Raw genomic sequence first — 219,434 nt, forward strand, 5'->3', positions numbered from 1 at the left:
TAAATACTTGCCGACATGCTCCTATCTAGCTAAGTGTGCTTGAGCCTGTGTCTGAGATTCTACACTCAAAATGACACTTGCATATCCTCAAACAATGGCATACTGTACATTACACTCTTTCAAATGCAAGCTTAGGAATCCATTTACTTCCTCATTATCACTACAAGACCAATTATGACCTTCCTCTTTTTGTCTAAACATCTTGTTTTCTTTTTAAGTAAAGGGGATCTCATAACTAAATATATTATCTGTCTGAGCGAAAGTAAAGAAAGGCAAAGTAAAAAAGAATAGAAGCTAAGAGGAACCCATGAAAACGAGTCGTACCAGACTAGTAGTACAATTGGAATGAACACGTGCATTTGCAGTACAGACACTGAATATAATGTTACCAAACATCTAGTGAACCCTAGGACAACACATTATACATTTTACCATACACTTTTTTTGAGTTATTGGGGCATTCTGAGGGAAACAATAACACCAAGCAAAACAACAGGTAACAATATCCAGTATATGCACAGTTTTGCTGGAGAAACATACCACTTGTTATTTGGGACATTTTCTACCCTGGCATACTTCCACCAGCAGCCTCCACCTGATGCTATATGCCTTCATCGGGGGATCAAGTTCGGAAATCACTTCAGGAAGGTCCTACAGGGCCTGTGGTTTACTTCCAAATGCAATTTTATTTGTCACAGGATTCACAAACAGGTGTAGACTAACAGCGAAATGCTTACATTAAATGCAGATTTAAAAAGTATGATCAAGAAATATTTGTGTCTGTGTGTCTGGGTAGAGTCTTTTGTTTGGACACCAAGACATAAAACACTGTCAAACTGGCCTTTGCCATGCTTCCCACAGGGCAGCATAAACAACAGTATGGGCTGTGGGTGGCTGAAATATTTGACTATTTTGAGGGACTTAGTCTTCCACTAATAGATGGGAGGGACCTTTTGACCTGGTGATAAACTGTGGGTCCACACTACCTTCTGAAGCTCCTGGTAATCTCGGGCTGTGCATTGGCACACAAAGTGTCCATGCAACCAGTTTAAGTGTGTTCAGTTTGTGCAGCTGTGTTACTTTTTCAGTATCTGATGGTCCAAGACAGATCTTTTCGGGTTCCTGAGTGGAATGACACATTCTCAGAGTTGTGTACGCAGATTAACTCGAATCTCTCGACCCGCTCATTTTCAGCTGCCACCCGAGCGTGCTCGTCCTCACATTTTCCATAATCCACAACGAGCTTTTTGGTTGGGCTGACAAGGACAAAAATATATTTGCTGCTGTGCCACACTGCCAGGCGTCTGAGCTCCCCTTTGGCTGTCTCTTTGTCATCAGTGACTTGGCCTACTTTTGGGTGAGTAGTGTGTCACCACTCAGACGTGGGTAACAGGGGTACAGGAGCAGACCAAACACATGGTTCAGAGGGGCCTCCATTTTGAGGGTCGATGTGGCCTCATTACTTGGTTCAGGACCCGGTTGGAGGGGGAGGCTTTCAGTTCCGGGGTCCAGAGCTTAGCTTTTTATGACCTGTAGTTGGATATCCATATCCCCATAAAGGTAATAATTCACTGGTAACAGGTATGATACCAATAAGGAATGTGGAGGTGTAGAATATGGTCAATATATCATGGCTAAAGGTGGTTCTTATGCATGATGTATCTCTAGAAACTGGATACAGCCCTTAGCTGTGATATTTTGGCTATGTACCAAAACCACCCAAGGTGTCTTATTGCCATTATTAACCGTTAGTAATTACATTTGAACAGTAAAGGTATACTGTAGTGTAAACATGAGTATTTGTTTGCAACTGTAGCTACATACTTCACCTATGATACTTCCTGTATAAGATCAAATAAATGCATATCATGAACATATACTGAAAGGACTTTAATGACGTGTTAATAATTGTTTTATTTGTCATTTTTAAATGTAAAAAAAAATCCATAGTTACAGCATAATTCTCCTCTTTTGTAAAAATATTAAATAGCAAAACATGAGAAAAAAAAGAAAATATGTAAACGGATATGATTACACAATGTCTCATGAAAAGAATTATCCCAAGGCAGATACCATCTCTGTTGAGAAAAAAATATATAAATAAACATTCAGTAACATTTCAATGGGATGATTTCCATGAACCAGTATTTTCAGTAAAAGTGATTTAGGGTAAGAGGTTTCTAACAAAAAGACTAGTCAGATGCTTACTAGGAAGCAGGATGAGATCATACTGGGTGATAAGAGACACTCATTGATATCAAATAGACTCCTGTTACCCCTAATCATCAGACCTGCATTTGCATTGTATTTAGTAATGCAATTCACTCCTCCGTGTCCACTATCAGCACAAGACATGTTCAGACCTTCTCCTTTACTCTCATAACATCTTGTTTTCATTCAATCACCAGGGTTATTTAGAAGCTTGTAAGGGAAAGGTAAAATAATGTCAAGCAGCATAAAAAATAACAGAAGCTAAAAGTGGAAACCATAAAACAGTACAAGACTCGTGTTAACATTGGAATAAATGCACATTAGTGAATGGACTGCTACTAAGAGAATATCGGCATATGCATCACTGACACCAGCTGTATCATAACTAAACATCTAGTGAACCCCAGGATGACACATAGCTGTGGTGCAGCGATGAATCAGTTCACAGACTTTTCAACAATAGTTTTTGGTTTGAACGATTTTAGAGGAGAAAATATACTATATGAATGTTCGTGTTGAGTAAAAAATAATGAAGACAAGCTATGTCCTACTAGAACAGCTGAACTTTATTTGTGATTAATCAGAGTCACTTTAAATGATGGCAGGTGTGTAATGACTTCTATTTAACATGATTTTGAATGCGATTGGTTAATTCTGAACACAGCCACATCCCCAGTTTTAAGAGGGTGTTACTTATGCAACCAGGTTAATGAGTTTTTATTCTTCCCCCTCAAAGATTTCAGTTTGTTTTTCAATTGAATTGTTCACGTTATAGGTCATATTAAAGGTGGAAAAAGTTCTGACATGATTTATCTTTGTCTCATTCTTTTACATCACAAGAACCTGGGTGTGGACATTTAACAGGGGTGTGTGGACATTTTATATCCACTGTAAGTCCTTCATTTTCACCCTCTTTGTTTTTAAGGCAAGGCATTCTATACTCTTTTACCAGAGAAAGACGATTGAAAAATGACATGTTTTTTAATATAGCAAGACCATGCCCTTAGAAATAAAGAGTTGTGGTGAAAGATTTCCACACAGACTCTTCTATTAGTGAAAGCTGAAAACAATGTTTTCAGGGGGACACACGTGGACAACACGAACCCTTCACGGTTCAATGCAGCAGCTTTTTTATTCTTCAATATTTATGCAGTATGGAGGATCACCGTGTATCATAAGCAATAGAAAACTAGCCATAATGATGTCGGTAGTTTAGTGTGATGAAAGAAAATCTCTGAAGAAATGAAACTGTTATCTTGAGGATCTGTGAGAAGACCTAGAATACCATCAACTGCTAAGTTGACTGTGACCTACATACCGTTCAACAGGTTTTAGATTCCTGCACTCAGGTCAACACCACAAGACCTGAGTGCAGGAGGTTTGAGCAAGTGTAAAAGAGTCTGTTGCAATTATATCTACATTCCCATGTGACACTGTACCTGGTTCTGTAGTCTGTATACCCAGGTATGAATGCAACAGTTAATATGTTAAGGTACTTGAAGGCCCCGGAGCAGGAAGGGAAATTTTTCACAAAGGGACATTTTTCACACAACTCCAAATTTACAAACATTTGCATAGAGATGGAGAAACACTGTAGTAAGAGACTGGTTGTTCCCCACCAACTGCTGATTCATGCACCAAGGAAGGGGCAGTTAATAATCAATACAAAAATAATAATAATAATCATAATGACATGTTATTCTTGACATCTTTATTGCACATTGTGTTTCACTGTTCCAAGTACAGGACATAGCAAAATACTGGTCAAAAATATTACCGCAGTCAGTATTTGTGAGACCAAACGGAGTTGGGAGATTTATTGTATACATAAAACACTGTCATTAGATAAAATCTGACTTCCATGTTTTTATGCATTTCGGCAATATGCATATTCATTACATCCACCAAAGGGTGCAAACCCTGTGTCACCGCTGATTTACTATGAGGAAATAATAAGCTAACCTTTTTAGATCAGAGGTACGCAGCTGAACACAAAATATTTGCAGTGTGAATACTATTGTTCGGAAACATGTTTTACAAAAAAAAAAAAGTCACTGCATTGTTACTATTGTTCTATTACTATTGTTCGGAAACATTTCGATAACAAAATAAACAGGTTTTAAACATAAATTAGCTATTTTAGCAAGTCAGTCTGGACTTTCAGTCAATCTTAGTCATAGATGAAGAGTTTGAAAGAAGCATAGCAAAGTTTGAGTGAGTAAATACTTTTGGTCAAATGGTCAAAGATTTATTATACTAACAAGATGTGGAATTATATCAAAATCTGCTAATAATGTTGAATACTCTGTGTTGGTCATTTAGCAGAGGCTATTATCCAGGAGAATGTAGGATTGACCACTCTCACAGAGAACATTTACAGTATGTCTGTACAGAGCCTGGTAAAATGCCATTAAATCTTCAAGATCATGGATGGGCTTGTTTCTAAATTCATCATGAGGAGCTGTAATGGCTCCCAACGGCAATTCATTATTAGAAATGTATCCAGGGACCACAAAATGGCCACCACTTGCCCATCCTTGCTCTAAATTAGTCACCTACACTTACAGTACTCAATTATATGGGACACATGGTACAGTAAAACGCTAAGCAATGTACTTACTGTTGGCCTGGCAGAAAAGGGTAGTGCAAGATTTTACCTACTTCAACCACAGTACAATTAACTCCCATTTTTATCTCTCTGCATGCAGTTTAATGGAGCTAACATGCAAGCTGTTTTGGTAGACGTACAGCTGTTAAGCTAACACTAGCTAGCGATGGCTTGCCAAACGAACTTCGCACTATCGCATTAATGTATCGTGTTCTCTATTTGGAATAAAGCATTGCTTTCCTTTTGTTGTACATGGGACTGAGGTAGAACAACGCGTCAGTGACGAAAGATGGCAGGTAGGGTAACGCATAAAAGAACACCATATCTAACTTGGAGACCAGCAGGTACCTGCGTTTCGGTCTGTCCACTGTGATAGCGTCTATCATGGCGTCTGTGACCAAATGACTGTCCTGGTAGCCGGATGAACATGTGGACATGTAGTAGTCACAGGCCAGGTCCAAATACTCTCTGTTGAACATCGGTTGACGCTCCCGGCCCAGTTTCTCCCAAATGTCTGGTCCCGTTTTCTTCTTCAGGATGTTGGTGGCACATGCAAAGTTACCTGGCTGAATGATGCTAACCTGAGGTCGTTAACACAACGTGGTCATTAATAATGTGGAAATTAACAAGCGGTGACACGCGCACACACTAATTTACACGATTACCAAGGGTTTGCTTTACCTTTACACCAAAACTGGCCATCTCTACCCGTAGGCAGTCGGCAAATGCCTCTAACCCTCTCTTGGAAATACTGTAGGCCCCCATGGTCAGACAGTTGAAGAACGCAAAGACGCTTGACACGAACAGCATCCGTCCTACAGAAATCAATGAATGCATTTTAGAGGACTGTGATAACGTGTTGATTGATTGTAATGGATGACGGTGAAATGTTTAATAAACGTACCTTTTGATGCACGAACCAACGGGAGGAAAGCAATAGAGACCCTAATGCTTCCAAATAAGTTGATCTCGGCCATATTGTGATAATCACTCATGGTGTTCCACTCAGTCTCAGACCAGTCTGAAATGCCAGCATTATTCACAACTGCCCAAAGCCCTTCAAATGAAACATATCACATGGTAAATATTTGTACATTTTCTGCCCTCTATTTACACTTCGGGTTAGATTGCATTTTGTTGTACTGTACTGTACTGTTCAATGACAATAAAGTTGAAACTAATCTAATAAACTGTACAGAAATTGTATTAAATATATTTGGTGAATAGTTTCTCACATTGTATGCAGTGTTTGACAACAGTTGCTTTGGAGAAATGAATGGTTCACTTGTTCAATCAACAGTTAATGAATTTTAAAGAAGCCATAAAATATAAGGCACTGTTGTTAAGCAGAAACATCAACATCGGAATACCCTTAAGCATAAACTGCTGCTTTTGAGAAAGGCCTAGGCAAAGTTGTAAGGAGGAACTTCTGTAAACCTATTTGCAAAAAAGCTCACCTTTCTCTGGAAGGTTAGACTGGACCACAGTCCTTGCCTGCATGACATCCTCGTCTTTAGTGACATCTAGTTTGAGAATCTTCACGTTGCTGGAGCTCTCTTTGAGCAGTGTCTGGGCTCCAACTTCATCTGGAAATAAACAACAGGCAAAGACTACAAATCCTTGAGCGTCCAGCCGACGGGCCAAGTGATTACCGAATCCACTGTCACAGCCTGTTATCAACACGGCGCGGCCCGCTCCCACCACAGCCTGGTTCCCGCGTCGCAGCAAGCTCACCGTGGCCAGTAGAAAGAACGTCAAGACGGATAAGACTAAGATTCTTCGGATGGGGAAATAAGTGAGAACGTCCGTGTCCATATGAATAATGTCCAGAAAGTAAGCACTCGTGTTTGTCGTCACTACTGTCATACTGAGCATTTCTTCTGAACGAGGATGATGTTTATTCCTGGAAGAGCAAAGACGTTGGTTTTGAAAAGATAGCTGAAATTGTGAGAGAACACACACTCCAATATTGTCACTCCAGAAATTGTCATCACTCATAAACCCTTAACATGAAGGCTGCAGACAATAACTAACACAGGTTATGAGCAATATTGTAATCGTACAACATGTTGAATATGTTGTACTTCATTAATAAGTCTAGGAATTCAAAATAAAAATCCCACAATTAGAACATCATAAGAATTTCCGCAAAAATGTAAAAGAAACATTGGCACCCTTGTATCTGCACTTTGTTCACCCTACCTTTTCGAGGACAACAGCACTAAGCCTTTTCTTATTATTTGCTTATGAGAATGGAGAAGGAATTTGAAGGGATCTTAGACCAATCATCTGTAAAGGAGCTTTCCAAATATTTGAGATCCTTCAGTCTGCCCTTATGGACTGCCCTCTTCAACTCACACAACAGGTTTTCAATGGGTTTCAAGAGATGCAAAGTTTACAGTCAACCATATTTTTTATTTGGGGGGGGGGGGGTATATTTCTCTAGGGCGGGCACTGCCTCTAATGCCCATCCACAACGCTGGGCCTGCCACCAATTCCTACCTCAGGTTTTCAAGGGGATTCAAGAGACAGCCCTTGCAAATGTTGATTTTGTGGTCAATTAACCATTTATTTGTGGATGTCAGTGCGTGCTTGGGGTCATTGACTTGCAATACGATCCAGACGCAGAGGCATGGAAAACACCAATAATAAGAAGGCATGAGCTGGTACCAACTCCATACCTACAGTAGAATGTCATGGTGGATCTGTCAAATCACAGGGTGATCAGGCTTCCAATGTTCCTGGGGCCCTTGTTAGGTAAAAGACTTACAAGGTTTTACTAATGTATTCAGTCTTGGCATAAAGCTTGGCCATGTCATCATGTAACTTGCATAATGCTTCTGTGCAAGGTACACCTGCATAAATACTATTGGTGTTTTTTTTCCATCACAAATATAATCGCATCACAGTTTGGACTATGGTTTCCATGGATAAGAGTGGTCAAGCTGCTCCCACAACAGCTCAATAGGGTTGAGGTCCAATAACTGAAGTGCTTATAGACAGAATACCAGCGGACTACTTCTTTCCTAAATAGTTCTTACATAGTTTGGAGTTGTACTTCGGTCATTGTCCTTTTGTAGGAGGCAACTGGCTCCAATCAAGCACCATCCACAGGGTACCTTCACATTGCCTCCACCAGGCTTGACAGATGGCTTTTTATATGGTCACTTTAACCTTGCCCTCATAATCCACATTGCACATTTAGAACTACCACTGTACTTGCATTTTTAAATTGTTACATACACGTCTACCTCCGGAACCTCATTGCTGCTGTGCCTGCATTTCGGTTACACATGCTACACCACTCCTTCGATTTGCCTCGATTGCAAATTCAGAATGCCACAACTATTTATTTCACTTGTACATAAATTATACTTAATACCTGTAAACTTTATGTAACTTTTCCACTGTACATTTATAATTGCCATATGTAATGCATTTGCATTAATTGCACACCTATACATTCCACTTGTATATACATATACTTATCCTTTATTTGCACTTCTGTTTAGACGCAAAACTGCATTTCATTGTACTGTACTTGTACTGCTCAATGACAAAGTTGAATCTGATCTAAATCTAATCTAATCATAACGCTTCTTTCCAATCTTCCTATGTCCAGTGTCTGTGTTCTCTTGCCCATCTAAATCTTTCCTTTTCATTGGCCAGTCTGAGGTATCACTTGTTCTTTGCAACGCTGCCTAGAAGGGTTGCAAAGAATAAGGCAGGGTTGCCTGTTCACTGTTGACATTGAGACTGGTGTTTTGCGGGTACTATTTAATGAAGCTGCCATTTGAGAACCTGTGAGGCGTCCATTTCTCAAACGAGACTAACGTAAGTGTTCTCTTGCTCAGTTGTGCACCTGGGCCTCCCACTCCTTTTTCAGGTTAGAGCCAGTTTGAGCTGTTCTGTGACGGGAGTTGTGCACGCCATTGTACAAGATATTCAGTTTCTTGGCATGGGATAGCCTTCATTTCTCAGACTAAGAATACTGGCGAGTTTCAGAAGAAATCCATTTGTTTCTGGTCGTTCTGTAAACAAATCCACAGTTGGTGATGCTTCAGATACATCAGAAACTAGCCTAAAGAAAGACAATGTTATTGCTTTTTTAATCAGTGCAACAGCTTTCAGTGGTGCTAACATTATTGCAAAAGGGTTTTCTAATGATCAATTTGCTTTTTATAATGATAAACTTGGCTTAGCAAACACACAGTGCCAGTGGAACACAGACGTGAGGGTGTAGATAATGGGTGTGTGTATGGCTATGTAGATATTCCAACAGTCATTTACACCATTAACAATGTCTGAACTGTATTTCTGATCAATCTGATGTTATTTTAATGGACAAAATAAAACATTCTAAGTGACCTGAAACCTTTGAATGGTATATACTAGTAATTGCTTAGCATTGAAATAAGAATGCTTTGTTTTTGGGGCCCTTGTTAAGTTAAAAGGCATTATGAACTATACCCTGAACTAGGACACATCCATAACTGAGGCTGCAACATCCATAAGAGTAGACTTTCTCCTTAGTAAAAATGTTTGTAAAAACTTTTTCAAAATGATTATAGGTGTCTATCAAGCTGTTCCATAAAGGTGGATTTCAATGTTTTACCATAAGACTTACAAACTTTTACTAATTTGTTCAATCTGGAAAAAAAATCTTAGTGATATCATCATGTAACATCCCTAACAGCATCCAAACATCCATAACAGTTCTGTGTGCAGGAATCAAAATGTCCATAACGATAGATTCACCAGTAGCACAATACATTCCATTGACTTGGTGAAAATTCATTATTTGGACCAAATCAGCCACAAATCAGGTTTCTTCCCTCCCAGACTCAATGAAATAATTAACTCTTTGTAAATGTTTGGTCAAAGGATAAATACGTCTATGTTTTCCTAGAAACAAGGGGTGGCTTAACTAAAACCTTTTCCTTAACCAGACCCACTCTCCACCAAGCCGAATTTGGTGTTTGACAGCTGTATATTATGTATACCTCAACTCACTGACATTTTATTTGGTCAAGTTCCTGGAAGCATTCTGAGGCATGTGCTTTGTGACATAATGCCTTTTCACACTGCATCGTTCTTAGCCCCAGGCTAAGACTGGCTCTGTTTTGGCTTAGTCTGTGTTCACATAAGAGTTTATTAACCCTGGGCTAAGATTTAACCCTAGGCTAAGGATTCAGACTTGTATGTCTAAGCCCTGGGCTAACGGTCAAATACAACACAAGACTATTTTACATTCTATCTATGGCAAACTTCTAATTTTATGTTCTGTCTGGTATGCAAATAGTGTTACAGGTAAATTATCTTTAGTCTTTTGACTAAAGATTATGAAACAGCTGGTATAACAAAACAACAAAAGTTTGTTGAGTGAAAGGATCGAATTAGAAATACAGTATAGCTGTTGGTAACATAGAGTAATAAAGAGAGTATGCCGATTTAGTGAAAGGTCAGCTTTTGTGATTGGACGATAAACGTTTTGTGATTTTGTTCTTTACCCAGTTTCACCCCAGTTATTTTGTCACCGTGGTTCTGGGGCTAGCCCTGAAGAGTCAGTGCTAACCCTGCTCCAGAGCAGGGCCAGCTAGCCCTGGGCTAAAGGTTGTGCTAGCCCTGGGCTAAAGGTTGTGCTAGCCCTGGGCTAAAGGTTGTGCTAGCCCACTTCAAAATATGCAAGTGTGATTCATTGAATTCCATTCCATTAACCGTTTGACGCGTACGATCACACCAGTGTGATCAGGCTAGAGTGGTCCCTGAAGCGTACGATCACACCGGTGTGATTAGAACGTCATGTTTAGAACGCACCATTAGCATGTCTAGCTACAAGTAACGTAACAATGGCTGGTCAGACCGCGCTGTTATTTACTCACATTTAGCTCTAACAGTGTTTATAACTTTATTTCCTGATTGTAATTGTTTCAAGACCACACTAACCAGGTAGAAAGCATTCAAATCGGGGCAGGAAGTGTTACTTACGTACCAACAGACAGCCAACACTAGTACACAAAAACGAATTATATTAGCGACTACTACCGATCAAAACCATTGCAAAAACTTTCTAGACGTTACGTTACCCGTTGTATGCATTTTATATAGTTTATTCATTTTCACTGCACTGAATAACTGGTCACGATTTGTTAGCTGGCGGGCAGCTGACGTTTTCTAGCTAGCTACAGTTATAAATCAACCAACTTTTGCAGCTCTTAGAATTCGAGTCAACGAGAGAAGCTTGCAATGCAATGCATGTAGTGCTCCTTACCTAGCAAGGTGACTGTTCAAATGCTGGCGTGAGTTCAAATTCTGGCCTGAGTTCAAATGCTGGAGAGTACTGAAGTCACGTGCAAAAAAACTCACGCTGGGGGGTCGGTAAGGAATATTTGAAACTCACGCGTGAAAAGGTTGTATTTCAAAGGAATAAGATTTTTTTTATATATATATATCATAACCAAAAGAGGACAGGTCTGCACCCATACCCCCGAATATATGATTAGGCCATGGTTTGATAGATAGTAGGACAGTAAGTCTGGGAAACGGCTTGAGTCTTACAGCTGCTGGACTTCCATTCTGTGGTGTGGCACCCCTGCTGGGTGTTGACAGCAGCTCTGGGAGCCAGAAAGACTCACCACACAACTGTCAACATAGTAAATAGGTGTCTACATTACCAGCCCTCTTCCTCTGCACTGCTGTCTTCCTATTGTACTTCTCATACTTCAGTCTTTTTAAAACAAAGTTGTCAAAAGATCATGAACTGGCAGCTATGGGAAACAAAAAAGCTGGTCAGGTATCCAGGTGCATATATTTTGTCAGATAAACACATTAGTCAGCTAGCTAATTAGTGAATACTGGTTGTAGTTGGCAGCTAGCTATTAATAACTAGGAAAAGTGTTATTAGTAATGTCAGTTATGTGATGCATTGGAAATAATTATTATTTTGGGCGACAGGTAGAGCATTGGACACTTACTCTGTAAGTATCTGAGGACTCTGAATTCGTCCTCAGATACTGCAAACATGCTGGTTAGCCTCCCACCAAACATGGATAGGTCTGGCCAACTGCACTGCCCTCTGCTGGCTAATTTGTGAGCAGTATTTGAACTCTGATCTCACAGTGATGCAGCTAATTGTAACTCAGTGACACTGTAGGTGTCCCATACTATGGTAATATACACTCACCTAAAGGATTATTAGGAACACCATACTAATACTGTGTTTGACCCCCTTTCGCCTTCAGAACTGCCTTAATTCTACATGGCATTGATTCAACAAGGTGCTGAAAGCATTCTTCAGAAATGTTGGCCCATATTGATAGGATAGCATCTTGCAGTTGATGGAGATTTGTGGGATGCATATCCAGGGCACGAAGCTCCCGTTCCACCACATCCCAAAGATGCCCTATTGGGTTGAGATCTGGTGACTGTGGGGGCCATTTCAGTACAGTGAACTCATTGTCATGTTCAAGAAACCAATTTGAAATGATTCGAGCTTTGTGACATGGTGCATTATCCTGCTGGAAGTAGCCATCAGAGGATGGGTACATGGTGGTCATAAAGGGATGGACATGGTCAGAAACAATGCTCAGGTAGGCCGTGGCATTTAAACGATGCCCAATTGGCACTAAGGGGCCTAAAGAGTGCCAAAAAAACATCCCCCACACCATTACACCACCACCACCAGCCTGCACAGTGGTAACAAGGCATGATGGATCCATGTTCTCATTCTGTTTACGCCAAATTCTGACTCTACCATCTGAATGTCTCAACAGAAATCGTGACTCATCAGACCAGGCAACATTCTTCCAGTCTTCAACTGTCCAATTTGGTGAGCTCGTGCAAATTGTATCCTCTTTTTCCTATTTGTAGTGGAGATGAGTGGTACCTGGTGGGGTCTTCTGCTGTTGTAGCCCATCCGCCTCAAGGTTGTGCGTGTTGTGGCTTCACAAATGCTTTGCTGCATACCTCGGTTGTAACGAGTGGTTATTTCAGTCAAAGTTGCTCTTCTATCAGCTTGAATCAGTCGGCCCATTCTCCTCTGACCTCTAGCATCAACAAGGCATTTTCGCCCACAGGACTGCCGCATACTGGATGTTTTTCCCTTTTCACACCATTCTTTGTGAACCCTAGAAATGGTTGTGCGTGAAAATCCCAGTAACTGAGCAGATTGTGAAATACTCAGACCGGCCCGTCTGGCACCAACAACCATGCCATGCTCAAAATTGCTTAAATCACCTTTCTTTCCCATTCTGACATTCAGTTTGGAGTTCAGGAGATTGTCTTGACCAGGACCACACCCCTAAATGCATTGAAGCAACTGCCATGTGATTGGTTGATTAGATAATTGCATTAATGAGAATTTGAACAGGTGTTCCTAATAATCCTTTAGGTGAGTGTATACAATTGTTTTAAAGCATCATGACCAATAACAGCACTTAGACATGGTGTATTGGCCATATACCACACCCCCTTGTGCCTTATGGCTTCATTATAGCAATTGTGAAAGCATGGTAGTGCCACAAAATTTATTATTTTCAGTATAATTAAGCATCAACCATTTTAATATAATCAACTTCATTGGCTGATCACTCCTGATGACTCATGCAGACATATGAAGATAAAGGAGGGACTGGTAGATATTTTGTGTGATCAAAGCTGATTAAGTCGTTAGTGCTGACACCTTCAAGTTGTCTGAGTTTCTTGTCACCCACTGCGACCGCAGCCTTGACAAGATTAGTGAAGCCTTTTGTGTCAACTAACCTTTAAGGTGTTTTGGGTTGACACACAATGTGACCAAAGCGGGGACTAAAACAGGAACACGCTTTTCTATGACTCATGTGTACACTGTACATATTAAGGCCTGATTTGAAAGCTCACTCACGCCCACTGATCATGTAGTTTCGATACGGTGTTAGAGAAATGTTTATTTTTAACATTGTAAGGAAAACATATCAAAAACAATGGCAACAGTACCCTGAGCTTTACTGAACACCCATCAGTGTTTGACATTTGGCCGTCATAGAAGCACCTCCCCAAACCTCTGACTACAGTCACTGACTTTCGGGTTAACACTCGTAAAGCACACAGTACATTATACAGAAATGGACATGGAGGTGGAATCAGTGACTTCTTTCAACTCATATTCATGGAAAGAGGAGTCGGCTTCTTGCAGTTTCAGTCTGATGTTTGTTGAGAACGCAGTGCAGCGGAATAATTTATTTTTCCGTAGTCAGGGACTGTGCTGACACTGACCAGCTGTTTTAAATCCGCCACTGGAGGTCGCCAGACATCAAAACATACTGAACCAGATAATCTATTAGCTGTAATAGGAATGCAGAAACTATACTACCAGTAAGGACTACCATGAAAATTGTGAGAATAATTTCTTTGTTTAACCATCAGTCAGTTTTATCACATTAGCACATTCCGTGTGCCATGGTTAAATAATTATAATCTTGACCAAATGAGCTTCTAACAGTCACAGTGGTTGCAAGCGCTAATAAGCTTCAGCCACATACCTCACAGCCAATTTCACAGAACAATACACCTGTTTCTCCATTGGACAGGCCCAATTAAGAGCCCCCCTACCAGACAGAGAGACTGACGGGCAAAGTAAAAGAGACAGAGACAGTGAGAGAGACAGGGAAAGAGAATTATATAATGAGAGAGACAGAAAGAGGGGGGGGGGGGGGAGCGAGAGAGACAGAGAATTAGAGAGACAGTCTAAAACTGGGAGAGAAACAGAGACACCAAGAAAGACAGAGTCATAATGAGAGAGAGAGACAGGTATAATAAGAGAGATGGAGAAATGAAACTTTGCTGTTCAGCACTTGCTTATTAAGCTACAATGTATATCAGTCTGCCTGTATAACCATGTTGGATGTGGGATATGCAACCCAGTCCCTGACATCGCTTGATTTTTCTCTATATCAATTCCCCTCAAGGATGGATGATGCATTTGTTTCACGATACATTTGTGTCATACAAATCACAAGGTCTCCTCAATGCAATCTAGGATGAGGAAATATGAATGTTGCTGTAGAATTTACTTACTCTGTATTGGTCTGTCCAAAAAATACCACAGGTTCCAGAATTCATTGTGAACGTAGATACCGCCTCCCGAACAAAAAGAAGAAAATATGAAAAATTCACTTTTAAACAATAGATATTTCAACATCTACTACATTTGCTATAGGTTTGCCCTTATCCATGAGCCCGACAAAACGACGTGCTGGCCCCTACCGAGGGCTAAAGATTCAACCCGCAGTGACTCCATTGTCTGTCATACTGATTGTAGCTTTTCCGCAAAGACAAGCATATATATTGTGCGGTTTCCCTCTGTCACTTTCCACCTGGCCTCCTGACTTCAGGTCAGGACTGTGATTTACAACCCTCCAATTACAATGACACCCTATAAACTATTATTCTCCTGGATGATTCAAGACCCCACTGGCTACGTCCTCAGAGGTTAGACTCCGCTGCTATGCTTGTTAACAGCTGTAGCATTAGGTGAGGTCACATTCCACTGGGCCTGTAGCCTCTTACGTAGTCACCATCCCGTCAGAAAAACAGAGTTCAGTCATACAACCGCCAAGCCAGTAGATATTCATAAGTGTGAATGAAGATTAACAGCAAAGTGAATGAGACTTAACAAAGGAGAGGCAGTAAGGAGAAAAAAGTGTATGTTTGGGGTAATGTGTACTAGCATTAAAGTACAGCTACCCTGTACATACCTGTATATACAGTTATATAGGTATTTAATGACACCACAGACATTCCACTTCACTGCTCCAGTGCCATAGATTCTGGCCCATACAGTTAATCAACTATATTCCGCAGGATTCCTCATTGACACTCAAATGAACTGATGCTCATCTGTGTGTGTGTATGTGTGAGAGAGAGTGACAGCACGCATATGCATATATTAACAAATATGTACAAGCTACTGTTTGTGCTTAAGATGTGATTGTGTGTGTGGGTGAGAGAGTGAGAAAGAGTGAGAGAGAGTGAGAGAGTGAATGAGAGAGAGAAAGAGAAAAAAGACTTTGAAGGGGTAGGGGGTTCCTCCTCCTCACACACACACACACACACACAACCAGCCTAGCAAACCAGATGGACAGGAACTGCATGGCCTAATTGTAGAACTTGGCCCAAGTCCCAGACCAATCCTGATGAGAAAACATTTCAGGAGAGGAGAATGTTCTCATTCCAAGCCAACATGACAAGAGCAGAATGTTTTCTCATTCCAAGCCAACATGACATTTGTACTGACTGCTTATTAACTGAATGCTTATTTTTCTGGAAAGGGAACATTGTGATGCAGAAGTGATGCATGTTTCTCAGGTTCCCATCCTACAGATGCATTTGTCTGGCAGTTTTGGAGTATGTTTGGAAGTGCATAATGGGTGACATGTTTAGTTCCAGAAACAATTCTTGGTTCTGTCTCCATGGGAAGTTTGAGGGCTTGTGTTTCTGTCTAGCTGGCAGGCAGATGTTTCCACTGAAAGATAGACTGTGCATACAAACAAACACAGCTAGGGTATAGCCCTTCTGGACATTTTCATCTTTCCAGGACAAAATAAATGTCAGTTCTGCTGGCCTGTCGTTGGAACAGTCATTCACTGGCCACTTCAGTAAACCCACCAAGATATGGACCACTAGATGTCCAGGGAGATATGTTACGTTGGTTCACTTAAATAAAAATCTACAGTTTGATCTTGTTGCAAAAGTAAAAAGGCAGCAGTGCTTTCTTGAGTTCATATTCATGACTAATTGTGAGAATATTATGCATACTATTCATAAACTGAAAAAATCCTCATTTGTAGTATGGGGTAGTGTGGCCATTAGTTTAACCCGGGTAAAACATTTCTCCTAAATTAGCCTAAACCCATAGAGTTAGAAGGCCATAGTTTTCATGGTAGGTTTAGGATCTCATATTGAACTGACAAAGACTCCAACAGATTCCTCTTTCAGGAACAACAATTGCCATAAATGTCCTGACATCACATTAAAACATGACACAGTGTGTAAAATCAGGACATTTGAGAGTCCTGACTTTTCATAAAAGCCTATGGGTTTATGGGTAAAGGATTATAGGCTAGACATAAAAGTTAGGTTGAGGTAAAGGTTGGGTAAGGATTAGGGAAACAGGTAAATGTTGTTTTAAAAATGCCACTTCCACCACAAAATTATAGAAAAGTTCTATTTACATTTAAAAAGCTATTGGGGAAAGAAAAGAAAATAGTGCACTTCACAAATGATTTGTTATTATTGGCGTATTCCATTCAGGATATTCTGTGTTCCTCTGATGATTTTGTGTTGTATGTTTCGATCCTAGCGCAGCACCCCCTTTTGCCGACCTCGGTGGTGGGCATTGCCACCCCCCTTCACCTGCTGGATGAAAACAGTTAGCTATGGAATGCAAGCGTCTAGTACCGCATATCAGGGTCTAGCAGTACTGCGGCAAAGAAAAAAAAATAAAGGTTTTTGAGCTGGTGGATATGCATTGAGTAGTTTCTCAGTTGGGCATCTGTTTCTACAATTCCACTCCCAGCAGTTAGACGGCTAACTTACCAATGACTCCTTGTGTTAGGGTAATGGATTTTCAGGTACCTTCAACCAGCAAAACATTAGCTAGCCCAACTCTATGTAAAACGTAATTGCCTGAAAGAACATTTTCTAGTGTCCGGAACTGTCCCTGGCAGCCATCTTAAAATAGGGGCAACAGTCTCCTCGGTTGACCTGATCCTAGCCTGCATTGTTGTTACATCAGTATCAGAGGAAACGATATGCCAACATGAGCACATCATTTAGAAAACATGTGGATCAGATACAATGTTTGTTGACACTAGTGATATTGCATGGTTTGACAGCCAGGAATGACACAGGATCCTGTTTCATTATTTAGTTCTTTGACACACTAACAAAAAGAACAGACAGTGTCTGTTGAAGTCTTCTTCTTGACAACACAACCTGACAACACAACACCTCCAGGCTCCTGGCAGGGGAACACTTTAGGCCTGTGACCAGATGTGTTTCATACAACTGACTTCCCTTTATAAAAGCTGCACACAAGCCGGATAAACGGAGACGTTTCCATTCTCACCCTTTGTCCTCCCAACACACACACATACAAGATCTCCCCACACCAAAGTTCCCACAGAACTGCTGTCTCCATAATCAATTCAATACTTCACATTCCTCCATTCTTTGAGTCCGTACCACAGACTGACCTGTCCCCCTCTTGGGCTGTGAAAGGGAGATGTTCTGTTTGTGTTTCGTGGAGTCATCCCTCCTGCCGGCTGAGCCTGTTAGGGCCATTTCAGGCCTAGGAGAGGAGAGATTATTAGGAGCGCTGCCTGGCAGACAGGAGATTATTGCTGGCGCAGACTGTGCCCTGTTGGAGTCTACAGAGGAATGCAGGGCAAGTCGGTCTGTCACTCCTCAGACAAGATTAACTTGGTTTTTTAACAGCAAACAATTACTTTGTGAGATTATGTGCCCTCCCCCTCTCTTACCTCTCGCCGCCACCACTACTCCCACCAGACTTTCCGCTATCGCTCAGTGGAAGTTTGTGTCTGATGTCAGAACACTCCCCCTGTTTGAAAACACACCCGTTTTTGCCGTTAGGTTTTTACAGAATATTTTCTGTTTAGGTAATTACGATTAATAGACTACGGAAAGTTGGCATTTTTGTATGGCTGAGGCGGGAGGAAGGAAAGGATCACACGTAGCACTCACTTTGGCTTCTTGTGTGTGCCATACGTTCAATTACTATAGCTTGAATACTGAGAGCAACAAAAAGCTGGAAATGTAATCAAGGCCCGGGAAGAAAATATTGTATGCTGTCATATAATGCTTACAAGTACTTCTGTCCCTGGAGTCTTCTCTAGCCAGCCTTCTGTTCTAAAGCAGATCCACAGAGCAAAAATTTCCCTCAGAACATAGTGTTCACATAATGTCAAATAATACTATAGGATTGTGTGACATTTATAAAACAATGCAGCCACCAAATCAACTCATTGCTCTGAGGGTAAAAGCACTAAAGCAGGTCTAAAAGAGCTCTACCTTTCTGAGAGTAATTGGAAATGGGACTTACTTTGCTAGGAAGAAAGGGGGGAAACTCACAACATTGGTCAGGGAGAATTTAACTCAGAAACATGGTTTGTTTAGAGCCAGTGCTGTACAGCTTTGGGGCTGGGGTAGGTGGAGTGCAAATTCTGTGTGTAGATCAATATGTCTGTTTCAGACTGCCTGCTTATGTCTGTGGCAGGCCCTGGGACACCTGAAGCGCCTATGCACTTATATAATCACACCCCGTCCCTCTGCCAATCATGCCTGCTCGTTCCCCTCAAACGTCAACTCTGGGGTTTCACTCAGCGATTAGCGGCCAGGATGGAGGCTTCTGAGGTCTCCGAATCTGAGGACGTTGCACAAGGCCGGACGGCTATAGAGTGGTGGTCCCATGTTGTTGTGGTGATAATGGCTTTTCCTGTGTGTCTGTGTCCGCCACTGGAAATCTCATTTCCGCCTCCAATTTCTCCCTGGCTGTGATAGGGGGCTTCCACGGGAGTGGGATGAACCCTGCCATGGCAAAGAGTCCAAGTACAGAGTGAAGGAAGGTGGAAGAGAGAGAGAGAAGACGGAGGAATGGAGAACAGAGAAATGGAGTGGACATCAAGAAGTCTGCTTTGTGTCAAGACAATAGTTTGCTTGTTCAACACTCCGTCATGATTTGATACAACTGAGAACTTTCCAGTCATTCATTACTTTCTCATTGTGAAGCAATCTAGTCCTAATATAAGACCATTTGGTCCAGTGTTTGAGGACCGAATGGGGTTAATCCAGGAAAAGACTGCTAAAGACATAATCCAGAGACAGTATTTAGGATTTTGCAAGAGCAACAATAAATCTTTGTATCAGACACCCTGCATGTAAAATCAAATAAGTAAATACTTTTGAAAACTTCAATGGGACAATAATGATGATGCATGGATTATATTGCTAATGTCTAACGATCAATAGAGGAGACATCATTCAGTAAACACCAGCTGTCTTCTGTTTGCTTTAAGAAGCTTGACAGTCTGTTTACGTCACCACTTTACCTACTGAAACCAGAACATCTGTGCACCAGACAAAGAAAGGAAGAACAACTGACAGACCATGATAAGGATGTGACTGAAACTATAATTATATTAGCAATCAAAAGGCATTGTTAGATCCAACACAATAACAACTCCAGCGCTAAAGCTGTAACAACACAGCAGTGCTTTGCTATGACTGCAGTTACAGGTAAATGGCGTTTAAAAGCAATATGCAAAACTTGACTCTTATGTTCCCCAAGCAGGGCCCCAAGCAGGGCCGTGGCCAGAAATCCTGGGCCCCCTGGAAATATAAATGCCTGGGCACCCTGACTTATAAACAACATAGATATTATTATTACGATCAGCACCCCCAAAGCCATGAGCCCTTTGACTCGTACCCACCTTTCCCCGTATTAGCGCCGGCCCTGTCTCCAAGTCAGATCTCAAAGTCTAAAACCCAGATCTCAAGTAAAACCCAGATCTTGACAAATTAGTACATACATAGCACAGTGTAAGATTGAAGATTTCACTCAATTATGGATCAGGCCACATGTGTTTTAACTCTATATAGACTATAGCGTACATATTTCCTACACAAGGCAGTCATTTCTGTGAGTGTATGTGGGTAGAAATGAAACATAATGTCAGTTAATTATATCTGCTTAAAACATGTAACTATCACCAATCTTAAAACATGTAACTATCAGCTATATAAGCTATATAACTATATAAGTATCACCTATCTTCTGCCCAAGAAAGTATTGAACATTAATTAGTGGTAGTGGGTGATAGGTGATAAGTGTTGTATCTAAAGGAAGCGGCTCTCACTATGAAAATAACAGTTCAGAAACAAACATGGTAGTTGAGTTTCAAATGTGGCCTATTTTTTTATTGTTGAGAGGCATACGTTACAGTGCAAACAATTCTTTGGCAAACTTACAATACAATTGTCAGATAGGTATTCACTTTGACCACTCACTTTGGGACAGTGTGGGTAAAGCATGTTCAGTCTTGCAGAGCAGTGCATTCTGTTGACAGTGGGGGTTTGGGGAACAAAGGAAAGACCACTTTGAAGATGGCTAGAAAAAAAGATTCTCAGTACAACATGGCAGAGTATGGCATGACAACCAGCGATGGAGTAGGAATTGAGGTCACAGTGCAATGGAATTCAAAACTTGTGCATGTGTACACATACACACTGTACTTAGACAGCACACACACACACACACACACACACACACACACACACACACACACACACACACATACGTTAAAACTAAGGTACTGCAGAGGAAAAGAGGGGGAAGTTAAACTGAAGGAGATGAAACTGTATAGGTGCTTAGCATACAGTGCATGTATGGCATGTATCCAGGTGGTAGGACACCAATTTGCCAACACTGTTTTGTAGCTCCACCACCATAACATTTTTAGACAAACCCCAAACACCTACCAATACTGGATGTGATGAATGACACATTCTGAGCACTGCGCACGCGCACACACACACACACACACAATGCAGAAGATAACAGAGTGTTTAAGCAAGTGTGTACAGTGTTAATGTGGTGTTTGGCCCTGTGTGTGTGTGTGTCTGTCCATCAATGAGACATACTGCTGGCTGATTACTAACAATAAGGGAGACTCCAGAAAAAAAGCAGAGCCAGATATTTGATTGACACCATCTCCCGTTCCCCTCTCCCCAACCTTCTGGCTTTCATTAGATAGGAATTGGGATCAGAGAGGAATGAGCCTGCTTCACACACCCACCCAAATGACGTCACCTCGCCTCCATCTCCATCGCCTGCCATGAACCTCAGAGAGGAGAGCCAGGGGAGGTTTCTCACCCGCATTAACACTAAAGAGACACTCAAAGGAGCTGTCCAGAAAAAAGAATCAGACTATTGGTCTGACGTGCAAACTCCCCAGAACACGGATGAGAACAGCTCCATAAGGCCTGAGTGCCTGTGAATGGGAAAGGAAGTAATGTGAGAGAGTGGGTCCTTCTATAAAAACAGCTGCAGAGCTATGAGTTCAGTTCTGAGGGCACCAGTTGGTGGGTAGTTATGGCTGCAGTCCTTCAGTGTCTCCAGTGTGTGTGAGTATGGGTTAACGCAGGGTTAATGAGAGGTAGCGGGACACTAGGGGTAAGACTGACAATACTGCTATGATTGGTTAGCAGTTGGTGCTGAGGGAGTGGCCAAACACTAAACAATGGGTTGGGTGGGGGAGAAAACAACTACATCCCTACAGTGGTAACAAAGAGCATTACACTGCTTTTACAACATGGAGTGTGAGAAAAGCCTTACATCTTGAAAGATGACAACGCATATGCCTTCCAATGTGGAGTGGCTGGGCCAAATGGGAACACCCCCTGCCCCTCTCACCCCAACCACAAGGACCAACTCTGAACAACATCCCTCAAGTTGGTCAAAGTGTGGAAACGGCCTTGGGCAGAGGAGAGAAAATATCAGAAGACTAGATGTTATTTGGTTTACCAACAGTTGCCGTTGGAGCAAAATGTGTTAACAGGTTAATAATCAGTAGAACCATTGTATTACAATAGGTTTTTGTAGGGCTTCACATTATCTTCATATGTAAGCAGGTGATACAAAAAGGAGAAATACATATTCATGATATGATATAAAGCACCATAAACATTTAGTAAAAGCTGAAGTAATTTTGTACATAAAATGTCTTTCGAGTGAATTAAAAAATATTGTCTCAAATGTGATTTTTAAGATTAAAAGGCACATAATGAGTATATATGTTGCTTTGCATATTGTAAAAAAAAAAGAAAAAAAGAAAAAAAAGAAAACAATACTTTGAAGGCTTGCATTTAGTGAATTATTCGTCTAGACAATGGGGAGAAATAGCACCAGTTGTTTGGCCTCTCTAACCTGAGAAAGCTTTTTGAGAGATCCATGGTTGATCTTCATCCCTTTCCTGCTCGGGTGCCTGCCATTCCCCCCTCTTCTCAACACACATTTGCCTCAGCCATTTTGTGTGTCCTTCCTTTGCAGTACCGGGGTAACAGATCAAAGACCTCTATTAAAGGCCCCGTTTGTAAGGCTCCGAATGAGGAAAGGGGAGGTGGCGGGGGGTTGTCCCTCTGTCCATTCATCTATTCATTAATCCATCCATCCATTCTTCCAGAAGGAAGCAGATCTACTTGAAACCAAGCCTCAGGCGATTATTTGGCCACGGGGACATGACAATGAAAATGGGATGAGAAAAAAAAAGGACTTTTGTAAAAATAAAAATACAAAAATGAGGCAATTAGGTGCAGGGGTCCGTGAGACGAGCGCACCTCCAGGGTCTCTCCCGTGGTGTGTGTTTGTCAGACACTAGGGCATGGGGTCCCTGAGGGTTATACATGCTGATGACTACCCGGGACCTGGCTCCCTGTCTGGGTCTGGTCGCTGCTGGCCTCTCCGTCTCACTGGTGGAGACACACAGGGCAGCACGCTCCTTTTAGCTTTACGGGCCTCTGGCACTCCACCGGCGGACACGACTCGACAAAGCACGTCACCTGGGCCTCCTGAAAGGAAAGAGGGAGGGAGGGAGGGAGAGGCAGATCATCAGGTTTGGCATGAGAGATTTCCCCCCTCTGCCAGCATTTGGAACCCGGAACTACAGGAGTTGTGGCGACGGTTGGGTGAAAAGATTCGGTCAAGCAGCAAAGTGACACACTGGTCCCGGTGCTGTGGTGCCAGCAGCGTGCCACGACCAGAAGGGGGTAACGCCGGCCGGGCCGCCAGACAACCACAGAACGGGACAGGTGGACCCTGGCACGGACAGGGGAGCCCTGCCGGCACCGGCGATGGGATCAGCTAGCCCACATCCTGGCAGAGGGAAAAGGTGTGGAGAGAGGCCCCTCATGGAAAACAGGCCTGATAAGCTGGGTGCGACCGAGAGAAGGGAGTGTATTGTACACTTTGAACAGAGAGCCAGTTGAAGAGTGAATGGTGAATAGACTGTGGTTAAGCAAGTTTGTGGGTGGCCTGTACTGTTCTGTATGGAAGTGTGTGTGTGTGTGTGTGTGTGTGTGTGTGTGTGTCGGGGGGGGGGGGGGGGGGGGTTACATACTCTGCACTCGCATGTAGAACACGGATCCTTCTTCCACCTCTCCCCGTCTGAGCGTTCACGACCCTCCATGTCAGTGCAGTCTGTCTTACTCAGACGAGCTTCAAGTCGTTTAATCTGCATAGACAGGGACAGGAGTGGTTTTGGAGATTAAGCAAAGTGGTTCTGGAGAAAAGGCCAGTTTAGCCTATTGTAAAGAGCCCCGTGAGTTAGCCGTGGGGCCACCTTTCTCTGCCAACCAGGCCCAGAGGACACCCTCGCACAACGGCTTTCTTTTTGGGGTCATGCAAAGAACGTAGACCTGGGCTGATGGATTTTACCATCCAATTATAATGAATACCTCCCTTAAAGGGACAGTCCCCACATGTCATTCAAACACCAGCCAGCCCACAGGGGAGCCAGGAACCGAGATGCAGGGGCCAGTTTGTTGGGGCCAGACTGTTTAGATCTTCTGTAACGCAAACCCTTAATGGAAGCCATGACAGCCTTTATCCCACCCTGGTGTGCTTCTGTACATGCTACATAACACTCAGGCAACAAATCTTAAGGCCACATTCAACACAGGCTACTAATATGAGAGATTTCTAGTGTTGAGCAGGTTTAGCCAGCGTGTGTTATAATGTTCTCACCTGCTTTCGTAAACTTTTGATAGTCTTCTGCATATCCACGACAAAGTCTTGGAAGTCATTCAACGAGGACTCAGTGTTTTGTTGGGATGTGAGTGTGACATTCACAATATTTTCAGGAGTGCCTTTCGACGGACTGGAATACAAGGAAACGTCACAAGATGAACTGATAATATTTTCTTGGTTACTGTATGATGGTTTAACTCAACAAGTGACAAACATTTTAATTACATTCAAGAAATGTAATATGGTGAGAGAATGACAAGATACATTATCGATCCATTTAGTGACAGATCTTCGTACAGTTGGTTGTTACCTGCTGTTCTCGTTTATATTGTTGGCAGGCTTCTCCTCTGCTGAGCTCTGGTCCACTGACCTTCGCCCTCTGAAGTGGTAGGACAGGGCGTTGAACTGACCCTTCGTCCTGCAGTCTGGGTGGTACAAAAAAAACGACCAAATGTGTTAAGTCTTAATGCATATAATCCATGTAAAGCCATGCACAGAGTAATAGACCAGAGTAGCAGGAGAAAAAAAAAGAGATCTGTTGCACAACAGGATGTACTTTCCAAGCGAGCCATGGAAAACGACAAAAGAGAGATTAAAGTGCTAGATATTCTTATCTTGGTTTGGAAAATCGAGTGATACACGTGTGCATTGCACAGAAACTTGATACAGTTCTGACAGAATTGTTTTCACAATTATTTTCACACTTGCAAAACCCAAGTGTGTGTGTGTGTGGGGGGGGGCTCTACTGAAAACATGGTGCACGCTGCCTCGGAAGGTGGCGCCTTGAGCCACCCATATCTGCAAGTTCACACAACAAAGTAGTGTAGAGTCTCCAGCATTCTTCTATATACGAAAATGGATCATAATGTAAACAAACCCTAAGCTCCTTTGCTGATGCTTTTCTCCTTGGCAGTTTGGCTCAGTGTGGTGTAAGCATAGGAACCGAGCACACACCCCTTCATCTGCACTTTCATCACTTTGCATCAAAACAGCTGATCTCCAAGTATAGCTGCCAACACGCCACTCTCTCACGTGCCCCACCCAACTACCCTCCCACAGGCACACGGACAAAAACCCAACCGTCAGCATAAACACAGCGAAAACACATGCACATATCAGACGAGTATCTCAAACTAAATCTAAACTGGGGCTTCCTGATGAGATGTGTCTGTAAACACAGTTAAACAGATCTAATGTGATTCTGTCTACCGTTTGGCTTGACCCACACAGGCACGCAGAGAGTGAGTGAAACCAGGGCCCACATTTCTATAAGCATCTAAAGGCTAAGTTCACCATTACAACCTCAAAGTTATGTTCACATTTTCTCAAACTAAAAATATGGAAAATCCTTGTCAGGAGCAGCCAACATGAAGCATGATTTGAAGCTTTTTTTGCATAGCCATTTATTTACAGCACATTTGCAGACCAACTAGGATGGGGGGGAGGGTTATTATTAAATGACAGAAGCTGTTTGTATTTCAGGGACTCATAAATGGAAGTGGTAATGAATGCATCATCACTTTATGCAGTTTTTATTTTTCCCCTTACCCATTTCAGATAGAAAAGAATGCTGAGATAGACACACAGGCATGTCAAATTAGTGGGATTTTGGTTTGTGTATGAAAGGGGTATTGTACTCCTGTACATTCTACAGTGTTCACAGGAATAAGCAACTGGACGCTGGTTCCTTGTAAGCCTACGTACCTAACAGTCTGGGTGGCTTTCTTTATTTGTATCCTAGGGGAACATGGAAGCAGTAAATCGATTCTAATATAGACAAAGACAAAGTTGACGGAATAGTGTTGAGCCATAACTCAACTCCACACAACCACACTCTACGAAATAAGAAAATCTACATAGCAATCAAAGTATCATTATAACCAAGCTCAAGATTTCCCAATGATCACCACTGTACTTTTGCCCAGAGTCATACACTCACCTAAAGGATTATTAGGAACACCATACTAATACTGTGTTTGACCCCCTTTCGCCTTCAGAACTGCCTTAATTCTACGTGGCATTGATTCAACAAGGTGCTGAAAGCATTCTTTAGAAATGTTGGCCCACATTGATAGGATAGCATCTTGCAGTTGATGGAGATTTGTGGGATGCACATCCAGGGCACAAAGCTCCTGTTCCACCACATCCCAAAGATGCTCTATTGGGTTGAGATCTGGTAACTGTGGGGGCCATTTCAGTACAGTGAACTCATTGTCATGTTCAAGAAAACAATTTGAAATGATTCGAGCTTTGTGACATGGTGCATTATCCTGCTGGAAGTAGCCATCAGAGGATGGGTACATGGTGGTCATAAAGGGATGGACATGGTCAGAAACAATGCTCAGACAGGCTGTGGCATTTAAACAATGTCCAATTGGCACTAAGGGGCCTAAAGAGTGCCAAGAAAACATCCCCCACACCATTACACCACCACCACCACCAGCCTGCACAGTGGTAACAAGGCATGATGGATCCATGTTCTCATTCTGTTTATGCCAAATTCTGACCATCTGAATGTCTCAACAGAAATCGCCTCAAGGTTGTGTGTGTTGTAGCTTCACAAATGCTTTGCTGCATACCTCGGTTGTAACAAGTGGTTATTTCAGTCAAAGTTGCTCTTCTTTTAGCTTGAATCAGTCGGCCCATTCTCCTCTGACCTCTAGCATCAACAAGGCATTTTTGCCCACAGGACTGCCGCATACTGGATGTTTTTCCCTTTTCACACCATTGTTTGTAAACCCTAGAAATGGTTGTGCGTGAAAATCCCAGTAACTGAGCAGATTGTGAAATACTCAGACCGGCCCGCTTGGCACCAACAACCATGCCACGCTCAAAATTGCTTAAATCACCTTTCTTTCCCATTCTGACATTCAGTTTGGAGTTCAGGAGATTGTCTTGACCAGGACCACACCCCTAAATTCACTGAAGCAACTGCCATGTGATTGGTTGATTAGATCATTGCATTAATGAGAAATTGAACAGGTTCCTAATAATCCTTTAGGTGTATATAGACAAGACACTGTGTCCACGCCAATAGGTAGCGCACTGTTTCGGGTTTAAGTAGTAATTTAAATACATAAATTAGACAAAACATTTAAGTAGTTTGTGTATTAGCATTGTCAGAATCCATGACCAAGCCAAGCCAATATTAGCAAAGCTGCACTGCAAGATGAAACCTCCTCAAAAACACTTTGCTAAGTTCAGTATATTTGTGATTTTGCAGGATTTCTTTTTTTTACCAGAGCTGTGAGCATTAAAAGATTTTAACTCTATAGCAAGAATAACCATGTTCTAGTCGGTAAAAAAACATGTACAAGCTATTTGTGAGTGTAGACACAACGAAACTAAGAATTGTTTTTCAGGAATTTCAAGAAGTAAATAATACCCTTTCATTTTATCAGAGCCAATAAAAAAAACAGAAAAACGTGACCTACCTTCGCAGCAGTCTTGCCACATGCGCAGGTCTATGTTGGGGATGTCATCACAGCTGCCATATCCATGGGGCAGCTCTGCCACATTAAACACGTCCTGCTGGACCCGGGTGATGTTGTCACCGTTGTCACAAAGCACCCTGGTCAGAGATGCCTGCTTCAGCTGTGTCAGCTGGGCCGGGGTGAACACACCTGGATTCTCATACCAGAACCTGGTAGAATAACCCAGGAAGAGAGGGTATAAGTATTTATCTCATTCTCTCCTCTTCCCTCGTCCCTGCCCTGTCATTCTCCTAACAATTGAGTTAGCGTCGTGCAGAATTGATCTGAATAGAATTGATGGCGCTGGAGATGTACGCTCACCGGTCGCCGTCTCTTAGTCGTTGGAACTGGGCAGCCAGCAGACACATGAGGGTGGGACCGACCCGGCTGCCCGGGACCAGCTCCTCGGCCATCAGGGCGGGGAACAGGTCGATGTTCAGCGGCGTGCCGTACAGCCTGGGGAGAGGAACAGACGGTCACGGTGCTGTCAGCGCCAACGCAGCCCCGCATCAAGCCGAGCAATATGTGCGTTTGAGCGCGTCCGCGGCGTACCTCAGCAGCTTCTCCCTGACTTGGGGGTTCTTGATCTCGTTCCTGAGGTCGTCAAAGCTCTGCGCCGAGGTCAGGTTACAGAAGGTGCGGTAGTCGTTGTAGGGAGGTATCCCGTGGTCCCTTCCTCTCTGGATGTTCATAGCGGCCAGGTCAAGGGCCACGGCGTGCGCCATGGAGAACAGGCGTTCCGTCAGCTCCGTGTTCAGCAGCTGGGTCGACACGCGCATCTTCCCCGCCACGCCGAACAGGCCCCGGAGCAGCGGGTCGATGCCTCCCTCGTTGACGATGCGGAAGGGGGAGAAGAAGGCTCGGTGCAGGGAGATGTGCCCCTGGGGAATGGGCTGGAAGTGCTCGTCCAGGCGGTACAGGATGGGATTGATGAGGGTGTGTCCGAAGCGGAAGGCGGCCGCGGCGAAGGCGTTGACGATGCCGGCGTTGATGTTGGGGTTGTAGCCTCGGTACTCGCCCAGCTGCTTCATCCCTGCGTCGCCCAGTATCTGCGAGAGTTGGTGAAATCATCATCAACATCGATGTTATTAAAAGTCGGTGCCTTCCGTCAAGCTGAAGAGATTAGCAGAGCTAGATTATAACGGAGTAGTGGACGGCAGCTTACCTTGGGCAGCCAGTGGTTGTAGGTGATGTGCTGCATCTGTGCTCCAACAATCTTCCGGGCCTCGTGGTAGATGGTGTCTCCGTCCCAGTGGGGGTTGAGCCGGAGCAGCTCCGTGGCTACGCGGTTGTGTTCCCGGAACCACACCGTGTGCATGGCAGTGAGACCCAGCTGCTCGTTGGCCCTGTGGTCTCCAGCCAGGAAACAGGGGATGGGGCTCTCATTCTCGTCCCTCATACACTCTGTGGGAGGCCCTGTGGCGAAGGGCAGGAGGGGCTTCCCAGAGCGCTGGACGATGCCCTGCCTCAGAAGACCCCGTTGACTCGCCAAGTCCCTGACCTCCTCGGACTCGTGGCGCGAGCTGCCATACACGTTGGACGCGTCGATGTACGACGTCAGCTGGTTGATCTGTTCCCGCGGAAACACGCTGTTCATTAGGAGGGACGTCATGCCACTGCCACACACGGGGCTGGAACGCACAAAGAACATGCAGCGTGCACCGCTCCGCGCCTGCCGAGGGTCTCCCGGAGGGAACTGTATGGGAAAGCAGGGGGGGTCGTTGGTGCACACGTTTGTGCAGAGCTGGCCGTCAGAGAAGCGTGACTGGCTGAGGGCGGCGACGGTCGAATCCAGATCGTGGTCCAGGAACTGACCCCATTGCATGAGCATGTGGGTGTAGCGGTCGTCGGGGGTGATGGTCTCCGTGCCGATCATGGTGGTGGAGATGAGGCGCGGCAGGGGCAGGGCGTGTCCGTTACGTTGGCGGCCGCTAGCGCCGCGCGGCAGGTTGAAGCCGTTGTCGTACACGGACTTTAGGAGGCGCTCGAAGGCGGTGAGGGAGGCTCCCCACATGGGGTGCTGCAGGTTGTTGCAGGTTCCGTCGTGGCTCCGGTACTTCTGGTGGAAACAGATGTCGGAGCAGTTGTTGAAGCGCCGGTGCGCTGTGCAGCCGGAGAGGTTGGCGATCACATCCAGGAAGTGAGGCGACACCAGGTCGTTGTAGCGGAATGCTGGAAAACAGAGGGATGGACAGAAGGTTGTAGTGAGGGCTTTCTGTATGGAGAAATAAAGCACCCAGGCTGTGTACCACATGTCCCTCGCAGCGGAGACTGCAGATCGCAGCATGCAGGACAGTACCAAGAGCACTGGGAATGTAACCTGCATCCTGAGGGCACGGATTGAAGTGTTCCTCCGACGTGTCCTGACTAGCTGTGTGTGTGTGTGTGTGTGTGTGTGCTTGGTAGTATGGGTGAGCAAAACAGCCAACACTGTTTTTTCTGACTGGCAAACCGAGGCCAGTGTAACAAAGAACATGTGGCTGTTGTCATAACCAGTTAAAACACTGAGCATTCTGTCCTCTATTTAAGTCTTGCTCCCTCTGTTTCTATGCCCTCCTTTTCTCTCTCCTCTCGGTCTACCCTCTCTTTCTTGCTTTGCCGATCTCTCATCCTGCTCTGTGTCGATGTCTCTTGTTCTGGCCCCTCTTCCGCTCTTCCTTTCTCTCTCACCCTGGCCTTCACTCTCCTCTCTCCCTTGGCATCCCCGCTCTCCTTCTCCCAGCCCTCCCTCTCTCTCTCTTTCTCTCTCTCGCCTCACTTTTCCCTCCCTTTCTCTCATCTGAGACACAGAGAAGAAGCGTCCAGCCCATCCACTTGGGCTAATAGCACATAATGTACCCCACCTGGAGACTTTCCTGCTCGTGCCAAATCTTGGAGGGCGTTCGCTGTAAGGCTGAGTGACTATTCTGAGTGAATATTCAGCATGACGCACGGCAGTAAAAGCGTTTATGAGCGTCCAGTCAATGGTTCAGGAGTTATCTCACTGGTCCCAGATGTAGGTCCGTTTATCTAAATCTGGGACATTAACCACAAACCCTGATTGTAATCATTGCAAGAAAAAAATAAAATAATGCTTTCCCCCCATGGATTCAAAGCACCACCCCCCCGCCACATTAACCCTAACCTTAGCACTGTAATGGATAACCTTAACCCTAACCTTAGTACTGTAATGGATAACCTTAACCCTAACCTTAGTACTGTAATGGATAACCCTAACCTTAGTACTGTAATGGATAACCTTAACCCTAACCTTAGTACTGTAATAGATAACCCTAATCTTAGTACTGTAATGGATAACCTTAACCCTAACCTCAGTACTGTAATGGATAACCCTAACCTTAGTACTGTAATGGATAACCTTAACCCTAACCTTAGTACAGTAATGGATAACCTTAACCCTAACCTTAGTACTGTAATGGATAACCTTAACCCTAACCTTAGTACTGTAATGGATAACCTTAACCCTAACCTTAGTACTGTAATGGATAACCCTAACCCTAACCTTAGTACTGTAATGGATAACCCTAACCTTAGTACTGTAATGGATAACCTTAACCCTAACCTTAGTACAGTAATGGATAACCCTAACCCTAACCTTAGTACTGTAATGGATAACCCTAACCCTAACCTTAGTACTGTAATGGATAACCTTAACCCTAACCTTAGTACTGTAATGGATAACCCTAACCCTAACCGTAGTACTGTAATGGACAACCATAACCTTAATCTCAGGACTCATTTACTATATACATTTTAGTACTGCAATGTAATGCACCCTAACCGAACGTACCATAAACATGTATCCCCTGAGACCAGGTTGGGCTAATGATCACTTTATTTGACTCTAGGTTCTTGTTTTAACCAAAACACCTGGTCCGGGCCCATTACAATATTGTTTGATCTCACCTGTGCCATTGGTGTCCACCATGAGTCCCTGGTTAACATGGTTCTGGATGAGGAGCAGGGTCTGCTCAAAGATCTCCCCTGCCCTAGCCTGCTCCACCGTGTAGGGGTCTCTAGGGTAACGGAACAGGGCAAGCAACTCTCCTGGTGTGCGAGGGTTACTATAGAGATGGATGGATGGATGGATGGTGAAGGGGGGTGGGGGTGGATGGAGAAGGAGGGGAGTGTGAGAGTATAGATAGAAAGAGAGAGCCACAGACAGAGAGAGCGAGATGGTAATGTCATGTTCACATTGCTTAAGTTCCCTTGCCAGGGAAGAATATTTTAAGATGTCTACTTAAACTGTTCAGTGATTTGACTGGAATGGCGTGAGCAGGTAAAAGAGTTCAGGCAAGCACGCTAAAGAAAATCTTACCCATGACAAAAAGTCAAGAGGGAAAATAAGAAAAAAATCCCAAGCTAGTTCATCTCCTAATCTATAATAAGTGTAGGCATTAACCTGCTTTCAGTTCCATATACAGGCATTTCTCAGCTTTGGATACTATCGCAATGACTACGTGGTTATTTATGAGGAGCTTTGAACTTGGCCCTGGCACCCACAGGCACCCCCAAAAGACTCCCACACAACGGAGCTTCTTGCAGGGCTTTCATTTTCCCCCAGCATCAAGCAAACGTTTCTCCTTCACTGAAGCCTCTTTTCTAAAAGCACAGGCGCTGACACCGTTTGATATGCTAATTGTCCTCTTCGAGAAGTTATGATGACATTGTACAGAGCATCGGGCAATCCTAGCGCTCATGCTGTGAAAACAGAATTCAGAAGGCTGGACGCACACACCCACGCACACGTGCGCGCACACACACACACACACACGTGCGCACACCAACACAGACACACGCACACACCACTTAACCCATTGAGATCTGTGGGCCCAGAGGCATCCTCTCTATCTGGGCTTGTGATTAGAACAGAGCTGGAAATCCCCCGTTAGCTAACTGTGCGTGTGGTATGTGGTGTATCTGTGTGTGCGTTTCTGTGTGTGTGTGTGTGTGTGTGTGTGAAAACATAATCCTGTTAACCACATCATTGGTTCAAAGAGCCCACACGCAAAGCACCCCCCAAGATACATCGCAGAAATGCAACATAGCTCAGATTAATGAGCAGAGATTGACAGGGTGTGGAACTTACCCATCAAATAGATGCCTCCTGGTGGATTCTATGGCACTGTCCACGTTGCGGATGGCCTCTTCAATCGAGGACGTCACAAAGGTGTCCCCTTGTCTACTTACTGGAGGCACTGCAAACAGATAGGCACTGCTTTCATAAAGGGTCTTCAAATGGACTACTCGAGACCTTGGTTCTGACATTTATGTCAGAAATAACTTATTTGCTTAGAGTGAGTCTTTAGGTGGTCCTTTACATTTGTAACATCACTGCATTAGATCCATTTGTTTTTGACCTCATCAATACATCCTTGTATTGATACTCCATGGAGTATTTTTCATCAATAAAAACATTTATAATTGTATTTATAAATAGCAATGTGATTTACAGACTTTGGTGTCTTCACAGTAAAAGAAAAATCGAATAAATGATCAATTTATTTTTCCACTGTTGGTTAAAAGAGCTCATTAATGGTGAAAAAGGGTCTGACAGGATTTGTCACGATTTCAGCCTTTATATTAACACAAGCTGCATTTTCAGTGTGGATGGATTCATAAATCTCTAAGATGTCTGACGCTTCGCACTTCAGTACTGACACTGATAAAACATCAGCTGTTTCAGCTGAGCATGTCAGCCGTCGTCTGTCACGCCAAAGACAGCATGAGGTAGTTATCGTAACCTAGGTTCCACTACAGGCCTAAAACATCTAGTTAACTGGGGGACTTCGCCATGTAGGGCTGGACACTGCTCTGCAACCGTGTCCCTGCCCTGAGAACTGGAAAGGACGGAGCTAATTTCTTGGCCGGCTCTAGAGAGTACTTTCACTGTGTGCCATGTAAAACATTGTCTGACGTTTGGACTGCAGACCGGGCCAATGTCAACCCAGCATCGTCGCAGTTCACTGACGGCACGCTAGCTGGCGTCGGACACGAGACGGCTTGCAGGCAGGCCAGGCCAAATAAACAACCCTAGGTCTAGAGCCGAAGAGTCAGACCCGACCCCGAAGTGTTACAATAGCTGCGGTTCAGCAATCACAGAGCCTTGGCCCTGGCAAACTGCGGAATGAGTGCAGTATTTGGCTCCACGCCAGCAATAGCAATTATGAGCTGAATCAGGTGTGTTAAAGCAGGGCTGGAACACAAAACCCCACACAGCCTGTGGTTTTCCACGGCTAACTGTGTTGGCAAAGCTTAGGGTATCATAGCCGAGTCTTACCTAGGACAGTGAGCACCATGCTAGCGGACTGGTAGCCGATGGGATTGCGGGCGACACACTCATAGCGTCCGCCGTCCGCCAGACCAACGTCCTTGACCTCCAGGAAGCCCTCGGAGGCAATGTGGAACTTCCCACTCTCCGTCACCTGAACACCATCCTGCAAGGTTGCCACGAGAGACAGGGTTCAAAGGTCAGTGGGCGTGGGGTGTTATCGTACGAACCGTGGAGCTACGCTGCCATAAGGCCTCGCGGTGGGGCACTGGCTTGAGTTGAACGGTCAAACACATAGCCAGGTCACACAGAGTCTATCAAATCTGCATTCGGCTGCACTGCGGCGTTTTGCAACAGGCAGTTATATTCCAAACAGACCAGTCACTTTGTACATTTGTATTCAGGCAGTTACTAAACAGCCATTTCCTGACAGGAGAAGCCCTTTGCCTTCCTTACCCTTCCCTCTCCCCATCCCCTGTCCTCAGCTAGAGCCTGGCTATGCTAGCCTCGTGCCAGGCGGCGGTGAGCACGTGGCTGGTGACCAGGCGACCGGTGTCTAACCTTGTTCCAGGTGAGGACGGGCTCGGGCTGGCCCTGAGCACTGCAGGGAATCTGGACGTCCGTGCCAGACTCCACAGTCAGGTCCCTTGGAGCATTTGTGAAAACAGGCGTTACTGATGATTTAAAAACACACGTGTTAATGATTACATCGATGCTCGGCCCACAGCTCACAGTGCAAAGAGTCACAACGCAGTCAACGTGCCTCTTCGTCCAAATGTTCTCAGTGTTGTCGAAAACAGGAACTAATGCAGGACTCTGAAGTTGGCAATGAACACACACACACACACAAAACCAAGCATGCATACTTGCACAAACACATGCATGCTCCCTGCACACACGCTCAAACACACGCTCACATGCACATGCAATCTTGCGCACACAAGTGCAAACACACAGACACGTGTACTCGTGTCACATGTTGATCTCTGTTCTAATTAAAGGGACCAGCTGTACTCTAAAAGGTCAAATCTCATTTACTTGCACGTACATTCTATCCAGCTAACCCAGGGAGAGGTGTATCAAAAATGTCCCTGTGGTCATATCTCAGTCCAGGGATACACTCTTTCACACACAGCTGGGGAGGCTTTTCCTCCACGCTGGAAAAAAACCCATTGACTGAAAGGGGGTCTGTAACCCCTGTAGCTAGCCACCTGTTCATGGGGAGATCACATTCCCTTTTTGAGGAAGAACCTCTGAGCCTGGGGGGATCCTGAGGTTTAACAGATTAACTGTTCACAAGTAATCAAAGTAGAGCAGAAGTGAACGATAGGAAGCATTAGAATGCTCTGAACAAGCCCTAGTATCCAAGCACATCACACAAAAGAAAAACATGGACTTCAGTGTAGCCAAATAGCTGGCCCTTATCCTGCCTGTTTGGTCCTTTTGTGTACAGTGTCTCTTTCTGAGTGTGTCTGCATTTGCATGCGTGTCTGGCGCTCCTTCCCTCTCGTTAAAAGCAGCACTGGGTTGCAGCAGCAATTACACACTACACTAAGTGTTGCTCAGGGTTGCCTTGGGCCCGGGCCATTCTGGAACATGCACTTTGCTACATGTTGACATTCATTACTACATGGAAAACATGGTGTCATCTGGGATTACAGAGAGCCATGCTTTCCTGTCCCCGCTCCGCTCCTCATCCCACTGAGAAATAAAAGCCTGCAATTTCAGGGAGAAGGAGACAAAGAGAAAGAAAGACAGACTCCAAGCTGTATAACCAGTGTTTAGTACCAAGTCGAGTCATTGTTTCTGGAATTGCAGGGTCTGGAGTTTAAACAACAAATTAGCCCAAGATGTCACACCCACAATCTCAAGTTTTACTATCCTCCACTGACCTTCTTTTAAGAAGTATGGTAGTGTTTGGAAAGGTCCTAACAATAACATCCTTTTCGGATAGGAATTTCAGTATAAAAAAAAAAGAAATGTTATATGGTCGCCTTTAATCTTTAATAAAGATCCATAATCATGTATAATTGTCATGTCAAACATTGCGTTTTTTGCTACTTGTCAACACTGACTTAGTTGCTTCTAGATTTCAGTTTCAAGCACATACCTTCAATATATGGGACAGTTAGTTCAATCCAAGGTTGGCATCAATCAGTTGCAGAAATACTGCATACTCGGAGGGTGAAGGGAAATGGTTTGACATGTACAGTATTAAAGATCACAACAGATAAATTGGAAAGTGTGACCAGTTTCATTTGAGGATGTCGACAGCTGAGCCATTTGGCTGGGGAGAGATATGAATGGCTAAATAAAGCTGGGAAGAGGTCTGATGCATGATTGCATTGCTCTGCATAGTAGCTGACAGAGAAGGCAGAGCAGTTTTCGTGCAAGCCATGGAGTCAGACCACGGCAACCACTCGGGAAGCACATTAACACTCAAAAGAAACAAAGTAACTCAATTCACAATTGTTTGATTCCATTTGAGCAGAGATAGATTCTTATGGTATGTTAAACATCGTGGCAAAGATACAGGGGTGGGTGTGACATTGTTAGGGGATGGAGACATGGAGGGGTGAGGATGGGGGTGGGGCTAAAACAAACCAGGAAGTCCATTCTACAGTCGACAGAACACATCATCCACGCTTTAAAAAGAGACCTGCCTCACCTCTCTGTTGGATGTTGAGCTGCACGGCGGAGCGAACCGTGCCCAGTGGGCTGACCGCCTGGCATTCATACTGGCCCTCGTCGTGTGGTGCCACGCGAGCGATCCTCAACGTCCCCGTCGAGAGGACCAGATGGCGTCGGTCCTGCGGCAGGGGGCTGCCCCCCCGTGTCCAGGCGATGACAGGCTGGGGGTAGCCACTGGCCTCGCAGGGAAATTCCACCGTGTGGCCCTCCAACACAGACTGGTCTTGGGGAGTCGTGGTGAACTGGGGGGTCGCTGGAGAACAGGGACCACATGAGAGTTAGATCATGTTCTCCCCACATACGGCCAGGACTTTAACCAGACACAAACGTCAGTGTCGTAAACAGCACACGTAAACAACTGAAACATACGGTTCTGCACTGAAGCAGGCGATACCAGCACATGGTTGTCTCCTGCGTCCATGCGTGTCTATTCAAAACCACTGGTCAAAACAACCCGGGAGATCTCAACGAGACGCACGCCGCCGTCTCTCAGCTCTACTCACCCTGTACGATGATGTACGCGGTGGCGTGGATGGTGTCCACGTTGTTGGAGGCAAAGCAGGTGTACTGCCCCCCGTCCGCCTGTACCACGTTTTGGATGAACAGCCCCCCGGACGGGGTGATGTTGATACGGGCGTCGTTGGGCAGGGGCGTGCGGTCCACCTTGGTCCAGGAGACCCGCGGCTGGGGTTGCCCTGTGGCGCTGCACTCCAGAGTGATACTCTCCCCGACCAACACCTCCGTATTCTGGGGCTGGATCACAAAACTGGGTCGAGCTGCGGGTTGGATTTAGGGAGGAAGGTTGAGGGCGGAAGAAGAACGAGCCAGCATAGCTTTCCCATGAAGGGGCAGGAGGGGATCCAAAACGCCCTCAAATATGTTGGTGGGAGAGAGCTACACATCACGCTAACCGCAAGGACTTCAACGCAACTGATTTAGCCACATAGGCCAGGGTTTACATAATTCAGCCCGTGAACTCTGCGCTACAGTGGGCTGGGAAACTGTAGGGAATTTCTACACAGTCTGTCCACTCGCTTAGAATCTAAGAAACAGGAAACCATCAACAGCTGTCCTCAGAACAATTTCTGAGTGGGTTTGGCCTCGCAACCATCCGTCACTAGATGATAGCCGCGGGTCTCCCGGAGACAGCCCAGCTCATCTCTCGGGATGACAGTGGTGGTCAGGAGGGGGAAAATGGCTATTGAGAGAAATGCATTTCTCATGGAATGCTGAGTGATTAATGGCCTGAGGGTTCATTGCGGCCTCTAAATCCTTTGACTTTTTGACCGAAACACTGACCCCACAGTCTGCTACAACATGCTAATTGATCTTGCCCTGCCATTTCAAACGTCTGCACTGAACATAATGGTTCCCCTCAGTTTACTTCAATAGGTCCTGTTTGGGTACAACCAGTCCTATTTAAAGACAACGAGATCTGTTTTGAATACAATGGGACCTGTGTGAATCACATTTGACTCGACAAGGCAAAACCGTGCGGTTGAAAGCTTGTGGAGGGAAGACACTTAATAAAATGACATTCTTCTTACAGAAATGCATTCCATAACGTGGGAGGGAGGCACTCACATGGAGCTCCAAAATATCTGAGCGTGACCTGGGAGGTCTTGACCTCTCCTGCAACATTCTTGGCCATGCACTGGTACACGCCCTGGTCTGTCTCTCTAGTGTCCTGGATCATCAGAGTACCGTCTTCCAGCAGATTCAGCCGAGAGTCGTCATGCATGTTCAGGGCATTACTTGGGTGAGACACAACAGGCACAGAAATGACACTGAATTAAGGTTTCTGTGCGTTTATATTGGGAAAGGAGAGACATTCCAGAATAAAAGTGAAAGTATTCGAACGTCCGGTATGCTCAGTGGAAAGCGGTACTCACTTGTTCCTGAGCCAGATGATCTGTGGCTTTGGGTTTCCCTCTGCCCTGCAAGTGAAGTACACAGTGTTCCCTGATGTTACGTCAACATCCTGGGGCTCGGACGTGATCCTGGGCACCTCTGCACGGAGGAGGATGAGAGGAGGATGAGAGGAGGATGAGTGGAGGATGAGAAGAAGGAATAAAGAAAGTTTGATGTGAACACAATTAATCAACCGGACTAGACGCATAAATACAGGACGTTTTCCTCTCAAGACAAGAGTCGTGTCTCTATCCATTGTTGGTTGATGTAAGTTGGGCCAGAGGAATGGGCTGGAGTGAGGACACTGCTCTCCATGCTAACGGGCCTGGCGACGGCCTCTCTGGTTGGGAACAGCAATGAAAACAGGTGCGCGTGCACATAAAACCACAAATCAACTCCTGTGAGGAAATAATCTCACAGCCTGCTTTGTGTGCAGAGCAGTTTAACAGTGTGCCTGACCTTGGGCGCTGGTGAACTCCAGGCAGTTGCCTACTTAGACAATCTGACCTCTCTAACAGGCCGGCGTTTTGAGGTACACACATACGTCATTCACTACACACACACACACTCACACACGCCCCTTTGTCTACATGTAACAGAAACCTTTAACAGAGAGCAAAGAATAGTTCTACCAGGCCAACAGCGCTGCTCTCTTTTAACACAGAGACCGCGCACACGGGACAGCCTCGGACATGAATATCTCCTCCAGGTCCCTCACCGCCAATGAGCCCCTCAGCCACAGTGTCATCAGACCAGCCTCGCTTCTGTCTCTTTCACCACCCCCATTATACTGGAACAGCAGACCACATCAGCACTGGACACTAATTACACCATTACCCTTCAATGAAGGGACCCGCTCCCATGTAGACCCCAGACGGAGCAGGGAAGGAGGCCCGTGTGTAGCCGGGCCAGCAAGGAGGTGGTACTTCAAACCCCAGTCCCTGTTGTTTTGACAGCTGCTCGGCCCGCTGCACATTGTTCCAGCATTTGTGGAGGGGAACGAACAGGGGAGGGGAGAGGGCGAAGAGGCAAGTGAGGGGGGGCAGGGAGAGAAGAGGTGAAGGGGGAGTGGAACGCTCTCCCCCCTTCCACCATGTTTAAAACAGACATTGTTCCCGGGAGCCTCCAGTCCACACACAGAGGGGATTCATTCGACAAGAACAGGCCGGTCAGGGCTGTCAAATTAGCCACTGAGGCTTCTGTGGGTTCTAGAACATAAAGTGCCCGCTGCTGCCAGCTGCTGCCCCACAATGGCGGTTGCTGATCAGGGAAGCGGGGAGGGCATGACAAGGGTGGCAAAGCCACTCGGACGTAACAGGAACAAACTAAAAAGCCAATTAGGGAGAGTAAGTCCTGCTGCACTAACAACAGCGTAGAGTGAGAGACATTCCTTGGTCTGCAAGATTCTAACACACATTACCTCACTCTTTTCCTTTTCCTGCGGGCCCGGCCCAATGGAAATAACCAGACGGGCCTTTTGACGCTCGCTTTTAGCCGGATTTATGGGGTGGCGTTGGTTTTCACTCTTTTAATCTGCCGCCCTCACCCATTCATCCCTCACATACATGCATGGTTTCCTTGGCCCACACACTCGCTGAACAACCCCAAGCCCCATACGATCCCAGCAGACAGGGTTTCATCTCCCACTCCACCCATACATCCACCGCACACAGAGGCCTGATGGGCTTAGCAGACGCTAAGCAACGGCGGGGCTTCCTGTCTGACATGTCAGCCAGCCCAGGACCACAGCTGCTGGGGTCGTGGCGGGAAAAACAGCTGGCTGGAGACCACAGAACAGCCCCCCGAAAAACACAGCGGACAGGCTCACATTTACATTTCAGTCATTTAGCAGACACTTTCACCCTGGGCAATTTGCAGAGCCGAGTGCATTCATTTTCGCATTTCTTTCCTGCAGTGGAAACCGCAACACTGATCTTGAAAGAAACTGAGCCGCAGACGGGCAGACCCACCTGGGGAAATCCACTTGTCACAGCTCAAGACCACTACGGTTGGGAGCCAAAAGCTAAAGAGAAGCTTTGCGGCTAGGAAAGCTGTGGTTTGTGTAGAGCGAGTTGGGATTTTAGTGAAGTGGACCAATGCGAGAGACGCAGAGATGCTGTGTGTGTGTGTGTGTGTGTGTGTGTCAACCTACCACAGTTGAGCTCCTCGGCAGTGAGTGTGGCCACAGATCGTCCCTGCAGCCGCCCGGGGTAGTCACAGGTAGCAGCAGCCTGAGCATTCCCTGACTCAGCATACTGCTTCAACAGGTCAGCCAACCACAGCAGCTCACAGTCACAGTTCAGAGTGTTGGAGTCCAGACGCCTGCACACAACGAGAGAGACAGAGAGACAGAGAGAGAGAGAGGGGGGGAGAGAGAGAGAGAGAGAGAGAGAATAACTCACTATGAAAAGAAAGCAGGCCTGTTTTAGTAGCCCTCTGGACAAAGTGTTAGAATATTTTTTCGTGTTTTTCAGTGGATCTGCACCTTCGCAGAGTCCTCCGGCTGGATACGTCATGCTCTTCCACAGTGTAACTCTAACCCTCATGAATACAACTCATTCGAATTGCAACATAAAATGAAACACAAATCCAGGTATACTTCTTGTGCATACTACTACACTGATCTCACTCCTAGCAGAGCTGTGTTATTACAACACGGTCTCTATTTGCCTGTCTGTCTCGCTGCTTGTCATTCTCTCTGTCTGTCTTCCTGTCTCTTTACCAGCCTTTCTTTCTCACTTTGCTTGTCTCTCACTGTCCATTAGTCTCTCTCTCCCTGCCTGCCTGTTGTTAGTGGTGTGTTGACTGAGCGGTACTGCAAATCCTCTCTGGCAGCCGACCATAGTGGACTGAGCCTGGCTGAACACACATGGACACTAACTGACAAACACACACGGGTGTGTAGGTGCACTCTCTCTGTCACACACACACACACAGACACACACGTTGTGACACATAACAAGGTCCGGCTCTGTCTAAACACTGTGACGCTGCATGGCCATTTTGGAAGAACCCCTCTCCTGCTGTGGGAAACCGTCTCCTTCAGGCTGGAGGCCACTGACTGACCTCCTATTTTCCTTTCTTCTACCAGTAGGTCTCGGTAAATTGCTGAGGGACCAGTACATTCCTGGAGAGTAACATTCTCTTTGAATCTAATTCTACTCGGAACCTCCTCCAAATCTGAGCGCTGTAATAATCAGAGAGAAATATTATTATTGAATCTAGTTCCCCCCCGCTTTGCCAACTCTTCTGTCTGTCTACTGTATTTCTCAACCACAGCCCACTGGCTCCAATCTACCAGAACGTGGAAGTCTTTTAACCAGTGAGAAATTAAAAAGGGAAGGGAAAACATTTGGGGGAAATCAAACTCTCGGTTCTGTTTGAAGGGCCGCTCTTTAAAAACAGACAGGCCGGGATTGGTGAGCAGGAAGCTACTGTGTCAGTGCCAACGGTCCTTCTCGCAGGTACGCCCAAGACAGTGTGCCGCGCGGTTTAAATAGAGCTCACATTTTAACATGAACGCACATTCCAGTGTTGGTGGATTCGGACTCTCCGACAACGCAGCTGTCCTGTTCACACACATTATTGCGGATTTACTCATCACTGGACTTACAATCTCTTCATGGACTGCAGATGGGAGAAGGTACCCAGAACAAGATGGGTGATTCTGTTGTTGTGCAAAAACCTGCCGTGGTGAAAGATGGAGAGAGTGACAGAGAAAGGCGTTAGCGTGTGTGGAGTAATAGCCATATGCCGTAGACTCACAGTGGTTGACCTCTAACACAGTGTTTCCCAATCCTGGTCCTCGGGACCCAAAGGACTGCGCGTTTTAGTTTTTGCCCCCGGGACTCACACATCTGATTCAGATTGAAAAGACTTGATGACAGGCTGATTACTTCCATCAGGTGTGTGAGTGGTAGGGCAACGTTTGAGTCAGGTGTGTGAGTGGTAGGGCAACGTTTGAGTCAGGTGTGTGAGTGGTAGGGCAACGTTTGAGTCAGGTGTGTGAGTGGTAGGGCAACGTTTGAGTCAGGTGTGAGAGTGGTAGGGCAACGTTTGAATCAGGTGTGTGAGTGGTAGGGCAACGTTTGAATCAGGTGTGTGAGTGGTAGGGCAACGTTTGAATCAGGTGTGTGAGTGGTAGGGCAACGTTTGAATCAGGTGTGTGAGTGGTAGGGCAACGTTTGAGTCAGGTGTGTGAGTGGTAGGGCAACGTTTGAATCAGGTGTGTGAGTGGTAGAGCAACGTTTGAGTCAGGTGTGTGAGTGGTAGGGCAACGTTTGAGTCAGGGGTGTGAGTGGTAGGGCAACGTTTGAATCAGGTGTGTGAGTGGTAGGGCAACGTTTGAATCAGGTGTGTGAGTGGTAGGGCAACGTTTGAAGCAGGTGTGTGAATTTTAGTGCAACGTTTAAATCAGGTGTGTGAGTGCTAGGCCCAAAACAAAAAACGTGAACCCCTTTGGGTCCTACGGACAAGGACTGGGAAACACTGCCTTAAGGAGTGTTATGCATGATCCCTACGGTCTTTTCGCAGTGCACAGCGATCACATCCGTTCAGTGACTCAGGGTGAATGTCTGTTTTGCTCTGTTGATTACTTGATGCTTTTCATTATCCCTTTTGATGTAGGGTGCATGCTAATATTGGAGATAGGCTAACCAGGGCCAAGAAGTAGGATCTGATTCCTATACATGACAAACCATCTATATAACCATCTAGTCGACATAAAAAGATGAGATACTAGATTGATTTATTGAAAAGAGATTGCGGATAGATAAGGAGGTAAGCGGAGGTTTAGAAATAAACACTTTTCTTTTGTAATTACAGCAAAATCCCCTCCCCATGCAGAAACTATTCTTTCAAATCCACACAATGTAGATATTTCCTCAAGACTTCTTTTGGCCACAAACGAATGACAATGGACCCTTCGTTGTCACGGAGATCTTCCCCTAAAAAAAAATTCCAGAATGAGTGCACATGGGAAATCCTTCCTCTTTTCCATTAGAGTGCATGTGGCTCCACCATCCCCGGGGAAGGGTTGGGAACGTGTTGCGGCTGGATTCCAGGGTTAGCCCGTAAACCCAGAGAGACCGACGTTGAAGGGGGAATCCAGTTTGGATCAAACAGTCCCACATCTGGCGTGAAGGCGTGAACGCAGGCCAGCCAGGCGTTCCAGGTGCTATTGGGCTGCAAGGTTTTGCCACTTCACTGAGCCACAACACTTTATCGATTCACTTACGTTACATCAATAGCTGCAGTGTTTCATTCAATGGTTGCCCTTATTTCCTTGGGGAAATTCTTTGCCAATATCCTGCGTCAGGAAGGTTTATATCTCTCCATATCAGTGGACCATTCTGTCCTGCAGGACCACTTTAGCTCACCTGAACACTTAGAATCCTAAATAGCCCGAAAATATCCGAGGACAGTGAAGAACGTGCGAAGGTGCACACAAACATATTCAGGCAGACCTCTGAAGTTGTAACATTGGTTACAGACCCTTTCAGAATATCTAAGCATTCTTAAGGGCCCTGCTTCCTTCCTGATCCCCACTAGTCAGGAGTTAGAAAGAATGGGGGAAGCAGACCCGTCAGAGGGCAGGTGAGGGCTCAGGAAACCCATCAAACACACACACAGGTCCATGCACAACAATCCAACCTCCTAGCATTCCTGCTGGTTTGTACCGCAGATGGACATACAGATAATAAAATAGACCTCAAGAGATTCTACGAGGAGATTAGCTGGCCTGATGTTGAACAAAGGGCAATCTTCAGAGCATTGAAGGGGCTCATCCAAGAGTTGTTCTGCTTTAAAAGACCCACTAAAAGTCCAGCTTTATGCTAAACACATTAGGGCTTCGTCGATTTGGAAAAGGGCATTCTATTCACAGTGAATCCCGCAGGCCATTTCATGAGGTTTAAGGTCTATTTCCCAGAATGCATACCATGCATTGAAAAGCCTTGTCTGCACTCAGTCCCCTCTGGAAGAAATGTAGCACAGGTAGTCTAATGATGGTGACAAGTAACTACAAGCCACAACAAATTATTCAATTACATAACTGGGAGTTTCTTTGTGTCACATCTATTGTTAAATGTGTCATCCCACCACTTAGCCATATTAGTACTTCAAAGTAAGAACGTCACTTGCAATTGTTCAAACAAAGTGAAAAGCGAAAGGGCAAGACAAAATATAGGACTTACAGGCGTTCAAGCTTTGGAAGGTGGGTGAAGGACTCCGGTTCTAAGGACTCTATGTTGTTGAAGTGCAGGTACCTGAAACAGAGCATGGACACAGTTGCACCAGATCGGGCCTAATATATGAGAATCTAAGAATGCAGATAAGAAATATTTTCACAGTAAAAGCAACTCAAATCAATATATTTTAGAAACTGGCACATTCAGGGAATTCTAAAGGGTTTCATGATGTCTCCCAGACACCCAATACATGACCTGTTGAAATACCGTTCAGCATCTGCAGGGTTACCATTAAGTCATACTTCTGGTATAAGTAGAAGGAATTCTACAAAATAAAACAGGTAGAAGAATTTCAAGCTATATTTAAACCTAACAGACAGCTAATAGTCTGTCTGTAACGTAAATCCCTATAGGCTATCTGTGCAATGAAATTACGCTTCGAAGAATTTAGACAGTGATCCAGAGGAATGCACCCATGATCGATGCCAGAGCACCTTTGAGCACAGACAAAAGGAAAAGAGAGGTAATGTAAAAAAATAAAAAAATAAAAAATAAAAACATCAAGGTTACACAGACAAAAATAAATATGAATTCCAAATACTCACTGTACTACAGTAACATAGGATGTGACATTTATTTACTAAACCGATAAAGAAACAGTCAAAGCAGGCAAAGATTTTGCCAAGTTGGACTATTCAGCAATAAAATATGACGACCTTGCACAACAGTGGATATAGCACAACAAGTTATTTTTCCCCCAAAACAACCCAAGCTTTGCTAATGGAGGCCTCATTTTACCACAGCCCAGCGCCAAGTCTGCTCTGCATCCAACCTAACATTTCCTGCATGCAGATAGATTAAGGGTGTTGCCCGAAACAGAGAAACGCTTCCCCGATCAGACTGAGTGGCCGTTAAATCAGGCAAGAGAGAATCCAAGGACAACAGACTGCTAAACAGCCAAATGGAATTACACAGACAACCATATGCAATGTCTGAGAGAGGGAATGGAGAGAGAATGAGAGGGAGAAACCGAAGAGACAGAGGCAGAGAGAGGAGATAAAAGATGGAGAGAGATCATATAGATTTTTGTGGTTGACCCTTGGCATCAACCGACAGGGAACTTGGCAACGATCGTCTAGCAGATGTGGATACACAGCCAGTTGATAGATGATTCACAATCCAGTGATTTCATTCAGTTTACAAATGTAAACATGTCTAACATGAACATTTACAGACAGTTTATGTCACCAAATTGAGATGGACAATTTCCTATTATATGTAAAAAAAGATATATAATAATAATAATATTATAATAATAAACATAGACATATTCTTTAGTCACGTTGGGGTTAAATTAGTGTTTGGCCCCTGACAGCCATGTGAAATTCATATGGTTTAAAACAAGCAAGCCAACATGCTTGCAAAATAAACAAATTGGAAACGCAGGGTAGTGGAGATATTAAATGAGGCAGGCAGCAGTTTAAAGATATTTCATTTTTTTCAAATGACATGAAAAAAATAGCATATTTGGGTAGCATATTTGCAGACCAACATAATATCATTGGGTCATTAAAGTGAATGTAGCTCTGGCTCACTTGTCACTCGCACATAAAACTGGTCCATACTATAATGAAAATAAATTCAGTAGCACAGCAAACAATTTGATTTGGTTTTGTGTCATTCATTGCCATTTGACCACTGGGATTCAACCAATATGAAGTAAACTTTGCCAATCCAGAATCCACTCTTTTTTTGAAACAATGTCAGTGTTACGGTCTTCTATTCAAACATAAAGCCAACTTGTTGTAAAATATAGCTTCCCACAAGAGTTAGGGTAAACCATACTCCTCATAATGGTCCTGCTTAACGCAGCCTTTGGCAACCGGTGCATCACAAAATATTTTGAATCAAGTGTTCAACTTCTGTTGGCTCAACTGAAAGGCCATTCATGTAAAATCACATTGGTGGTCTACAAATGTGTGAGTGCCAATAACAGATGTGATACACGTTTTATTACTCTGCAAGGAAAGTTTGTTTGGTGTCACGGTCGTGGGAGGAGAAGGACACAGGCGCAGAGTAGAGGTATTGAAGATAATCTATCTTTTAATGAAAACAAAACTCAAACCAAACCAAACCAAACCAAACCAAACCAAACCAAACCAAACCAAACCAAACCAAACCAAACCAAACCAAACCAAACCAAACCAAACCAAACCAAACCAAAGGCCGCAACCAGTGACGTGGGTTTAACCGAAAACATGCAAACCAAAATGAACCACACCAACCTGGCTAACAAACTGAACTTAAATAGGGTCCCCAATTGGAGCCAATAACCAACACCTGCCTCCAATTGGGGAAACCAAAAAAAAAGGATTAGAGGTGGCCAGAGGCCACCTCCTGTCCTGTCCTGGCTATGCCCCGAGCCCAGCGCAGAGATGGCTAGGGGCACAGCCAGGACATGACATTTGGTTGCATGTACCTTAGTGATCAACATACTGTACACACTCAACATTTACCAGACACAAACAAAACCCAAACAAAACCCAGAACTGAAATAAATCTAATTTCTGGGGTGATTTTTACATATTTGAGACAACACGTAATTTGGGAAAACAAGTCGTACAGTGATTTTGCCCAATTGTATAATCGTTCTAAAACTCAGTCTCAGTATGTTTGTCTCATAGACATAACATGCAAAGTGTACATGGTGAAATTTATCACTTTGCTTAAGAAATGCCCGGAGGACTAGCGAATAAACACAGCTACGTTTTAATCACAACCAAGGTCAAAGATGAGTGAAAAAGTCCCTAGGAGTCTTTTCAGCAGCGTCGGCCAAGTTAGCGTGGGAGGGTCAGAGGGCATAGAAGTTACCAATGGAGCAGACTCCAACCGTACATTTTATAGGTTCTTCTGTTATTTCCGCAAACAAGGTTTTGCATGGGAAGAGAACCTTTTACAGTTTTAAGGAATTTTTTAACATTGTTGTTGGTATCGTACATAAACTGAGTGTGGCAACACACACACACACACACACACACACACACACAGTATAAAACAATCTGAAGAGAGAAAGGCACAGTACATCTGCGCACGAGCGGCCTTTTTCTCTTCGGATTGTTCTATACTGTTAAACTTTTATACAGCCTTACAGACATGTACATTTGCACACATTCAGAGCTGCTTCAGGAAAAACTATATAAAAAACATACATAAATTGAAGGACAGAGGGCAAGGTCGCTGCTGCTGAAATAATATTGAGGAAAGTGAATGCAATACAGTGTGACTCTATATAGGAAGTCAAACAGTAAATATAGACAGCACACTGTGACTCCATGGAGGAAGTACGAGACAGTGAAGGGAGATCTGTGCCGCATGGCATGGGTCAAGCAGAGCTGGATGTGTACTCCAAGCACACGAGAAGCCAAGGCCTTCTTATATCTGAAGCTGCTTAGCTACAGTGGTGTTGGGCAAGGTAGGGCAAGAAAGGACATTTCATGATGAAGTTTTAAGCGCTAGGACCAGGCAACACCCACTTGTCGTCATGACAATGTGACACACCACGCATAAATGCAGTAAAGAGGTCATTGGAGAGCAATAGAACGCTGAAGGCTGTGAAAACTTTAAACTAAAAAAAAGATGCTTTCATTTGGCCTGCAGTCAAAAACTCTGATCTAAAGAAGTTCATATTTTTGTCAAACCCAAACTTATTTATTTACTATAACAGACCGACAATGCAGCTATTTAGGTTTTTGCTGCTTAACATTTAGAAATGGTACCTTTTTAGGTTGAAAAGATGTAACAGCTACATGGCAATCGAAACAGCTGGTAGCATAGTTAGCATTAAGAAATCAGTGAGTGTAGTAAAATGTTTTATTTCCAGCTGTACTGCAGTGGATTATAGACGATGACACTTGACGATGAACATATATTAGGGATGACATCAATATAAGCATCATACCTATATTTATACATCAGCAAAGTGTGAAATAAACACACAAGAAACAACATGAATGCAGGCTAACTTTGCCGGGTGTCAACGAGGAGATTCACAAGCTTTCCCCCACGGGGTCTTGGCACCACGCGTTGCCGTGACATTCCCATTGTTTCGGCGGAGTTCCATTAACCTCTTTGCCGCATCTACGTAGCGTCAGAGTGACACACAAGGGTGGGTGCCCACAAGGCATGCATAGGGGCTTGGCGGTAATGGGGTCGCAAAGGCGGACAGATCAGATATAAAGGTGAGGGGGACAGGAGGAACAGGAGAGGGTGAGCGGGTATAAGTGAAGGATGAGGAGGGAGTTGTCACTTACAGTTGCTCTAGAGAGATAAGTCCTTTAAATGCTTGTCTGTCAATTGATTGGATTTCATTCTTGTACAAATAGCTGAAAGGAGAAATAATCAGTAGCATTAGTCAAACACACAGCAGATCAGATTAACTATCTGTAGCTTCAAACGACAATTTACCGCGAGACAGGAGCTCATAAAACCAACTTCATTAAATCAATGTATTGAATATTTTCTTCCAGGAGGCCAATACATTCCATCACAATGAGTTAATATTAACTATATCACTAATCATGATTGGTTTAAAATTAGATACAGATTTACATTACCTAGATGGAAAATATAAAGTAACTGATACAACTGTCACACAATATACACAGGGGACTGAAAATAAAATGCCTATTTTTTGAAAAACACTTGAGATAAAAGTATTGCTATTACTTTTAAACAGGACTGTCTAAATTCAAGGGTGTTAAAGTTAATGCATCAAAAACAGAACACTCATTATGACTTGTGCAACATACATATACAAAAAACCATCCCAAACAGAACAGTGTTTACGCCAAAGATTCTGACTAGACAGGATGCACAGTATGACCAAGGGTGAGCCGATCCAGCAAAGTTCCCAGATGACCAGAAAATAAAGACATTTCTCCTGTAATGTGATACAGCTGTAAAGCACCACTCTGTTGTTCCACAACCTCAGAGGAGACATGCCTGTGTTTACCCTAACCTGATAGAGAGACACGACACTAAAAAAGCAATGGCTTAGGGAAAATGCCTTTTCATCCTCCACTCATCTCCAGTTACTTTATATTGAGTTGATTAGAGACTCACATTTGCCCTCAGAAAACATGATGCAATCTGGGCCTGTGGGGAAAAAGAAACATTTCAGCTTTCTCCATTTTCCTCTATCAGAAATCTCTCAGTTGAGGTATGGAACATAGATTTGACAAAGAGCCTTCAATGAAGTTACTGTCACTGGGGAGTATGACTAAACTCAAAGTATCAGGAAGCTACACAGCTAACTTACTATAGCACTATTGGCTCTCATCAGCTGTCTCAGAAAAGCTGGCTTGTGGGGAGCATGAGGACATTAAGGCGGATTGTGACTAAAACTAAACACTCAGATGCATACAGTATGGGCCTGTGCGTGTGAGAAACTGTGCCGGGCCTGGAAGTGTGGGGTCTGTGTGGGAAACCGGATGGATTTGGGATCTTTGGAGTGCACTCTCAAGGGGAAAGAGTACTGAGGCCTTTCACGGGAATAGCCCCAAATCCTCTGCGGCCTAGTCCTTATACAGGTCAGTGAAAACTCAACATGACCTGCTATTTTACTGTACATACCCACATTTCTCCCAATGCAACCTGAGCCAAGTCTAGCCTAAAACGTAACCGGAGCCTCACAAAACAACATCAACAAAAACCAGCACAAAAGCACAAGATTTAGATCCCACACGTGACCTGCCCAGGCATGAACTCAGATCCCTGGTTGATCCCTAGATCGCATCAGGTGGTCAGGAAATACTTCTGGCATTAATCATTACCACTAACCATATTCCCCGTAACACTAAACCCACTGACTGGGAGCTGACCCCTGAAGGAGGTGTACAGTCTCTTCTCAAGTGGAGGGTACATTTAAGACCTGAGGGAGGGGTTTACTGGGGGCTGGGGGGGGGGGGGGTAGGGGGGTGGGGGGTGGTCGGGGGGGGGGGGGTACAGGGCCAATCCCCCAGGCAATGAGGGCAGGGGTTACGAAGATGATAACAGGGGCTGGGTCACTGTGCTGGCCTCAGATTAACTCTGCTTTAAAAGGGACATGGCCTTCTAATTAAAACAAGCCAAGCACCCACTGCAGTCACCCGCGCAGTATGAGAGGAGGGGTGTGTGAGTGTGATGAACACATCCCCTTCCTTCCTATACTCCTTTGCAGTAATTGACAAGGTGGTGACACAAACATTGTTTGTCTGAGATTTCTTAGGTGACTAAGCAGAACTGTAACATTGTGCTATTCTGGTCATGGCTCCAGATATTAGATCTTTAAAATAATAATTTCTGAAAGCATTGCTCATATCTGATAAAAGATATGCATTATGGTCATTTAAAATGATTGTATTCTTAATTTAATCAGGTAGGTTTGACTAATAAAATATTGTATTCTTGATTAAATCAGGTAGGTTTGACTAATAAGATATTGTATTCTTTATTTAATCGGGTAGGGTTGACTAATAACATATTGTATTCATTATTTAATCAGGTAGGGATGACTAATAACATATTGTATTCTTTATATAATCAGGTAGGATTGACTAATAACATATTGTATTCTTTATTTAATCAGGTAGGGTTGACTAATAACATTGTATTCTTTATTTAATCAGGTAGGGTTGACTAATAACATATTTTATTCTTTATTTAATCAGGTAGGGTTGACTAATAACATATTGTATTTGCAGTAATAAACTTAATATTATCATCATGAACATATCCATCACATGGAAACCAGTTACGACTAAGGACACTACAGAGAGCTACAGATCCAAACTATATCTATTCCAAATATTTTTATTCTCCATTCAACCACTTGTCCACAGAGAAACTGACGAGCTGAAGGGCTGAGTTATCGACTGGAGGGGTGAGAGGAGGAGAGGACAAGGTCAATTGAGGTGGAACGCGTGGGGGAAGCTGAGACTGAGTAATAGATGGAAAGACTAGAGTCAGACAATTTCAGACATACTCAGCATATGTGAATGTAAACACAGACATAGCTCCCACCACTAACAAAGACAGGGACTAAACCACATTGCAGCGACTCAAGGCTACGTGCTGCCCGCCTGCTGCTCAAGGTTATCGCTGTTCTTCTCACACCCCTCAGGTCACAACACGTAGACAGATCAGTACAGAGTACTACACTATGGAGGTTTTCTTTGAAAAAACCTCCATAGTCTAGTACTCTTTCTTTTCTTTGTCTTACTTCATTTCCTTTACCACAGAAACACTTTTCTGCTCTGACTACGTAGTCTAGCGAAGTCCCTTTCTCAGCCATAGCGCGCCTATGTTTTGTTTCCAGACAGAAATCCCAGACAGCTTTTGCCACGCATCATTGTCCGTCGACGAAGCAGGAAACTTTAACAGCAACCTTTTCCTTGTCAGAGCGAAATGTCAACCACGCTGTTTCAATTAAACCAATCCATCAGTGACTCGACATCCAGAAGAGTGGAACATTGACAGAAAGACTCACAGATATTTGAGGTTTTCCAAGTCTTCAAACGCTCCCCGAGGGATTCTTCTGATGTGGTTGTTGTTGAGGAGGCTGTAAAGTCAACAGAACGGTCATGGTTAAAAACCTCCCTGTGAAGTACCACACCTGCACAAAATAGTAGACATGATTGTTGACATAATGCAGTGTCATGACCTAATGCTCAAAAAATTTCAGTCCAAGCCCTGTTCAAGGTTTCCTCGATGTTCATCCGGTATCCCTGGCACACTGTAACTGTTCTATAGAGCATCTAGTGAGATTCTTACACATTGTTACAACTTGTTTTGCATTGCTTATGGCTGACAGATCTTTTTGGGGTAGAATCTGATCAAGTATCAAAAAGGGCTATCATCGACTTTCTGCAAAACGGCAACATTTTTGGTAATCCCTCAACTCAGTGTAACAGAAACTGACATTATTGCAGAGAAATCTGTTTGTTTTAGGAAATTATATCTATACGCAGAAACGTATTTGGGCAGAACACATCACCTAGATCTTTAGCTTAAAAAAACGTTACGGTCAACTGAAGCCAACTGATATCTATGGGAGATTGTAGGTGCTGTGGGTGCTGTCCCAGGTGCCATTCCAACCTATTAACTAAGAACCCAGATGAACACCCCATGTTCTGCTGTGTAATAGATGTTAATGGTGACAGCTAACCACAGTCTCTCACAGGCTGGCAGTAGGCCCCTAAATGAAACATTTCCTGCCTCAAGGAGCCAGACATCTATTTCTGTCTGAGTCTGAGACAATAATATTGAACTGGGTCATCCCAGTTCAAAGACCAGCAGTGTGAGACAGAGGTTACCAAACCTGAAAAACCTTTCCATTTTCTCTCTCTCTCCCGCACAGTGCCGTCCTTACGTAAATGATACAATTATGAAGGGGCAAAAGTAAATCCTGTCACCTTTAACTTGAGGTAAATCCTACCCCCGTAGGAGAAACATTATCTGACACGTTTTGTACATAGTCCCCCCATTCACGGGCACCAAAACTATTTGGACAGTCGGCTTTACAGCAATTGTGTTTGTTCACATTATTAGTACATGCAGGAGAGAGCTGACAACATCTAGTCTTGATTGTTGACTTGACAACACCAGAACCAAAGAAGTGCCAATGCAAGTCAAGCTGGTCATTGTGATGCTGATAAATCAGAATAAACAAGAGACTTAGCCAGAACATTAGCTGTGCCAAAATCAACCGTTTTGGTACACAATGGTTTGGTACACAATTTCTTCAATTACCTTTGGTTTCCAAAAAGGGGGGTTATGTATAAAAAGGGCTGTATTACTCAAATACTTGGACTGCACTGTATATTCAGTCGGAAAATCTCATCTGGTTATTTTGCCATTTAGCTCTGTTCATTGACAGCCCCATCACATTCAGAGTCCTTTGCCTCATTAGCTTATCCCTGCCACTGAAGGCAAGTAGGATAGCAGGGCAGGCACATGATAGATGGCAGGCAGAGTAAAGTGGGAAAATAAATTCCTCCCAGATTATGAGGTGACCTGCATGTGTGAAACCACAGCAGAACAGAGATCAAGAATCTGTAACATTTGTGTCCATGTGTAACTGACTGTCTGGATGAAGGGAAGGCTGCAGAGCTCTACAGAGGAAACTAATCGGGGGTGTTTCAGAGTTTTAGGAGCAGTCCATAAGTACTTGGTGAAATATTACACATGTTGTTTTGGATCCATAACACTGGATCCTTCAGGGGAGAGGTCAGGCCTAGAGCAGAAGTCCACCCCTGAGGAGAGACAACTACATGATGTTGTGTGTACACTCACCTAAAGGATTATTAGGAACACCATATTAATACTGTGTTTGAATCCCTTTCGCCTTCAAAACTGCCTTAATTCTACGTGGCATTGATTCAACAAGGTGCTGAAAGCATTCTTCAGAAATGTTGGCCCATATTGATAAGATAGCATCTTGCAGTTGATGGAGATTTGTGGGATGCACATCCAGGGCATGAAGCTCCTGTTCCACCACATCCCAAAGATGCTCTATTGGGTTGAGATCTGGTGACTGTGGGGGCCATTTCAGTACAGTGAACTCATTGTCATGTTCAAGAAACCAATTTGAAATGATTCGAGCCTTGTGACAAGGTGCATTATCCTGCTGGAAGTAGCCATCAGAGGATGGGTACATGGTGGTCATAAAGGGATGGACATGGTCAGAAACAATGCTCAGGTAGGCCGTGGCATTTAAACGATGCCCAATTGGCACTAAGGGGCCTAAAGAGTGCCAAGAAAACATCCCCCACACCATTACACCACCACCACCAGCCTGCACAGTGTTAACAAGGCATGATGGATCCATGTTCTCATTCTGTTTACGCCAAATTCTGACCATCTGAATGTCTCAACAGAAATCGAGAATTTTGGTGAGCTCGTGCAAATTGTAGCCTCTTTTTCCTATTTGTAGTGGAGATGAGTGGTACCCGGTGGGGTCTTCTGCTGTTGTAGCCCATCCGCCTCAAGGTTGTGCGTGTTGTGGCTTCACAAATGCTTTGCTGCATACCTCGTTGTAACGAGTGGTTATATCAGTCAAAGTTGCTCTTCTATCAGCTTGAATCAGTTGGCTCATTCTCCTCTGACCTCTAGCATCAACAAGGCATTTTCGCCCACAGGACTGCCGCATACTGGATATTTTTCCCTTTTCACACCATTCTTTGTGAACCCTAGAAATGGAAAATCCCAGTAACTGAGCAGATTGTGAAATACTCAGACCGGCCCGTCTGGCACCAACAACCATGCCACGCTCAAAATTGCTTAAATCACCTTTCTTTCCCATTCTGACATTCAGTTTGGAGTTCAGAAGATTGTCTTGGCCAGGACCACACCCCTAAATGCATTGAAGCAACTGCCATGTGATTGGTTGATTAGATCATTGCATTAATGAGAAATTGAACTGGTGTTCCTAATAATCCTTTAGGTGAGTGTATATTTGTATGTATGTACAGTATATGTATTCCCCAGAACAAAATCTATTATACTTTCTTGAAATGCAGCGTATGTAGGATGTAGGAGGGAGGGAGGGAGTAAAAGAGATGGGAAAAGGAGGGAGATGATTAGGGAAGGCAGGAGAGATATAAGGGGTGGAAGGTAAAAGAGGACTGAGAGAAGATGGAGAAAATTAGAAGGGAACGTGGAGGGAGAAGAAGAAGAAGACTTACAGAGTGTTGAGGTTCTTCAGTCGTTTGAAGGAGCCAGGCTGTAAGTCCTTGATTTTGTTGAACCTCAGATCTCTGTGGAGGAACAACAGGAAAAGCACAGCCATTAACAACTGTGACACATTCAAGTGTATCAAACCAAATAGAAAACTGTCAAATCTTTCACTGGCTGATGGCTCAGAGGAAGCAGGCTGGAAATTACTACAATTCACTTATCACATATAGTATATTTTAGTATATTTTATCCAGGAGTACCACAGTAGGTATGATAATGGATTAATAATAGCCACAATATTCATATCACCAGTATGCCGTTCATGAAGCTTTAATGACAGGTGTGGGTTTATCCAACATTTGCTCAAAGCTAACGATTAAGAGATTTGTCATGGCTTTCAGGAAGACACGGGATATTTGCAGCTAGTCACTTTACTAGAACCTCACATTGCAAAGTTGTGATATGTTATGAAACTAACCAGGCACGACCATTTTCACTAATCATCTGTAAAGAGTATTATTATACCTAACTAAAATACTGTTTAGTTTGCAACTAATAGGAGGTACAGAATGTCTACATATGGAATTTTAGAGCTAGACACACGTCTCTAACCAATGAAGTAATATTTCGAGAACTTAGCCTCCAAGGCAACTGACCTTCAGCTGAGTAATTTACTAAATGTATTTTTATTAGACAAAGAAAGAAATTGCCCAGTAAGTGGAACCAGCTATCCTTATGAAGGACACTCTGAGAGGTACAAGGGAGAAGCGAGGGCTTGCTGTGGCCTTGAAAATTAAAACAAGACAGTCTGCTCAATCAGTAGCGTTTGACTGAAAAATGAGTAAATGTTAAAATATGTCAATGTCATAAGTGTCACTGCCGTCAGGAGCCTTGAAATGGTGTTGAGAACAAATAGCACCGCAAATACTTTACGAGGACGGAACATAATTGAACAGACACAAGCCTTTGACTCAACATGGCTTGAGAGACAAAAGGGCCAGGCACAGTAAAACAGTCAAGTATTTGATTCAAAATGAAGCCGGGCTTCATCTCTCCAGCTAAAAGAGGGAATCTTATACTGTAGATCAGCCACCACACTTCCCTGCTACGCACATTCAACTACGAGCAATGCAATTCACTCTCATCAGCTACTCTGGACTGACCTTAATATCTTGCCCCAAATCAAAATACATCTCCATGCTTCACTTACACAGATGTACCACTCAGACTTTTGCCTGGACTAGACCACACTTCAGACACTGTGTTATACACACCGTCCGGTCTCTGGGGGACAGACACCGTCCGGTCTCTGGGGGACAGACACCGACCGATCTTACGGGGACAGACACCGTCCGATCTCTGGGGGACAGACACCGTCCGGTCTCTGGGGGACAGACACCGTCCGATCTCTGGGGGACAGACACCGTCCGATCTCTGGGGGACAGACACCGTCCGGTCTCTGGGGGACAGACACCGTCCGGTCTCTGGGGGACAGACACCGTCCGGTCTCTGGGGGACAGACACCGTCCGGTCTCTGGGGGACAGACACCGTCCGATCTCTGAGGGACAGACACCGTCCGGTCTCTGGGGGACAGACACCGACCGATCTTACGGGGACAGACACCGTCCGATCTCTGAGGGACCGACACCGTCCGATCTCTGAGGGACAGACACTGTACGATCTCTGAGAGTTCTAGTTTTCAGTGCTATGAATTTGATCTGGAACATGAGGTTCTTATTCAATTCTTGGTCCGCATTTGCTTTGTGTTAAATGTTGCCTAGTTACTACATGCACAACAGTAACCAAGGGCCAAGTCATTAAAAACGATACATTCCTGAATTCCGTCTTTTCTCATGTTTCTGTGAAAATACTAGCCAAAAAAAATTATTTCATGGCCAGCTAAATGTTTATGGGTCACTCACTCGGTTAAACCCCTGTGCACGGATCCAATTACAGAGCCCAACTTTTCATATACGCACTTCCCTTCTTATAGGAGCTTTACAGACACTGCATGCTCTACTAGTTAGAGTAGGGTAGGACAAGCAGAAAGCCAGCTGAGCACCATTCACTATTTGAAACACAGCTCTGGCCGTCCACAGCGCCAAACTCAACGGAAGTCATGTTACATAACATTGTTTTCTTTGGCAGTTGAGAATTTTGTGGCAATAGACGGCGGTGTCTATTGTGTGGTGTTGGTTATATTTTCAAGCCCATAGAAGAAGTGCAAGCATGATGGACCACAAACCCCAAGGAGGAGCCAACTTTTCTGATGATTTCGAAACTACTTTTCAACCGTAAACTGCTCTCTAACAAAAGATGCAAACACAAATCAGCTGCAGTAAAAACTAAGGGGATAGCGAGGAAAAACCCATTTTCCATTCTGAAATCAAGCACCAATACATCCATGCATTACTTGTCCATGGATATTCACACTGTCCCAACAAAGCAGGTGTTTACAGGTGAAAGGCAACGGATGGCAAACACACAGTCTAAGTTCATCTTGAGAAAGCCAACGTGGGAGTAAGAGCCCTGCCGAGGCATGCTGAAAAAGGGTCTGCCCTCCTACCTCCAGGCCCAGGGAAGGAGGGAGGAACAGGGGAAGGAGAGAGAGGACGAGAGGTCTAATGGGGCCAACATGCTGGTTCAGGCAGCACCTAGTATCTGCACAGCTCCAACATGAAAGCGAAGTGTGTTTGTGGGTGTGTGTCGGTGTGTGTATTTACTTATGGGTTAAGGCAGGAAAAATGAAAGACACCAGAACCAGCCAAAGGCTGTGGTAAATGTTTCAGGAAAAAAATGGATGGCCTGAGAGAGTTATTTGGTATAGAATAGCTAAGAAGTGGACACCATCCATGATGGAACACACACATATCTCTATTGCATCCACTTGACTCAAACCCCTAAAGCTAACTTACAACAATGCAGTCCAGAACAGTTACACGTACAACTGCATTCTCCAAACACCATGCATTTAAGGGAACAATGAATGTCAGGAATGGGTCTGAGGGAAAATTGGTTCAAGGAAGCACATTCTAACTGTTTTTTTCTCAGGCTCATGTATAAGGTACGCCAATTATCCCAGAGAACTAGACTTTCTCCAGACTACACCCACAATTAATTGTCGTGGTTGAACAAGGCTCTTTTTTTAACTGAAACACATTCCCCCTAATGTGTCCTTCCACTTACACTCTAATACTTATAGTAGAATAGAGGACAAAAAGGATCATATAAATGGACCCCATTTAGGCCTGATAAGATCCCTTCTCACCTACATCAGGAGCTAAACAGGAGTCTAGCAATAACTACTTGACTCAAACTGATGGAGCCAAAGCCAGCTGGTGCTTTGCTGTATGGTAAGTTATCACAATGAAGTAGTGAGGACATGAGTAGGAGAAGAAAAGGACGAGAAATCACAGGTTCACGTCAGGCAGACCTTTAATAAGTACTGTAGCTCAGTGCTACTCCAGCCTGTCTACCATCGACTCCTTTAGTCAACAGGAGGTTGTTCAGATGTTGTGGGAAAACAATATAGCTAGATTTATGTTGATTTAAAACAATTTTTTTATATTATTTATATTAAACAAACCTCACTGACGGAAGTCCATTAACTCTAGTTCATTATATGACTGTGGTGCCTCGGCCTTCTAAAACGTATCAGACCATGTCAGCCAAAACAACCTTCGAAGTAAAAAAAGATTTATACAACATCCTAGCCAACACCTCGACAGAGAACAGTAACACAAAGTAAATGTAGTAACAATGTCTTGGCACTGAAGATAGTGTCAGAAACAAGATCCTGAAGACAGCCCAGTTCTGATATACAGTAGGGCAAACCTTCCCCCGGACACATGTGAAATATTTTCTCCAGAGGGACAACAAACAAACATAAAGTATGCTGGATGTACCGCCCAGCTCCCACACACATGAATTATGCTGACGCCGCCCTGCCGTAATCAGTGTCCCAACCACGACAGAGGATGGTCAACTCTGTCAGAAAATAAGGTCATAGAAGTGATAAGGACATGAAATTAAGGACTTGGCTGAGCTCATGTGAGAGCACAGTTAAACTAAATTACAGTAAATGCCTGTGATTCACAGGAATGCAGGAAGAAGTGAATACAGCAGCAGGGCAAGATTCCTCCCTCCCGTCCGTATTTCCTTTCCTCAAATTCGGTGAATGCTACACAGTGGATCCCTGGCTTGGTGAGGTGACAATGCACTTGGGCTAATCTAAACAGGACATTGGACGGATGAATCACTCTTTCAGGGCTTGTTCACATTACTCTACATCTTCCCGAGAGGTTTTGAAAGAGACTGGAGACGCTAGATTATTTTGTTTGCGTAAACATGCAGACATCGATAGCTTCGAGACGCCGCCCTTTTTTCTTTTGTCTCTCTCTCTCTCTCTTAATTTAAACAAGCCCTCAGGCTCCTATAGACTGATGCCTCACGTAGCCGTGCTTCACTATGGCCCCCCAGTCGGACACACACAATGACCACGTCGCCGAGGGGAAAAAAGACAGAAAAACACATTATAGGGTGAAAACCCTTACCTCCTTTGGTGTGTCGTATGTGTTAGAACTGTGTCTTTATCTAGGGGTTCTTGGAGGCAGAGGATATCAATGGGCCGTAAAAGTAAAGTAATGTCTAGACTTGGGCTGTACATCATTTATCACCAGGGAGACACGCCAGCAGATGTACCACGTGCGCAGCTGAAAAAACTTTTAAAAATGAACCTTCCAGTAAACCTCGACCCAGCAATGAACATCAGTCGCAGAGTCTCTCCATGCCTCCGCTGTCCGATTCGGGTCCGGGTCTGGGTCCGGGTCTGCGGAGGTGATCGGCAACACATTGTGCGGTCCACAGAAAGGGCCCCATGCCCTCCGTCAAGGCTCTAGAGCCTAAATCACTGCTGACCCCTCCCTCCCCATAATCAGCAGTGGGAGCGGAGACGAGACAACGTCTACAGTGACAAACAGGATGCTGCTCAGTGCTCTGTAACTCCCCTCTGGAACCTCGTTGGTCAGCTGTCCACCTTGTCACAACCGTTCCGCACAGGAAATTCCACTAAGCAAACGGCCCCGGGCCGATAAGAGCCCTGTTGCTGATAACTGTCATCGTTACCACCAACGCCAGAGGGGACAGCGGCATTCCAGATCAAAAACCGTCAGAATGGAGAGGCCGGGCCTCGCTTGCAGTTGCATGGAAGGAACCATGGATGCAGGGGAACGGAGAGGCCGGGCCTACCCGGAGAATGGAGAGTACAGCGGCACACCAAGGTCTTTGGCAATCCAAAGGCAAAGTAAACTTGCAAAATGTCTCGGTGGCCTGTGCAACACAAACCCTAACAAACGAGGCACGAGGGAGTGGCCCTGCTCTGGCTGGGACGTCTGCTGCCTCTAGCTCTTTTATCGGAGTGCCATATGTGTGGCCCTCTCCCTATCCATGCAGTCAGTAGTCAGGGTAGTGTTCAGCAATCCGACACATCCCCAACTTGGACTGCCGAGGACTCTCTCTGGGCTTGTGTGACTCATTCTTCATTCAAACAAGAACCTGGCGGCCTCCACACCTGGCTTTGTGAAGAAAGAACAACGCCACCTCAATACGCAAACATGGAGCTTCACACATAACACGTCTCTGTGTGTCTCCCTGTCACAGTGTAGAGCTCCACTGGGCCAGAATGGGCTGGCCAGAACCGAAACTGGACCTGAGGACCATTACCACTCTGACAACTTGGACAGGGAGAACCTTTTAAAAACCCCGCCTTCAGACGTCCCCCGTAGAATAAGCTTCCACGAGCAGCGGAGTCACCCATAGAGACCGGGGAGGTGGCAGAGGTCACAGTCAGGGATGACTGGTCGTTTGAAGTAGAAGGATTATGCACAGCAGGAATTCACGCATCAGCATTTTGTCATTAGGATTCCTCATTCACTTTACCCTAGCAGGGTGTTGTGCCTTCCCTGACATATTACAATGTGTTTATTCAGGAGACTCTCCTTTCAACACTCATAAAAATCTTATCAAGCGTTATAAAGGTTAATTACGAGGGTGTAACAAAGAAATCAATGTTCCCCTGCAGTACCACACTGACAGAGCCAGGATTCTCTGTTTGTTTCACCCAGGATCTAAATTATTAATATAGCTGAATTGAAAATTGCTCTCACAGCTCTGTACATGCTTGCAAGCTCATAAAGTCACAGGGGGAGAATGACATTGTCTCAGTGGAAAAACACTGTTGTAACGCTAGAACAATGCTATTGAGAGAAGCACACAGGAACAACATTAGAATTCAGTAGCCAATATGTGGCCCTCTCAACCCCCTATAGGACAGTCACAGGAAGAGAGAGGCCAGGACGGTTTCTTTCAGCAACTATCTTCGACCCAATCTCCCTGTGCAAATGAGCAAAGCTTTGGGGATTTCTGGCTTTGCATTCCATAATGCAGCAGAGACTAAATGCCTCACAATGCCTGACTGCAGCGAATTCCACACAATGGAGCTTCTCTGTTTCCTCCCTCCCTGACTCTCTCTCTCTGTCTCTCTCTCTCTTTCTCTCTCTCTAATATTAATTAGTGGACTCAGTGTTGCAGCTCCGACCACCAGGTTATTAAGTCAACCTAGTAAGGCGTTACGGACTGCACCTGGAAGACTTGCTCATTCTAAGTCACAAATCAAGGCCCCCTTGTATGAATGGGGGGTTCCCTGCTCAACTGCCACCCCACCCCCATTTAACTGCTAGGAACCACCCTCTTACCAAGCTGGCCAGTCAGTCGACCTCTAACCACTCAGTCAGTCTTATCACACTTCATTCCGATCAACCAGCAGCTATAGCGCCCTATCAAGTTTCTATTGAAGATCAGGTGACAAGCCTTTTTTTCTGCCATTTGTTGATTCAGGCGAAACCTTTGACCCGAAATTAATTGAGCCTGTGAAAGAAAACCAAAGAATGAGCCTTGAAAGAAAGGACATGAAAAAATAAATGTTCACAAGGGTTTGTTTGTAGTAATGTCGTTAAAAACTCCACATCCACCGCAGGGAGCGAGAGTGAAAACACCAAGAAAGGAGCCCGTTTGAGCACTAAACATTACATAAAGGAAACCAGGCCATAGTGAGCTACTTTATGAGCTAGCACACTGACACATTTACAACGGGCAGACTCCTTGTTGCCATAGTGCTGCCCATGTGTTTATAATAAGGGTTCATTTTCACAACGTGCAACACATTTCTGCTGTGGGCGCCAGACCATGTGACAACACGCGGGGTCCCACATCGACAAATTAAATGACATAAATAACCAGCCATCTAACTACGAATGATTCAATATCAAAACAGTCTCCAAAAACTCATGCAGCAATGCACAAGCATCGCTCACCTGAGAGCCTCTCATTTTCAGTGTTTCCTGTCATTTAAATATCACTGGATTAATTGCATTGACCCTTTCCCACTCCTGCTTGGAACCATTCTGAGACACTGTGTGCTTTGTGACATGGCATATTGTTACGCTGGAGGTTGGGTCAACTGTAGCCAAGTGGAGAGGCACCAGGTCATGTTCCCACACGCTGCCCCCTTCAGATGTTGCTTAGCCAGTATCAAAAGATCTAACGTGCCGGCCTAAATCAGCACCACTAGGAAGCACTGTTGACAACAGGGCACATGAACTTGTTGACTTTGGCAAATCTTGACTCTTGGGATTTCTTGGACCAGACAGTGTTTCTCAACTACCCAGTTACCCAGTGTTGGTTATTCTTGTTATCACAAATGGAACTGTTTGTGGCCAACCTCCACATCCATTATTGCCATTGTCATTTGACCTCTTAGATCAATAAGCTGTTTTCACCTAGATCCCTGGCTTTTTGCTTTTGCATTTAATACCTAGAAGGACAGCCATTTCTGAGATACTTAAACTGGCGTGCCAGAAATTGAAGATCCTGCCATGCGGACAGTCAGTAAAAGATCACCTGATTCAAAATCCCTAACCCCTGTACACATGGGGTGGTGTACTTAAATTGGCTACTGAGTGCAGCCAAAACGTTATTTGGATAATCAATCTTGCATCACAGACTATCAATAACATTTACAGTATCTCACAAAAGTGAGTACACCCCTCCCATTTTTGGAAATACTTGAGTATATCTTTTCATGTGACAACAATGAAGAAATGACACTTTGCTACAATGTAAAGTAGTGAGTGTACAGCTTGTATAACAGTGTACATTTGCTGTTCCCTCAAAATAACACAACACACAGCCATTAATGTCCAAACCACTGGCAACAAAAGTGAGTACACCCCTAAGTGGAAATGTCCAAATACTACCACTAACTCTACTACCACTAACCCCAAACCTCATCCTATCTCGAACCTTAATGACTGTCAGCAGCTCATGTCTTTCTTTATATAATACAGAAAAATGTACACATTAGATGTGGTGAAATGAAAAGAAACAGTTGAATAATAATGATACTTTTTATTGATTTTACGAACAATTGCCCGTTTCAATCGCTAGGGCAGGGCTGCCCAACCCTGTTCCTAGAGAGCTTATGTCCTGGAGCTTAACGCCCTGTCAAGCATACTTGATTCAATAAATGAGCTGTACGGAAGCTAAATCAGGTAAATAATAACAGGACGGTAGGTCTCTAGGAACAGGCTTGGGCAGCCCTGCACTACGTTAAACAGGTCAATGGAACTTGAATAACATAAATGCAGTGTAAACGTGACGGACAGATTACTGAGGGATTGAGCATCTCCTTTGAGTTCAATCATTTTCTTTCCCATTTTGAGCCATATTGTTTGGCTCAAAAAAGACTACGAAAAGAAAAAAAAAGACTACCAAGAGAAAAAAAAAGACTACCAATTTCTAAATGCTACCAAGCTCTACATACAGGTTATAGCATTTCGCATTCACATTGACCTGTGGATATACAGTATGTATAATCTAGGGCCAAATATTTATATTTGAATATCCTTTTCCTCACACACTTGTTCAGTTATGCCCGATAACATGACAACAAGCGGGATGAATCATTAATAAGTCCAGAAAGCACACTTAAACACAGGCAGGTCTAGACAGAGCAGGTCTTTTGGTGTAGGTTCACTCCGGCATGTACATATGAAAACACCAGTTTTGCAGAACGTCTACACTGCACTTGAACTTGAACACAAATGTTGTCATGTCAGTGCCTCAGAGATTTATGCATTTTCAAAAATGATTTGTTTTTTTCACCATACTCCACATTTATAAGGGTATTTTTATTATTGTAAAAAAGAAAATACATCGTAAAAATACTAAACTGAAATATCATAATGGAATAAATCTCTGCTGCCCTGGTATTTGCAGTTTAGCTAAGGTGTATCTAATGACCTTCAATATCCCAACCTGGGATAAATTCTACTGATTCACATGTTTCTGTACATTTTACAAAGCAAAATCTCTACCATGAGCACAGAAGATCACTCAAAACTGTCAACGTTGTGTAAAGACAAAATCTCTGTGTGACAACAACATCCCAAGCAACTCCACACATCTGGCCTGTATGTCAGGGTGGCAAGCCATTTCTAAAGAATGTCAGATTGAATCCTTTTTGTATGCCACAAAAACACTCAAGAGATTCCACAGAAGATTAAAAAACTTTTTTGTTTTGGCGTAAACCCATCACGCCACATCACCCAATGAACACCACCCCTACTGTGAAGCATGTATCGACATACCATGTTATGTGGATGTTTCTCATCATCAGTGACTGGAGCACCTGGCAGGTTAGAAGGGGAAGTTACATGAGCAATGTAAGGCAAAGTCCGAGAGGAAAGTCCAGGAAAGCTGGAACTTCATCATTTGGGAGGACAATAACCCAGAGCAAAAAAAGCACCAAAGCTACAGTGGAGTTGGCAAGGTATAAATTGGTAAATGTCCTTGCGTCGCCAAAGGTCAAACCTAATCCATTTGACAGTGTGAAGATCACTGTTCAACAATGCTCCCCAAGGCACTTGACACAACTTAAACAGTTTTGTAGTGAAGAACGCTAAGATAAACCAAATCTAGGAGTTGGTAGAGACCTATCGCACCCAACTCACAGCTGTAATTACTGTCAAAAGTATATTTTCAAAATGTTCCTGAAAAGATGGTCCACCTATTATCAATGAATTATCAATATACATTCTAAATCTATATGCAAAAAAAACATTTTAAGACATAAGACATTAAGATATTTTGTTTAAATTGAAACAAAAAGAAAATGTATGAGTGCAATGAAAGAAATAATGTTACTCTAAATTTTATATCGGAATTCCCACCAAAATCTCATAATTTCTCTGAACATTATGTGCTGTAATATGAAATAAGAAATTATAGAAATGTTGAGTGTTGCTACTTTATACACAGCAGCATTTCTTGTAAAAGACATCAAGACATACTTTACAATTACAAGACAAGGCAGTTTGCATGTGTCTTTGTGTTGAAATTTGTCCTTGCAGAGCTTTAGTAGGCGGAAGAGTTAGCATCAACAACCGTGGGTCTGTGGTCAGTAAGGCTAAGAGGACTAATGAGAAAATGTTGGCAAAATGGAGCTGACAATGTGAAAGTAATAATTTCTCCATCTTTGGAAATCCCAGAGTAGATGTACAGCATGTCTTCAGTGAGTAAGGGTAATTTAATCCAATGCCTCCACAGACAGTCCCCAGAGACAACAGCTGAAAAACAAATGTGTGCCAGCAAAGACATGGGAAAAAAAGTTATTACTTGAAAAAAAATATATACTTTGTCCGTGAAAGAAAACGTGAGCAACGAGCACAGGTGAAAACAGCTATGTCTGTTTCAAATCCTCCATCACGTTCCAGTTCCAGATCTGACTACAGATCTGCAGCACTCACATCAGTCAGCATGAAAACATGAACACCATCATCCCAGAAGTACAAGAAAAACCCTCCCAGCTGAATGTATCCAGCCAGCTCCATTATTCAGTCACTTCCTGATCAACAGGACACAACACAGGAAGAAGGATAGGCTCTCACCTTCTCTACTGCCCTAGACCAACGACTGTAACTCCAACATCATAACACTCCAGTCCACAGATTACACCACACACGAGGATTCTCACTGAGGGTGATGGTTCAGGTACCATGGATAAGTCAGACAAAACCATGGAGGCAGGACGAGCTCACAACTTCAGGTGAAATTGCACAGAAGAAGTACCACTTCTGATGTAAAATATTTTACAGTAAATCCAGATTCGGTTTGGTTCATGGTTGTCTTCTTTTCCAAAAAGTTGAAGGGCAGGCGGCAGCACTAATCAATCATCACCAAGCGATGCATCCAACTGAACACTTTCTTTCCCTAAGCGGTGGTTCTCAACAACTAGCTGTGTGTCTCACGCAGAAGAGGACAATGCTCATTACATCATCATCCAACTGAACACTTTCTTTCCCTAAGCGGTGGTTCTCAACAACTAGCTGTGTGTCTCATGCAGAAGAGGACAATGCTCATTACATCATCAGGACAACTTTCCCCAGATCAAGGTGCCTAAAAACTGTAAACTATTGCTGCTCTATACTGCGCTCTATAAACTGCTAACCCTCCCTGAATCTACATGAACTATCCGTTTAATGTAAATGTCTACTTCAACTGGAAAGCCATGTACAGTATTTTAACCGCCTCGTACCCCATTTCCTCACATGCTCATAACCCGTGTTGTGTACCCATGTCGTGTACACATTGTGTATTCTGTTCTTATAAGTTGTCTGCCACCAGCTGCAGGACTACACAAAGTCCTGGTTGTGTGTGTGAGTAATAGCATTAATAGCATTTGAAGGTGATTTAGATTCTAAAATATAGTTTTTCTCCCTGCCCTTTCAGGAAGCAAGGCGAAGACAGACATTGAGAGTTTCAATATATTCTCACAGAACGCACTGACGTTCTGAGAGCCTATCCATGTACAAAGCAATGGTATGTTTGTTTTTAACGCCAAGTGGTTAGGCCAGCGTCCCTAAATTCCCTCAGGAGTTGACATCAGTAGAAAGGCACGCATTACACATACTGATTTGACTGACTAGCGTTTAGATACACACGCCACATTAGACCTGGGGTCAGTCCGAGCCCCTGCTTCTGCCCCAGCTGGGCCTCTGGCACGAAGCTGCCTGACCTGCAGCAACCAACCAAAATGGTCCACTAATGAAATCCATCACAGGAGAGAGAGCCGGGGAGGGGCTCAAACGTTTAGAGAGGGAAAGCAAGGGCAAGAGCGGGGAAGAGCGGACAAGAGCAAGACAAAGACAAGAGGACACTGTGGATGAAGGGAGAAACAAAAATGGAGAGGATATAAAGAAAGAGGGAGAGACAGAGAAAAGAGAATGAGAGGTTTGCTGAGGAGTTGATTTCAGACAATAACAAAATACTTTCCAACAGCTCTGAGGAGCCTGGTAGCAGAACATCTGACAGCAGCGCTCCATGATGATGACGATGAGGAGGAGTGTCCACGTCAAGACGGGCACCACCAGGTCAGGAATCCAATGCATAAATATTTAGAGCCTAGCAAGCCAGCCTCGCCACAAAACCACATTTTTCAATAGCATTAAACAGCCAATTTTACCCAAAGCAACTTACTGTCATGTGTGCAAACAATCCACGTGTGGCCCCAGCGAGATTCAAACCTACCATCTTTGGAACAAAGATCCATGCAGGACCACAACTGAACCTGTATATACACACACACACACACACACACAACAACCCTACTTGTCTTCTGCCCACTCACTTCAGGCCCCAGTACTAACAGCAAACCATCAGCTGGCGCCCAGGGTCAGAGGAACCACTGTTCCGGTCATGGTACTGTGGCAGAGTGCTTACATGAGGAACAGATTTAAAGAGTGGAATTTTAAACCTCCATAAGGGATCCATAAAGCCTTGACGAAGTCTCAGACACGAGATCGGTGTCATAACATGGATCTATGCAAACGCAAAGCTGTCTCTCCTGTTCAAAGGAGTTGACTGGAACCAAACCATCACTGCAGTAGAAAAGAGACTCGATGTGACTTGGTGGCCAGGCAGACCACATATTCTGGGAGACAAGTAATCTCCACATTCAAGCAGTTTTTCAAAACAACGCTCAGGTTCCGTGGTGCGGTGCCTTGCCAGTCTGAAGACCAGCAGTGTGTGCACCGCTTACAGCGGCGTAATTGGGGCGAGCCTTGTAGGCTAGCTACATTCATGTCCTGACAGGAATGAGCACAGGCCATCAGGGCAAGGCTGCTGAGTCAGTTAGACCCCTCTGGGCGTGTGAAAACATTGCCGCACGTTTGATGCACAGAACACTCAAAGGAGAAAGGAGACCTGGATAATAACATTCCAGAGGGCAGAGGAAAAGCTCATAATGCAGAATTTGAAGAGGCGGCAGAGCTCTGTCCAGGCTCCAGGACTGGGCCGACGGTTCCCCATTTACCTATGGCCCTGGGCTTGCCTACAGATGTTAGGGGGGATTAATGCTATGCATGCTGCCCCCATCGTTAAAGACTGGCTGAGTTGTTCCTTTGTGCCCCACTGCCTGTGTGAATGAAGGTCTTTATTTGCACAGATGCATGCGGGTCAGGGGAAACCAGGCAAAATCAAATGGGTCAATTTAAACTAGAGGAACATATTCCAGAGATTGGACTGTTCTGTAGCTCCAGGGCTGTGCGTGTGTTTGTTCTGCCTGGCTGTTCGCTGGATCTTTCAGTTTTTGCCTGCCTTCACCAAAAAAGAACCAAAATCCTGTTTGACCTGTGACCTTTGGAAGTACACAAGACCTTTCATATATAATAAGTGCCACTACTTTTGACGGCACCAGTGATACCATATATTGTGCTTAAGACCCTTATCTGGAACTCAGAGAGTTTGACCGACCTATTCCTGCCTACCAACCTGAACCTGATTCCTGTTCTCTATGAAGCCAAAGACCAATTAATTACAATATTAGACAGCGATATGCTGCATAGATCATCACTAAAACATTCCATATTGGTCAATGGCCATCTACTTACAGAGATGCCTATAAAAGCTTATCTATAACATACCATATTCACTGAGTGCATCGAGGAAAACTCAGCCCATGGTGGCGTTTCTCACTATGCTCGCACCATTATAGTCCTACAACAAAGACATACAGTGTGATTCAACTATCTGTGGCTGATTTCAATTGCTGTCTTCGACTTCTGATATCAGAACGCTTAGCGCAGTCACTGGCAGGTGTCAAGGTTGTCTTGGAAGTTCATAAAGGCAATATGTTCCATGATCTGCTGTCGACTACGCTCTATTGACCGATGTCTTTGTCCTGGTTTACGTAATGAAGATAGCTGTCTTGAACAAAAAGTTTACCTATTGTTTTATTTTTAGTTTGTAAAATGAATGATATAAAACTAAATCTTAGGTATATGATAATCCTAAATTGCAAATTCGATAGGAGACATGTCAAAACGAATATACTATCCTTGCAACTTTGAATAGGCTATGGACAACCGGAATGGAGATCTGGTCCCGAAGAGGATCTCTCTTCTGATCCTGCTTCCTCAACTGTGGTTTTAATTAAGGTAGCCTAAGATAACTGCAATGTTTAAATGATAATAAACGTTGCTCATCATTGTATATTGCATGGCTAAACCACTTGGGTTGCTTTTAGGCTACTCCAGCAATCAGTGCATTCGTTCTGTTCACTCCATAGAGTAATTTACTTTTCCCGGTAGATAGAATGAATGTTACTTACAGGATGGTCGTCGAAGGAGCAACTGCAGGTACGGTTTCCAGGTTTAAATGCATACATCTCACGGTGGTACGAAAACACAAACACCGGCTTGGACAAGAAATGACAGCCTGTGGGCCACTGGATACCAAAATCAGTGCCACTGACACTAAAAATTTGGAAAAGAGTTGGTCAGTCCACATCGCCATTGCTAGGGAGTCAGCAGTGTTGAGAACACACCGCCAGCTACCCCTCTCGCTGACTAACCTCGGTTGAGTTGAGGAATTCTTCTGGCTGAGACCCGCTCCCTCCCTCCAAGCAAAGAAAAAGACAGAGAGATGGCCTACTACTGTAAACAGAAAGAAAATAGGGCACTGTCACAAATATTACTAGAGGGGAGCGAGCTAAGCCAATTATGAAAATGTGTCAATGTTGAACTGAAAGAAATACCAGTTAAGTAAAAATGATACTCTGTTGTATGCCAAAAGATTTAATACTGCAATTGTTTTGAAGAACATTGTTTAATTGTGCACACAAAATAGGACAAATTGATAAAATGTCGGTATTCGGATGATTAGTTGAGCTATGCATATTATCAAATACTTTTAATAATATTATAAAATAAAAAGGAGCCTTTGGGTAAAAAATAATTTAGTTACAAAAAAAGGACTGGATAAACTCAATACTTTGACATTATTTGGAACATGATAGGTATATGATTAGCATTGGATTAATTATTAAAATCAGATTATATTTTTCTCTGAAAAACTATTATAAATCAACAATAGGACTACAAATATATTATAAAACGTGTATAGACCTATATTAGATTATTCAGTACCCTCTAAAATAATTGCACTCCTTGGTAAAGATTGCACACCTTGGCTTAAAGGGTTATAAAATGTAATTCTCTTTCATCAGCTTGATCTTAAACAAAAATGTATTGAGAGAATTCTAATCTTTAACTAAAAGAAAGACAAATTCTTCATGAATGAATACATGTTTTTGTTTAAAAAACACATTTCCTGACATTGGCACCCCTGCGGTTGGCATTTTGTACTTTGTGCACCCTCCCCTTGAAAAATAACAGCACTCTGTCTAATTTAATGTTTGCTGAGGTGGGAGAACCCAGCAAGGGATCTGAGAGCATTCATGCAGAATTTCACCAGATCCTTCAGTGTTCTTGGTCCTTGCTTGTGGACTTTACTCTTAGCTCACACATCGGGTTTTCAGAGGTGCTTAAGTCAGGGTCCTGGGATGGCCATTGTATCTGAAACTAAAAAAGCATTACATCCATTGGAAGATAATTCTATTCAATTTAGATAATGCCTATTTGTAGCTGGTGCCAATGATTGTGACACGTTTTTGAGAAAAAAAATATTTGAACAGTTTCACCTCAATTAATGATTACATTTCTCCCAGATTTTGAATGTAAGATCAAGCTGATAAATAAAATTGCAATTGTTCATTGTCTTTTTTGCTCGTATTTCCCAGTGGGTTAAATCATTTTGGAAGGCACTGAATTTGTTGTGAATGGTCATGTGACTCCTACAAGCTTCCAATCACACCACACTACTCAACTCCTTAATTCTTTTCGGTATCTAAGTTTCATACTCACTCCTACCTAGTTCATTTCATTCAAATAACATCCCAGCGTTTGCTGACCTTGCTTATCCTCACCTCCCCCATCACTATGTTATTTAGGTCTGTATCTGCCCACAGCGGAGATCAACAGCATCACACTGTACGGTCCGCATAAAGGGGTTTTGACTTGACTGCCACTTGCCCTCCTCTCAGCTCCTACCTGACTCTACACCTAAAAAGCCTGCATGCAATATCATTTTTGGCCCCTCCCACCCTGTCACTCAGTGTTCCAAGAAATCTGTTCCTGCAGGTGGAGGGCAGGCAGTCATGACCAAGAAAATACCAAAAGCTAAACAGTTCCTTTTCCCCATGCTGTGGCCCTTACTAATTCAGTAATCTTACCCACAGAGATGCTACCCACATCAAGCCACTTCCTAACTGTAAACTGCTAATAAAACAGTTGTTTTATACAGCACTATTCTACAGCCTAAACTCTGCCCGCCTTCCTAGATTTAGATATAGTAAATGCATATGCTTTGTAGACTGAACTGTAAATGTGCACGATAGATATATGTATACACACATTTATAGGTAATAGGTTTTCTGCTAATGCGCGTTCATCTCATATGCTCACCGTTTGTCTACTGTCATTTAATGCATGTCAATTCTTTAATCAGATTTGGATTTTCTGTGACATATATGTTGTCTGACACTTGCAGCTCATTTAAAATTCTTAAAAATAAAGTAAATGTACTTAGCAAATTAAGACGTTTCTGATTCTGACATGGAGCATATGAAAGCTTAAACAACCACAAAGACTAAACAACCTACTGGCCTTACAAGCCCAAAAATCGTGGATAGGTTATTGTACCCCTCAACCTCAGTTTGCTTTCTGTGTGTGAAATAAAGCAGATGGATATGTCAAAATCATCAATGCCTTCTGACCAACGTCCCATTGGGGGTAACGATGTCCTGAGTATTATAGCGAACAGCTTCATATAGTCACTACTGCGTTTTAATATGCAATAATACATACATTTGGCAAAAACAAATATATGTTGAAGTGGGTTATGGTTAGACACATTGCATTTTTATTTGAGTAACAACAGGGACAGCCAGGAAATGTGGTATATAAAATGGTTTCTTACACCCCACCCTAGTACAGTGATCTGTCCTGCCATCTGCTGGTTGTTATGGGGTATGACATTGATGAATACCCAGTACTCCAGAGTAAAACCCTACCCTGTATGGATGTCAAAATCCTACGTGAAACGTTATCCTAAGAAATCTTATTTCAAAACATCAGAGGTTTGTCCTGGAATATAAACCGTTTGTATATCATGGAAACCCATGGGAATAAATACAGCCTTTCTCGGAATGAAACACTAGGGCTCCAAGAACATTGGGGTTTCCCACTAAATTGTTAGTATGGGGTAAGAAGGAAGACTGGCCATCACAGCTTACAGCCCCGTGGCAACACAATATTTTCTTTATTCAGAGTAAGATGTGTCAACATCCAGCATGACAAAAATTGTACAAAGTTCACAATTTAAAAATGAAATATCACAGCAACTTGTGATCTCACACATTTATAGCAAAATTAAAATGTCAACAAATCCATGCTGTGTAGTACAAAAATAAATTAAACTTCAGTTCCACAGAGAGCACAATAGTTTATACAAAATCCTGTCTTTGTTAATGATTACCTAAATCAACCTCAAAATGAACATGTTAGAATAAATAAACTCTGATGAATTCACAATAATTTATATGAAAATTCAGCATTCTAATGCGACACATTTCGTGTTCCCTATTTAAATAGTCACAGATATGTAACTTTTTTTCAAATTTGATAATATGTAACGTACCAACGATAGATGAGCAGCCGGTTTGTGCTTTGAATCCCTTTCCATTGTATTGATAATGAAAATTAAGTCAAAAACTTATATTAGCCATTACTCTACGGAAAGCATTACTATATTGGCAAAAAGCTTCAGACACAATGCTGTGGAGAAAGGCATAATGCAGTCTTTGACGATGTAGCCCTAAACAAGGACGTAGAAGTACAATAGCTGAGATCGGGTGAACGACAAGCACCTTTGCGTTTAGCTCCGAAAAAGGCAAATTCTGAACATGGTCGCTAAAAACTAATAGCACAACAGAAGGAAGGAGCGCAGACAGACATGAAACTGCATCACCCCATTTAGAGTTCAACAAGAAGAGGTCATTTCCCACTCTCCAAGCCAATGTAAAAACATTGTACTTTCCTTTTTTTAACTTTTAATTGATTGAGTATTTAATTTGTACAGTGATTAGACATAAAGTGCTGCTGGGGATTATTTTGTATTGATATAGCATACCAAAATGAAATAGAATTCACTACTACTGGTATGACTATGATAATCGTTTCTGATTCAAATCCCTGTCGTCTCCTTCAGTGGTACAAATTCGTCACCTAGTGGCTCCTAGCAGTTAATTTCACCAATTGTGTGCTAAAGGAACACCTGGTAATTGCACGCCGCCGCATGTTAAGATACTATCTTCAGGACAAGTGCAAATGGTCTACTGGCACATAAGTGGGGACAATGACCCTGTAAGTCCAGCTCTCTCTCATACGCGTGTATAAATACTCTTTTACAAAAACCTCCTTACTCAGTGTTCAGGCTCTCGTGTACTGCTTTAGTTCCTGTAAAAACATCAAAACATGGAAACGAAGGTGTCCCTGTGCAAAATCGTATGTAAGGAAAGTGGAACTCATAAAGCATCTTTCATCTTTAAAACTGAATGTCCAACTTTTTTAAATATTTTGTTTTTTGTATTAAAAGATTTATATAAAAATGTATATTTTACATACAGTAAAAAGATTCATTTGTTTCCCCCCAAATGTTTACAAACAAGTAATTGCATACCGAAACATATTCTTCATGTAGATTGTATCCCATATCTAGAAACATATGATTTAGCTATATATTGCTGAGACATTGCCAGATTCTAGCAACAGAAATTTTGAAATTCGAAACAGAATGCCAAACGCTAGAATAATGCCTGAATACTCTATTCTGTGCCATTATACACCATCTTGTTGTTGACTGAATGACAATGACAATCTACCAACACAAAAGATCCAGAGTGTATAGTCCTTTGTAGAATGGGGTTTCACCATTGGGTTTCCGTGTGATGATGTTTACAATAAAACTGTAACATTTATACAAACATCAAGTCAGTTTCTTTCCAAACTCATTTACTACACCAATTAAAAATGCCCCCACTTACTGCTGTCAACCTTTAAAAAAGACTAAGAATTGTTCAAGCATTGTTAAAACAAAAAAGATTGGCAACCCGGTCTTGCTGTTCCCACATCTGCACACAAGAAGAAAAAAAAAAAAATCAGTGTAATTTCAAAATCATCCAGTGAGGAAAAGAAATCTTGAAAAGTAGCTACGTCCTTTGAGTTCATCATTGCTTTAGCTTTTTTCCACTGTCCATGGCAGCCTTTTCATCTAAAATGCTTCATCATCAAGCATTATAAGTGAGTTAATGTCCTATGTCATATAGTATACTGTTCAGAAATATACACAAAAATTGTGCATAAATGAGCAGCTAGAAACATTACATCACATTATGCCAGCTCATAAGGTATGAAAACGTACAAAATGTGAATGTCTTCAAAAATCATTCTGCCATTTACTATTTTTTTTCTTTAACGCAAGACCAAAAAAAATTGTTATGAAGTTTTCTAAGCATAACACTCTTTTTTTTTATTCAAATCAATATCTAACACTGTATGAGAAGTTACAGAAGAAAAAAAAAAACGAGGCATCATCCCATCATGTCACTTCTAGTTATTTCCTGTGGATGTTGTTTTCCTTCACTCCTCTGAGAAAGAAGCTCTGTCATTTGCTGGGCTAATTAGCGGGCTGGGCTACACTTGGATTCCTTGCACCGCTTGTTTGATGTTTTCCAGCAGGGCTTTGTTCTCTGGGTTCTGGTACTGATCCTGGTTAGTGTACATGTCTGTTAGCGTGGTCACATATGCATCAAAGCTCTGATCGCTGATCGGCTCCTGTGGAACATTTAAAGAGCACCACAATTAGGTTATAGGGAACCCATAGAGAATTAGTGAACAGAAAACAAACTAAATCTAGCCAGTGATAACAAAACCACTTGGAACTAACTCTTCTCTAAACTGGCCCTGTTAAAGGTCCTTTTCATATTAGATGGCTCTATGAACAATAATGTGCCTTGCTAGAGTAAAAAGACTGTGAAATTGTGGTTGTAGACAAAGAGGATCCACACAGAGGAGGGTACAGTATCATGCAGGAACGTCCACAGTGGGAAGAGAGGGTCATGCTGTGGCATCTTTAGGCGTTTTATGTTTATGCACTACGTAACTATGTGAACTATCCCGTTGCCAAAACAAGCTTTTTCCACCAATCACTATGGCTGTAAAGATTTAAATGAAACACAGTGGATGTGATTCAGGATGCAAATCACATCAAGACCAGGGAAAAGATATGGTCACATGAATAAAATCCAAACGGACATGAGAAAGACAGCATGGAGACATGAATGGGAGAGATTCCGAACCAGACAGAGCACTAACTATACTCTACTGTACTATGAGGGCTGCAGAGAGAGCACTAACTATACTCTACTGTACTATGGTATCTGCAGACCGAGCACTAACTATACTCTACTGCACTATGGTGGCTGCAGACAGCACTAACTATACTCTACTATACTATGAGGGCTGCAGACAGAGCACTAACTATACTCTTCTGTATTATGGTGTCTGTAGACAGAGCACTAACTATACACTACTGTACTATGAGGGCTGCAGAGAGAGCACTAACTATACTCTACTGTACTATGGTATCTGCAGACCGAGCACTAACTATACTCTACTGCACTATGGTGGCTGCAGACAGCACTAACTATACTCTACTATACTATGAGGGCTGCAGACAGAGCACTAACTATACTCTACTGTACTATGGTGGCTGCAGACCGAGCACTAACTATACTCTACTGTACTATGAGGGCTGCAGACAGAGCACTAACTATACTCTTCTGTATTATGGTGGCTGCAGACAGAGCACTAACTATACTCTACTGTACTATGAGGGCTGCAGACCGAGCACTAACTATACTCTACTGTACTATGGTGGCTTTTGAGCTGCAGGATTGACACACTGTCCTGATAAAAACCAAACTGTCCTAAAAAAAAAAAATTAAACGAGAGCAAAAAGCGGTATAAAGTTAAAATAGAATGAATGACAGCCTTACTCTCTGATGCATCTGTAAGCAGCTGTTATTTCTAAGGGGAGCCTCTTTGTGTGCCGACGGTTTCTATGGGGGGGAAGGCAAGTGACTGTTACTCTCTCAAACAATCACTAGATGGTAGCATTTTAGCTAAGGTAGCTACCAATAGAACGGCTGATAACATGTACTATGTGAAAGAAATACAGGCTAGACAAAGAACTGAATACGAAAAGAAGGATTGATCTCATGCTCCCAATCAGGCCTTTACTAAATCCAGCTCACAACATAGTCAGAATAAACCGTAGCCTCTGGAATGATATGTTATTGTGTTCACGCACACGCATATTTTCAGATCAAAATATTGTTTTTAAAATTCAGCATTTTGTCAGAGGAAATGCTAAATTTTCAAATTGTGGATGACACGGACATAGTTGTATTTTTTTGCTAATTTTCTAAAGAATATTAGAAAAAAAATCTAATTGATGCACATGGAAAAGCTGTTTTGGGCTTTTTTTTTTTTACAGATCTGCGTCAACAGCATCACATTATTGTGCAATAAAAATCCACGATAGAGCAACAAGTTTGCATGTTGAATTTGCAAACGTGTTAGTCTATAGTCTACAAACAGAGAGTCAAAGTGTTGGAGCCTACATTTAACTCTTAATTACACTGAGAACAGATAAATACAAATAATTCTACTAAATACTAAGTATTGGTATTCAGCTCTGTCGACACGGTTTGAAACGGATCGTCCAAAGACACCAGACAATGCCGTTATGTCATCACTGTGACTCTCTGTATTGACACATACACTCCCAATTCATAACACAAGCCTCATTACTATAAAACTCCCATGTATCAGTTTAGCAAAATAACTTCTAACTTTTTTTTGTTAATCTAGGCCTGGAAAGCCCCTGCCCAACCTGGCGTGCACAAACACTGCAGTATCCTGAGGGCCTTCACAAAAATACAAATAATGATAAGATACGCAAATACGGTACAATGATGAGCATAGGAATGAATCGACTCATATGACACTGTATGTTTGCTTATACTGTAGGAACTTCCCAGATTTCCGTTCTTGGTGTCCCTTACCATATGAGGGAGCTGGATATTAGCTAAACTGTTAATCAGTGTCTGGCTGAGGCTGGCCAGCTCATGCAGGAGAGATTCATTTTGCTGTTCAATCACCTTGTTTTCTTCCTCTACTGACTTCAGATTAGACTCCATTGTGGTAATCTAGGGAAGGGAGGGAGTGTGAGAGAAGAAGAGGGTTACGATGAAGGTGCTGATTTTTTACCTCTGGTTGTTACAGCGGAGCACACAGGGTGCAGTTCACATACCACGGGCAGCGGCACGTCTCAGACACGCCACAACGCACCGCCGACTGGCCGGCGTGCAGCCACGTCTATGACATCATCACACAGAAAGATGGACATAACCACAAAGGCGACACGGCCGAGAGGGCAATGGACAAGTGTGGACGGACGCAGTTCAACAAACCGACACTCACACGAATGCACCTAAACGTGCGCGGGGTGTGTTCCAAACTCGTGCTTCACGCTGCATTTTCAGCGAGAACGCGCCGCGTGCATTTCGAAGCACTGTTGCGCGCAGATGGATAGGCTCCAAAGGTGTTGCCTCAAGTTAGAATACAGCCCGCGTTCTCCGAAATGAGGTCAAACTGCCATGCAATCTCACAAAGGCAAACTGCAGGGGAACATATGTGAAGATCCTCTCTTTCCTTGCATTCTGGATTTGAAAGGGGTGTTTCATACTTTCTGGATACTGAGTTGATGCTTCCGCAGCTCAGAGACACAAATAGTGATATTGGAAGGAACCCTTTCATACTAGCTGTGAAAGCTGCCGGAGCTGTACAATTCTTCAGTGTTTGGCAAGCAGGGTATCCCAGAGGGATATTGCTTTATAATTAGGAATGCCCTACTTTCTTATACCGCTTTTTCCCCATATTCTCGTTATACTGGAATATGTCTAACTGGTGGTAGATCACGTGAGACTATGGGACAAGGTGTTAAAAGTGTTCTGGGTTTCTGGTGGATGCTGTGCATACAGCAGCTCTGACAGTAGCAGGATGTGTCACAATGGACAGAAACTGAACAATTATGAAATTGGTTAGTATTCAGGTAATCAAATGGCATGGTCCTACTGACTTACCTGTGTTCTAAGTTTGATCATATCTGCTTCCACTTGTGAATTGGATTCACTTAAATCTTTGATTTCTCCATCCAGCTGTTTCATTTCTTCCTCGTTTTCGATTCCTTAAAAAGATATGGTGAAAAATGATTAAACACCTGCCACCTACCCCAAGCACATGAAGATACTTCAAAAAAATGCCTTACAAGTGAATGAGATGGTGTGATGAAAGCAGAGAGACAGTCTTTTATGCATACATTTTCATTGTCTAACTTGCTAGCTCAGGGGCTGTATAGCTTTCTGTGATTGCTGGGTGGCAATCCTGGCCCTTTTGTTTCAGATTGGGGTTCCAATCAGGAGTTAATTATGTATACTACTGATTGGCTCTTTATATCAGATAGAGATTCCACTCAGCAGCTCATTACGCATACACACTCCTGATTGGCTCTTTAAGTCAGATTGGGATTCCAGTCAGTAGCTCATTCCGCATAGGCCTACACACTGCTGATTGGCTCCATTGTGTGAGTGAGCAGTGACAGTCATTACCGTTGCTGGCTCGTTGTTTTATCGTTAGCATTTCCACTCCAGACAATCTGGCTTTCTTCATGGCAGACGTGGCACGCGGACAGCCTGACAAACTAGGAGAATGGGTGAGAAAAATTCAGACACACACACAAACACACACACACGCAATTACAACCTGCCCGGATAGGTAAAAAAACGTCAGTTCCACCATATAGATTTGTCAGCACCGTGATAACACGGATGACAGACCGGACCTGGACCCACCTCCGATGCGTTAGGAAGCTCCCGCTGACGTGACCGGAGCCGTCACAGCCCGGCGTGGGACAGGACATGCCGTCCGTCTTCCCAGCCTTCCATGTGAACTGGGAGCCGTTCATATAGCCGTCCTTCTGCCGCTTGGCAGCCACGGGGCAGCCCGACGCGCTGCGGTGAGAGGCGTACTTCCCCGTCACGTGACCCTGGCCGTCGCAGCCTGGAACCGGACACCTGGCGTGGCAACGGAGATGGTTATTCCAATGGCCGTGGGTTTTGTTTTCCCAGAACAGCTTGTAGTTTCTCCCATTCGGGAAGAGTCGTGAAACGACATTGCTATGCCGTTAGGTACTGTGTAAAGTTGGTCCGCGTCGCTTTTGTAGATGCTGGAGTCATTAGTTATTTAGAAATATCCTTACAGCACTGAATAAAGTACGGCTTTGTTAGCGCTTTCAGTAATCTTGCCGACCAGCCAGCTTCGCTCTTTTTCAAGACAAATCTGTTTTCCAAACGCCTGAAAGTGTTTCTTTAATGCCTGCTATACATTTGGTTAAGTGTAACCTCATCCCCAGGGTCTGGCACACAGTATGGTGGAATGTGTTGTGGGAGATGATTAATTGGTAGACTATGCCGAGTAAACCAATGGCAGTAACGGCAGGAATTTCTCCCAACTGTCCTATTGACTAATGAAGGCTGTGTTTGACAGTGTTCCACCACACCTTCTGCGACTTTGGGCGGATGTGTCTGGGAACAAGATTAGGTTAAGAGCATCAAAACAGGATTTGAACTGGAAGTCTATGGCAGGAGAAGATGAAACATTTGCTAGTTTTAGTTCTCTCCCAGTCAATCATCATCTATCTTAACCCATAGATTAGACGCTCCGGATTAGAAAGCCTGAACAGGACAAGTGATCAAGGCTAGACAAGGTAGTGAGTCATGGGAATGTGAAAGTATGCTTCTTAAAAATAGTTTTCACATGAAAAACATTATATGCCCAAACTGCCAAGGGATTCCTCCACAAAATATAGTTACTGTGAACATTTTGTTTTTCATTTCAGTTGATTGATTTTCTGCATTTCAAAAAGAAAATCTCAACTAATCCATACTTCACAAATTCTTTTTTGCTCCTGCCTCAAGTCCCAATACAGTCCTTTGAATTAGATTTTGTAATAATTATGTAATGTCTAATAAAACACAATATGTGCCTCTTTACATATAATATATATATATATAGATTTACATACATGCATATGTGTATAAACATTGCCACTACTTTCCAGATGACTGGTCTTTAAAATGCTCAGTCTGATTGTGTGGGCTTTAGATAAGCAATTAGAAATTATATTCTTTTACACCGTCCCGATTAAAAGATTGGATGGTCTAGATTGCACAACGCTGATCTATCATTGATGTATTATAATCATATCATCTTCGTGACCTGAACTTTGTGACCTTACTTGGTGGCCAAAGTATGACCCCAATGAATGCTTTTCAAATTGTGTGTTCTTTCAAATGCAAGTGTGAAAAAAAAAGAAAAAATCTAATTCCACTTTTTGTACAGTGTTTCTGGGTCCAGTTTCTGGATCCTGATATGGTAAACGATTGATTCTTGGGTTTGTATTGAGTACCCTGTTTGGAGAATGTCTGTAATAACACACAGTTTACAGTGGGTCAGCATTAAATCAGCAGTGAGCACTATGGATAACCAGATGCAGTGAAGCTGCAAATGTTTCAAAATGTGATCTCTCTCCAGTGGGTTGTCACTACAGGTCCCCTCGGTTTCATCAGTACATCAGTCAGGCTTGTTATATTTCCAAAAACAGACCCAATCTCTGGGGAACCAACAACTGGTCCAAACCCCCGCACCCCCCACGGTTCCATTTGCTTTCAGGAAAAAATAAAGTTTGCCTCAAAGTCCTCGAACTTCCTAGAGAAGTTTTAGTGGAGATGGATGTGTTGGAAAGCGACACTCCTCTCTTGGCTGACCCTGAGACAGGCAGACACGCAGACAGGACAGGGCGTTGGTTTCCTCTCAGAACCACAGGAAAATCCATTGGAGTGCAGCGATTCGGCCAGAACAGCGCATTAAAGGATTTTAAGTACAATCCAGATCAATCTCTGTCTCTGTGCAGCCAACTATCTCTGTAATTCTATGTGATCCCTATGCAGAGACCGCTCTCATTCCAGCGTAGACCTGGGGATGATCGTTACCGTTTCTTCATTTCAAAGAAAACACCACCCTTTCTGTGAGTCTGTGAGGCTGAAATCTAGAAGTTGTTGTGGAGCCCTAGCTCCCTCAGAAGGTGTTCAGGAATGCTCCAGTCGGACTCTACCTGATGGGCTCCTGATCCTCCTTGTCCTCTTTGCTGTGCGGAATCTTCATCCCACTCTTCCTCGCCCGCGGACACCCTGACAGACTGCAGAAGAGAGACAACAACATCAGGGACATATTGTATCAGACACGCAACTACTCAGTCCCCATCAGACCAGTGTGTGTGTGTACGTGTGTGGGTGTGTGTACGTGTGTACACGTGTGTGTGTGTTTACGTGTGTGTGTGTACGTGTGTGTGTGTGTACGTGTGTGTGTGTGTGTACGTGTGTGTGTGTACGTGTGTACACGTGTGTGTGTTTACGTGTGTTTGTGTACGTGTGTGTGTACGTGTGTGGGTGTGTATGTGTACGTGTGTACACGTGTGTGTGTGTGTGTATGTTTACATGTGTGTGTGTGTGTGTACGTGTGTGTACACGTGTGTGTGTGTACGTGTGTGTGTACACGTGTGTGTGTGTACGTGTACGGGTGTGTATGTGTACGTGTGTACACGTGTGTGTGTGTGTATACGTGTGTATGTGCATGTGTGTGTGTGTGTGTGATTCTTTCACCTTCTGTGTGATGCGTAGTTGCCAGTATTATGCCCCGAGCCGTCGCACCCCGGGGTCGGGCACCTGGGACAGAAAGCACAGCGAATCAGGGCCTACAGCACTCAGCACGCGTCTAGTCAGAGAAACCACAACCACGCTGAGAGTTCAGGATTCAGGGGGAAACCGAAATAAAACATCTCACGCCTTACTTGAGCTCTTGCGAGTTGGTTGCCATCATGCTTCGAATGCTTTTGTCAGCTAAAGGACAGCCGGAGAGACTGGAAGATATACCAGGACAACGTTACTGAGGCAAACGAGTGGACTCACTGCAAAGAAACTCCTAGACAAAGACATATGCACACACAGTACATACACACAGTACATACGCACGCACGCGCACACACACACACACACACACAGTACACACACACAGTACACACACACAAAGTCTCACATTCACAAGACTGGAGTTGCAAGGAAACATTGACGCAACCGCATGAGAGACTGGACCAATAAATAAAAAGTGTAATGCATTCAGAGAACACAGACCTTTGGTTGACATGCTCTGTGTAAGTCTGTTAATAGATTAACAGGAGAGGGGCTACACGAATCCCGGTCATGATACACATCACGTAGATACTATCCTCCGACTCATGGTTAACTGTTATCTTACTCAAAGGGTTAACACGGAGCCATGCATTCTGGGTGCAGTAGTCTGACAGCAGAGTCGAGGTAAGCTGAAAACAATAAATCCAAGAGACTTATTCCACCAGGAGAAAATGAAGTCACACCTTCTATGTGACGCATAATCGCCAGTCACGTGACCACTCCCGTCACACCCAGGTGTAGGGCATCTGTCACCAGAGACAAAGAATGAAACCAAAACCAAAGAGAGGAACAGAAAGTCAAGAAATGAAAGGTTTGTTTAAGACTTTTTGTCCACTGATTTGTTTTTCATTGTTTCCAGTTTAGCTTCACTGTCTGCAAAAAAATAAAAAATGTTTTTGTCTTGGATACTTTCTAAGGTGCAGCTTCAACACAAAGAGGTAATTATGCTTTATTAGGATGAAGCATTAACATAAGAGAAGCCATCAACAGACTATCTGAGGAGCTGTGGATCAAATGAAGAGCTGTCAGAACAGTGGGCTGTAGATGTGGCATGCCAATAGTGCCAGGTACTGTAGAGGAGGTGGGTGGAATGGTTCCTCTGAAGCAACGGAAAATAACTGCCACAGAAACAAAGGAAAATAACTGCTTCTGGAACAAAGGGAAGCAAAGTGGCAAAGGGGGGAGATGATTGTAGCAGAGGGAGTTGGCAGAGTGGAGGGGTGGAATAAACACACGTATACACACACCCACCCACACACACACACACACACACACCCACATATATACATACACATGTCCAGTCCAGGTCAAACTTACGTTATCAGGTCCTTCTTGCTCTCCTTGCACTGGGCGTACTTGGGCTTGGGGCTGTGCATGGGGACTTCACCAGGGTAGCCTCGCTGCTCCAGCAGCTCCTGGAATGGGTCCAGGTCATCAGGCTGGAGAGAGAGAGGGAATAACAAGAGAGAAAGGGTGAATGAGACAGAAGGAATAATGAGAGAGAAAGGGTGAATGAGACAGAGGGAATAATGAAAGAGATAGGGTGAATGAGACAGAGGGAATAATGAGAGAGATAGGGTAAATGAGACAGAGGGAATAATGAGAGAGATAGGTTGAATGAGACAGAAGGAATAACAAGAGAGAAAGGTTGAATGAGACAGAGGGAATAATGAGAGAGAAAGGGTGAATGAGACAGAGGGAATAATGAGAGAGAAAGGGTGAATGAGACAGAGGGAATAATGAGAGAGATAGGTTGAATGAGACAGAAGGAATAACAAGAGAGAAAAGGTGAATGAGACAGAGGGAATAATGAGAGAGATAGGTTGAATGAGACAGAGGGAATAATGAGAGAGAAAGGGTGAATGAGACAGAGGGAATAATGAGAGAGATAGGTTGAATGAGACAGAGGGAATAATGAGAAAGATAGGTTGAATTAGAACAGAGGGAATAATGAGAGAGAAAGGTTGAATGAGACCGAAGGAATAACGAGAAAAGTTGAATGAGACAGAGGGAATAACGAGAGAAAGGGAGAATGAGACAGAGGGATTAACGACGAAGAGCAGGGACACAAGAGAGATTGTGGTAAGAGGGAAAAGGAAACAGAGAGAAAGTGAGGAGGGCATGATGGAGTGAAAAGTGTCTGACATTGCAACCATCAGAGGATTTGCATTGTGCGACACGGGTGACGTGGCCCTTCAGACTGTTGACAGCTGCCAAGCACTAGTTCAGAGTTGTCCCTGTGTGGCAAACAGGGTGGCTTAGGGTGGGCACAAGGTAAACTAAGTCCTCTATCACTTATGGAATCGTAAAACTCAATCTGACTGAAGAACTGTGCGATAATGGAATCTCACAACAGTGACCTGTGCGCTTGGTAAATGGTTACAATACAGTTGGGGATCTAGGAGTCAGTCTACTTCTGTGCGCTTTCTAAATTTCCATCAGGCACACACACATACACCCAAACGCCCACACACGCACACACCCACACACCAAAATAAATGGCAGTAGATGCCCTTGCATTCTGCGTTTATTTTTTTTTAAAGCAGCTCTCTTTAAAACACAATGACACTTTGCTCACACAATTTGAATGCAAATGGCAGAGTCTGCCTGTCTGGGTGACATCCAACTGGGCTGTGGTGAGATGCAGCACTCAGGAAGTAGAAATAACGCAGTCTACCGCCGTCCACCACCATCACAGCACCTTGGGGTCCTGTGAGTGCCCAAGCCAATCTGTCTGTCTGTTTGTTTACAAATCAACAGAAGCAACTCTGAATGAGGAGACTGGAAATGCTGTTGTGTATTTAATGCAGCTTTTGAAGACGTCCACCCTATCTTGACTCTTTAAATGAGAAACCCTAGCGTCTTTACTCAGTGCTGCATATGTCTGGATTAAAGCTACCTATCTATTTTCATTACAATTTGCAGAATTCTACAAGAGAAACCTGATAGTAGGACTCTCTGTGTTGTGCTGAAATAGGCTACCCTTTGTTGTGTTTGTCTGTTTCCCTGCTTCTATTGCTCTAATCACAATGGAATCCCTGCCGGGGAGTTGGCTGAGAATTTGAATGCAGTACCTTACACCTGCACTAGATGGCACTGGTGGGTTTCCGGCTCACTTGCATCTGTCTGCAGACTGCCTTTGTCTACAGAGCAGGGCAGGGCAGGACTATTGATGTAAATCCTCTATTTTCGTATGTGTACACTAATACCCCTAAAGACAGCGGCACATCCAGCATTGAAGATGTCCACCAGAGCAGTGGACCAGGACGTTTTGCAATGTCCTCCAGAGCACGGATAAGACATAGAGGCCAGTCCAGAGGCAGGTAGACAGGCTTACATATGTCTGCACACGAATGTACACACACACACACGTGCACACACGCGCACACTCGCACACGTACACGCGCGTATAAACGCCAACACCTTGGCCTACATTGATTTCCTTTCTTGATGAGAACAGTTATTTAAATGTTGTCCCATTGTGCTAACGTTACCTATTTGCATAACTAATTCCAGAGAAAAGCAGTGAAACACAGTGTGCAGACAGCATGGCTTAGAATAATCACAGATACCTCTGAATGCTGTGTAGAAATGAAGGCTGTTTAACTGGCAAAAAGGTCATTGTCTTCTTAAAGACCTTCTGATATTACATTCCAATTATTCAGCATACTATACCTGTGATAGATCTAGCCTGGTGATAAATGTGAAATGAAATCAGAGTCATACACAGAAGGGAACCTACAGGGGTCCATACTGGTTGTTGGTTCCGTTTGGACTGATGTGACCCATAGTAGGTTATGTACTGAATGCCAAATTGTTTAAATGCTGAATAGTGGGGCGGTGAATGTCTGTAAAAATGCCTACGTGAAAGTGTACTTTAATGTATGCACGTTTTCAGTTTGTTAATTTGCATGGATGGTATTCGTATGCTGCAGAGTTAATGTTCTCAGAGTATTGTGGTTGTGTGAAGCTAACGGTATGGAAGGTCATTCAGAGTCTGGGATATCCTCAACTGGCATTAAGAGCTACAGGCTAGAGCAATGATTGTCCTCTTCGTCATCACCTCTTTGCTGTCCTCGTCAATGCGTTTGATCTTGGTGTAGTCGACGGGCAGGTCCCAGCAGTCGTCCCCCATGCCGTAGCGCATCAGCGCCTGGCGCCGGGGGGACATGGGCTCCAAGGGAGTGAGCACGGCACCCACGCCGCCCCCGAGACGCTGCTTCATACTCAGGTCCAACGTCCCGTTCTCATCCACCTCTAAGTCTGGGTTCTGGAGGGAAAGGCGGGGGAAAACAGGCGGGGAGAAATTGAGCGAGGGACAGATGGAAAGAGAGAGAGAGAGAGGGAGACAGAGAGAGGAAAGGAGATAGGCTAAGCAACATTCGGCTCCACAACCTCATGTGTGATCACGTAACGCTTCCAGTGGCTGACTGGAAGGCCTGTTGGGAGAGATGGGGTCAGTGCTAGAAGGCAACTATACACTCCTCTCTCTCTCTCTCTCTCTCTCTCTCTCCATCCCTCCTTCCCTCCCTCTCTTGGAGTGACTGTAATGTCCACAGCCAGACGTCTGAGTGTGATGTGAATGGATAGAGACAGAGGCTGGGCGGGGGGGTGAGAGGGAGGACCGTGCTGGGTTGTGGTTGCAGGCGCACGGATGCTAGTTAACCGAAAAACATAAGAAATACAGCAAAACAAACAAGGTCGCAGGACTTGAATAATCAACCAGAAACACTGCCCTGCCCTCTTCTCACTTCTGATGGACTGTCTCTGGTTCCAACGCGCCCAGTGGTATCCCGCCCTTTAAGAGTAGTGTTACCGGAGGGGGGGGGGTAACGCCTTTTCGTCACCCTTCCCTCGCCCTCAACAACATCCCTGACACCAACCACATCCCCCACCCCCCCCGTCCACTCCTCTCCTCCTTCCAAGCGAAGGAGAGCCTGTTTTTTTACAGTGATTCCACACGACACTTCCCCTAGGCAGGATTCTCCCTGTTCTCTCTGTGTTCCAGCGGAGTAGAACCACTGTGTGACGCACATGCAGGCTTCAAGGCTGAGGCACTGGGCTGTGCTTCCGGAGCCAACTTTGGATTCCAATTGGGTAAACACAACATAGATCTAGCTAACGTTTTAATCATTTCCAGGGCAATATGGCAAAAAAATATGAAATCAGTCTTTAACGTTACATTAGTGTGAAGTATGACCAACTGTTATACAGTATACTGAAATTGATATTTAATTAACTTTTACAGTTTATATTGTTGTATTAAGTATTCTGAACTAATAAATGTTACTGATAAATGAGGAAACTGATGAGAATGTGTAAGAGACAAAACCATCCCTTTGGCGTTCATGAACATCAGGCAGAGAGAGACAGAGAGAGAAAAGTTTTCTTCAAGAGGATAGTGGGATAGAAAATCAATGATATGACATAAACACATGAACGAAAAGGATTTTAGAAATGTTTGCAGATTTACTGAAAACAGAAATGAAAACATCTCATGTACATACGTATGCAGACCATCTACCAGCTCTGTATACCTGAATTTGGGCAATTTCTCCCATTCTTCCTTGTACAGTAGATCTCAAGATATGTCAGACTGAATTGGGAGCGTTAGTGAACTGGGGCTTTAGTTTGGCCATTGAAAGACATTAACAGGCTTATCCGAAAGCCTCCCCAGAGGTTTCTTGGCTGTGTGCTTCTGGTATCTTTGCCCCCGTCTGAGGTCCTGTGCGCTCTGGATCCAGTTTTCTTTAAGGACATCTCTGTATTAAATCTGACCAGTCTCCCAGTCCCTGCCGCTGAGAAGCATCCGCATGGCATGATGCGCCAACCACCACAGAGATGGCATTAAACAGGTAATGAGAGGTACCTTGTTTTTACTGTTGCTACTTCTCTGACATAATTTGGCCTGGACAGTCAGCTCTAGAAAGTGTTGGTGGTTCCAAACTTCTTCCATTTCACATTGACAAATCCCATTGTGCTTCTGGGAAAATAAAATGCTTTAAATTTGCCTATAAATGCCTATTCTATGTCTGAAGTCTACAGAGAGTTCCTTGGACTTTATTGCTTGGTTTTGGCACTGACATGCACTAAGTATGTGACCTTGTACAGACATCTGTGAAGACACTACACAGTGGAATTGTCGGTTTTTCAATGAGGCCCAGTGTTGTAACACTACAATATTTCCGAAATGGCATCCAGTACTTGTCTTAAGTGATAATGTGAAGTGTATCTCCTTAGACACACTTCACATTATCACTCCTAAGACCCGTCCACTCATCAGATACCACACTGGTGTGCAACGCAACCATACTGTATTTTGTAGGGCTTTTATACAAGTACAAGGATTGAAATGTCTATGTAGAATTGTTTTTATTTAAACAAGCATCCTGAGCCAGAGCTAGAGGTAGTTCTGTAAGTATCATAGCATCACCAGGTTCAAAGGGTTGCCAAACTGACAATGGCCCACATTCACATGTTGATATACATTTTAGAGAGAGTTGGAAAGAGGGAGAACAAGATTTCATTTTGCAAACATGAATAACCAACTACTTCAGTAGTAACTTCAGATGTTTCCTCTCTACACATCAATAGAACAAATGTGTTGGCGGCATATGAGGACAATTAATTTGATCATAAATTAAGATAGAAGGTTATTAATTAAATCATTAAGGGCAGCCCAACAGGACAAAAAGTAAGGTAGATGAACATCCGCTGAATAGTTCTCCACAACAAAATTCTAAAATGCAAATTTTTGTCCACTTCAATTTGATTGAGGGTTTGGTCTCAGGGTAAACAAAGGTTAGTAACTATTTGTTTGCATCTGTATGTGTATGTGTGTGTGTGCGTATCTGTATAGGGGACAATATTAAGTGTGTATGACAGATGGTTTCTTCATGAACCATAGCATCAACTGACCCCTAGGTATCCCCTAACCCAGGGGTGGGCAAACTGAGGCCCATGAATCTGGCCCGAGGGGCAATTCCCTCCAGCCCCCGGTAGGTGACAAAATATTTTTGAGGGAAAGTAAAACATAACCGGCCCATTCGTACATCTGAATGTGATTTTAAATTACTCAGACATTATAAAACAAATGTTTTAATTATTCCCCTTTTCAGGCCCGCAAATCATTCCTGTGGTGGCCCCCGAGGCGAAAGGTTTGCCCTCCCCTGCCCTAACCCCTGTCGCCAGGGATATACAGTGAGGATGTAAGGGAGAACGTATGGGTGGGGGCAGTGGCTGCTTCCCTACATCACTTCCAGCAGCTTCCTCTGGCTCCTTAAAAAAACATGATATGCATGAATATTCCTTAGCCTCCCTCAGGATCACTCAGAGTGCCAGGAATGGATGTAGGAAATACAGATAATATAAGAAAAGGGTGATACGACTGGGTGTTCTGATGCATATTTCCTCTCTCCACCTACGCCTGGGAGCCTTTTGTGTGCCTTATCCAAGGAGTTGGACAGAGAGGAAGACAGGGAGGAGGAGAGAGGACGTCCCAATTGACAAAGGCTCATGTGCCAGATGAGTGCCCTCCTCTTTACCTCGCACTGACGAAGCCACTCTACTCTCTTCCTTTCTCATGATCCCATCCCATCTATGCCCTCCTCCCGACCTCACTTCACCTTCCTGCAGCCTCGGCTCTTGTCCTGCCTCTCCTCTCTCCTAAAATCTTTTCTTCTCTTGTTCTCTTCTCTGTCCTCTCACAACCTTTCCCCACTGCCTCACCACCCCCAGTCAGACCATGTTATCAACATTAGCGCTAGGCTAGCATTGCCGTTCTGCCGTGCTTTCCTACTCTCCTATTTACCGGCTCAGCGTCTCATTGCTGATAATGCGAGGCATACTGACGTCTTATCGCCTCCTGAAGACATATTGGGCTCATGGCATGGCGACGGTGATCTGTCCCATCCGCTGCACTTCTTATCTGCCCTATCTGATCCCTGGAAGAGGAATAATAAGCAGTCCTGCCGAGCGCCAGGCGAGAGCCACAGCTGCTCATGTCTGGCTAACAGAACACCAGCACACCGCGTTAAACCAAACAGTACGCCCTGAGAAAAGGCCTCTAGCGGTGGTATAGAATTGAAGAATATCAGAGGTCTAACCCAACGGGAAACAACACAATGTCAACCTCTGACAGCCTTCGGTAAACCACATGATGTCAAGCAGCACCTAAATGTCCCCAGTCAATCTCTTTGACGAGAAACAAACGAAAGGATATGGCATGAAGAGCAGGAAGTTCAAACCCACTTCAGTAACATCGAGGCGCATCCACCGGAGCCTCGCTACGCGTACTCCCTGGACGCCGACAACAGCGCCACCTACCCTGGAGCAGAGGTCCTGCGGCTTTCCCCCCAGCCCGTGGGGCATCTCCCGGCAGCGCGTGGACAGGTTGAGGATGGCCGTGGCGGCCATGTGGGCGGCCTCCATGTCGTGGGTGTAGTCGAAGCTGCTCTTGCTGCAGGTGGAGCTCGCGCTGCTGCCTCCGCCTCCGCCCCCCCCGCCGCAGCTCAGGCTGCTACTGCTGCTACTGGGGGCGTAGGTGCTGGTGGTGCTGCTCGCGGAGCTGGAGTTCTTGCAGTAGCGCTTGGCTGATGGAGCCGGACATGTGCAGGGAGACAAGGGGGAGTAAATCCACAAGTGCGAGCATGGCCAATACGTACACAAGCTATCACACTGGCTTTGATTCTGGTTCAACAGTAGAGAAGACTAAATTAATCCCTGGCCAGAAAGAAACAGTTGGGAATGGGCAAACACATAGACGCAGGGCGGCCATCTTGGACGGACAAAATGTATTAGACGGAAAGGTGGGATGACACAGAGAAGAGTCCAGTTGGTACCATCGTATCCCTTAGGGGAGGAGTCCCTGCCTTGGAGCTTGGGTGCGATGGCCCGTTTACCATAGACGTTGCTGCCATGCGTGCTGTCCGCGAAGCTGCTGTAGTCAAAGCTGGTTTTGGAGTACTTCTCCAGCTCCTTGGCCAGGTTGGAGCGCGGCGTGCTGGTCGACACGTTGTTCTTGAAGCCGTACTGAGGGATCTCCAGCTGTTTCACAAAGCACATAGGCCTGGAAAATAAACCACGAGGGGGCGTAGGTTGGACAGAGCAGAGGCACCAAACATCACACTGGGGGTGGGGGTTGGGGGGGGGGGGGGGGGGTTGGGAAGGTAGCAAAGGACAAAGGCAACAATCGTGTCTACCCACAGAGGATCCCTCTAATGTCTGGGTTTTCTTTTGCTGCAACTCTAAAATGTCTCAATAGATGTCCTACACAAACCTAAATCATTATTGAAGCAATGTACTTTCTCTGATATTTAGTTCAGTTTCATAAAAAAAACCCTAAACAGATTAATTTAGTGAAGCAATCTAATTAGATATAAATGTTATATTTAACATTGCTTTTTACTTTTTTCTGTCACTGTGTTATCAGGCATATCAAAGCAACTTTGGCTGAAATGAACCCTTCAAAGCTTTTCACTTCATAAACAAGAAAATGAGCGTGGAGCTTCTTCAAACTAAAGCTGCCTGCAAGATCAAAATATAAAAACAATCAAACAGACGCAGAGAACCATTTATATCTTTAAAACAGTAATTAGCAAACCCTTCCATCACTGGCTAATGGAAGCAGATAAGGGGTATAATACAGAGCTCTAGAATGAGGTGAATTACATTTCAATTCAGCCAGTTAAGGAAGAGTAAAAATAAAAATACATTGAATTGAACCCATTCCCGGGCAAATCACTAATATGTCCGTAATAAACCGTACTCAATGCTTCCCCTCCCAGTAAACTCCCCCTGATAGAGGCGGTCCATGACAAGCCGTTTGCAGTACCTCAGCACGCGGTCAGAACCCTGGTTAGATTTGGAGGAGCCATCACAGCCGAGGTTCTTCTCCTGGGCTTTGGCCAGCTTCTCCGCCGCAGCGATGGGGCAGCCCGACAGACTGCAGGGAAAACAGAGTGGGGGGGGGGGGGAACTTAGGACCTTCACAGATGGAGGGAAGGTGGGCAGGTCAGAGGCCATGTATGTTCATTTCAGGTTGCATTTTGTCAGGACGCGCAAGGTATGGGCCCTTCAACAAATAATACAACAAATAAAGTAACACAAAGAATAAGAATACGTCATACTACTGATTAATATGGTAATGCGAAAAATAAGGAAGGGGCAAACAATATGGGGCGATGAGTATCGTCAGTGTTTACATGTGAATATGGGGGGGAGTGAGGAGGTTTAAAGCGTCCAGTAGTAGAGTAGTAGCAGTGTGAGCGTGTGTTTGTCTTAAATTTTATAATTATATGAAGAGAAACTAGGCTAATTAAACAATACAATTCACCTGATACTGCTAAAGAAAATCTGTGTGTGTGTGTGTGTGCGCAGTCAGGCCAGATCATGTTTAGCAGTCTATTGGTGGCAAATAGTTCAATTCAATGAATCCCAGAACACCTGTCTGTCTCTATGTGTGTCTGCCTGCCTGCTCGTCTCTCTCAGATTATCCATCTGCCTGCCTGTCTTTCAAACAGTCTGTGGTTCATTTCTAAGACCATACATTTTCATCAAACATTTTAAATAGCAACCAGACAGTTGGTTATTTTAACAGCTTGCTTATTTCTGGTTGATTGGCCTCAGAGAATTCATAGAATAAACCACCAGCAGACACAAAATCCTTTCCCTGCAACCCAGTTCACACACACAAACATACTCCGCTCGCACACACACACACCCTTGCACCCAGCACCAAGCAACCTCCCAAGGTTAAAAAGGAGCTTTTACGACAGCTGCGCGAGATTCAGCCCCTCAACCAAATTAAACAAAAGGTCTTGGTGATTATTTCTAATTTCACAAATTCTTCACAATGAATTTCTATGGTAGAAATGTGTAGGCACGTGCTAGTGTCTGTAAGTATGTTTGTGTGTGTGTGTCTGTATGTACAGTATCTCACAAAAGTGAGTACACCCCTCACATTTTTTTTAATACTTGAGTATATCTTTTCATGTGACAACACTGAAGAAATTACACTTTGCTACAATGTGAAGTAGTGAGTGTACAGCTTGTATAACAGTGTACATTTGATGTCCCCCCAAATAACTCAACACACAGCCATTAATGTCCAAACCGCTGGCAACAAAAGTGAGTACACCCCTAAGTGAAAATGTTCAAATTGGGCCCAAAGTGTCAATATTTTGTGTGGCCACCATTATTTTCCAGCACTACCTGGCCATGGAGTTCACCAGAGCTTCACAGGTTGCCACGGGAGTCCTCTTCCACTCCTCCATGACGAAATCACAGAGCTGGTGGATGTTAGAGACATTGCGCTCCTCCACCTTCCATTTGAGGATGCCCCAAAGATGCTCAATAGGTCTAGTCTTGGAGGTGTGTTTGGGGTCATTATCGTGTTGGAATACTGCCCTGCGACCTAGTCTCCGAAGGGAGGGGATCATGCTCTGCTTCAGTATGTCACAGTATGTTGGCATTCATGGTTCCCTCAATGAACTGTAGCTCCCCAGTGCCGGCAGCACTCATGCAGCCCCAGACCATGACACTCCCACCACCATGCTTGACTGTAGGCAAGACACACTTGTCTTTGTATGCCTCACCTGATTGCCACCACACACGCTTGACACCATCTGAACCAAATAAGTTTATCTTGGTATCACAAGACCACAGGACTTGGTTCCAGTAGTCCATGTCTGCTTGTCTTCAGCAAACTTGTCTTCAGGCTTTCTTGTGCATCATCTTTAGAAGAGGCTTCCTTCTGGGACGACAGCCATGCAGACCAATTTGATGCAGTGTGCGGCGTATGGTCTGAGCACTGACAGGCTGACCCCCCACCCCTTCAACCTCTGCAGCAATGCTGGCAGCACTCTTACGTCTATTTCCCAAAGACAACCTCTGAGTATGACGCTGAGCATGTGCATTCAACTTCTTTGGTTGACCATGGCAAGGCCTGTTCTGAGTGGGACCTGTCCTATTAAACCACTGTAGGGTCTTGGCAATCTTCTTATAGCCTAAGCCATCTTTATGTAGAGCAGCAATTCTTTTTTTCAGATCCTCAGAGAGTTCTTTGCCATGAGGTGTCATGTTGAACTTCCAGTGACCAACATGTGGGAGTGTGAGAGCGATAACACCAAATGTAACACACCTGCTCCCCAGTCACACCTGAGACCTTGTAACACTAACAAGTCACATGACACCGGGGAGGGAAAATGGCTAATTGGGCCCAATTCGGACATTTTCACATAGGGGTGTACTCACTTTTGTTGCCAGCGGTTTAGACATTAATGGCTGTGTGTTGAGTTATTACAAAGGGACAGCAAATCTACACTGTTATACAAGATACACTAACTACTTGTAGCAAAGTGTCATTTCTTCAGTGTTGTCACAGGAAAAGATATACTCCAATATTTGAAAAGAATGTGAGGGGTGTACTCACTTTTGTGAGATACTGTATGTACATGTGCACTGTATGTACGTGTGTATGTCTGTGTGAGTGCATGTAGATATCAGAAGGGTCTGTTCGACTCATAGGGGGTATTGCGTGTGCACGATACGGTCTCAGACAGTCGATGCTTGTGTTACTACATGCACGTGACGACAGCATATGCTTATGCGTATGTGCTGTATGTTTGTTTCAGGTGTGTGCGCGTGTCTGTACGCTCGCTGGAGTGTCAGTGTGTGATTGACACCGTGCTCAGCAGGAGAGAACTCCAGTGTCCCAGGTCTGTAGCCTTCCTGCCTTCCTGCCAGAGGTGTTAGAGAGGCGCTAATGGCTGCCGCTCCACCCGACTCACCTAACATCTGCTGTGGGTGACGCTCCAGTCATCTCCACCTCTCTCTACCTCTCTCTCTCTCTCATCTGTCTTTCTCATCTCTCCTCCGATCTCTCTCTACCTCTTGTTCCTTTCGTCTCTTTGCTCTCACTACCACCTCTCTGTCTCCCTTCTGTCTGACAGGAAAGAGGCGAACACCGCTATTTCAGTCCCACCCTCAACACAACGACCCATGCACGCAGTCTCTCACGCGGGAAACTTCCACCGCAATTCTTTCACCTGAGGTGAAGATGACACATTTGACTCTAGATTTAGGATCAGACAAGGAACCATGGGTGTGGTGTGATTGTGGTATCTGACATTTTTGAAGCCAGTTACATTTGTAACCCCTTTTACATCGGTATTAAAACAAAAGACACAAACACTCAAAATCACTGTAACCAGAATAGTATAATTGGGACACAAATTAATGGATTCATAAATAAAACAAAACCGATTGAAAATAAATATCCAGAATCACACAAAAAAAGTAAATATATTAACAAAAAGGCAAGAAACCAGGATAAATTAATGCATTATTGAACGGACAAAAAAAAAAGAAACGCCAACTGAAGAAACTGAGGAAGTAATACACACATTCCTGCTAGTTTCCAAAATGGTGTCCAGCCCTGTTTGGCGACTCACCTTCTGTGGGAGTTCCTGTTGCTATTGACATGGCCACGCCCCGTGCAGCCTGGCGTAGGACACTTAAGAACATTCTCATACATTGCAAGGACTTCACACAGACAGACAGACAGACAGACAGACAGACAAGACAGCGATAGAAACAGGGAAGAGTTAGAAGCCCCACATCCAAACAGCACCATTAGTGTGTGAGCGTGTGAGTATCATCATCATCATCATCATCATTAGGACCAGTCCCTGCAATCTGAGATGACCTTCTTCCTTCTGCCCACAGAGCACCTCGTTTACAAAGGGCAGAAAATACTGCTCTCACTGCACTAGTCTTCAAAATAACAGTTGATCGGCGAGTATGCTGGGAAAGAGGAAGCCATCTAAGAGTGCTTGTCTAGGACACAGCCAGAAGACAGAGGAAGCATGTAGCACACAGGAAACAAACCAGGGGATAGCCAACAGAAGACAGAGGAAGCATGTAGCACACAGGAAACAAACCAGGGGATAGCCAACAGAAGACAGAGGAAGCATGTAGCACACAGGAAACAAACCAGGGGATAGCCAACAGAAGACAGAGGAAGCATGTAGCACACAGGAAACAAACCAGGGGATAGCCAACAGAAGACAGAGGAAGCATGTAGCACACAGGAAACAAACCAGGGGATAGCCAACAGAAGACAGAGGAAGCATGTAGCCCAGAAGAAACTAACCAGGGGATAGCCAACAGAAGACAGAGGAAGCATGTAGCCCAGAAGAAACTAACCAGGGGATAGCCAACAGAAGACAGAGGAAGCATGTAGCCCAGAAGAAACAAACCAGGGGATAGCCAAAGGATAAAGACCATGCAACAGAAGTTCCTTTCAGGCACACAGAGTACAGAATCTTGTCAGCCTATACATAGACTAGGCTCTATGTTAGCATCCTTCACAGCGTTTACTATTAAAACAGCCCATGAGTGTCTCCACCCCCCCCACCCCCCACGGCAGCCAATTAGAATAATGATCTATCCGCGGACGTCTTCGGGAGGACCTGGTTGAGGACCACCAGAAGGGGGTGAATGGAGGGGTCAGACAGACGGCCTGCGGTACGGGTTAAAACTGCTCACTGCGTCAGCTTCATCATTACCACCCCCTTACACTCTGACCCTCGTCATCCTCGCTCCCTGACATACTCATTAGAGTTGAGAAGAGGAAACTGGGACCAGGGCCTCCCTCCACCTTAACATGCCGAGAGCCATTTTATTATATTACACTCTGTCTCTGAGACCACAGCAGAAACAACTTGGAATGACTGGAAATGGTTGGACTTAATATCCTCGTTCACAGAACTCTTCCTAGAGCACGGTGAAAACCTTTCAGAAAAATAGGAAAACCCGCGATTCCTGGGCGCATGCTGCATTTCCTATTCTTGTTTGGGGGGAACATTATTTTCGGGAGCAGTGACGGTACGACACGACGAATAAAACATCTGTGATTTCAGTTTGTCTTTTTTTCCGCCTTCCACATTTCCCAGGGAAGAGCCTTCTGCACCGTGCGATTGCTAAATAAAATGAACACATTGCATCAGTAATGTATCGTCCAGTCAGCAGTGTGGAGGTGTTAACAGGGGGAGGGCTTGCCCCGTGGCTCTGGCTCTTCCTCCGGGCGCCGTGGTGTTTGACAGACACACCTCCTCCCCTCTGCCTCTGCTGTCAGCAGGTGTGTGAGTGTATAGATTACAGATGGGCCCATCTGTGCTGAGGGGGTATTTGCACACCGGTGAACAGTAACAAACCTTGTGGTTTCTCCATGCCGGATAATGTATTTTACAGCAGAGTCCCGCCGCTACTTTCAACCACCCCCACCAGGTCACCTTTCAGCAGCATGTTCAAATCAAACAGTCAAATCTAATGTTAGTTGTCGCTTACACATTTTATAAAATCTGGAGGGAAATGCATGTTTGCCAACTCCATTAACAGTGCAGTAAAAACGTCAATATAATTAATAGTAGAATTTTAAGACACCAGGATGTAGATTATTAGTTTAACAACTGCAACATCTACTGTGAGTGTGTGTTTATTTGTACGGTATGTGTGTTCGTGTGCGTGTTCGTGTGTGTGTATGCGAGTCCCTCTTCAGAAAATAAGTCGGCCTATTCATATCATATAATAATTATTATTTGTCCCAAAAGTATTGATCAACACAAATAAGGAAAAGACAATGAACATGGAAATACCTTTCAAATTTCTGAGCTCCTGGCTCTAACTCTGTTGCTATAATTAGGGCCAGTTGAGATCACATGCTCCGGGATATCTCCTGGTTCTAACCTTGGTACTATAACTAGGATGGGTAGGGTCATATGGTCAGGGCAATCTCCTGGTTCTAACCTTGGTACTATAACTAGGACGGGTAGGGTCATATGGTCAGGGCAATCTCCTGGTTCTAACCTTGGTACTATAACTAGGATAGGTAGGGTCTTATGGTCAGGGAAATCTCCTGGTTCTAACCTTGGTACTATAAATAGGACGGGTAGGGTCTTATGTTCAGGGAAATCTCCTGGTACTAACCTTGGTACTATAACTAGGACGGGTAGGGTCTTATGGTCAGGGCAATCTCCTGGTTCTAACCTTGGTACTATAACTAGGACGGGTAGGGTCCAGTCAGTATTTTGGGACCGGAAAAAAATGCCTGGCTGAGCTTGACTTCGCTACTCAAAGCAAAAACGGTCCCACCTGATAACTGTGTGATTTTCACCATAAGTTCATGTCTTTTTTCCTGTGGCACACTATAAAAAACATATTTATTTTGATAGCAGTCTGATTCATGGCAAATCGTTACTTTATCTTCTGACTCAGGGTTAATGACACGTGTTAAAGAGCTTTTATTGAGAAGTTTGCACAAGGAGAATGGGACCAAATGGGTCCCAAAACTTCAGAAGGATTGTTGTTGCCTAATCGCTGAGGGCTAATGTTTATTGCAGCCGCAGCTATCTGCTGCAGAAACAAGTAATTATTGTATTTCATTTAACAGAATTGAACCTAGCAAATCATTTTTAAAGGACAATCAAGCCCTGGCTGTGGGTCAGTGAGAATGAGTTTGATTGGCAGTGTCAGAAGAGATACACGTTTTTTTGTTATGCGCGTTTGAAAAAACCTTTTCAATTACCTTTGAGTATTTTGTGCTTTTTAACTACAATCCAATTCATTTTGTAAGAACCTTTCGAAAGCTAAAATCTGTATAATTTGTAAAGCAAAATACTTTTTTAATACAATGTTTTTATTGTGGTTGACAATTTTGTGGCTTAATTCACTTGCATTTGTATAAAAAATCTGATGGCACCATGGTGTGATAAAAGCGCCTGCTAAATAAAAGCTTTTCAAAGTGGGGTCTCTGGGGATCTACAGAGAACTGCCAGGGGGTCTGTGAAAAGATATTGGGGAAGAAGAAAACAGCCCTGTAGCTATTTTTCACTAAATTAAATATTGGTTTATTATACCTACCTGTAGAACAGAAGGGGAATATGATGAATAATTTCTGCCTCTCCTTTTAACCCACACCAAATATCATATTTTTTCCAGTTATTTCTTTCATTATTTTATTTATGATCAGTTTAGTTTCTTTCATGTTGTTTCAATTGATGGGAATAATGCTAGTCTGTTATACTTGTTGCTCTAAAACCAACGTCCACATTATAACAGAAGAACAGAATATTAGAATGTAAGAATGATTTAAATGCAATGCGCTTAATGCTAATTGGAAAGCCTATAATGTACAATGAATGCATTATTTCTGACGTTGTACTGACGTCTACAAACAACATATAACACGGAGGTCCTTGAATATTAGGCCCAAGCATGTTCTTATAGCATGAAGGTTGGAAACAACGGTCGACTCAACATTTCTGGGGGACTCTTGAAATTAAATGTGTTAATCATGTTTTCATTAATAGACAGTGCTAGTGCAGTTAAACATCCATCCAGCTTGACTCTCTGAGACTGTGTCCCCCACCCTCATTAGACAGTAGACTGGGCAGGTAATCAGACAGACACGAGCAAACCCACGACCCCACGCATGCAAACGTCGTCCAATAGGACAGTGGCTGGAGAACACATGACCAGCCAGTGCTCTCCACACCCGACTAGCATAGCACAGGGGCGCCACGACCAATGTCAAACAGCCGCTACAAACATTGGACAACCGTAACAACTGAACAGCATTCATACAGAAATATGGACGAACTGAAACATGCACGTGAACCCGCATTCATACAGTAACATGGACGACCTGAAACATGCACATGAACCCGCATTCATACAGTAACATGGACGAACTGAGACATGCAAGCCTTGCTCAGGGGACAACGCTTCCAACAGCCCACTGAGAGGCCTTGTTATCAGAAGGGGCTTTGGGTAAACACAATTTCAACTCGCTTCACATTTTGACTTGTTTTGTCACCTATATAGACTAACTGGAATTGAGCAGCAGTTGATGAGTGCCTGGGCTGGGCTTACTTTCAGGTGGCACCCTGTCTTTGTGCGGACAGCCGGACAGGCTGCGATGATGAGGATACAATCCAGTCACATGACCCGTGCCGTCGCATCCCGGCGTCGGGCACCGACTCTCCTTCTTGTCCCCGCGTGATGAATCTGAACACAGAGAAACACAGGGGTAGAGAGAGAGAGAACCAGAAAGAGGGAGAGAAGAGAGAGAACTTAACTTTCTCCTTTAAAAGCTTCGCACACGAACGCTGCCAGCAAACCCGTTAGAAGAATGCTTCTAACTAAAGCAACCAAACCACGTCAGTTGATGAACTGCGGGGGCTAACAGTGGTTGGACACAAGCCACAAGGGACATGGCAGGTGAGCTATATCATTGCCATAGTAACAGAACATATGAACCAGGACGTATAGATCACATGCATGGGTATTTCTAGCCCTCGTTGAACAAAGCCACTGTCACAGGAAAAAAGAAATTAAAGCTGGTGTCGCCATTATCAAGAAAAATTATGACTTTTTCAACCAATTATTGGCAATAATAGAACCCACACACAGACACACAGGCACACACACCAAAGACGATTGTCTTTCCCTTGTCTAACCTCACCCTCTCCATTTCAGATACTGTTACCTCACAAAACAGCAATATCTATGCCAAACGGCATCAGGTGCAAAAGACCACCTTCAAACTGGGGACAAGGTCTTGTTCTTTGATACTGGGATATTCAGCTTATATACAGCTTGATTTCCATTTAATAATTATCTGAATTCGAGGATATCAAGTGTATTTTGATTGACATTGCTTGTGAGCTGAAGACTGCACAAACAAAAGAGAGTGAGAAGACAGAGATAGAGAGGACGGAAAGAGATCTAGAAAGAACAAAGAAATAGAGAAGATGGAGAAAATAGAGACAGAAAGGGGGGGACAGAAGAATACAGTAGGGAGAACAAGTATTTGATACACTGCCCATTTTGCAGGTTTTCTTACTTACAAAGCATGTAGAGGTCTGTATTTTTTATCATAGGTACACTTCAACTGTGAGAGACGGAATCTAAAACAAAAATCCAGATAATCACATTGTATGATTTTTAAGTAATTAAATTTTTTTTTAGATTCCGTCTCTCACAGTTGAAGTGTACCTATGATAAAAATTACAGACCTCTACATGCTTTGTAAGTAAGAAAACCTGCAAAATCGGCAGTGTATCAAATACTTGTTCTCCCCACTATATATGAAGAGATAGAGAAGATAGATAAAGAATACCAAGAGGCAGAGGTGTTTTTATAGGCTGGACCACAGAGACAGTCTGCTAATTAAAGTTTGAAATGCTGCTGTAACCTGGTACTTTCACCTCTACTTACTGCATAACTAAAATCAACCCAGACACAGAGAACAGAAGTGTGAGAGAAAGGATGAGGTAGGGAGAGAAAAGGGATGGGGAAGACAAAGAGAGCTAGTAAGAGAGAAAGGATCTGGTTGAAAGAGAGAGAGAGAGAGAGCAAGAGATAGGAGGGAAACGTGGGGGGTAGGCAGGAAGAGAGCAAAACTGAAAACAACCAGAAAAACAAAGAGAGAGACAGACAGAGCGAGAAAGAGAGAGAGAGAGGAGATTACATTTACACATACTCAAATACAGTGAGTCATCAGATGAGATCTAATGGAGTCCAGAGATCAGAAGAAGGCCATCATTACCTCCTTGAACTTTCAGGCCTTTCTGTTCCCCTGACTGCGTCATATTAGGACACATTCAGGTCTTCCCGTTCCTCTGCGTCACATTAGGATAGATGGGGTTGATACACCAAGTCTGTGTCGTGTCTGATTCATCCCTTTCAACAGGCCACAACTTCTCCTTACATTAGTGGGGGCGTATTTTTACACTGGTAAAGAAATGTAAAGTCACAGTACATAATGAGGACTGCTTCACTGATCTACGGCTGTACATGAAATACATCACAGTTTCAAACAACAGGAACACACATGCGTGTGTGAATACACTAGAGGGCCATGTCCATACCTTCCTGTTTCGCTGTTCCTAAGCAATAAACATAACATGTTTATTTCAGAATGCTTACAAGTTACAACTGAATTCCCTTTACGGAAGCTGGCATACAGTAACACTAAAAAGCACAAGCAACAAAAAAAAGAACTAAATGCAGGGATGGACAACCCAGCTCTTAATGTTAAACAACAATCTAAAAAGGCTACTCTTACTCGATCCACACCTGCCACGGCTGTAGCCAAGAAGCTGGATCTTGCTTTTATATTGCAAGTTAGCAAACCGAGTGCATAGTCGGTCCCTGGAATGCATTTTAGAAAGCAGGAGATATTGATTGCAGATGGAGACAGGCCATGCTTTGCATGGCAAATGTCCCCCCATTAAAATACCATCTCTGGATAATGAATGTGAAGTCAGTAGGCCCGTTATTCCTTATCGCTCATTCCGTCTCTCTGCCCGGTGCGTTCCCGTTGGCGGGCCAGTTGGGCTCTCACGTCGTAGCCACCACCTCCCCTTGTAAGTCACACAGAAGGAACGACGGTCACCCAGGTGCCTCTCCAGAGGGAGGAGGTGATCGTGACGCAAAGTACCGTCACGCAGTCATCATTACCACATTACACAGATAGAAGGGCAATGTCGCTTATGGGAAATGAGAATTGGTGTGGCATTTGCGTTTTAATATGAGCCCGCTGTGAAAGTGGGTGTTCCTTTTGGCTGCTCTCTTATCTGACATGTTGTTATAATTTTTTTTCCCTTTTTATCTTATACTAGAGGGTGGGGTCAGTCTGCTTATGATCTTGGAGAACCCACCAATTCAAATGTCACTGTAATCTTCAAATCTTCAAGAGCGTCCGTAATGTCCTCACTCACTGTCTGGACAGGTTAGCCATTAAAATACACTGTCACTGTTTAACCATTTATCCTTAAACTTCATTCCCCCAGAAAGACAACACATACGGCCAGGGTTTGGAAACCCTGTTCCTGAAGCGCAACAGGCACCCGTGGGTTTTGGTTCCAACCTGGCGCGCACACCTCACCAACCGGGCTAATCGTTCTGCTCTACGACTGTCTAAACACACCGAGACCTCCAGGCCAGTTAAATCAAAACCCACAAAGCCAATGCGGCACTCCAGGATCGCGGTAGTGCGGCCCTTGATACAGTACAATTCCATTTAACAGGCAGCTCCGGCAGTGAGGCCAGGAGTACCCGGGTTTTAAAAATAGTCTGCTTTAGCTGGGGCTCCAAGGCTCCAAGGTGGGAGGGACCGTACATACTGCCGTTACTTACTCACGAGCCTACCCACAGATGTCACCATGCCGGCCTTTTCTGACAACATAAGCTGTCCTGCTACGGCCGCTGCAGAACAGCCAGTGGCCAAATTGGTTGCGAGAGCTTGTTCCCAGGGGCCACCAGGAGGTTCCCAGCGAGTCAGACCTGGTCATTCCAGCCGTACGTACCTTTATGGTAGTAGGGCTTCTTCATCCCGTCGTGGAGGCGGGCCTTGCGCTCCTCTCCGAAACCGTGCCGCGAATGGTGCTCGCCATGGTGATCGCCGTGGTGGTGATGGTACCGCACCCCGTCCCGCCTCGCCGCCTCGGCAGCCATCTTGTCCCTCGTGGCCTTGGCCCGCTCGGACTCCATGGCGATGGCCTTTTCGAGCAAAGACAAGTTTCCCTTGGTCATGTCAAACACCTCCTCCGAGCGGTCCGATGTAACCGACCGCGTGTCCTCGTCCCGGTCATGAATGTGGTTGTGGTAGGGGTCGTCCTGGGCGCAGCTGGAGAAGGCCTTGGAGCGTGGGCTCAGCTGCTCCTCCAGCTTCATCAGGTTGACCATGTCGGAGTAGTTCCTTTCCAGGGCGCGCCTCTCCTCCTGGCTCTGCTGGAGGTCCCCGTACCCAGGCGGGTGCGAGTGGGAGTTGGGGTGCGGATGGGGGAGCTGCCCCTGCATGTCCCCGCTGCCAGGGTGGCTTTGCTGGGGGAGGCCTGAGGCCAAGCGATCGGCCGGCTGGGTTTCGCTCAGTTTGCGGGCCAGATCGAAGCACTGGTTCCTCAGACACTCCAGGCTGCTTAGACACACTTCCTCATCGCTCTCCTCCAGTCCGTTGGAAGGTTTACCCTGACTGCTGCCCACTCCAGGACCTCCGCCGCGGCTCCCATCCCCGTTCTCCCCAGTCCCGTCCTCATAGTCGCCTCCCTCCACGCTGTCGGAGAGCACCGCCCCGTGGCCCTGGGCCAGCAGCTTCAGAGAGTCCACCGTCTCCCTCACCACGTCACTGTCCACATCCAGGGTCAACTCGCCCTTCGTCTGACCTCCGCCCCCACCCTGCTCGTCCTCCTCGTCCTCCTCATCTTCCTCCTCCTCATCTTCCTCCTCCTCCTCCTCGTCCTCGTCCTCCTCTTCCTCCGCGCTGTTGGAGGAGTTGCTGTTCATTTCGGACTCGGTCATGGCGCGGTAGGCGGCGTCCTCAGCGATCTTCCCCAGGTTGAGCAGGGACTTGGCCACCAGCTCGTCGTAGTTCTCATACTCGTCATTGTTGTTATCGTCCTTCTCCCCTGACGTGCCGGATTTGGGATGACCGCCTCCACCGCCGTTCATCTGATCATCCTCTGCACAGGAAAAAAACAAAAAACAAATGCATGGTAATCTCATTCCACTCATTCTATTTAACGGGTAAATCAGATTTCTGTGCTTGGTCAGTTTAAATTGGATAAGGAACTCTTTGCGTTCCTCAATAATGTACTTTCAGGGTCCTAACAGCAGCCGGTAAACTGAATTTTGAATCAGCACAGGAAGTGGGATAAAGTAGTTTGGAAATTTCCATAGAGATGCTTTGGATGTACATTCCCGAAATTGAGGTACAACGCATCCCAGTAATGTGGATTCACTGTGTCACAACAACATGCCGGCCAGGGCTGCCAGCTGAGGGCTACAGGATGTAACTGGCAAAAAGCAACACACTTTTCATTTAGACACATTTTGGCGCCGCAGAAGACCTTCAACTCGAATCAGCATGCTTCATGTTACACTGTACATTGATTGTCTCCAGTAATGTGCCATTACACTGACTGAATTAACACATCCACCTACATCCACTCTCTATTCTCCTCATTGCGGAAGGCAATTCTTGTCCAATCAACAGGATCTTTAGAATGTTTTTCATTGGCTAATTGATTCTGCCAGACAAGCTACTAAAGGTTGCTGAACCTCTCCTGTCAGTAATGCGAAGCAGCCACTCTCTGGATCACTTCCAATCTGCCCTCTCACATCCCCCTCCCCCAACCAAACCATCAAGAGGGCATACAATTTGTGATACCCAACACGCCAGCGGCCTGGATGGAAATAATAAATGTGACTTTGATTACTAGAGGGAGTAAGAAAATCGGCTGACAAAACACTAGTGAGGTGTAGATCATTACAGTGAAATATTATTTCTCCCCAGATTCAAAGGCACGCTGTTTTTTCCCAATACACGTGTGTGTGTGTGTGTGTGTGTGTGTGGGTGTGTGTTTGTGTGAACAAGAATATTTCATAAAATAGAGATCAAAGATGAAGAAAATTATTTTGTGCATTAATGTAGTCATTAATGCACAAATAAACACACATATAAATGAATATTTCAGATACCTTACACGCAAACAGAAAACACGAACACGCACAACCACACAACAAATCGACACACCAAGACAAACTGCGATTTGAATCGCAAATTCACATCTCTGTCGAAAGGATTCAGACATGAAAATATAGAGACTCATGGCTACAGGAACCAGGGTCTCAATGGCGCCCAGCTGTGCGTGACCACTGACACAGAGCAGTGCCTCATTATAGTTGCCTTGGTATCAGACAGGCGTTTAAAATCTGGAGGCCACAGCCTTCAAGGAAGTCTCCAAAAATGACAGATCTGCACAGTTCAGGTGATAGAGGGGCTGGCATTTAAAGACTTTGTCTGCTCCACGAAGCGATCAATTTGGCAGCCAATTTCCATGATGAGCACCTCCCCCTGGCCTCCTCCAAAACAGCAATGTCTGGCGCACTTTGGTACATCAGAAAACACAATTATCAGCATCAGAACAGGCTCGCCTTGCAGCAGAATCTTTGGAAATGTTCCCTGGGGCCCGAGGCCAGTCCACTTCTGCCACACCTGCACCTGCCTGATAGTGATTTCCCCAACACTGGATGAGGTGTTTCATCATGGATGACAGAAGCCTCCAGGACCACACAGGGGTCTGCCACCACTTTACCAGAGGCGGTCATCGGCGTACTGTGCATGTCAGTGGGTATCCATCTAAAACTCACCCCAGTCAGGTTGCACAGGTCACTGAGGTCTGGCCTGTCCGATCACACTGCAAAACCTGCCCTGTCCAGTATTCCACTGGTTTTCCCCCTGAAGCCAAGAACCTTTTCCTCAGTGTCTTACAGCCAGTGGGACCTTTCTCCAGGGAGGCTCACTGTTGCATTGTAATGTTTAGCATTTTCAGTAGGTGGGCCAGTCTGGTAGCAGCGCACCCCGGTATTTTAAAGGTATTTGTTCAGGGACTTTATGATTTATTGTTACAAAAATGTGGCGAAACCCAGAGGTGTGCAGTAGGTCGAACTTGGCCCCATGCCATAGAAGTTCACTGACATACATGGTCATCAGAGGCAGCCGCTCAGCCACACTAGGCCAAGTGTAATTATCATTAAGACTTAACAAGAACAAAGAATGTTTGTTGTATATGTTTAAAGTGGCTGTCTATTAAATATCTTACACTGAAAAGTTTAAAAGAAGAAACAAGTTTTACTACTGTATACTGTATGCAAAATAAGCTGGACAGCAGTCTATCAGCGGTCTACTTGCATGTATATCGTGTAAGACTGGTACACGACCACAAATTCTGTTGTTGGGGTACGCCCGCACAATTCCAACACAGAGAACTTTTTTACTTAATTACTCTGTTTCAGTACAACTTTTTCACTCATTTGTTAAGTAACAGAGTTCATGGGAATCTGGAAATATTGGGCATTTATTCATTTGGGGGGTTATGTGAAATCTAGGCTAGAGCCACCTGTCTCATGGTCTCCAGTGTCATGACCACAGGCAGCAGTGAACTGATAGTCTCTAGATTGGGTTGAATACTCATGGCCAAGCTCCTCAACCTGGACCAGAAAACACTACACCATTAGCATCAGGCGGTTTGCAGGTAAGCAGAGTGGTAGATGCACCATAACACCAAGGATAAGACGAAAACACAGTACTTACTTTAAAGTATTATTCATCTGATCATGTAGATCCAAAGCATGAAGAAAGAGATGGCTCCTGGACCAAAGAAAAGGGAATTGTCTAAAGCTACCTGGAACCTGGGGTTCCCTGGGGTTCAGGGAAAAGGAGGCAGTTCCCTTGAGGCCGGTCACTTCGGTACACATTATGGGAGTAGGCGCTCTGACTGCGGGGACACCTAAAACACAATTAAACCAAGCCTTTAAGGCAAATAAAGGCTCAAGCCTAAATGGAAGCCCCTATCCGGGGGATATAATCATGGCTCAGCACTCTTGTCCCCTTCATCAGACTGAGGGAAATCTTACGCTTATCAAAAAAAACAAGCTTTCCTTGTGTAAATATTTTCCCAAATGTTTTTCGACACTGGCTTCACTGTCCACTTAGGAAAGCTTTACTCACTCCGCCGGGCATTGTTATTGGAAATGTTTTCCTACATACTGCTGGTCCTTACTGTTACGCTCAGTGGGAAACTGGGAATGGTTAAGTCAGCCGCGTCTCACCGATAGCTTGTAGTTAGTAGAACATGGTTCTTACGCCAGTGATGTGTGTTTTGTTTCCCATGGGGATAATGTACAATAATATATGCCCTCCATACTGTAAGTCACCCTGGATTAGAGCCGCTGCTAATTGACAACAATGTAAATATATTCTCTCAAGGGCACTGACCATTACACTTTCATACTTGGAGTTTAACATGAAGATGTACTCCCAATATATAGCTAAGCCATTGTTTTAACATATTCCAACTAGCTTTCAATTGTTTGTAGTTGTTTATTTTTGCCGGACCGTGCGAGCAGAGCTGGCCAAGAAGAGCGAATGTCTCTTACTGAGGGACTGACTGACTAACTACCCCTTGTTAAATAGTGTAGTGGTTAGAGAAGCAGACTACAAACCCAGAGGTCCTGCGTTTGAGCCTCATCATTGTAAATCAGGATTTATTCAGGATAGACAAAACCTTTGCTGGCTACAACCCTCAGTAGCTACGTTATAGTAAGTCTAAAATACAACTGTTTACGGTTACATTGCGACTATTTCTGGTGGATTTCCGAATAAAGCATCTGTGCATGCTTTTTGGGATAATATAGGCTTGATCACAATCCCTTGGCAAGTAAAGGAGTAGGGGTTTCCATGATTCTCTCTTCTTTTCACTTGATGAAAAAGTCAGTTATCGTCACCTATATTGATAGTTATTGTATCAATGTCAATCACATATGAAAGAAAAACGAACATTTTCATTGCCATGAAATGAAATAGTTTTGGCAGTGTAAAGTTAATCTTCAGTCTCGTTAGCAACTGCTTAATTCTTATGAGTATTCCAAGCAGTAAGTTAGTAGATACTAGTAAGCCTGTTACTGACTAATACGATGTGAAAACGGCCAGTGGCAAAATGATATACAGTTCATAGATGCTATTTGTGGTGGAGGTAAACGTTAACCAGTTTAACACAACGCACAAAGAAAGTGAAATATTTTACACAATTCACAATGAAAGTGAAATATTCAAACTTGGTGTGATGTCAATGTGTGACAATTGATCTAATGTCAGGATGCTATACTAACACCTAGCAAACATGTAGTTTTTGGTGAAGTGATTAAAGACAAAGCCTCTCATCTGGGAGACCCAGATTTGAATCCAGTGAGGGCAACTGGGCAACATGACTTCTGATTGCGGCCGGGCTGAACCAGCCTTTTCTGGTTTTCTATTCCCATCTCTTTCTATTAAGGGAAGTTGTTCAGGTTGCTACACAGGAAGTTGTTCAGGGTGCTACTTAAGAAAGGAAGTTGTTCAGGGTGCTACACAGGAAGTTGTTCACGGTGCTACACAGGAAGTTGTTTATGGTGCAAGTTGTGTTGTCACAAAAATAAACTCCAGGACCTTAAATGTGGAATTCTAAGCAAAAGCATGACTAAACAAGTTCCCTTTATCCATGTTATGTTTGTCTTTTTTAGTACATTTCTAAAGAACATAGTAGTAATGGCAAATTTCTCTTTAATTTCATATCATGTAATAATTATTTTTTCCAATATGAAATGGATAAATGATCAGTGGTATGATCATTTAAAAGCAATTCCATAATATAGAAACAACAAATTAAGGGCACCAACTTCAGAAGTCTCATAAATAACACAATGTGATCCAGTTGCCTTGTTCTTTGAAAGCACAGTCGGAAAAGCCTACACATTATTGTACCTTCTCAGGATGATATAACACTTGTTTTCTTCAGAAGACTTTCCTTATGAGTCTGGAATTGTTTCTATTTATGTTGTCACAATTGCAGCCGATACCCTGCAAATTCTGGCCAGCAGCCAGTCTGTCATGAACTGGGGCCGGCATAGACTTGGCCGCTAAGAAAAGGTTGTTAGAATTTATTTTTGCCACCACAAGGCACATCTGTACCAAAAGCATCCAAAACATAATGAGACCTTTACTGCATCAACTATGGCAGTTAAAACGGATGTCGGTAATGTTACATCCGTAAATGATCACCTTTTGGTACTGAGCGGCAGAACTCTTGTTGAGCTTGCACAGCCGTTCACTGTTCTCTCTCTCTCTCTGTGTGTGATAGGGACTATTTCAATAAGATAAAGATCAAAGGTGTTAACATGAAGTAGGAAATACTTTAAGCTCACATATTCGCCAATGCACAAATAAACACACAAGCATTAATGCATTGAGACCAAATTGAGATTTAAATACATGAACACAAATATAGAACACATAAACATGCACAACCATTCAACAAATCAACTCACACACAGACACACACACCCTCACACACACACACACACACACACACTCAAAACTAATGAGAGGAAGACAATATTTAGGGTGTTTGGCTGAGGGCTTTGGACCGTGGAGCGAGAGAACAGTCACGACTGACCGGGCGCACATTTTGACAGGGGAACACTTTCTTACAGTATTCTACCCTTAGCTATAGGCTGCCAAAGTTTTAATTTTTGATGGTTTAAAACATGGCTCAGAAAAACCAATTTGAAGAGCAATCAAGGTGCACAAAGAGGATAGGGAAGTGAAACAGATTGAATGAGGAACCAGGAGATTGAGCTGCTCCATATTGACTTGGATTAGCAATGCAGCAGGAGTAGCAGCGTGGCAGCAGTTGTCCAATATCCACGAGAACGCAGAGAGCCGCCATAACGAGGCCACCCCTATTGCAGCTCGCTGATTGGAATCTGATCTGCTGCCGCAGCCGTCTTGAGGGATACGTGAGAGATGTTAGCAACGCATATGGAGATGACTTATCTGCATTTCAGAAGAAGAGTAAGAACGGAGAAGAAAATAAAGTTTTGATTTCATTCAGCTTTTTTAACTCAGCATAGAACCGTGGTTTAAGATGATGAATAGAATCCCAGGATGCTAGAACACCCAGTGGAATTTATTAGGTTTGGCTCCTTGGCCAAGAAAAAAAAAAAGTTTTTCTTGACATGGGAAGATTCTTACATTAAATGTTGTAAACTAGTAAGTAGTGAGTCACAAATACATAATGCAACTGTCAAAATAAAAAGCACTATCAAGAAATATATGCATATAGTTTCAAAAACATATGTCAAAATCCAAAAACAAATAATGAGCCGTTAACCAAAACAAAGGATGATTAGCAAATTAATGTAAGACTTTTTTTTTTATGTTCAAACATACTTTTGTGAATGTTACAGCATTTGTTAGCTGCATTATTGATTATTTGTCAGCCTTTTTATAGATTATTTGCATACAGAATCCAGATTAGGACCTTCTTAGTTCTGGTAATGCTTAATCACCAGAAACCCTATATGTTAAAAGTGTATTTTCAAAACAACACAGCACATAATTACTTGTATAAATAAAGTGTTGGGTAGTAAGTATGATTTATGTTTACACATTTTACAATTAGCACAACTTTAGGCTGCATGTTGTTGATTTCTACAGCTCACAGCAATACGTGAACTTTAATTTGGAAACAATCAAGACAAACACTGACTTTGAACATTGGTGGACGGAAGTCGTTTGCAGGTAAGTCTTAAGTTTCCATCACCCAGTGAGTAAACTGAATATTTGCAGACTTTCTACTCAAAACAATCCAGCTGAACATTGACTTTGGACATTGGCAGATGGAAGTCGGTTGCAGGTGAGCTTCAAGTTTTCATCACCCAGTCAGCAAATACCAATTTTCCGAGTCTTTCTACTCAATCAAGTCACCTGATGGACAACGTAATCTAGCCGAGGCTGAGATGAGCCAACAATGTTACCGCACGCCAGGGGTATTTAAAAAAAGTAACAAACTACCTACACATTGAGCAAAGTTGACTAGTGTAGCAACGTCTTGATAGAAATTTGACTCTGTACGCCTTCACCAATAGGATGAGACAGACGAGGTAGGCAGACACACACATTAACACATCTAATAGAACGTTAGCACAACAGACTGCACCGAAGACAGTTAACACCCCCTTCACAAACCTCTCTAACTCCTTGTGAGCACCAGTTTAAACTGGACTTGATGGCTCCAAATTCGAGAAGAACCTGCTAAATGTATCGTTTGGTAACATCATGCGGCAGAGACCAGACAGGGACAAGGACCTTCTCACGTCTCAGACACATCCGAAGCCGACACACCCAGTGGGCAAAATATTTTCTACGAAATGCTTTTGCTGTCTTCTTAACCAGAAAGATGTATTTTCAATGCCTTGTGCTTAAATTGCAGGCTACTGTCTTGTCCGCCTATAGAGGGTTTTGACATCAGTTGGTTTGTTGAAGGTCATAGGGAAGTGGGTTTCCTATCCAGCATAACTAAGGGAAGCCATATCTACTGAGTCCGTGTGAAAAACATTGCCAGCTCTGCTTTTTGCCTGTGACTGAGAATGCTAAGCTAAGGGCAAATGGCCCAAACGCACTTCAAATTACAATGCTGCTCCTGGAAAATTAGCCTTTGCTGCCAAACCATCTTTCTATTCTAGATGATAGATGAATGGCGTTTGATGTAGCATAACAAATTCTGTTTCAGGTACACTGTAGGTTGGAAAAATCACATGTTCAAACAAACAAATAAATGAACCAGTCAACCGGATTAAACAAACAAAGATCAAAGGATATGAACGGAATAATACATTCCCAGTTTGAGAATAGGCTTGGGATTTCCTTTGTATGTTGTTAGCTGTGTAAAATAGTATCACGTTTCTATTCCCAGTATGCTGATGAAAGTGTCACTGCATGCAGTCATTGTATTACTATACTGTACATAATATTCTGCACATACAGTATATATATATATATATATATATATATATATATATATATATATATATATATATATATATATATACACACACATATATATAAACCAATCAGCCATAACATTATGACCACCTGCCTTATATTGTGTAGGTCCCACTTTTGCCGCCAAAACAGCCCTGACCCATCGAGGCATGGACTCCACTAGACCTCTGAAGGTGTGCTGTGGTATCTGACACCAAGACGTTAGCAGCAGATCCTTTAAGTCCTGTAGGTTGTAAGGTGGGGCCTCCATGGATCGGACCTGTTTGTCCAGCACATCCCACAGATGCTCGATTGGATTGAGATCTGGGGAATTTGGAGGCCAAGTCAACACCTTGAACTCGTGGTTGTGCTCCTCAAACCATTCCTGAACCATTTTTGCTTTGTGGCAGTGTGCATCATCCTGCTGAAAGAGGCCAATGTCATCAGGGAATACCGTTGCCATGAAAGGGTGCACATGGTCTGCAACAATGATCAGGTATGTGGTACGTGTCAAAGTAACATCCACATGAATGGCAGGATCCAAGGTTTCGCGGCAGAACATCCTTCCCATAGTGCATCCTGGTGCCACATGTTCTTCAGGTAAGCGATGCACACGCACCCGGCCATCCACGTGATGTAAAAGGAAATGTGATTCATCAGACCGGGCCACCTTCTTCCATTGCTCCTGGTCCAGTTCAGTAGCTCACATGCCCATTGTAGGTGCTTTCGGCAATGGACAAGGGTCAGCATGGACACCCTGACTGGTCTGCAGCTACGCAGCCCCTTATGCAACAAACTGTGATACACTGTGTGTTCTGACACCTTTCTATCAGTACCAGCCTTTACTTTTTCAGCAACTTGAGTTACAGTAGATTGTCTGTTGGATCGGACCACACGGGCCAGCCTTCGCTCCTCACGTGACCCTGTGGCCGGTTCACTACTACTCCTTTCTTGGATCACTTTTGATAGGTACTGACCACCGCAGACCGGGAACACCCCACAGGGGCCACAATTTTGGAGATGCTCAGACTCAGTTGTCTAGCCATCACAATTTGGCCCTTGTTAAAGTCACTCAGATCCTTATGCTTTTTTTCTGCCTCTAACACATCAACTTTGAGGACAGAATGTTCACTTGCTGCCTAATATATCCCACCCACTGACAGGTTCCATGATAACGTCAGTCTTATTCTCTTCACCTGTCAGTGGTCATAATGTTATGGCTGATGGGTGTATCAGTGTTATTCTCTTCACCTGTCAGTGGTCATAATGTTATGGCTGATGGGTGTATCAGTGTTATTCTCTTCACCTGTCAGTGGTCATAATGTTATGGCTGATGGGTGTATCAGTGTTATTCTCTTCACCTGTCAGTGGTCATAATGTTATGGCTGATGGGTGTATCAGTGTTATTCTCTTCACCTGTCAGTGGTCATAATGTTATGGCTGATGGGTGTATCAGTGTTATTCTCTTCACCTGTCAGTGGTCATAATGTTATGGCTGATGGGTGTATCAGTGTTATTCTCTTCACCTGTCAGTGGTCATAATGTTATGGCTGATCGGTGAATATGCATATATAGACACGCACACACAAACAAACACATACACACACAATGAAACTCTCTGCAACATACACCATAACAACTTTGACATAAACATTATTTTGAATATTATGTGTTAGTGTAAAAGAAGAGTAAATAAAGACAGACCGTGTCTTGGTGTAAAAGAGGAGTAAATAAAGACAGACCGTGTCTTGGTGTAACAGAGGAGTAAATAAAGATAGACTGCGTCTTGGTGTAACAGAGGAGTAAATAAAGACAGACCGTGTCTTGGTGTAACAGAGGAGTCAATTAAGACATCTCACCTTGGCCTTGACTCTGGTCATCATACTCCTCCTCATACTCCTCCTCCTCCTCCTCTGCTTCCTCTTCTACTCCAACCTCCTCTTCTACTCCCTCCTCCTCCTCTTGTTCTACCTCTTCGTCCTGGCCATCTCCCTCTCCTCTCTCCACCTCCCCTTCATCCTGTTCCATCTGTTCCTCATTGTCCTCTGAATACCCCTGCTCTTCATCATCCTCTACCTCCTCGTCTTCCTCATCGCAGTCGTCCTCCTCGCCCTCCTCCACCTCCTCTCTGTCATCCACCTCCTCCATCTCCTCTGTCCCGTCTGTCTGGTAGCTCTCCTCCATAGCGGAGTCCATGTGAGCTACGAGGGGTCTCTTCTTGGGGTCCGCCTCCAGGGGGTCCGTTAGGGGTTCCGGCACCTCCAGAGTTTCCAGAGACTGTCTGTCCACTGTCTTCCTCTTCTTGGCCAGGGGGCAGCCGTACACACTGCAGGGGACAGATAAGACAGTGGCCATTAGCCGTTAGCCACCCGACCCAAGCCACCATCTCTTTGGCTTAGTGGCCGCCGGCTGGCCAAGCTAATACAATACACTGGCTCTGGTGTCTGTCTGTGTCACTGGGCCAGTACGCAGGCCAGCAGGCGACTCAGAGATTAAAACAAATTTGGAGAAAACCATTCAAAACACAATAAAACCCAAAGGTGCAATATGCAGCTGATTGTTTGGTCGCTGTCTTGCTGCAGAAACCCTGTTTGACAGGCCTGGTCTTTGTGCCACTACCGACAACAGACAACGTAAAGTTGTCAGAGCTCTCATCGGCCCATAATCACTTACTATTGTATAATTACATTCTAATTGTCCTAATTTGCTGGGTTTACGATTACAGCATTATTAAGGACAGAAAGAGGATTTCTTAGATAAATAATGAGAAATCTAGATTATCGTCCAGAAACAATTGTTTGTTTTAGCTACCTTGGACAGACCCTGTTGTAGTGGCTGAAGTGAAATGGGTAACTGTAGACATTTTTTATAGGATGGTCAATGGGATAAGAGAATAATTGTAGGGATAATTAATTGAATCCTGCTGAGACATCCTGTGTTGAAACTGTATTCTCCTGGACGCCTTGGCAGCAGGGGACACAATTTAATGGGATAACCAGATAATCTGTGTATTCGCCCAGACTATTGATCACAGGACCCTAATCCTTTTCACTCGAAACCATCCAAAGTCTAGGGGCAGTATACATCTGTGTGTGTGTGTGTGTGTGTGTCGATGCATGTGTGTGTGGAAGCGCGTGTGTGTGTGGATGCGTGTGTGTGTGTGTGGACGCGTGTGTGGGTAGATGCGTGTGTGTGTGGATGCGTGTGTGTGTGTTTGTGTGTGCAGATGTGTGTGTGTGTGTGGATTCGTGTGTGTGTGGATGTGTGCGTGTGTGTGTGTATGTGTTTGCCGCTCTATCAAATAAAAGTTAGCCTTTTGCATCATTAATCAAGCGTTGGAGGCAGATCGGCCCTGAGGGCGGAAATGATTTGATTGGTTGACTCTGGAGCTTATGTCTCAACCCTGAAGTAGGTTGGAGCTTATGTCTCCCAAGTAAACACACTGTTAAAAGTTAAAAAGTAAATTGGTTAAGATAGGGGTTTGGTTAGGGTAAAGGGTTATTGTCCAGGGTTGGGTTTAGAGCAGAAACAATCACTAGCCCTGATCAAATGTCATCTCTGAGCCTGCAGACTGTTTGAAATGCCAGCTCTGCCCATAGCATTGAGGCAACCAATCAAATCATTTCTGCCTTTGGGCCAAATCTGCCTCCAGAACATGATTCAACACGATAAACGTCGACCTGCCCTTCAAACAAACCACACAGACAAGGTCCCATTGAGACCAGTGCAACTACGTGTTTTGGGTGCCGAGCGGGAAAGCGGTCCACGCCGGTGGGTAAAAGAGTCAGGCATGCTTCAGGTATGCTTAGTCAGAGGCCAGTGAGCTGTGAAATGTCCCCGATTCCCCTTCACACCAGTCTAGAGTGTTTATCCCTCCTCACTCAGCTCAGAATAGGCCCTAATGTGAACAAATAGACTGCATCAGGCAACAGGAGTGGAGGAGTGAAATTATATCAGCGGTATTTATAGTTGACGGAGGCGTTCTGTGTTGAATGTCTCCGAGCGGATGTGGCAAGTTACTCGACTCAAGGTCAGGGGTCGCTGCTAATACACAAGCCTTGTTTCTTAAGTTGGCAGGGGGGGTGGGGTAATTTGTCTCATTGCGCTATGTCCACATCAGCACTGCACACTACAATCAAGAACGAACTAACAGACTAGACCTGTTTCTCTCTCCCTCTCTTTCTCTTTGTTCCACGTAAACAGGCACACGCGCGAAAACACATGCGCCTGCGCAAACGCCATTCCGCACAGGCCCAAAACGTCCAGGCGTCCATCACTCAGTCGCCGTCAGGCCGGGGCCAGCCGACAGCCTCAATCTCAACAGGACCGGGGACGACTTAATAGCCTGACCCCTGCACCCACACCAGGGGCCCGGTTTCATTAATCTAAACCCACACAGAAAATCATTCCCGGTCTGACAGCAACGCCCGCTCCGACAGGCCCTGCGCCCCTCCCTAGGGTGGTGGCGGGGGGGTGCAGGTGTGAAAGGGGATGGAGTGAGGTGGCGGTCGCCGGGCATTGTGATCAATAGCGCTTGTGACTAAACATCTCGAAAGCACATTAAAATGCCACTCATCCCGGGCCCGTTCCAGAGCCCATCCAGATAAATCGAGGGGTCGGTCCCTGTAGAATATATAGCCCTACCAGGGGGGGTGGGGGAGGGGGAGGTGAGAGGGTCTTCCTTTTCATACTGATGACCGTTTGGCTGGGTTTCAGTGAGGAGGCAGTCGCTGCGATGCAATCACCCAGATGAAGCAGCAATGGAGCTGCCATTCACGTGACATCACTACGTGACAGGTTTTCATGCTTATGTCACACAAATGACTTCACCCAACACAATCCCCATGATACCGCTAATTGCACTGAAACAGTAGATATTTCTTTTTTTTTTATCTGACCTATGAAAGGGTTCAATTACCCCTACAAGTGTTTCCACAGTTACATTAACGCTCCACTGCAGTGCCGCGTTTCCATTAACCGTCACGGAAATGCCTTCCTTCATGATCTCTAAATATCTGCTGAACCCACCAATGAATGGGCTAAAAATGCCTAGCACTCGGCTGCCCCCGAGTTGTTGTGCTGTAAGAGGTGATTACAGACACGCGCACACAAACCAGCCATCCGCATTGTTCAGCCCTCTCACAGTGAGTCTGTGAATGGGCCTGGACACTCTTAGACCCGCTGCGCCAACCTCTCCCTGCAAATCATCATCGCATGGAATTATTACGGGGATACTTATGGATTTTGTCAACAAGGCCTGAGATAAACTGATGGATAACATTTGCCTGTTAACTGTTTGAAGGAAGTTGCTGAAGTTTGTGAACCATTTAGTTTTTTTACTTGCGTTATCACATTTACCAAAAGTCTTTGGAAACTAGGGTGACAGAAAAGCATGTTTGGGCTTCTCTTCTCTACAGCGCACCCTCAAATGAGTCTGAAAGAAATGCATTCAACTGAAGTGAAACGAGGGGTCAGTTAAATAACATTAAAAACACTGAAAATGTCACAAAGAGCCCATCTGGTGTGTTAAATCTGGTTAGAGTCACATGAGTGTGTGTGTGTGTGTGTGTGTGCGTGAGATCCCAGGCGGATGACAGTGAGCGTGTGCGAGAATGTGACAGTGTAGCACAGCAGCTTTATTAGCAGTCATATTAAAGCCTGTTCACAGCAGGGAACGGAGCTTTAGCCACTCATTAGCATCACGGACTATTTGTCTCCCTGCCACTGAGATGAGACTGCTGTGGCACACCATAGCTTTCACTCTCCCTTTCCCTATACCCTTCCACTCTTTCTCCTCGTCTCTCTATCTCGCTCAGTCTTTCACTCTCTCTGCCTTGCTTTCTAAAGCTTCCAGTCTCATCCAATCTTTCTCTCTTCTGGTGTCGCTTGTTCTTTCACGCTTTCTCAGTCTTTTTTACTCTTCTCTCTCCCTCTTCCCTGTCTCTTTCCTCTGCAGAGAGAGAGAGAGAGAGAGAGAGAGAGGGCTGTTGGAGTAGTTCCGTGCACCTCTTGCTGTGCCCCTATCTAACTGGATCTATAGGCACGCGTGGCAGAGCGCCGTCTCCATGGTGATATCCTCCAGAAATCCAACAGGGATTTGCCATCCTCACAGATAGCCATGTAGCAAGCAAGGGGGGCAGGGGTGTGGTGTTTGGTGGGGGGAGACATAAAAGAAAAGAGAAAGACGAAGACGAAGAGAAAGACCGGGCGGGACAGATACAGGAAGACGGCAAGGGATGGAGAGAGAAATGGGATGAGAGAAAGCGAAAGAGAGCAAAAGAAAAAAAGAGACTGAGTGAAAGAGACCGAAAGCGTGACAGGGCTAGAGAGAGATAGAGGACGGAAGAGGGGGAGAGGGAGAACAAAAGCTGTGTGTCTCTGCAGGAGTCAGGCAGTCACTGCAATTTGGGCGTTTTCCGTGCGCTCTAATTGTGAATTTCATCCTGGTTACTCGGATGCTTCTTTCAAACATTCCAGGTTAACTGTTGTCTTGCTACTGGCATTGGTACTTCATTCCCCAGTAAATCAAAGCACGTACACTGTAATAACCATGTATTATAGCAGAGGACGACATAGAGTGTATACACTGCCATTACAGAGATGTGTGGTGAAACGTCAGTATCCTCACATCTCTAATGTCTTGCAGTGTTGAGGGCTGCAGTGGGAGGCAACAGGAAAGTAGAGAGAAGTGAAGCCCAGAGGAATCCGGCCGCTGCACAGAATCACCCAGCTCCAGATCTCATCATGAACAGCCTGTCAGGAATCCCCAGACCCAGCTTCTTATTCAGCCCCAGTCCTTTACCACACCCTTACCCACTCCATTCCCTGGCTCTTACCCAACCCTCACCCCTCCACTTGCCCCAGCCCCCTGTCTCAGAGGCATCTGCACCTGACAAAACGACACTGAGGGAGAGTAGCCTTGTAAACCACATCTAGGGCCAACTGAGTAAGGCCTCACAGAGGGCGTGGAGGAGCATGGAAGGTACGTGTGTCTGGTACCTACACACCTCCGCGACTTACCTGAAGCTTTTGCTGTCTGTCAATGTACTGTGGCTGAGTCCACCTCAGGACTGAATGTACTCATTGACCAAACTCTAAGGTGAGGCAAGTACAGGTAATTTACTTCTATGCATTGCCGTTGATATCAATAGGATCTCTCAATTAATCTGGAGTTACTTCTGTAAGAAGTAGACTAATCAGGCCTGTAGCTTTACTCATGTATTGCAGCCATTTGTCATTCCACCGCTACATTCACTCCTGGGTTACCTAGGTAAGGGCAAGGATCCTCTCTGCTCAGATAATTACTTCAATCAATCACATTAACGTGGGCAGAGGAAAAAGCAGCAGAGCCGGCGGCCATCTTGGATGAGGTTCACCCTCCATCCTTCTGTGTTTGCAAAGCCGGGTCATAGACAATATGTGTTGCCTCACTGTAATCCCATCAGGTCATCATCTACCTAAATAATAATAAGATAAGTTTTTTTTTGTGCATTTCCTGCTCTACCACACGTCTTTTCTTACAAGCTCTGACTTTGCTGATAGCTGCTGCTGTTAGTGTCTGGCCGCGGAGCCTCTGCCCGCTCTGTTCTGTCGGCCTGGTACATTTCCCCAGCAGAGACAGTGGAGGGCTCCTGACATTGATGTAATTTAGTTGGCAGCTGAGCGGATGGGCGGGCGGGCAGGCTAGAGGACTGGTGCTGGGAGTGGGGGTGGAGAGGGCAGTGAAGGGGGTGGGGGTGAAAGGTCAGGATGTGTCCAGCCCAGAGAGGAGATGGAGGGCCCTAGGCGTCTGGCTGCCCTGCACCCCGTCGATCCCCACCCCCACGGTACACTACTCGGCTCTGGGCTTACTATACATGATCTCTCCTTTCCTTTGATATCTCCTGCGGGAGGGAATAAGCAGGCAGGGAGCGTAAACACCACCTGTTTACCACATGCAGGCTAACGTTAGGCTAGTGCAGCGCCGAATGTCATAGCAACACCGCTAAAAGAAGGGGGGGGACACACACAAAGGAAAATAAACAAATGGCAGAGGAAGAAAGCGATGTGATTGCCAGAGCTTATTTCATTTGTGTTCCAAGGTATGTCGTTATATAGGATGTGTTCCTTGAACAACAAATTACGAAGAACGCTTCTGTGAGGAAAAACCGAATAGTAAAAAACTTTACTATTCAATAATGGTGGTGGTTACAGGAAACAAAGAAAACAAGAGAATAACATACATTAACCAAGATTAGAGCCATACCAAATACTTAACCTCTGAAACACGTCCCCAGAGCCAGTCCCCGGAGTATTGGCCACTCCTAAGCAGATTATTCACTTCTATTCGTTCTGCCCTAGACTCATGCTCCCCCTCCTTTTGGAAAATAAAGCTTCCAATTAAATATGGAAATTTCCATTTCGGTGACAGATACTTCACAGAGGGGGGTTGATGACATGAAGGGTGCTTTTTGGGAGGGAGGAGGTACATTTTGATTAATGTGACCTTATCTGAATTTGCACAAGGAGGCAGTGGGGTGGCTGAGCTGAAGGGGGCAGGTTTGGAGGGGCGCAGGGTCGGGGGGGCTGCTTGTTCGCCCATCGCCGTGTTCTCGTCTTTTTTTATCTGGCCACCAAACGCTGTCTATCGCCTAACTCGTCTCTTCTCTCTCCATCTGCATCCCGTTTCTTTGTTAATAATAAAAGGTCCCTCCTCCTCTCCCACCGACTCCCTCTCTCTGTCGGGCTGCTAGGTGTAGTGTTCCTGTGTCGCCCCATCCCTACCTGGCTCCATTCCAATGCTTTTAGTGAGTGCTATCTGTCAAGGCATGAATAATACGGCCCCAAGGCTGGAGGAATCCAAATGAGCCATACATCAGGAAGGAAGCACTCCACTTTAGCTCCAGAACACGCTCCACCAAGACAGGCAATTACTCAGCCCCAGCTGCAGCCATGGCAATCACTACGGCAACCCCTGCACCCATACACCCTGCCACCCCTCACCCCTACATCACCCATACACCCTGCCACCCCTCACCCCTACATCACCCATACACCCTGCCACCCCTCACCCCTACATCACCCATACACCTTGCCACCCCTCACCCCTACATCACCCATACACCCTGCCACCCCTCACCCCTACATCACCCATACACCCTGCCACCCCTCACCCCTACATCACCCATACACCCTGCCACCCCTCACCCCTACATCACCCATACACCCTGCCACCCCTCACCCCTACATCACCCATACACCCTGCCACCCCTCACCCCTACATCACCCATACACCTTGCCACCCCTCACCCCTACATCACCCATACACCCTGCCACCCCTCACCCCTACATCACCCATACACCCTGCCACCCCTCACCCCTACATCACCCATACACCCTGCCACCCCTCACCCCTACATCACCCATACACCCTGCCACCCCTCACCCCTACATCACCCCTGCACCCCTCCACCCCTTCATCACCCATACACCCTGACACCCCTCACCCCTACATCACCCATACACCCTGCCACCCCTCACCCATACATCACCCATACACCCTGCCACCTCTACATCACCCCTACATCACCCCTGCACCCATACACCCTGCCACCCCTCACCCCTACATCATCCCTACATCACCCATACACCCCTGCACCCCTACATCACCCCTACATCACCCCTACATCACCCCTGCACCCATACACCCTGCACCCATACACCCTGCCACCCCCTACCCCTACATCACCCCTACATCACCCCTACATCACCCATACAGCCCTCCACCCCTACATCACCCCTGCACCTGTACACCCCGCCACCCCTACATCACCCCTACATCATCCATACACCCCTGCACCTATACACCCTGCCACCCCTCACCCCTACATCACCCCTGCACCCCGCCATCCCTCCACCCCTATAATCACCACTGCTCAGTACCGCCGTCGCAACCCCTAAAACCTGCATCACACCCTCGGGCATCTTCCCCTCACCACTGTTGCCCAGCCAGATATGCAGTGTGTTTACACAGCCTATACACACACAGACACACACACACACACAAACACATTACATTAGTTGCCAATTACTCACAAGGCTGACATTTTAACAATAATAAAAATTGGAGACCCGAAGAGGCTTCCCATGGAGCAGTCAGGGTAACAGGGTAGTTAATAACTGGCCAGACAATCCCTTGACAGTGTGGCGTACATAGCATCTGAATACACAGCATTTGTTTCATATACTGTAGGTATAGATAAATTAGAGCTTATCAACTTAGCCTCAATGCATCTTATTACTTCATTCCAGTTGTAGAAAAAGAGGTCTGTATAAGGCCGAGTTACAAATACTTTCCAAGGATTAGGATGTTGAAATATATCGTAGAGACCCCAGCCAGAAATGTCAACCTGAGCTCGGGCCCACAACATACCAGCGCTACGCTTCAGGCCACATTACTGAAAAGCTGAAGCATTTAATCATTGCTTATCTGCTGATAGGCAAGGTCCATAAAACGCCCAGCTTTTACACTGCATCCGTCATCAGCGACCATAACGACATGCCTACAGACGGGCACTGCACATATCAGACATATACGACACCTATATGGTAAATATCTAATTAGTTAGCATTGAGGCATGGGTAAGTAAGCGTGTTAGCCTATCCATCATCAGCTAATCATTCTTTAGCTTAGCGTGGGACATAATTACAGGGCGCTAGGCAACAGCACATCTCCCAGGTAGCAGTTGTCACGTAGGTCTTGGGGGAGGTGGGAGCAGGGTTTCAGTATGCACCAAGCATCCTGCCCGATCTCCCGCCTCCCAAACCTGGACGACGGGTAGGTGGGCCGTGAGATAATGAGGGACAGCTAGTCGGGATCTACAGTGTCCTATTAACGAATAACAACAGCAGTCCTTTGTTTGTTACCTCGGCTGCCATAAATAATTTCCTCTTCACAGGTTTACTCATCATTCATTTATGGAGCATCTTGTGCAGCCCGGCAACTAAATGCCACCCAAAACATCCCTGTCAGAAAGAGTTCTGCATGTGGATGTGTTTCACCGTGTTTCACCGTGTTTCACCGGGTTTCACCGTGTTTCACCGTGTTTCACCGTGTTTCACTGTGTTTCACCGCGTTTCACCGGGTTTCACCGTGTTTCACCCTTCTCACAGGACTGAATGTGGCCCGTTTCTGTTCTACATTTGGATGCATGCAGTCGGTGGGATTCTTGCAAAATACTGAAAATACAAGCGTATCGACTTATCTTGATTATACTGAGCTGCCTGCTGAACCAAACAATCATAGACAGACTATTTTAAAGAGCTGTCTTACTACAACTAACCTCACAATAGATTCTCCTCAATTGCATTTCTCCTGTCATCTCCCATTCTGATTGTCTCAAAGCCTGAGAGGTATCACAGACTGGGGCTCCTGAGGCATCACACCGCTCTTAATCTCTCCTTCCTCTCAGTAATTGGGCTTTATAGCTTCTTCCTTCACCCCTTTCTGGAGGGTCTGAAAAACGTCTGGGCAAACTGGGAGCTTTTTGTCTGACCTAATGATGCCACAGGGACCTGAATCAGGTCCACACACCTCCATCTACTCACTTCTGAACAAAGGAGGGGGTATGAGAGGCAGCTGGTTTGAAGATGTCCAGTAGCAAGGGCCATGCTGGTACCCTGGTCCACCGTTTATAGACACCGTGTTTGGAACCAGCAGCAGAACATCAACTGCATTCCCAGCATACAGTATGCTCAATCTGGAGAAAACGTTGGTTTCAAGTAGCTACTCAGTGAGGATTGCTGCTCGAGACTATGAAGAAGCTGGCATTTGTGTGTGTGTGTTTTGGTAGAGACCCACAGAGCCAACATCTCTTAAATGAAGGACCTGAGCTATGGGCTCTCTCCACCATCAGGGCTCTTGCAGGCTGGGCGGGATGCCTCTCAGCGTCCTTTCGTCCTCTGGGACTCTTCAGACCACACCGCTTGTTACTGGAGGCTCTTGGAATCAGAGGGGCAGACAACCACTCAAGGTGTCAATGTGTGAATATGGGTATATGTGCGTGAAATGGGTTATCTGTGTGTTTATAACTGCGTGTAAAAGGACAGCACAAGAAAATGTATAAGAATATGTGTAAGAATATGTGTATTATTTGAATATACAGCTCCGGAAAAAATTAAAAGACCATATATATATATATAGTGACTTGAGTTGGACAGTTGTCTTCCAAACCTTTCTAGTATTTATTTTATTTCTTTATTTACGTTAGTAAAACATTTTACTTGTCGCAAGCTTCAAATCTTTCTCCTAGTTTTCAAACAGGCCCAGTCTTCAAGCCTTTCCCCCGCAGCTGTTCCCCGGTCCTTAGTGTATCACACCACTTATCTGTCACAATACCTGGTTAAATCATAGTGAATAAATCATCTATAAGGGGGCTTCTATAAAATATTTTTTGCTATGTTTTACATTACTAGGAATTCCTTTATATATATATATATATATATATATATATATTATTTTTTTTTAATTCTTTTTTTTTTACTGGATTTAGAGAGTTATTTTGCGGTTCACTTCACTCAAGAAATTACTATAATTTATAGAGAGAATACACGTATTTGTGCAATTCCCATTTCATTAACCTGGACCTGTAATTGTTGTGTATCTTGCAAGGATGTGACAGTCTAGTGATGTATCTGAATTGCAAAAGCTGCATGCAATACTTTGAAACACATCTCTGCTGCGTATCATTTTTGTTTTGTTGTTCAGTTCTAGTTTGTTTAACACTCACGTGGCAGCTTCCTGCAAACATCAAGTCATGCACCTTGTCACTTAAAGATGCATTTTGGGATTTCTGGCAACTGGTTGTAAAAGTTGCACTGTCCAGCCAAAACGGGACCCCAGCAATTGTGTGCTATGCCCTTAATTTGCCCCATGTCATCAAAAACATTTGCTTTCAAACTAGTAATTTCATGGCTAACTGAGGAATATAATGATTACATAGAGACCCGTATGAACAACATATTAAACCGAAGCATTCACCAGATCGAAATCATTCCCTAGAATGAAAACCAGAAGTACCTCGGGTCAAGCCCAAGGCCTAGAGCTGAGAACAACTGTAAATTATACATTCAGTCTAAAATGGGAGGCTAAAAAAAAACATTATTCGTCCCTGACTGCATCTTTAAAAACCTCAGTTCCTTATACTCACTGTTACAGACACTGTAGGTTTGCATGCTGTTCTGTTAGGTCAAAAGCAGTCAAACGATTGTTCCTAAGAACGATGCTGTTGCCACTATGCTTTTCAATAAATCACTCCATTCCTATGATTCCAACAATTCATGCAACTGTTCAGATCTAGATCAAAACACCAAGAATCACAATAGCAATATTTTTATAGAAAAATCCTGCTTACTCGTGAGGAGCCTACTTTGCAGCACTACAAAGACTATTGAGTAGTTTTGTGTGGATCTTGTATAACAGTCATGAGTAGTAATTTAGTATGTTTGTGTAGATCATGAGTAACAGTGATGAGTAGTAATTCAGTAGGGTTATGTAGACCATGCATAACAGTGATGAGTAATAATTCAGTAGGTTTGTGTAGATCATTTGTATTGATAAGTGGTCATTAAGTAACACTTTTTTTAATCAGGATTGCATAATTCAGGGGTAAATCTGTAGAATTACAGAAAAATAACAAAAGAAATGCATCCACTACCTAAATTGGGGGCGCTAGGGTTGGAATTAGGGGTTGTCTCTTGAGGTGGGGCCCCCCAATATGACCAAATGCTGCTTAGGGCCTCCAGAAGTCTACAGGCGGCGCTGGGTGAAACACACTGTGCGCTTGATGAAATGCTAATAGTGACTGATTAGGACTCTGCGTATCTCATGATTTCATGCTGGGTCTCATCACTGCAAGAAATCTTTGTGAGACTGTACCTGTGTGTATGTGTGTGTGTCTGTGTGTGTCTGTGTGTGCGCGAGTGAGTGTGAGTGTGTGTCCTCTCATCATCTTTGTTCTCTGTGGACCCACGCAGGTCACCCCCTGCCACTCATCTCACTTCCATTCTTCATTCATCAGCCTTCCCTCTTTCCCTCTGAGCCAGAGGTCCAACCTAAGGTGTAATTTAGCTGCCACTGCTCAGTAATTCCAGCCTTGGCCCATAGGGGTGTGTCCATCTTGGACACCACAGACACTACCTGTCAATCAACCATCAGGCCAGTAAATTGTATTAAAAGTGAGAGTAATTACATATTAAGTATGCTCTGAGTGGGCCGGGTGGGCCCCGGGTGGGCCCCGGGTGGGCCCCGTGTGGGGGGGCCCTGATGCATTGACTAGTTTTCTTAGCCTTCCGATCTTTTTCCCCCCATCAGATAATTCACATGTGATTCATTGTCACAAACTCTCTATTAGACGAATAAAAAAGACACTACAAATAGCATATGTGTAGACGTCAGAAGAAAAGCTACACAGTAACATTAGAACTTTCTTACAGGGAGCAGCAACAGGACTCCATTGAAATCCCCGGAGACCACGTAAACACGTTCGTCTATTACTGCTTTGTCTGATAGAACATCTTCTATTGATGTTCAGCCGAAGACGCCTGGCCAAACCACCCTGGCATTGCAGTACAACATGCCTTCCCCATTAACTTATCCCCAAAGTGAATTCTATGGGTAATACATTATAACACAAAATCTCAGTCTTCTCCATAAATAAAGTCCTGATCTTGAATTCATAATGACCACTGGCATCCATTTGAAGCCTATTCATTTCATTCACATACAGTGGGCTATAGCCATGAAACCAGGTTTACAGAGACTTCACAGGTCTCTGTCTACCAGGGTGTTTGAACAGTCTTATGTTATGGCATTTCTGGGTGTGCAGCCCGTATTGAAAGGCGGCGTGAATTGCAGCACGGCTAGACTAGAGTGGAGGATATCGCTGGCACGCCTGTGCAGAGAGCAAAGAAAGGGACTAATTAACATATTAATGATCCCACCTTCTTGGAGCTTCTGTCGGATAGTCAAAACACTTTGATAAGTATGCAAATGAGCGCTGCACCATCTGAAGGAGAAATTAGCTGCCGGAGATGGCCAGCATGAGAGAGATAGAGAAGGGGAGAGGGGGTGAGGAAGTGAGAGATGGGAGAGAGAAGCGAGAAGAGGGGGTGAGAGAGCAGGGGGGGGGTTGGGGAGAGATAGAGAGAGAAGAAAATGTAGTGAGTGAGAGAGGGGTGTGAGAGAGCAAAAGAAGAGACCAAGTCAGTGAGAAAGGAAGACAGAAAGGAAGAGAGAAAAACGAGGGTGGGAGTATTTGAGGCAGCCTTGGCCTGAGGTGCTGATGGATGGAGCCTCTATTGTTTGTTTTATTTATCTTCCATTATCTTCTGAGCAAAGCACTGGCTGGTGGGCTGGACATGTCACACTGAAACTAACACTGTTCCTTTAAATTGTCACTGGAGGGAGGACTGTTTCTTTAAATTCCTACTGAAGGGAGGATGTTTGGGAGGGAGAAAGAATGAGTGAGATGGAGAAATACCGCATGGTTATGCTGCCTTCATACTCTACCTCGTCTATCGCTCTCTCTTCTAAGGATCAATAAGGCAGAGAGCACAGCTGTCGATCAACTATACACTGACGTCCAAGATGGCGGCCAGGCCTAAACCACGCTCTGAGGGGTTTTGAGAAATGACCGCACCCAGACAAGGCCAAGTAATTATAAAACAGACAGATTTCACTCTGTCTCACTGGAAATCCTGGCCTGTGACCAAGGTGGGAGATTTCGGTGGGAAAGCTGGGGTGTGTGTGTGTGACTCGCGAACAGCTACATTCAGGATTCACCAACATGGTCTCCCAATTCCGCCATGATGCTAAATAATTAAAATGTTTCATTAGCTGGATAATTTCCCGCACCACCAGGTCTGACACTGGCGATTAAAGCTTGCACTAAAACAACACCTCTCTCATTTAATTGACCAGCTGAGAAAGGATACCAGAATATCATCATGGATGAAGTAAGAATTGGTACAGAGACTGAAAGAAGTGTGCCCATTCAAAATGAAAAGGGGCGAACAATCCCACGGGGGAAAGCACATATACTGAATAGTTTTATCAGCAACTAGTTGCCCCTTAAAGGGTTTTCAGGCTTAACAACGGTATAGCAATCATCCACTGTTCAGAACATTTTAGCGCAAGAGATCTGCACTGCCTGTATTTAAGCAATGAACCGCGCATTTACTAAACCTCTCGGTCAAGGTGTAAGATCTCACAACCAAATGTTTTGTATTTGGTATGAGATCTTAAGGACACACAAACATCACCACTGCGTGACGAACACACAAAACACACTGCGGCACGAAGGCACCCCCTCCTGCATCAGCGTTTGGGCCGACGCCCCCAGGGAGGACCACCTGGCCCAGAGCTGCGAAACGGGACCCTGCTACCCCACTTGGCTGCCACCCCGTGACGGGACACACCTGCCCCCAATCAGGCCTCGTTAGGGGGAGGATGAAAGGGAACCAGGAAAGCAGCTTTGGGAAGCGTGTGAAGCCACCATGGCGACGTTGCCTCGGCACCTTCTCACGCGGTTAGGTTTTGCCTTTCTTCCTGCCATTTCTGTCATTAAAACACCTTCCGGGGCCCAGGACACTGGCACTGTGTCCGTTCCCTGGGTCTCTCCCCGTTACAACACATACACACCACAAAGTATTCCGACACCGTAATTAGAAGTCCAGAGTAGCTGGTTCCAGTTATGTAAGACCTCAGCCCCTTTGTCTGACTGAGAAAAGAGGATTATTTTACATTGAGCCTGTTTTTTTTTTTTGAACAAATGGCAAGAAATAGAACACAGGCATGTCCTGCAGAAATGATAGATCATTCCATTTAGAGTGCTTGTTTATGAAGTGTTTTATGCAAGAGTGTATACGCCATGAAATCTCATCAGCACATCCCCGCTGTAAAGACGCAAATGAAAAGGGACCTGGGATGCATGTTGGTGAGAAACCTGTCCATCAAACTTAACAGGGCAAAAAAAAAAGAAAACAAGTTGTCTATAGGAAAGGAATTTTGAAACAGGATCAGCCATTTCCTTTGTCTCTCTTTTTACAGACATTATGAGTAAAGGGACATAGATTGTACCTTCGATGTCTTGCATATTTTCCGCTCACGTGTCCACTCCCGTCACAGCCCTGTGTCGGGCAGCTGAAACAGAAACACACACAGTGAGAAGAAACAACCCAACATTCTCCATCTGTCATTTCTCTACACATATGCTGTTCAGCGCGTCTTCTTCTTCACACTTAGCCACATTTTATTGAATTCTGCTCCCTGTTCACAAAATGAATACACATTGCTACCTTGAACCAAACAAACACTGAAGTCCAGTTTTACTCGAAAACAATCCCATTCATACTGCCCACATTTGGTGCAAATACGAATGCTCCTGTCCATTTACCCTCATCCTCATCACATCGCCCTCCAATATCACACTATCATATCTTCCCAGGCCAGGCCATCCACGCAAAGTCAAGCGTATTTCTCCTGACGACTATCAGCTCCGAGGAGCAATGCGATCGAGCTACATTATTGGCATTATGGACGCGTTGGCCTGGAGATAGGCTGGCCATCGATCCGCTGATTAATTGCTATCTGCAGGCAGTGCTAGAGAAAGCAGGGAGGAAGAAAGAACCCATGGATAGAAAGAGAGAGGACAGAAAGAGCCAAGAGAGAGAAGGAAAATAGAGCAGTGGGACAGAGAGAAGATAGAGCAGAGGGAAAGAAAGAATGAGTAGAGGGAGAGAGACGAGATAGAGGAGAGGGAGAGAGAGAACAGGGAGGAGAGAGGAGTGAGAGAAGCATTAGTGCAGAGGAGAGAGTAGCGGGAGAGAGGAAAGAGAACAGAGGAAAAGAAAGAGAAAAGGGAGAAAAGGTAAGTTAAGAGGGAGAGGGAGAAAGAACGAGCATCAGTAGAGAGTGAAAGAAAAGAGGGTAAAGGGCCTAGCGATGGCGGAGTCAGACTATCTGTGAAAGTCAGGAAGCTAAAACCTTTACTGCAGGTGTCCAGGTGGAATAGTATTTACTGATATAGCTGGCCCAGCATGTTATCGCTGAGAAAACCTTCTCTGAGCCTGTGAAGGACGAAATTAAGTCTAAAGATAAACTCATATAAAAATTATACAAAGGATAGCTGAGAGAACTATAAAAAACCAAAAGTAGAGGCCTAAACATTTATATCTATACATATGTGATAAAAACTTTTAGAAATAACCATAACCTCCTCTGTTTTAAAACAAACTCCAGAGAGACACCAACATCAAAGAAAAGTTTACCCAAATTACATATTGGTTATCTTACTCTGTAAGCAGTGTAGGGACAAAATTTGACCACAATCCATGCTCTGATTGGTGTCTTTGGCCCAATTTCAAATGCTAACATTTTAGGATTTCAAAAAAAAAAGTCCTACCCTACCATCCTTACAAGTGCTCATACTGATATCATTCAGTTTTTTTGCATTGCCTATTATATTTTAGCTTCACAATCAATTTCAGCTACTTAACATGATTCAAATGCGATTGCGGGAAAAAATGCTTACAACGGAACCTGGATTGGGCTGGGATTTTGCCACAAATGCTAAAACGTTAGAAATTGAAAACAAACCAAAGCATGTGTGGCTCTCAGTTCTGCACAGACTTGTTTACAGGGTAAGCAGACCAATGTGTGATTCAGGAATTTGTGTGAACTCTTTAAAGGTTGTCCATCGACAATGGGAGAGCCAAAGCGCTTGCCTACTGATCCCATCGACATGTCCCATGGTCTGACATATTTAATTCAATCACCTCAGCAGGGACAACGCACCACAAGGGTCAATTCAGGATAATCTTACCTCCACCGTATTGACAGGTCAAGCCATGTGAATTGCCTGGCTAAAGATGGGGGTTGCAGTGGTTCTTAATAAGTTAGATCTGATCAAAGAGGACTTGGACTTTTAATGATTTACTATCAATAGGGTCTAAGAAAGACAGCGGGCAAAGAGAGCGATAAGACAGCAAGACAAAACAAATTAAATAAGATAAAGAGAACGATTGGAACAGGAAACTACAATAAATATGGTAGAGACAGCGATTTTAATGAGTGCTCAGAACAATCAGAATAAAGAATAAATGTTTAGTCTCCAACTACTATTGTGAGTATCCCATCAAGCTGAGATACTGAAGGTTTAAAGCAATCTGTAATCTACATGAAAGCCAAGTTTTGTCTCTAACAAATAAAATGACAAAGTTCAATGGGCTTCCATTGCTTTTCATTTAGCCATTTTTTCACGAAAACTGTTTATATAAGTTGCAAATGTGCTCAGTTTGGCCTTGGCGCCCAAGATCTACAGAACAGCTCACGGTTCCAGATGGCTTGTCTGCATAATAACATAATTATGGATAACAATGCAACAACATTTACTAGTCATACGACAGCCAAGCGTCGATCATTCTGTCCCAAGTATGACCTTTAATATTTATTGGAAAGCCCATCAAGTTCATCACCATCCTGTGAAGTTCAGCACACAACATATCATCACCTAACTCCTAGTTCACTTCAATAAAACGATTATTTTATCAATGTTCGCTCATAAAAGCCTGTTCACTGACACAGAAAAAGGTCTTGCAATTTCAAACAAATTGCTCGTCGACATTCATTAAACGTTACCAGCACATCCTGTTTCGATCAGCCCGGTCGTCCGCATGAGACGGCTGCATGGGAACATGGTTGGAGGTGACAATAACAGAGAGAGTACGCGTGAGGAGGTGGCATGCACGGTAAATGGCATCTCTCCTGTCTAAAGAGGTGATTAAGGTGCTCTTCCTTCGCTGCACTGAGCTGGGAGCGCTCCACAGCCATTACCACAGCCACGGTCGTTTCTACATCTCTCTCTCCTTCTCACTCTCTCTCTCATCCTCCCACCTCCTCTTCGGCTTTCACTCACACACAAGGGGGGGGTGGGCGGGGGGGGGCAAGGGGAAAGGCAGGGGCATGGTGAAATGTTTTATTTCGTAACACTGACCTGAACAGCTCTGGTATCGCCGGTTCCACAGGAACTGACAGATTCAGACAGAGAGAGGGGCGTGGAGAGAGAGGAGGGGGTTGGGGGGAAGCCACAGAAAAAGGAATAATCACTACAGTGTATCTTCAAATCCCGCTTTCACCCAGGTTAAAAACATCACAAAACAGGTCCAGTGGATTTCAGGCAGGCGCAATGATATTTAGTATCAGATCCTTTGAAAACTGTGTAGAATTTAGGTGTCTTGTAGGAGATGGCTGGGGTGGTCAGAGGCAGCAGGGGGGGAGGAATTGAGTAATGAGAAGTGTTATAATTTGGGATGTGTAATAAGACAGCACTGTGGGTGTGTGTGTGTGGGGGGGGGGGGGGGGGGGGGGGTTGACGCAAGGTCACCACGACTGGCGCCTGCAGTGATTTGAGGAGGATACCTTTGGAGCGTGTGCGATGGCGCTTCTCGTCCGCATCCACCTCCATCTGCAAAGGAGACACAGACAGACAGTTAGAGACTGAAGCCCTGCCAGGGTCTGTGCCAAGACTGGCATTGGAGACTTGGCACCTGGGCCTGTCTGTCTGTTCATCTGTCAGTCTGACTGTCTGTCAGCCTGTCTGGGGCCCAGTGATAAAGGCCCAAAGAAAAAGTCTGTCTATCTTGTTAGTCCCAGGCTTTTAAACCCACCCTTTAAACACTCTACATGCTACTTCTGGGTTATACCCAGAGATGGGCAGAAAATGAAAGAATACAATGACAAAATGGTTTAAAATCTTTAGAGGATATCTTTGGAAAGCTGACACTTACAGCCACATATAACATGTAATCAAAGTCTGCCCCATGACTTTCACAAGCCGCACAAGACGATTCATGATGTAAGGAGATCTTCATAAAAAAAGATCATAAACAGGACAGGCTCTGGGCCGAGGCGAGCCAGGGCTAAATCCCCTCCAAGAACAACCCTATATGTCCCTTTAGTACCTCCCCCCCAAAAACATTTTATAAATATTTGTCTAAATATATATTTAGTTTTATTAAATTTTCGTAATACTTACAAATATTTCTCCCACAAAAACATGGCTTAAGCAAGCCTATTTTACTGTACCCCTTACTGCCTAAGCTCTCTGTTTGAAATCAAGAGTAACAAAAATACAAGTGCTTTAATATCTTAAGATTATTTTACCCCAAGCTTAACTGTTCTCAGGTCATCTCCCTTACCCCAAGTCTGGTTTCATATAACACTCAATAATAACTGTACACTTTTCAGTCGCTGATAAAAGTGTTCAACTATTGGTGGGTATGATATTGTGATTAATCACTTGACCTGGCCTGTCCCGCGTATTTGTCCCGCCTAAGCCGATAGTAGGCTAAGCTAGATATCGTCTTCATATTGGGGTCTTCCTGGATGCTTCTTCAATTTGGCAGCTGTGTGTGTGTGTGTGTGTATATACATGCAATGGAAACGTATGCAGCCTCCCTTGCATAAACCAGCAAGCCTCTGCATCATTTTATAAATACAATTGGCTTGGGTGGACTTCATTTAACAGTTTGTTTAATAGGAAAGGTCTGGAAAATTTCTAGGGTGAGTAGAGCATAAATTGGACACTTTCTGAGTATTGTTAATATTGGACCCTTGCAACAACAAAAAATTACATTGCAAAGGTTAATTGACCCATTTTGCAAAGGGACGTTTAGAAAATCATGTAACTGGTATCAGGAGGAAAGTAGGGGATGATCGTGCCTTTGTGCACCTCCCGTTTTGTTTATCTTAACTTCAGTGCTCCTTACCACAGCGCACTTCGTGCCTATGTGTGTGTGTAGTGTCCTACAAAGCTAGCTATGAAGTCGCAAGACAAATACAGAAAATGGAGCAATTAAACATTTCCAACGCAAATCAATGCAAAGCTTCGTAAATAAATGGAGAATGGTTTAAATATGGAAATGTTTGGATGTAGTTTTGACTGGTCATATTAACTACTATTTTGAAGAATGACAGCAAAACAACTGGCAACTCTTTTCCTGCGCAAACTTGGCCGGAAGACGCAAAGGCCGCTTCGCCACAGCAGCATATACCCCACCGTCAGCAAAGCATGTTTCTCTTTCCCACAGTAATAACACAAAGTAAATCATTGATTATAGCCACATATTTCGCTTTCTGAGTGAAGATGTCCAGCCATTTAGCGTTCAAGGAGTTCAGTGAACCTGCATGGGAGACCCGTGGACCAGAGGATGATTTGACTAAGGGCCCTTGCTTGACTAATGTAGGAACCAGAGGAGTTTCAGTAACCTGCTAGGAAAGGTAGGCCTGAAACAGTCTTTTTATTAACTCCCTGATTATGTGGTTGCTGTGCCCAAATATATTTGTAATACTTTTGGACAAAAATATAACATGTGAGCTGGTTTAAACCATACTGGTATGGAATTGTGCCCGTTTCCTCCTCCATGCCGAAATATTAGGCTATATTCGCTTTTGATTTGGTAATGAATTTGCTTCGACCGTTTCAACAACTAGCTACAGGTTAGCTATAGATGGGATAGCTAGATTACTAGTTGCGAGATGTTACTTGGCCAGGAGCCTGACTAATTACATGTATTCATTAAGGCACGTTTCTCATCAACACATTGATCTGTATTATCACTACAGGCCTAGACTTTACTTACAAACCGTCGGGTTGAATTTGTTCCTTGTTGACTGTTAAAAATATGTTTCATCTGTTATTCCGACTAAGAAAAAAGGAGTCGTCCATCTTCTTCATAACGTAATATGCACTTGCGGAGTTTGAACGCGCAGGTCATAGTTTATGGTTTTTATTTGTCAATGCGGTGTCCTGGTTTGGGAATTAGACCGACATGTTCGATTTTGAAACTTTGTGATGGCATCTCCTTGAAATATTCGCAAATGTGTAACATAAGCCTATTTCTCTCAGTCACTAAACGTCAGTAACAGATACAAGATACGACACATTGTTGTACAGTAGTATTAAAGCCATCATTCAATTACCTTGAAGATAAACGGGCCTTAAATTATCAGAAAAGTTAAACCCGCCGCTCCCACCCGTGTCTCCCACCCCTTCAGTCTTCCACCGTTCAGTGTCTTCCATCTGTTTCCCCGTTGTCATTTACGGTCCCAAAGTGTCTCAAAAAAGAATAGCTATTTGCATTAGCTATGCTGTCTTCTAAGGTGTTCAGTTTTATTGTTGCCAACTTCACATTGTCACTGTACATTTGTACCATCACCTATCAGTTCAATGAATGAGAAGAGTCCAAGGGTAGTTCAACAGAGAACGTTGTTACATCTCACTGTAGGTCCGCATTCCTTAAGCTAGCTGTAGCTTCCCGCTAAATATTGTCTCCAACTTCGGCTTGGAAAATATATCATGCTCCTGCTTCAGCCAAATCCTCTCCGATCCCAGCGCAATTAGCAAGCTAATCTCAGGCGCCCTTGCGAAGATGGTCCCTTTATTATTTCCTTATCTGAATTATACTCTACAGATTTTTAAGTGTCACGTTCTTTAAATTTTTTAAAAAGTAATTTCCTTTGTAGCTTTATGTAGGCGTTCTGTAGGCTTTTATCATGACATGACATGTGTGTACAGTATGTGTTCCATAATGCGTAGCACCTTACGTCCAGCCTCAGTGGCGTCGTTAGGCCTGGGCGGCCTGGGCTTTAGTCACGGATCTTTTATGAATAGATCTCAAATTGACCAAAAAATAATAAAAATAAAAAAATAACCCCTGATCTATTCAACTTTTATTCCGATCGCGCATGTACATCGAAATGTCCATGTACATTCAAAACCCTCTAGGCTACGTTCTGTCTCTGTGTGAGTGTGTGTGTGTGTGTGTGTGTGTGTGTGTGTGGTGGTGGGGGGGGGGGGTTACATCTTCAAAATGGAACTCTAAAACCATTAAAATATGTGGTTTGCATTTTCCTCAAATAACTTGCAAAAGTTCCCTCACAGTTCCATTGAAGAACCACTAAAAACATAACTTTTTCTTTTTAGAATGTACACCAAAATAAATGTTTTTTAAATCATACTGTTAGCTGTGTTTTCAAAGTGAAACAGCCTTGACTGTGGGAATTAGCAAGTTCTTATTCAAATTGTGTTAGCATTCAGATAGTAGATACCCAACTCACTTTTTAAAATGTTTTTTATGGAATGGAATACAAGGACGATAACAACATATAGAATCTATCTACTTCCCAACGCACACACACAAACAATTTCTCATCCCTTAACTCTTACCACAGCTGTAATTTGTACACCAAATCTAGCCTAACCACTGAGCTGAAAATAGGGTAAAATGTCCCCTCAAGGTCACCCACACACACCGATAAATCATAACTGCCTGATGCCAAAGCTGTGCTGTTTCTGACACTATAAAATGGCATTTATTTTCTCCAAAGGATTAGAAAAAGTCGTATTTTGCCAGGTGCTAATGTCACCCAAACCTGTATTTCATGGTGGTTTAAAAGATTTATACAAATTTAGAAATGCATAATTACATTGGTTCGTCTTTTGATCCTTATTTCAGTGAGGATTATGATATTCCAATCCTCACCAACAATCACAGTTATCCATTAAAGTGTATGCAAACAGTGGCCGTAGCATAACGTGATCATCTTGTTTTTGCGGACGTATTCTCGTACAGCAGGGAATGCGAGGTTGAAGTTTGAAAGGTTTCTACACTCTAAACAATGCCAGCCTGTCTTGGTGACCAAACCGCTGGTGGTGGTTTCTGATAGGTCTCTAAAAGATGTACTGCAGGTTGGTAATCTTATTCTTCTGAGAGTTACTTCAGCTACTAATGAAATTTCATGTAATTGTGGTTTACCTGTTGTGCTGTGTTTTTATGTCAATTTTGGCCACTGACACTTTTGTAGCTTAAATTAGGCTTAAGTTCATACATGTTATTAATTAGGCTTAAGTTCAAAAGCCTACTTAGGAAAACGGAACAACATGAGTCTCACATCCACTGCCTCCAGATCCAAGGATACAACATTGCTGGTTGTAGTGATTTGTAATGTTAAATGGGTTCAGAGAATCATTACTTATGCTAAAGATTTACAATCACAGATATATATGATTGTTTTGTAACCTTACTCCATATATTGATAAGCAAAATTGGCACTGTCTAATCATTTAAGTGAATGGTTCACTGGTTTAAAATTTTCTTTGCTACTAAACACTTGGAAACGCTACAACCAGCAATGTCAGACTTTAAACCAGCAACATCAGATATTTGCCCAAAACAAATAGTTGTCAGTCTTGCTGCTACTTTCCTGTGTGAAACTGGCTCATTTTTAGATATGTCATCTGTATAACACTTGCCATGAAATGTCATTGTTGCTTCATTCCACTTGGCCCATTCCTCAAACAAAATGATATATGGAGCTTATAATAATAAGCTCTCCACTATTCTGGTAGCCCACATATTCATGGGGTACGTAATGTTCTGCATGCTCACATTAATGCCTTAATTATAAATCTTTTTAATCCCACAGATATCCTACAGATATAATCCCCCCCCCCCCCCCCCCCCCCCCCCCCCCGATTCACAGACCGCACTGGAGTCATCGTCTCACAGCCAAGTTAGATCCCAGCCAGCCATTCATTGTTGATGAGGTGGAAGAATGTTATTTCCAGATGTTGCTAAATATTCATGCTAGCTGAGTTTTCCACTATTACAGGCTTGCCGTGTTTGGATGTCTCTTTTATTCAACATTATTTATTAAGGAGCCACTGAAGCCTTCAGTCCAAATGGTGAAAGCCTTGGTGTTTTTTTATATAGCCCATCAATGTTTCAAACAGAAAAATAAAATGATCAAAGCCAACGATACCTAGTAAATCCTGTCAGTGCGGTGAACGAAGGGGTATTTTGGCAGGGGTCGGTGGAGGTAAAATTATATTTGTATGAATCGACACTGGGATTTGTATGGTAATAAGTGGAAATCCTACCTCAGAAAAACATAAATATTCTAAGAAAAGTTAACAATTTAGCACCCCCTGCGGGTGTCTCAACCACAGGGTGACATGTGGGTCATGAGAGAGCGAGACGGACGGAGCAACGGAGGGACAATGAATCAACTGCGTGACAGTAACTCACTTAGTCGTCACATGCTGAGACACTGTGGCCGTGCTCAACATAATGAAGCTGTGCTTTTCACTGGTGTTTTTTCTCCACAGCCTCATAAAAGCCTTCAATACTTGACCCCAACAGTTCTACACCCTGTCAGAAAATAGAAAATGCGTGCTGTGTTAGTGTGAAACAAGGGCAGGTATTTATAGGGATTTTCTGCAAAGCCACCTTTTCTTTGTGTAGCAATCAGGGGAATCCAAGTTGCAAGATGGGCATTTCCCTCCAATATAATCTTTTGTATTGATGGTTCAAACAGTATGTGGCATGTTAAGGCATACCGTCCTCACCTCAAAGGTCAGATATGGAGGAAGGACTGGCTCAGAGTTGGATCAGATGTTCCATCATGGGTGTCTGTCACAGCTGCATACGAGGCAATCAATGCAGTCTGCATTTCAGTCTGTGTCCTAATATCCACTCCACTCTGGTTGCACAGCTTATCGAGGCCTGGACGCTCTGCTCACACTCCAAACCCCGCGGCAAAACTTTCCAGTGTCCTTCCTCCTTTAGTCGTGGATGTCCAGAAGGAGGGAGGCACTGGCTAATTCCCCCGAAGTTTGCATTTTCACTGTTTAGCATGTTCAGGAGGTAGGATTGTCTGGTAGCGGTGTCCATTCCAACACAGGCAGCAGGGAAATGTCAAGTTATATCAAGCCTGGTTGAATACTCATGGCCAAGCTCATCAACTAGTGCCCCTTAGTCTCTAGCATAATTAAATGCATGTCCAAGAAACACACACACACACACACGCACACACAGGGTCTATACCTGGTGCAGTCAGACTCTCTAAGGGCCACTCTTAGCCGACACAACAACAAAAGCATCTCGATTGCCAGCACTTTCTCCCTCAAGGGCCCTTTTGGTCCCTGAAGCCTGTCTGAGACTAGCCCGCCCACTCTGTGGTTACAAGCTGTCTCACGCTCCCTGGCTGTCCGCATGCAGGAGTTAAACCACAGGGAAATGTCACGTGATATTCTTCTGAGAGGTAGCTTGCAAAAAGAGCTGTTGCCTTTACAGTCGTACAGTTTTTCGCTATTCATATTGTATATGTCATAATAGGGATAACTCTCATTCATTGTGTGTGTGTGTGTGTGTGTGTGTGTGTGTGCGCACGTGCGAGCGTGTGTGCATAGTCGGGACCGGGACATCTGTCACCACAATTCACATCGTTATCGGCTTTACTTTTATTTCACCTTGAAGTTTTGGGAAAATGTGTCTCAGGCATATGGCGCGGGAGTACGTCCCCCACTGCGCAGCTACTGAGCACGCGTCCTCATATTCTCAATGAGTCAACTGGAAGGTTTCCGGAACCACACTTGCTTTATCAAATCTCCCCGCAAATAGGTATTTGCACCATGCATCATCCAGTGACAGTATACATTGGTGCTCTCTCCCACTAAGTGCATTTGAATTGGTGTGGAGGACTAGGCTGATGGCATCTGAGTGGGTGCCGGGGGCGTGGGGAGGGGTGGGGGCGGCGACAGAGATGGGAGGGGCCTGATAAAGATTGAAATCTGCTGTCAACATTTTCTTTAGAGAACGCTGTTATCATATGGAGGTAGGTATCGCTGTGATGAGGTCCTGTGAAAAAGGTTTGGCCTGACGAGAGTTTTTTTTTTTGTATCTGTATATGAAATGGTTGGGATTGAGTATGACAGAGGCGTGGCTTGGTATCTAAATAGGTTTTTGTGAAGCTGTTAATTATGGATGCACTTAACCCTTCTGTACCTCTGTACCTTGGTGAAAATATTATAAAAAATGTTGCTTCTGATGATGTTTCTTATTTCAACAGATGTCAATTCAATCATAAAGATGTTATCTTCTATATACATAAAAAAGTCAATAATCTCCAAAATAAGTCTGATAGTGAATGGAAAATGAATGAATTATATGATGAATACACAAGGGAATCCTTTCTGTAATTGCACTTTATACAATGCCCAGATATAAATGTAGTAAATAAGGTAGGTAAGGTATTTAACTTTCAAAACTACTTTAACAAATGCCATTGTTGGTCTTTGAATAGGGAGTAATTTGCTAGGGAGTAATTTGTTTCAATTAGCTTTGTTTCTTAAAATCAAAAAGTGCTCTGATATAGTTTGCAGCCTTAAAAGCACTTCTATGAAGGGCATCAAGTGACATTTTTGGTTCAATGGCAAATGTGCCAGGTATATTCATAATTTATCAGCCACTCTTTTTGGCAGCCAACCCTCATGCTTTTACACCATAAAACACAAAATGAACGAGACCATGCTGTGTAATCATGTGAAAAAATTATACATGTATTTCTAGTAAGAGGTAATGTGGTATTTATATCACCAATCGCAAATGTTCAGCTGCACCTGAAAAATGGTGATGGTGGTAACAGCATTTGTGTGCATCTGTCTGTCGCAAATCGCTAGTTGACTAGAATCTGACTGTCCTGTAGGAATTTGATGTTGTCGCAAGCAGTTACAGTTTAAACTCAAACTAGCACTGATAAAGTTCATATGTCTACAAAAAAGTTTTTTCATTTGTTGTCAGCTATGGTTTTGCCATGCCGGAGCTCCACGGTAAAATGAATGCAGAAGAAACGCTGGAAAGCACAGGAAGTCTGTAATATTGGGCAAATTTAAAGTAATCGGACGATACCGATTATTCAATTTTTGCCTGTAACATTGCTGGCTGATATATAGGTGCATTCCTACTATCAATGCATATTGTATCGTTCTATGAACTGGAATGTATTGGGTTACTGTACCTGAAATTATTTGGGCTTAGATTGCACTTTGGTCCAGACCTCTGCTTCCTCCGTTGCCCACGACAACAGACGTTAGACAGGAGAGAAAGGGCTCACCACTCTTCCAAATTCATTATCTACAAGAAACAAGTAGAAGAGAAAATCCCTGAACAATTATTTAAATATCCACACTAACACATTTTAAGCGTCCTTTGTGAAAGCATGCTGTAGCTTGAGTGTCCTTCCTTTGAGGAGGAAGCTGGTAATGTCCTCATGAACAGTCCAATACTAAAATGTACACTATAATATGGAGTGAATATGCCTTCCTCCCCCCTGATAGCGGCTTGTCACTTTCTAAAATAGACTTGGCAAGGCGGCAATTAGCTAGATCTATCATATTCTGCAGGAAGTGGGAACAAATATAGCTAATGATCCATGCTACCCTCCATGATTTCCCCTCGCCTCCGCCATCCTATGAATTAAAAAAAGAACAAGAGGGACGAGGAGAGAGACAGAAGAGAAAAGCAATAGACAGACGGAGAGAAATGAGAGAGGGATGGGAGAGATTGGTCGAGCAGACTTGGCAGATCCACAGAGGTAAAACCACTGCTGATCTGAAACAGGCCTGGTGTAAGAGGCCCTCCCTTAACAAGGGCATGAAAAAAACACACAGACTCCCAAACAGTTATAAAGAAGAGAAGCTCAAAACACAGACTCCCAAACAGACCTGAAGAGAACCTCAAAAACAGACGGCCAAAAAGACATGAAGAAGAAATACACAATATGAAGCCAGGGTGAGCAGAGAGAAGAAACCCAGTGGAAGAGATTGGGAAAGAGATGGATATAAACAGAGAGAGATGCAGAGAGAGTGACAGACAAAGACAGGGATCGAAAAAATTAGAAAGAGATTTGAGGGTTTTATATACTGTGTGGTGTCACGTAACATTTCCCTCCATTTCTGTGTTAGAAGTAAGGCTAACCTAACACAATGGGCGATGGATAAAAGATGGCCAGTGTAGTAGGGATGACCATCTGGGACAACCGAAAGTCGGACGCTTTGATGGTTCTCCAAGAGCCAGACTCAGATGGCAGTCTCAACGTAGAGGCAGCGCTTTATGAAGAGGAAGGTTTAAAAAACAAAACAATTTACACCGCTGCTGAGAACAGGCTCTACACAATTCCAGGATCAGCAGCAAATTAACAACCAAGACACCCAGACACATCTCTTAGGTCAGAGTTCTTCCCTTCAGGGATGATTTTCAAATGTTTCATATTTCATTCAAAACGCTACTATGCTACTAATCGCTTTATGCAAATTCTGTATTTTTTGGACAAACATGTACATTCCTGCTTGCCAAATGGTTAACAATATTGCCTTTAGGTGAATTACCACTACTGTAGATCCTCATAAGTCATGCTAATTTAGGGCACGGCTACTACGGAACTGGACAGTATTTTGGTAAGTTAGTGACTATTGTTAGTCAACAATGATACATTTTCAATGAAATACTCCTTGTATCCTCTGGAATCTTTACTCTTCTCTGAAAACCCATTGGAGGAGATGGTCAGTAGGGACAAACCCTCTGGCTTTCTCATCCAGTGTGTTTTGAGAAGCAGTGTGGAAGAGAGAGACTGTGAGTAGTATGCAGTTGAGATCTTTGCTCACTTGTCTGTTTACCATTGAGAAACATTGCCATTCTGTGTAAAAGGTTGGTCTCCAGTAGAGCCAAATGCATTATCAGCATCATCAGAGTTTTGTTTGTTTAATTTATTGACTTGGTTCATCAGTCAGGGTGTTTTTTGTTTGACCCTGCAGATGATCAAAGACAAGACTTTGCAGCTTTTAGAAAACAAAATTCGGACAGAAAACACCACGTATTAGTTTATCCACCATAATATCTTTAATAACAATCCCCATAGGCAATTGGCAATGGGCGGATTTGCACTCGCATGCTAAAAAGACCAGCACACATCAGACTGAGTGAGTAACCTGACGATTAAGTAATCAGTATGAAATCTAATACTGTGATAGGAGCAATCCCTGGCGTCGGCTGATACGTCACTGACCAATGACCACACAGGTTTCCTGTCTGAACTGGCTATGCTAATTCATGTCTGACTTGCAGTTGTCACAGTTAACCCCCACTCAACCCAATTTTCTATCTTCAACCTTTGTCTGCAGTTGAAGGCTTGATTTCATGGGCGTTCTGCCCTGTGTTTTTGACAATTAGGCTTTTTTCCTTCTTGCAGTTTATGATTTTTGTCAATCAAGTTAAGTATAGTATTCTTCGAAAGTAATTTTATTCCATTTGTGAATTTCTGTAACTATTGGTCTGTCACTGCTCCACACCTACTAAATCCCTTCTCTCCCTCAATCTCTCAACCTCATCTCTACCTCTCTCTCATTTTCTCTCTCTTTCTCTCTCTCTGTCCTGTATGTGGCAGGCTAATTGTAGGAGTGTACAGGACATAGCAAAGGTCTAGAGGAAGGGTTTAAATGGTTCAGTAGTGGTGTGTATCAGGAGAATGAAGCCCCTCAGGGAGACGGCTATGTTGCTTAAAATCAGGCCCGCACACGTGTGGAAAAACTTGAAATACACGCAAACACGGACACATACACAAATACACAAACACATACAGTAAGTGAGCCAACCTGACTCCCACTCAACACTACCATAAAGCTTTATAATGGCATGTTACAGCCACAGCCCCATTATCACATCTCTACCATAAAGCTCCTAAAAGCCAGCTGGCAATAAGACTATTAGTGTCTGTGCGGGCTTGTGTGTGTGTGGGGGTATTTTCATCTCTTGGGCTTCCACAGTTTTCACTGGTGTACTCATTGCGTGTTTCCTGGTGTAATACATTCCTCCAAAAATGATGTGTTTAGTTGCAAAATGATGTGTCAAACAGAGATTATATTGTTAATTCAGATGTCATTTCTTGATTTGACGTTTTGTGAAATGGAGATGGACCTACCTGATTTTGTCCAAACAAGAAACACTGTTTGACAGAATGTATAACAATTAAAACGTTTTGTTTAGTGGAATATATGCACTACTGTTCGCTTCTTCCTTCCTCTCATACCAACTCTTCCTCTCCCTTCCTGTCTTCTCTCCCTTCCTGTCTTCTCTCATTTTCTGTCCTCTCCCTTCCTGTCTCTTGTCTTACCCTGTCTTTTCCTCATTCTTCCTGCCCACTCTCATCTCTTATCTTCAAAAATTCTAAGTAGACATTACATGCAGACATTTCTAAATTGTTAAGTCGTTTCAATTCATTGCGACCAACTGAACATGTTTTCTGTTGTAACAGGGGGCAAGTGGTTGTAGTTTGAATAAGGCAAACTAAAGCAAAAGATTAGTATTGCTTATGTTTATGTTGTTTGTACTCTGCTGGTTATCCACTGGTTATCCACTGGTTATCCTTCCACTCCTCTTTCTCCTTTTAACCTCATCTCTCCCCCTCATCTCCTGTCTCCTCTTTCTGCCTCCCATGCATCCGTCTTTCATCTTATCTAGGCTCTCTTCGCTCTCTCCCCTCTCCTCTTCTCCTCCGTCTCACTCCCACTTTCTCCACTCCAGATTGTCCCTCAGTTCTTTAATCAAACCTTCTGACTGGCCTTGATCAGGGACAACCTATGAAATCAAAGTTTCAGCAGGTCATATTGTAGGATCCCACATCCCAATGGCCTGGCCTAGATCACTCTCTGTGGCTGGTTGTGTGTGTGTGTGTGTGTGTGTGCGCGCATGTGTGTGTTAATATTCTGTTTGTGTAGCATAGTTGGCGTTAATGAGTTGCCTGCTCTTTCAGTCTCAAGGACTGCGACAGACCTATTGAACTGGCGAGCTGCTGTCCTGATCCAGAACATAGTGAATATATTATATTATATATTATATTAACCAGCTATCTTTATTATCATGGATGGAGTACATGCCCATGGGCAAAAATTCCCAGGGAGCTCCCCTAAACTGTCACTCAGATATGAACACTTAAAATTTCAGAAAAGGAACTTTCAAGTGGCATTTGGAACACTATGCGATCGATAACTGGGGTTTTGCTATTTGCCGATAAATGACAAGGTCCATGTATGCACATTTACCATGAACGAAATGTGTGTGACCAATGCTTATCTAACATAGTGGTTCTCAAACCTTTACAGTTTAAAGGCCTGATCTAGATTATCTTAATTAGTCAAGTTCTTTATAATTAATAGATTAATAGACAATAGCCTTTATACCTAAACTTAACCTACCCCTAATTGGTAACCCTAACCCTTATCTATAATGCCTAAACATAACCTGGCCCTAATGCCTAGCCCTAATCCTAACTGAGTGTCACCCTAATCCTGTCCCCTAAGCAATCTTTTTTTTTTTCGTTGTGAAGACATTCTTTAAAGGTTTATTTTTCATGTTTTACCTTTAATCCCCAAAGGTAAGTAAAACACATACATTCATGTTTTACTGTTCTTGTGGGGACCCACAATTTTTATTATATTTACTATTTTCCCTGACCATAAACCTAACGCTATCCTAACAGTTATTATATCCCTAACCCCAATTTTAACTTGTAACCTAATCCTAACCCAGAAATATTGAATTGTCAGGTTTTACTCTCTGAGGGGGTACTTCTGGTCCTTCTGGTTTAGTAAGAGCTAGATCACACATGCACACATTCATTGTATGAAGTTTCTCATATTTTTCAACCCAGGTAGAAGGTTGGGGTGGGAGGAGTGTGATATTTGCCCAGGTTCTATTTATCAGCCAGCTTATATTGCCTGTAAATAGCAGCTGTATATTACCTGATATGTACCTGTGAAAACCATTTGCAAAATGAAAGTCCACAGCACAGAAAAAGGCTCAGGCTGACTGCTCACACACACACACACGCGTGCGTACACAAATAACTACACACTCCTAAAATAGCAGACAGCTCTCTCTAGTTTTATAACAGTCTCTGTGTGACTGGGGCTGCCTGACCTACATTCTGCAGATATTTGTATGTATGCAGCCTAGAGGAGGAGAGGTGCTCCATCTTTCTGTGCAATTTTCTCTCCACTCTCTCTGATCCTCAGTCCAAATACTTTCTACACATGCATGCAAGCATGCAAACACGTTTGTTTTTCTGTCCTTGTGGTGATGTGATACCTAACCTTAACCCAGGAATCCATATTCCCTATAAACCTAACCTTAACCTAACCCTAATCTGTTCCGCCTCAACTTAACATCCCCCCAACATATAACCCTAACTCTTAACTATTTTAATCCTGTGCCCAATTGTGCTACCCTAAATGTAACCCCTAAGTCGGGAAATTCCATTTTTTTGCTAGATGGGACTGCTTCTCGGGTCCTCAAATGTACACATAGCCCTGGATCACACACGCACACCATCCCCATGTGGTCCATGGAAGCAAGTCTGGTGTGCCAAGATGAATACTGACCTGTCACGATGCAGGCTATGATGTCATTAGTCAGTGATGTAATGTCCACATGGTGTTGGCCGACTGTGAGAAGTTGAGGAGAGAAGGGGCATGGGACGGGTTCCGCCAAATAATGTGATATGAAGAAATGACCAAGCATCCCTCCTTGTCCCTTCTCAGACAAAAGCAGTAGATGAGCTCAGGCAAGCCCTGTTTCTGGGTCAAGGACATGAAATGTGGATGTGGACCGCTGTCGGTTAGCTACAGCAGTTTCACTTCTCGGCCCATTCAGACGTCCTGACGGAGTCTAAGGGACCACCATACAACCTCCTGATAATCCAGGGATGTCCTAGCAACTCGTACAGAGACTGCACTTCCCCCAACACACACATGCACTCACACACACATGCACGCACACCCACGCGCGCGCACACACCCACGCGCGCGCACACACCCACGCGCGCACACACCATAAAGCAGAGCCTCTTGGGAGGCTGGGAGGAAATATCTTCCACCGCCACGGCGCTGCAATTACCCACAGTAGTGTAATTACCCACACAGAGCAGGCTGGGTAGAACACTCAGGTGAGAGACGCCAGACGGCAATCAGCCCCACAGTGAGAGATTGAGGGAGGGGGGGAGGGAGGGAAGGAGGGGGAGAGCATGAGAAGAGAAAGGGAGAATAGGGAGGGTGAGGACAGGTAGAGGGAGAGAAGGTTGGAGGGGAGGTAGAGAGAGGAAAGTGGTGTGTGTGGGGCACAATTCTTTCATTTTCTGTCAAAAGGAGCACCAGACCCTTAATTACCAGCCGAGTCTTTGGCCCTTCGTCTCTCATCCAGCTCGCCCAGCCTGAAAGATGTGTTTGTCTGTGTGTGTGTGTGTTTGGATGTATGTGTGTGTGTGTGTGTGTGAATGTGTCCTAGCGTCTCCCACTCCTGAAAGGCACATTATCACACTATGCAGGCTTCAATCAGCTCTTCGCTGACTGTCAACATGGTAGACAGAGCAGCATCCATGGACACAGAACTACACAAAGGAAGGGAAGGAGAAAGAGATTAGGAAAAGATGAAGAAGGGAAGGGAGAGAGAGAGAGAGTGGGAGTGGGAGGGAAGGTTGCTCGAGATGTAGAGTGAATAGATGAATGTGAAAGCGGTTGGAAGACGAGAGGAGAAAGGAAGTAAGTAGGTAGAGGTAATTCATGTCTTTTACAGAGCAGCAAGGTCGGCCAGGGAGACAGACTAGCAAAGCATCTCACTATTACTGTACACCAGGGGTAGTCATCATATTATTACAGTAATACTGTACACCAGGGTAAGTCATCATATTATTACAGTAATACTGTACACCAGGGTAAGTCATCATATTATTACAGTAGTACTGTACACCAGGGTAAGTCATCATATTATTACAGTAATACTGTACACCAGGGGTAGTCATCATATTATTACAGTAATACTGTACACCTGGGTAAGTCATCATATTATTACAGTAATACTGTACACCAGGGTAAGTCATCATATTATTACAGTAATACTGTTTACCAGGGGTAGTCATCATATTATTACAGTAATGCTGTTTACCAGGGATACTCATCATATTATTACAGTAATACTGTTTACCAGGGGTACTCATCATATTGTGAAAGTAATACTGTACACTGGAAGACCGTATGTGCAACCGGATCTCCCAGGAATTGGTTCATATGGAACTATTTAGTAAACTGCAGTAACATTCAGTAAGAATATAAATCTGTGCAGTTACATTAACTTTCAACATATCCCCAGTAACATTGGCCTTTAATGACTCACTATTACATTCCTCCTTAACATTACGCTATTATGTTGGTCCTTAACATTACGCTATTATGTCGGTCCATAACATGATCGATTCAAAATGAAAACTGTCTCATTACGAATAACATTTGTGGTAATGGTTAAGGTTAAACTTAGGTTAAAGGTTAGGCATGAAACTGTTGGTGTTAGGGTTAGGAACAAGGTTAAGGTTAGGCATCGAAGTAATGTTCATCCTAACCCTAACCTAACACAACACCCTATCAAACATCGATCATCATCCCCGACCGCAACACCCTAGCAAACACAGATCATCATCCCCGACCACAACACCCTAGCAAACACTGATAATCATCCCAACCACAACACCCTAGCAAACACTGATCATCATCCCCGACCACAACACTCTAGCAAACACAGATCATCATCCCCGACCACAACACCCTAGCAAACACTAATCAACATCCCCGACCGCAACACTTTAGCAAACACTGATCATCATCCCCAACCACAACACCCTAGCAAACACCGATCATCATCCCCGACCACAACACCCTAGCAAACACTGATCATCATCCCCGACCACAACACCCTAGCAAACACAGATCCTCATACCCGACCACAACACCCTAGCAAACACAGATCCTCATCCCCGACCACAACACCCTAGCAAACAACGATCATCATCCCCGACCACAATACCCTAGCAAACAACGATCATCATCCCCGACCACAACACCCTAGCAAACACTGATCATCATCCCCGACCACAACACCCTAGCAAACACAGATCCTCATCCCCGACCACAACACCCTAGCAAACAACTATCATCATCCTCGACCACAACACCCTAGCAAACAACGATCATCATCCCCGACCACAACACCCTAGCAAACAACGATCATCATCCCCGACCTCAACACCCTAGCAAACACTGATCATCATCCCGACCACAACACCCTAGCAAACAACGATCATCATCCCTGACCACAACACCCTAGCAAACACAGATCCTCATCCCCGACCACAACAACCTAGCAAACACAGATCATCATCCCCGACCACAACAACCTAGCAAACATGGATCGTCATCCCCGACCACAACACCCTAGCAAACAACGATCATCATCCCCGACCACAACACCCTAGCAAACACAGATCCTCATCCCCGACCACAACAACCTAGCAAACATGGATCGTCATCCCTGACCAGAACACCCATTTTGTTGAACTATGAATACTTTCATTTACTGCCGCTAGCGAATGGTTTGGGATGTAAGGTAAACTGCACTTCTCATAATGTATTTTGACACTGAACGTAATCACAGGTCTTTAAGAACCAATAGCTCTGGGATATGTTGATATTTGAACGACATAGCACTGGGATATGTTGATATTGAACTACATAGCACTGGGATATGTTGATATTGAATGTAATAGCACTGGGATATGTTGATATTGAATGTAATAGGTATTGAATGTAATAGATATATTGATATTGAACATAATAGAACTGGGATATGTTGATATTGAATGTAATAGGTATTGAATGTAATAGATATATTGATATTGAACATAATAGAACTGGGATATGTTGATATTGAACATAATAGAACTGGGATATGTTGATATTAAACATAATAGAACTGAGATATGTTGATATTGAACATAATAGAACTTGGATATATTGGTATTGAACGTAATAGAACTTGGATATGTTGATATTGAACATAATAGAACTGGGATATGTTGATATTGAACATAATAGAACTGGGATATGTTGATATTGAACATAATAGAACTTGAATATGTTGGTATTGAACGTAATAGAACTGGGATATTTTGATATTGAACATAATAGAACTGGGATATGTTGATATTGAACATAATAGAACTGGGATATGTTGATATTGAACATAATAGAACTGGGCTATGTTGATATTGAACATAATAGAACTGGGTTATGTTGATATTGAACATAATAGAACTGGGATATGTTGATATTGAACATAATATAACTGGGATATGTTGATATTGAACATAATAGAACTGGGATATGTTGATTTTGAACATAATAGAACTTGGATATGTTGGTATTGAACATAATAAAAATGGGATATGTTGATATTGAACATAATAGAACTGGGATATGTTGATATTGAATGTAATAGAACTGGGATATGTTGATATTGAACATAATAGAACTGGGATATGTTGATATTGAACATAATAGAACTGGGATATGTTGATATTAAACGTAATAGAACTGGGATATGTTGATATTGAATGTAATAGAACTGGGATATGTTGATATTGAACGTAATAGAACTGGGATATGTTGATATTGCCTGACATAACACTGGGATATGTTGATATTGAACATAATAGAACTGGGATATGTTGATATTGAACATTATAAAACTGGGATATGTTGATATTGAACGTCATAGCACTAATGATAGATATTTTGCCTACTGATGATGAACACATTTTCCAAAATAGTTACATATGTACGTAATTCCTGCAATGCTGAATTATTATTTTACAAAATAAGCATCAATGTTGTGGATTGTTAACATTGAGACAAAAACATAATGTTGTTTTTATTTATTTTATTTATGGCAATAATTGGGAACAATGTCCAAGATTAAACAATATCAATTCAGAAACATCTGACATTAATTTTTGACTTCTCTTGCTGTACTACTTGGCTTGTAACACAACGTTAGTGACCAATCTTTACCATTTATTCTTACCAATCAGACTTTACCATTGAACCTTACTGATCTGCCTTACCATTGAACCTTACTGATCTGACTTTTCCGTTCAGAATGTTTCAGCCCTTTCCTTTCAGGACACGAAGCATTTGTGTTATTGTTAATGGTGAAATTTTCTAGCATTTGCCATTCACCACTTAGTCCTGCACTTTATTCTAATCAGATCCCCCCTACTGTTTGTGTGTGTGTGTGTGTGTGTGTGTGTGCTTGTATGTGCCTGCATGTGCTCTAAAAGACGTGAGTTGTTGAGTAAACCACGTACATGTAGTAGCTGTAAAAATGTTCCCTGAAACATGAAACTGAAGTGTGTCTCTCTCCCTCAGTGTCTGCATGTTAGTGCACATCTCTCTGTCTGTGTGTGTATGTGTGTGTGTGTGAGCATGTGTGAGTGTGTCAGTGTGAACGTATATTTAGATGTGTGTGTGTCTCTCACTGATTAACCCTAATCTGCGGCCACTTTCATTAACACTTTAGTTCTCCTGCCTCCTTTGCCCTCTCTCCTCCTCTCCTCCCTGCCCCCCCCCCCCCCCCGCTCCTCCCCCCCTTCCCTCGTCCCCGCTCCTCCCCTCCCTTCCTCTCCTCTCTGTTGTGTACTAGCTGCTGCTGCTGTCGGGCTTCTCTCAGAATATCAATGATGCTCACTGCAGACACACAGACAGGGCTGTCACATGACTCTGCCCTGAAGGCTTACCTGAGGACGACAGCGGGCCCAGTCTTACCTCAGGTACCCCCCGCCTGACAAAACACATACACACATACACACAAACACGCGAACAAACGCACACACTCACACAGCCATCACATACACACACACGGGCAGGCATAGACCATTAAAGGACACGACAATCAACACTGCAGAGAAGAACACCATGCTTTTGTTTTCAAACACACACACACACACATACAACCACACACAAACCACCACAGTAGAGGGGAACACAGCCACCCCAGCCTATCATTAATAGAAAACCGTGTTCACTTGTTTACATGGGAAATATCTTGCACAGCTCTTCATGTGATTGACAGCATTTCTGTCAGAGTGACGCCAGGCTGATAGCAGTGCACGAGGAGCTCCCATAGAGCAGAGGCAACCGAGGAAAGCAGGTGTTGGCATGAGGCTCACAGGTGCCTTTCATATGACCCTTGAAAAATAATAGGATTTCTTTAGGCTTGTATGAATGCCCCCGATTAACAACATGTGTATCGTCGTCGCAAATCAACTACACTGTACTTCACCACAGCTTCAACATCAACTGGTGAAAGAGCTCTTTGCAAGCTTTTGTCATGGCTTACATCAATGGTCATTAACATTTCAGCTAACGATTGCCACATCTAAAATAGATTATTTACCAAATATAATCTTCAGCCGTTGTTCAAGCACTAATCAAAAATGTTGATTGTATAAGAGCTTGGTAGTATGAACGCAGTAACAATGTGACTCTCTATCCAATACTTCAAGGTTTATTGGCGAAGTACTCAAACCTCCTGAAAAGGAAAATAATAAGCGCTACACCTGCGCCTCAACTTTTCCTTCAATCACACATCAATCCAGGCTCTTACTGTAATCACTACAACCGCCTTTCAAAATAAAGGTCCAACAATAAAAGTCTCACAATGCTTAGTGTGTGTGATTAATGGGAGCTGAGCTACTGAGTTTTTATTGAGACAGACATCGAATGGCCCAGGGCTCACAAGCCACACACGTGGAGTGAAGAGGTAAGGACGTAGAACAGGACGTCACAGGACATAATGTCTATAATACTATATCAAGCTCTATTACCGTCGTTGCTGTACCAGATTCCAAACACCACACAGTGGTGACTGAGGGAATGAGACCAGTGGCATTATGACTGAGTGAATGAGACCAGTGCCATCACTGAGAGTGAATGAGACCAGTGGCATTATGACTGAGTGAATGAGACCAGTGGCATCACTGAGAGTGAATGAGACCAGTGGCATTATGACTGAGTGAATGAGACCAGTGGCATCATTGAGAGTGAATGAGACCAGTGGCATTAGGACTGAGTGAATGAGACCAGTGCCATCACTGAGAGTGAATGAGACCAGTGGCATTATGACTGAGTGAATGAGACCAGTGGCATTATGACTGAGTGAATGAGTCCAGTGGCATCATTGAGAGTGAATGAGGCCAGTGGCATCATTGAGAGTGGATGAGACCAGTGGCATTATGACTGAGTGAATGAGACCAGTGGCATCATTGAGAGTGAATGAGACCAGTGCCATCACTGAGAGTGAATGAGACCAGTGGCATTAGGACTGAGTGAATGAGACCAGTGCCATCACTGAGAGTGAATGAGACCAGTGGCATTATGACTGAGTGAATGAGACCAGTGGCATTATGACTGAGTGAATGAGACCAGTGGCATTATGACTGAGTGAATGAGACCAGTGGCATCATTGAGAGTGGATGAGACCAGTGGCATTATGACTGAGTGAATGAGACCAGTGGCATTATGACTAAGTGAATGAGACCAGTGGCATTGTGACTGAGTGAATGAGACCAGTGGCATTATGACTGAGTGAATGAGACCAGTGGCATTATGACTGAGTGAATGAGACCAGTGGCATTATGACTGAGTGAATAAGACCAGTGGCATCATTGAGAGTGAATGAGACCAGTGGCATCATTGAGAGTGAATGAGACCAGTGGCATCATTGAGAGTGAATGAGACCAGTGGCATCATTGAGAGTGAATGAGACCAGTGGCATTGTGACTGAGTGAATGAGACCAGTGGCATTATGACTGAGTGAATGAGACCAGTGGCATTGTGACTGAGTGAATGAGACCAGTGGCATTTTGACTGAGTGAATGAGACCAGTGCCATCACTGAGAGTGAATGAGACCAGTGGCATTATGACTGAGTGAATGAGACCAGTGCCATCACTGAGACTGAATGAGACCAGTGGCATTATGACTGAGTGAATGAGACCAGTGGCATCAATGAGAGTGAATGAGACTGGTTTTATGTCCACAAAGTACCTCTTCAGCTGACAACAGGCCAAACCAGACAGAGGATTAATGGTACATACTATATCGATCCTGATGTCAGACATTTTCACAAGCGTCTTAGAATTCACATGTCGGTAATAGTGCATCTGTTAAGGGGAATACATTCAGTAGTGTCCTCTCCAAACACGTCTCGCAATTACAGGCTATATAACATGCCGCAAGGTAACAGTTGGTAAATTGACTGCAGTTATAGTTTCAGCATGAGTAACCTCCGTTTTTAACACCTAAGCAAAAGCCAACACAAACACTGAAGAACTGCTAACCATAATTATTAGAATTTCTCTACGTATGCCAAACATGAAACCCACACAAGAACTTTCATGTGCTACTACTAAGGGCGTGAAACTCTGAGGCGGACGGCCCCTCCCTCTTCACCTCAGCCCTTCCTGCACTCAACACCTGCTGGGGAAGATGGGAAAATATATTGATTCATGGAACCGCTTCAGAAGACTTGTCATATGGATGTTCTGCTGAGATTTGCCTGCTAAATGGAGGTTATTGTCTTCTGAGAGGGTGAAGTTTTTTTAGTGCGTGGGCTCATGAATGGGTATCTGCCGGAATACGGAACAGTTGTAGAATAGTGGATGTTTCAGTAATAGTGTCTCTGCACTCAATATTCATTCTTCAAGTAAACAAGTACCGAATGCACATACACTGTACCTGGGTTGCCACATTGGACAGTACAACTATAATTTGCAGACATCTTCACACCTGATCGACATCTATATTAGCCATTTGTCCAGGTGGGGAAGACATTTGACCAGGAGCGATATTGTGACCAGGAGCGATATTGAGAGGGTTTTAGATTTTGGTAGAGGGTTTCCACTTCACCTATGGTTACGGACAAATGTTCAGCACCAACGTGAGCTGTGTATGTGCATACGTGTGTGTGTTTGTGTCTGTGTGTGCATGCATATGTGGATGCGTATGTGCATGTTTGCGTGTGTGTTGGGAGTAGCTGAGTGGGCTCAGGTGGACTGTGGAATCTGCAGTAACTCAGCAGATGGACATTTGGAGCAGCTTTATGCCCTGCAGCAGAACTCCCTGTGACACAACCCCGCCCCCCCCGAACACACACACACACACACTCTGTTTAACATGGTTGTCATACGCTAACCCAGCCCAACCTCCAATGAGGGATAAAAAACTGAACAAGCATAATTAGGCTCTTCACCGAAATCACGAAAGAATGGCATCATACAATTGTTTTTTTTGAAAAGCAAATACATGTGTTTAGCTGTTGCCCACTCACAATGCATTTGATTACTTATGGACACGGTTAAGGTAAAGTATGCCTTTACAGACCGGTTGCATAATTGACAGCCGTCCGTTGTTCAGAGGAGCCCTCTCGCTGACCTCCTTAGTGTCAGCAGTAGCAGTCTGCTCCGTACACACAAGACTCTGTGTCATTCCTCCCCTAAATGCCTGGAGTACACTGAGCCCCATGCAGCCAAGCCACGGGCAGTGTCCTTCAAATGTTTGAGAGTGTTCTGCCTCACTGTACATACCGATCCATACTGTCTCTATACTGTAAATACTGTCTATATACTGTCTCCATACTGTAAATACTGTCTATATACTGTCTCCATACTGTAAATACTGTCTATATACTGTCTATATACTGTACATTCTGTCTATATATTGTCTCTATACTGTCTCTATATTGTTTCCATATTGTCTCCATACTGCCTATATACTGTCTCTATACTGTCTCCATATTGTCTTCATTCTGACTATATACTGTTTATATACTGTCTCCATATTGTCTTCATTCTGTCTATATACTGTTTCTATACTATTTCCATATTGTCTCCATACTGTTGATATACTGTCAGCATCTTGTCTCTATACTGCCTACTGTGTATACTGTCTCCATACTGTTTATATACAGTCTCCATATTGTCTCTGTTCTGTCTCCACACTGTCTCCCAACTGATACATACTGTCTCCATATTGTCTCCCTACAGTTCATATACTGTCAGCATATTGTCTCTATATTGCCTACTGTATATACTGTCTCCATACTGTTAATATACAGTCTCCATATTGTCTCTGTTCTGTCTCCATACTGTCTCCCTACTGATACATATTCTCTCCATACTGTTTATATACTGTCTCCATACTGTCTCCATATTCTCTCCATACTGTCTATATACTGTCTCCATATTCTCTCCATACTGTCTATATACTGTCTCCATATTCTTTCCATACTGTCTCTATATTTTCTCTATACTGTTTCCATACTGTCTCTATATATTCTCTATGCTGTTTCCATACTGTCTCTATATATTCTCTATGCTGTTTCCATACTGTCTCTATATATTCTCTATACTGTATCCATACTGTCTCTATATATTCTCTATACTGTTTCCATACTGTCTCTATATTTCCGCTATACCGTCTCCATACTCTCACTATACTTACTCTGTAAGGCATGCTGTCTCTATACTTTCTCTGTACTGTCTCCATACTGTCTTTATATTTTCTCCATGCTGTGTCCCACACAATGTATTTTCATCGTCCCTGTTCTTCTGTCCTTCTTATCCATCTATTTTTGTACGTCTCCCATATCTGTCTTTCTCTCCCCTCTTTCTCCCCGTCTCTACACTCATGCTCTCTTTTCTCTCTTCCCTTCGACTCACTCCACTGTTTCTCTTTACACCCTCTGTTCTCTCTCTCCCCCTTTTTTCTCTCCATATCTCTTCTCTGCCCCCCCCCCCCACCCGACTCTCTCGTTGGTGGAGGGAGAGGCGGAGGAGAAGCAGAGTTCTAGCTGGATCCCTAAGGAGTCTCCTCTGCCAGGCTGGAGCACAGATCAGCAGCCAGCCAGTCGTGCTCTGCCCCCCTCCTCTGTCTCCCTCCCTCCCCTGTCTCCCTCCCTCCCCTGCCCCCCTCACTCCCCTGCCCCCCTCCCCTGCCTCACTCTGTCTCTCTATCTGGCTGCGCCGCTCTCTCCTCCTGTTTCTGCCCCTTTTGCTCCTTCTCTGTCTCTTCCTTCATGCGTCACTCTGTGCCCCCGTGTCTCCTTCTGTCTTCTCCTCCCTTGCTTTCTCTCCATCTTACTCTCCATTTTCTCTCCATCTTTCCCTTCATCTCTCTTTTTTCAGTCATACTCCCACATGCCTCAGCTTCCTCTCTGCGGAATAATTGTTCCCCCGCCTACACTGTCTGTCTGTCAGTCAGTCTGTCTCTCAGCATGTGTCTGTGTGTGTATGTGTGTGTGCGTCTGTCTGTCTGTTGGTGTTATTGTTTGTCTGTCATTACTCCTCCAGGGGAAATCTATCCTCAGCCAGCAACAGCAGCCTGGTCCTCAGCAGTCATCACTCCCATTGCTGTGATGTTTCTTCTCTTCCCAGGTTTGTGTAGTCATGCTGCTGCTGTCTGCAAGCCTGTCTGTCTGTCTGCTTGTCTGTCTGTCTGCCTGTCTGTCTGTCTGCCTGTCTGTCTGTCTGTCTGTCTGCAAGCCTGTCTGTCTGTCTGCTTGTCTGTCTGTCTGCCTGTCTGTCTGTCTGTCCGCCTGTCTGTCTGTTTGCCTGCCTGCCTGCCTGTCTGCTCATCTGTCTGCCTGTCTGTCTGTCTTCCTGTCTGTCCGCTCGCCTGTCTTTCTGCTCGTCTGTCTGCCTTTCTGTCTGTATATTTATCTGCCTGCCTCCCTGTCGGTCTGCCTGTATTTCTGTCCGTTTACCTGTCTACATGTCTGCCTGCCTTTGTATCATTATCTTCATCATCATAGCTGTTGTCATCATTCTCTAGAGGTCCCCCCACTGCTTACATTCATCTTGTTCTACCACAGAGTTTCTCCCCCCAGCTTCCTGTCCTAGTTTCTCCTCTCCAACATGGTTCCCTCTCTGACTAGCTAGCTCGTGAATATATTCCACAGACTAGTTGTAAACCTCTTTGCTCCTCTTTTTTTCTCCTATCTTTTCCGGCTCAGTCAGAGCGTGACTGCTCTCAACAATACAATGCGGGGCTAGTGTGGCGTGGCAGTCAAGGACGTCTCTAATTGCAGCAGAACAAAAGGCCCTGCTGTATTCCTTACTGAGAGAGAGAGAAAATATGAAATGTTGCGTGGTGAGACTCTGAAATTACACTTGACAGGATGTTATTCTCATGAGAATTGAAGTGAGGCTTTAACCTGCTTTAGTGCCTGCAGGTGAAGAAAGAGTGGAAAGGGAGGGAAACAGAGAGGGAGAGGCAGATCTACAATGGAAACAGATGGGCAGACTACCTCCAAATCACACATCAGACAGCTAAATGGCCCTCGCAGTTATTCCAGCCTTCCCACGGGCATGTCATACAACACAGAGATGCTACATTTCTTTTGCCTAAAGGCCATGCCATGACTTGGAGGCAGTTGGGACAATGAGTCGTTTCTATTTTTTGACAGTCTGGAAAACAACCCTTTTTCAATAGCAGGGTTGTCCATGTGTCATATTGGGTTAACTGGCTAGAGACAGTTAATAAGATTAGATAGATAGACAGATAGACAGATAGACATATAGACAGAAAGACAGACAGATAGATGGATAGATAGTTTTGAGTACACAGTGATAGAATATCTGAAAACATTGCAGCAAACTAAAAATTGCACTATTGGCAGACCAGGCTCTTGAGAGAAGACAGGGTGAAAACTGACCAAAACATTTGGTGGAAATGGAGCTGCACTTTCAAATCTCCTGCCAAGCAGATAATAATGGAGTCACATATACCCACAAGTTATGCCCACATAGAATGTATAAACACTGTAAACATACCCACCTGTAAGTCAAAATGCAACAGGAGCTGGAACATTCTGTTGCCTGTTATCCAGAGAAAAGAGCAATCAGTGTAGCACATTTAACAATGTGCATGTAAATCGACATGAGAAACAGGATTCTCTAATCTGATAAAACCAAGGTTGAACTATTTGGCCGGAATGTCAAGTGTCATGTCTGGAGGGAACCCGGCAGCGCTTACCACTGGGCCAATACCATCACTGAAGTGAAGCATGGTGGTGGAAGATTAATGCTTTGGGGATTTCTCTTTTTTAGCAACATAGACTGGGAGACTAGTCACAATGAAAGGAAAGATAAATGCAGAAGAGTACGGCCATATCATACGATGAAAACCAGCTCCAGAGTGATCAGGACCTCAGACTTGGGTGAAGATTAATCTTGCAACAGGACAGGAACTGCCAAGACAACGCAGGAATGGCTTTAGGACGAGTTTGCGCTGTGTAGCGATGTTCCCCATCTAACCCGATAGAGCTTGAGAGGAAACTCCCCAAATACAGGTGTGCCAAGTGTGTAGGTCCATAACCAAAAAGACTCAAGGCTGTAATCGTTGCCAAAGGTGCTTCAACAAAGTACTGAGTAAAGGGGGGTTCTGAAAACTAATGTAATTGAGGTATATCTTTTTTTTCATAAAACTATTTTGGCTCGGTCATGATGGGGTATTGTGTGTAGACTGATGAAAAAAAGGCTGTAACTGTAACAGTATGTTGAAAAACTGAAGGGGTCTGAATACTTTCTAAATGCACTGTGTAATATACACTCACCTAAAGGATTATTAGGAACACCATACTAATACTGTGTTTGACCCCCTTTCGCCTTCAGAACTGCCTTAATTCTACGTGGCATTGATTCAACAAGGTGCTGAAAGCATTCTTTAGAAATGTTGGCCCATATTTATAGGATATCATGTTGCAGTTGATGGAGATTTGTGGGATGCACAGCCAGGGCACGAAGCTCCCGTTCCACCACATCCCAAAGATGCTCTATTGGGTTGAGATCTGGTGACTGTGGGGGGCATTTCAGAACAGTGAACTCATTGTCATGTTCAAGAAACCAATTTGAAATGATTTGAGCTTTGTGACATGGTGCATTATCCTGCTGGAAGTAGCCATCAGAGGATGGGTATATGGTGGTCATTAAGGGATGGACACGGTCAGAAACAATGCTCAGGTAGGCCATGGCATTAAAACTCTGCCCAATTGGCACTAAGGGGCCTAAAGTGTGCCAAGAAAACATCCCCCACACCATTACACCACCACCACCAGCCTGCACAGTGGTAACAAGGCATGATGTGGATCCATGTTCTCATTCTGTTTATGCCAAATTCTGACTCTACCATCTGAATATCTCAAACGAAAACGTGACTCATCAGACCAGGCAACATTCTTCCAGTCTTCAACTGTCCACTTTTGGTGAGCTCGTGCAAATTGTAGCCTCTTTTTCCTATTTGTAGTGGAGATGAGTGGTACCCGGTGGGGTCTTCTGCTGTTGTACCCCATCCGCCTCAAGGTTGTGCGTGTTGTGGCTTCACAAATGCTTTGCTGCATACCTCGGTTGTAACGAGTGGTTATATCAGTCAAAGTTGCTCTTCTATCAGCTTGAATCAGTCGGCCCATTCTCCTCTGACCTCTAACATCAACAAGGCATTTTCGCCCACAGGACTGCCGCATACTGGATGTTTTTCCCTTTTCACACCATTCTTTGTAAACCCTAGAAATGGTTGTGCGTGAAAATCCCAGTAACTGAGCAGATTGTGAAATACTCAGACCGGCCCGTCTGGCACCAACAACCATGCCACGCTTTGGTTCAGGAGATTGTCTTGACCAGGACCACACCCCTAAATGCATTGAAGCAACTGCCATGTGATTGGTTGATTAGATAATTGCATTAATGAGAAATTGAACAGGTGTTCCTAATAATCCTTTAGGTGAGTGTATACTGTAGATAAATGAAAGTGCTTATAATCCTGAATGCTGATTGGCTGATAGCTGTGGTCTTTGAGACCGTATACCACGGCTATGACCTCAAGTCAGTTTTTACTGCTGTAATTGCCTTGGTGACCAGTTTAAAAGAGCGATAAGGCATCTTGGAGGTTTGTAATGTATTGCCAATATACCACAACTGAACAGTGTCCAGGCCCTCCGCAATGTGTCCTGCGTAAGAATAGCTCTTAACCGTGGTGTATTGGTCATGTACCACACCCCTTTGTGCCTTATTGGTAAATATAGATAGAGAGGGATAGAAAGAGAGTTACAGACGTATATATGGAGATATATGAACGTAGATAGATAGATATGGAGAGTTTTAACGATGAACGCGGAAAACGTGTCACTCATTGTTCAGTCGCTCTCATTCTCTTCCTCCTTTCCTCTCCCTGCTATCCTATACTCTCTCTTCACATGGAGAAGAGGCAGATGTGCTGTGTTGTGCTCCTCAGTGTGCCAGTGTATAACCGTCTGTTGTGTGCGCCTCGCGAGCCGCGTCTGTTTTTAGCCACGACTAATAAAACCAGCCCCCCCTTTAGCTCCGGCGCTCTCCTCCTCGCTATCTCTCCTCAGTACCAGGGCAGCCGGAGATGAAAGAGGCAGATGCCAGGAAAGAGTTAACCGCCCCCTCCTCCCCCCCGCCACACAGCTGGGCCCTGGGAGACTTTGCATCCAAACCCTCATAACAGTCAAGCCCAATTACTGAGCTGGGCGCGCCACGACATACAGACCAAGGGAAAGCCAGAGTGCCCTCCCATACATGTTGTCAGTGCCCCTTAACCCATAGTTAGGGCCCCTGGAAATGTCGCACAGGACTGATGGTGGAGGAGTCTAGAGAGGAGTTCCACCCAGGTAGAGGGCACACAAACAAGGGTTGAAGGAGAGAACCAACTCCAGCCTGCTGGAGCTGCTGAAGCTGTGATTAGATAGTCTGAGATCAACACACTAGTCAGATAACTCACTTCTGAAACCCCTAACTCCCCTATTCCTCCCTACATCCCTCCCTCCCTCCCTGGGCGAGTCTCCTGCTGCAGCACACACACACAAACAATCACAAAGACACGCACACACACACACAAACAATCACAAAGACACACACACACTTCATCTCTCCCTCCCTCTCTCTGCAATCAGGGTTGTATGTTCCATACTGAAGGCCTCAGTGGACAGAATGAAACCAGAGAGAATATCCTCCTCTGCTCTGCTGAAAGGAAAGTGACTTTGTACGCCTCTTCAAGCCACCCCTATACAGTACTGTATATCTATAATACTAATCGAATCTCAATCAGTGAATGTCACTAATGACCGGCAGGAAGTTGTGCAAATTAACTAGCACAAAGCTACTCACAGTACAAAGCACAAATAAGCAATACTTGTCTTTTTTCTCTAATTTATTTATGCTTACTGTTCTGTGAGATTTGGGATAGAAAGGTGTCCTTGAATGGCAGGTGATTAAGTGACACTGTGAATATGTCGGCTGTGTTGATCGAATTCCATGTTATGTTTAGTTTTTTCAGTTGTGGATTTGTTAACTGAATCCTCTCCTGCCATGGACCGAGGTCCTTCTGTCACCATGAGAGAGAGTGTAAAATGGACGTACGAATGTGTGAGCCTGTGTGGCTTCATGTTGTCCTTCCTCTGTGTGTCTGATCTGGGCAGAGCGGAGCAGAGAGGACGCCTTTGGCTTACAATCATGGCCTTTTTAATCACTCTTTTTCACACTTCACTGGGAATTGGTCGCTCTCCCCCGAAAAACATTGTTTCGTAGAATTATCAGCTGCAAGCAGCATATCGGCTAATTATACATGCAAGGTAATGCTGGAAGCCGCTGTGCATATCTAATCCTGTGCATGTGTCAGGCTGTGGAGGTCACATCTGTCCTAGCTGGCTGCTCTGTGGTGTCGGGGATTTTATACTTCTGTCACTCTGTGGCGAAGTATAAAACGGCTAAATATCTGCGCTGTACGAAATGATGCTATAAGCTTAGCTTAGCTTGTACGCGCCAATTTACTAAATCGCACACTTGCAGCACCGCAATTTGCATGATAATCAGTCTGTATGAAGTGTGTTGCTAAAACAGATTTAAGCTGCGTGCTCTGATTCTGAAATACAGTACGCTGTTATTGCTCCACTCACACATTATCATACTGAATAATGCCGCTGTCAATTGCAGCGGCATTGTAAGACGAATGCAGTACCTCCACGACATTGTGGCGGGCACGCACGCACACACACACACACACTCACTTACATTTACACACCCTCATAATCACATACACACACCCTCAGACAAACAAAAATACAGACTAGTAACTTGTGAGGGGAAGCCAAGGAGCAGAGGCTCCTCCTCAGTGACTCACCCAGACGGTCACCACACACACACACACACACACACGTACAGTTGTCACACAACATCCTAGCCTAGCCAGCCGTCAGACAGCATCAGGCACATGTCTATATACCACTGGTGACAGGTGTGTCCTGCCAGTCACGCACAGCCAACACCAGTCAGGCCCTCACTCCACTGTGTGTGTGTGTGTGCCCCTGCCTTATAGGCAGCCCTCCCCATACTGCAGTGAGGGGACAGAGAGGCCGTCGTGCCATACTGAGCCTCAGTCACGTCAGGCCTAATATACTGCTCCGTAAGAGGGGTGAGATGCTGTTCCTGACTACTATGTAGGGCCGTCGTTCGGTCACTCTCGTACGGACCCAGTCTGGTCCAGAGCACCACGTTGTGTTTAGGAGCATTCTGAACCCTCTCCGTGCTTAAAATAGTTGGAAAACATGTCATTGTGGAAGAGGATGTATGTGGCTGATTTAGTCTTATTCTAAGTGTAACTGTTTTCCATTGAATTATGTCATATTACGCACATTTCCCTGGGGTGGGTGAATCGTGTTACAAGTTGTTTTCTTTGACTAAAATAAATGTGAATGCTTAAAAGAAATCAACGTCATGTATTGAGTTTTTGTCATTTTTGACTTCTGTCGCTATTCCAGACCACTATGTCAAATGTTTTTGTGGCCTAACATTAGTTCCCTGACCACTCAAATAAATACCAACCCAGACACTCACATTTCCCTGCAGAGATATGAGTTAATCAATGGGTGATTGGTAGCCAACCCAAGATCTTGGAGGTTTGTCCTTTAGAAGAGCGTAAACAGCACATGTAGCAGCAACAACTCACCCCTTTTCCATGGACTTCCATGCAACAACCCAAAAACACGCTATGAATGATGTAGAATTAGATGGGAAATTATAGAACACTGTAGGACCATCTAGCTAGGAACCCTTATTTTGGATTAACGCTACAACATTCCATTGTCATCATTCACATTCACCAAGACATTAGGTATATATCATACATCTGATGTTCTTTTTTGACTGCACCATTTCCATTCTGGCTAATTTTGACCTCAGTAATAGGCTTAGATTTACCCCCTTCGTGTCCCAGCATTCAGTATGATCTGGAGTCAGAGGCTTGTAAAGACATGTTTGATCTGCCTGGATACAAGACACTATTGAGATACAAATAAATTATAGACTGAACCTTTTAACCACACAATGTTTGGAAGCTGTAGAATGTTTTATTAAGAAATTGCAATTTACCAGTAATAATATATATTTATTAATCATTGTCTTGTATTTTACCTTTTAAGAAACCTGGGAGGGTTTTTAAACAATTTAGTACTCAAGGGTGATTACTGAGTATTTTTGTCAGTTTAAGAGGTCAGGGTCAGGGTCAGGCATAGCGGTTAGGGATTAGGTAAAATATGATTAAGGTTGCTGAAGGCTGTATGTGTGGTCTTGCATTACAGTTGAGGTTAGGGTTTAATTAGGTTCAGTTATACTTAGGTTTATAGTGTTGAGGTTAGGATTAGGTTAACGTGTGTGAGCACATTTGTGTGTGTGTGTGTGTGTGTGCATTGAGGTGTGTCTGTCATACAGTGCACCAACCTCCCACTGCAGCGATATCTCTAAGGTTTTTTTACATTTAGTAATTCATTGTGAGCGGTCAACATAAGGGCTGGAGGTTTAGGACAGGCAAAAAACTGAAATTCACAAAACCAGGATTGCTTTTTATACCTATTGCCATGAAGCTCACATGATGGCAGTGATGCTCAAAAGACAGTCATCTAATTTAAACTGGTATTTGTGCAACCTTGCCGGTGTGTGTGTTTGTGTGTGTGTGTGTGTGTGTGTGTAGGAGTGGGGCAAAGAAGACCAGGGGACACTAGCAGGGCGGACTGTGCAAACGTGTCAGATTGAACCGTCCTTCACGCTCCACATTAGCCCTGGAGCCTCCAAACCCCAGAGAGGGCTTAGCGTTACCAGACCAAATAGGACGAGACGAGAGCAGGGAGAGAATCATCATTCTGCCATATACATCCTCTACAAAGCCCACACAGCTCTTTTAGAGATCAGCTAATCATCCGTTCCATCTGTTTCATGTTCCTCCAATATTTTTCTCCATTATGGACCTTGATGTACAGGCACAGAAATGATTGAAACAATGATTTTCTGAAATATCAGTCGTCATTAGCTCAAACAAAATGGCACAAAATAAGTAGGAGCGCAGGCAATACAGTCCTGATAGCCAAAACTAACACGGAGAATCGAGGACATAACACAAGGAAATTTCCAATCTGTTTGCATTTTCAAAGCTTACTGTGTCCTGCCTGCGTTCATCTTTTTTAAACAGTATATGATAAATGAATATACTGCACGCGTATATATTTTCTGTCATATTTAGCATGTTACATCTACTGTCTGATGCTCAGTGCAACGTCTCTCTAGAAAGAGCAGTCTGTTATGTAAGATGGCAATGAGCTCGCCATGCTTTCCTGTACAGAGCTATTTTGGAACAGCTCACATCCAAAGATGTTGGGCCGAGAGGCGGGAAAAATAGGTCACTACAAGAGTGTGGCAGCAACCTTATTATAGGATGAAGGAGACGGCGAAAAAATCCAGGATGTATTTACAAATAAACTATAGCAGTATGCTATAATAAACTACAGCAGTGTGCTGTGTGCCATAAGAGATCCACAGAATGTACGGAAGCAGAGAGGTGAGACCATTCCTAACATAATGTTTAGAATGAAACGTGAATAGACGTCTCCTTTCCTCATTTATATTTGCGTGGACACACACCAGGGAAGGGAACGTGTCTGCAGTTCTAGCCGCTGCACGGCGGTACGTGGAGCCTGGGAGAGGAAGGGAGTGGAGGAGAGACGGACGGGTGGAAAGGGGGCCTGGTCGTGCGGTCTCAGCAGTTTCTGGGGATCTGGGTGAGGCCCCCAGGTACCAGGTGGAACTGCCCTACTTTCAGGAGCTGTCTCTGGCCTGTAGCACAGAGGTTCCCAGCTCCAGTCCTTGAGTACCCGTCACAGAAATATTATATATTGTATTTAGTAGACGGTATGTACAGTAGATTTTAGTCGACCAATTCGATTTGCATAGCAGCATCACCAAAGATCCACCAGTGAGTTCGGCAAATGGATCATGTTTCAGCACACGAGGGTCTGTCAGGGTAATGAGCTCACAGTGAGAGACGCCCAGTGTCACTACTTGCTGTGTGAGTTTGAATCCCCCATGAGATGATATTTGTAGACTTACTGTACATCCACTGTAGCATGTTGAAGGGTACTGCAGTCATCACTGCATTAATGGAGGTTAAGGAGGAATTTCATATGGTGCTTGGCCTGCATCTGTAGCTACTGTCACAAAGGTAGTCAGAGCCAATACAAGTCATAGAACATTGTCAAATAGGTTTTTATAACTGGCCTTTTTCATTAATGAGCGGGTAGGTCTGTCTATGATATTGAGGCAACACCTGCTAGGTTGTATGTGCTACGTCAGCATCCTCATTAAGTGCATAACATGTGTTAGTGTGATTAGTAATGTACATGGCACTTTATGTATGGTATGTATTTTACTTCAGTGGTTCTTGGAATCATCCCACTATAAGTACGTGTAAGGTCGTCTTCCTTACTTTAAGACCCTAATCTCCACATGTTTACTTGAAGCCCCTCCCCCCAACTCCACATCTTTACCTTTAGGCCCCTCCCCTAACTCCACAACTTCACGTCAATGCCCCCCCCCACAACTCCACATTTTCTCCTTTAGACCCTACGCCAAACTCAGCATCTTCACCTTAAAGCCCTCCCTCAGTTTGATGACAAGCTGTTAGCACACGTCGCTGAAGAGTCAAGTGTTAAATGGAACCTGTGCCCTGGTTATTACCGAGGTGTTATGTTATGTGATGCCAAGCGTTGTAATGCTGCAACAAAAGATTTAGTCTACCGCAACCGGGCAACCATTCACATCTCTGCAGTATTTTAAACGGTTCTCTGTTTGAACAGTTTAAAATAAAAACAAATATTTTTGGAAGCTGCCTTGAGTCTTTTGATGCTGTTGGTTTTATGCATGCTAAGTTGTTCACAAACTTTTTCACAAACTTTGTCAAGAGTTTTATTGTGATTTATTATCTTATTGTGTGTCTGCTTTGGATTTACCAATATATTGAGTTTTTAAACTGCAAGTATCTTGCCCCAATGAATGACTGCAAAAAGAGGCTTAGAAACAAATCAATCGCTTAATCTCAACAGCACAATCTTACACAATTCAATGACAGTTCTGACACTGCAAAAAAAAACAACACATAATCAAAAATAAGTGCTATCCAATTGTTGCCTGAAACGAACATAGCAGCATTCCACAGTTCAGAGTTTGATTTGTCTAGTCGAGGCAGCCTGTAAGTGGTCAAAATTGAACCCAAATCATGAAAACTTTTTGTTGGACAAACAAAGACTCCCTGTCTAGAACCAGTTACTCTATTGATTAGAACGGTGTGTGTCGGTGAGTGTGTATGTGCGTCTGTGTGTTTGTGTATACGTGTGTCTGTGAGAGTGTGTGTGTGTGTGTGTGTGTGTGGAGGATCACTCCAGATTGCCATGAAAATTTGACTATTGTCCAAGTCACCAGGACGTCGATATCTTCCTTTCAAAGTCCCCAGGAGGTCGATATATACCTTTTAAAGCGGCCTTTAGGAGAACCAGTGATGTTTATTACCCTAAAATAGACTTGCAGCTTGCTAGGGGATATAGACGGGATGGTGGATTAGCACAAGCTCCATGTCCCAACACTAGGCAATCGTTTCTGGGGGTTTTAACCCTTTCCCAAACCTTAACCCTTAAACTTGGAAGTCTGAACTCAACCGTTAAATATCACTGTTTACATGTACATAGAGCATGCACTTGATACATAGAGCATGCACTTGATACATAGAGCATGCACTTGATACATAGAGCATGCACTTGATACATAGAGCATGCACTTGATACATAGAGCATGCACTTGATACATAGAGCATGCACTTGATACATAGAGCATGCACTTGATACATAGAGCACACACTTGATACATAGAGCATGCACTTGATACATAGAGCATGCACTTGATACATAGAGCATGCACTTGATGCAAATAAAAGTGTTTATCTGAAGTGAAAATATGTAGCTTTGTTTTGTTTGCACAGATGCATTGTGAGGGTTTGTGTGAAGCCGGTCATTCTTAGAGGAGACTAGTGAGTGCTGCTGTCCTGTCATCCTGTGACTCCTCTCATTGGCTGTCGTCCTTTGGACCAGAGTTGAAGGCTGGGGTCAGGCCACCCTCAGAGATACACTATGACTCAAACACCATCCCATCCAAGAGCCCGGATAGGCACGCACATGCACACACACACACACACACACACACACATCTTGTGTTCTGCATGCAACACGGTCGTGTGTTTAGCTTTCACTCCCCTCTTGTTTGTTACGTAGGTGAAAGTTACATCAAATTAGAAAAAAAAAACACGTATTGACTATATACACAGCGATATTCAACAGACAATCCCCCTTCACTCTCACATTCACTAGTTTCATCCCAACTGGTGTCACTTGCCGTTATCAATTACTCATTAGTCAGTGCAATATCCCCCCAATATTGCTGCAGTGCAACTGGGAGATTTTACATTGATCAAAACCGACAAATCTGATTTAAAGACCAGGCACAAATAAGGAGTGGGCGCCCTCCCCAATCTGGCTAATGAATAATGGATGGGTGTTTTCAAATCATTTTCCAATATCACACTTCTCCCCCAACCCAGCACGAGGTACGGAGGATTACTTTCTTTTTTTTCATTTCTTTGTATCCTTTCTCTTTCCTCTTTTTCAAGTGACAGAAACACACACCTGAAATGTATCAGACACCAACTCGGAAAAGGTTAAAATTCAACAGGAATTTTGGGATTAGCATTTCTGTGAGATCTTAGAGGTGCCTCTCTATCTCTCTTGCTGCTTCCTGTGTGGGTGAGACAAGGAGGCTCCCACGTGAATGATAACCCTAACCTATTGACCACTTAGACCTCTGTTAACTACTGATTATCACAACATTTATATTTTACAAAAACACCACCGCTGGCCAGCAGTTCCAGTAGCCTTTTGTCAAATGTCAAGTTCTCTGTGTGGCAAATATGTCCTTAATTGTAGGAAGCTAAACTATGTTAAGAACATAATTATTTTAGTGTTGCCTGGCTACAGCAATCCATAAAACAAACAAACATGTAAATCTAAAGCAACCGGTTTGATTACCAAAACACATATATATATATATATAGTTTTAGGGGGGGGGTGGGGGGGGTTGGCTGTCTGCCTGAGTGAAATAGGTCAGTCTAGCTCCAGAAACGGAACAGTTTCACTCTTAATACAATAGTTGGCTTGAACGCCGGGCAGACTGACAATGGCACCACAGGGTCAGACATAAACAGGCTATTTACCTCAGAATCCCAGTACAACATGACACTATTGTTGGTGTTTGTTCTGCAAGGTAAGCACAGGCAAGCCCACGCCAAACCCACTCCAGGCCAGGGAGGGCTAGCCTGCACCAGTTCTGGCTTATTTTACATTGCCGATTAGGAAGACAGAAACAGTTGGATGTGAGGTGACATTTAACGGAAAATAAATTATCTGCTAAAACATATGCAGTACTTTTTTCGGAGGATTATTACAACGACAGCGTTGTTGTCCGTCATTTGATCATTTGTAATGGTTTAGTCTGCCTAGGGGCTGGCGTGGAGCAAATGAGCAGTGGCACCAAACGTGGCACCAAATGACCAAATGTGGGCATCTTACATAGGTCCATTGTCTAACCAGCAAAGGGCCTATAATGGGCAGGAAAATATGGGGTTATTTCAGGCAAAGTGAGGCCTGACGTAACTACGCTTGGGGCACACTGGGCACAACGCACCGGGGCCAGTCATTCAGCCCCTGTCAGGCCGACGCAGGCATGTCCGCTGGGTTGGTTCGGCACGTCAAAATACATCCGATTATTAACGCCGAGAAAGGAGCGCCCAGTACAGCACGTGAACCTCGGGTGGGGTGACGTCACCGGTACAGCCGCTTCCCTAGAGATGGTGCATCCCATCACGGCCAGTTGGGTAGAAATGCGACCAGTGGAGCCCCTGTCCACTGCATTATCACCAGCCACAGCCCGTGTGACTAATGCAGATGTGAATGGTAGCGACAGCGGCGGATGAGTGTGGGTGTCAGCCTAGCCCTGCGCAGGTGACTGGTGTTCTTGGTGATGAATGCATGTGGCATGGGAGCCTGTTATGCCACAAGGAGAAAGTGTCCATTAATCACTGCACTCCTCAACTCTCCTGGCTTTCCACATTACCCCGCGCGCGCTCCAACGGGCCTGATTGGTTTTTAATTGGCCTGCTCACCAAGAAATACATCATGTTTCCCCCCTGGAAGCCAGGGAGGTATGGAGCTACTGTGGCCATGAGGAAGTGTGTTCTCAGACAGATTCCAAAACAGCATCTATTGCACTATTAAACCAGATACTTCTGGTAAAATAAGACCATTTACCGATACAGACATTTTCTTCTTAATTTTTGTAATTTAGCTGACACTTATTCAGAGTGACATGCATACATGGGGTGGATGAATGAACAAGCTGGGGGCCTGTATGGTATGATGACCTGGGTTAGCACCCTGAATTATGAACTGTGTGCTATAGGAGTTTTAGTGGTGACAACGTGTCAAGGTACGTTTTATGTCCAGTCCGAAAGATGTTAGCCTACACAGGGCAATGTCCCCTTCACCGCCCTGGGGCAGTGTAATTAGATTTTTTTTAGGACTGAGGGAATAGTGTCCCATAGCAGACCTTTAACACCAATTCCAGCAGCATCTGGTTTCTCATCCAGGGACCGACCAAGACCGACCTTGGATGGCTTTCCGAGGCAAAGGATGCAGCGTACTACGCTGCTGCCTATAAAGCTCACCCACAGCCGTCATGAATCAACGAGGCCCACTGGATGCACTGTTCTGCCATTATAGAAGGATCAGTGATAAAGCTGCAGAACTTACCTTGGATCAGTCCGTCAAGGCAAGCGCACATCAACAGCATCGAAGATCACATCAGCGGTCACAAATGAAGCTTTTCTTGACAAAACGCGTGAGTAACATTTGCTATAGGGAACAAAAATGAAGAGCAACTGAAGGAAAATGCTGCGGAAGTGTTTCAATGAATCGTGACCACAGCCGATTTGATCCCAGTAATGAATCATCAACCTCCTCCGTCCCTCATCATCCTGGCCGACGGACAGTAAATATAAGTACATTCCTGAGTCAGAGTGATAATATGCCATGGCATGGGTGTGCTCTGGGGGGGCTAGCTAGCTGGGATGTAAGCCTATTTGCTGTCTCCACAGGGGGGTGGTGTGATCCTCCACTGGGTGGTGTAGATAGGCCACTGGGTGGCCCAGGGTTAACACGCTCTATGGGGAGAAACACCCTCGCTCAGGGGCTTATTCATCAACTCATAATAACACAGACACAGACATGTGACCACTCAACTCAGACTTGTCCATGTCAAACAGACTAGGCAGTGTTAACCCACATTCATCCTAACGTAAACAATATTAGACAATAAAAAATGTGCTAGCTTGCTGCTTTGTGGCATAACTACCCAGCACAAAGAGACGACTTATGATTGTCTTTCAGTCATTCAGCAGACACTCTAAGCAAGAGCAACATACAGTAGTGAGTGTATACTTGTGGGACTCGAACACACAACCTTAGCATTACAAGCACCACTATTTTATCAAGTGAGCAACATGGGAGATTTTTTTAATTGTAATATTTTGTGTACATCCGACATTAACATACATGATACCGCAGCTCTGTGATGATACAATAGCTTTTTCCAGTGACAAAACAAGTAACATTATTTCCTGTGTCTTGGACAACTCCCAAATTCCCCGATTTTAGTACCTTTTAACTTTCAGAAGGGGAGATTTTGCCCATGATACCCATTTCGACCCAGAACCTAATTGACCATCTGCGTTAACCAAGATTAACTTACTTCAGGCAAGCTAGCGCTACCACAGTCAGAACAGGGAGGCTAACTAGCATTACCATCAACAACAAACGTAAGCTAACTAACATTATCATAGTCAACAAAGACAAGCTAACTAGCCTTACCATCAACAACGCAGACAAGCTAACTAGCATTACCATTGTCAGTTCAGAAAAGCTAACCAGCATGCCCGTAGTTAACACTGACAGGAATTGTTGTGTAGATATACGTTTCAGTAGGGTTAGCGTGTAAAGAATTCCCAAAGGACATTTAACTGCTCATTCACTGGTGTGCTTAGGTGTGGGGATTAAACTTGTGGGGACCAGAAAAACAATTGTCTATGTTCCTTCTCCCCGAACCTTAACCTCACTAACCTAATATGCCTAAAAACTGACCCTAACCCTAAAGTTTATGCTTAGACTTTACCTAGCCCTGGTGCCTACACCTAACCCATAATGCCTAAAAATGTATCTGGTCCCCACATGTACATGTAGATCTAAATTACACATTCCACCATTCCCACTATACCAAACACACATTCCTTCATTTTCATTACCACACACACACACACACACACACACACACACACACACATACACCCGCACACACACAGACCGTGATGAAGTGATGCAGTGGTTGTTATGGAGATCATAACTACTTCTCCAGTTGCCAGGAATAGAATCACAGAAAATGTTGACAATGGTTCAGAGGTTATTCTGTGCTGATGTTGTTTATTAAGAAATCATTAAAGAGAGTTTAAGCACTAATACGCTCTTCCCATGATAGCCGACCTTTAATCAACAAAACCTGTCATTGAATACAGACTCACCAAAGGCACTCAATCAACAAAACCACGTTTTTTTATTATTTTATCTAAAAGAATGTAATAACTAAATTAATTCACTAAATGATTAAAACCTGCAAAATTAACTTTGATATCACTGGAATTTATTGTAATAAAATCCATTCACATATAAATGGACAGTAATGTGGACAAGAATGACCCAAGATGGTAACTAGTTTTCTATCTTACCTCCTGATACTGTTTTGATTATTGGGACCATTCATGTGCTGAGGAAAAGGTGACTATGAGAGGAGGGATGGAATGTAGGAATGGATGGATATATGCAGGAAGAGGGTTCCCAGGGAGAGCTGTTTGCACTGTGAGAGTGCTATTCCTCTATAATTTAATCACATTTGGCTGTCTCCCTGTCTTCAGCACAGCAAAGCATGTTAGGTACCGCGTTGACACACGAGCCCACGCACGCACAGACTCCACCACCCCCGCTACCTCCCCCCATCTCCCATCTCCCATATCCCTCTTTCTCTCCCTTCTCCCCCTTCACTACCCCCCCCCCACCCCCAAGGAGCTCACACCAACACAGTGAACAAGGTCTGATGATAAGCGAGACATTTCCTTCCTCGTTCAGCCACCAGAAAAAATGACCCAGAACATCCTTTCACCAGGCAGCCTCAGCTGAATCATGTTATCCTGCCTCCTCTACAGTATTAAACACCTCCAGTAATAAATACTATGTACAGAATATTGTATAATTCACATAATGAAATAGAAATTGGAAATAGAAATTATACAGAAATAGTCAATGTATTAATCATAATAAAACTTCATCGCCATTATATATTTTGTTCTGCTATCTATTTATTTACTCGACACTGCCAGAATAGAAAATATTTATGCATGCTTTCATCAAAAAGAAAAGTATTTTTTTGTGAGAACAAAAAGTGTAGACAGGCACAAGTGTTTCTGTTTCCTCTCTAGGCTTTGTGTTGATTGTCAGTTTTGTTACAGCCAGAGAAACATGTTGCAGTGTCTCAGTCTTGTGCTCAATGCCATGGGGCCACCCAGCAGCCCGTACTATAAAGAAGAAAGTATATTAGCTATTGAGTCCAAAGGGACAGGTGAGTGTGTGTTTGTGTGTGTTTCTTCATGAGCCTGCACAGTTGTGAGAGTGATTTCATATTACTGCAATGTAATATTTGAATCCCTGTACTGTACGCAGCATGCCACTATGATACATGTAATGATATTAAGGTTTCTCTCCACAAGAACACAAGGTGATACTGGCAAAATGACAAAACTGGTTAAAAGTCCAGAAGGCATTCTGTCAGCCAAATAACTTATTCCCATCTGCACTATCATGCAGAGGTAAAAGACATTACCAGCAGGTTGCTGAACACTTTTAATTGCTATTCAGCAATGTGTGGATTCAAAACAATACTTCAGCTCTGACATTTCGTATATCCTTAAAAAACGACAGCTATTTGTCGCAAAGGAATTTGTAATAACCTTGAAAAGAAAGCATGAAATCTCCCAAACTCTGTAGCACATTAATGACAACAGATGAATGCTAACAATCCAACAGAAAGCATAAGCATTCCCAAAGCAGCAGCTCAACACTGTACCTGTCATTCAAGCAACTTAGCACAGCTTTCTATTAGGACTCACAAAGTGAAGCACAACTAGAGTAGAAATCCAATATAATAACTCAAACATATCTAAATCATCTGTTAAACATGACACTCAACAATTATTTCTTTTTAAGCCAGTGTCATTAGTTCAGTAATTCCTAACTAATATCCACCTCAGTTGTTTACTGTAACTTCCTTGTGGCAATGCACTCTTATCAAAGGTAATGTTGATATAAGTCAATTCACTCACAAGAAGGAAAGATGCAACCCACCAGCCTCAGAATGCAGTCTTCTCAAACTTTTTAATGCTCCAGTATGCTCGTCCTTTTTGACTTTCTTTCCTTTGTCTTCACTTCTTTTCTGTCTTTTCTTTTAATCTTTCTTAATGTTCTTTCTTTTTATTCTCTCTTTTTGACTTTTTTCTTTATTACTTTCTGTCTATCTTTGTCTTGCTTCCTCGCTACTTCTATTTTCTGTTACTCGTTTCTGACCCCTCAAACACACTCAGTGCTCCCTGCTAACTTCTCCTCATCTCCTGTTTGCAAATCATTTTTACGACTTCAGAGTGCGCTGGAGACGACGGAACAAGGGAAAGAGATAGGAGTGAAAGAAGAGACAGAAAGAGGGAGAGGGAAGGAGGAGAGGAGATAATGGTTGAAGGCAGGCAACCAATGGGCCTGGAGCTTAATGGAAAAAAGGAATCAGGGCAGCACCAATGAGGCGAAGCGGAGGGCGAGAGAGAGAGAGAGAGAGAGAGAGAGCAAGTGATGGAGGATAGGCAAGGAAGGGAAGTATGGCGAGAGAGAGAGAGAGAGCGCAGCCGAGAGGAGAGAGTGGCAGAGAGAGGGAGAGAGGAGGCAAACGGACTGCCTGGCAGGGGCTAGCTACCCCAGTGAGACGGAGAGGTGGCGACGGAGGAGAGAATACAGGGAGACAAGGAGAAGTGTGTGGCTTACCGTAGTGTCGCTGGCATCCTCAAACAGCCACGCATGCAGACAGACTCCTCAACGAGACTGACGAATTCCAAAAAAACAACAAAGGAGACAGAACGCCCAGCTGCCTGGTACCCTAAAGCAAGCGTGTGTCTGTTAAGTGTGTGTGTGTGTGTGTGTGTATGTGTGTGAGAGAGAGGGAGAGAGTTTGTTTAATAGCATGTATGTGTGTGAGCGTGTGTGCTAGAAAGAGAGTGAGGGTCGAGGGATGTAATTCTTTTTTTATTTCTCTCTCTCGGTCCTAGGCTCAATTTGTTCTCTCTCTTTCTCTCTCTTTCTCTCTCTTTCTCTCTCTTTCTCCTGCTGTGTACATGTACTGTATGTATTTGAGTTAAACACATATGTTTCTCTCCCTCACAATTTAGCTCTACTGCTCTCTCTCTCCCCTTATCCATCCACCCCCCCTCCATATCTCTCCATCTCTCTCTCTCTCTCTCTCTATCGCCTACATTTATTCTGGGCTGCAGACTGTCTGCTCCCGGCGTCAGTACTTCCCATGGGCCCTGGGTCTCAGGAGTGTGGGAGTGAGGGGAGGGAGTGTGATAGGGAGAAAGGGTGCTTGCTAGCGGAGAGCAGTGCACCGCTGTATTTAACCCAGGAATCAAGGCATCGTTCCATCTGTCCTCCAGGAGCAAGCTAGTCAAGGCTCCTCGGGTCCACCAGTCTGTGTGACTGTGGTTTATCTGTATCGGCTACCTAGATAGTAGAGTAAAGAGGAAGGCTGCTGAACTGGAGCGCACACAGTTAATTAAGACTGTTTTGCTGGCTGGGCTTTGAACTATGTTGAGCAGCATGGTCGGGAAGATAAATGAGTTGGGATGCAGGACAGCCGTGTTCTCAGCCAACACACTCACTCTCTGGGAGTCAGGAGAACCCATTGGCCCAAACCTACGACATATTCACAGAATAATTATGTCCTGCCTTTTTCAAGCAGTGACATTTATAGCCACTCTTCTGTGAATGAAAAGGCAAAAAACAGCAAATGGATTTGCATATTTACCCAGATATGCAAATCAAGAAATGCTAATTTGGTCCCTGAAAACATCGTAATTAGATTATAAATTAGATTCCTTTCGTACCGGACAGAGGTGCTAATTCATTCATTTCAACTGGTGAGTTTCAATGAATTGCTAACGTAGCGTGGACATCCAGGGTGTAGCCTTGGGACAAATGACAGTTGTACCACGGGAGAAGGTTCGCTAGGTTTTATTCCATTTAATATCTTTTAATATTTATGAAGTATAAGTTCAAGACAATAGTTCATTTTAATATAAATACACAAGTAAAAAAAAACTATGACAGTTGTTAAGTCAATAAACCAGAAAACACAAAAAGAGAGATATGCAAAAATAATCTGTTTTGATTCCCCAAAATAACAATACACAAATTGTGCTATATTAAGCAACATTTAGAAGATACAGAGAGCTTTCTTTAGAAATGCTGCCAGGCTAGCAGTGAGTGAGGCATGATAAGTACTCCAGTGGATTGGGACATGGGATGCCCTGAGGGGACTCAATATGAACAATTTCAAATTCGTATTTGGCTATATTGATGCCAATCAACCACTGTTAATTTACATTGCATTCAGGGGTCATAAACAAACAAACACAATTGTAAATGAATGTGGGTATTTTAAAAGATCATTCATTTTACAACTCATCATTGCGTCAAATTATATTTGTTTAAAAAGCACGAGTATATTAAAGCTAACATACATCTCTCCATTTATTACGACCTTCCTTTGCTCTGGAGGCTAAAACCTTCATGTTTGGTATAGTTAACCAAACATTTAGTCACTGTTGATTTTCATTTGTAGATTCACGTTTACACTCGTAAAAATATATTCCGCTTTCCTTCTGTTTCACTAGTATCCAGTACAGTTTTTGTATAGCCCCATCACACCTGGAGAATGGCCACAGAGACTGAGCAGAAACGAGATGTCTGTAATTGGCTGTGGTGCTGGACAGTTTGCGGACAGCTCCCGGTGCTGAAAAGGAGAGACGAGGAGGCAAGGGAAAAGCCGGTGGCATCTTACCACATGGACAGGCATGTCTTGGACATGAAAGGAAGAGAGGAGGGAAGAGTGGGTTGGTGAGGAGGACTGTGCAGATGGCTGGGTGAAGGAAATATTCAACATAAATATAAGGAAGCACAGAGGGACAGGAGGGGGTGAGGCCAGAGGAGTAAGGGACATCACAGAGCGACAGGAGGGGGTGAGGCCAGAGGAGTAAGGGACATCACAGAGGGAGAGGAGGGGGTGAGGCCGGAGGAGTAGGAGACATCACAGAAGGACAGGAGAGGGTGAGGCCAGAGGACCAAGGGACATCACAGAGGGAGAGGAGGGGGTGAGGCCGGAGGAGTAGGGGACATCACAGAGGGATAGGAGGGGGTGAGGCCAGAGGAGTGAGGGACATCACAGAGGGACAGGAGGGGGTGAGGCCAGAGGGGTAAGGGACATCACAGAGGGGAGGAGAGGGTGAGGACAGAGGGGTAAGGGACATCACAGAGGGGAGGAGAGGGTGAGGCCAGAGGAGTGAGGGACAGCAGTTAAATGCCAGAGCATGGCCGGGGAAAGCATAGGAGGGAAATTATCGAAGCCGAGTGATGGCAAAAGCACCTCCATCAGAGAAGTGGCGGTTATCCCCTCAATCTTACAGTAGAATATAATGACTCGGGATGAGAGGTGGGGAAGGAGCGATAGAGTAGCCCAATTAATTCCTCTGAAAGTAGGTCAAGTTGTGAACGTCTCCACAAGCCTCCCATAAACACAGTTCAATAAACGCATGTTAAAACCCCAAGCCAGAAATAACCCCAGTGAAAAATGAAGCTAATATGGACAAATCCCCAAAGGCCATGTTAGAGAGCACCGCCAACCTAACTCTTGACAAATAGCAAGACGTGACGAACAACAAAGACCTGCTAGAATGTTTTTGCTTTTAAAAGACCCGAACACTCATAGGCACTAAACAAAATGTTTCTTACAGAAACGAATAAGCCTCCTTTTAAGTGCTATCGCATTTGCATTCCTAGCATGACTTCCTTCTGCTAAAAAGACAGGGAACCAGCAGTCAGCTGTGAACAGGATACCGCTCCAAAACAACAATAACAACAACAGAAGCAGCCGCAATGATGCTTCCTGCCAGGCGAAGATAGGGCATGGAGGATGTGAAACAGAGCTAAACACACCACCCTGACTACTGCTGGAATATCTGGTAGAAAGGGAGACAGAGAGAGAAGAGGGGGAGTGAGGAAGACAGACAGTGAGAGAATGGAAAAGGAAAGAAAAAAGACAAAGACAACAAGACAGAGGAAAGAGAGATGGATATAAGGAGAAAGAAAGAGAGCCAGAGAGATAGAGACAGACAGTGGGAGAAGATGAGAGAATAGAGACGGAGGAGAGAAGGAGAGAGAGGAAAGGGCTTGTTATGGTTTGAGAGAGGAGAGTCTAAAGCTTGAATGATGTGTGATGAAGGCAGAGAGTTGGAAGAGATAGAATGGCTGACGTGTCGTGAGACTGGGGAAGAGCTAAAGTGTGAGATGGAAGGATTCTAGCGCTGTATATACAGAGAAAGATGGAGGGGTATGGATAGGTTTTGGGAACAAAAAAGAGAGGGGGAGGGGATATGGGAGGAGGGGCTTAAGAGATTCACAGAATTGAACTGTGCTGGAAAAATGAGAGGGCCTGTACTGTTTAGCACTGAGGAATAAAGGAGACAGAGCGATGAGAGAGACAGATAGAGAGAGAGAGTCATTGTGGGACTGAGGGAGAAGCAGAGAGAAAGAGAGGACAGGGCCTGGGAGTCATCTGTGGAAGTAGGTAGCACATCTGAGACAGGGGGAGCTAATGTCACATAGGATGGGATGACAAATGTGATGGACATGAAAGACTGGGAAAAGCCCCAGGGACTTGCACACACAACACACACACAAAATGTACACACAGCACACACACACAGAACATACACACTGCACACACACATAGAACACTCACACTGCACACACACATAGAACACTCACACAGCACAGCCACATAGAACATACACACAGCATACACACATAGAACATACACACAGCACACACACATAGAACATACACACAGCAAACACACATAGAACACTCACACAGCACACACACATAGAACACTCACACAGATCTACACGATCACTGTTTGCACATCCAGAAACTCAAGCATGTATTTATTAAAATTAGCTTCCTCTGCTCCTCCGTTAATATATGGAGCTGAAATATAATACATAGAATATAAATACAAAACACGTTCACACCACAATAAACAGAAAAACAAACAACAATAAATACACCAATACAAACACCAGAGGGGTATTCCAGAAAAAATGACTGAACATATTCTGGGATCCTTAAACATTTCAGGCTTCTCTTAACCAGATCAGGGAGTAATTTGAATTATTCTGAGTAATCTAAGGGATCTATTCGAGGTCCAATAATTTGTCATGCATATGGAGCACAATTGAGGCTCTGGTGTCAATTGGATTTTCCGTTGAGGGACAGGCTGTAGTGATATGATCTGATTGGTGAATAGGTTCTGTGTTTTATTCACTTAACCTAATAGGTAGCATGTTTGGTTTAAAGCATTTGTTGCTAACGTTTGTAATCAGGCTACATTTCATGCTCTGCTTCTGGAGCCAGACATAGAAGAATGGTGGTTTGACAGAGCTTGGTAAATGACTGAACCTGCTTTCTTGAACACCAATCAGTATACAAACCAATGTAACACCAGAAACAGAATATAAATATTAATTTACAGTACATACAGTACCTACAGTATATGGACATGAATATAAAATTCAATATAAACATCAATACAAAAACCCAGATAATTACAAGAATTAGCATGAATATACAGTACTTACCAATATAAACGCTAATAAATACCAATATACACATCATTATGAACCCCAATATATATATATATATATATATATATATATATATATATATATATATATATATATATATATATACCACTATAAACACCAATAAACAAACCAATACAAACACCAATATACATACCAATATAAACACCAATATACACACCCAGAAACACCAATACAAAAACCAATATACACACTAATACAAACAAGATTATTAATACAAATATAAAGACAATTATACCCATTTATATGAACACCAATATACATACCGATATTATCACAAATATACATACCAATATAAACACAAATATACATTCCAATATAAACACAAATATACATACCAATGGTGCAGTGGTCTCTTAATTTTTTTCACTCTTAACACCAATGAACATTCTAATATAAACACCATTATACATACCAATATTATCAGCAAAAAACATACCAATATAAATACCAATATACATCTCCGTAAAAATTAAGAGACCACTGCACCTTTTTCTTTCTTTTCCAAAAAAGTCAAAAAGGAAGGTTTTGAGTGAGGAACAGAAGGGTTAAAATTAAGAGACCACTACAAATTGAACGCTTCTTTTCTTTTGGAAGGAAGTGGTCTCTTAATTTTTTCCGGAGCTGTATACATATATAGACTCACCTAAAGGATTATTAGGAACACCATACTAATACTGTGTTTGACCCCCTTTTGCCTTCAGAACTGCCTTAATTCTACCTGGCATTGATTCAACAAGGTGCTGAAAGCATTCTTTAGAAATGTTGGCCCATATTGATAGGATAGCATCTTGCAGTTGATGGAGATTTGTGGGATGCACAGCCAGGGCACGAAGCTCCTGTTCCACCACATCCCAAAGATGCTCTATTGGGTTGAGATCTGGTGACTGTGGGGGCCATTTCAGAGGATGGGTACATGGTGGTCATAAAGGGATGGACATAGTCAGAAACAATGCTCAGGTAGGCTGTGGCATTTAAACCATGCCCAATTGGCACTAAGGGGCCTAAAGTGTGCCAAGAAAACATCCCCCACACCATTACACCACCACCACCAGCCTGCACAGTGGTAACAAGGAATGATAGATCCATGTTCTCATTCTGTTTACGCCAAATTCTGACTCTACCATCTGAATGTCTCAACAGAAATCAAGACTCATCAGACCAGGCAACATTCTTCCAGTCTTCAACTGTCCAATTTTGGTGAGCTCGTGCAAATTGTAGCCTCTTTTTCCTATTTGTAGTGGAGATGAGTGGTACCCGGTGGGGTCTTCTGCTGTTGTAGCCCATCCGCCTCAAGGTTGTGCGTGTTGTGGCTTCACAAATGCTTTTCTGTATACCTCGGTTGTAACGAGTGGTTATTTCAGTCAAAGTTGCTCTTCTACCAGCTTGAATCAGTCGGCCCATTCTCCTGACCTCTAGCATCAACAAGGCATTTTCGCCCACAGGACTGCCTCATACTGGATGTTTTTCCCTTTTCACACCATTCTTTGTAAACCCTAGAAATGGTTGTGCGTGAAAATCCCAGTAACTGAGCAGATTGTGAAATACTCAGACCGGCTTATCTGGCACCAACAACCATGCCACGCTCAAAATTGCTTAAATCACCTTGACCAGGACCACACCCCTAAATGCATTGAAGCAACTGCCATGTGATTGGTTGATTAGATAATTGCATTAATGAGAAATTGAACAGGTGTTCCTAATAATCCTTTAGGTGAGTGTACATACCAATATTATCACCAATATACATACCAATATGAACACCATTATACATACTGGTATAAACACCATTATACATACCTATACAAACACCCATAAACATTCCAATTTAACACCAATTTAAACACCTATATTAACACCCATAAATGCTCCAATATAAACATCAATATTCATACCAATATAAGCACCCATAAACATTCCAATATAAACACCCATAAACATACAGTGGATATAAAAAGTCTACACACCCCTGTTAAAATGCCAGGTTCTTGTGATGTAAAATAATGAGACAAAGAGAAATCATGTCAGAACTAATGTGACCTATAACGTGAACAATTCAATTGAAAAACAAACTGAAATCTTTCAGGGAGAAAAATAAAACCAGTAACCTGGTTGCATAAGTGTGCACACCCTTAAACCATACTTTGTTGAAGCACCTTTTGATTTTATTACAGCACTCAGTCTTTTTGGGTAGGAGTCTATTAGCATGGCACATCTTGATGTGCCAATATTTGCCCACTCTTCTTTTCAAAAGCGCTCCAAATCTGTCAGATTGCAAGGACATCTCCTGTGCACAGCCCTCTTCAGATCACCCCTCATATGTTCGATTGGATTCAGGTCTGGGCTCTGGCTGGGCCATTCCAAAACGTTAATCTTCTTCTGGTGAAGCCATGCTTTTGTGGATTTGGATGTCTGTTTGGGGTCATTGTCGTGCTGAAAGGTGAACTACCTCTTCATCTTCAGCTTTCTAATGGACGCCTAAAGATTTTGTGCCAAAATTGCCTGGTACTTGGAACTGTTCATAATTCCCTCCACCCTGACTAAGGCCCCGGTTCCAGCTGAAGAAAAACAGCCCCAAAGTATGATGCTGGCACCACCATGCTTCACTGTGGGTATGGGGTTCTTTGGGTGATGTGCAGTGTTGTTTTTGCGCCAAACATACCTTTTGGAATTATGGCCAGAAAGTTAAACCTTGGTTTCATCAGACCATAACACATTTTCCCACATGCTTTTGGGGGACTTTGTTTGTTTTGGCAAACTTCAGCTGGGCTTGGATGTTTTTCTTTGTAAGATATTTCTTCCGTTTTGCCACCCTACCCCATAGCCCATTCATATAAATAATACGGGGGATTGTTATCACATACTTGCCAGAACTTGCCAGAAATTCCTGCAGTTCCTTTAATGTTGCTGTAGGCCTCTTGGAAGCCTCCCTGACCAGTTTTCTTTTGTCTTTTAATCAATTTGTGCGGGATGTCCTGTTCTTGATGATGACTGTCTTCACTCTGTTACATGGTATACCAATGCTTCTGTCTTCACTCTGTTCCATGGTATACTAATGCTTTGGAAATCATTTTTTACCCATCTCCTGACTGATATCTTTCAACAATGATATCCCTCTGATGCTTTGGAAGCTCTCTGCGGACCATGGCTTTTGCTCTGAGAAATGGAAATGTCAGGACAATCCTACTACAGCTGAACTTTGTGATTAATCAGAGTCACTTTAAATGATGTCATTACAGATGTGTAATTACTTCTATTTAACATGAGTTTGAATGTGATTGGTAATTTCTGAACACAGCCACAAACCCAGTTATAAGAGGCTGTGCACACTTATGCAACCAGGTTATTGTAAATAAAACCAGGTTTTATTTTTCATTTTTCCCCCTCGAAGATTTTGGTTTGTTTTTAAATTGAATTGTTCACATTCTAGGTCACATTAAAAGTGGAAAAAGTTCTGACATGATTTATCTTTGTCTCATTCTTTTAGATCACAAAAACCTGGCATTTTAACAGGGTAGACTTCTTACATCCACTGTACAAGTATAAACACCAATATACATTCCAATATAAACACCAATATACATACCAATATTTAAATCAATATAAACACCAATATACATACTGTACCAATATAAACACCAATATACATATCAATATTTAAACCAATATAAACACCAATATACATACCAATATTTAAACCAATATAAACACCAATATACATACTGTACCAATATAAACACCAATATACATACCAATATTTAAACCAATATAAACACCAATATACATACTGTACCAATATAAACACCATTATACATACCAATATTAACACCAATATATACAACAGTATAATACCAATATAAACACAAATCTGTGTGTAGGAAAAACTCTGTAGTAGGGTCAAATGTTTGCAAGAAACCTAGAGAGGACCCAGACTCTGGGGGGGTGGACATTCTTCCTCTCTCTGTTCACAGCTGAAGATTATAAGAGTATATGACCTTTTGTGCCATATCAATGTTTCTGCATGTTCAGATGACCAGCCAGTCAACAGTCCATAAATGCAGGTGGGCTGTATCCAGAACAACACATCCAGGAGGACTTTCAACACCAATTTTGCAATTTGTTGTGCCTAAGAACAGGTCTTAGCCATGGTACAGTATATTAGCCATATACCACACTCCCTTATACCATACTGCAGAGTTATTATCCTGGAGAATCTTGAATGCTGATTGGGTGGAAGCCATTGTATGTGAGATTGTATACCATGGGTATGACATAACTTCTTTCTTATCTAATGGTGTTGGTAAATCATGTATTCACAGTTCATGGTAATTCATGTAAATACAGATAAAGCATCTCAGGGGTTTGTGGTATATTCCCAATATCTAACGGCTATTTTGTCACTCCACGATGCATTGTGCCTAAACATGTCTCTTAGCCATGATATATTGGCCATATACCAATGCCCCCTCGATCCTTATTGTTTAAATATACACACCAATATACATTAATAAACCATAACATAATTGTGACACAAAGGAAGCACACACTAACACACACATTTGATCTCTTTATATTCTCCACATCATAAACGTTCCCCCCCTCTTTCTCTCCCAGTCCTCCCTCTCTCTCTCTCCTCTCTTTTTCTACCTCTTTGTATCTTTTTCATTTTTCTCATTCGCTCTCTCTCCTTTCCTCTTCCTCTCTCTGTCTCTTTCTCACTTTCCCTCTCTCTCCTTACTTCAGCAGTCTCCAAATCCGTGCCATATGACCTTCTGTTGAATAGATAAAGAATGTGCTTATCAGTCATGCAAATGAGTCTGAATTCATTTTCCACAACAGATGGCCCCATAGATAATGATGATGGAGTAGAGAAAATTAAATGTCTCTTGCACGGTGGCCATGGTAACCAGGCTCGGCGTAATATCAATAATAAGTGCAGTGCATAATAAGGCTGTCAGTCATGTGAATCAGGGTCCGAGGAAGAGGGGGACTCTGAAGTTTTGCGCCCTTCTCGTCCCCACTCCAGGCACCAGTTCAGCATTGATCTTTGATATTACAGCAAACCTTTTCATACTGCAGTTTGCCTAATTACAGTGATGTAATATATGACCCATTATTTCAACTGGCAGCGCAACAATAGTTCAGATTAAAATCATGATTACTGTTGGAATAAGGAAGGCTTCTGAAATTGAACTTTAATTGCACAGTGAATAGAATGAGTGAAATAAATGCTTCCTCTATTTATTTGAAAGTTCTATTGGATTTTATTCCTATATGTATCAACTCACTCTCCTTGTTTCTCTCTGCCCCTCCATTTTACCGTCGTGTAGTTGGCCTTCTCCACCTCCTCTTCCACTGTCCTCTTAACCTTGTCTCTCTCCCAGCCTTGTCACTGTATTCTTTACTTTTCTCTTTCCCTCTCTCTAGGGATGCAGGATTGATGCAGTAGCAGTGAGGCGACTGTCTGTAGACACCCCCATCTCTCCTCTTTCACCTTCTTTCTTCCTCTTTCACTCCTCTCTACTTTCCCCCTCTCTCCCCCTCTCTGTCTTTCTCTCTCTCCCATCTCTCTCCCCAGAGAGCCTCCTGGGAGGTGAATCAGTGAGCTGACCTGTCCTGATCAGACTGATTAGCAGAAGAATGGCAGCCCATACGTCTGGCCCCAACCAGGCCCCAACCTCACGTCGCCTCTTCGTTGCCCACTGCGTGTTCCAGGCTCTGCCTGCCAGACGCTCTCTTCCCTCTCTCAATATAGCTCCTCTAATAAACCTTGGCCAGGGTGAGCGAGGGGGGGAGGGAGGGAGGCGCGTAGAAAGGGATGGAGTAGGAGTGATAGACGTAGCTTTCAGTAGCGTATTGCTGATAATGTTCAGGCACAGATGGGAAAGGGCAGGACAATATTCACTTGGAGTTTCTGAATTATTATTTCAATTGTTAATTGTTGTTACTGTGAATTATGATTGTTGTATTTTATTATTATTTACCCTTGGCATTGCCTCTTTATTCCAGCAAACTGAAAGCTACATTGTCTTTGGGGTTAAAATTCAGCCTTTCATTGAGGGATTTTCATCCATTACAGATAAACCATTGAGAAATGACACAGGGAACTCTATCTATACCTGTAGTCCCCGATGTTAGGATACAAGAAGTGTTTGGACAGTGTAGCCCTATGTTCAAAGGAGCGTGTCGTTGCCTTCAGTCATGTCTTCAGCATGCAAAACTCATTCCATTTGAATTCGGGGCCTTTCAGAGGCTAATCAACAATGTTCCAGTTCTTGGCCCTGAAAATCAACTTTGCAGCTATGGCAGTGTGTTTGGGGTCATTGCCCTGTTGCATGACGTCCAAGGGGTCTTGAGGCATTCGGCTGTATTTGAGTAGATCAGATATTTCTGCGATTCATCCTGCTGCTAATGTCACCAGTCATAGGTGGAAAATGAGACAGTTCCAGTTGCATCCATTAATGCCCAAGCCGTTACACCACTGCCACCACGTTTCACAGATTAGTAGTATACTCATTAGTGAAACAGGACCGCCCCATTAATGCCCAAGCCGTTACACCACCGCCACCACGTTTCACAGATTAGTAGTATACTCATCAGTGAAACAGGACCGCCCCCCATCCATTAATGCCCAAGCCGTTACACCACCATCACCACGTTTCACAGATTAGTAGTATACTCATCAGTGAAACAGGACCGCCCCCATCCATTAATGCCCAAGCCGTTACACCACCATCACCACGTTTCACAGATTAGTAGTATACTCATCAGTGAAACAGGACCGCCCCCATCCATTAATGCCCAAGCCGTTACACCACCGCCACCACGTTTCACAGATTAGTAGTATACTCATCAGTGAAACAGGACCGCCCCCCATCCATTAATGCCCAAGCCGTTACACCACCATCACCACGTTTCACAGATTAGTAGTATACTCATCAGTGAAACAGGACCGCCCCCCATCCATTAATGCCCAAGCCGTTACACCACCATCACCACGTTTCACAGATTAGTAGTATACTCATCAGTGAAACAGGACCGCCCCCATCCATTAATGCCCAAGCCGTTACACCACCGCCACCACGTTTCACAGATTAGTAGTATACTCATCAGTGAAACAGGACCGCCCCCCATCCATTAATGCCCAAGCCGTTACACCACCATCACCACGTTTCACAGATTAGTAGTATACTCATCAGTGAAACAGGACCGCCCCCATCCATTAATGCCCAAGCCGTTACACCACCGCCACCACGTTTCACAGATTAGTAGTATACTCATCAGTGAAACAGGACCGCCCCCCATCCATTAATGCCCAAGCCGTTACACCACCATCACCACGTTTCACAGATTAGTAGTATACTCATCAGTGAAACAGGACCGCCCCCATCCATTAATGCCCAAGCCGTTACACCACCGCCACCACGTTTCACAGATTAGTAGTATACTCATTAGTGAAACAGGATAATCTTCGTGTCATCTATCCATAACACTTTGTCCCGGAACTCCAATGGCTCTTTTGGAGACTTTTTATCTGTAACCTGGCCATTCTGTTCTTGAGGCTTACTAGTGGCTTGGATTTAGTGGTGTGTCAAATACTTTGTTAAGTAAAGGATTACCATGACAATAAACCTGCTTGATTGAATTAACGGAAATGCAGGGTTAGAGACTGACATACAGGGAGAGGCAGGAATGTAGACAAAGAGGAAGAGACAGGAAGTCACAGGTATGTAGACAGAGAGAGAGTCAGTGAAATAAAGACATTGTGTTAGAACATAGAGAAGACAAAAGAGAGAGACTCAGTGAAATAAAGACAACATCTTAAAACATAGAAAAGACAGAGAGACTCAGTGAAATAAAGACATTGTGTTAGAATATAGAAAAGACAGAGAGAGAGTCAGTGAAATAAAGACATTGTGTTAGAATATAGAAAAGACAGAGAGAGAGTCAGTGACATAAAGACATTGTGTTAGAATATAGAAGAGAGACAAGAGAGAGAGACTCAGTGAAATAAAGACAACATCTTAGAACACAGAGAAGACAGAGAGAGTCAGTGAAATAAAGACATTGTGTTAGAACATAGACAAGACAGAGAGATCTTCTGAGTTGGCGTCCAAGGCCAGTCTGTCCTAGTTTAACCACTCAGGTAAATAATGCATGTACAGTGACTGAGAACTGACACACACAGACACACACGCGTGCATGCATGCAACAGACACACACACATGCATGCATGCAACAGACACACACACATGCATGCATGCAACAGACACACACACATGCTTAAACACACAGGGTGAGTCCTACGCAATGACCCTTGAGGAATATAATATAATACAGTATAATCGCTACTTACGGACAGCAGTCAATTACAGTCCAATACGATTTCACTCAAAAATAATTCGTCCAAACGCGATGCATGAAATGCCAGATCGGATGAAAATCTCAGTTTTATAGGAGACCCAGGTAAAAGGTCTCCCCTAAGGAGACAGTAAAACGTGATATGAGCATAATGTAGTAATGCACGGTAATGTAGTAAGCTAAACAAAATCCCAGCTAAACAAAATTACTACATTCTTTGTGGTATTTTTTTGTGCTTAGAATATCCCAATTGAACTGGGAAGTTTCACCATGTAAGGATTCAATCTTTAAGGCTTGCAACTGGATCTATTTCATTCTCATGTTAGAGTAACTGTCATGATCTGGCCGTGTGTGTGTTTATAGTAGGTGTCTGTGTGTTTATAGTAAGCGTGTGTGTGTTTATAGTAGGTGTGTGTGTGTTTATAGTAGGCGTGTGTGTGTTTATAGTAGGTGTGTGTGTTTATAGTAGGTGTGTGTGTGTTTATAGTAGGCGTGTGTGTGTTTATAGTAGGTGTGTGTGTGTTTATAGTAGGTGTGTGTGTGTTTATAGTAGGCGTGTGTGTGTTTATAGTAGGTGTGTGTGTGTGTTTATAGTAGGCATGTGTGTGTTTATAGTAGGTGTGTGTGTGTTTATAGTAGGTGTGTGTGTGTTTATAGTAGGCGTGTGTGTGATTATAATAGGTGTGTGTGTGTTTATAGTAGGTGTGTGTGTGTTTATAGTAGGTGTGTGTGTGTTTAGAGCGTGTATGAGTGCACGTGTGTCTTTGCATAGCTGCTGTTTCTCTGGCCCATGGGAAACGATGGTCATTGAGTCATGAAGACGCTAAGGTGTGTAAGAGGCAGACCCAACCTCATCAACACTAACACCAATAAATTAGCAAGACTCTCAAACCTCCAATACCTAACAGACCTGCTGTAACGCTAATGGAAATGATATCGTATTGTTTTTGAATTTGCATTATTTCCTGCCATCTGTGGCATTGTAAACAAATGTTACCCATGCCAATACCGCCGCTTTGAACTGAATGTAATTGAATTGAGAGAGCAAATGAGGAGAAAGATAGAAAGAGAGAGAACCAAACTAGAAAGTACTACAGGTCTAATTATTAGTTGCTGCTTGACTGGTATTCTCTCTGCTATCTCCTCCCTCCCAAACCTCCTCCATCCTTTCTCCAGGTCTCTCTTCTCTCCCTCTCTCCCTACCATATCTTCCCTTCTTTTCTCTCCATCCCTCTTACTCTCTCTACCCTCCCTCATCCTTTTTGTTCCTATACTATTCTCCCCCTCTAACTCTACATTTCATCTTTTACTCCCTCGTCACTTGCTACCTCTCTAGATGACCAGGCAGACAGACAGAAAGGCAGACAGACAGGCAGACAGAGAGACAAGCAGAAATACAGGCAGACAGGGATGTGGGTTTGAGTTGGGGCTGTGGCCCATCAGGCAAATGCAGTCATTCTGTTTGGGAGAGAGAGAAAGAGAGAGAGAGAGAGAGAGAGAGAGAGAAAGACGAGTCAAGCAGCCAAACCAGTGACGTCTGCACTGACTCCCTCGCTATTGGAGCCAGCATCGGATGTTCAGCCGACCAAAACAGAAGGAGAAGGGAGTGCTCAGCTGAGGGAGGGAGAAAGGGTGAGGGAGAGGGAAGGAGAGAGAATGGGAGAGGTGGAGCGAAATAAGGTGAAGGGGAGAGACAGTGATGCTATGGGAGGGAGGAACGAAATAGGAAAGGATGATGGAGAGAAGGGAGGGAGGAATGAAACAGGAAGGGATGAAGGAGAGAAGGGAGGAAGGAGAGAAGGGATGAAGGAGAGAAGAGAGGAAGGAGAGAAGGGAGGAAGGAGAGAAGGGAGGAAGGAGAGAAGGGAGGGAGGAATTTGGAGGAGGCAGGGATGGGTGGGAACATATTTGCTTATTCCTGAGCCTCTCAACTCTGCAAGGAATGTGAGTGGTGGCCTGTGGTAGTCCAGCAGTCTAACCTGCTGCCTCTGGTGCACATATACCTCTGTAGCATGGGTACAAATCTGGCCCACGGCTGATTCAGTCTAAAATGCCCTCCCGAAAAAACTAATGTTTCAGTCACAAAGTACTTTATGTACTTACATATGTGTGCGCATGTACTGGATGTCTGGCAGGGGCGTTAGCTAACCGACAGGGGGGCTGATTTCCCAGGCATCTGACTGAGCAGGCTGTCAGTCCGGATCTCTCTGCAGGTCACATCGATTCCCCCGACGCATGCCTGCACACACACACACACACACACAAATACAGGCCCACACAAACACACGCATACACACACACACACACACACACACACACACACATACAGGCCCATATAAACACTCACACACATACACGCATACAGGCCCACACAAACACATGCATACACACACACACGCACACGCACACATACAGGCCCATATAAACACACGTGAACACAAACACACTGTACATTTAAACATGCACATAAGCACATGTCCATTCCTGTCAGGGTCTCCACTATGCCCAGTGAGTGCTGTGTAGGCGGACCAATAGGAAGAACACTCTTGTGTGTATGACAGCCTTACAGCATGACCCACACACACCGGATGTGTTGATGCTTATTTACATATAACCATACCATTAACATCTGTTTTCCCTTAAGATCTTAAAAAGGATTATTTTTCCTCCACTGTGATACAGAAATTATCGGGGGAGATCATTTATAATACACAACTGTAAGTATGCAAGTTAAATTGTAACACAATGCAACCATCTGTAGTCTACCTGTCCCAGTTCAGACCATAAATGCTTCCCTCATGATTTGACAGTGGCATTTCTATTTTAAATACTTTCTTTGGTGCTGTTTTAAAGGGTGTATCCAACATGCCTCCAGTAGGAAAAGAGGGCAGGACAATCATCCACCGGGACATTCATCCACCAGGACATTCATCCACCAGTACATTCATCCACCGGGACATTCATCCACCAGGACATTCATCCACAAGGACATTCATCCACCGAGACATGAATCCACCGGGACATTCATCCACCAGGACATTCATCCAAAAGGACATTCATCCAAAAGGACATTCATCCACCGAGACATAAATCCACCGGGACATTCATCCACCGAGACATTCATCCACAAGGACATTCATCCACAAGGACATTCATCCACCGGGACATTCATCCACCGGGACATTAATCCACAAGGACATTCATCCACCTGCACATTCATCCACCTGGACATTCATCCACGAGACATTCATCCACCGAGACATTCATCCACCGGGACATTCATCCACAAGAACATACATCCACCAGCTGAAGGACACGCTTCTCAGAGCGTTTGGTGGGTTTGCATTTATTGGAAGCTTGCCATACGTCTTGAAACCTAAACATTGTTCACACTTCAGGCCTCTACGCGTCAAGCATTTCCTTTACTACAGAGGCTTGCAAAGCAAGAGTCCCTAGTTTTGACTGGTCAGTAATGTTATATATAGACACTGCAGCCATGCTGATGACCATTAGTTGAGGGTTCATGACATTAAACACGGGCTAATTACCGTTTTGTCTAAATTGCATTTTAGGGGCTTGGAAATACAACAACGTTGCTAAAATATGCTAATATTTAGTAGAAAACAACGCTGCAATCATTGTCAAATTATCCATTGATGATGTTTGCAGCAATGATGATTTCAAGCCTTAGTTATGCACATTAGAATAAACCTCCCATGGAAAAAGCATTGAGCAGTCTTTTCAGTTTGACACCAGCCCCAAAAGGAATGTTCAAATAATTTTTTAATATATTTTATTTAACTTTTAAAACTTCACTGACTTCAATGGGATTCCTGAGCATTTTTGAGACATCTGCAGCTCTGTGACTGTTCACAGTGGAATGCAAAACATGTTTTTATACACATTACCTTCTTGCACAACTTCCAAGTAGATAACGAATTAGAATAGTATGTAGCATATCAAAATGTTTTCATCCTCGCCTATTCAATAGACCAATAAAAGCAGATATAGAAATATACTGTATGTTTAAAAAAAAATGTATTCGTTTTAGTAACTACACCTTCTTACAAACAGCTGCTAATAATGCCACTTTGCTAACAAGAAGTTAGAGTATATAAAATTTTACTTTACTTCTCCCCTATTGACCATTTGAACAAAATGTTACTTTGCATTTCGATGTTAGACTTCAGTAAGTTAACCACATCCATAACATTTTAAAACTTTTCAACAAACAAATGTCACCCAACAAGATAGAAAAGCTTTAATTGTATTAAATCCTTCACCACATTTCCCGTTTTGACCACCAGATGGAACAGAAATTTTTAACAACATTAGCATTTTTAACAACATCAGCAGCGTTTTTTTTTTCAACCTGTACCACTAAATGTTCCACTTTGCTTAATAATGAAATATGCAAGTAGCATATTAAAATATTCCTCTCTTTATTTATCAATTTCTGAAAACAAAAGAATGAAATATGTTATAACAATCAAAAGTTAGAGCTGTTTGTCTGCATTTCCAGAAATGTAAAGTTCCCAGCTGCTAAAACTGTCTTTCTGTCCGTTGCTATAGATACAGGCAGGGAGTGAAGCAGCTACATGGTATCACTATACAATGTAATTTTGTGATGTTTTTGCAAACAGGAAAACAGCAGAAATGTTTTCAATAAATTGCAGTAAATGATTTAAAATATGAAATACATTTCCATTCTTCACATTTTCTTGTATTTCTAAATTTAGAATTGACAATTGAGAATTGAAATAATGTTTCCCTGTCAATGCACACACAATACCCAATAATGGCAAAGCAAAACATTTTTTTTTTTTTACTAATTCTTGCAAATCTGTTGAAAATAAAAAACTTATTGCATGTACAGTGGATATAAAAAGTCTACATAATACCAGGGTTGTGTGATGTAAAAGAATGAGACAAAGAAAAATAATGTCAGAACTTTTTTCACCTTTAATATGACCTATAATGTGAACAATACAATTGAAAAACAAACTGAAATCGTTAAGGGGGAAAAATTAAAAATAAACTACACTTTTCTCTGAAAAGATGGGAGAACAATTTGAAGGAAAATCATCTCAGCAGCACTCCGTCAATCATTTATAAGTAAGTGAAAAGAATATGACATGCCACCTGTAGTTTGCCAAATGGCACTTAGGAGACTCTGAGAGCATGAGGTAAAATATTAAATTAAATATAACTATTTGGCCTGAAAGCCAAGTGCTAATAATGGTTCCACTCATCATGTCGAACTCACTATGTTGAAGCATGGTGGTGGGAGCATCATGCCATGGGGATGCTTCTCAGTGGCACGGCTGGGAGACTGGTCAGGATTGAGGGAAGGAAGAACTGATCAAAATACAGAGTTAACCTGATCCAGATCACACAGGACCTCTGACTAAGACAAAGTTTCATACTTTAGAACGACACTGACCCAAAGCACACAGGCAAGACTACACTAGTATCTTTGGTACATACAGTATCTGTGAATGTCTTGAGGGGCCCAGCAGCATTGTAGCCCATTGAATATCTCTAGGGACTCTCCCCATCCAATCACTGACTCTCCCCAACCAACCTGACAGAGCTTGAAAGGATCTGCAAGAAAGAATGGTAGAAACGGACCAAATCCAGGTGTGCGAAGTTGTTAGAGACATACCCAAGAAACCTGCTAAAGGCTTTTCTGTAATGTAGTGAATAAAAAGTTTGAACACTTATGTTCATGAGATATACCCGTTTTATAAAACAATTCTAAAAAGGTTTTTGCTTGGTTATTGTGTGATATTGCATGGAGATTCATGGCAAAATGTATGTTATCACTTCACTGAAGTGAAGGGGTTGGAAGAAATGAAGACACCATGTATGAAGCTTTTTTAATACATTGCATTCAAAGTTTTGGACAGATGATGTGAGACGTTGCATACCACCAGTGTTCTTTTTGGAGCTCTTATAGGCCCACAGAAATTTCTGAAACTGTAACTTAAAGTTGATCTCACCAAGCAAGTAAAAGTCACAGGGAAAAACAAAGTTTCATGCGATGATTCAATTGACTCAAGGGGGTTAACTATCACATCAGTTTGTTTTTTGAAATCAGTCTGGATTACTTGTCTGTCAAAATTGGATGTTACATAATATGTGATGTGATTATTTGACAGTAAAAATATCTATCAGATCTATCAGGTATCGGCGATGTTTCAGTAGAGAAACATGCAAACAAAACAATGGATGTTTGTGCAGGGGTGTAGGCTGATTGGAGGAAGTGCATATGGCTTTTCTCACTCAGAAGTTATCTGATATGACCATTCAGTAAAATTCAATATGGCTTTTACCAGGTCAGACTGCAGGAAAAAGTGTGATAAGGAAATCTAAGTCTCTTCCGACTGCTTATGTTAATTTATTTTTAACCTATTTGTTTGTAGCGAATGTGCTAACAAAAACTACTGCACGCAGACACCTAAAAATAATATCAATGAGTATAAAGTAGAAAAAAATAATCAATATCTTAAAATATTAATCTAGAAAACTCTAGTTTGTAGGAAGGATGGACAGGAGGATGGCGTCATAGAGCTCATCTGTGTACAACAGCAGAGTGATTCATTCTACTTCTCTGGTTGGGTAAAATCGCTCACCCAGCTCTGTTTAAAAGGCCTATTTGAGAGCAAAAGAGCCTAAGGGCTGGTGGTCCCTGTGGGCTCACAGCTGCAGTAAGGATGGAGCTGAGCCCCGGCAGGATCTCTGCTTTCTGCTTCTGTTAAGTGGAAATAACCCAGAGATAGAGGAGAAGATCGAGGGGTACTGCTCTGACTCACAACATTACAGTAATGAGGACTCTGTAGAGGATAGTGGATAGTGCCTGACAGGAGATGTGTCTGAGTGTAATTGTATGTGTTCATCACTTTCCCGAAGAAGACTTTCGGTTGTCTGAACTACAGCATATTATGTACGCATGTACAATGTTGGGACATTCTTACTCATTCAAGTGAACCGGTAACTGTGTCCAAACTTCCAATGCTAATGTTTGTCGCCAACTGCTAAGATATTTGGTTAATTTATCTTTCCAGTCAACAATGGGGGTGGAAATTACAGCCTTGAATCCCCCATAGAATTGTGTAGGTCCGCCTTTTGCCACCAAAACAGTCCTGACCCGTCGAGGCATTGACTCCACTAGACCTCTGAAGGTGTGCTGTGGTATCTGACACCAAGACGTTAGCAGCAGGTCCTTTAAGTTCTGTAAGTTGTAAGGTGGAGCCTCCATGGATTGGACCTGTTTGTCCAGCACATGGGCACGTGAGGAGGCCAAGTCAAAACCTTGAAATAGTTTTTGTGTTCCACAAACCATTCCTGAACCATTTTTGCTTTGTGGCAGGGCACATTATCCTGCTGAAAGAGGCCAATGTCATCTGGGAATACCGTTGCCATGAAAGGGTGCACATGGTCTGCAACAATGCTCAGGTAGGTGTTACGTGTCAAAGTAATATCCACATGAATGGCAGGACCCAAGGTTTCTCGGCAGAATTTTGCCCAAAGCATCACACTGCCTTCGCTGGCTTGCCTTCTTCCCATAATGCATCCTGGTGCCATGTGCTCTCCAGGTAAGCGGTGCAAATGTGATTTATCAGACCAGGCCACCTTCTTCCATTGCTTCGTGATCCAGTTCTGACGCTCACGTGCCCATTGTGGGGACTTTCAGCAGTGAAACAGGGTCAGCATGGGCACCCTGACTGGTCTGCGGCTACACAGCCCAATATGCAACAAACTGCGATGCACTGTGTGTTCTGACACCTTTCTATCAGTACAAGCATTACCATTTTCAGCAATTTGAGCTACAGTAGCTCGTCTGTTGGATTGGACCACATGGGCCAGCCTTTGCTCCCCACGTGTATCAATGTGCCTTGGCTGCCCTTGACCCTGTCGCCGGTACACTGCTGTTCCTTCCTTTGATAGGTACTGACCACTGCAGACTGGGAACACCGAACAACGGCTGCAGTTTGAGATGCTCTGACCCAGTTCTCTAGCCATCACAATTTGGCCCTTGTCAAAGTTGCTCAGATATTTACGCTTGCCCATTTTTCCTGCATCTAACACATCAACTTTGGGGACAGAATGTTCACTTGGTGCCTAATATATCCCACCCACTGACAGGTGTCATGATGAAGAGATTATCAGTGTTTTTCAATTCCCCAGTCAATTGTCATAATGTTTGCACACACTGCAGCAGGGATTTTGGCCCACTCCTCCATACAGACCTTCTTCAGATCCTTTAGGTTTTGGGGCTGTCGCTGGGCAATACAGACTTTCAGCTCCCTCCAAAGATTTTCTTTTGGGTTCAAGTCTGGAGACTGGCTAGGCCACTCCAGGACCTTGAGATGCTTCTTACGAAGCCACTCCTTAGTTGCCCTGGCTGTGTGTTTCAGGTCGTTGTCATGCTGGAAGACCCAGCCAGGGCCCATCTTCAGTGCTTTTACTGAGGGAAGGAGGTTGTTGACCAAGATCTCGCGATACATGGCCCCATCCATCCTCCCCTCAATACGATGTAGTCGTCCTGTCCCCTTTGTAGAAAAGTATCCCCAAAGAATGATGTTTCCACCTCCATGCTTCATGGTTGGGATGGTGCTCTTGGGGTTGTACTAATCCTTCTTCTTCCTTCAAACACGGCTTGTGGAGTTTAGACCAAAAATCTCTATTTTTGTCTCATCAGACCACATGACCTTCTTCCATTCCTCCTCTGGATCATCCAGATGGTCATTGGCAAACTTAAGATGGGCCTGGACATGCGCTGGCTTTAGCAGGGGGACCTTGCGTGCGCTGCAGGATTTTAATCCATGACGGCGTAGTGTGTTACTAATGGTTTTCTTTGAGACTGTGGTCCCAGTTCTCTTCAGGTCATTGACCAGGTCCTGCCGTGTAGTTCTGGGCTGATCCCTCACCTTCCTCATGATCATTGATGCCCCACGAGGTGAGATCTTGAATGGAGCCCCAGTCCGAAGGAGATTATTCCATTTTCTAATAATTGCGCCAACAGCCTTCTCACCAAGCTGCTTGCCTATTGTCCTGTAGCCCATCCCAGCCTTGTGCACATCTAACATTTTATCCCTCTGGTCTTGGCCATTGTGGAGAGCTTGGATTCTGTTTGACTGAGTGTGTGGACAGGTGTCTTTTATACAGGTAACGAGTTCAAACAGGTGCAGTTAAAACAGGTAATGAGTGGAGAACTGGAGGGCTTCTTAAAGAAAAATTAACAGCTCTGTGAAAGCCGAAATTCTTACTGGTTGGTAGGTGATCAAATACTTATGTCATGCAATAAAATGCAAATTAATTATAAAAAAATCATACAATGTGATTTTTAGAATTTTTGTTTTAGATTCCAGGCTGCTCCAGGCTGGCCGGGGGCTCTGCTACTGGTGGTGAGAACCGGTACGGTGGATCCTTAAAGCCCCACCAGTCTTCACTCCGCCCGACATCTGGTTAGGCTTCCACCGGCCCCACCAGAGGTGTTGCCCAACGCTTTGAAGCTGGCACTGGGCATGGCTGGAGCTGCTCGATAACCCCCCCATGTGAGTGGCGGCGGGCAAGGGCTCGTCGTCCTTGGGGTCCTCCGTCATAGCATCCCCCCAGAAAATGATTGGGGCTGACTCACCGTGGGTTGGTGCTGGGCTGGCCAGGTGTGCAGCGGGGGACGGTTCCCCTACCGTCCATCTCTGCGGTGTCTCTTTTTGGTGGTTCATTCTGTCACGGTTGTGGTGGTGGTAGGACACAGGCGGAGAGACAAAAGGGTGGAAGTAATCCATAGTTTTAATCAAAAAATGAACAAAACAACAGCAGCAACCAGAGACGTAGGGCGTTCTGTACAAAGCCAAACCAAAATGAACAAACACCGGGTGTGGTCACACACAGAACATAAATAGGGTCCCCAACTGGAGGCAAGGATCTATACCTGACTCCAATTGGGGAGACCAACAAGGATTAAAGGTGGCTAAAGGCACCACCTTCTGTCTTGTCCTGACTATGGCCCCAACCCAGCGCAGAGATGGCTAGAGGTAAAGCCAGGACGTGACAACCCTCTGATCCAGACCCCCAGTACCCTCATCCTCCCGAATTGCTGGATCAAATTCGCAAAGAGGAAGTCATCCTACCCAACGATGCTGGACAAAAATGACTCCGCTGTGTCAATATATCCACATTATCTACAGAACAACGCAACTTCACCCCTATGGCATTTCAGCGGATATAGTGAACTATAAGACCTTCATGAATGAGACACTGGCAGCTGACATGTATGTCGTCCGTGGTGAATAACTCTGCGCATACATGTAGGCTGCTATTTCCGTTCTGTGGCGAGCAGAACTAATTTAGTGGCCCGTCGTTTGTCCCCCCCGACCCATTATTATTCTGAACACAATGTCTGTGTGCTTTATCTGAACCCCAGCGCACCTCTGTGGAGCCATGTTCTGCCCCGCTTTATTCTGCGGGATAGCTAGGCTCCCTCCCCATTCCAGGCTGGAGGAGCCTGCTGTAGGAGGCAGAACATCTATCTCCGTCTGACTCTCATGGCCTTGGGTCGTCATGTGCCCCTCCTCTGCTCACCCCCAATGCCCTGGCACGTCCAACACTTCAGACCCTGGCATGGGGTTGGAGGAGAGGCCGAGATTAAGCTGTGCCGAGCCAATTCGCCGATGAGGGAGGCGCTTGCGCGTGTTTGCGCGTGTGCGTGTGTTTGCTGTCTTTCTTTTGTTTTGTGTTTTTTTTTTTTTTGCGGCTCATTAAATGCCTTGTCCCTTCCTGTGAGGAAGCCCTGTTTCACTGTGTAATTAGTCATCTTCTGTCTTAGTGTTTGGGTTTGTTTTGACTGAGGAGGGGAGGGGCGAAAAGAGAGGCAGGAATGGATAAGAAGGACCGTTAAAGGCAAATGGATACAGAGAAAGCTCACAAGCTCTCTACTGAGAAAGGGAGGTGTCTGAAATAGAAATCCTCTGTGTGCAATGTGTGTGTGTTTGTGTATGCAGAATAGAAATCCCCAGTGTGGGTAAAAGTGTGTCTCCACTACGGTCTGGCAGCCCTGCCTTTGGGCTGTGGTTGCCAAGATACAGGGTGTTTCTCTTGACATTTGCTGAAAAATAAAAATTGGGTAAGAAGTGAAACTGTTCCTTGAAAAAAAAACTTGTTTTTTAAAAGAAGTGCTCTTCACTCAACCAGCTGTTTAAATGGAATGCTGTTCACTCTTCCCAGTGTCTTCAATGTAGCCACACTACTGCAGTATAAAGGCCTGGTTTATGGAGTGCTGCAGGTTCTCCAATCTCTGTAGAGAAACTCTGAAGCTCTCTATTAGAGTGGCCGTTGGGTTGTGGGTCAGCTCCCTGCCCAAAGCCCTTTTTGTACAGTTACTTAGTTTGTCCAGACAACTAGCTCTACGGTAGGAAGTGTTTTGGTGGTTCCTGACTTCTTCCATTTCACAATGATGGAGTCCACTGTTATCCTGGGAACTTTCAATGCTTTTGCAATGTGTAAGTTACTGTTACGAGGCATTGTGTATAGATTCATGTAAAAAAGTCATTTTAATCAATTATATCTACATCAAAAAAATTCTGTAGCAGAACAATATTTGGAGGAAATGAAGGAGTATGAATAAGTTCTTAAGACACTGTATGGAGAAATGGAAAGGTTACAAAACAATTAATACAATTGTTCTCCATTTTGCATATTTTTTATTGATTGCTTATCTTTTGAATCAGTGGTTTGCCACTGAAATTTTGTTTCCTATTTAACGTTTGGAAGCACTGATCAGCAATGTTGTTTAAATTGTTCTGGGGATCAAGAACGTCTGTTTCCCGAACCAGAATCTCTGTAAATTCTACCTCTTGTTCCCATTTACCAGATGTTCCATTGATTGAAACAGTACATGCATGCATGTTACCAACATTGGATCAGTTGCCTATTTATCATGCCTGTGCTTGCAGGGGCAGACAAGGGGGAGGACACACACACACACAAACACAAAAGTACTATAAACGGACACACACACACACACAAACCCAGACGCAACACACTCACACACAAACTTACTATAAACAGACACGCACACACACACCATGATTGGGCAGACAGGCTGGCCAGGACATGGCTATACACACAGAGATCTTGAAGGGCAGCCAAACCACACATTAAACTGCAGCAGCAACTGGATCTGGAGAGTCAAGGGCTAACAACCTAGGACAAAGCTATTTATACAGCCAATGGTGATGCAGTAAAGCCCTTATCTGACTCGGCTTCAGCACCGGGCCCAGCCCCCACGTTCTGCTCACAGACCCATATAACACCATACCCAGACAGGACCCAGTAAACCATGGATTATCGCCCACCGTGTAATGATTTCACATACACGTCTGGGCATTTATCGTTGTCTTTCACGCCAGCCAAGTGACGGCCATGGATTTAGGGCTCAAAGTGTCAAAACTAGCAAGCTGCCGTTGAGGGATTGGGAGAGCGAACGAGAGAAAGAAACATGGCACTTACAGTTTATTAATTAAAGTGTCCACATGGTTCAATACCTCTATACCCCGGTTGACTAGCCGGCTGGCTGTATAGCAGAGCGCCTTTCTTATCAGCCCTGCTGATGGCGGCTCACTTAGATTTCGGGGGGCAGATTGGGGAAATCATTGGGGCTATTTATTCTCATCCACCGTAGGCTCTTTTCACAGCCCTTTGAGGTATGTATTGGACTGCATAATTCACTGAATGGTCACATTTGCTGGAGTTACTGCCCCAATCGGTATAGTCTTGAAACATGATTTCCAGTTGGATGGGTTTAATGGTGTATGTTCAGCTAGGAGAACAAGCTATCAACAGCGCCATACTGTACAGCAAAAAACATCCAGCTAACAATTCATCAGCGTTATACAGTGGGTTGTTTTGTAACGGTGGGATATCAATACAACATAATGGGTCATAAGAAGCCAAGCATAACCCAAGCATCATGCCTTGGAGACATAATGTTTAAATGATCGAATGTCAATCATTAGCACACATGATGATTAGCAATGACTCCAAACCCTGGTGGGCCGAAGCCTTCTGCTTACTCAGGCGTGCCCCCTCTTGCCACCCCTCTCATCCACCTCATTTGCCCCTCATATGCCCCCGAGTGATGTGTCTGATGTGTGTGTGTGTTTGTGTTAAAACAGCCTTACTATAACTAGTAGCAAAGCCATCCATGGGGTGTTTGAGACTGTCACCAGGTCCCCTGAGAAAGACAGACAGGTGATTCAGATAGCATCCAGTCCCCTGCAGACGGACAGGTCTTTGTAAGTTTCCAGCTCCGCCTGCAGACAGACAGGTGATTCATACAATCTCCAGACACCTGCAGATAGACAGGTGATTCATACAATCTCCAGACACCAGCAGACTGACAGGTGATTCCTTCAATCTCCAGACACCTGCAGACAGACAGGTGATTCATACAATCTCCAGACACCTGCAGATAGACAGGTGATTCATACAATCTCCAGACACCAGCAGACTGACAGGTGATTCCTTCAATCTCCAGACACCTGCAGACAGACAGGTGATTCATACAATCTCCAGACACCTGCAGATAGACAGGTGATTCCTACAATCTCCAGACACCTGCAGATAGACAGGTGATTCATACAATCTCCAGACACCTGCAGATAGACAGGTGATTCCTACAATCTCCAGACACCTGCAGATAGACAGGTGATTCATACAATCTCCAGACACCTGCAGATAGACAGGCGATTCATACAATCTCCAGACACCTGCAGATAGACAGGTGATTCATACAATCTCCAGACACCTGCAGATAGACAGGTGATTCCTACAATCTCCAGACACCTGCAGATAGACAGGTGATTCATACAATCTCCAGACACCTGCAGATAGACAGGTGATTCCTACAATCTCCAGACACCTGCAGATAGACAGGTGATTCATACAATCTCCAGACACCTGCAGATAGACAGGTGATTCCTACAATCTCCAGACACCTGCAGACTGTTAGATTCCGTCAATTTCTGATCAATGAACAAAATGTATGCAACCGGAAGTCAAGGGAGAATCTTTATTCAGCATGAGTCTACGATGTTAACCTTCCATAGTTCTTTCATTTTTCTCTCCAATGATTACAACATTAACACAGTCTTTTATGCCAGGACACACAGGTGGTTAGTGTTCATAGCCAACCATTACACACACAGACTATTATAAGAAAGGTTTATCCTACAAAATACCCTTGTATGGCATATTCCAACCTATGACCCAAGGGTCTATTGAGTCCTATGACAGTCAGATACACAGTTCCTAGCAGGTGGTATGGACAGGGTGTTTGGGACCCATCAGTAATGGGGCATCACATTTCCTACCTAGTTAGTACCTAGTAAGTACTCTCATACATTGTGTCATGCTTAATTCAATTACTTTTCATGCTCAATATCTCTCAAGACAGACAGGTGATTCATACAATCTCCAGATACCTGCAGACAGACAGGTGTCAGAGTATCTCTCTAACACCCTGCAGAAAGACCTGTCTTTAAGACTGTTGCCAGCTCCACTGCGGACAGACAGGTGCTTAAGACAGTCTCTAGCCCCTTGCAGACAGACAACTCTAGCTGGTAGAGGTTCAGGTCTAACCTTGAGCTCAGGCCATAGAGACACACTGGGGACGTCCTTTCAACAAACAAACACACATTATATTTGGAAGGTTCCCTGCAGATGTTCATTACCAACAATTGTAAATCATCAACACCAACCACTTATCAAAGTCATTTTGCTGCTCTTGTTTCATATTAATTTATGTGGGTGCTATATGCTATTAAGGGGGTTTGTTAATGGGACATCCGAAGGCTACAGCAGTAACCCTGGGCAGGTCCTAAGCATCCCTATGGTACTGTGCTCTCCCTGATGTTTCTGATTCACAAGACTAGATGCAAAAGCCGTGGTCATGTGACTTGAAGCTGCTATCGTTACTTTGCTGCTGGTTTTGATAAGCAAAGCTCCTGCTGAATTCTCCCAGTCCACCACAAGAAATAAAGAAAAACACACAGTCTTGTAACAAAGGAAAGACCTAAACATGGAATTAGAGTAACAAAGATGTAGCTTCTATGTTTTACTGGTCCACAATACAACATTTATTTAGATTTTCAAATGAAGAGTATACAATATCCGTACATGAGCTTTGCACCTAGCAGATGTTTTCATGTTGAGCCTTTCAGTGTCCTCCCCTGTGGGATTCCAAGCAGTCGGTGTGTCTTACTCTTTGTTTGTTTGTTTTGTTTGCCACTTGCCGTAGCTGAGCTAACAAGCGCCATTTTAACTATTTTTCCCAGCATCCTCCAATTAAAGCATCTGATCAGCTAGAACGGTTTAATGATGGCTGCGGTGGGGCCGGCCTTGTGGGCGCTTCGCCGGTCTGATTCGACGGGTAGAGAGCGTGCTGTGAGGTGTTGTCGGCAGTACGCTGGTGTTGTGCTCCACTGAATTACTCAGGGCGAAGTAACCCTCCCTCTCCACTCTCTGTCAGCCAGCAGAAGGTAGCAGGGGAGGATGGATGTCTATAGACTAATAGAAAACCCTTTTATGTGGAGCAAATACTGTAGCAATTTGAATATCTTCCCACATGTCTACCCACACAGCTTCCCAAATGTGCTCTAATCCTAACTATCAAACTAAGAAAAAGAAAGAAAAGTCAAATTTGATCAAAAAAAATAAAAATGATATTTGCGACATTATGAAAATGCTGAAGGTCAATCATGGATCTATGCACATGTGATTATAACTAAGTAGTGCATGCATGGCACAAGGCAAAGGTGACAGATAGGGACAGAGAATGAAATGAATTACTTTGAAAATTTGTAGTTTAAATACAGTACAACTCATATTTCCCATGTACACAAGGCAGCATTCTACAGTAAAATATTATCTGCAGCCCCTACTCCGCAATCACTTTCCATGACTATGTATCATATAGTACTTTCATGCACCAACACACACACACACACACTCACAAAACTATCAAATAATGTACAAAGAAGTACAAAATAATTAAACACACCTGATCGATGTGCACATTGTTCGTAAATACAAATACGCGGGTACCCATGAATGCACTCACACGCACACACGCACTCACACACACACACACACCTGTCACACAGGTGCATGTGTGTGCTGTCTGACCTCTGTCTCTCAGTGGAGGCCAGTGTCTGCTGAGGAGAACTCTAATGGACCCCCAGCTGGAGTCAGGCACACACAAGGGCAGCCAAAGTCAAGCCCAGTCCCATTCAGGACCCCAACATTTGGCAGAGATAATCTTTGGCAGAGCTCATGTGTCTGGCCCGCTTTAATGTCTGTGTGCGTGCACGTGTGGGCGCACGTGCGTGAGGAAAAGAGGGAGAGAGAGAGAGACAAAGGGAAAGACAGAGAAGGAAAAGCTGAAGATACAGAAGCCCAGCCCTCGAAATAACTGATAAGTTTCTTGTCTAATGTTCTGTTTATTTGAAGAATGTAAATGTCATAAATATTCAGTTAAAGTTAAAGCATAATTATAGTGTGGTCAAATAATATTTCATAATGGCGGGATGCTTGTTGACTTTGAAGTCGCTTTGTTATTATAATTTGCAGCACCACCAGTTTGAAAACACAGACAAAACAGCCAGTAGCTACCCATGCCAAAAAGACAAACTAAAAGAAGAGTTCTGAGCTTTTTTATATCAGGCTTTGTAGATTGTTCTCATCTGTGAGACCAAACGGTTTGATCTTCAGCACAGATGATGCCTGTTGTTCATCCCAACCGTACAACACCAACAAAAACTGGCATGTATCACAGAAAACAAGGCTCTGTGTACCCATTTGTAATCACCATATGGTCTGAATGCCACAATTGGGGCTTCAATCCGAATGCGGTAAATTGACCTACAGTCAGGGACCATGGTGAAGTTAGATCGACGTTCGATATTTGACAGATATTCAGACTTTCAAAGCCCAATAGCTCGCAAACAATTTAAGCTACAGACCTTGGGTTATGACAGAAATATGGTGTACGACACTGCCTAAGTCTTGTTTTCCCTATTTCCAGCCAAGTTTGGAAATGGCACAAGACATTGTTGGCAACATTGTAGGCAGCCTGAGCAAATCCAAGTCGCAAGGGAATGGCAACACAGCGCCTCATCGACATTTTAAATCTAAAAAACCCTTTGAATACATAACCTACAAATTTCAAACCAACATTCCGAAACAAAGGGAAATGAGCTACTCATTATATTTTGCTTGACTTTTTTGTTTCTTATCTAAAAATCAAATGTACAGGTTAGAATTTCAATAGCTATCTGAACAAATGGTCTAGATTCTTCAGATCAACACTGTATTCTTCAGAGGGAAGGGCCACACACTGCACAGCCTTTGGTTTTTCAGTTAAGCTACAACATTTTGTATAAATATAACTTTGTCCGTATATCTGTCAATTAACAAACACCTTACTAAATTTACCACGGTGTCCCACCAGAATTAAAGGACGTTGTGTGTGCCTGGTGGTGTGTTTGTCTGGATATTTGTTTACTGTAATGCATTTCACCCGACTGAAGTTCAGGTTGTCCACTGCAATTCCGCCACCGCAAATACTTATTTGTAATGCGGAGTAGATAGAACGACGCCACTTAGATGACCCTGGCGTTTTAATCAACAGGAAGAAAATTACAAGTAATGAACAGACCCACATGAAGCTTTCAAATACCAACAGAAAGAGTTATCTTCGCTGTTTCGTGGGGGATTCAGTCAGGTGCTGTGACCAGTCTACTCTGAAGTGCATCCTGTGCCACGACAGAAATAACAGGTCGTTACGTCACAATTCTCTGTTCTCTCCGTTCCCTACCAGATTGCCCTTCAGATTGGCTATAAAGGAACACGGGTGTGGAACCTTGGGAATGCCTCGGGAATGTTACAGACCTTCCACACGTTCCCAATGTGCATGCGCACCCTGGTCTGGAACCTTCCGGCGCTCTCCTGGCGTGCGCTCTCCGTGGTCCTGAACCACTGCGGCCAGTGGGCCCTCGGTCAGCGTGGGCAAGGTGGTGATGGGAAAGGCGTGTCACGGTATGAATTCATAGAGGCTCTGAAATATTGCTTTTGGTTTTTAGTGCCTGAATCTAAATGAAGGCCAGTGCGTGGGGACGTGTCTGCGTGTGTGTTGCAAGTGTGTTTGTTCATGCTTATTCAGGCAAGGTTACAGTTCAGAATGCATGGCCACACGTTTGTTCAATCACACACAGTTCTTTGTTTTTTTGCGGGGTATGTATGAAAACCTTGAAATGTGATTCGTTCTAGATGACAGCTCCAATGCACTTGTAAACAGTTGTCTGTCATGCCTCCTTCTGCACATACAGTACATGGGATTGGGTTTACTGAGTATGTCTGGGACGGCAATAAAGAGCTGGCCTTGAGCCCCCAGCTACGGCTGATCCTCCCCCAGCTGGAACACACACAGAATGACACACACAAACCTTACATGACCATAAACAGACCTGCATGCCCACACAGACAGGCATACAAAAACTGAAACATTTGAGATCACACATACAAGCCCAGCAATACAAATACAAAACACATACCTGGTTTTTGTAAACCTGTGGACTTTTTTGGAACTTGTTTATTTTCTAACCCCTAACCCTAACCTTAACCACTAAAACCTCATTATTAACCTAACCTTAACCCTAAAAAAATATAATTTACATAACTGAGGAATGGCAAAACATCCTTACTAGTCATGATTTGACATTGGTTACTATACTAGTGAGGCCATCTGGACTGAATAGTATTGCAGTACAACGAAACATTTTGGGTCACACTTACATGAACATTAACAAATGCAGACTTTCTCTACCGTCGGTTTGCTTTCCGGTTTATTGCGTATGCATGAATTTAGAAATCGCACCATGGTTTGCATTGAGCAAACGTCTCTGTTCAAACAACCGTTGGCCCTGAAGCATGTTTAACTCCAGCCCTCTTGTCTGCTCTCACCCTATCTCACCCGAACATTCCCCCATGGTGTAGGGCCAGGGAGAATGTGTAGGAATGCCAGGGCAGGCTGGCCGTGGCCTTTAACAATTTCCTGCTGCCAACAACACGAATGCAAAACCTCTCTGCAGCTAAGACTAGGAGAATACTAGTATCTTTCTGTCTCTTTTACTCTGTCTCTCTCTTTCTTTCAATTCCATTCACTAGACTTTATTGACGTGGACAGTTGCTTGCATTGTCGAGGTATACATGAGACAACGCTAGTCAGACCAAGGGCAAAGCAGGCTACAATAATGACAATAATATGAAAACATGTTCATTAATGTCAACATATGCTGCAACAACAATAATTAGTGAGAATAGTCCTACAGGGTAATACTAAAATAGTAGGATGCCCGTGCTGAAATGACTGGAAAGGCTTGAATAGAATCATCGACTGTCCCTCAGATTGTGGCAGGCCACGTACTTGGCTGCCAAATAAACACATTTAGGTTTTTCACACAATAAATATTAGATTTTTTCATCTTATATGGTTTCAAATTGATTGTGGTGATTGATCATTTCAGGAAAGAAAGCTTCTCTTTGGCACTGTGTTGTGGAAAATGCATCTTTGTTTCCACCTTTCCCTGGGTGCAAGGTGAGAACAGGTTTGCCTGTGACAACCACGATCTTTCTTTCATTCTCGTTTTCTCTCTTTCTCCCTCGTCATTCTAAATCAGCTAATCACTCATTCTGGTGTCTCTCTGTTCTCTCAGTGACTCTAACTCCCTATCTTCCTCAAAGTGGGAAGGTCATGACCTTGATCATCCTGGTTCATTATTCAGTCTATTAAATTATTATGCAATCTGAGCACAGTGTTATTAGTTATTATTACACTGTATACTGTATACTAATTCTCACCTTGTAATTAACGTTTCCTGGCAAACTGCACGCAGTCACACTCACGCGTACACAGGAACACACACGTGCACGCCCTTTCAAAGTCCTTCAAAGTGTGTGACTGTAACCTATCCTCTCCCCGGAGCCTTTCCTGAGTGATCAGAGCTCAGCTGAGAGCAGGGCTGGCTGTGAGAGATGGACCCCATACCGCTCCACAATATGACTACACCCTCCCCCCCCATCCCGGCCTCCCACCCCACCCTGGAACACTGGTATACTTATCGTGAATCTTCTCAGCCACACGTCCAGTAAAATCACTGACATTGTGTGTTTACGATCCGTGACGCTCCAAACAATAGAGTCTACCTACCCACCTGCCCTAATCAGTATGCAAAGCTGTGCTATACGCCCTTCTGAGGCAGTTGTTTTCAGTATGTCGCCCGGAACGCCAAAAGCTCAATTGTTTACACAAATGACTGGCTGCTCGTGCTAATTTGATTCTCTCGAGTAAAGTTCACCTGTATGACCCTTGACCCACCAAGGGACACCCAGGTCACACATCCGGAGGTGACACATCGTGGCAATCCTCTCGTCCTCAGGCCTAAGCTGTTCTGTTTTTCTGCTTAGCCAGCCTGGAGGGCCTGTCCAGCGGCGAACTTCCTTCTCCTCAGCCTCCCCAGGCCACTCTTAGGATCAGTCCCTGATCCCCGAGGATTTACACCATCTGCCTACAGCTGCAATTAGGAAAGAGCATTTCCCCTGCTGATATTTTAAGATGGTTTTAGAGTAGCCTAAGCGGGACCATTTTAAGTCGGCAAGGCGTTTTTTAGGTGCTTGTAGTGTACTATCACATTTCTACTGAGATCGAGGGACAGAGAGAAAGAGATAGAGAAGTGGAGAAAACAGAGAGAAGGGTAGGGAGAGGGAAAGAAAAAGAGAGAGGTACAGAGAGAGACAGAGGGACTGAGAGATGCTGAGGGAGATAGAGACAGACAGAGAGAGATGTAGAGAAAGAGGGAGAGAGAGAGGGGGATAGAGAGATGGAGAGAGGGGCATAAGAGGAGGAGAGAGATGAGTGAGAGGGAGCGCTCATTTTGAGCAGGCAAAGCAGAACCATGGCGGAAGGGATTTCTGTGGTCGCAGCTTTAGAACAGATATCCCTCCTTAGCAGATCCCTGCAGCAGAAGGCCCCGGCAACACGGTAATCCACAAAAAAAGGGCAGAAAAAAGAGGGAGAGAGGAATCAAGAGATGCGGGCAGGGATAGAGTGAAGCAAACATGCACGGAAGAAGGGAGACGCTACTAATTGAGGGGACCTACAAAGCATTAGAGGAAGAAACAGAAGATGGAAGGAGAGGTACGGTACGGAGAGCAAAAGATGGGAAGAGGATGAGAAAGAGAGACAGAAGGTGGGAGGGAAGGACGGAAAACGAGAAAGTGAGAGAGGGGTGCTTTGAGGTGGCAATTCAGCTGTCTTCCACAGTGGGTCTCAGTGGCACTAATGAGGGTACCCACTCCAGGGAGTGGGGGAGTTTGTATGTTTGTGTGTTAGTGTGTCTGCGCGTGTGAGAGTGTCTGTGTTAGAGGGAAAGAAGTGAGGGTTTGGCTGGCACTGCCAGTCTGTCCTATTCTTCTTTAACCCACCCTCGCTGTTCGGGTTGCTCGGAATCACAAACACACCAGAATACCCGCACATCCATAGACACACCCCCGTCCTTTTGTTACCCCCCCCCCCCAGAATGAATAGAGCCCCAGGGGTTGCCTTCGCTGAGCTTCCCTCTCTCCCACAGCCAAGGTCTGGATGTTACGTTCCCCCCTCCAGGTCCACAGAGAAACACTGTGCTGCTGTTTATTCTCACCAGATACTCCTAATTCACGCCCCTGCAATTTTCTCTCCCCCCTGTTCCTCTGCCTCCTGACTCCTTTTCATCCTCTCCCCTGCACCCCGAAACTCCTCCGCATTCTCTACCCTAACTCCTATCTGTACCTCCTCTCTTCTAACTCCTCTCCACGGGCCTCCCCTCTCCCTCCTTCACTCCTCTTCTCCGCCTAGGCTATGAGAATTGATTGACTTTAGAGCGAGGCCGTTTCTCATCCCGTGCTCTGTAAGCACGTGTCAGGGTCTTGCGGTGGATGGTTTTGAAGGAGTTAGACGGCACAAGCAGGAAGCACAAGCAGGAAGCCTTACCGTCAGTGAGCTGCAGTGCTCCCTGGGTTTGGAACCTACACTGTTCACTGTAAATGTTGTAGGGGCATGAACCTGTGTGATTCACCGGCCCGACGTTTGTGAAGAACCCAGGGTCACGCCAAGGTTCTTTGCACCCTGGGAAGATGTCAGCCAAGCACACAAAAATTCACGCCACCGTCGCTACGTCTCTCTCTCTCTCCTCACCCCTTGTCCTCAGTCGGAGACCAAAAAGTTTAGTGTCCCCTAAATAGCAATGATAGTAGAGATCCTGTCTGCCAGGTCAATTGGCGTATAGAGAGAAGAGAAGCAAGAAACGTATCTTCTCCCGGGCCCCTGGTGGGAGTGGCCATTCGGAGGGGATACAGAGCCTAAGACGATAGGTCATTTTGGAAGTTTTACTTCATTTTCACTTCCGTGAGCTTGAAGTGAGTCTCTTAGTCACAGAGAGAGGTAAGGGGAGAATGATAATCATATATTTGGAAAATGAGGAGAGTAGGGTTGAAGAGGGTGAATCAGTAGACAAAATGGAGAAGAATTTAAGTGATGGGAGAGATGATAGGACAGAGGAGGAGGAGGGGAGTAGGGGAGAGAACAAAGATTGCACTGGTGCGTGACCATCCTCCCTTCTCTCCACTCCTCTCCTCTGCCTTCACCTCCTCCTCTGTCTAAGCATTGATTCAGAGAAGAGCACCCTGGGTAATCAATATGTGTCTCCTGACATTCATGGAAACCAGGGAGATATCTGAAGCAAACAAAAAGGCAATTCATTTGCTGTGGTCAAGGTGCTGAAGTCTGGTGGTGAATTAAGCCAATCGCCATGACCACACTGTTATCACGTAACCTATGGTAATGTCCTTATTGGCTGCCAATATACAGGTTGAGGAGAGGAGAGATATTGAATGCAATGCAGTAGTCTGCAGAATAATCTGGACTGCTGTAGGTGTGCCCTTTTCTCCCACACACGCACACCCCACACACACACACACAGACCACACACACACACACAGACCACACACACACACCCCACACACACACAGACCACACACACACAGACCACACACACACACACCCCACACACACACTCACCCCACACACACACAGACCACACACACACACACACCACACACACAGACCACCACCACAACCAAACGTCAGTTTTTAAAAATGTATTCAGTCAACCCTTTGCCCTGTTAGTCTCCCGTAGGGATGTACAGTAGCCGCTCTCCCTCGTCTCCCTCCCTCCCTACCTCCCTCCCTCCCTCTCTCTCTCTCCCTCCCTACCTCTCCTCTCTCTCCCTCCCTACCTCTCCTCCATGTCTCTTTATATCCCTTTCCAACCCGGCCAACATCCTTCCTCCTGTTGTAGCAGCACTTAAAGCTACCCAGCTCCAGTTTTTAGAATCAGTGAGGTTGTGCTGCAGCCGTTTACTCTTCTTTGATCAAATGTATGCCGTATGGCGCCGGTGTAGCATGTTAATCATGGCAAATGAGTGGGCTTAATGATGACAGCAGCGTGTCAGGATGCTAGCGAACGGTGTTATTAGTTTCCACATAGGTAACAACCTCTAGGGATAAACCCTGAATATTCAGTTTATACTCTATATTTTCTTTGTATTGTTTATGTTTATTCTGTACGTATACTCGGTTAGGTAGTTTGGAACTCTGATGTGGTTAATGTGGAAAGTGGAGGTCTGCAGGTATGCAAAGGAGTTGCCGTAGGCCGTCCAGCCATCCATTATTCCATCACGCGTCCACGAATCCATCCATCCAATTGGTCGGTTTGTCTGTCTGTCTTTGTCTGTTTGTCTGTCTGTCTGTCCATTAGTCTGTCTGTCTGTGTGCCTCTTCAGAGATAGGTCCCCATTAAGATAATTACACGCATAAACGCATTGCACAGCCTGAGCCGGAAAATGCAAATTTGAGAATTTGGAGAAAATATCAAGAGTGAAAAAACAAATTGCTGGATATAGCCAAGACAGAGACCCATTAGCCTTTCCTCGACAGGGGAGTCATGAGCAAAGATCCTTGTTGATTTGCACTAAATTCACACATTCAAAAGTATATTTAATGACATTTGCAATGGCAATGTTTCTGTGTACTATGTTCACACAGAAACATACTTAATCTAGCGCCTTGTTCAAGTCCATAATCTGGTGTGTGATTTTGGCAACCGCCACAGAATGCACAGGTTTCGGATGTGATACATGGTGAATGATTAATAATAATTATTCTGCATGTCAATCTCCACAGGACTCCTATTTAGCCTAAACGCAAATTGGCATGCTGTTCTCGAAGCAGCTCAGGTGCCTGGGCATGGACGGTAGTTGACCGGCCTGGAGTGGCACTGTGTCCCGGGCCGTGTTGGGAGCAGTCAGGTTGGGTGAGCACAGGGAAATGGCCCCCGGCGTATTGTTGCACCTGGCAACGCTCTCTCTTAGGGACCTGGTCCATTTCATGAGCGTGGCTTAATGGAGCGCGGCACCTCGGCTCTGACCCCTTTTAATGAGCCACAGGGCCGAAGCTTAGACGGTCCAGAGGGGAGCCATTTGGAGTGACCACCCCATCCTGCATGTTAACGTCCCACAGAGGGCAAAGGTGCATTGGCCCCTGGACGTTATTCCACTCCGCCACCCTATAAAACACTGCTCCGGGGCCCTCCCCCCCCGTCTTCCCTCCATGGCACCCTGCCAAGCAGTGAGTCAGTGATGGCTGATGGATGAGGGGGGGTGCATAGGGGGAAGACTGTCGCTGCTGTTTCTGTCATGAACAATGCCTCTGAATATTACTCATAGTTTATTTTCCTTTCCTTGCAGTGAAGTCCCTCGTATTCTAAAGTTAGGCCGGAATGTCGATATACTGAGCATGGCTGAGTAGGCTGGCAAACAGACTTGGTGGAGGCTTCTCCTTCAGGATTCAAAAACATCTTACTCCCTTTCTCGGCCTTTGTCCTTTCACATGAAGAGAAGCTGCTGCTGAGATTGCCAGTCTCCGCCACCATGTGGTGCTGAACTTGGGAATTAAGTTGGCTTCTGTGATGCTGAATCTCCAACTCACCAGCGCTGTTAGTTTGCCTCTTCACTTTAACATCAGTGCATATTCAACGTCAAAGTCCCCACAATGTACATTGTGTGATGCACTGACGTTGCAGGCAGATTATAGATACTCTCCTCAGTATAATAACTGTTGCTAAAGACAGATTATAGATACTCTCCTCAGTATAATAACGGTTGCTAAAGACTGATTATAAATCATTGTTTCAGAATAAAAAACCCTTTTAAAAATGCTTATCATCACTGAGAACACAAAGGTGCAATTGCATCCAACAGGCAGAATTTAAACAGTTCCTGCAAGTTACATTGGGAGTTCTGAAATCACAACTGAGGGTAGATTCAATGCACCTGCAGGGTATACTAAAACGTATCGCAAAAAAAGAATAACCCACCTGATTAGTTGATCTCCTCTATTTACGTGTGTGAACTGCTTACTCCAGATAGAGGTGCAGCTCTCTCCTCTCCACTTAATTAACGCGCTGAAAAATAAAAAATCTGTAATTAAAACAGAACACATTGAATGGCATAAAAATATAATACAGTATATGCTATTCAGAATAACTTTATAGACTACATTTTCATTTAATCAAAAATATAGATTAAGCTATATAAGTGGCTCCCCCAAAAGGATCCCCCCCTTGGACTTTTCTACATTCTTATTGTGTTACAATATAAAATAAAAATGTGAGTTTGTACCAGTGATTGACACAACAAAAAAGTAATCATTTCAAAATGAAAAATCATATCTACAAATGTTTCTAAATTTATTACAAATACAAAACAAAAATAATTCAGTGCATAATTATTCACCACTTTAATTCAGTATTTGGAAGAGGGACCTTCATCAGCAATTACAGCTATGAGTCTGTACCATCATTACACATCTGGACACCATGTCGTGTTTGCCCATCAATGTTCATCTCTGTCCACATATTTTCCCAATCAGTTGAGGTCTGGGCTTTGATTGGGCGACTCCAGGACATTAGCCTTTTTTTTTTTTAAGCCAGTCTAGTGTGGCTTTATGCTCTATGTTTGTTTGATTATCCCACAGAAAAATGCAACTTTTATCAAATCCTAGTACTCTTCGAGGACTTCAGTAGGTTCCAGGATTTCTCTGTACCTCGTTGCATCAATTTCTTTGCTTGATTTGCCGATACACCTGGTAACGAGCTAGTGCCTGTCCACGACCAAGGGTCTGCATTTCATCTGTCTGTGCCTTATAACTCCCGATCCATGTACCGGACCTTTTCCTGCCTCCGACCTGGTCCCGCTCCAGAGGCCTCCCTGTCTAGAGACCTACTCGCCCGTTTTTGAGGACGGCCTGTTCTCGGCCATATTCTCTCCCTTTCTTAATGAGGTACTTTACTGTGCTCCAGGGATATTCAGTGATTTGGAAATATTCTTATATCCTACCCCTGATTGGTGCATTTGATGAACCTTATTACTTATTTCCTTCGAATGTTCCCTCATGTTTCATGATATAGTATTTGCCAGGAATTGTACTAACAAACGTTGGGACCTCCCAGAGGCTGGTGTATTAACCTGAAATCATGTGACTCCATCCAACAAATTCAGTGACTTCTAAAGACGATTGGTTGCACCACAGCCCATTCAGGTTTGTCATAACAAATGGAGGGAATACTTTGGAAATTATTTTCTGTTTTATACTTAATTAATGTAGAACAATTAGCAGATTGTATTTTTCACTTTGACATGATGGACTTTGCTTTGACTAGTGATAAAAACTGCTAATTAAATCCATTATGATTTAATGTTGTAATGCGGTAAAATCATCAATTAAATAAATTGTTCATGAATTAAATAAAATAATAAAGTAGGCTATGTTAGCTTTCCTTGTACATTTTGAAACCTGTTGGTTACAACTAGGGCTTATGTTTATACACGTGACATCCTAGATAGTTTGTGACTAGTAACTCAGGGAAATTTAACAATAAACAGTTTATTAAGAGATCTACTGAGGTAATTTTTTCAGATATAATCCACCTGGATAATGCTTATCGTATAGGAAAGAAATAATAGAAATAGATTGAATAGAACAAAAGTCCCTGTTCATCAATGATTCATGCATTCTACTCATTCAATTTATATTTTTAATCCTATCCAAAAGGTTAAATCGAGTCAGATAATTTCTGGAAAAAACGTCCCCTGGCAATAATCTAGTAGCCAATTTTTGTTTCAAAAGGTCCATAGTGTTCTATCACACTAAACAAATTAAATGTACTTCTGGTCCTTGGTGTTATACAATAGAAGTTCAGGGGAATGATTAAAACTCTGAAGTAAATTCAACAATAACAATAAACAAACATGTACATACATTCATCCTGGGACAGCCCCCTGGATTTCTCATCAGTAATCCTCGGACGTAGATAGCTACCGCAGTTATGAAGACTGGATACAGCCGGCAATTCTCTATCCTCCTCTCATGTAATCATGGGTTGTGATTACTGTCTGTGATATGACATTCGTCACTTCCAACAACTTCTGATCGCTGGGAAAATTCCTGATTAAAATGTTTTACCGTTTCCATGTGGGAGTGTGTTTGTTATAGCACAGCAAGGGACTCCATCTATGGCCATCTATGGAGACTCCGAGACTAGGAGGGGACCAAGCCTGAACGCTGTACATCCATGATGTATTTGTGGGCTCCTGATCAGAGTACGATACTCTATCCTACAGGAGAAAAAAAAATCTGCTTCAGTTATATATGATAATCAGAAGTCCCCAGGAAGCATGGAGTCCTATCTACTGATTGCTCATCAGGAAAAATAAGGCTTGCACTTCAGACTCTTGGCACTGTGAGGACTAACAACCTCGGTAACAGCCCCGTGTGGAACAACACAGTACTCATTGAAAGCGGCGTGCAGCTCCTTAAGCAGAGTTCTACAAAGGACGTGGTTTCATTCTTTAGGACTGTTTTTATTTGGCACTTTCCACAGGACATACAGGTTTCAACACCTGCTGTGCAAACTGCGTTCTTCCATTAACTCAACTCATCACCTCAATGCCTGACTTATACAAAGGGCCCTATCACATTTGCATTGGGAAAAAGCAAATAGAATTACTGAATCCTGATAAAACATACTGAATTTAGTAGGGAATCAACTAAATGTAATAACAATTTATTTATTTGCCCATAGCTAAAATGTATAAAACCACACCCACACCCACAATGAAGTTTGGAAAATATTTTACAAAGCTGAAAATCAAACTAAACAGAGCTTAAAATATATGTAACTTACCGATGGTTAAGGCCAGGACATATGTATGCAGAAAGACAGCGCCACATCCACACCTGCACACAGAACCACACGTCCACAAGAACACAGACAAATACACATGCACACTCTCTCACACACACAAACGTAACCTAATCCCTAATAATTTAAATGTACCCTAATCTAACCCTTACCCCAACTGTAACTGGTATCTTGAAACTTACCATTAAGCTGAAAACTAATTTGTCAGGTGCTACTGTCTTTTTGGGGAATTCTGGTACCCTCATATAACAAAACCAGCATAACACAAACACACAAACATTTATTGAAACACACAAACCTCCTTCAGGTCCGAGCAGAGTTCCACTGCAAGGCTGCGCATTTATTTACATTATGGAAACACTGAGGGAAACGCTGTCAGTCCGGCCACGCTATACCGCTTCAGGGCAGCTACATCAATCTTGGTCTTGTGTAACCTAATGGTAATAGGCACTATCATCACTGGTTGCCGTATCGGTATGAATAAGGCTGAGGTGTGTGGTCATCAAAGCCAACTGTACACTCACCACATCGACACCATAAC

At 43.9% G+C, this 219,434-nt stretch overlaps 3 protein-coding genes across 12 annotated transcripts; all 3 read right to left on the minus strand.

Moving 5' to 3' along the window:
- Nucleotides 1-3,127: 3,127 nt before the first annotated feature.
- On the minus strand, nt 3,128-11,430 carry zgc:113142 (uncharacterized protein LOC503524 homolog). The gene is made up of 5 exons (XM_020053892.2): nt 11,378-11,430; nt 6,277-6,722; nt 5,724-5,876; nt 5,501-5,634; nt 3,128-5,400 (listed from the first exon to the last, which is right to left on the minus strand). Exons 1-5 carry the CDS (start codon nt 11,392-11,394, stop codon nt 5,035-5,037), a joined length of 1,116 nt encoding a protein of 371 aa, XP_019909451.1. The 5' UTR covers nt 11,395-11,430; the 3' UTR covers nt 3,128-5,034.
- Nucleotides 11,431-20,764: 9,334 nt separating this feature from the next.
- LOC105015755 (peroxidasin homolog) lies at nt 20,765-70,889 on the minus strand. Its single transcript, XM_010879126.5, has 23 exons — nt 70,588-70,889; nt 55,873-55,944; nt 52,677-52,748; nt 49,462-49,533; nt 45,158-45,229; nt 42,577-42,648; nt 41,116-41,285; nt 38,945-39,062; nt 38,637-38,806; nt 37,556-37,828; nt 37,030-37,305; nt 34,923-35,035; nt 34,371-34,527; nt 33,180-33,288; nt 31,997-32,154; nt 29,256-30,262; nt 28,643-29,139; nt 28,412-28,546; nt 28,052-28,260; nt 24,928-25,042; nt 24,615-24,747; nt 23,989-24,102; nt 20,765-23,440 (listed from the first exon to the last, which is right to left on the minus strand). The coding sequence occupies exons 1-23, from the start codon at nt 70,770-70,772 to the stop codon at nt 23,339-23,341; spliced, it is 4,401 nt and encodes a 1,466-aa protein (XP_010877428.2). The 5' UTR covers nt 70,773-70,889; the 3' UTR covers nt 20,765-23,338.
- A 2,430-nt stretch (nt 70,890-73,319) lies between these two features.
- On the minus strand, nt 73,320-177,252 carry myt1lb (myelin transcription factor 1-like, b). 10 transcript variants are annotated; one of them, XM_010879128.4, is made up of 23 exons: nt 177,166-177,252; nt 142,626-142,741; nt 134,187-134,232; nt 133,762-133,795; nt 130,848-130,910; nt 115,591-116,057; nt 104,679-105,830; nt 101,239-101,373; nt 96,759-96,849; nt 93,140-93,250; nt 92,148-92,374; nt 91,633-91,898; nt 87,371-87,577; nt 84,625-84,746; nt 83,409-83,477; nt 83,221-83,283; nt 82,674-82,757; nt 80,353-80,574; nt 80,110-80,201; nt 79,585-79,688; nt 78,505-78,648; nt 77,434-77,496; nt 73,320-76,210 (listed from the first exon to the last, which is right to left on the minus strand). In XM_010879128.4, the coding sequence occupies exons 3-23, from the start codon at nt 134,230-134,232 to the stop codon at nt 76,070-76,072; spliced, it is 3,903 nt and encodes a 1,300-aa protein (XP_010877430.2). In that variant the 5' UTR covers nt 142,626-142,741; nt 177,166-177,252; the 3' UTR covers nt 73,320-76,069. The 10 variants fall into 10 exon arrangements, with proteins under 10 accessions (XP_010877430.2, XP_010877432.2, XP_010877431.2 ...); XM_010879130.4 differs by lacking the exon at nt 177,166-177,252 and adding an exon at nt 176,482-176,841 and having other exon boundaries at nt 92,208-92,374; XM_010879129.4 differs by lacking the exon at nt 177,166-177,252 and adding an exon at nt 176,482-176,841 and having other exon boundaries at nt 83,221-83,223.
- Between the last annotated feature and the right edge of the window lie 42,182 nt (nt 177,253-219,434).

Source organism: Esox lucius, chromosome 15 (genome assembly GCF_011004845.1).
Source record: "Esox lucius isolate fEsoLuc1 chromosome 15, fEsoLuc1.pri, whole genome shotgun sequence".
Lineage (NCBI taxonomy): Eukaryota > Metazoa > Chordata > Actinopteri > Esociformes > Esocidae > Esox > Esox lucius.

Bases quoted from the DNA above. Each gene is read 5' to 3' on its own strand.
- LOC105015755 (XM_010879126.5), bottom strand. From the start codon at position 70,772: ATGGCGATGTGGACTGACCAACTCTTTTCCAAATTTTTAGTGTCAGTG. The intron at 49,534-52,676 runs GTGAGTCTTTCT...TTCTCCTTTCAG, and splicing joins TTGGAAAACCTCAAATATCT to CTATTTGTACAAGAATGAAA. The intron at 38,807-38,944 runs GTGAGTACCGCT...GTCTCACCCAAG, and splicing joins ATCATCTGGCTCAGGAACAA to TAATGCCCTGAACATGCATG.
- zgc:113142 (XM_020053892.2), bottom strand. The intron at 5,877-6,276 runs GTGAGCTTTTTT...TTTCATTTGAAG, and splicing joins GTCTAACCTTCCAGAGAAAG to GGCTTTGGGCAGTTGTGAAT. The intron at 5,635-5,723 runs GTACGTTTATTA...TGATTTCTGTAG, and splicing joins GTTGGTTCGTGCATCAAAAG to GACGGATGCTGTTCGTGTCA.
- myt1lb (XM_010879128.4), bottom strand. From the start codon at position 134,232: ATGGAGGTGGATGCGGACGAGAAGCGCCATCGCACACGCTCCAAAG. The intron at 101,374-104,678 runs GTACGTACGGCT...CTCTGTGTTCAG, and splicing joins GAAGCCCTACTACCATAAAG to ATTCATCACGCGGGGACAAG. The intron at 76,211-77,433 runs GTAAGGCTGTCA...AATGTTCCACAG, and splicing joins GCTTACAGATGCATCAGAGA to GAGCCGATCAGCGATCAGAG.